General features: G+C 36.8%; 12 protein-coding genes and 1 long non-coding RNA gene across 32 annotated transcripts; 8 read left to right on the top strand and 5 right to left on the bottom strand.

Moving 5' to 3' along the window:
* Nucleotides 1–29,392: 29,392 nt before the first annotated feature.
* Nucleotides 29,393–38,530, bottom strand: LOC117417122 (cyclin-L1-like). 3 transcript variants are annotated; one of them, XM_034028954.3, is made up of 11 exons: nucleotides 37,705–38,122; nucleotides 37,329–37,403; nucleotides 36,916–37,025; nucleotides 34,385–34,505; nucleotides 34,095–34,159; nucleotides 32,209–32,308; nucleotides 31,935–32,039; nucleotides 31,686–31,827; nucleotides 31,455–31,566; nucleotides 30,056–30,145; nucleotides 29,393–29,879 (listed from the first exon to the last, which is right to left on the bottom strand). In XM_034028954.3, exons 1-11 carry the CDS (start codon nucleotides 37,942–37,944, stop codon nucleotides 29,525–29,527), a joined length of 1,515 nt encoding a protein of 504 aa, XP_033884845.1. In that variant the 5' UTR covers nucleotides 37,945–38,122; the 3' UTR covers nucleotides 29,393–29,524. The 3 variants fall into 3 exon arrangements, 2 of the variants coding, with proteins under 2 accessions (XP_033884845.1, XP_033884846.1); XR_004546681.3 differs by lacking the exons at nucleotides 29,393–29,879; nucleotides 30,056–30,145; nucleotides 31,455–31,566; nucleotides 31,686–31,827 and adding an exon at nucleotides 33,834–33,847 and having other exon boundaries at nucleotides 32,022–32,039; nucleotides 37,705–38,411; XM_034028955.3 differs by lacking the exons at nucleotides 29,393–29,879; nucleotides 30,056–30,145; nucleotides 31,455–31,566; nucleotides 31,686–31,827; nucleotides 31,935–32,039 and having other exon boundaries at nucleotides 32,305–33,847; nucleotides 37,705–38,530.
* Nucleotides 38,531–38,771: 241 nt separating this feature from the next.
* On the bottom strand, nucleotides 38,772–42,193 carry LOC117416797 (ankyrin repeat, PH and SEC7 domain containing protein secG-like). The gene is made up of 3 exons (XM_059034387.1): nucleotides 41,857–42,193; nucleotides 40,977–41,233; nucleotides 38,772–40,586 (listed from the first exon to the last, which is right to left on the bottom strand). Exons 2-3 carry the CDS (start codon nucleotides 41,222–41,224, stop codon nucleotides 40,073–40,075), a joined length of 762 nt encoding a protein of 253 aa, XP_058890370.1. The 5' UTR covers nucleotides 41,225–41,233; nucleotides 41,857–42,193; the 3' UTR covers nucleotides 38,772–40,072.
* A 4,188-nt stretch (nucleotides 42,194–46,381) lies between these two features.
* On the bottom strand, nucleotides 46,382–100,462 carry veph1 (ventricular zone expressed PH domain-containing 1). Of its 5 annotated transcripts, none has more exons than XM_034027906.3 (15): nucleotides 100,330–100,453; nucleotides 98,677–98,957; nucleotides 93,816–94,121; nucleotides 92,768–92,983; nucleotides 90,203–90,377; nucleotides 81,186–81,349; nucleotides 79,702–79,911; nucleotides 72,465–72,685; nucleotides 70,233–70,436; nucleotides 68,488–68,870; nucleotides 66,183–66,322; nucleotides 64,936–65,070; nucleotides 58,412–58,529; nucleotides 50,231–50,367; nucleotides 46,382–47,687 (listed from the first exon to the last, which is right to left on the bottom strand). In XM_034027906.3, the coding sequence occupies exons 3-15, from the start codon at nucleotides 93,951–93,953 to the stop codon at nucleotides 47,451–47,453; spliced, it is 2,478 nt and encodes an 825-aa protein (XP_033883797.3). In that variant the 5' UTR covers nucleotides 93,954–94,121; nucleotides 98,677–98,957; nucleotides 100,330–100,453; the 3' UTR covers nucleotides 46,382–47,450. The 5 variants fall into 5 exon arrangements, with proteins under 5 accessions (XP_033883797.3, XP_033883800.3, XP_033883801.3 ...); XM_034027909.3 differs by having other exon boundaries at nucleotides 92,768–92,956; XM_034027910.3 differs by having other exon boundaries at nucleotides 68,488–68,651; nucleotides 100,330–100,452.
* LOC117416633 (pentraxin-related protein PTX3-like) lies at nucleotides 82,536–87,384 on the top strand. Its single transcript, XM_034027911.3, has 3 exons — nucleotides 82,536–82,917; nucleotides 83,284–83,820; nucleotides 85,582–87,384. The coding sequence occupies exons 1-3, from the start codon at nucleotides 82,785–82,787 to the stop codon at nucleotides 86,193–86,195; spliced, it is 1,284 nt and encodes a 427-aa protein (XP_033883802.2). The 5' UTR covers nucleotides 82,536–82,784; the 3' UTR covers nucleotides 86,196–87,384.
* Nucleotides 100,463–101,194: 732 nt separating the features above from the next.
* Nucleotides 101,195–113,467, top strand: LOC117416634 (lysosomal amino acid transporter 1 homolog). Its single transcript, XM_034027912.3, has 8 exons — nucleotides 101,195–101,452; nucleotides 104,479–104,826; nucleotides 105,698–105,827; nucleotides 108,754–108,841; nucleotides 110,396–110,514; nucleotides 111,420–111,515; nucleotides 112,030–112,215; nucleotides 112,829–113,467. The coding sequence occupies exons 2-8, from the start codon at nucleotides 104,630–104,632 to the stop codon at nucleotides 112,940–112,942; spliced, it is 930 nt and encodes a 309-aa protein (XP_033883803.1). The 5' UTR covers nucleotides 101,195–101,452; nucleotides 104,479–104,629; the 3' UTR covers nucleotides 112,943–113,467.
* A 2,437-nt stretch (nucleotides 113,468–115,904) lies between these two features.
* golim4a (golgi integral membrane protein 4a) lies at nucleotides 115,905–137,477 on the top strand. Of its 4 annotated transcripts, none has more exons than XM_059034386.1 (16): nucleotides 115,905–116,634; nucleotides 124,359–124,433; nucleotides 124,756–124,805; nucleotides 125,510–125,560; nucleotides 127,984–128,134; nucleotides 128,583–128,665; nucleotides 129,160–129,243; nucleotides 130,221–130,352; nucleotides 130,558–130,956; nucleotides 132,255–132,499; nucleotides 133,190–133,266; nucleotides 133,514–133,590; nucleotides 134,106–134,261; nucleotides 134,907–134,975; nucleotides 135,365–135,445; nucleotides 136,182–137,477. In XM_059034386.1, the coding sequence occupies exons 1-16, from the start codon at nucleotides 116,448–116,450 to the stop codon at nucleotides 136,335–136,337; spliced, it is 2,073 nt and encodes a 690-aa protein (XP_058890369.1). In that variant the 5' UTR covers nucleotides 115,905–116,447; the 3' UTR covers nucleotides 136,338–137,477. The 4 variants fall into 4 exon arrangements, with proteins under 4 accessions (XP_058890369.1, XP_033883893.3, XP_033883892.3 ...); XM_034028002.3 differs by having other exon boundaries at nucleotides 125,507–125,560; nucleotides 134,109–134,261; XM_034028001.3 differs by having other exon boundaries at nucleotides 115,906–116,634; nucleotides 125,507–125,560.
* A 1,007-nt stretch (nucleotides 137,478–138,484) lies between these two features.
* Nucleotides 138,485–140,597, top strand: LOC131740041 (uncharacterized). The gene is made up of 3 exons (XR_009330665.1): nucleotides 138,485–138,597; nucleotides 139,112–139,178; nucleotides 139,514–140,597. It is a non-coding gene; the product is annotated as an uncharacterized LOC131740041 (long non-coding RNA).
* Nucleotides 140,557–145,972, bottom strand: LOC117416603 (uncharacterized). Of its 2 annotated transcripts, none has more exons than XM_034027853.3 (7): nucleotides 145,811–145,972; nucleotides 145,140–145,287; nucleotides 143,691–143,784; nucleotides 143,166–143,284; nucleotides 142,096–142,238; nucleotides 141,660–141,857; nucleotides 140,557–140,946 (listed from the first exon to the last, which is right to left on the bottom strand). In XM_034027853.3, exons 1-7 carry the CDS (start codon nucleotides 145,819–145,821, stop codon nucleotides 140,835–140,837), a joined length of 825 nt encoding a protein of 274 aa, XP_033883744.1. In that variant the 5' UTR covers nucleotides 145,822–145,972; the 3' UTR covers nucleotides 140,557–140,834. The 2 variants fall into 2 exon arrangements, with proteins under 2 accessions (XP_033883744.1, XP_058890368.1); XM_059034385.1 differs by having other exon boundaries at nucleotides 140,837–140,946; nucleotides 141,656–141,857.
* A 3,304-nt stretch (nucleotides 145,973–149,276) lies between these two features.
* Nucleotides 149,277–160,336, bottom strand: LOC117416657 (neuroserpin). Its single transcript, XM_034027967.3, has 9 exons — nucleotides 160,084–160,336; nucleotides 154,828–155,097; nucleotides 153,913–154,143; nucleotides 153,324–153,518; nucleotides 151,892–152,096; nucleotides 151,227–151,324; nucleotides 150,604–150,690; nucleotides 150,376–150,465; nucleotides 149,277–149,748 (listed from the first exon to the last, which is right to left on the bottom strand). Exons 2-9 carry the CDS (start codon nucleotides 155,075–155,077, stop codon nucleotides 149,672–149,674), a joined length of 1,233 nt encoding a protein of 410 aa, XP_033883858.2. The 5' UTR covers nucleotides 155,078–155,097; nucleotides 160,084–160,336; the 3' UTR covers nucleotides 149,277–149,671.
* A 296-nt stretch (nucleotides 160,337–160,632) lies between these two features.
* On the top strand, nucleotides 160,633–167,405 carry pdcd10a (programmed cell death 10a). Its single transcript, XM_034028082.3, has 8 exons — nucleotides 160,633–160,736; nucleotides 162,074–162,283; nucleotides 163,345–163,398; nucleotides 164,871–164,988; nucleotides 165,367–165,493; nucleotides 166,121–166,199; nucleotides 166,449–166,531; nucleotides 166,924–167,405. The coding sequence occupies exons 2-8, from the start codon at nucleotides 162,194–162,196 to the stop codon at nucleotides 167,003–167,005; spliced, it is 633 nt and encodes a 210-aa protein (XP_033883973.1). The 5' UTR covers nucleotides 160,633–160,736; nucleotides 162,074–162,193; the 3' UTR covers nucleotides 167,006–167,405.
* Nucleotides 167,406–167,517: 112 nt separating this feature from the next.
* Nucleotides 167,518–180,772, top strand: LOC117416822 (WD repeat-containing protein 49-like). Of its 4 annotated transcripts, XM_034028228.3 has the most exons (20): nucleotides 167,518–168,166; nucleotides 169,021–169,158; nucleotides 169,940–170,380; nucleotides 170,491–170,667; nucleotides 170,810–170,981; nucleotides 172,316–172,480; nucleotides 172,639–172,787; nucleotides 172,880–173,110; nucleotides 173,402–173,566; nucleotides 173,726–173,841; nucleotides 174,012–174,142; nucleotides 175,098–175,196; nucleotides 175,316–175,465; nucleotides 175,546–175,733; nucleotides 176,322–176,519; nucleotides 176,749–176,951; nucleotides 178,430–178,539; nucleotides 178,806–178,952; nucleotides 179,195–179,330; nucleotides 180,320–180,772. In XM_034028228.3, the coding sequence occupies exons 2-20, from the start codon at nucleotides 169,042–169,044 to the stop codon at nucleotides 180,357–180,359; spliced, it is 3,135 nt and encodes a 1,044-aa protein (XP_033884119.3). In that variant the 5' UTR covers nucleotides 167,518–168,166; nucleotides 169,021–169,041; the 3' UTR covers nucleotides 180,360–180,772. The 4 variants fall into 4 exon arrangements, 3 of the variants coding, with proteins under 3 accessions (XP_033884119.3, XP_034780568.2, XP_034780567.2); XM_034924677.2 differs by lacking the exon at nucleotides 180,320–180,772 and having other exon boundaries at nucleotides 179,237–179,826; XM_034924676.2 differs by lacking the exon at nucleotides 180,320–180,772 and having other exon boundaries at nucleotides 179,195–179,826.
* A 1,984-nt stretch (nucleotides 180,773–182,756) lies between these two features.
* On the top strand, nucleotides 182,757–188,588 carry LOC117416515 (serpin I2-like). The gene is made up of 8 exons (XM_034027634.3): nucleotides 182,757–183,033; nucleotides 184,239–184,475; nucleotides 184,988–185,182; nucleotides 185,768–185,960; nucleotides 186,301–186,398; nucleotides 186,699–186,785; nucleotides 187,568–187,657; nucleotides 188,215–188,588. Exons 1-8 carry the CDS (start codon nucleotides 182,766–182,768, stop codon nucleotides 188,289–188,291), a joined length of 1,245 nt encoding a protein of 414 aa, XP_033883525.2. The 5' UTR covers nucleotides 182,757–182,765; the 3' UTR covers nucleotides 188,292–188,588.
* A 3,463-nt stretch (nucleotides 188,589–192,051) lies between these two features.
* zbbx (zinc finger, B-box domain containing) lies at nucleotides 192,052–224,972 on the top strand. 7 transcript variants are annotated; one of them, XM_059034379.1, is made up of 20 exons: nucleotides 192,053–192,151; nucleotides 194,326–194,444; nucleotides 194,878–194,991; nucleotides 198,458–198,554; nucleotides 198,653–198,701; nucleotides 198,857–198,981; nucleotides 199,741–199,836; nucleotides 205,176–205,343; nucleotides 206,383–206,575; nucleotides 210,067–210,187; nucleotides 211,244–211,347; nucleotides 211,774–211,874; nucleotides 212,287–212,348; nucleotides 212,623–212,834; nucleotides 213,444–213,748; nucleotides 214,576–214,741; nucleotides 216,755–216,916; nucleotides 218,911–219,186; nucleotides 222,273–222,375; nucleotides 224,349–224,972. In XM_059034379.1, exons 1-20 carry the CDS (start codon nucleotides 192,107–192,109, stop codon nucleotides 224,425–224,427), a joined length of 2,697 nt encoding a protein of 898 aa, XP_058890362.1. In that variant the 5' UTR covers nucleotides 192,053–192,106; the 3' UTR covers nucleotides 224,428–224,972. The 7 variants fall into 7 exon arrangements, with proteins under 7 accessions (XP_058890363.1, XP_058890366.1, XP_058890362.1 ...); XM_034028311.3 differs by having other exon boundaries at nucleotides 192,054–192,151; nucleotides 198,869–198,981; XM_059034382.1 differs by lacking the exon at nucleotides 192,053–192,151 and adding an exon at nucleotides 193,137–193,231.
* Nucleotides 224,973–288,358: the final 63,386 nt, after the last annotated feature.

Below are 288,358 nucleotides of genomic sequence, written 5' to 3'. Positions count from 1 at the left end.
GGAAGAACACCGTAATATCAGTTTTAGCATTGTATGTGTTTGTTATGTTTGCTCAAGTAACTGCTTCGTGCCAAAGCTGCCTCTGAACTTCATTGTTAACTTTGTAATGTCCGGTAGCTGAGTTAATGCAACTATAGTATGTTATTCAGTTTATTAGCAGGAGGTTGACCCTGTCTTGATTATCACTTGTTTGCATGGGATGTCACATCCAGTGGGGAAGCCAAATGGAAATGTATATAATTTTTTTTTTTAACCTGAAGGGGATTTTTCAGAAATGTTTTCATCGGGAGGTATAAAGAAAGTACTTTCCCCAGTGGATGTTATTGTTTCATATTTCCACTTAGGTGTATTAACATGACATACTCTATGCTATGGAATATGCAATAAAGTTCACTAATGAGATTTGCTGGTAATGAAAACATGCGAATGAAATTATTGTAATACTGTTAAAATAAAGTTTGCCACAATAAAAAAAAAAAAAAATTGGAACTGATGGTGTTGAATATAAGCTAGCACAGAGTGCCTGTACAAACTGCACTATTTCAGACATGTTGAACAGCACAGAAAGCCTAGTTTCCTCAGATACGCGTCTGTGACAGGGTCTTATGTCAAGTGTTTGGGTAACCACTGTTCAAGCAATACAGAGAGACAACTGGGGGTGGAGTTGAAACGCCGGCACAGGCATGCAGGATTTATTAACAAAACAGAAACGAAATAAAGGTGGTCATGTGATGTTACCAGCCATGGTAACACACAGAGGACACATACAGCAAGCTGTACAAAAATACAAAATAAAACACAGTACAAAAACTACAAACAAAAGGTGCCCAGAGGGCGAGCGCTAGCCTTATAAAACGAGGTGTCCCGCTCCAGGAACCGGCTACACTTCGTAACCCTCGCTGTACATCACATGGGATCACTATCCCCTAAACGCAGACAATACAAATGTCCATTATAAATACCATATGGGAGATACTGAAATTGAAGTAGGAATGTAAGAAAAAGATCTAGGAGTTTATGTTGACTCAGAAATGTCTTCATCTAGACAATGTGGGGAAGCTATATAAATGCTCGGATATATAGTGAAAAGTGTTGAATTTAAATCAAGGGAAGTAATGTTAAAACTTTACAATGCATTCGTAAGACCTCATCTAGAAAGCTCTAGAAAGAATGCAAAGAAGAGTGACCAGAATTATCCCTGGTTTAAAAGGCATGTCATATGCAAACAGGCTAAAATTATTGAATCTATTCAGTCTTGAACAAAGAAGACTACGCAGTGATCTGATTCAAGCATTCAGAATTCTAAAAGGTATTGACATTGTTGACCCAGGGGACTTGTTCGACCTGAAAAGAGAAACAAGGAGGGGTCACAAGGGGTCACAAATGAGATTAGATAAAGGGGCATTCAGAACAGAAAATAGGAGGCACTTTTTTACACAGAGAATTGTGGGAGTCTGGAACCAACTCAACCCAGTAATGTTGTTGAAGCTACTAACAACCAAACGAGCAAGATGGGCCGAATGGCCTCCTCTTGTTTGTAACCTTTCTTATGTTCTTATGACGTGTAGTGATCAAATCATACCCTAGCTATATATAAGCAGTCAGCTGCAGTTTGAAGTTAAAATTAAGAAAACTGACGTAAACAAACACATCTGTAGTTTATTGTTTTGTATTCTGCGCCTGTCGAGCTGAGCTGAAACACTTGGCACCCATGTGTGGGAGTCCGGGAGCTCTGAGAAGAACCAGCAGACAGTATCAATTGTGATTCACTCTCCCACTTAACCTGACCTTGCCAGAGTTAAAGAGAGAGCTTGATAGGCAAAAGGCTTAAAATATTCCCCTCCTCAACAGTAAATCATTCATTCATGATGCGCCCCCAGGAATAATTATTAGGAATCCTTTAGCTGTCACGCGGGGATCCAAACTCAGCCTAGACATGCTGTATGTTTCTTGGATCTTGATTGCATGTGGCAGGAAGGTCATGTGGAAAATTATCACAATACCTTCAACACTAACTGTTCAGCTGAATGATCATTAAGAGAGGCTGTTGCTATTGGGGAGCCTGCAGCTACTTCCATACCTCTGCACTACGGAAAACAGCAGGGAAACTGGGCTTAAATCAGGTTCTTAAGACGTCTGTTTGAACAAATTATAAATATTATGTCAAGGGTTGCAGAAATGAAGAGGAAATTGTACCCCTACAAAAAGTCTCTATAGGCTATCTCTATCAGTTAAAAATTATCCAGAGCGTGGCAGCCATGGTGTGGGCATCAGTAAGACAGCTAACAGAATCCAGCTGCCTGTCGGGAGCAACTTACTGGAACTTTAAAGATTTATCATCCTTACCACAGTATTAGCCATCATTTGTACTCATTTTAAAAATGTGCAGTCTTTGTTGCAATCATAATGGCCAGTCTGGTTGTCTGTAATGACCAGTGACAGTTGCAGTTAGTGCGTTAGCTTCTAGTAGATCACCCATTCTCTAAAAATAAAACTAGATCACTCTTTTAAAAACATACAAAACCTTTTTTCTATGGAATTAAAAAAAACTTCTGATTTCCATTAAATGAGAGTAGGTGTTAAAACTTCATGCTGATATTGGACTCAGCTCTCGCCAAGATAAGAACCTACTAATACATAGCTTCTTTTACTGTAAACTAATGGTGATCAACCACATTGTGGCCTCCCTAGCGCATCAGCATGACAAGCACCTGGACTGAGCTGAGTAGGGTACTTCTCAGAGGTCTTAAAGTGGGCACCTTCCATCCTTGGTGTTTTGTCGACTAGCTCACGACACCTTAAGAGTGCTCGACAGTAATTCTGGCGTCCCAGCATCACCCCCCTCTGTCCCTCACTCAGCTAAGCCCAGCTTACTGACCGATACTCGTAGAGTCTTTTTCTTTGGGTATAAATACCCCACCTGCTCGGTGCCATGCTCTTGGTACAACCTGTTTTTCCACAGGATTCGTAGAACACCAGGGGCACTCTTGTACGCTCTATACAGAACTCCATTAGGCCCAGGAGATGATGAGGCCCTTGCCTTTTTCACAGCTTTCTGTACTTCTTTCCACTTGCACAGTGCACAGTTCTCCATTTGGTATTCTGGTGGACTGATAGAGTGAAAAGAAGTGGATGGCTGACGTCTTCGTCTCTCCCGAGTCAGCGTGGGGGTGGCAGCGGTGAGCCAGGTTGAAATAAAAAAATAATTGGTCTTACCAAATTGGGTAGAAAATTAGAAAAATAATTGGCGATTCCAAATTTAAAAAGAAAAACAAAGAAAAACAGAGATCCGTGTTTACTGTGTCCCATGTTGTTTTCTCAGAAGCTCTTTAACTCCAGGCTTGTGCCCATTGAGGTTGTTTTCTCTCTTAGGCTGGTTCATCTGACTGGGTTCACAAGGATCATTAGGTTCATCACTAGTTGTGTTTGTGCAAGTCCTCCTCATTTGACTGACTTCGTAAAAAGTACTGATCAATACAAGGCCCTTGTCCCTTCTCCCTCAAGCATTTCATTCTCTCTTGATGAATCTTCAAATCCCTTACTGATGTCACTTTGCTCCAGCCACAGACACAAACCTGGAGCTCCATGTCTTTGCTAACTGCAGATAGTCCTTTGCAAAGTATTCTCCGTTCTCATATCCGTTTCCTTTCCTAAGTCGTTAACCGTGTTGTCAAACCTTGAGTCATCTTCCACCCCTGCTCTCGCAGACAGTAGGGGTAATTTTTTCTTTAATTTCTTAGAAGCCTTAGGCGGGTCTCCAGCATCCTGTTCCATTTGAAAACACAGAGCTGGATCCTGCCAGCTAGGGTGGCTAACCCGTGCCCAGCCCAAAGAAAGCATCATCAAAACCACAATGTTGAATGAATACTGAAGGAGGAGAATCGATATACATCTTGTAATATTTATCATGTCTAGGAGTAACAGTGGTATGAAGCAGAAAAACTATCCATGTGACTCAGTCATATTAATCCACAGCTCTGGACTACTGATATAAAGTGTAGTTCTGAAGAGGAATGCTGTGGCATTTAACAAGCAGTGTGTATGATTAGATGCTTTCGATTATGCTACACCTGACCACTTTTAATTATTTTCTACTGTACCATTACATTCCATGTCCAAATCAAATGAAAACAAAGATAATCTTTTCAGACAGAGACGACATGAAAATGAACGAAAATAAGCTGAATCTAGGTACAGGTTGTATGATAATTCTTCCAGTGTTGCTGTAAAAAATGGTGTCTTTCTTAAGAAGACCATTTCAAAATGGTTTTGTTGTCTTTTATTTCATACTGGTATCAGAATTTACTGACCTGTTACACTCAAAAGTGAACCAACATAGTCTATTTATTTTACAGAACAAAAATTGTGTGTAAACTTCATAAAGCAATGACATTAATACAAAAATGCAACCTCCAGAAATGTTTGAATCTCCCAGTTTAAAGCTGCAATATTGCAATTTGTGTTCAAAAACCATAACCAAGCATAAAGAAAAAAAAAATTCCCAACTCAAGCCTCCTACTGGCTTGGCTGCTCAAAAAGAACCATAGTGATAACATAGACAAAAAGGTGATACATTTCACATGACCTTCATTCCTAGAAATAAATGTAATGAATTGCCTTCACAAGTACACTACATCCATGCTGGCCTTCCAGACCTTTTATTTATTCAGGTAATAAATCATTATATGCAGAGGCAACATCATTTTCAATATACTGCACATGCTAACAGAATCTTGTTAAGCATTCTTTTGCTCTTTCTGTTATTTTTGTAGTCAAATGTCTTTATATTTCTTTCTAGACGCTGCGAGGAGTTAAGTGCGAAGGAAGAAGAGTGGCTGGCTTGTACCAGAAAGAAGTGCAAATATTTACAGGAGCAGCTCTCTGAAAAGGAGAGGAAGGAAGAAGAAATAAGTCAAAGAAACTCTCGATCAGAAAAGAGGAAGTATCCACTTTGAAGCAGGAAAAGTTATCAGCCATTACGTTGATATTTAAAAAATCCTGATAGTAGAATTTGTCAACTTCAGTCAATAGTTTCCCAAATGCTGATATTACTTTTAATCTTTACTGTAAATAAATATGTTTTTTTTTCATCCTGAAGAATGCTGCTCTTGCTTTGGGTACTCAGTAGTAGAAACAGAATCCACAGGAAGGTATAGTCTGCACCTCCAAATGCATAGACCTCTTTATTATTATTATTTGTTTATTTAGCAGACGCCTTTATCCAAGGCGACTTACAGAGACTAGGGTGTGTGAACTATGCATCAGCTGCAGAGTCACTTACAACTATGTCACTCGAAAGACGGAGCACAAGGAGGTTAAGTGACTTGCTCAGGGTCACACAATGAGTCAGTGGCCGAGGTGGGATTTGAACCGGGGACCTCCTGGTTACAAGCCCTTTTCTTTAACCAATGGATCAAACATTATTTCTTTCCATCCCTAAATGATCCCAAAATGCCGGACCGACAGAAATTTTTCGAGGAAAGTACAATTTTCACCAGAAAGTTAGAGTGTGTTCAGTAATGCCAGCAGTGGTTTTTCAGGCATTTAGACAATTTTACTATAAGCTTAAATTGGATGAGAATAAACTGTCTTCAGATTTGATCTTAAGTCAAAAGGCTTTTTCTTTCTAGTTTGAGTGCTAGTAACAGCCACAAATACTGTAACTGGGCTAGGCTCTTCTGAGTCTGCCCACATCAGTAGTATCCTTGGTTGCTTTGCTTTAAAATCAAATGTAAGAAGTTTAAAGAATTTCTTTCATGGATTATACTTAGAATAGAGCTCATGCATTTGTATGCTTCATGCTTTGCAGCAAAACAAGTTATTAAATATAGAAATATGTTTCAGATTTTTGTCTGAGGAGGATGCTCAATAGATATTTTAACAATGCGACAATTGAGATGGTTTTCCTGTGGGGAAAATGACAACAAGTAAGCACATAAACCGCAGCAGTTATTTCTGGTTCTTTCTCATTTTGCATGTGTTTCAAAATGGAACAAGGTCACTGAATGAAAGCAACAAAACAAAACAATGAGTGTCTTTCGTGACTTAGTAGCAGTGAAAATGGCACTTTGACAATTAAAAAGCATGCAAGTGATTTGATGAGGGTTTTTCCTATTTAAGTTCCTGTGCTTAGAAAAATAGCCATATTCAATATAGGAGCACATTATGGGGATTTTGTCATGACCCGGAACCTTTATATTTTGCCTATATTAATAAAATATAGACAGATGCCTGAGTGAATTGAAAATCAAAATAAAGAATCCAACGTCAAGCAAAGAGCTATAATCTGCCTGAGGTAAATTATGTTACCAACGTCAAGGCTATCTTGTCTGGAAATAACTTCAAAGGAAAAATTGCAACCATACTTTTTTACACAGTAACTTCACAAATTAAACAGTACTTAGATAACACGTGTAAAGGAGCCTGTTTCGGTGCTAAAATTAGCTAGCAAGATGAAACAGAATATAGACTCCTCCCTCAGTGATGAAAGACTGGAGTTGAACTTATTTCTACTAGCACAAAAGAAAACCTTAACTGCAGTAATTGCATTTTCCTTCAAATCTCAGTTTTTTATTTTAAAAAAGCTATCCTGTGCATGGCTCTTTCTTTAAAAACAACAGCAATATGCTGCTTTATTGGGATCTCATTTTATAGGAGCTTACAATGAATGAAGAAAATGAAAAGATGAAGTCCTCGACAGTAAGTCTTGAAAATGTAATTTGAGACTGTAATCTTCATATGGCCACAGTTTATATCACAGACTAGACATAATGAAGAAGGTTACTAACTTTGGTGCCTCAAAACATGCTCTTATTAGGCTACAGTATGTTCAGAACTCGGCTGCTCGAGTCCTAACTAGATTTAAATCATTTGAACATATAACACCTGTGTTGGCATCCCTACATTGGCTACCGGTTAAGTTCAGGATTGATTTTAAACATATCCTCACATATAAGGCCTTGAATGGTTTGACACCAAGTTACATCCCCGATATGTTAATTGAATATACTTCTGTGCGAAACCTGCAATCTGCTGATGCTGGGCTCTTAAGAGTCCCAAAAACCAGGCTGTAAAAGTTATGGAATGCTCTTCCACAGGTAATTAAGGATTCAAAGAATGTGGGTATTTTTAAAAGATACCTAAAAAATTGGCACTTCAGCCTTGTAAGGAACTGGCTTTTTATGAGTTTGCAGTTTTTTGTGTGTTTTGTTTTAATGTATATAGCCTGCTGTCATTATTTATGATTATGTATTATTATTCTTGGACTGTAAATCACTTTGAGATCTTGCGAATGGATTGCACTATATAAAATAAAGATTATTATTATTATTATTATTATTATTATTATTATTATTATTATTATTATTATTATTATTATTACTAGTCATTGCCAGTATTGCTTTTACAGCTGGATGTGAATGCAATCTAATTCAATCTAATTATTGTTTTTTTGTTTGTATTTATTTGTAACATATTTATAATATTACCACACGACCAAAACTTTGTTAAAATAAACACAAAATGTTGGTTTCCACTCTTCACATTCAAGCAACTGTTCTCCAGGTTTTTTTTAATTGAGTCTTATATTACTCTTTGAATATTGCCAGCGTTTGACCCAGTTAATAGTAGATTAATGCGATGAAGACTTGCAACTAAAGAGAGTCACACATTATATTAACCAGGAAATAATTACTGTTACTTACATAGTAATTGATGAGGTAACTACCTATACGTTACATATTAATAGCTGTTAATAACGATTAGATTAGATTTGGGTAGGATGGAGGGTAATAATAAAGCAACAGAGCCCTGGTTAAAGGACTTTACCATCTGGTAGCTGACAGACAGGGAAGAGGAAGAGAAAGAGCCCTACAGTAGAGAAGTTCCACTACCACGGTCTGATAATCAGGGTTTCATTGCGATTCGAAAAACTGGCAAATGGTGTCTTTGTTGTTATTTTAAACATTTTACAGATTTATTTACCCTCTCAATGGTTTGCTTTTTGTTTTTTTAAGACTAGACATTCTAATTACAGTAAATGGTCCGCAGTCAGCTACCGTGTGTTAGTGCCCTGCAATGGAGCTTCTTGATTGGTGGATAAAAGTTTTGAAGTTTCTAATATTAAATAATATAAACTTCTTGGTAGTATCTTATAAACAATATGTAATTTAATGATAATTGGACTGGTTTATATACAGCAGTAACCTAGCATATAGAAAACAGTGGTATTTGTGCTTTTTAGTAGATTCAGGCAACAAAATGTTTTTTTTGTTTTGTTTTCTTTTCTTTTTTCACATTACAGGCGTTGGGTACAGGAAAATAGAATTTCAGTTATTAAAAGTAAGAAATTTCACTGGTGACCTTTTACACCTGTGTTCAGAATTACTGTTGTGATCTGGATCAGAATAATGTTTTACTTTAAATCTTTAAACCAGTCAGGTTACTGCTGTCAGGCTTTTGTCAGAGTATACTAACATTCTTTTTATTTCCTTGTTCCTTGTAGGAACAATTCAATAATTGATAATTTAGAGTATATCTGGGTTGATTAGTTCTCTTATTAGTATTTAATTGACGTGTTACAAAGATAAAGGATTTCCTATGAACACACATACATACACGTACATACATACGTACGCGCTAGATACAAGGAATGTTTAATCAATAGTAGTATTTTATTAAGTACACAAATATTAAACAGAAATCAGAAAAGTCCGAAAGTAAATCTCTTAGTCTCTAAGCACAAAACACAAGTCAAAAGCTATCACTGCATTCATACGGCTAGCAGGGCAATTGAAATATGACACCGCCTATCTGCTCACACACCAAGCAGCAACTTCAACAGCTAAGCAGGCTGTGACGTAGCTAGTAACTTGCTCTCACACATACACACACAGCCTAAACTGAAATGATACAGACAATCTTATAATATATCACATTAAGCTTATTAATGGTATATATACAACATTATGAGGTAGTTTACTTATAGTTACTTCATCAAGTTTCACAAAAAGTTATTTCACACTCAAAGTGTGCAAACTAAATAATTAACAGTTCAATTCTATGTGAATGTGTTACAATTAATTAATTTAGTTCCATGAAAGGAAAATGCAACTGGAATTGTACTCAATGGTTACTTGAAGCTTTGGTTCACTGGTTTGGAAACACAATCTGTTGAAGTGTCCAGTACAAAAGGCTCTCCTGTTAGCAACAAAGTCTTCAATCCCACATTGGATCAAACTCGGCAACAAAGCTTCCAATTCTCGATAGAATCAACAAACAGCTGCAACAAAGTCTTCAGTCCTCGGTATAGGATCCACAACAGTGCCTGTCCCCTCTGTCCTCTTCGCTGAATCTTTTAGCTACACAGGTAGCAGGGCACAGTTTATTTTGGATACTGTGGTTTTAGGCGTACAGCAGACCCAGACTGGTTTGTCTGATAACAGTCTGTAAGTTTTACAGCAGTCCTCCAGCTGGACCTCAGTCTCGTTGCTTGTGGTAGTGACTCGCTTGCAGCTTGCTTCCTCTTCTTGGGTCCGTTTTCAGGCAGAGTCCCATCTTGGGTCTGTTTTTAGGTCCCGGAGTTGCAGCTTCAGCTTAGCAGAGTGACAGCACCTTGGTTAGCATTCGATGTGGAGCTCAAAATGTTTAGTTTTGCTTGGATGCTTATAGTCTTTTCACTCTGAGTAGCTACTTTCATGAGGTCACTTGTGTACCTCGTCTTTTTAACTCGCAGAACTTTGAGATTTGTCTTTGGTCTGCTTCCTTTTGTCCAACGGCTTGTTGTTGCAGTTGCGACTTGTTGACATCTAGATTTTATGTCTTCCTTGCACCAAACAGCTTGTGTTTGCAGTTTTATGGCCTTTTCACTGTCCTGTCAGCCTCCCCCAGTCCAGATGCCCCCCTCCTACCCTGGTTATCTTCAGTTCAGTAGTCCTGCCAGGAACCAGGGGGCCCTTTTCTTAAGACACAACAGTTTGCTATTTTCCTGAAACACAGCAGTTTCATGAATTAGTCCAGTTATATCATTAATACACGTTCAGGTATTAATATCATATTCAGGGAATATGTCTCACATCTTTGTATGTTGTTAAAACACAGTTTATTGTTTAATTATTACAGACAAATACTTTTAGAGTACAATAGAGTTAATCTAGATCAGATTTTCAGAAACATTGTGGTAGTGGTAGTGCTTTTTGCTAAAGCTTTACAGCAGGCTGACATTTCAACAGTAATGTATGCTTTAACAGTTATAGAAGCATGCATGCACATGAACTATTGCTAAAGCTGCATCACTTATTTTTTTGTTTCAAGCTGATAAATCCCCTAGGGCAGGTATGAGCTCATGTTTTTGGCTGTCACTATGTACAGTACAGACGTTAAAGAATCATACAAACACCATGTTAATATATACAGTATGATGTTTGGTATGGTTTCTATATACTGTTTTGATTTGAACAAATTTGACCTTTTTGTACAACCATTCCCATTCAAAATTGACGCAGTTACTGGCATAGACAGGTGTGCATCAGCAAGCTGACTCATGCACATGATGCATAAAGAAACGTGGGCTATTTTCTGTGGTACAGAACATTCCACACCTGACAATTTAAAAATAATGCTTTTTGACATGTGAATTATTCTGTCAGTTTTGACTATAAATTGAAATTTTATTTCACCTTTTGATTCTTATCTAAAATCATTTCATCTCCCTGAGAAGTCTTTGCTTTAACCCTATATCATATTAAGACTAGGGCATAGTTGCATTTAAGGCTGTTCTAGTTCTTTTACAATTAAACAATTTTAAATGCTATTAAAATCGAATCTAAATGTCATTAAACATATCAGTAATAAATGTTCTACTGTTCAAAGAACCTGTTTTTCTTATTTTGGATTGAATAAATAGATTGTGTGCCGGCACTAAAAAGAAATACAGGACACTACAAGGCAAGCACTCCTCTGATGTCCACAGCGTTTGCCATGAGTACACATTTCTCAGCTTCTGGAAAGAACCAAACTAGTAAAGTTGGTATGTGGTTTTGCACAGAAAACAAATATGCGATACAGACGCGCTATACTGTTTGCTGAACATATCTGGATATGCAGCTTTAAAGACCAAGAGGTTTATTCAGTTGATCCAAAAAAAAAACAGTGCATGTGAGTCTCTTTAGAGAATCACAGTCTGTACAAATATGTAAAAATGCCAATTTTAACAGTTTAAATGGAGGTGCAATTTAGATCCGCCAGTGCTAGAATGACTCCTTTAATAGACCGCCATATTAATGTGACTTTATTGGTTTTGTCTTACAGGGAGTTAACAATGCTTTCTCATCAGAGTACAATTGAACAGCTGCAGGAGAGCTTCAGACAGGAGATGGTGGAAGGAGATAGCTGGGGGACAAGGTACGGTGCCTTCCAGACAGCCTGGTTTCCATTTGAATCAATTTTCCCCAAGTTTACAGACAGCAGCGCCAAACCTCTTGACTCGTGCAAATAATTTCCTAATCCATTCCTCTCTACAACTGGCTCTAACATGCCTGCTTCATGACAGTTTTGTCTTCCAGTCGGATTAGACACTGTAGGGTCTATTCATAAAAGTACATTCCGACTTATCCTAGGTAATCGAATTTCGTTTAAAACTAACGAAAGTCGTCCATATTGATATTCATAAAATGTCTGTGCAGACCGACGACTGTCACTAAGCCATTTATGAATGAGTATATATTCGCTCACGACCAAAATCCGTCCCCTTTTGATGACATCATCAGCTCTATAAACATTCACTCAGTCTTTAGCTGTTGGGAACATAAAGCAACAGCACCCATCGTGTTAGTAACAGCGTGCCTGTATGATACGCGATTTATATTAATTACCTTAATAATTATTATTTCAGCTTAACACAGATACAGCATTACTTTTTAAAAAAATAAAAAATATTAGGCAGTGTTAATCATGGGGGCATCAACTTTTATACAAACACAGTTTAATTAAAAAAAAAGCTGTAACAACTTGTGTGTTTTTTTATTATTTATTATTATTATTTATTTATTTGGGGGCGGGGGGGATTTGTTAAATACGGTCAGATAACTTTTTGGACAAAGTCATTTTGATGCTGTCGTTAGTTTAGACTCCACCACACCCAGTGTTCAATAACTGTGGCTCACTCTTATGAATAGCAGGTTGATGCTCAGGACTGATGAAAACTTTATGCTAATTAGGTAATCGTTAAGTTTTATCTCAATTCGTTTAAAACATGCCTTCATAAGTGAGAATCGTTGGGGCTTAATGACGCATCTCAATTATCTCTTATCAACTGCCGGCTATGGACGAAATCCGATCATTCCCTTCTGATTGTTACAGAGTATGGGAAAAAACAAATTGTATTTCCATACCCATCAACACTAAGTACTGTATTCAATTGGGTGAAATGCATTTGTTTTATTTTTGAATTGCTATCATACACAATAACGGTGGTTAAATGGCATTCGATTTATATTGCCTTCTACCATCGAAACATCTCCAAAGTCCGTCCCTACCTTTCTCTCCCAGATGCGGAGATACTCTGTCATGCATTTGTCTCCTCTCGACTCGACTGCAGCAACTCTCTCTATGGTGGTCTTCTGGCACATGCCATCAACCAACTGCAGCTAGTTCAGAATGCCGCAGTCAGGATCCTTACCAGATGTAAGAAACGTGAACACATCACCCCCTGTCTTGCCCAGCTACACTGGCTACCTGTAAAGTTCAGGATTAGTTTCAAAAGTCTCCTGCTCACCTACAATGCCCTTCATCACACAGGTCCCGAGTACCTCCTCAACCTGCTGACCCGCTATGTCCCTGCCCGTAAGCTGAGGTCCTCCAACTCTGGCCTGCTTGTTAACCCCAAGCAAAAGTGCACCACACTTGGAGAATGCTCTTTAGGAGAATGCTCTTTAGCGTCATGGCTCTGACTCTTTGGAACTCTCTCCCAGCTTTGGTGCATGATGCACCCACCGTCGCTCGCTTTAAATCAACTCTCAAGACCCACCTGTTCTCTCTTGCTTTCCATGCTCTTTAAGCCTGATATCTGCTATTAGCTGCTGTGTTGCTGCTACTATTTAATGTATTTTGTTACTATCATGTATTATGCACTTTCCACTGTATTTCATGTATTATGCATTGTGGGGTTTTTTTGTGTATATCATGTAGTATGCATTTCTCTGTATTTAAAGTATTATGGATTTTCTTGTTGTTACTGCATCTTGTAAAGCGCTTTGTGATGGTGGTCCACTATGAAAGGCGCTATATAAAATAAAGATTGATTGATTGATTGATTGATATTATTCAAATGCTAGCGGTTGCTAGACGGTCACTGAAGAATAAGCTTTATACTGAGGCAAATATTTCTTGCACGGGCCTAGCATGTTTAAGGTTTTTAACAACTTCTGTGGTTTTAAAGTTTATGTAGTGAAATAGCATTTTACTAATTTCTCTGGAGATCTTAACCTTTATTTACAGGTACCTAAAGCAAGAATAAGGCATTTCCTAAAGGTGTGCATGCAGAGCACTAAAATATATCAAAAGCATATTGGAGTCATTGTAACAGGGGCTTCGCTTCAAACACCCAAATACAATTTAGTTACAAAAAAAAATCTCATAAATAAAATAAAAAAAAGCATGCTGGCATTACCTGTAAGCATTTCGTTGGTCCTCCTTGTGTTCAGCAAATAATAATGCCTAAATAGTAGTTGTTAAAAAATATGACATTTTAACATTTAAAATCAAATTTTACTTTGCACCATTTTCAAATAGCTACTGCAGTTTGACCTTTTTTCCTACGTTGTTGCCTGCATTTTGCTGCATTCGTGAGATTCTTGTATAATTGATGGCATCAGTGGCATATATAGGATGCTTATGTGTTCCATATAAATCACACACCCAAAGCGTGCACACAGAGGCTACAGTCTTGCTCAAAATCCACATTTGGCATCTGCATTTTGGTGTTTTATTCCAGTAACTGAGGCTTTAATGCCGTTTTTTTTATTAACTGACATGAAAGTCTTTGGTTTCCTGAAACTGACACGAATACTTAACCATGGTAAGGAAGTGGTAACAAAACACATGTGTACACAGAGAATATGTTCCTTTCTTCTTTCACAAAGTGCTTTTCCTTCATTTACATTTAAATGGTATACCAAATAATATTATGTACCTCATTTTGGAATTGCTCCTATTCCTCTTATTAATATATGTTTATTTTAGCATTCTAAAATGTCATGTTTTCCAAGTCAATGAAGAACTACCAGAAGAACGAGCACAGCTCTCCTTAGGGTTAAAGAGGCTGAACAGAGCGAAGAAGCTAGAATGGAGTAAGATATTGAGAGACAAAAATGTCATGAGTTAATCCAGAAATACCACAAAGAACACAAAGAGCTTCAGAAAAAGGTACACATTCAGTTGGGACAATATATAGTTGTCTTGATATTATCAAGTGAGTCATCCAGTGTGTGAACCTGAAATTCACAATTCAAGATGTATTGTCTGATACACTGTAATAGCTTCTTGTTATTTATTACAGTACAACTATTAATTAATTGTGGATTTTTCACAAGTCATGCAACACTAAAACTTTTTTTTATGTTGGTTGTTGTTAATAAAATCTGTGTCATCATACTTTCTAAGCATGATGTGCTGGAGTTAAATTCTTGGTTGTATTTAACACATATTTATAAAAATATTTATTTTAAAACCAGTTGGTAATCGTGATTTTTGCAAACATAAAATATCATAATCGCATTAATTAGAAGACGTCAGGAACATTTTGAAAATCTGTTGATTTCTTTAAACAATTTATCATTAGCTGTCTTATATCAATTAAACATAAGTTATGATTTTCAATCGAATTAATAATGAAATATGCTTTATATATCTACAAATCTCTCTAGTAATTAAACGTACTCACGCCAGGCAATATAAATTGTTGCAGACGTGTCTTTTTTCCCTGCTGATAAAGTCCATACTGCAGATTTAGCTGACATTCCACTTCACGTTTCAATGGTATGGCTACCACATGTTGTCATAAACATGCAAGGCACTATTTAACATTAATCACAGTTTTACAAAAAAAATTACTTTACATAATAGGAACAGGCGTTTACAGTAAATTCACATCTGTTTTGAGGACAGTAATCCTGGTTTCTAATTAAAACACTGGCTCTGATCTGTTGTGTTATAGTGAATTGTTTTAAAAAAAATGTGTATGTCTATCTAGCTATCTATCTATCTATCTATCTATCTATCTATCTATCTATCTATCTATCTATCTATCTGTATATATATAATTTTTAATTTTTTTTTATTTTATGTGAATTCCATGTTTTTTTTTTGTTTTTTTTTAAGTGCCTTTCCTTATTCGTACTGCCACCATGGAGCTGAAAGAAGAAATGAGTAGTTTGGAGAAAAAGTTGGAGGGAGCTCAAATGAGTCTAATGGAGCAGGAGAACAAAAAAGATCAGAAATTGAGAGTCTGAAGAAACTGGTCTTTGAGTTTGAGAGCCAGCTGAGGCATGAACAGAACAGTTTGATGCTTTGACTGCAGAGTTAAGGCAGTAGTAAGCAGCCAAAGTCACAAAAGCTAATGGAAATAACTAAAGAACTGGACCAGCTAACACAGGAGTCCTATCAATTGCAAGAAGAGGTCAGTAGTGGGGTCTAGTATAATGGATGTCCTCTCAAAGGGGTGGGTTTGGAGGGAGGACTCGGATGGTGTTTTTCTTTCAAAGAGCAGTTTGCCTTTTCATGATGCCTTTGACCATTACCAAGTGTATCTTACTTGCCTATTCAGGCTGTACAAAATGGAGTTTTAATTTTACAGATGACATATTCTTTTATGTTGAATTAAAAATATTTTTTACTTCTATGAATTGATGTACTTATCTTTCCATTTAAAGATCAAATGAAGCTGTTTGTTATACACATCCACAACATAGAAAAATAAGTGGTAGAATCCAGACAGTGCAAAAGAAGCTTTGACCTTCACTTTTCTTCCCTGGGAGAATTTGTTTAGTGGCGAGTCAATTTGAGCCCTCCCCTGGAAGAGAACATTTCCACACATCAGTGGTTTGGAAGTGGCGGTCAGCCCAGCAGGTGTGAATAGGGAATAGAGGTGGAGATCTGAATAAGAAGGTGGTTTGAATCAGGTGAGAGGTTTATTGTTTGTTGAAGGCGTGGTTGTCTCTGTGAGCCTCACTAAGTAAACATTGTATTGTAGTTTATTTAACAGGCAGGATAAGCAGCGACTATGCAGGGTTAGTGATACATAGAAAGATTAGAGGTCTGACTGTAATGCACCAGCCCTAGGAAACAGTAAACCTTGGATTTAAATTGGTTTTGTAACCTTGTGCATATGTAAATTTTTGTGTTCTTTCAGCTGCCTCTGTGTTTTATTGAAAACTTGCTTTTTCGTAAGATTATTTTTGTATTGATGTCATTTAAGCTTTTTGTTATATGTTAAACATTTAAATAAGAGCTTGGAGTAAAGGTTATTCTGTCAGTGTAAATGTCATTAAAACCTGACCTTTTATAAACTGGTCATGCATGGCACAGATCGAGAACTATGTTGGTGTCCATCGGTTACAATGGGTATGCATCATCGAAAATACACCAGGTTTGTTTTTCTTCTTTATCTTATGAGAACTTGCTGTTCATGTATATGTCATGAAGGTTATAAAAAATGTAAAAACAATCAGCGATCCAAAATATGACACTTCATGCTGAGTGAAGTATTTCTGGCACAGCTTGTACTCGGTCCATTAAAAGACTGCAAGTTCTCTACTGTGTTTAGTCAGTACAGGCTGCAATCAGATTTGCCAAAAACATCTTGTTTAATTCAGATGTCTCGCTTCACTCTGTAAGGCATTAACATATTTATAAAGCACTGCTTTAGAAGATATTTATTGCTGATAATGGAAATGAAAGAGGTTTAAGTGCACACCACAGAATATCTCAACTACTCAAACTTGTTTTTTAAAATTCGTAAATAAATCTATTTCTGCTTCTTGCAGGTTAGTCAAATTAATGCAATCGTAATTGGGGAAAAAAGCTGGTACTCATAATCTGTGGAATTACATTACTTAGAAGTTTGGAATTCGTTTGTTTACGTATTGCAGTTCACTAAAGCGAGTTTACATCAGTAGCCTCTGGGCACTGCATCCTAACTCTGATGTTGCATTGCATGTAGCTTTTCTGCTTGTTACACAGATAAGATTTAGTGAAAGTATAACGCTGCAGTTGCAAAATCTGGACATGAAAATGATTTGTGGTATCTTCTCATTGACTAATAGATTTATTCATTTGTATATTGCAATTGCTTTTGAAGTGTATTCATCTAACATAAGTTATTTGTTGCCTGAGATAGATTTAAATTTTCATTGCCAGAATAATGTTCTCTGAAACAGCACACTAATTCACTATATCTCAAAGCCAGTTACATGAAAAAAAGAGCCATAAACATATAGTATGTGAAATGTTTTTTTTTAGCTAATGCACCTGTTATTGTGATATGTTTTAAAACAGCTAATGTTTTTGACTACCTTATTGTTTATTTAGCAGATGCCTTTATCCAAGGCGACTTACAGAGACTAGGGTGTGTGAACTATGCATCTGCTGCAGAGTCACTTACAATTACATCTCACTCAAAAGACGGAGCACAAGGAGATTAAGTAACTTGCTCAAAGTCACACAATGAGTCAGTGGCTGAGGTGGGATTTGAACCGGGGACCTTCTGGGTACAAGCCCTTTTCTTTAACCACTGGACCACACAGCCTACCTTAAAATAAGACATGTAGCAATAAAATAGGGCAAACTTACCAAATAGGGTTTTGTTGATTTGTGTGTGTACAGAAAACACTGCTCCAGGAGAGTGTGAGGAACTCTTTGAGCTGAATCGACTCAGCGGGGGGCTGCAGATTTCACAGCGCTCTCTCAGTCAAAGTAGTCTGGTCTCGCCCCCCCCCCCCCCCCATCTGCCAGCAGCCAAGGACAGAAAGGCATGAACACCCAGAGTTCTCGGATAGAGACAAAGTGCGGAGGCCTGACAAGATTAGCTGGGAGTGCTGAAATACCTAGCAGCACTCGGCTGCGCAGCAGCGGTAATGGACTACCTTCAATTCCCCTTCCACGCCCACCAAGGGAGAGGGCATCTTCCATGAGTGAAGCCAGGCACAGAATCGCAGCTGCATAAGAAAAAAGGAGAACAAGACGTGACTCACAAAGCCTGGGTTCAAAGTTTGTGTCTAAAATGAACTCTTCATTTAAAAAGCTTTTCTTTTGAACTTTACTCTGCAAGGTTTTTGATTTTTTGGCAGAAAATCTGCGTGGCATGGAACTCATTTCCTTTTAAAGCGGATCACGTGGAATTGGAAGGATTGTGCTGCTGTTGGAAACTGTTTTTCATTATTAACAGTATTTGCTTTAAACATCATAACCCTGAACATTAATCATTCTATAATCTGCATTAAAAATCAAAGTGTTTTTGAGGAAGCATAGGGAAAGCTTGACTGGAAATATTTTAAAGGAAAGGAGGTTAATTTTATTTTATTTTATTTTTTTTATTTTTTTATTTTTTTTTACTGTTTCCTTATATATCTCAAGTATTCACATTTATTAGAACCCACTTTATTCTGGCTTTGTAAAGAAATACAATTACTGAGGAAAATCACCTATATCCCCCAATGGTTATGTATTTCCTTATTTTTGAAATGCTCACTTAGAACCATCACGTATCCCTTTTTCATGTATCCACAGTTTTTTTCATTGAATGGTAAGTCACTAATCCTGTACTTGAAAAACAAATACAATTCCCATTTCTCAGTAGCCAATTCAACATCATACAGTAGTTTACAGTAATTAGAAATCCAACAACACTATTACATTAGTTGGTTTTGTGTCTTCGTTCAACTAAGAACAAAGTACAAAAACATAAACCTGCAAAGATAAAGGTCCCTTTTCAATTGATCTAAATGATGGTAAATCAAGTAAAAAATGCCCATTTGTTTTGGTTCAAGGCCATCTCTTAAAGAAATATGTAAAACATCACATTTTCGGCAATTATATAGACTTGCAGTTCCTAATCAGCTGTTTTCAGGCATGTTTACCAAAACTGTTTCAGCCAACCCCAGATGTTTGCATACTTTTTGGCCCCTTCCATCCTCAAGCTGTGTTTGTTTTTGCATTCAGTTTAATACTGCCAACATGAGTTTTCCAAAAGCAGCTTATAAGATATGAGATATAATGGTGTGTAAAATGAAGTGAAACAGGATTCCTTTATTAATCAGGTTTTCAGGGGTGTATCCATTCTCTGTGCCTCATCACTGTTACATGAAGGTGGCTTTATTTCAGTTCTGGCTTCCGAAATGCCACAAAAAGCAGGTGCAGCTATTGTTCCTCTCGCAAGTGACTCAATTCAGATATAAATGTATTCCAGAATGCTTCTTGTTGATGAAGTTCTGTGTGACTTTAATCTTTGCTGTTCCTGCTGGAGGGGTTTCCAACTTCTGTTTCATCATAGTTTATTTTTTTAACTCACTGTTACCTGTACTTCAAACCAAGGAATCTGTCAGTGTCAGGCCTCCTCCACACCTTGGGTCGTGTATGGACACCATGAGGCATTTCCATGCCATCCCTCCTTGTTTAAGGGTTTCCTTTGAGTACTGCATTAAAACACACAGCCAGCATCCCTATGAGAAAGTGAAATCGTATCCTTCTGGTATTCAGCAGTGTCACATTGTATTGTTTAGTTGTTTACTACATCCTCTTTATTAGACAGTACTTATTGCTCCTGAATCTATGAATTGATAAGACAGTTTAATAGATTTTAAAAAAACTCAGAAGAAAAAGACCAAACACATTGAAAGGAGATGTCTGACTTTATAACTTCATAAATGTACTCGCATAGGCATATAGAAGATGCACATTTCATCAGAAGATAAAGCTTTCATAAGCTGAGCATTTCATGCCAATTTTACATTTAGCCTCAACAAAATCGTAAAGAATAACTCTGTACTTGCTGGTTCCTCCAGAACTGTCCAAATTGTCCAGTGTTTTATCATCTTGGGCGTCTTGGCTATTTTACCAGCATTGTTTGCATTTGTAAATATTTCAAAAATGTATTTTTACACAAAAACAAAAACCGCTTCCAAAGCTGATACTTCTATGATTTGATGTATTTAGGAGCCCTTGTATTTACTTTTAAGTACAGATACTCAAAGATGGCTTATCTTTTTTTAAGGAAGCAATGTGCTCTTAAATCAAAGAGGAAACCACTTTCTTTAAACTGGCTTAGTTGCCAAAGAAACAATACTTCACAAGTTATATACATTAGGCCCCATACTCAAAGCTGTCATCTAAAAAATCAGCAGAACAGTATTTGTAATGTTGTGAACCAACACAAACTATTCCTAGTTTGTATTTACCATTACTATGAAAGCAATCTATGTTATTAGTGATTGGCACAATATGTGTTTTTAGCAACTTCCCAAAAAATGGGCTCAAGCTGCACATACTGGTCACAATCAGCCTTGATAAACAATGCTTATCTTGTTTTTTCATATGTTTGGTAGAAATGTTGTTCATTAAGCTCCAACATTAATAGAACATTTAAATAAAAGCATACATTTAAAGGAGCTTGGAGAGATCCAATACATAATTGGAGTGCATTTATTGTCATTGCGTTGATTTAGCTAGTTGCAGGTCAGGGATTCTGCAGATCCAAAAATGGTAACAATCTGGGAAGCCTTTGCAAAGGTATTAGTTTAGGTCTAAATAGGCCTTCACAGTTGATAATACTGACTTCTTGTCAAAAATTGTTATGTTTTAGAATTCATCTGTATGGTGTCACGTTTCTTCTTGTCATTGGAATTAATTGCAATATATCTATGAGTCAGTATTATCAGGACTTCTAGAAGTCTGCACTAAACCAGGAGCTTTTATTCTTGAATTAAAAGCATGGATAGAAAAACACCATGCTTCAAGCAGTGGCGTCAAAGTTGCATCTTAGTATGTGTAAGCATAGCACACAGCCTGCATTCCTTTGACACCCTGCCAGCTCCATTGAATACAGGATATCAGCAAGATGAAATATAATGGGTTTCTTAATCTACCTCAACGGGAGGCAACACATGGGCGCCTTTTATTTTTTTAGGACAGGCGTTTTGCACTTCAGAGCACAATCAGAGTACAAATAGGCAGCTAATCTTGATGTGCTTTTGCCCAAACCATTTTGCTTGTTGATAATCTTTTCATTTCTGACTTGTCTATGTTGCAGATTCAAATAAGTTGAGTGAACAGACAGAAGGATTGTGTGTGTGTTTGGATAATGCCTGACCTGAAAAGAGGCAGACGAGGTGTTTGTACATTTCAAGTACTTGGCCTGACAGATTAAAATTTGTTTCCAATAGCAGATGTGCAATTTGTGCTGTCTGCTGTGAAAGTGTTTATACATCTAGTGTTCAACAACATTTTGAACCCAGAGTTGAAAAAAAACATTTAATCATTATGTTGACACGTGAGACGCTTTCAAGAAAGCAGTCAGCAGCATCTCATAAAGATCAACGTGTGTTATTATGAGCTATTACAAACCAGATAACAGAAGGAAAATCAAGATAAATTGTGCATTGCATAACACGGAAAGTCATTTACTGATGTGGCAAAGATGGCTTTGAGTGGCGTGGGTGGTGACGTCAGTGTCCAGGAAGCAGCACACAAACAACCGGAGGTACTGGGCCGTCTGTCTGTCTGTCTGTCTGTCTGTCTTCATCCTCCTCAGCCCTGTATGAGCCCGGTGTGGGTTCTTTTGTATTCTGTGGCTGGAGCCTTAATTACCCATTAATCAAACAATTACCTTATTAAGGCTCCAGACACATTCCCAGAAGGTTTATAGGGATGGGGATTTAACCCCATCCATGCCAACTACATAATAATAAATAATAATGATGGATGGTTTTCGTCTGCCTGCATATAAACACAATACAATAATAATAACAATGATAACACAAATGAAAATAGTACATATATATATAAAAGGGGGCACCCCGTCACATTGATGAGTATATAAAAAAAAGCATTTCTGAGCTATTCTGAGATTTTCATAAATTACCTGCCAAACAAAAAAAACCAAACATTGAAACAAACCCTAGCTTTTTATTTGACTTACTTGGCATCTATACAAAACTGCAGCTGCCATACTTGTGCCTTTTGGGACAGGCGCTATAGTTTATTTTCTGTACTTGGAGCAGACTGGCATGTTTGAAATTCCATTTTATCCCTGTTGTTAGTTCATGGTGCATTTCCCAATATTTTTTGTCCCCAAATGAATACAGGCAAGGGCACAAATATTTCTTTTACCCTTTTTATTTTTAAGGAATCAGTCAAATCAAATATATAATACATTTTTGTATCTTCCAGTTCCAGAGATTCAACTGGCACGCAGATGGTTAATGGGTGAAGATAAAGCAGAGTTACGCAGAGACAGATGAAATCCTTGCTAAGTGGATCAGATAAGGTAAATAGCATATTTATTGGGAAAACCTAAATTACTGCGTGATTTTCTGTTCCTATCTAACAAATGTTTTGAAGTAATTTACCTGTGTTAATGTGAAAGATTAATTGCAGCATTGGATATCGTATTGCAGAACACATTGACAGAACTATTATTGATTAATAGTTGATAAGCTCACAGGCATCGTTGGACCTGAGAAATGTTGACATGAACATTACACAGTGCAGTCAGATAATACAGCAGAGGTTATTTGCTCATAATTATGTGTGCACGTTTTTATACGCCTTTTTGTTTGGCTGTGTGCTTCTTTGTAAGCTGTAAAGGCCTATAACTTCAGAACAACTTGTTGGATTAATCTAAAAATAACAAAATAGAACATTTGTATTCAGCTTCAGAATGGTGGCTCATCCAAAACACCCAGAACCCAGCTGCTGACCTAGATCAAGGAACATTATAATTTGCAACACACATTGGTGTTATTTGCTGGTGTTTGACAAATAACCTTTTATTTAGCTTGATGCATTTTCTCAGAATCTCTTTTCAGAAAGGGTGAGGTTTTTCTCTACCCTTGAATGTGAAGTTACTAAATGTCTAAGAAACTCAATCTGCAGTTGAATTAAGAACCCAGCGCTTGATCGCAATATTACTGCCAATTGTTCAGCCTATTGTGGAGCTCCAAAGCTGCAGCTGTCCAAAATACAGTACTGTCATCAGCTTCATTTGAGCTTACATTCTGAGCCAACCTGATTTTATTCTTTTATGAATAAAATACTGATTTCTATGAAGTGGCTCAGATTAATATTATTGCTGAAACAGCATAATGCTCAAAAACATTGCAGGCTCAGTGGGAAAACGAGGTCAATACTTCAGGACAGAATGTAACATGGGCTATAAGAAAGTCAAAGTTAGATAATAATCGCTATATTATTAGCTTTCACAGATATGCAGCACAAGTCAAGTGTTGTTTAAATTGCTGTATACTTTAACTTATTATCAGAGATTGCCAGCCTATTAATGAGATGCAACACATTTGCACCCTTTCTCTGAATTGAGATGTTATTCAAATTGTTACATTTGAAAAGGGTCAAATAAAAAAACTATTTTGTGGTAATAATATCGTGGTTTTACTCCGGTAACAGTAAACGGCACCTTTGCTTTATTTCATATGCTTGTAATGAACTTGAACCCGAAAGGAAAGAAAATATGACAGTGTTTTCAATAAAATGAAGATTAACAAAAAAATCGGTTTCCTTGGAACATCTCTAAAAGAAATTTTAAAATACACAAAGGAGGAATTATTAGCTATAGTGTCTCTGTACATGTTTAAGCCCCTTTAGATCTTGTTACTTGAAACACTGTTTCTTTAAATTGCGGTGACGCCCTTGTGCTTCATCTGCATGCCAAGATTCAGCTGTCCTGTAGACCTTCCCACACCTTCAATTTAGCATGTCACCAAGGCAACCAGAACAACCTTAGCTGTCGGTGACACATAGCGTAAAAACATACGTAGGTGTTGCTAGCTGGAATGTTGCCTTTTGGCAAGAAGATTTCCAGTAAAGGCAATCCTATAGAAGATTGCAGTCATATACGTACTTAACCATCAATATACTTGGCTGTAACTATCACTAACTATTACCTCTTACTATTACATAATCTTCCTTTCTACCCAGAAATTTATTTGAAATGTAACTTTATTGGATCAGTTGTCTCTAGACACCACCAAGAAAATGTAGGTCTTAGTAAATTCTGTATATTTCAGTTAAATAAATTGTTGAATCGTATTTTAATATTGTTGATCGTTGATCTCTAAGCAATGGTGTGACCTGGTATAATGAGTAACACAGTTTATGAATTAAAGTGACGTTTTCTCAGTCTCAAACAGCAAATATAGAAACAGACTAACCTGTTTAAAACAGGTGTGGATGAAATGCAGATCTTGATAGAAATACCTGTGTGACAGCCCTTGATGGATTGATGGATTGACATGTGGTGGATATTGTTGAATAGCTGCATTTGATCTCATCAGAATTGTGAGACCCTCTGAGACTTCATTCCAGATTCATTGTTACAGATGTTATCATCTTAATCAGCTTATGGACCGGATCAACAGAGGGTAGGGGCGCTACAAAACAAATTACTGTTATCACCAGAAAATATTTTTTTCAATGGTGTTTAAAGCAAGAGGCCACATACTGCTATTAAACTGGATTGACAGCACTATTTATAGGTGATGACAAGAATCATGCAAAATTAGTGGCTTACCAGGTGTTTTTCAGCTATGGTATGATTTCATTTGCCAGTGAGAATGTGAGTGTGACAGGGCAGAAGCCCTGCACAGTAGGGCAGCAGTGTGGAGCAGTGGTTAGGGCTCTGGACTCTTGACCGGAGGGTTGTGGGTTCAATCCCAGGTGGGGGACACTGCTGCTGTACCATTGGGCAAGGTACTTTACCTAGATTGCTACAGTCAAAAAAAAAAAAAAAAAAAAAAACTGTATATAAATGGGTAATTGTATGTAAAAATGATTATTATTATTTATTTCTTAGCAGATGCCCTTATCCAGGGCAACTTACAATTGTTACAAGATATCACATTATTTTGTTACATACAGTTAACCATTTATACAGTTGGGTTTTTACTGGCGCAATCTAGGTAAAGTACCTTGCTCAAGGGTACAGCAGCAGTGTCCTCCACCTGGGATTGAACCCACGACCCTCCGGTCAAGAGTCCAGAGCCCTAACCACTACTCCACACTGCTGCCCCTATGTGTTATCTTGTAACAATTGTAAGTCACCCTAGATAAGGGTGTCTGCTAAGAAAGAAATAATAGAATATGGGTTGCTGTGGCTGGCAGCCATCTTGACTCAAGAGTGGGGGAACTGCCTGGAGCCAAGATGGCCACCTTTTGCCCAGCCAAATGGTTTTAAAAAAGATAATTGGTTTACTGTGGTTTCTTTCTGGGGAGGTTGGTTGTCTGAGTGATCAGCCCAAGAATGCTAGGCAAGCAGTTCCTGGTTGGCTGATCAGTCAATTAGCTACCTGGAAAAGACACCACACCATTTCAAAAGAACAAAGCAGTGTTTGTTGGCAGTGGAGAGAGAAGACGGGGAGCAGTGGAATGTGCTTCCTGTTTAAGTGGCAGGATAGCTGAGCTCGGGTGCTGTTTTGGTTTGTTTGTTTAAACCTTTTGTTTGAAATGTTAAGTAATACGAGTGTGCAAAAGCGCTGAATTGCAGCCTTCCGTGTCTGGGTTTGCTATTCCTGCCGCCAGTCAGCCTTGACCGCACACCACTACACCACCGTGAGGTATAACTTTCCAAACAGGGAGGCTGCCTAGACACGACCTAAAACAAAGTCCCATATCAACTACTTCAATGCCTGCAGAAGATATTTGCAATGGGATTTAAAAGGTTGTTAAAAATGAAATCCATTTGCAAAAATGCTTTTAAACCTTTAAGTCCTGAATTATTTTTGTCGAGTTGAACAATAAACTTTCATTTTTTTTTCTTTTTTTACATATATTTATACACAATCTTAGACTGAGACCTAGGAGTCCCGTGAGGTTCCAAAGTGATTTCTGACAACATGTGTTCATATACGGCGCTAAGATCAGGGTTAAAATAAATGACGCTTAAAACTAGCACATACAATTTTCCTTCGTCGCTTTTAGCATGTATTTTTTATTCCTGGTCGTTTGTGTCAAAAGTAAAAAAACATAACAAATGTGTGTGGTCAATGCATGCAGTGCTCAGCACACTTAGCCTCAGACCCCTCCCTCGGTTCTCACCCTGCTGTCATGCTGAATTTTGCACGACTGTGAGATATGCGCGTATGTCTCTGAAATGTGTCTGTGTGATTACTTAAGCTATTAATTTATTTGTCGCCGTGGTTTGTTGTCAACTTTTGGTATTACAAATTAAATGTACATTTTGGACATTATATATAATTAGGCCTGTCAATTAATTGCAGTTAACTTCTGCGATTAACGCATTTTTTTTTTTTTTTTATACATTTTTAACGCGCGTTAATCGTCCTGTCTTGACCCTCTCAGTATACCATCATTCCCTGCGTTATACTGCATTATACTGCTAAGACTATGGTAATGATACAGTACTCGTGTATTGTCACGCATGTAGTGTATAGAAAAAGGCAAAGGATGTATATGTTTACATGATTTTAAATGCGTCTACTGTTCATTTTAGTCTCTAAATACATATTTTAAAAATTACTTGAGTCTGAGACTAGATATAGCGTATATTTCAAACACATGTATTCATAAGTAGGCCTAATAGCAGAATAAGCAATGACACCACCCTCCCCCATTGGTTCTAAAAGATTGGTAAGCGTGACCAGAAATGAGGCGTGGCTAGGGTTTTGCTTCTTTTGGGCTTGATTTGAAGAACGAGGTCGCTATTTTTCTCTCAGAAATAAAGATGGGTATTGCTGCAGAAGGCAGATTCGCACAACATAACGCTCACAGGCAGCTCAGCGCTCACACAAGGGTAGTGCTGCGTGCGCAACTCGTAATAGACGTCATCATTACCTGCTACAGCCTGATCACATGATAAGGGTGATGAATTTAGGTACTAAAACTAAGTTTATTTCATAGCAGTAACCTAACCTTAAACATAAGGTTCGTGAGGTATTGGCCGTGGATCACCAGTTAATTGTCACAGGGTAATTGTTATGTTCAGTGTTCTCCCCCTCCCACATACTGTTTATGGTCTCGTGGTAGGGGTGTTTAAGGTCAATGAAGCACGACTTAAATTACGAGTTGCGCACGCGCACTACCCTATGTGACTCACATGCGCTCCCTGCGAGAGCTACACTGTGCGAGCTTTCGTTCTGCAGCTTTATCCTCTCTTGACGAAATCTGGCAACCTTACCTGAAAACTGTGCGTTACAAGGCGTGAGCATGCTTTAGCTGATCTCCCTGTCTTGTGACCTGCTGCTTGGCAGATTTTAAAAGCCCCGAGAAGCCCTTCCATTGTTGTAAAAATCATTTATAGTCCATTACCTCTGGAATGCTGTATCGACATCAGCAAGAATCTTGCTGAAACAGATCATGCAGGCACTGTATTGCATTGTAGTTTTTCCTTAAAGTCGGTGACAAGAAACTTCACGAACTGTGACTGACAGAGTGTTGTAACAGCATGATTTATAAGGAAAGATTGAAGAATTTTAGCATGGCCATATATTACAAGCCAGTTCCTGATGACTGGAGTCAAAATGTATAATTCAGTGTCGTTTTCTTTTTTTTATTTAATACTGTCTCTGTCGTGAGTAAATTTCGCCGTTGCCTTGGTAATGCAAGCTGGTTGTAAAAACAAAGATAGTACACATTACAGTAGGGTTTATTAATCGACCCAGAAAGACTTTAATAAGGATGACATGCGAGAGAATGCCTTGATGTGTAGTCACATCCCTGAAAAGTAATTACAGCTATGGTCTGATTGTATATCACCATAACCAACAGTGAACACATCATGTCTCCACCCCCCCCCCCCCCCAAAAACACAAAATACCTTGTCAATCCATGCTTGCCTTACTCTTTATTGAATACCCGTACCTAGTTGATCTGATTTGGATAGCTAGTGCATACTTATGTACCACCAGTAAAGCTAATGTTGCATCACACAAAGGACTGGTAACCGGTATTGTACTGCACTGCAGCACCCCCTTGTGCTTGTATAACAGCTTAAATGTATTTTACTAAAGTCCACACTTCCAGCAGTTCAATGCATGTCTTGCATCACAGGTAAGACATGCATTGAACCCTACTACTGCTCAAGGTATGTAACAATGTTAAACCTAATTTTACTAACAGTAGTCATGTATGATTAACCAAATACAAAAATAACTTTCTTTATTTACAAATCTTGACGCATGAAATACTGGGCATAGTTACAATTTTGATGTGCCAAGTATACACTTGTTAAGCTTACAAAATCATCATGGTGACTACCCTATATGCTGCATTTCAATCTTTGCACATCACCATTTATCTTATTACCTAAACTCAAACTAAGATACGACTTTATTGCTAGGTCATTTGTTGATTTACTCATTCTAGCTGCAATAAGGTAATGTCTCAATTACCTTTCACAGCCAAACAGCTGGTGTGTGTTGGTTTGAGGGTTAAGCGTGTTGTGAAACGTTTTAAAGTGATGCAAGTGTTCAAGAGGGCCAAAAACACCAACAAAGTATTCCAGTTATAAGCATGTTTTGTTGACACCCTCTTGTGGTTACAAGCATATTTTGGCATGTCTACGATGACCTGTAAATAACCTTCACTTTAAACACCTTAAGAACTGAGTGGGGCAAGAAAACAATTTAAGAGGTACTCCAAACAATTCACCTGGTTCAGTGATTTTGCTCCAAGACAAACACAACTTTTCATTTATAAAATTACTTGAATGACAATGCACTTCAAGTAGTTGTACCAGACTGCTGTAGCCTCCTCACTTATGTTTTCTTACACTTGTTTTAAGGTATGTTTGCAAAATTAAGTTACGTGGTTGTAGTGCAGTTATGAACACTGCATAGTCATGGACTGACATTTCCTTACAGTTTGACATTTGTTCCCTCACCTCATGTTTCTCACTGTAATATTTACTTTGTTTATTTTTGTAAAAATCAGACAATACACGTGCAGACTAAAAAACAATGTAACAAATTAAGAGATAGAGGTCTTAAAGAAAAGTGTCTGCATCGTTTAAAAAAAAAAAAAAAAAATATTTCTTTAGAAACCCCTTTCTCACTCATCTCTACAATATACAATTTCTTACAACTGAACATGTTACTGTCCAAGGTATCATTTTAACTGTGCAAAACTTTACATTTCCTGAATTTAGAAGATATGCTTTTATAAAAATCAAAGCTTTATTTATTACAACATATTCCATCTTTTACACTGAAAAATGTAGTCACAAATCCTACATTAAACTAAGGTTTGCAATTTGTAAGTCTCAGTGTTCTCACAAAACAGCCAGTGTTCAACGCCTGTGCCTGCTGTGCCCTGAATGACTGCTGCCATGATGTTTGCTTTTGTGTGTACGATCATAAGACCTAGATCTCTCTCGCCGGTCTCTGTGGTGCCCCCTGTCATGCTTGTGTTTCTTAACAGTCTCAGAGCGGTCTCTGGACTTGCTGAGAGAATGTGAGCGGCTTCTGGACTTCTTTCTTTTGTGGCTGTGCCTGTTTGAAATTTTGAGGTCATCATTGCGGTGTTTGGATTTGACATGAGGAGATCCATGGTTCTGTAGACGACGCGGAGTAAGACTTCTGCTGTGGGACCTGCTGCGAGATCGTGAGCTGAACGTACCAGAACGGCTTCTTCTGTTATTGTAACTGAAAATGTTAAGAAAAAAAATAGGCTGAATTCTAATTAGATTTTCTATCGTTAAAATCATGTAAACACAGAAAAGTGACGTTTTAGAAAATCAGTTTTCCGAAAACTAATGTTTTCAGAAAACGCTTTGTCATGTAAACGCACTGATTGACACATCTTCTATAGTTTTACTTACTGTCTTCTTGGTGTTCGAGATCGAGACCTTGATCTAGTCCTTGATGGTGTTCTGCTCACACTTCTGCTCCTCTTGCTTTCTTTCCTAAGGCTAGAGAACAAGAGGGAGAAACAGAGCTCAGATTTTGTCTGTCACACATTGTCTCTTGTTTCTATCAATTCCTATACTGCACTCATCTAAACTGCAGTATAAATATGCCAAACTATAAGGTAATTGACATTAATACTTTTAGGGATCCCTAAAAGCAGACTATTCTGCAAGCTGTTAAATGGGACTACAGCAGAGGTTCCCAAACTTTTGATTGCCGCGTACCCCCTTCCAGACCTATCAACTGTCTGCGTACCCCTAGCATACAGATTTATATTTTCATGTTGTTTTTAATATATGCTTTCTTAATACACAGATTTATACACAATAATATACTTACAATATAAATGACTATAATAATATAATTACGGCTTCTGATTTTAGGGTTTAACCGATAAAACACCTGATACTACAAACAAAAAAAAAAAAATAATCTGTGTATAATGAACACCAGAAAAACACTGGAAATATACTCAATTCACATAACTCAAAAACCTAATACATAAAAAACAAAAACAACCTACCTTTCCCTAACTTGTATTGATTAGTTCTGAATACTTTCTCGACTGGAGGCTTGTTCGCGGGATTTAAAGCTATATTACAGTTAAGATACGTAGGATTTAAAACAGAATTGCAAATTGTGGCGAAATGTAAAAAAAAATGCCTAAACACAAAAAACCCAGAAGAATGTGTCCATGACCACAGGGATTTCGTTGTGGAAGACAACAAAGGAAAGAAGGTACAAAGTGTGGTACTGTACAGTTACTACTTTGTGACAGAAAAAAAACAAGCATTTTGTAAAGTACAGTAACAGAAAATAATTTCATACAGTATATAAATCGAAAGCTCTGAAAAAATGCTTTACATAAAAATCGAAAATAGCTCATCATAACCACCAAAAAAATGTAATTAATAAAAAAACTGTACGTCACTGTCCCTGTGTATCCTTGTTCTCATTGTTACCTCTTGGAGGTTTGCAATAAACGAGCACACCACAGCGTTGATCCCAAGTGTCCCGCTGCTGCGAGATTGTCTTGCATGGCTCTGTTTGTTTCTCCATTTCACGGCAGAAATTAAAATGAATTTCCAATGCGTTTTAAAGTTTTGTGTGAATATGACAAGTCTTATGAAAATGCAAAAAAACAAACAAAACAAAACAAAAATGTTCGCCATTACACAATTTGTCACGCGTACCCCCTAAACACGTCTCGCGTACCCCTGGGGGTACGCGTACCACAGTTTGGGAACCTCTGGACTACAGTAAAGAACCCTTCAACTTCCCATTCAAAACCAACATTTATATAGTACTGACCCATTATGAGGGCTCCTGGAGCTCTGCTGTCTATCATCTGGCTCCTTTTTGACAGCCTTTAAGTTCTGTGAATTTGGAGACTTCTCATCCGTTTTATTTTCTCTTGGTGAACCTGAAAATACAATAAAAGTAATTTAATATATACATGGCTTTTCCAAGTAAACAAGCTTATATCTAGCTGGACACATCATTGCTATGCATCAAGATTAAAGATTCTATTTAAAAACTTACATGGTTTAGAGCCAGGTGAAAACCCCCCTAACGTTGAAAGAGCTGGAGTTCCATCAGGGTTTAGTCCTTTGGCCTTCAGTTTTGCTTCCTGGAGTGAAACTTTTCTCTTCTCAACTTCTTTCTCAAGTAAATCATAGTTCGGCTGTTGAAAAATGACATTAAAATTAAAACATAAAAATCATCAAGTAGCCCATCCCATTGTTTGTGAAGGATTGGCTGGTTTAATCACAATGCCTCATTAAATCTTACCTTTTTCCTTGTGTAAAGTTTTAAAGTGGTTATTGAAATCTCCTTAATCTCATCTTCAGTGGCTCCAAACAACATAAACCAATGTGGTTTGGTGGGAAGTGGGATCTAAAAAAAAAAAATTGATTTAAATTCATTAAATAAAATAAATAATGCAGCAAGGGCCGTTCTATTCCAGGTATCAACCATACCATTAATGTAAATTACTTATTTAATGATAACCAAACATGATTTTCAGTGGTATGAGCACTCCAGGACAACAGATTGTCTCACTCACCTGAAGGGCTCTTGCTGCAAGATAGATGCAGGCACAGGCAATCGTTTCAACTTGAAATCTCACAAACACATTTGTTCGCAATGTGTCATTCATGTAGTTCCTGAAAAACAATCAAAACAATCCTGACCCATTCACTATGCTGATTAAATGAAAGCTAAAGGAAAGCATGCATTAAGAAACATGTCACAGCATTTGGAGACTCAATTTAACTTGTCCTTTTTTTCTCTCCACATCATAGAACATCTGCTTTTATTTGGCTCCAAAATATGCCTCAATTCACTGCATATTCAAGAAAGGAAAAAGATAAACCAACTCAACAAATCATCTGTGCAAAGCACTGATCGGGAATATGTTAAGTCTGACTAGATCCCTAATGGAATGTGCTTCAAGAAAATCCAAGATGTCCAGATGTTCCCAATCAAATGCATATTTAAATGTATTTCCTTGATGCAGTGATCTTCAATACCAAGTATTTCCACTGGTAACCACTTCTGTGTTATCGGTATGAATCTGATGAAAATTTGCCTACAGGACTTAACCAATCATACTTAACATGATTGAAATAAAGGGATTTAAAAATCCCAAACTAATTTACGTTATATGCTCACTAGAAATTAGGGATTTTGGAATAAGTTTAATATTGCTGTTTAAACAAATATTGATCACTTTTGTTTTATTTTGTATTAGGTTTCCTGTTTTTAGTGCAATTTGAAAGGGCTTGTGCAGCCTTTAATGCTTGTGAAACATTATACAATTCAGAAATTGGAAGATACATCCTTGACAAAGCTACAGATATTTTTTGGCTAACAAATTTCACTCAATTATTCCAAAGGAGTAAATGAGGAAAAAGGAATTTGAAAACAAGTAAAACCTGTGTTAAATACCAGTCCTTAAAATAAAAGTTCCTATCAACTGAATCATTAAAAGTGGTTACTGACCAAGTGGTCATCTAGGACTGGTTTTACTTGTACATCAACATAAATACTTCTTTGCATTTCAAAGATGATATGTCTGGCAACATGTCTGAACTTGATCTGTAGATGGCAAAAGAACTGTACAGCGCAAACTACCGTTAAATTTAGTTTCTCAATTCAAAAGAAAACCCAACCCATCCCAAGATGAAGTCTTAGTAAGCAAGATTAAGGGTTCCATTTACAGGATACGCTTACAATCTTCTCTGCTTGAAGACCCAGTTTATGAGGACTGGAGCCTGGAAAACAGATTCCTCAAGACTAAGTCACATTTTCTAATACTTATGTAAGAAGATATGTAAATATCTACTTCTAAACTTTTGTAAAAAAAAAAAAAAAAAAAAAAAAGACTGTTAATAGCATAAATTGGTTTTGCAATGTATAGTTTTAGTTATTTGTATCTAAATACAAAAACAGTGCATTTAAAATGTCTACATTGCTACTTAAATGAACAATTACATCTGGAAGCAAAAATACAAATCCTTTGACACCCAAGAAAACAAGATGATGTTGCCAGGTGAATAAGGACCACTTCAGTGAATCTCGGATGAGAGCTTGCACTGGATTGGCTGGAGAGAAGGGCAGCCAATTGGGAGATTCCTGAGGTCATGTGGTTGAAGGAGCAGAGTTCAGAGTTCTTTCTATGAGACTTACCATCATGGACTACCCTTTAATTAAAGAGTAGAAAAAAGGACAAAGTTAAACTGAGTTCTCCCTTAAAGTATATATAAAAAAAAAAATCAAGGCATGAAAATATAAAATGGCAAGTTACTGTAAGAAAGAAAGTCCTTGAGAGATTCACAACTGCAACATTATTGAAGTTAATGCAAACAGATCTTAAAGAATAGCTTGCAACTAACATTTACGAAAATGTCTGGTTAAAATCTATATAAAGAAATGGAAAAGGTAACTTACCAGGCTGTTTGGACGAGGGTTTGATTTTTCTCGCACTCAAGAACTTGAAGGTACATTACAATGATCTGAAATTTAAAAAAATTAAAACCAAAAGACGACACAATTTACACACAAGGAAATTGAGTGGGCCCTTTGACAGTTACTTCAGATACTGAATATTTAAAAACAAAATTATAGAACCGATTACAGAACAAATAACCTATTTATTTAATCTGGTTCATTTAAATAAAAACACGTCTGCCTATAAGATTTGCTTTAAATTACTGCTGAAATACAGTATTTTAACTCACCTTGTGGGGATGCTTGACATGAACGCAGAAACCCAGTTCCTTCAGCACTCTCCTCTCTGCTTTGATTACTTGGTTTTTGGTGTTAATGTAGTTCTGATCAAGTATCAATGGAGTTGGTGTCCTATTTTACAAAAAAATCACAACTGTTTTGCAAGCAAAAAAAGTTCAACTTGCCCTAGTTCTAGTTTCCCTTTCAACCAACTAAAGGCAGCAGAACCTGCTTTTAAACTCCTGTAACTGCATTAGAAGCCTTTGTTTTGTGCTGCCCATGTCCATTTTTAATATTTTCATAACTTGGTATCTCCACACATGCAACTATGAAAAGTAAAAAAAAAAAAACTTTCACAGCATAGCTTTAACAGTAACTATCTGCAGTCTATAGATTTAGCAAACAAAAATAGGTAGTGTAATACCTTTCTGGACAAAGTACAGCAAAACAAAGCATATTATTCACTGCAATTTCTCAAGGACTAAATCAGCAACAAACACTTTCCCTACACAAGCAACAAAGTTACTAGTAAATTTATAGGAATGACTTAAAATGAAGCAAGGTTTATGTGTAGAATACCCTGTACTCAACTTTTAATAAATCAGGATGCAAGTACCAGTACTTCAAATTGTTATTAAAACAAAGCAATGCATGTGTTTTGTCTCCAAAACTATCAGAAGCATTTGTGCCACAATTCCCTTGGGACAAGTTGTTACAACTCAAGAATTTAAACTTTACTGCATGGAAATGACAACACATTTCTACAGCTAATGTCAGATTTGTTTGAAGTTGGCCATCCCAGCAGACCAATTTTAGTTGATTCCTGAAGCAAAAATTACTTAATCTTACAATATAAGCTCAAAGGCAACACATCCACTTCTAATTGACTTTAGAACAGAACGAACTGTCTACCCATGAGATGTTTATAAGCATAAATAAAATGTCTGACCCCACCCCCAAGAAACAGATTCTAAAGTTAAATATACTGCGACAAATGTTGGACGTTTAACAAATTAATAACTGTCCCTCACCAGCTCCAATAATAAAAACTTCCACTGAAGAAAATTAAACTACAGGTGTTGTCATGTTTATGAAATGAACAAGTCAAGTTCACCATATCTTGGTTTTATAGCACGTAATTTGTGTGCGTCTATTTTATATCATTTCTTTTTTGCATTCTGAGTAGTATTCCGTTTGTTTTAACGTCTTTAACAATAGGTTTGAATTATCAGGCTTAAAATCAAACTAGGTAATGATTTAACAATTGTTTTTATTGAATACCAAATTAAGTAGAATACTGACAGATGCAACTGTTTTGCGACAAACCTTTTTTCTGACTTGGTTAACTTCCAAATAATATGTTGGTTATTAGTTCTAACTCTAATATAGGGCAGATATCACGGTCATTTAACCTTGCCATTTGTAGTGTATAATACTGCATTCAATTGTGAAAGAAATTAAATTATGTATGAAACCTGAATCCCTAGATGATCTGCATCAGATTCAAAATCAAAACTGAAATTACCCTGAAACCCACTTTACTGTGGACCAGTATAAACAGTTTTATGTTTCTAATACTGTAAAAGCTATGGCATAATGTGTGAAGGTACAACTTGGACAGCAAAGACAAACGCTTCAAATGAGATATAGGAGTTTTCGCAGACGCCTTCACCAGCGGCCAACCTGAAAGTCCCCGATTCCAGTGACCCGTTCTCAGACCACTGGCTTCTCCTTGGGGAATAGCGACACTTCACTCTCACTTCTGCCATGCCGACAGCTTCATCTCTACGTACCATTCCACATCACCCAGGCTTTGGTAAATGTAGCTGGTTGCTGTTAGTTGGTTGCAAGGGAAAAGAGAACTAAAGTTAATACCAAGGTCTTAGTTTACCATGAACAAATCAATCATGGTAAAGAAAAACATGCCATTGTTTTCTAAACACTGGTTTTCCCCTTAAAGACTTACACAATTTTGGAAAGGATGTTTCATCAAGCATCTTTTACAAATACAGACTCATTTTGAAACAAAAACGTCAGTGTAGAAGTGAAAAGTAACAAATATTTGAAATGTTAAGTCCTCAGCTAATTTAAAAATGTATGTAGGCAGCCGCCCCTGCCAAAAACACACATTAAGAATAAAAAAGCACTGGGTTGTACTGGATGTATTGAAGATATCAAACTGAGTAAGTAAGCAGTGACAATTAATTTTACCAAAAAGCAACCAGAAAAACAAGTCAAGAAAGCAACTGTATGCTCTCATGGAGTGCGATGACATCAGATCAAAGATGTTTTAAGTTACTAAAGATTTAGAAACAATATGTATTAAAATGACCACTTTTTCGGATGCCAAACGATGGCATTTATATATATATATATATATATATATATACACACACACACTAAACTGTCTATTGGGAGGAAAAACACAAAACTTTAGTCATTAATTAAAAATTTGAATAGTTGTTTCATATAAACCTGTAGTGGAAATGTAAGAGTACTGTACTGCACAAAACTTGTTTTATTGTACACTTTAGAAACTCACCTTTTTCCTCTAAGAAGCCTTAAATGATGAAACACGTTTATTACATCTCTTACTCGCCGTGGTGCTTCTTCAATCTTCGAGGCAAGATTCACACAAGCCATGGCAACAATCTGAAAATAAATTATTTCAATTAGGCAACATGAAGAGTATTTATATTTATGGTATAAACACCGAAAAGCAACCAAGGCCTCTGAATCATTAAAAGGTAATTTTAAAGTTGCTAGTTTCTTGCTATTTTGTTTATCCAGCTAGTGTGTCGTATATGGTAATGGTAGTAATCCGCAGATTATTATGGTACTGTTATACTACACTACGCGACAGTCATCACCATATGCACAACATGGCGCCGTCTCGATACTGCGTTGGTCATAAAATGTAAAAGCGACATATGGGAATGTTATAACGCAACTTACCTCAAAGCTGTGTTTGACAAAGGACTTCGAGTAGAAAAATCGATGAAAAAGAACCTGGCCTGTAGCCATGGCCACCTACAAAACAGAAAAAGAAGAAACAAATAAAACATCCTGGAAGTCATTTTTACACAACATGGCGTCCGCCATTTTGTTTTTGTCATTTTACATTTTATAAACAGTAAAATGAAATTTATTTGACATACAACCTTTATCGGTATCTTATATATAAAATAATTTAACAAACAGTTACAAATATAACAGTTATATAATAAGTTAATAGTATTTTTGTCAATTTTGGCCGACTTTATTTGACCAAAAAAAAAAAAAGGGTAGAATATCTGAATTCCTTTTTCTATTTTAAACGTTTTCTACAAACCTGCGGTAAACGGAGAAGAATTCCAGCGGACTGGATTAATTCACAGCCAAGGATGCGCAGGTCTGTTTCGTTGTGGAGGTCGAGGCCATCTGACATAGACGGGGTTGTAGAGAGTCTCTCCTCCGGGATAAGCGAGTTGTCAATAGCGAGGAAAACCTCGGAATAAACTTTATCTCCAATAAGAATGCCTTCATTACCCGTAGACGAGTTGGTAACACCAAAGTGACCATCAGACGCCATCTTCACTTACAAACAACTAAACGAACAGTACTACAGTAAGTATACCGGGAAGAAAGGAGAAACGCAACCAGTGACGTGAGAGGTGAACAACACCGTGAGCAGGCTCAGCAGTGTAGTCGTCCGCCAAAAAAAACCAAACAGGAAACAAAGAATACTTCGGACTTGTGACAGAAGTGGCGTTCGTGTTTTAAACTGTGCTGGTTACTTTTATTAGTGACTTTTTTTTTTTAGCTGGTGCAGATTACATTACATATTTTGTTTTATTTATTTATTAAAAGCAAAACACGCATACTGCTTCTATTCACGCTACTGGTACAGAACAGTTTGTAACAATTTCAAGTCTAAAGTCCACTCTACGTTGGAGTTGCTGCGTTTTGCCGAACGTTTCAAAGTTTTACCGTACAGTAATATAAATTAAGAGATCAGTGACACATGCATTGGGAGCATAATGAAGGCTAAACATGTTCGAGTCACATTGTTGCTTGCTTTGGTGTTTTTCTTAAAATAAACCCCTCACTGGTCTTCAGTGTACACAATATAACTAGCACATATTAGACGTTGCAATAAAATAATATCAAAATATTTTCTTCTTAAAGTTATGGCATCTAAATCCTATTAGAGAAGGCTTATGACATCCAACCGCTACATACATACATACACTATAGCCGCGGCAGATAAGTTATGATCTGCTAATTGAAGCGCATATGGTTTGATTCATCCAAAAAAACGTGGCAATACCACTTTCTAGAATGTAAATAATTAATCAGTTGATGCAACACTTTGTTCTGACAACTTAAGTTAGCAACATGGGGAATTCTCCTCTCGTGTTTTCCAGGAATGCTAATTTCCATCTGTTCAGTTCTGAACATATCATTCCGCGCGACCGACCGGTACTTTATTCAGTGACATCACCAAACTGGTGATGATCCTCTTCCGATTGCAGTTCCTGGTAACGTAGGTATAACGTTGAGATGTCATGTAATCAACGATGAGAGATGTAGATTCATAAAATGAGGCACCCTGACTTACATGGGACCCGTGCTATTGTGTTGTACTTTATTAGAATATCTGTACTACAGAAATCATGAATAAGATTTTTTTTTTATATAAGTGCATACATATTGGTGCAGTTTTCACAATGCACACATACAAATACAATTAGTCTGTATTTTTAGTTTCCTTAGGCTTTAAGTTTTTTAATATGCGTGTTGTTTTTGTACCGCAATATCAGCAGCTGTTTCCTTCCACTTGCTCTGAAGCGATGCATCAGCCCCACTCTTCAGTAACACCACCAGGACTTGAATTTGGTCTTTCTGTGAGGCAAGGTGCAAGGGAGTTTTTCCCAAGGCTCTCTTTAGCATTCTTATCCGCTCCGTAGCAAAGGAGGTTTTTTGCAGTTTCAGCAAAGCCATTTAAAGGGGAATAGTGTAGAGGAGTCATCTCTAACAGATCCGTGGAGCCCACTGAGTCCCCATACTGCATTAGCAGGTGCACAGCAATGCACAAACCACCACATCCTGCAGCTAGGTGCAGTGGGGTGACAAGATCTTTATCTGCGGCATCAACTGTGGCACCTCTTTCAAGCAGCAGCTGCATGATTTAGTAACAAAAAAAGGCACAAGAGGATTAGGGACCTTGCATTAGGGACCTTGGATAATTCACCATCTGCTACCCTTGCATCAGTTAGATGTGAAGATCTGATCTTTTTAATACAAATGATCACAGGGGTTGCAAGTCTGGTTTATGGCAGTTGATGTAAAATTCAGGAAAATAATATTTCCCTCAATTGATTGTTGGCTTTGCTCTTTGCAGAAAATAATCACTCCTTGCTTGTTTCATGGTATTTTCTGTAGAATTCTGCTTGAAAATGGATATATGACAAGAAATATTATGTCTTTCAGCTGAGATTTGGAGATGTTCCCAATGTACAACCTGATAGTGTTTTGTATTGTGGACTTTCCTGCTTCTGATAACACTTTGCCAGTGCCAGCTCACATGAACAAAGCTGCTTCTACAAATGTGTGTGGCTGTGTTATACATGGCTGATTATTTTTGGAACCCAGTATGAAATAAATATTTCAGGTAGAAACTGGAAATGTTATTTGCTGTAAATTCATTAGAAATCATTTTAAATTGGTTTTAAAGTCATCCAATCCAATACACTTAGTATTGAGATCTGCACCTTTCCTAAGCAGATGCTTTCAGCCAACACTGCCAGCTGCAGGGGGGTCATTCCATTGTTGTTCTTCTCATTTACTGTACCGCCGTTGCTCAGCAGCAGATCTATTATGTCTAGGTTGCCATTGAAGGAGGCCCAGTGCAGTGGGCTCCACCTGTTAATGTCCTTACAGTCAACCCTCACTTTGTGCTCTAATAAAGTCCGAGCAACATTACCATGCCCGTTGGCTGCAGCTAGATGTAAGGGTGTCTGCCCAGAGCATGTCCTGATAGCATGGGAAGCTCCGTGTTGAAGAAGGTACTCAGCTGTTTGAGCCTGCCCGTTCCAGGTAGCTCTGTGCAGTGGGGTGCAATTAAAGAAGTCCCTGCTGTTGATGTCCGTGCCTCTGTGAAGAAGGAACTTGACAAGTGGCTGATGTCCACAGAATGAAGCATGGTGAAGAGGTGTCCAGCCCTGGCTGTTCCTGAATTTAAATCAGACAAAAGCCATGACAACACATAGCACATAGCAAATCTTTACTTACACAACGTTTCACAGAGCTAGGAACATTCCACCTTTATGCTATATAAGCTCTGTTCATTAAATTAGAGCTTATATTGTATCACCTATTTGATGTGTATTCAATGAAAAAATATAGCATGTCCTTATGACCTACTTTTCCTTTCCCCCTGTTCTATTGTGACCTTCAATCAGATTATCCAGAGGGGTATGGAGAGTGTTCTACAATATCTGGATGTTTAACTGCAGTTTATCTTGTCAGCTTTCAAGGAAGACTATTTAGGGTGGATGCACAGGGTAAAAGGATTGCTAATAAGTAATCAGGGGGTAATGTTTGGACTAATTATCTACTTACTGGCAAGCCACAGGAATTCTGAAGTTCAGCAAAGCTTTAACTTGTTCCAAGGAGCCACTCCATGCAGCTCTGTGTAGCCTCCCCTCATTAGCAGGGGCCAGGAGGAGCTGAGGATGCAAGCAAGGACATCTGTGCAACTGCCACTGTTTCAGACTGACAGACCTCCTCACCTTCCTCTCAACCGCATACAGAGAAACAGAATCGTGCAACTCCATCCACTGCCATGCAATTGATGGTGCGATTGTCATAGTAAAAATCTGCATAAAATGAATGAATGAATGAATGAATCAGTCAATCAATCAATCCATTATATAATTAATAAATAAATAGTAGGACTAGTAACAAGTGTAAAACAGGTATATTTTTCATTTCAGAACATTTTCTTTTGAGTTGAATAAAAAAGGTCCTCTTCCCCCAAGCAAGTCATATTGTAACTATTGTTATTGACTATTGGTCTCCGCTATTGAAATTTAGGAGGTTAATCCTTTTCATTTGTTGACTAATACAACTACTGTAGCATATAGTTACTGTAGCAATAGTAAATCTGATGGCTGTGATTCTGTCAAATAAATATGATATTTTAGTGAGAATTATTATGCATGCTTGTGTATTGGTGGGTCTCTCCACCTACCCTTCACCCTTATACAGTACATGCTAATTGTTGTCAAACTTTGGAAATATGAGATACTGCAATTATATATATATATATATATATATATATATATATATATATATATATATATATATATATATATAATTGTAGATTATCCAAAGATGCATCTGCCTCAGAAGTACGAAATCCATCCATATTATTTATGCTCAAGAACTGCAAAATTCATAATATATAAAGCTAAATGCATTTACAATTTTAGAAAGTTACCTTATATGTGTCAGTGGTTGAACAGTCAAGAGTATTATTCCATTGCAGTTGCCATCTGTAGGAACGTTACACACTATGCATTAAAAGAGCGAATTAGCTTCTTTTGAAAGCGGCTTGTTAATGTTTTTGTGGTTGCCCCGGAGAGTCTTTCTGCTCAGATTACAGAATTATATTAGAAAAATGCAAGGGGAGGTAGATGAGCTTGTCAGCTTTAACATGCACATGCCTAAAACCTCCAGCTTGGCTACAGAAAATCTCCCTCAGGGCAGTTTCAGATGCAATATTAGGTATGCTTGCTTTCTAAAACTATTTGCACCTCTAAAAAATGTAATCATTCTGCAGCAATTTCATATTTCGAAAGCCAAAACAAACATGTGCAGGCTTACAATTGCAAGATGTTTTTAAAAACCATATTCTGTAAAAAAAAAAAAAAATCTTAATAGTCTCTATAAAATCTTAGCAACAGCCTATAGAATGGGAGTTGTGTAAGTGAATGTTCAAGTCATTCTGCTGGTTGCCAGTGTTCCATTATTATTTTGATGCATTGCAATTCTATCCTAGCAACCGCCCCACAGGCAGCAGTTGACATGGCAACTGCAGTACTGTATCTTTGCATCTAACTGACTGTTTGATGTTTTAGAAGATTTCTGGTTTATGTTAACTTTAGTTGATAGTTGAGGTGAATACAGATTTAAATAAATAAACAAACAAAAAACACCTGTTGTAGGAAATGATCTGGCTTTAGAGACAGTTAAGCAGAGGGTTGGTTAATGACAGAAAAGAGGCTATTGAATTACATGGGGATAATTTCGCTCTCCAGGAGAAATGACCAAGCACATGCAACATTAACTGACAGCGTGGCTTGCAAACTGAGATTTCTTTAACCAAGTGTAGTGCCATATCATGCTTAAAAAAACAAAAAATACAGATTTACTATAACATGTGTTTCTTTCAAATTGGAGGCTTTTACAATGAATGAAATAACACAATCTGTAAGGGTTATATAATTATTAAGGGTTATACAATTAAAAATATATCCACCAAAGTAACATTATGCAATAGAAGCCTTTCCCCACTAGGGGGCGGCATTGACTTATGTGAAAAGAATGCTGGTTAAGGCAATGAGTCCTAAAAGCTTGCGGTACGGCAGTGGGCTTTTATCATGTGTTGCCAACACTAAACAGACTCTTTGTGTTCTTTTGCAGTCTGTGTGAAGTAAAGTAACTAGCAACTGCATAGGATTTGGGATTGTTCATACTGTAGGGTGAGCCTGTACATTTAGATGTAAGTGTGATTTCTCACACATTGTACAGTGTGTTCTCAAAGTACAGCGCTTGTTTAAAAACATCTGAGGTTTTTAACATCACTGGGCGTTATGTTTTTTTTTTTTAATAGTTCCTCTGATTAAATCTCACATCCTCACACAGCACAGAATACTGCAAATCTTTATTCTTCATGATCCAAATCATCTTATCCAGTGTTAATATTCACTGTACCTTGCAGCTCAATAATTTGCTGGCATGTCTCTAATTCTTCAAAGTTTTACACAATATCAACACATTCTGATGCCCTGCAGTAAAGAAAACCCTGCTGTTACAAAATAAAATGCACCAAACCTTGAATTAAAAAAGAACATGTGCAATAATATATGACGGAAACATTGTGGTATTTTGTTATTCCAAGACCCCACTGACTTAGATATTAACATTTGATGTGACCTGACATTATTCATTTTACTTCAACCCTAAAAAGGCACAGCACAGTCCGATTAAAAAAAGATTTGTATCTCTACAGGGGTCGGACACAAAGAACGGGAGACACATGCAACATGCTGCACCCTCCTTTGTATAATGGCCTTGTCCCTCTCCATTCTCAGTGGATGAATTTTGACCTGGCTGCCCACCGTGGCCTGGCCCTAAACTCTATTGACAGTATTTTTGGCAGGTGTATATTCTTTTGTATATGTATGTTTGAAATCCACAATAGTACACTATCTATAACTAGACATTCCCTTATACCATATTTATAATAAAACAAATGTGCAGTGTTTAAGAGTTTGAATTGCCACCTTAATTGGCCCTACCCTTTTAAAAGTTTACCAGAGTATTTTTGTGCAGCATTCTTTGCCATTTTACCATGTTTTTCTCATGAGTATACTATGTATTTACCTTAGTTTGCCATGTTTATTAATATGCTTAACCATGCTTTCACTATGTTTTATTACACTTTACAATGCCTTTACTAAGGGAATCTTTTATAAGGGCAGTAAGCTGAAGGGGTCCTTTACTTGGAAATGTTTTTCAAGTGCTGATGATACGCAAAGGGAATAGAGAACCAGTTTATTCACCAGGTTGCATGATAACAGGAAGGGATACACATCACTAGAGAAAACTCTTCCTGTTCTTATTTTAAGCTGAGTCGCTTGTTACCAGTGAGGTAACTTCCACAGTGTCTAGTGGGTAGTTGAGTGTCCTAAATCTTGCACAGCTGCCACACTTTTATGCAAGTCACTATGAACAGCAGGAAGTGCTTCTCAGCGTACACTGAAGCCAGCCAATACGGTAATAGGAGAAGGGTTTGGGTACATCTCGTACTTGGAACTATTAGTTAATAGGATAATAGGACTGAACGGAAGTCATTAGAGGGGCAGGTTCTCAGAATCACAGAGGTAAGATGAGAGGCCTCCTCTGCTGGTAAATAGCTTGTGCTGAGTCGGGGAATCAAGGTCCAGCTTCAGAGGGAACGGCTAGGGCTCCTGGTATCTCCTGCATGCACTGTAACAAATCAGTTACCTTCTATTATCCATAAAAAAAACCCCAAAAAACAAAGAAAAAACGAAATGATTTTCACAGAGATCCAAAATGGCAAAGAACAGAAAAGTTTAAAAACAGAAAAACATCAAAAGTAAAAACTATTTAATAATTTATTTTTTGAATTATGTAAAAACAAAAACACAACAACAACAACAACACAACATATATCATGTGATTTTACAGGTCAATAATCACTAAATGCATATTTTCTTCAGCAGTACTTACCTTATAATGACCAAAGACACAATTTACAGAAAAACAAAGCACTGGGGCTCTTAGAAACAATTTCTTGCACAGGCTGGTCCTGACAGATCAGCACACTGTGGGAGCTCTGGCATGCGGACCTGCAGCCTGTAGGGACTTAATAAAAACAGGACGTTCACCAGTAATAAACCAGTACAATCTGGATATCATTACTCAAACTGTGGTTCTTTTCTTACATCTATGAAGATTTAGTCTGTTAAAACATTATTTAAATGTAGCTATATTAATGTGCATGACACCAGAGAATGCATAAACATATGAGTTATCTGTTTCTTTTCTGTTTTTACCACAAAGGAAAATGTTTCATGTTAGCACATTAGACAATTTTTAATTCTGATGTTCTCACGGATGACCTAGCTCCTCGGATATCAGAGGTTTAACATTGACCTTGTTCGAATCCCAGTCAGTGTTTTGGAGGTCTCTTTTCCTGCATTTGTTTTTACATGGTGCCCAGCAAATACTATATTGATTGAGGGGTAGATGAATCCAATAGCTAGAAAATGTTTGGTTCTTGAATCTTTTATTTTAGCATGCATTTGAAGATACAGTACTCTTGTGGTCCAGAGCAAACAGACAGCAAACAGCAAACCTCTTAAAACAGCTGAAATCTGACATGTTGGTAAATGAAATTCCCTGGAGGCTGCATTCCTGGTTTTCAGAATTAACACATGTAGTTCATCCTCTTAGCATTACAGGCCTTATACAACCCCCACTTTTTTCTATGTTAATGATTTAAAAACAAGCATTTTAATAAAGACTGCATGCTTAGTTTGTGGAAACAATATTTGGACTACAAATCAATGTTAATTGTGTATTTTGCTATAAAAAATATGCGTTTCTAAGATGTTTTTCAAGTCAAGAATGTATTTTATATAATAAAAATACTGTGGATATTGTGTTCATACTTTTTGATAAAAGGTTTTTCTTTACCTAGATTACTCCAGTAAAAGCCCAACTGTATAAATGGGTAATTATATGTAAAAATAATGTGATATCTTGTAACAATTGTAAGTCGCCCTGGATAAGGGAGTCTAAGAAATAAAAAATAATGATATTCACTGTTACCACGTGTCATTGATTTTACATGCAGGGTGCTTCTTTTTATCTTTCTTCATAATGTTCTGCCTCTAAGTGAACACCGTTCAGTTTAATTCAGGTTTTATTACCCTTGACCATAGCATGGGTTTCAGAAGACATGAAGTTCACTTGTATCAAAGTTACATTTTAATATCACTCACGGCATCTCCCTAGAAACCTACAAGGCATTAATTACCAAAATGTTTTTCCATGTTGCGCATACAGCCTTTTAGTTTAAAGACAGACCTACTATCCTAACTATACAACTAAAAGCCTAATTTGCTTGTGGTGATTAATACTGATCTGAAATATAATAGAAACACAATTTCTATACTTCTCTGTGCATCTAAATAGTAAGTCAATTAAAACCATTTTGCTTTTTATTTCTTTAATCATCAGCATACCACGTTGTACATTTTCAGAATTTTAGTACAGTTTTGTTACAGGTTACCAAGAAAATATATGAAGTACAATGAACAAGGATTGTGTCCTATGACTGTCCTCAGAATAAGATTAAGTGGAGATTTCTACAGTATAGCCGGTTGGCTGTTTGTGCATTATATTAAAAAACATTACAGTCACCAACTGTACCATTATCATTATCTCAAGAATCATAAAAGTTCTATGCATTTTGAAATCATGGATCTTTTCATTTTGAATTAACATAATCATTGCTGGAGTAATATACGTGTAAGTCAATTCCTTCATAATAACTATTCAGATTAATAAGTACCATATCTAAAGTCAATGCTATTTACAAGGTTTAGTGGAGGGCTTATACTGTAAGTACACAGTGGTTTTGTGAATTACCTGTTAAATTCAATTAAACACAATAATCAACTGCTTCTCAAAACTCACTAAACTAGGTGATAACACCATACTGTACAAAACCTTACAGATTTCAGGTGCTGTAAATCAAACTGGTTTTGACACATTAGATGTTATTAAGTCGACAAAACAGAATACTTTAACTTTTCACAGTCAATACACAAATGCTCCAGTTTCAAATCATTTTACTTCCAGTCTGTTCATCTGTAAGTGCCTCGGCCTTAGTTATTTTGATCTCTCTCTAGTTGAGTGGTTCTTTGACTTGTATAACATCCCTTATAAAAGTTCAACAGTGTCAATTAGCACAGTCATTCAGCAGTTCTCCCACAGTTATACTTTGCATTTGCCATAGTTTACCATGGTTTGCCATGTCTTTTAGATTGCTTTACCATACCTCTCTGTGCTTTATCATCTACAAGTATTAAACATCAATAGTGATGAATTTATAAATACTAAAGAAACACATTTAATGACAAACAAAGACATTGACTTCTATTCCAATAGTTTGTCATTGAATTTTAACTGTCTGTGCTTTACCACACTTTGACTAAGCTAAACTTTTATAAAGGACAGCACTGTAATGGAAACAGTCTTTAAGAGCACACGCAGGACTCAAAGGTATGTTGTGGCTTCTCTGCTCTCTCTTTCCTTTGCCTGGGCGACTGCCACATTAATACACTGCAGCCACTCCTCTGCATTCTTCTCGTCCTTAGCTTTTAGGACGTAGGTCTTGTTATCTGTGAAGATCTCAAAGGCCCGGGGAAGACTCCGGTCTCTGTGTTTCCTAGCAACAACCTTGACACTCTGCACCTTACTGAGCTCAATGGGACTGTCGTCAAGGTCATCTTTCTGAAAATAAGAACACCTGGATTGAATTCTGCGTTGAAGTTATACCTATGGTATACACAAGAGGGCACCATTGTGCATTAAAATGCCATGCTGTTTTTAAATTTCAACAAGGGGAACTTTAGATGACAAATTGCTTTTGAATAAAAACAAAATTATTACATTAACAAAGTTATTTTTCCTCCAAAGTCTGCTTTGATATACTGTATTTTATTCATTATAATAAAAAATGATCTACTGGCTACTGAGTGCTGAAACATGACTCTTGCACATTGATTAAACAGAATCGTATATGGGATTCAGGCAGCTTTTTTTTTTGCAGGATGATCAACACTGTATTGTGTTTGCAGACACAGTCTTCCCTGACCTTGCCCCCATCTGAAAGAGATGGCAACCTGTTTCCCATTTCTGTTTTTAATGGTTTTTGTGGAGCCACAAACACTGCCCTCCAACTTATTCTGTCTGTTACATGCTGTTTCATTGCTGACATGTACCATGTCTCCTGAACGCATAGTCGCTGGGGCTGACAGTCTAAAGATCAATGACCCACGGATTTATTTATGGATTTATTTAGAGCAGGTTTTCAAATGATAAAAAGCTATCAATCAATTCCAGTAGCTATGCAGCAGTGATTACACGAACACATGGAGTGCTTGAACTTCATAGACACAGACTGCTGCTTCCTAAACTTTTTTTGCCGACACTGTTGAAGCTGCCGATAAATCAGTTCCATGGGCAATTTTACAGTAAAGTTTAACAAAATTCCTGGTACTAGTCTTTTTTAACCAAACCATCTCTGTGCCAATTTTAAGAACTGTAGCCTGTCACACAGTACACGGAGAACATGTGCTTTCCCTTCTATATATTTCAAAACATGAAGGTAACCATTTGTTATTGTGTGAAATCTTGTTTAGATCCACTTTGTACCATTTCAGTCCTGGAGATTTTTTAAAACGCAGAAGTTTAAAACGCCCCCTTGTGGCTGCTAAAGGGCTCAGAGTTGTGCATTTTTTGTGATAACTTAAACAGAAAATTATACATTAGTTGAGATCATTGTGAAATTGAAGTTGTGTGCCAAATTGCTCTTTAAAGTTGAATAAGCTGATCCAGTAAGGATTAGATGGCAAACCCTGGCCGTCACATTGATCCTACTGGAATATCTGTTTAGTATGACATATGTGATTGTGTGCAGTGCACCATTAAAGACATGGGAGGTATACGAAGTTTAGAGAAAAGGGTGCTTGGGTAAGGAAATGACGTGGTCTGAATTATACAGTAAGTCAAGAGAAAACTGTTGCATCAAAACCTAGTATTTACTAGATTGTAATATAGTTTACTGATTTCTCAATAGTTTGCACGTGTTTAAGTGACAGGAATCAATGCAGGAAAAACTCTGTTGTAGGAAAACCTGTGAGGGAATGTGAGGCACAAGTAGCTGGATTGTACGGCTGACAGTAAAGAGTGGTTCTGGGGGGAGCACGAGGGACAGCACAGCTGAAATAATTGAAAGAGATAAGCATGCTTAATGTTTCTTGGAAATATACCAATTGCTCTGCAAACTCAAAACCTCGGAGGGCTCCATAAAGCCATCGCTGTATCCAGTGTCTGGAAGCTCTTTGCTGTAACACTGAAAGGTGGGCCTATTAAAGGGGAGCCCCTGCTTCGAGCAGCGGGACTCTAGTGTGGAAATGATCGCTGAGCCTCATATTAGCATAATGCACTCATGGAGATTTGGGACAGCAGAGAAGCCCAACTCTTATGTTACATGGTAACAGTGCAAAAATATGAACCTACTGACCACCAAGCGGGCTATTTTTAAGTATGCAATTCACATACCTGGTTCTTTTTAGCACACACAATTGCATTACAATCCTTAAATAACCATTATTGTGTGCCATCTTTTTTAACTGCTTTAGAAGTTTAAGAATATCTTTAACAATGACAGACATTGTTGTTGCTATAGTATGAGGATATTTTGCTGAGCTCAACTTTTAGGGAATTCTTTCTTCATTAACTTGCGTTCTTGACCCTGACGACCATAACACATTTTTATTAAATTAATCAGTTTGGGTTAGAGCCTAGTTAACTTGCAAAGCTCCACCACTAAGCACTGTACCAGATAAATGTCTCAAGTACTGCCTGGGTTATCTATCGGAATGGTGACTGTAACTGTTAGACAAACTGCAATGCTTGCATGTGGATACTTTCAAATGAACCATGTATAATAAAGATGTAACAGTGACAATTAATTAAAGTGAATAAAATACATTACCCAATAACTTTAATCCCATTTGAGTGTTCCCCAAAAGGTGAATTATTGTCTCAATGTAATACAAAATACAATGGCAATAGGTCCGCTATATTGCCGGATACCATCTGTTTACATCATACTGACCCCAGAACCTGTTTACAAGAAGCCTTATCAAGCTTTTTTTTCTTTTAAAGTACCTTAAAAGGGGAAACCGTTTGGATATGGGACAGCAAGAGATGCAAACAAAATGTATCATTAGAATAGGTATTTTTGAGAGCATTAAATGAATACCTACTGATTTTCCTTTGCGGAAGAGAAGCTGGTTGCCAGCCAATGTAAAGTACCGTGTTTTCCATCTTTTGATGAACTTCCATCTAACTTGCTTCTCCTTAAGTTTGCCTTCAATGAGCGGTTGGCCATCTAGGTTTACGACTATAAGACAAAGCACACTGGTTTACACGGGTCAAAGACATTATACACAGTGAATGCAATACTATCTGGTGATCATACTTGCTATCCTAATACAGTAAAACCTCATATCCGATTTAATTGGCTTCAGGGTTTCATCTCAGAGGGAGTTGTAAAACTACATTGTAGGGTACTGCATGTATACTATACAAAGACATTTTTGTGAAAATGATTGCAAAACAAAGCTCTGTAATACAGTATCTGACAATTTCCAAAATAGCATTTCAAAAACAGTTCTTTCCGGAATTTCTCAGTCAATGCCAAAGTAATTCATCAAGTTTGTTTTGCGCCATGCATGTTAACCCGAGATAGACAGAAAGAAAACACATGTGGACTTCACGGACTGAATGCCAACATTGTCTGGATTTGGGGTACAGTATGCTACATTAAAAATACTCAAACACGACCACCCTATACTAGATTAGGAGTTAAAGTGTTGCCAAAATCCAGTTTATTTCACCCAGCTTGCTGTGGACCATTTGCGTCATTTAACATTTCAATGACATATACATCATAGTTTTTTTGGCAATGGTGATGGGCTCTCAAGCAATATCTTGGCTATTGCATGGACACAAGACATAAGTAAATGATTAATAATTTAGCTCATTTAAAAATACTGTTTATTCAAAGCCCTAAATAAAACAAACGCTGTGGTGTTGTATTTAATTGAATTCATTTTAATGGATGCCGTCATGAAATTCATACCCATTAATAAATCTAAAATGATAGCTCAGAAGGAAAAACTTGGCCTTGTGTAAAAATAAAGGCCAGGCTGTTAATTGTCAGGGGTCTAATTTTCTGTATTTAGTGAGATGCGAATAATGTTTCATAAATATCCATTTTCTGGCCTGCAGTAACACTACAACTTCGAACATCTGGTCCACAATTGTAAGACCAGGATAACTCTAAAACCAAGAATACCCCAGATACCTACTGTTTACCTTCAGGTCTACAGTAACAGACTGGCCAGCAGCCAGTCATGTCTGTTAAATAAGTTAGGCCCGAAACATACTTTCCAGTACTCCAAAGGATTTCTCAACATTACACTAGATTTAATGAACATCATATGCATCCTTTCACCTAACTGGACTTTCTTTTTAAGGCGCCTCTGTTCTTTGAAGCAATGTTTCCCTGGTCTGGTCTGGATAGAGAAAACATGCCTCATTGTACAGTTTTCGGCTTTCTGAACCTTCTAGTTACTGTTATAAAGCCTGAAGGATGTCACAGGGTTTTGTGTTCCATGTCTAATTTTCCAAATTCAGTGCTACCATTTTGCCAGATAATCAGCAGTAGCATTACTTTATCCAAATTCTAAACAATCTGTCACTGTGCTTGCCACGTTACCACTAACTGGATGACAGCTTCCACGCTAATCAGATCTCTGATTATTTTTGGAACCCTGTGGTGTCTGCTTAAGGAAGTCAGTTTACATTGCCGCTTTAATAGGCAGATTAAGACTAAATGTGATAGAAATGTGAATTTGTCAGGAACTGGTTTTTTTTTATTTATCTGTTTAAACTGAGATGTAACGTCTTGTGTTCAAGTGATCTGGAACAAGAAGGCTGCACATTTCCAATAAACAAAGCACTCCTAAACAAAGCCAGTATACCAATACAGAATTTTAATCTAGCAGTTAATATTCTACCTTATTTTACAAATTGAAAACTTGTTTTGGAAGGTATAATTGAAATAGACTGGGGAACGGTTCAATATTTTGTATAACCTCGTCAACCAGTGACACACACCACTATTATGTAAAGACAGCCAAGGCAATTGGGTAGACAACTCACAGTGATGTGACTATTAAATCACATGTTACTACAAACCTATAACTTATTATGGAGCACAAGATGTTAATTTAATTTACTCTGTGATGTGGTCATGTGGTCAACACCCCATTACCAATCACAGGCCTTAGGAGTTGAACCTTGGCTTCTGGACTGGATGGTAAGGCAGGTAATGTACAGTATTGTCAGGAAAAATAAAGCTATCATGATCACATGACTTTATAAACATGAGGTTGGAATTAAAGCTGCATAAGGAGGCAGTTATAATATATGGTTTTATTTATTGGTCTTGTTTCTAGTCCAAGAGCATAAATCAGCAGGCAAACATGTACTGCCTGACTCAGCATTATGCTTTTCATGAGCACCCCAGCACATTTCAAATCTAAAACAGACAATGCCAAAAAAGACTAAGTAGAATGAATTCATGGTTATATTAGAGTATTCAGTGAATCATTCCCCTCATTCCTCTGGCCTTAGTGCACACAATATCAGGGTGGAAGGGCCAAGAAAGGATCTGAGTAATTGGAAATAAACAGGACTTTAAGTGGAAAATTACTTTCGGACAGGAAGTGGCTTCTTTAAAACAGTCACATTATAATATGATATTAAAAAAAAAATCCATCTTTGTACAAAAACAAAAGTAAAGAGAAAAAAAAAAAAGATCAACCTTCATCTTCATGAGTCGCAAACTCTTCCCTTGGGCAGGCTACAGAGCTACAAAGCAACATTATCAGTTATTGATAAAGTCAGCAGTGTTGCCAATAAACACACAGAATCAGATGTCCAATGTTTAAGGTTAAATGTTCTCAGAGGAATTAAAGTGGTCAGGAAAGTGGTTTATTTTGTAAAAGTCTTCTCAGTGATCCCCTCGGAGACTCAAAAGAATGTCAGATAGAATTTCTTAACATTTCTAAAAACAAAAATGTTTAATAAAAGTTCATTTGACATATTCTAGATCCCCATTCTTACCAAGTAAACCCTTAAGAATTTTATACTTTTAAATATGTACCCCACTGCCATAAAAATAAAAATAAACTCTAACGAGTTCTGCTGCATGAAGCCGAGTTAATTTGCCAAGAACTTCCCACCATTGTAAACGTAATTTAAACCCCAGGGATGACTCGGCACTTACAAACTGCAAAACTAAACTGCACACAAGCACACGCCCTTCAGTTTGTATATACATGGTTAAAAAAAAATAAAACAATCAGTCTGTGGCAAAATGAAAAGGGTCATCAACTCTCCATCCATCATTGTGTCGGTAAACATTTAGTTTGAAATGCAATAAACCCCAGGATTTAATTTGAATTATGGCGCCGCTGTCCCCATGGCGGCTTTTAAAAATGACCAAATAACAAAACCTACAACAGCGATGATAAATTATATTTTTGGGGCATTTTATGCAGACTAAACAATCAATCTTCAATCAATCTTTATTTTATATAGTGTCTTTCATAGTGGACCACCATCACAAAGTGCTTTACAAGATGCACTAACAACAAGAAAATCCATAATACTTTAAATACAGAGAAATGCATAATACATGATATACAGTAAAAACAAAATGCATAATACATTAACTACAGTGGAAAGTGCATAATACATAATAGTAACAAAATACATGAAATAATAGCAGCAACACAGCAGCCAATAGCAGATATCAGGCTTAAAGAGCATGGAAAGCAAGAGAGAACAGGTGGGTCTTGAGAGCTGATTCAAAGTGAGAGAGTTCCAAAGAGTCGGAGCCATGAAGCTAAATGAGCATTCTCCAAGTGTGGTGCACTTTTGTTTGGGGATAACAAGCAGGCCAGAGTTGGAGGACCTCAGCTTATGGGCAGGGACATAGCGGGTCAGCAGGTTGAGGAGGTACTCGGGACCTGTGTGATCAAGGGCATTGTAGGTGAGCAGGAGAGTTTTTAAAATAATCCTGAACTTTACAGGTAGCCAGTGCAGCTGGGCAAGACGGGGGGTGATGTGATCACATGTTTTACATCTGGTAAGGATCCTGGCAGCAGCATTCTGGACTAGCTGCTTTCGGTTTATGGTGTGTGCCGGGAGACCACCATATGGAGAGTTGCAGTAGTCGAGTCGAGAGGAGACAAATGTATCTCCGCATCTGGGAGGGAAAGGTAGGGATGGACTTTGGAGATGTTTCGAAGATGGTAGAAGGAAGGTTTGACCACGGAGGAGATGTGGGCATCAAAGGAGAGGTTGCTGTCAAGAAGTACACCAAGTTGAGGTGACCCAAGGGAAGCATATAGATATTGAAGAGAAGGGGCCCAAGAACAGATCCTTGGGGGACACCACAAGTGACTAGGTTTGCAACACCACTGCGTCCAGCAGAGAAAACCGACTGAATGCGTCCAGATAGTTAAGAGGACATCCAGGAGAGACAGGTTCCAGAGATTCCAGCATACTTCTGAAAGTGGTCAAGAAGAAGGCCATGATCTATTGTGTCAAAAGCAGCTGTTAGGTCAAGGAGGACAAGCACAGAGGGAGCACCAGCATCAGCATTGAGCAGGAGATCATTCACAATCCCGGGCAGAGCAGTTTCAGTACTGTGATGCGGCCGGAAGCCAGACTGTAGAGATTCAAGCAGATTGTTGTCCGTGAGATGTTTCATCAGCTGACTGGCTACAGCCCTTTCGAGAGTTTTTGAGAGAAAAGGGAGATTGGAGATGGGACGGAAATTAGATAAGTCAGCCGGGTCGAGGGAGGGTTTTTTGAGTACCGGCGTAACTCGGGCAAGCTTAAGGGCAGCAGGAACCGAGCCAGAGTCCAGGGACAGGTTGAGAGTGTGCATAATGGAGGGAGCAAGATCAGAAGCACAGAGACAGACAAGGTAATATTAATACTTTATTACTACAACTACAACTCCTTCTTCAGCTAGATGGAAAAAGCAGTGCTCTAAACAAGCTGTTGTTGTAAAGAAGTTGTCTTTGAAAAGAAAAGTTCCGGACAATGATGACATGATGACTTCATAATAGAATGTTAATTCCAAGAGGTTCCAAAGTGCCTGATTTGAAAATTAATTAGTGTTCTTTTTGCTTCCTGGCTGCATTTGTCCCATAGCCGTGATTTATCTCACAAATATATTTTAAAAGGAGAAATTTACTAACGTCAATTATTACATTAATCGTGTACCAAACACAAATCCAATGTTTTTAGAACTTGTAGAGCAACATGAGTATTTTTTAAATTGTTTTTGACTTGCCATCTGGGTTCTGCTAGAAGCACTTTACAAGCTATCAGCTAGGATGCAGAGTAGTTTTATGGCAGAACTTTGCTCAATGTGTTCTGAAAACCAGTTATCAGTGCTGCAGGCAAACAGGGGCCGGAACACTCTACCCTCATTAAGAAGAAAGAAAGCAGAGCTTCTGGATTGTATTTTATATTGCATGTCATGCATGGCTACCTAAAGCAGCAGTACCATTACAATTCTATAAAGGATGCCAACAGGGACCCCTCCGATACATCATGTGTTTATGCTTAGTGCCTTGACCAAGGACACACATCCTTTCACTTTCTTAAGCGTGCACATCTTGTCTTCTCTTTTTCAATACTGACATGCAAAAAATGGGTAAAAACGCTTCGAAATTAGATGTGGCTATCTGGGACAAGGGGTTTGAGATACAACTGTGTTTAGTTAATCAGGCCAATTAAAACAAACAAACATCTATGCATAAATAACAGCAGTGAACACACATTATAGGCTATTAAACAGGTCAGAGATGGTATTAAGTGTACTTTCAGGTCCCTTTACAGTATAGTCTTACAGCAAACTCTTGTTGTCTACCTATTATTTGCAATAGCTGCGGTAAACCTGTCCTCCTGTTTTAATAGGCCAGCTGAGTGACTAATAGGAAACCAATACATGTAATTCAATTCCCAACTAGTCTTGCTGATCCCCAGTACAGTTCTAAGCATGCTAAGACATTGAAGAATTGGTAAACTAACCAAAGATTTTGTATTACTAACTCCCATGGTGCACACCTGCACTGTTAGCTAATTAAGACTAATTAAATTAAAATGTTTACTAGGCTGTATGCAAATAATTGTTTTCCCAGGTTTGTTCTTGATGTTCAAGGGTAAGGTTTTTACAAAGTACATTTGGTAACTACTGCCTGCATGAAAATGACTCAGTGTTTGTTTGTCCAACTCTGTGGGATAACAGCCTCTCTGTTTCGTGCAAATACCTCAGATCCCTTCAGGGCACTCTGCTCTAATACCAGCGCAGGAAGAATTTACTGTTCCATTTCCGTCACTTTTTCCACACCTTAATGAGCACATAAAATGCATGATTGTCTGCAAGGGAAAATAATCAGCCATAAACAGGTTTATTTTACTAGTTTAAAGAGGAGAGAAGGACCATTCATCAAGGGTATGTCGTTTTAATGCTCTTTGATTGTTTTTATTTCCCTTTTTTATAAATGTCTGCACTCATTATGAGCAGTTCAAGATTATTTTGCTGCAATATTGAGATGAATGCACTTTTTATAATGACACTGTATTTATACTGCAGTTGCTATGTATTAAGGCATTAAATATTGCCAAATTCTATGTATCGGATTAGAAGACATTACTTCTTATATTATTTGTACTGCACATATGTAGATATGTAACTACAAGTGAACCTTACTCTGCTACCAATTTAACTTAGAGGAATTAGTTGTAGTGTAAGTAGTAATGTAGTTGATCGTACGGTATAGTATTATGTGCCATGTACATTTCCTGAAACTGTCAGGAAATAATACAGTGTGATTATTGTAGCTGCATTTCAAAGCTAATCATATTTTATATTTTGTTATTTAAAAATTACATCAACTTAGCTTTGACTTTTCATCTTCATTGGCACTGATTACTTCTCTGCTATACTACACAGAAGGTAGTGCCTGCCAATAGAGTTGAAAGGTCATAGTGTTGTCAAATGCAAACAGTTTTAAAAGGCAAGTTTCCAATGCAGCCCCTTCAGCATGCATGCTGTGTATCAAAATAACACAAACGTTCCATTTAGAGAGCAGAAGGCTTTACAAATATGGGCCAATTTCAACATGGCATTTGTACATTTTCTGTATGGAAGACAGTGAAGCCTTTACTAACTTCGGATCCAAGGAACTTATAATGAATTGACCACAATACAATACAAGTTATCTCGTATCCAGAAACTGCCCACAGAGGTCTGCTATAATGTGAAAGCTGCATTTGTTGTGAAGAAACCTTGCTTGCCAGGACTGGCTGCAAGCATAATAACTCCTGTCCCAAGAGACGATCACATTGTCCTGTAAACAAGTGACCTTACCATGAAAATAGGAACAAAATATGAACACAACCTTCCTGGTTAGTAGCTTATTAACACAAGACAACATTAGTTTGTCCAAGAAGTGTTAATCGAGGTCTGTAAAACCAGCTGAAAGGGTCCTTCATTTAACATTTAATATGTTATATATTTTTGGATTTTTATAAAACGAATTCTCTTGCTCTCGAAGCTTTGAGAATCGACCTGTAAGGGTTGAAAAGTACAAAAAAACGACCCCCCCCAACACCCCCCCCCCCCCCCCCCCCCGATGCTGAGTATGTCACTTAATTTTCACTCACAGTCTTGTAAAAGCAGGTATTTATATAAGACTAATATGTTTGCTACACATTCCAAAAATACATACCTCTAAAAACACGTTTTAAAACTATTTGGTTTGGCTCATAAACTCAAGCCGAGAATACTTAAATGCTTCTAATGTCAACCCCACCTACAGTTTCACAACAGTCCAGCTTTTTATTTTGACATGATTAAATCCAGGTCACAAATATAAAGAAGATGCTGGTGCTTTAATATCCCCCACGAGCTTCAGGGGGCGTTACCAATAAATAAACCCTATGAATGGTATTTACATTGGAAGGAGTCTGGAAGCATGTTTCGTGTTTAAAAACACTTCTACTATAAATATTACCATGAGTTTAATATCACACGTAATCTATTTGTACCAAAATACCAAAAAAAAAATGAAATAAAAATCACTAGAAAGTTTCTTAATCTGAATGAAAGCTGTCACAATCAATTTTGGTAGTTTTTGCAAAAATACAGAGAGGCCAAAGCACTGGATGGCTTTCTGTGCTTCCAGAATGGAATTGACTGTGGTAGCCAGCTTGTGTGCCATTAACTGTGAAATGTCCCTGCTGTAACTGCTCTTTAAGACACTTGCGTACATCCCCAAATCTGCTCTTACCTGTCGCCTTTTCAGGATTGTTGCACATGAAACACAGCCAACCTCCTGTTTCCTCGCTGTAGCCAAAAAAATCAAAGAAACGCACCTCTTTCAAGTGCTTCTGCACACTGTCCAGATCCTGCAACAACAAAAACACTCAATGAGCGGGACCCAGATACAAACCATCTCATTCAGCAGCATCATGCATCCTGCACCAATAAAAACACTCAATGAGCAGGACCCAGGTACAAACCATCTCATTCAGCAGCATCATGCATCCTGCACCAATAAAAACACTCAATGAGCGGGACCCAGGTACAAACCATCTCATTCAGCAGCATCATGCATCCTGCACGAATAAAAACACTCAATGAGTGGGACCCAGATACAAACCATCTCATTCAGCAGCATCATGCATCCTGCACCAATAGAAACACTCAATGAGCGGGACCCAGATACAAACCATCTCATTCAGCAGCATCATGCATCCTGCACCAATAAAAACACTCAATGAGCGGGACCCAGATACAAACCATCTCATTCAGCAGCATCATGCATCCTGCACCAATAAAAACATTCAACAAGCAGGACCCAGATACAAACCATCTCATTCAGCAGCATCATGCATCCTGCACCAATAAAAACACTCAATGAGCGGGACCCAGATACAAACCATCTCATTCAGCAGCATCATGCATCCAACTTGGAAACGGCCTTCTAATTTTATGACTGATTTTAATGTATTTTACTTAAAAGCAATCCAGCTAATGTGTACAGAATAGAAGCATCATCAATGCAATGGTGTGTACTGTATGTAGACAAACAGCTTCAGTATAAAAATAACATTATATATATATGGGCTCGGGACTGTTGTGAGGTCATGCACATACTGTACATTCTGAAATGGCTAGTCACTGTTTACATGCTTTTGGTTAGAACAGATTATGCAGAGGTGCCTTATTACCTCAAAGGACCCATTGTTCCAGGAATAAAGCACTGGAGCTGGATTCTCAAAGAGATATGCACACAAATCCATAGACCCTCAAGGGGCTTTAATACTTCTATTTGAGAATCAAACCCATTACACCAAAATCTGGGTAACTACAGGGACTCACAGACCATGTTGAAGCAAGGTGAGCTTCCTCACATGCCTTAAATCTGTCATTGAGGGGCCACTTTCTCTTAAGTGGAAAAAAGTTGTGGTGAGAATTGACTCAGAGTTAACCATCAAGTTCCCTTTTGATGTCGTTATTGATAAAACACTACTTCTCTTTCAGTTGGTAACTTGAAATTCCAATATGAAGAGAATGCTGTTGTAATTTATTGAAACTCCAACATCTGGAGATGGTTGGTCCTCTGGCTTTATTTCAAAGTGTGTGCTTGTGTTCTACAATTCTTTTAACAATATTCAGCTGTACAGATTTCAACGCAAGTCATTCACACACATTAGTATTGTCACTGAACTTAGCCTGTGTTATTAAAAGCACATTTTATAAAAAATTACATTTTGGAATATATTTTTTTGATTAAAAGGAGTATATCAAATACATTTTGGAAAAAGCAACATTTGCACAGCCCCACAAACAATCTTTCTTTTATTGACTATCTCTCACTTTCAGAAAATATACAGAGAACATGGACTGAGACGTTGAAGAATGCAGTTTAAAACTAATATCTGCTGAATGTCCTTGGCATCGAACCTATCTTAGAAACCGGAAGTCACAATCCTGAATGAAGTGCAAGTGATGTTCGATTTGAAATACATTACACATTATGAATTAATTTAAAAAAGAATACTTCTGGTTATTCAAGTTAGTAGTTTTATAAAAAATGTGAACATTAGGGGGCTCCCGAGTGGCGCATCCGGAAAAGGTGCTCCATGACGTCGCCGGTTCGAGTCTACGCTATTACACTGCTGACCGTGGACGGGAGCTCCCAGGGGGTGGTGCACAATTGGCTGAGCGCTGCTCGGGGGGGGGGGCTTAGGTCAGCCAGGGTGTCCTCGGCTCACCGCGCACCAGCGACCCCTATAGACTGGCCAGACACCAGCAGGCTTGCCTGTAAACTGCCCAGAGCTGCGTTGTCCTCCGACGCTGTAGCTCTGAGGTAGCTGCATGGTGGGTCTGCAGTGTGAAAAAAAGTGGTCGGCTGATGGCACACACTTCGGAGGACAGCGTGCGTTCGTCTTCACAAGCTCCCGAGTCAGCGCAGGGGTGGTAGCGGTGAGCTGAGTCTAAAAATAATTGGATATTCTAAATTGGGAGAAAATGATAAAAAACAATTGTGAACATTAGAATCAGGAATGCAGCAAATATACTTGGCTATATTGATAACATATGGAAGGGAAAGTACATCAGTTTAACCACAAATAAACCATTAATGGTGATTTTTATACTATTACAAACATTCTGTCAGAGACCCACAGACCTCCAGGCATTCCATATGCTCGGATATATTGTGAGAAGTGTTGAATTTAAATCAAGGGAAGTAATGTTAAAACTTTATAATGCATTAGTAAGACCTCACCTAGAATATTGTGTTCACTTCTGATCACCTCGTTACAAAAAGAATATTGCTGCTCTAGAAAGGATATTGCTTAGAGTGCAAAGAAGAGCAACCAGAATTATCCCGGGTTTAAAAGGTATGTCGTATGCAGACAGGCTAAAATAATTGAATCTATTCAGTCTTGAACAAAGAAGACTACGCGGTGATCTGATTCAAGCATTCAAAATCCTAAAAGGTATAGACAATATCAACCCAGGGGACTTTTTTGACCTGAAAAAAGAAACAAGGACCAGGGGTCACAAATGGAGATTAGATAAAGGGGCATTCAGAACAGAAAATAGGAGGCACTTTTTTTACACAGAGAATTGTGAGGGTCAGGAAACAATCCCCAGTAATGTTGTTGAAGCTGACACCCTGGGATCCTTCAAGAAGCTGCTTGATGAGATTCTGGGATCAATAACCCACTAACAACCAAACGAGCAAGAAAGGCTGAATGGCCTCCTCTCGTTTGTAAACTTTCTTATGTTCTTATGTTCTAACACACAGTCTCTTCTTAGCACATGCATCTCCAACGAAGAAGGCTGATAAAACTGATGTCAAGTAAGAGACGACTCAGCTGCATGTATGTATGACAAGGACAAGGAGGGAAAGGAGAACAATGGCTTAGATGTATCAGAAACATGCCCATATAACCCAGATGTAACTTTCCAGATCTCTTAATGGAGAACTTGGTCCACTTTCACATTGGTGCATAAGCAATTAAACCCTCGAAAACAAGCTAGTGGAATTAAGTCATACTAATACAATAAGAGCCTTTATATGGTAGATCTGATTAAAAGCAGAACCCAACACAATCTGTCAACTGAATAACTGTTCCACTGAACAACTTCAAAGATGGATGGAAATAATGATGTCAATTCTAAATCTATTGCCATTGATTATTAAGCAAGAAGCCAAAACATAGGGAAGCATGAGGGGTTGTAGACGTTTAATAAACAATGACAAACTGTAGAAAAAACTGGTCCACAATTTCTACTACTCCCAATAAATATGGATTTATTCAGTTTGATTATGCCACTACACGCCACCTGGAATTCTGAAAAAAGACAAAAATAGCCTATATTCTGGTCTATTAAGCACTGTTGGTTTTTACATATAAGACATACTTGACCCACTGTGGACAAGTGCTACGTCCTGTTGTGAACATGGAGCAGGCAGTTTGCTGTGGTGAGTGGAAAGTGTAGAAGATTGCAACTTGTTTGTGGTTCTATTATGCAAAAAAAGAATTGAGTGGGCTTAGCATAAGAAGATTGATTATAAGTGGTGGTTCAGTTAAAACCGGGCAGCTAAGCAGTCACGGACACAGATTATTGTGCCATTTAGCTTCACAGTACACAATGAGATTCCTCAATGCCAAAATGACATGTTGCTAATCTTTTCAAGATGGTGGAAGTTAAAAAGTCCACTGCATACCTCCTGCAAGTAATTTATTTTGTTTTACAGAAAAGTACAATATTTTAAGCCAAAAACCCCCCCCAAAAAAACCCTAAAACCACTAAACTTAATGACTACTCTGGCTCTCTATAGGATGGGAAAGATTTCCCACTTCTGCTTCAATTCACAGCATGATCATTCCTAACACACACAATAAATGATTAGCTGGAGCTATGATGACTTCTGTCATACATTGTGTGCAGTTCAATCACAAACTTTGTACCTGGTTATCCTTTTTACATCCATTTGAGTTGTTTTTTGTTAAATTAAACACATACAGGGGCCTGATTTATCAAAATCAAACCCATAACGGGTAGCAAACTGCTAAGGCACTCTGTGGAGTCCTTAAAATAAAAATCAGATGTGTGTGTGTGTGTGTGTGTGTGTGTGTGTGTGTGTGTGTGTTACTTCTTTTTATAGGAATAGAGTTTTATTTGACAAAAATGAACTTTGGTGTAACAACCTTCATTGTTAGGGTTATTGTGAATACCGGTGCAAACGCTTATTTACTTTGTTAATACGATTAGACCCTCTGTATATTATTACTCATGAAATGTTCATTTCAAATCTATCAATCCTGCCTTAGCTATCGCACACATACTGTATAGGGATCTATCCGAGTGATCCAAACAGACTTATACACTCCATTTCACTGTAGCAATGTTAAAAAGTGGGTCAATGAAATAGAGTTTAAGGGTGGCTATATATAAAAAATAAATCCTAAAAAGTTTTATACAACAGTGTGCATCTTTTAAATAAACAAACAAAAAAAAATTGCCCCATGGTTTCATAATTGAATCCATGTTTCTATTGGAAATGTATGCTGATATACTCAAAACCTCAAAACTCAAAAAGCCTGTGGAAATATCGTTTTATTTATAATTATCTTGGAAAAACCAAGTTCACAATGATAACATGGGACTACAAAACAGTGTCTTACTGTCTTTAAAACATATTGATTATTTCCCCAGAGGACAAGTTGTTTAGATTTTGTAAAACAATATTGTTCTGCCGTTGCTAACACACACTCTACTCAGGATCACAAAATGACATGGTCGCTGGCAGCTACTAATACCATGTTTTGTATCCAGACAAAGTGTTTCTTCTTCTCTTTGGAAGTCAATGTCTCTTAAGTTCCAAGTACTGTACAGTGTATTCTTATACCAAATCTGGATAGGACATAAATATAATACAAGTATAACTATAGAAATCCTACAATACGATTTATGTCCCCAAAGGAAATATATCTATGAACAATGTTTTTTTTTTATATAAAGAAGCTTTGGAGACCACAAAAGTTTCTTCTTAAGATGAGAAGTGGAAACTGAAGGCACACAAAGAGGCTTTTGTGATCTCAAAGCTAGTTTACATATATATTTGTATACATATTTTAGAGGATCCTATTAAAAACAGATTTAAAAAAAAACATGTTCATACACATATTCAGGCTTTTGATCAAAGCCATCTGCTGTATCATTGACTCTGCTGTATCATTTCAGAATTTGGAAATGTTGGTCAACAGACTAGAGAAGAAGCTTAGGTATCTCTATAGCATGAATCTGGATGTCTGAAGTGTATCTGAAAAGCTTGCTAGTCTTTAAAAAAGAGGGGGAGCTTTGCAGGTCATTAAAAAAAGGATTCAAGGCACACCAAATGCCACTCATTTAAAACTGACCTGACTTTAGAAGGAGTGGATTAACAAAACGTTGCAAATGATTTGGTTTCCTGCTGTTTGAATGCCACTGCTACTAAAACCGAATGGCAACCAAGTCAATTTAAAACAGCAGTACTGTTTAAAATGCTGGTGTGCAGTGGGGACAGGCCCAGAAAAAAAACAAACTTTGGGATTGAAAACAGATGCTGCTGGGGCACAGCAGCTGCTCACCTTTAATAGCAGGCAGTGAAAATACATCACAAAATCAATCACTTCAAGATATTTTTTTTTTTACAAGAACCTACATTTTGTTGAAAATGTGTATCGGGATGTCTTACAATCTTCATTCTGTCAAGAGTTACAGTAAATCCCAATTGACTTTTGGTAACTGACAAGGCAAAACTGTAGGGAAACCTTTTTGTATCTGACATATATCAGCTTGTGCGAAATAATGTCCTAACTGAGTTTCATCACAATTGAGTATGGGTTATATGTAACACAATAATGTGTGGCATACATACGCATGTATGGATGATTCCACTATATCCATAATGCATAGACATATAAAAAGTTTGCCAATTCACATTTCTGCTAATAAGGATATTCCATGATATCAATATTGAGATGTGTTGAATGGCCATCTTTTGGGGGTACCTAGCTTAACTACTTTCCACCATAGTTTTTGATATGATACCTTTATGATTAATTTTATGTACATAGCTGCTATTTATGATATCTCCAGCAGGTGGCATTTGTGTACATACATATATATTTATGGTTAGTTCTGGTTGTAACCAAAGAGGACATTTGTTTGTTCAAGTGTTATAGTACAGCTGTTAGAGCTAGCAGTTCTTGTATTTAAAGTCAAGAGACAATAAGCCATTTACTGCACCTTTTTCTGGGGAAAAGTAGATTGTATTATTGCTGTTTCAAAGCTATGTGTTCCCTTCAGCTGTGTCTTTTTCCACATTGATTTAAGAAGTTGCACTGACTTGTCCTCTGAAGATAAAGGCTCAGAAGATAGGCCCTGGAAGCAAACATAATACAACTAATCATTATTAGTACATTGACAAAGGCACTCATTTAAATGTTTCTCTACCTTTAAAATGTAACATTTTAGAAATATTACAGGAATAATCTAACCTGCTACATCTCATTATATTACATTTCAATTTTTTTTTGTTTATATCATTTTGTAATTATTGGCCTAAAGACTGCATCTGTATAACACCAAGACAAATATTGACTGAACTTGTTAAAAGATACAATTTAATCATTTTGTGCAACAAATTATTTAAAGAATTGTTGATAAAAAAGAATCATTGATGTTTATATTCAGAATACCTGTCTATCCCTCCACACTGTATGGATAATATTCATTCCTAGAATTACTGAAACTTTTGTCCAAACAAAAACATTCCCTTTTCTGTTTTATTCAACTCAAAAACCCCTATAGAAATCCCCATCCTGGATCCTTTTTACAGTATCCATTTCCTAAATTCTACCGATGTCAGGGGATCTATATTTTTTGCTGTTCTTCAGGGAGTTCCACTAAGTACATGTTTTTGTTTGAGTTCTTTATGACATTTTCTGCATGCCATTGTTATGATTTTACTAAAATATTTTTTATGTGACTATTCCTTGGGCAGTATTTATAAATAAATTGCACGCTAGTAAATTCATAGCAGTCCTACCACCATGCTATTGCCACTCAACTCCTGCTCCAAGCTCTTGTACTCTCCAGATTGGACGACTGTAACACTCTTCTTGCTGGTCTCCCTGCTTTAGCTATCCACCCCTTCAGCTCAATCAATTCTGCTGCTCGTCTCATTTTCTCCCAACCACACTTCTCTTATGCTACCCCTCTGCTTTGCACCCTCCACTGGTTACCTATCTCTGCTCGCATTCAATTCAAGACCCTTGTTCTTGCCTAACAATAAATCATAATTATGCTTCATAATGGCCTCTTCATGTTTGTATCATTTCATTAGTGGAGCATTACTCAAAACGCTGCACAATACAATATTACATTTGTGCTTTCCCATTGCACTTTGATTAGGAACTCCATGTCTCACAAAAACATCAAGTTAATTATATCCAGATTCGTTTTGTCAGGGTTTCCTTTCCTCAGAACCTCACCTGATGAAACAGGAGCATGATTTGGATCCAGACTTGCGTCTGCCTACTGTTGAGGGTGAAACTTGATTTACTGTACAGACAGTAGTGTCCTTTCATCGAGCAAGTGAAGAACAACTGTGCAACACAACTTCGAAAGGAATCTAAAACAAATAAACAGTGTGGCTTTGTCAACGTTACATTTCCCACACTTGAACATTGAGATCACAGGTTCCAAACTGTTCCAGAGATCTTTGTGACTCCACATAGTCTGTGCAGTGAAGAAGAGCCAAACTGTTAACGTAATCCATGCACATAACCCCTTTCATACAATAGATTATCAAAAAGAACAGAATAGGTGAGTTACAGTATAATAGATGCCGTGACTGCATGAGTCATTACACATGAACACAAAAATAACAGATATCATTGCAATTTTATTTTCAGGCTGACAGTCATTTTATGTGATGTGAGCCAAGGACATGAACACCAACTTGAACCCTTGGCTGGATTTGAACAAGGTGAAGACCTGCTCTCTTTGCAAGGGCATATACCTGTATACACTGCACCACCCATTCAACCGATTCTAATGCTTCATTAAATGTTTCTGCATTATTCTAAACTCTAAACCATTGACAATATATTTTAATGCAATACTTGTATGTTTTATTTGTGTTCAATGTTTTTTCTCTTTTTTTCTGGCTTTGTTAATAAAAGTAATTCCTGTAAGGATACATTTTCCTGTGTCTAACACTTTGATAATTTCGCCTGAGACCCATGTGTTCCGAATAAACCCCCTGGCAAGCAGGATGCAGAAAGTCAGTCATGAACGAAGTGGCGCAGGGTTCTCCCTAGGAGTGCAGTCATAGATCTCACCTTATGGTAACAATTACCTGTCAGACATTAAGGTAAATGACAAACTTCCTACAAATTACCCCATGCTGCTGCAGGTCATTGGTAGTTTTTGCTAGTCAAAATCTATTTAAATACTGATGTCTGGGCTGCGTTGCTATGTATTAAGAGTGGAAAGAGAAGGTATATCCCACTTACATGTAACAGTTCTATTAATTATGTGACTCAAAAGTGACCTGGCCCTACAGAATTCCATTTTTTCCCCAAAGACATAAACTCAAAGGTTTATAACTTGTACTGGTATGCATTTATTTGGATGCATCCGGTGCGGCTGTATATATAATGCATAGCAATCCTACACATTTATAAACACACTAAATTGATGCAGATTTGACTGCAGCTGTTGGTTAAGCAAACATTTCCATATTGCATTAGCATCCCAAGGCCTGCAATGTAGTCTAGAAATAAATTAACAACCTCAGACTTTTAAATCATAGTATTTTGAACTTGTTCAAAGTTTACATATCATCTGTTTTGAGTGAGTGCTATTTAATTTGCCCATGAATGACTTAAGGTTTTTAATTTACAGATAAATATAAATGCATACTTCCGTGAGATTAAATGGTTAATACTGTATGCTATATTACAGTACCAATTAAAGCCCCAGCACATGCATGCTTATATATATTTCACAACCGTTATGTAACACATGTGTTTTCAAGGAATTTCCTGGAAATTTCTGTTAAATTATCCTGGCTTCTGAAATATTGCCAAATACACGATTGCGCATAGAGGGCATTTGTATTGCTGGTAACATATGTTTATAATTGCATTATTCTACATTATAATTATAATTTCTCAATTACAAAATATTAAATTTGAAGATAAATAATAAGGAATAGGTTCCACTTAGGTAATGGGGTGTAATAAATCTGGCAGTCTATAATATTGTTTTAAAATACATGAAAGCTATGCTTGTACCTTAAGCACTGTCAAAATGCAATTGAGCTGGACCCAGTAAACCACAGCCAATGGCAACAACTGTTGAAAAAGTTGTACCTATTATCAGTGAGGCTATGGGGAGCATGTCTGCAATGAAAGCAGCAACTTAGTATTAGATACAGATTTCATTAACTGCGTGTCTTCTTTTTTCCAAATGTATTTTGTGTATTGTTTTGCCTATGTATTGTTCACTTTTAAATTACATTTTTTGAAATTTTAAAACAGTTTGTGTGAACTCTATGGAGCTCGAGACGTTGCCCTGTCATAACATACATGCATTATAAAATAGACACACAGAAACTTAACTTAACATGGTAAGTGACTGAAAGGGATATACGTTTCATGCTGTTAAAACAACATGAGCGGGTATCTGGATGAAAACATTTCCAGTTGTGTTTTAAATGTTGTTCTATATTAAAATGAAACAGTAACTGGTTCTCTCGCGCAGACACAAGTAATAACTACAGACGCTCACCTTCTATTAAACACCGTTCCGGAACTGGGATTTTTTTTACCATCTCAGCATAATATGTCTGGATTGTACAGAGGTTTTCCTTGAGGTGCAGCAACAGCGGATCCTGGAGTTCCCCGGTGCATTTCTCAGTGTCCGCTGGGCTGTCTTCATAGGTTTCTGCTGAACTGTTTGCAACAATAGAAGCAGCACAGGAGTGAGGACTCGAGGGTACGTCTGTGGTACTTACATCTCGATCTGAACCCAAAGGCAGCCTACAGCTTTCTTGGCTAAGTGACCTTTCTGACAAAACGATGCCAGGGGGCATTTCTCCACACTCCCGTTCGTGACCATTCTCCGAGTTCACAGACTTTGTGCGCACCGCATGCAGAGCAAGGCTTTTTGACCTGAAACCCAAAAGCAAAATAACATTTTCCTTTACAGAACATCATATGGTTTGTGCATTAGGTGGGTGTTATTTTGCCTATTGGTGAAAATCAAATATATAAATATAAGTAATGCAAAAGTTATCTTGAATCACAATTATTCATTAGTTTCTAAGCAAGCATTCACAATTGTATCAGTATAAGTCTTATTCCCAGCACATCTCCACTCTGGCACACACTTGCCAATTCCTCCTGAGCAACATACGAAGAATCCGACCCTTCCTCACCAACTACGTCACCCAGCTCCTGGTCCAGGCCCTGGTACTCTCCCGCCTAGACTACTGCAACTCCCTCCTGGCTGGCCTCCCTGCATCCGCCACCCGTCCTCTCCAGCTCATCAAGAACTCCGCTGCTCGCCTTGTGTTCTCTCTGCCTCGCTTCTCCCACGCAACTCCACTGCTCCGCTCACTCCACTGGCTCCCGATCACCGCTTGCATCCAGTTCAAGACTCCTGTACTAGCCTACAGATGCCTTGACCAGACTGCACCCAGCTACCTCCAGACCCTCATCTCTCTCTACACCCCCACTCGACCTTTCCGCTCCTCCTGCACTAGAAGACTGGCTCTACCTCCTTTACGCTCCCCTGCCTCCATAGCCCGCTCCTTCTCCACCCGCACCCTGCAGTGGTGGAATGACCTTCCTACAGATGTCAGGACTGCCCAGTCCCTGACCACCTTCCGGCGCCTCCTTAAGACTCACCTCTTCAGACAGCACCTGTAGAACTCCTCTTTTTTTTCCCCCTGGACACTTATCACTCTTCCTTAAATGCGCTTTACTTGCTCTTATCTGCCCCCTATTTTACTGCACAATCCTGTACTTTAGAGTACTGTAATCTGTCAAGTGTTATTTAATCTGTAGTATTTTGTATTTAATTATATCCTGATGTAACTATCACTGACACTGTTATCTGCTCCGTTATTGAATTGTATTTTGTCATACTTGTACTTGCTAGAATCAAAGTCATTGTATGTATCTTGCTCTTAATTGTATTATTACTTGTACTGTAATCCTTGAAATGTATTTTTGCTTACGACTGTAAGTCGCCCTGGATAAGGGCGTCTGCTAAGAAATAAAAATAATAATAATAATGTCGCCTAAAGACATTGCAAATACAGTAAAACCTGAAGAACACCACAAGCTTTGATAATATCTGCTGAAGTGTATCTAATTTTTATTGTCAATTAAAAATGGTCCACAGCTGGCTGTAAAAATGGTATATGAACCAAACTGCTTGTCTGGTACCTCAATGGTTTACTTGATAATTAATGAATTTACTCTACAGACAAGCACACTAAACACACGGTCACTTTTAAACCAGCTTACCTGTTGAACCTCATTTCTTTCCTTTCTTCCTTGGAGGTCTGTCCCAGACTGTATCTGCGGATCGGGCCCGGGCTGTTGTTCTCACTTGCCAATATTTCTTCGAAAGCCTGGATTTTTACTTGCAGCTTCTCATTTCCATCGCCGTCGCTGATAGCGGACACCAAGTCACAAGACTTTGGCACTTCTTCAGTTTCATCGTCTGTCCTGAAGGGATAACACATCATTTTCTGTTAATTATACTACTAGTGGATCTTGCCTCTTTACTTCTACAGTGACACAGTAATGGGTATATTCTTCATTAAAACTATGGCAAAAAGGCTTTTGAGAGTGTATTCAATCAAAGCATCACTTCAAACTTAAAAGCACATTGTTTATTTATGTACTGTAGTAATTACCCTCCAGCCTGTGCATTAGTCAAGTAGATACAAGTTTTGGCTAATGCCTTCAGTGTCATAACACTAACAAAGGCATTAGCCGAAACGTTTGTCAATGATACAAGTTATGGATGAAGAACAGTTATTCAATGTATTGCACTGCATGACGATATTCATTCAAGTGAACTTCTGCAGCGATAAGTGGTGCTGCCAAGTAATACAGGTCTGACTTCTTATCAACACAACAATCCCTTCTCTGTTAGAGTTAATCCCAAGGGAACACAACACTTCTGTGTTTTCTTGTAATTTTCCTCTGCCAACACCCTTGGTAGGAAGAAATTAAAAAGGACAGAGGCCATGGAGTGTAACAAATAAATTCCACATGTAGCACAAAATACAGTAAGACCGGAGAGACCATCAAGCTCCTCTGGAAACACTTCAGTAACACATTGTCCCAGAGGCACCAAGACATGAAGGCTACTTTTCCAAGTTACATGGTTATACAAGGGTTTCAGCCTTTTTACAGGGGGTTTACGCTCCATCATTTAAAAAAAAAAAAAAATTAAAAAAAATCTGCTATGCTTATTTAAGTAGACACAAGCAAGGCTTTTAGAGGCCTTATTAAATATGTTCCTATTAAACTAGGCTTAAACACTATTTTTAATTTTATTAGCTCTGTAATGTATCAGCTCCCTCAAGGCTCAAGCCCAGATTTTCAGGTAATTCCATATTGCTTTTTTTATAATTTCAGGAAAGATGCAAAAATACATTTAAAAAAAAAAAAGTATTTGTGATGGCTTAATTTTGGATTCTGTTTTAATAACCTTTAAGGTACAGTATCAAAACATTGGATTTTGTGATTAACAGGGAAACAGTTAAGCCAGACAGAACTCAGAACAAACAGGAGCTGCCAGACTCAACGCGTTCTGGTCAAACAGCCATAACCTCCTTCGAAAATAAACGGACTGCTAAAGCAGGGGTTCAGATTCCTCATTTCATTCACATGTTCTGCGCCATTAGAGTACCTCCAAGCATGGAACATGATCTATAACATGTCTTCTTCATCCTATGCCAATAAACACTGACACATACGTAGCTCAAGTCCATTGACAGGGAACAATCACAGTATAGATTTACCCACGTGCCATACAAACACTCGATATTAATGCTACAGTAAGCATTACTATCCATTCCACCCATCGCTATGAAACACCAAGCTACACTTTGTAGTGCTATTAAAATCCAATACAGAGGGTATTCCTGATAGATTATTGATTGCAGTGACAGTTGAAGGATATTAATGCTAATATGACAAATTCCTATCTAAATCAGCTGAGCTTAGAAAGAAAGCTTTTTGCCAGACTTAGTTTTCCAGTAGTTTCCTTACACTCATTGTGGTAGAAAAGCATGTGAGTGGTATTTTGGGAAGCGCAATTCAGTGGCTGTTAATTGAATGCTTAATCCAAAAGCCACAGGTCTTGTTGTCATCAGGACAGGTCCCCTCTGGTGTCTTGAGTAATCAAGACTATTTTAAGAATTCAGGATACTCATCCACACTTAGTTATTTTATTAATTTAAAATTTGGTAGTGTAACCACATCCATATAGTCTTTGGCCTAAAACCTGAGGAGTGTATTGACTGGATGCCAAACAAACTCACAGACACACACACATATTGTAAGAATTGTAACAGACTAAAGGGTAGTTCCAAGAGCAAAGATGTGGGAGGCATATGGTTGCAAATGACAAAAGTAGGGGGTTTACACTACTGGTTGAATGTTAAAAACAGTAACCCTGTTTAGCACCAGTCCTCTGATACCTAGTTACCTTAGATAAGTAACTTTAGCTCCTAGTATTACCTGTCAGTGGGTGTGTTGTCTGATTCCAGCTTCTTCACCAGGAGCTTGGCTATGGCAGTGAAACTGTTGCTCATACGATAGATATCCCTGCTGTAAGCTCCCAGGATGCTGCTGAAGGTATCAGTGATGCCCTTGATTTCCAGGAGGAGGGTGTGGTGGAAGGTGTGCTCCATGCTTGCCAACAGAGTCACCAGGTACACAAGACAACTCCTGGCTCTCTCCTGACAGGCAAGACAAATGAGTCGACTCTTATAACAGAACATGAGACATTTCACAGATGGAACATGCATGGAAACACTGCACTGTTGTCCATGTAAAATGGGACCTCACAGTGGAACAGCTGTCACAAATACATGCATTATAGACAAGTTTGCAATGTGAATGGGGATATTTTGAGTATGATAATGGACTGACTCCACAGTATGATGCAGGAATTTGACTATAAAAGCACATCTTGGTACATCGCAAAGCTCTTAAGCACTGAGAGCAAATCTACTGTAATTCAAAATAACTGAATGTCAGGGCCAGTGAGAAGAGCTGCTATTTTCAATCCAGCCTGCTCAATCTACCTTTCCTGGAATCTTATTGCACACTTACTCAAGGTGTATTTGTGAATTAAGGAGATACATGTGTGCATTTGCTGTGCATTTGCTGTGCATTTTCTAACGATGCAGAGTCTGTAAATGTAAAGAAAATTGAATAATTAATAATCTAAAATGTATATGGGTCCAGTTTAGTAGCTGATATTTTGCACAGTTTTTAAAAAGGGATGAGTGGGATCATTTAAAACATTTAAAATTTATTTTAAGATTCCCTTGAATCATTTTTGTCTTCCAGGTAGTGTCTAGCATGAGTTAGACCACTATTAATCTGAGGGGTTTGATTATTTCTGATGCTGCTTATTCAAATCTCACTGCTCTGAATATTCAATGCCCTCTGCTGCAATGATGCTACAGATAGTTTACTCTGTTGAGTACCATGTTGTGTAGAAGCATGGCTCACAAGCCCAATGTTGCGTATGTGTTACAGTAGTGATACTCAATTAGACTGATGGCCACCTTTAGGAATTACTTAATAAGACGCATGCCATATAACAATGGAAACATGGTTATTTTATTTTACACAGTATAATTCAATAAGGACTGGACGCGGAAACACAGTATTCCTGTTTTAGAGGGTTGGGTATAGGGTTTCACGATGGGGACATCTTTTTTTGCAGACATTTGGAAATCGTTTAAAATTCAGTTTTTTTATAATTTAATAATTGCGATTCCGCTGTAAGGCCACAAAAAAAGGTCACTGCGTGCCACATTTGGCCTCCAACGCGCTATTGAGCAGCAGGGGTTACTGAATTTGGTATATTTGGTACAAGGTATATTATCTGTGTCTCTTTGTAATGAAAGTTTAAAGATTACATATCGGTACATGTTTATTAAAGTATACACCTTTAAAACAACTAAGAATTAAAAATTCTTAGTTTTTAAAGGTTTCTTGTATTATGGTTACTGATTTCACATTGCTGCATGAACCATAAGAAGCAACCGTGACACAAGAAGATCTTCAAAAACAGGCTTATAATACGACACAGCTGCATTTACTCAGATGGGAACCCGTTGGCATATACGAATGCAACAGATCCTGCCTAACCAGTTATTGGAATTGATGATCATCTTCTAATGTGATTAGACAGCATCATCTGGTCAAAAAGAGAAAGCTAAGCCGATTTTGCAAAACAATCTTACAGAAAACGAGAGACCTTGTCCATTACACCACAACTCAAGGCTTCTCTGTATTGTTACAAAGCATAAGAAAACAAAAGGGAATAAAAGAAGGAAAATCTAGCATGTCAAGTCATTTTTCTGTTTTGTTTCAGACAGGGTCAAAAAGACACTGGCGGCTTATCCAAGCAGGACAGCTGTACTAATAGAACAATCCCTGCCAAATAGCGAACATTTAATAGGAAAACAATTAAAACTGTACAGGGGTTATCGCTACAGGGTGAAAGGTTGTAGAGATGAAAATATATTATAACTACTGCAGCGGTTCTTCTCAACCCTAGTCCTTGAGTTCACACAAATTAATACGCACTATTTATAATACTTTTGACACCTCTTTACTATTTGATTATAAGGGTAACAAATACATCAAGACATGTTTATTACAACATTTAATTTCTAAGCTTCCACAGAGGTGTTTTATTTATCTTCAGTGGTAATGCGATATTCTACCAATATTACCAATGGTAGCACGAGGACAGATGCAATGGTTTTAGCCATAACAGAACAACAACAGTAAACCTATACACACTGTGCCATACCTCAGAACTAGAATGTTGCCACATCAGGGCCATTGTGCAACAGCTGTTCCAAATCAGTTAAGTTTTTGACATGCAGTGTGGCCTGTTATTGCCTCTGCCTGGGTTTCTCCTGAGTATTGCGCAGATTTAATGGTAGTATTCCAAAAGTGTTTTTCAAACTTTCCAGTAAAGGTTGACAAACCAAATCTGCACTAAAAAAAAAAATTAACTAAAATAAAAAATTTTAAAAAATCAGTATGAGTATACGCTGTTTGAGTCCTTTGCTTCCCAGCATACTAGTTAATTAAAAAGTCACCTGACCTAAATACTTTTTGTTAGAGAGCTGTACGTTTTCATTGCATTTGTTCGACCAGAATAAATCCCTGTGAGGGTTTAAATTATGTCTGAACAACAAAACAATATAGAAATGAAATAAAACAAATATAGCTATCTATTCAAGATTATACCTCAATTTTATTATTATTATTATTATTATTGCTGTTGTTTTTGTAAGAATAAGTATCATATTTGTCTATAAAACACAAGACAACAAAAGGAAATTGCTCAAGAGTTTTATCCTAACAATGAAGTCTGAAATTAAAACTACTTATGTTGCAATCTTAATGAAAAGTGGCATTACATAATGACAGCTTTTTATAAATGTTTTCAGGAAATGTCGCAGAGAAATGCATGATTTATTGGACACCAGAGTGTTTGCTACTCATTCTTGGCTTCATGACTTTTGATCCATCTGAGCTTTACGAAGCAGCAGATCTCCTAATGAGCTTTAACTCAGTAATAACCTGATATACTGGACACCTAGAGGGGCGGCACTATGACATAACTTCCTTTATTTTAATTTGATTACTGTCTGCTCTAAATGCATACAGCTAAAGCATGTGCAGTTTGGCATGTTGAATGTATATTTATTATTAGTTTTTTTGTTGGTATTTTAGTATCCGGTTATACAGTTTATCTGATCTTTTGTCTCTCTTTGGAAGCTGATAACTTTCGATGAAACAGTATTGGTTTTATTTACACAGGTTCTCTGTTTAGATTTAGTTTGGCTTTAAAAATCAAAGGTACATTGAGATACAGCAACCAGATTCTGATGTATGGACACGTTTATTCAACAAAACAAAGTGTTTGCAGGTACACAGCAATCTAAAGTAAAAATTACTATATATGGTGTTTGTCATAAATGTACCACCTCCAATCCTAGTATATACATTGCCTTTGTACACCCCAAAAAAATCATCCTTGCCTCTAGGGATTGCAGATTGTATTTAGTTATGTCCGAAATCACATTTTACTGTAATATTTCTCTCACTTGTTTGGTAGTGTAGCTTAGTGCGATTCAATATTTATTTTATTATTTTTTTCAGGATGAATAAAAATGAAAGAATATTTGAATTTGTAAAAAATAATAATAATAATAATTCAAAACCTGCAATAGCCATGTTCGTCCCAGCACTACAATTTAATTCAATAAGTCTTAAATGCAGCCATGGTGTAACAATATGACCACACAACTGCTTCCCAAAATGGCGTTGGAAACTATGAAGATGAAAATAGAATTAGTTCTCGGTCAAGCACTCTGCTTTTAATTGGCAAATTCAAAATGATGCAATGTTGTGTTTTGTAAAAGACAGCATGCGTTACATGGAATAATAACCTGAAAACACTTAAGTGCACCTTTCTGACATTCAGTCACAAGTAATGAGCCTTAACCAAATAGTTCTTCCACACTTTCGGAGTTATGGAATGGTAGTCAAAATCAGTAGAGCTCGAAATGAAAAATATACTTCACTCATGGATTCAATCAGTCTTCAGAGGGATGAAGGAGTTTAAATGCACTTGATATTGTGAGTAAAGGTTGCAGTTTTGTCAGTTTAGTACAGTATGAAAGACAAGACATCAGTAAGCTATTCAGTTGAAAGGGATCTATAAGCATACCTAGCAGACAAAACATTTATCATGCCATGAATGAGTAAAGTGATTGCTGCGCCATTTATATCCTCAAGTCTGGAGGTAACCAAAATATTCAACATCCCACAGGTAATAATAATAATAATAATAATAATAATAATAATAATAATAACCTATGCCAAAGGAGCTATTAATGACCCCAGTGTTCATCAGGCTTCAATGGGCTTTCCACCAGCAGCAGGGGATCTAGTTTAATTCATTATAATTTAAACATGTCAAATTCTCTGTTGTGAACTCAAGTTAATTTATTTTTCTGGTTGCTGCATACTGTTTCTTATGTAACCATTAAATATACAAAGGGGTCAGGATATTAACCTTTTTCTAGCAATAGTTCCAATAATGTTACCATTGTAATAAGACTAATAAGCACAGCTTCATACACTGCACATGATCCAATCAAATAAATTGAAAAAAGACTAGGTTTCTTCCTGATTAATTATCCACCAAGCAAACTCTGTTGGCAAATGGCCTGATTCTGTTAATTATGTAAAAAAATAAAAAAAGAATCTATTAGTTAATCAACCCCTAACTGAGTAGAAGAAAAGATTGACAGTAGCTGGGTTTTGAAGAAAGAGCAGTCCGTGATGCAGTCAGAAGTGATTGCAGGCTGACTACAGCTGCTAGGAGTGGGACAGCTCAAAGACATCGCTTCATAATCAGCAGAATTCTTCAAACACTGAATGATGTTGGAGCTGTGCCAACCTGAAACATGCACATGGAGTTATGCAGGATGGATTTTCAGAGCTGTGTGGTTGTCTTTGTCAACACCAACATTTGCCAAAATCTCCAGATCTTACTGCACACTGAGCTGACAGATGATCCAAATATTGGGAATTCTGCTCGCGTGATTGCTGGAAATAGGGAGAGGGATGACATAAGAAAATTGAAATTGGCAGAAGAACGGGAAGTTTGTATGTCACTGGATTAAAGGAACTGGATGGGGTTTTTATTTCACCATGATGGAAATAACTAAGTAGGCAGCTGCATTGCAGTCTTTCTTGTAATGCATGTTTCATATAAACTGTTAATTGCACTGGCAACAGAATACAGCATTCAATCCCTCACTATACAGGACCTGGTTCTTCCATTTTCCTTTTTGTCACAGTTGTCTTTCCAGAAAAAAAAACAAAACTTTAAATTTGGATTAACAAATAGTTCTGTAGGCATGCTAATTTGCAGGAATATAAAACATTCCTGAGTTCAATTACAGAAGTGACTTCACACCAAACATATGTTTCCTCAGTGATTGTATCCGTTTCAAAGCAGTTCCCCAACCAAGATAAAAGCAGATCTTGCATGTACAGCTTCATAATTACAATTGCTGGAGGGAATCATTTTTTTTTTTTTAATTTAGTAGTCGCCAATTTATTTTTTTTTTAATCATTTTTCTCCCAATTTAGAATAGCCAATTATTTTTAGGCTCAGCTCACCACTACCACCCCCGCGCTGACTCGGGAGGGGCTAAGACGAACACACGCTGTCTTCTGAAGCGTGTGCCATCAGCCGACCGCTTCTTTTCACACTGCAGACCCACCATGCAGCCACCTCAGAGCTACAGCTTTGGAGGACAATGCAGCTCTGGGCAGCTTACAAGCAAGCCTGCCCAGCCAGACTACTGGGGTCGCTGGTGCGCGGTGAGCTGAGGACACCCTGGCCGACCTAAGCCCTCCCGCCGCACCCTGGGAGCTCCTGTCCACGGTCGGCAGTGGAATAGCCTGGACTCGAAACGGCGACGTCCAGGCTGTAGGGTGCATCCTGCACCCCATGTGGAGCGCCTTTACCGGATGCGCCACTCGGAAGCCCTCATGTAGGGAATAATTTAAGCTAATGTGTATCTTATATGTAACAAATATTTGTCAAAAAAACAAACAACTCAACGTCTTCATGCCATCGTTTGTTTTTACACACTGACAAAGGCAGCATTCGGATTCCAAGCCTGCCAGTGCAACACGAGTTAAAGTGTCAAAGCTGCTCAAATAAGGCAACGTTCTTTTTAGGAAACAGCAAACAAGTTTCTCTTCAATTTGACCCAATTCTTACTTCAGATACATTTCTGCAGTGGGCTCTAATGATACTTAAATCTTGTTTTCATGTTCCCTTTTTATATTAAAATAATGAAGACAGGAATGTCAGTAATTTGATCTGGTTAAAATAAACATGCTGAATTTCTTCAACAAGGAACAAGCTTAATCTAATGTTTTTTTGTTTTGTTTTGTTTTGTTTTGTTTTCCTGATTTTGAAATCTTTGTGTTCTCCAGTAGCTGTGAAAAGAAATGAATCCAAGACAAATAGAATAAATAAACAATATAAAACAAGATGAACAGGACACGCGAATGAACACTGCGTGGGGTTTACAGCTGATAAATGTGTGCTGTTCAAAACCATGTTACTTAAAGCTTGGCTGTGTGGGGACTTTTTATGGCTTGAGACCAAGTTGCCCCAGCAAAGTCCCTGTGCTAATCACAGCACAGATACTGTTTCAGGTCCTGATGAACCAACTGAACACAACTAGCAGAATCAGTGCCGGCAATTCTATCAACTATCTAAACAGCTAGCCAACTACCAGGGGAAACAAGCATCGGTAAAAACAACTTGTTTTTCATGATGGATAATCTTGTTATGGGATAAAACTGTACCAATACACCAGAAACGCATTTTGTGAGGGCATTTTCAAAGACGTTTTGAAATCAAGTTACACAAAAAGGTATTGACCTCTATTGAGCTGGAGCAAAAAGCTGATGCTACAGAAACATCTAACATGAACAACAAACTAATAATCACAGAGACTTACAGATACATGAAGCTGTTATAATTGTCAAGCTCTGATGAATTAAATCAAGGAATTCTGCATTAGCGAACATACATGAATCAGTTAATTAGTCAAGATCCATTAAAAAGACGTTGAGCATGCACTTTCTGCGCAAACATTGAATTAAAAAGGTTGACACCCACCTCATCGAAGTGTCCCACAGCACCATAGATCTTTGCTATCTGCCCAAGCAGGTTGGGTAAATCCTCTCCAACTGCCTTCAGATTCGGAAGAAAAGAGGCGACAGCTGCCGGTTGGGAGAGAGACACTTCCACCAGGATGTTAAGGACAGAGTCATTCTGGTTGGGATCGTGAAGGTAACTTATTAACGAAGAAACAGACTTGTTCAACACCTAAAAGTAAAAAAAATACATATATTTATTTATACACAAGCAAACAAATTTATTTTTATTGAATTAAAATACATTTCGTATTAAAAACCTGTTGCCTAATCATAAACTTGTACTGTACCCCCTAGCGTATCTTGAACTCTCTCCTTTCATTGGAGCTCAAGAGTTAATGGCACAGAGCATCTAACATTGGCTTTTCATTGGCTGCAGTGAAGCCGCCCACCTCTCCTGTGCTTCTGGAATTACTGCAGTAGTAATTTTAAAAGTCTTCAGTTATGTGAGTTGCAGAAGGCTCTGATGATATATAAATGGTGTTTTGCAGAGTCGCTATGTACCTGTATATTAAAATAGTTTAAATGAAGGCAGACATGTAACTGGATCTGGTCAAATTAAACTTCAACAGACTGTACATTGTATTCAGATTGTACATTAGACTATAGATATTTATATTACAGCATTACAACAAGCTGTTTGCCATCCAGATGTAATATGTTTTTCATGAGCTATGTGAATATAAGATGTACTGTATATAGGTTCAGTGGTCAATTTAATAATTTATTGAGCTTGCTTGGATTATATGTTTTCTTTGGCCATCGGCTGTGATGCCTACAGAAAAAAAGAAACATGCAAAATGTTGGCCATTCACTGAAATTCCATACTATACCACAGAGACAATTATTCTTTAAAATAACAATATTGGAGCAACTGAACTGAATGATGGTACACATTATACAAAAATATTTGAATTACATTTTTTAGTATGTAGCTTAAAATGAATGAAGAACTACAGTACTACTAAAACAAACTGATCAGTTTTGTTATAAAATGCAAATACACTTAATTTAAAAAAAACCCAAAAAACTTCTAATTCAGGAATGTGCAGCAAGAAGAAAAATACATGACACTTATTCAGGACTTTGCAGACAAAAAAGTTATTCAGTTACTCAGTTACTCAGTTAGTTAGATATTGGTATTATCTAATTTCACTTTGAGTTGAGCAAAGGACCCTGAGAACTCAACATCTGATATGGGCACTATGTCCCAGGCCTAACCCTAACCCTAACCCTAACCCTAACCCTAACCCGAACCCGAACCCGAACCCGAACCCGAACCCGAACCCTTTTTCTGATACAATTATGTACTTACATATATCATGCAAAACGATTTACACATCAAGTACATTGTAACTATGCATAATAACAACGTAATGATGTGTAGTACACACATTTTTACGAAGTAACTACTATGTAAAAACCAGGTTTTCCAGGGGTAGTTACCTGAGGGTGTTGCTTGGCAACCATTTGTAACAGTCTGAGAAGGTGTTGTTGTTCAGGCTGATCCAGCTGGGACATCAGTTCCACCAGCTCGGGAACGCAAGCGTTTATGGACTGTGGCTGTTTCTCATACACTGAGGGCAGAACCCGCAGGAGCATATAGTTACCTGTGTGAACCAAGCAAGGAATGATTCAGTCAACAGACAGAAAAAAAAAATTAAAAACCTAAAACGCTGCGATTATAGCCAATACACAGAACCAATTTTCACCATTTAGTTTCGATTAAGATTAATTCCTAGGAGAGCATTGTCCATGGATTTCATTCCAACAGCAAAACCACATGTTTACTGTGTTAATTTCAAATTTATTATCTGCCAATTTGTTGTGGTGCTTGTAGTAGTAATTGATTAACTGCTTCTTAAGAGTGCCTCACAGTTTTTTTGTTTTTATTTTAATACTGAAAAATCAGTCCACATCCAATGTAAGAAACATGGCATATGTTGACCAACACATGGTTCAGTAAAAGACATTTTGTCCCCTGGTGCTTCCACATGGAACAGAATTTTTTTGACAATAATTTGGCATCTGGAAGCAATTCTTCCGTCTTTCAATTGAAGGTTTCTTTTGTATAAAGACTAAATAAACTGAACACTATTAGTAGCTGTGGAAAATGTTCAGCATAACACCAACAAAAACAGCAAGAAATAAAATAAAACACCTGCAAATGAGATGTCTATATTGTATGCGGTGGACTAGATAGTACTTATGAGTAAATATCTTTTGACTACTTATTTTTACAAAAAATAAGGCTCCATTTTTTTCTACACCGGTTCAAAGCTTGCCTCCATTTTTTTGGCAACGTACATTTTATGAAACTAAACCTAATAAATGTACCTGCCTAATCCCAAGTTACTTCTTGCTAGTTCATAAACATTAAGATCAGGTCCAATGAAGGTCAAAAACATTGAGTCCTTTGAATGATTTATTAGATGCCACCAGGCATATATACCTGTACAATATTTGAAATGAAAAATAGATGATTATAGCATCCTGTTTGAATGATCGTTTTGTTCACTTTTCCCCAAAGTGGTACTGTGGTCTGGGCAAGTCTCTAGCTAGCTTTACAGTTGTTAAAAATATACATATATATACTGTATATGTATTGAACACTGAACTTATTGTATTCGTTCCTTATTCATTTTACATTGCTAACAATTCATGTTACAATAAAAAAAAGTAATCTCATGAGGAAGTGATTATGGTTGCATTGCAGTTCAAATTACCCCCTTTGAAGCCCCCTCTGTCCCTCTATATACACCCACACATCCCAAAAACCTCCAAGGATCAGATTGGTAAACTCAGCCCCCTTTCACAACAGCAGAGGCACTTTTACGGTATTTGACTGCAACACGGTACTACCTCCAACGAAGCATTACTCACTCATTCACTCATATGGTGTTTATATAGAGCGTGCAGACTGATGCTCTCACAGTCTCTGTTTAGCTGGTGGTTAAAATACACCAAGGAAGCAAGCCAAGAGGTTGCTCAGCATTAACTGCAGATCCCTACATACTGAGCTACGTGTCGCTGAACAACCCAGACATGACAATGCTGAAGGTATTGTTCGGAGTTTTTCTGTGTTTGTCCTCCGTGGTGTTGGGACAATATGATGACGGACATCTTCAGGTTCATTTTGAAAATCTGTCTTCCAATGAAATCTCCGACCCCGAAGAAGGTAAGAAAGGTTAAAACCATTTCTTTGAACATCTATTAACAAATTGTTTTACACAAGCTAGCAAAACTTAATTGCTGTACGTTCTCTTATTACATATCTTAAGTACAAACTTAAATTGTATTTAGTTTACCTGGCAAGGGTACTAAAAAGGATTTTAAAAAAAGTCAGATTCCACTTTTTTTTAGATTCCACTTATGCATGTATGCCCCTTCAAAACTTGGAAAGAAATGTCTAAATCATTACACAGCATCAAGGGGCAGGTAAGTTTGCCAATTACCCAGTCCCACCACTGCAGGACTGATGTTGCTTAATACTGTGAATTATTGTTGAAATCTTATTCATTTTTTTTTTCATTCAATCCATCAGCTACCCCGACTCCCTGCAAGTCCACAGAACTCACAAAATGGGACAAACTTTTTTCTATGCTGGAGAACTCACAAATGAGAGAAAACATTCTCCTCCAATATGTGGACGAGATCATTAAGGTGGAGCTCCAGAGCATTCGTGATGAAATGCATCAGTTTGTGGCTAATTTTGCTGGAACTTGCACTAATGCCATTGACAGTGCCAGCACACGTATAACCTCGCAACTGGAAGGCAAGTTAATGCAAATCGCAGAGAGGATTGGGGATACCAACACCGTGCATCAATCCCAGCATTACAAGGTCCTGGAACAGCTGCTTGTGGCCAGCCAGGACACAGCGTACAGACTCAGCAAAATTGAGAGCGCCTGGCAGAATGGAGCGGAAGCAAAGAGTCTGCATTCAGAGCTCAAGCAGCAGGATGTCTCTGTCTATACAGGGTTAGAAAAGGTTATGGATTCCATGGCTTACGATCTTCAGAAAACCAGAGCTGAACTACAGCTCTCCCAGAAATGGGTTGCTCAGCACTTCCTGCCTTCAGGTAAGTTTACACCCTGTCTGCTCACATATACAGCACATGATGGGGGAATGGTGTAAGCACTCTCAATTGTATTTTATATTAAAATAATGTAATTGCATGTAAAACTAATGTGATATCTTGTAACAATTGTAAGTCACTCTGGATTAGGGTGTCTGCTAAGAAATAAATAATAATAATAATTAACCGCTGCTCTACAAATTAGTGGATTTTTAAAAATGTTGTTAAGTTTTTCAAAAGCTTTTTTTTGCATTACAATTATTCTCATTAGAGCAAACTTTTTTTTTTTTACGTACAAATATAAAAAAATAACAGGTTGTCATTGTATAGCTAAACAACTCATTTGTGCACTTCAAATGTATTGTTGATAAGTCCAAGAGATAAGGGCCGAAATTGTTTTAACATTACATTAGTTTCTGAAAATCTCACTGAATACAGGTACATCTTACAGTACCAGTCATGAGAGATATAAAGCATAAATGACTTTTCAACTATACAAATAATCAGCTAGGAAGCCAGAAACTTTAAACTCTAGCCCAGTAAATTATGCTTACCACTCTGAATCATATCTGGAGAAATTAATGTTTTGAGTGACTGAACCTGCAATCTAATTCTTTAGTGTTGAAGCTCTATAATTAATAATCCACACTGTTAATCACAAAACAAAGACACTAATCCAGCATGGTATCTCCACCCCTATAATACAGTAACAAGAACCAGGCCTAGCTAAGTGCTACACATAACGTTTTCTTTAAGGCCAATGTGCAATTTTCCTTGTGTTTTTGGAATGAATCCAATGATACTCCACATTGAGCCAGTACTTAACTGGTGGTGAGCTATATGATACAATTTCTGATGCTTGTTAAAGGTCCAACTGATTCAATATCTCGGTCTAACTCTCATTGTTGCCGCGGGCAAACAGATCTATAAAACAACCGTGACGTATGCCACACCACGGCTGGAACGGAGCCAAACATAGTCCTATGATTCCCATTGGACAAGGCAAGCAGGTCTCTTTGTTAACAAGCAGTATCAAATGAAATAAAACAGGTCACTTTCCAGGACCAGCTCATTTATTTTATTGGATTTTGGATTCCCTTTTTAATGGGAAATGAACAACCACTTTGCCTCAAATGGGCATTCAAAGCAGTTTACTATTTTGGTACTTATTATATGATTCAAGCTGTTAAAAACCTGACAGAAGACACACCCTGAGTCAAGGATATTAATAACATGTGAAAATCAATACCACATCTGGTTTCTATAGTAACGGACAGTAGTCATATGGAGTAATGCCTACAGGCCTACAGGCTTTATTTACATTTTGTATACTGACCCATTTTCTTATATTCTGCAGTAACACAGTTTTTTTTTTTTTTTTAAATAATCTGGAAATCATACCAGACAGATAGAAATATATTAACCTTTTTTCATCGCCTTTCACTGGCTGGCCAGATGGGGGTGACATCATCACACATTTTCCAAGCCCACCAAAAAAGAAGTTGAACACAGCTAGACACAAAAGCACTATATATTATTATCTATAATTATTGATCATTTTAGAAAAGATGGGTTCTATTAAAATAAACATTAAGCCTTTCTAAATACATTTTTAACAGTGTTTCAAATGTTAGAGAGCGTTTAGAAAACTAGAATATGTACTTCCAATCCTCTTAAGAAAGAGGAGGAAAAAATGGCACCAAACCTTTTATTAATAAATTAATACAAAATTGATCTCATTAACTTTCATTTTTACTTTTGCAGGGTGCGAAGTGGCTCTGTTATTTCCAATGCGCTCCAGGAAGATTTTTGCCAGTGTCAACCCTGCTGCATCCATGACACTTGATTCGTTCACAGCATGCATCTGGTCCAAGGTCACAGATGCTCTGAACAAAACGGTTCTTTTCTCTTACGGGACCAAGAGAAACCCTTATGAAATTCAACTCAGTCTCAGTCAGCAATCAGCAGTCCTCTCTGTGGGAGGTGACACGTACTCAACTGTTGCAGCAAACGCAGCCACCGTCGGAGAGTGGGTCCACTTCTGCGGCACTTGGAGCTCAAACGAAGGCAATGCTTCTCTTTGGGTAAACGGAGAGCTTGCAGCTACCTCCACAGGAGTGGCAGAAGGCCACCCAATCCCAGACGGAGGGATCTTACAGCTAGGCCAAGAGAAAAACGGCTGCTGTGTGGGAGGTTTTGATGAAAAGCTGGCATTCTCCGGGAAGCTGACTGGATTCAATATCTGGGACAAAGTTCTGGATGGAGAGCAGATAGCTCACTTAGCTAAAGGGGAGGGTTCGTGTAGTACTAGGGGAAATGTGGTTGGTTGGGGTGTTACAGAAATTCTACCACATGGCGGTGCTCAGTATATTCACTAATATGTATCTATAGACAGCATAGAGCACCCTATGCGCTGTATTCATAATACATGTGTGTGTCAGTGCTAAACACTTTCTGAATATGTTGTCATTTATTGACTGAAAAATAACCAAATGATAGGACTTGGAATGGATCTGAAATATCAGCATTACATATTCTTCTTGTGCAATTCTTTAAGTATAATTTCATGTTTCAGATGTCCATTCCTGGTGACTCTTTAAAACTCAAAAGTTGAAAGCACCCTTCCAGCCTCAATAGCTGTCAGAATCATGTCAAAGCTGTAAGTACAGCTGGCATACCAGAGTGTAACCATTAACCTGTCCCCCTGCAACACTTTCTCTAGTGGATATACTAAGATACACATCTCTAAGAAATACCACATAAAAAGATTGTGGTATTTCATGCAAACTACTTAGTTATTGAGACTATAGGACTGGATTAAACTGCTGATATCTAAAAAGTTACAAGGATGGGGTCACTGAAATAGAAAATGGTATAAAATGAATCTAAAAAACAAGAAGAATACACTAGTTAAGATAACTGACACTTAATACACACACCAAGTTATTTTTTAAAGGAAGTTTATATAATATCCATTTAAAAAGTGCAGTTCCACTTAGTTTCCGAACACAGAAAATGCCAGCTGTTCAGGTGCCAAATTATGTCATCTAACACCTAAACTCAGTAACAGGTCTACGGCATGTCGCTGTTTGCCTAATTTTATTAAAAAGCGAAGCTTTTTCTGTCTACAAAAAAGTTATTCATTGGTATTGTATAATTATTAATTCCTAAATCATATCTAACAGAAATGTTCAAGTTTTGTTTACATTTCAAGAGGGAGCTGGGTATTAAAACCCCTCATTGCTGAACTGCAAATGTGTCTCTCTGATTCTGCTCTGCCAATCTGACTGGAGAGAGCTTTATCGTGCAAGTTGCTAAATGCTCAAGATTATTGTTTTAAATTCTATTTTTTGTTTTGTTTTTTTTAAGCTGGAACGTGTTATTTTAGATTGTTTTCAGATGTATTATAAAAATACAAATAAAATGTTTAAAAGTTAAAAACATCTTTCAGTTAATATGTAGAGTACATGTGTTATATTGTAAATTCTGTTTAGCCAACATTATGATATGAAAGTGAATGTATTTTATATTTGTGTCCCATAAATAAAAATAAAGTAATTCAAAACACCTGGGCTTTTTAACTTTATTACCCGAAGTCACCAAAAAGTGATTCGTACCTCAAGGCAAGTTAGAAATTAACTGAAGCCACAATCGCACTGCTTTTAAAAAGGGTGTGCTAAGCTGTTATCTACTAATTTCCTCCAAACGCTTATTTACAGTATGTTGGTGTGGCAACTTTCTTAATCTATACAGAAACTACACATATAGAAATATACAGATGATTATGAATTCATATGGTCACTTTAGGCTGCTCTTATAAAGTATAATATTTAATGCAGAGGAAAGCAAGGTAGCATGTGGAGCCACAAAATAATAGGTAAAATCAAAGACGATCACACTCCAAAATGGTCCAGGGCTACCACCATATCACCAAGTCTTTCATCATCAAATCGGTTACAGCAAAGACCCCCTGAGAGCACCCATGACTTCTAACACTCAATCAAAACAGCAGTCAAAACTAATTAGTAAGTATCTGCAGTTAGGTGCATGCATGGCTGTGATGTCAGATCTCTCACTGAAATGAATAGGATGACAATCTTTGTGATGTTCTAAGACAGCACAGCACTCAGGCTGAGACAAGCTCACTCGCACCCCCCACAACCCCCCCCCCCCCCCCCCCCCCCCAGGCTGTTTCTTTGAAAAGCAGCTGCACAAACATCAGGAATAATAAGCACACCACTAAGGAGTGTGTGTAAAAGCTGTGTGTTTTGATATGCTTGCAGTAATAGTTTTGCAACTAGGATGTATTAGTTCCTGTCAGCACAGCAAGAAAGGAAAACTTCTGACATTTCTAATTGGTTCGCTAACATCGCCTGTGACCTCATCAGTGCTCTCCACGCTGCTTGTTTTTCAGTATATTTCCTGCTAGGGGCAACGGGTCATTGTTTATTGGTTCTGATAAATTAGACTGATTTGTATTAGAATGTCCCACCTTGACTCATCATTGCCACATGTATGTAAAATTAGACCGGCTTTCACTTACAGACCGAAGGCTTTATCATTGGTACTGTTTTGTGTTTAAGTTTCTTAAAGGATTGGTGCCTGGTTATTTAACTGCTTTGGTTAATAGGTATGATACCAACTATAATCTGCGTTCCTGTGAATCTGCCAACCTGGTCGTTACAAGGGTTGGCACATGTTTGGGTAAAATGTCCTTTACCTATCGGCTCCCAAAAACTCTTTTAACCATGATATAAGGAGTAAATTTGATAGTCTCTCATTTAAATGTTTTAAAAATGATCTCTGTGAATTGTTTAGGACTTCATGTAAATGTTTTGATCCTGATTATGGATCCGTACATGTTCCTTTGCTTATGACTCCTAAAATCATTAAGTCAGTACCACACATGAAACACAACACCAGAAGCCTACTGCCTTCTCTCTCTGGTAGAATAATAGCGAGAGATTTTGTTTTATGAATGACAAACTTTCTAATATCAGAATTCAACACCACAAGAGGGCAGCAGAGTGGAGAACTGGTTAGGGCTCTGGACTCTTGACCGGAGGGTCGTAGGTTCAATCCCCGGTGGTGGACACTGCTGCTGTACCCTTGAGCAAGGTACTTTACCTAGATTGCTCTAGTAAAAACCCAACTGTATAAATGGGTAATTGTATGTAAAAATAATGTGTATAAAAAAAATGTAATTGTATGTAAAAAAACAAAAAATAATGTGATATCTTGTAACAATTGTAAATTGCCCTGGATAAGGGTGTCTGCTAAGAAATAAATAATAATAAAAACAAGAGCTATTATTACCTGACTCTATACAGTGAACCTCATTTCACTGTATTTTTAGTGTATGTAGTTGAAAGTGGGTCCATAATCACGCATGGTGGAAAACCAACCTGGATTAATATTGTGCTAAAGTATTTAGCGGCAGTATTTAGATTATTAAAATAGGTTATTAAAATATACCCCTTGGTCTCTTGTCCTCAAACATTTGATAAATTAAGTAAAGGATAATAAAACTTCAGCTCAAGTTAAGCTTTCCAACTGTCGTACATTACACGTGAGTCCTTGAATAAAAAAAAGAGGTCTTTCATGAAGTTTAATGCCAAAATAGACATCTTACAAAAATGTGTGACATTTGCCAAACAAAACTTTATCGACCACAGGGGGGGTAAAAAGCAGACGTGAAGGTCACATATCAGCACAGGGAATTAAATGGAGGTTTCTATGGTGATGTAAAACAAGGCCTTAACAAAGCCTGAATAAAGTAGAGCTACTGAAACTCAAACACTGTTTAAATCAGCCTGTTATGGTCCCCGGTTCAAATCCCACCTCAGCCACTGACTCATTGTGTGACCCTGAGCAAGTCACTTCACCTCCTTGTGCTCCGTGTTTCGGGTGAGATGTAGTTGTAAGTGACTCGCAGCTGATGCATAGTTCACACACCCTAGTCTCTGTAAGTCGCCTTGGATAAAGGCATCTGCTAAATAAACAAACAATAATAATAATAATAATGCTTATAAAAGGTGAATTACTCATGGAAGGCGACAATGTTATTGCAGTGATGTTCTTTTCCCTCTGTTTCCTTATTTGCTGTATCCATTATTTATAATCTTGTGAGTGGTTTGTGGTAAGGTAAGAGCAAGCATTTCGACCACATCTTCAATACAATAACATAAGCAAGTATCGTGATTGTTGTGCAACAATGCCTTGCTTCAGTCAGACGCTCCCCTTTTCTGTATCCGAGTGTAACAACTTCACATACAGGATTCCTGCGTTTGCTTTTCTCATCTCAAGTGTGTCTCTTTCATTATCCCTTCACCCCCTAGCATCCTAATTTGTCAAACACAATAACCTTGTTCAGTTACACTCATACCTTGGAGAATGCTCTTGGTGATGGCTTCTGTGTGGTCTGCCAGTAAGTCTGCCTTCGCAATGGCAGCCAGAGAGAGATAGCTGGACATGTTCCTGCACAGCTCCATGTTTCCATGCCACAGAAATTTCACCGCCACCGGCACCGCTAGAGCCATGACTGGAGGCTTGTTGTAATTCTGTTAAAACAGAAGAGAGAGAGAAAACAAGCCACTGAAACTTCAACTTTACCGTAAAGCCACATGGCTTTAGCCCTTATAAATTAGACACAGATAGGTGTCTAAATACACCCCCCCCCAAGAGTGACAAGAGCAAACTGTGAAATATAGAAAACATTAGAAACCCGTCACCCTGCAAACAAACACTGTAATACTCCAGAGGTCAAAACGTGCTCTTTCTTTGATTATCTTTTACTACAGCCCAGAGCAAAAATACCATATGTCCTGTTCAATCTGTCTTTCAGGAAACCAGAGGGGAAGAATCTGTCACAGTTTTTGCTAAGGGATATCTTCAAAAACAACACAGATATGCACTTAATAGCCTTAACAGTGACTGCATTGTATTGACTGCACTTGGTTAAACAATAATTCAAATTATACTTTTAATTTCTTCCACCACTTTACAGAACAAGTGCAGTACTGTGTGCATCTGTATTCTTGGCAAGCTAATGAGCAGTTATTGACAGTTGTTTCACCCGATATCAATCCTTGTTAACCCAAAATAAACTCTGGCCTTGAAACCAGAATTTAACTTGAGGGTCAATAAACCTCAATACAGACATCAGGCTACGCGTACAATACTGTAAACATTATATGTCATTCTTCTGTGTTTTAAAAACATACTACAATAGCATCAGATATTTTGACATCAGGGAAAGGTTAGCTGGGAATGTTTGCAAATGTTTGTTTAGATGAATACAACCCAGGTGTAGGTTATACAGCTATAATTGCAGCTTTAAAATGTGTTATGTGACTCTTACAGTACTTTCTGTATAAGGGAGGCACTTTAACAAGTCTGCTACTGTAAGGAAAGTGTCATACTTTGACAGTTGTAATTTTTAGTAGCAATAGGGAATAAGATTAAAATGCTAGATAAGGAAAAGTGCAACCAATATCTTCTATAATTCAAAATATTCCTACTTTAATTTGTGGTCATTTACTCATGTAATATATAGTTAAATATAATTATTATATATATATATATATATATATATATATATATATATATATATATATATATATATATATATGTGCAATGCCAAGATTCTGTCCTCGTCTTGAAATTTACATTTCTGCATAATACAATAGGGAAATTGTTTTGTATGCTCATGGAACTCATTACGTTTATGAAAGCAGCACAACTGCCAAAGCGGTGGGTGATTTTGTAACTTGGCTTGTGTTTTTCAGGCACAATAAAAGCACATCAAATGCATGAAAAACACAAGCCAAGTTAGTAGAAACAATTGGGGTGCCTATTTGCTTTGTGCTAGGCAAGGTTGCCCCAATGGTTTTGTGAAACTTGGCTTGTGTTTTTGATATCTCTACTTTAAATGGCGAGGCACTTTTGATAACTTAATGTTTTTTTCACATTTCCAATGTGTTTTTGTTTCAGATTATAAAAAAATAAAAGGAACTAAGAAGAGAATTTGTCATAATTTCCTAAAACATGTTCTTTTTCTAAATGCATGATGCCCTGAAACTAATGTGATTACAAAACAACAACACACCATGTACTGTAGATCAGTGAAACACTCCCATCATTAACTACATATGTGACATGACACACTCTATAGGAATGGGGTAAACCTACTGGGAAATAGAAAAGAGTGTAGCGCCCTCAAAGGGTCATTGACAAAAACATTTAGAAGTTGTTTTTCTTGCTTTGGCATTTCTCCCAGTGGCATGAAAAAAATAAGTTAATGTTGACAGATAGAAAAACTCACAGCTATTCCTGTTTCTTCCTGCAGGAGGTGCTACAAGCTATGCTCCTCACAGGAATACCTGGAAGGCACACTATTCAGAGGTCAACAAAATCTAAAATCTAATAAAAAATAAAGAAAATTCCATTTCACTAACAATCCTCATCTCAGATCAAAGGAATCTTAAATAGCTTAGAAATGAGCCATCCAACTAAGCTCTCAAGATAATATTCTGCTGTCTGCCTGTCTACCCTCTGTATCAGAGCTTTGGGAGTTCAAATCCCAGCACTTCCTAACACAGACATGATGCTGGATGATTGGTAGAGGAAAATAACAGCTAAAACCAACACAAACGGGCTCTTAGCTGTGGCAGCCAACTTTCACAACTTCTCATTTACCAAAGCCCTGCAGTTCATTAGCGGTTACTGTACCATTTTACTCTATAATAAAACGTAATATAGAACAGTAAAGCATTTAGCCTCATTTGGTTGACATGTGTGGTCTTTTGTCTCTAACGTGAGCTTTACCCAAACAACAAGTCTGCAGTCTGTCCTGGAGGGATCATGTATTCATGGTATTGAAATAGCTTGATCCAATCCAGAAACGCTGCACCAGACTTTACCTTGGAGCAGACCCAGGTATCTTGCTTACCTGTAGGATGCAGCTCATGAGGTCAGATGCGATTTTTGCGTGTGGTGTGTCTTCATCCTTGCCTTCTGGTTTCAGATTGTACTCCAGACACGATTCCCACAGTGAGACCAGAGCCAGCCCATGTTTCTCTATGGAGCGAGTCTCCCGGATAGCTGTAGTGATGCGGGTGATACAGATCTCCACCACCGCCTGATCATTATCATTGGTTAGGTAATCCTTGGAGATTCAAATAATACAATATGTTTACGCTTATCATGATAAATCTGAATGGTCATTTTTGGTTTTCCATGATTTCCCTGCGATGTATTTACCATTCATATTCTTTACCATACTTGTTTTCACTATGTTTCACTATACTTAGGTTAGTTCTTTACAAAGAGGGACTGTTTCCAGTCACTCCACTCTTTACTTCACTGAGAATATTTATTATAACAATATTATTCCTAATGACTTAGCACTGCTCTGTTCCTTCGTACAGTAAGTGGGCATTATTCAGATGAAGATGCCCACCAAACAACTGCAGCCTTGGTTTTTTTAGCCTTGGTTTTATCAACAGGACACCATTTTGTGGACAAATACAAGGCAGAACATGTGGTGGCTCAGAATGGAAGTAATAATAGCTTGGATACTTCGAGAAACAATGAACAATGAACTGTTAATATTATGTGTGAAGTATGAGGAACTTGGACCCTGAAAAATGCATGCTAATGCTGACTGATTCACAACCAATGAAATTATTCATATTTTATTACAGGTACGGAAATACAACTCCAATTGAAAAGCATTTTGATGCTTCTGGTTTTACGATGAGTTTATTAAAACACACCTGAGCTTGTTACCTGTACGCTGTGGCTAATCAAGCATGTATTAAAACCTGCAATAGGTAAAACTGCTATGCAGTAGGTGCCTTATTATATATGTATATACTAATTATATACTGCATGCACTTAAGTGATCAAAATTCTAATAATTTGGTTTAATAAATAATTACCTGGGGGAAAAAATACATCTTTTTAATGAAATGCAGTAAAAATAATCCAGTACTTACTGCTGAGGAAGATATTGTTTTAATTTCTTCCAACGCTTCTGATAAGCTGTCTTCTATCTCAGCATCTTTCAGAGAGAAAAGGTCCCCAGCACGCGATAGATCTCTTTGTCCAAGAACCAGACTGAACAGGTGATGCATGACTGATGTTCATTTGACTCAGTGCATGATCCACATGTGCAGATAGCCCGTGGAACACTGTTCATTAAAGTGCTGGCTGCAGATAGCCATTGCTGCAGAGCATTTTGCTTTTTGGTACTCTACTTTGCTTCTTACCAAATCTAAAAGAGCCAGACCTTCATGCTTCATCTGAAAAAGAAATGGAAATGGTTTTAACTTTGACAAAATGTTTCCTTTCTATTTCTATTGTTTTATCTATATCCTGTATATACTGCATCTGAGATGCACTATTTAAAAGCATCTGCACGTGCAATAACCAATACCACTATGTCAGAAATACTTGCACAGGTTATTTGAAAAGTCCATTGAATGGACAGATTCAGGCCAACGTGGGTGTTACCGACATGAAAACAAAAGCAACAAAAGAACATAAAATGATAAGATATGTGTCTAAAGACCTGGTGGATAACCATGAACAGAGAGCAGGTAAGGGAGAGAAAGTACATTTCATTTTCTTTTCTGTTTTTAACTGTAGGGATTTCACTTGATGTTTTTTTTTATATACTGCGCAATAAATCTATACTTCGTCCATTTACCAAAAGCCTTTCCCATTCAGCTGAAAAACAAAATTACATCAATAACAAGCTAGAAAGTGGATTAAGTTTTTCAACAACTTTAAATTCCAGTTCACTGCACAACTATTTAAATAAAAATAAAAAAATCAAGGTTAATGCGGTGTCGCAAAATAGACTATATTTTATATTCTATTTTTAAAAGTCTGTTTTGGTCATTTAAATACTGTTATGGTATTTATGAAACTGTTGTTGGCTTTTTTTGTTTTGCTTTGTTTTAACCAACACAGTTCTTGAGAATATTGCTTACAGTCTTCCAGCAAGGTCGTAGTCAAAAGTCCCATAGCCTGTTAATCAGTGATTTATTAATGGGTTTTTTTTGGTTTTATGTAAAACATTTAAAAGTGCCTGTAGCAAGTCAGGCAGGCTGGGGCGAGGTAAAAAAGATTTAAGTTTATATTGTTCAGCGTTATGCTTAGTGGACTTTAATTTATTTTCAAGTGTACTTCTTTTTTAGTATAAAAAACAAAAATAAAATTTCACAAACAAGCCGGCAAGCATGCCCTACAAAACGCAACATGTAACCCCAAACGAAGAGACTTTGTCATCTCTGATCTGGGCTCTGCATACCCAAAACACACACTGAGCTGCCAAGCAGAGGTCCGCATTTAACAGCAGAAGGCCAGTGCAGTTAATTGATCAAAAAAATAACTAAGCTGCCCAATTAGATTGCCTGAACTGGCTAAATTCTTAGCAGGGTCCTGCATTTCCGGCAGGGAATTAACCTGTTCCCTGCCACAAAACAAAAGAAAAAACAACAACAGTACATTTTCTATTTTGCCCATACTGTACGTCAAACATGTGCATTGTCCTGATACTGGGCTCCCCTGCCCACAGGAAGCTATCTGCAGCATAGGGTCTATCCACCCTGCCACTGTGCCACTCAACAATGATACAAGCATGCAGTCTATGGCATTACTGTCACCTCTGTAATGATGAGCTTTTGATTTAAAGACACTTCAATTAATAAAGAGAATAGCTAGTATACACTATTCGATTACCTGTACCTACCCAAGTCTACTCCACTCTTGCGTGTATTGCTGTAAATGTAAAACCAAATAAACAGCTGCCATCTAATAACACCCATCTGCAAATGACCAGACAATCAATACAATCAATTTCAATAGCTGGAATTACATTGGAAAAACAAATGACTTGTATAACAGTGTCAGTAGGGGACATATTTCTGTAGAGGTCTATTTCATCCTGCAACAGTACACTACTCTTTTGTGCAGGAACTGGACTGTATCATTGTTTCTCACCAAGTTACACTGGCCAAAGATATTTCATAAACTGTTTATTTTCGAGTGTATAAAACACCTAATTAAAGCTAATAAGTAACCACACATTAGATTAATGTTCTACTGCTAATGGGAAACAAAGACGTTGCTTTAATCTCTAATTTCGTTAGCCAAAAACAAACGCTAAACAAAACAGACAAAATTAACTAAACCAGACTAGACTACCAAGGGCACTCAAACACACCGGCATTTCAACCAAGAGTTTTGGACCGCCTAACCCCACTGGTATTTAAAATTCAGCCATATTTGTCAGGCCCGCTGGGGTAAGCATGTGCTGAGGAAATGCCATTTACCATGTGAGTTTCTGAATGCCTAAAGCCTTTTGTAACTCAAAGCAGAGGAACACGATTGAGACTGAACCTCACTGTGTGTGCAAATATTGTTTTGAAATAAGTAATGCTTCCCGTCCAATCTGCAAACGCCTTTTTAATCTCTCCATTGTTTTCATCTAAAATGTGACAGACAAAATCACTTTGAATGTCTTAAAGCTAAGTAATATATTGATTGAATACACTGGAGGGCTTCGCAGGGCTAGAGCTGTTGGCAAATTACCCTTTAAAAAAGGCACACTACTGTACAACAGCTATAGTTTGTTAGGATTATTAGTAAAACCATAGGTCTAAAGCTGAACCACAACAACAACAACAACAACAATAATAATAATAAATACACAGAGAGCCAGTGATAATTTAAACACAAATAATGATGGTACAGAAGAAAGTGTACATATCATGGATTCTGTCCCTGTTCTATCTGCCACTGTTGTATTTCCTATTCACCTGTCTGTTACTGTGAAATCTTTATGCAAGTGTAAATTCTATTTTACCATTCTAGACCCCAATAGCTTGCTATGCAGTACTTTATTTTCAGGAATTGTTGTTTTACCTGTCGGTTGCACCAGGAGAGGTTCTCATTACATTTAAACTTCATCCAGCCTTATACTTGATATTCCCACAATTCTTGTGTCTTTGCACTGTTACACACAGTAACCATGGGTGCAATGTGTGAAAAGCTATGGAATTCAGTGCTGAAACAATGAACTAGTTACAATCAATCACTGTGCCACGAGTAAAGAATTTGAGGCATGCAGACTGTAAAACAAAACAAAACAAAAAAACACTAAGAAGTAAGTTTGAAGCAGACTGGTAGTCAGGTGACCAGACTGGAGCAGAATGTGGTGGCCTGAAACCTGAATAAAACACTGTGGAGTCTGTAACAAAACATTTCAAAGACTTAGTCATGTGTAGAGCTTGGTGAGTATGGAGACCCCCACATACTTCAAGCCACCCCCTCATGAATGAAGACAGAGAGGAAGCACACAGTGGGTTTTTGTCTGGCTCCCAGATAAGCTATCCCCGCTGGTAAGTCCAAGCACAATATATATGGATCTTAAAAAAATATGATCAACAGTTTCTAGGAAACTTCTTCACACACAGGATTGTGAGTTAGATAAACTATTTTAGTATTATTTAATAGCGAAGAATGTCATTCTAGTCAAATTATAAGCAAGTGTCTGTAAAAATTAATATGTAATATGTGAATAAACACATTTCTTATTCGCCACGAATAAGAAAGTGTGCTTTAAAGTAATTTAGAGTATAAATGCATCTGCTTTCTGTTCACTGTGCACAGTAAAATAACTATTTCAACACTTCATTTAAACATTACAGAATTGTACAGCATGGTAAATAACAAATACATATAGCAAATAATAAACACATTCTTAACCACGGCAAAGAGGGTTATAAGTAGAACAGACTCCGTAGTAACTGTGGTTTTATATGGGTTTCACTATGAATGTAATTAAGAATTTAAATTATCTTAAATTGAGGAGTTCTTAAAGTTCCTATTCATACAGCAAGTACATAAGCTGCTATTCATCTAAATTAGGTCAAACATTTCTTTGGTAATCAAAAAGGATTCCATGCACAGTATTATGAAAATAACAGCAGAAACATTAATGATAGCATGCTATATTATTTTATAATAGAACAATTCTTAAAACTGGAAGATTATTGGCAAGGCCTCCCTTTGCTAACTGTTTTTTTTTTTATTTGTTATTTTAGAATTGTTCATGGCTGACACCACCTCATAAATATATAATGAATAACATTCACAGCAGTATTGACTTCACATTTTGCTCATTTTGTGTGGGAAATTTTAATATTTAAAATGCTGTTTTGTATTAAAAAGATCATTGGAAAAAAAAAAATCCTCTTGGCTAAATAAAAAACCCTTTACACAGCTTGAACGGTTGTTCCCACTGGATCAGCAGCATACATTTACACTGTTCCCACAAACCAGCTATTGTTCCCTCTCTGCTTCCCAGTTCTGTTATGCCAGGATAAGTTTTGGATTTTTTTTTTAAATAAAATCATTTTGACAATGAGTAGTTTTCGAAGGATAACTACTCCCACACATAATAGCTGGAAAACGACAGCATTACGGCATTTAAAACCAACAAGAAAACCAATGGCGCAGCATTTTTGATACACACTTCTTCTCAGGATTGTGTGCCTGACATTTTAATGATTCAGAATAATCACAAAAGCTATAGCCAGGAGAAAACATTGAACTTAAAGTTATTTGTTAGACACACCACTTCCTGAAAAGTGACATTAAAATGTAAATTTTTTGGGAAAGCTAAATAGCCAAGTTTAAAAAATAAACATTCTTCAGACAAACTTCACAGTTACTTATGCATTTGTATAAACACATGACTACACTCTAGAAAGTCACACATCCTGGGAATAGTGCAGTCCATATAAAATATATCTGTGTATAAACTTTCCTGACTATTCAAGGACTTACATCATAAATCTTCAAGATGCAGGATTATAAATATTTCCTAAAAGCTGACATGATGTTGAAATTCCAGTGGCATGGAGTACCTCTCTCCCGCACAGTCCCATCCAGACAGCAATTATACATCAATCACTATAGTGATCCGTGGGTTTCCATGTGCCTGACTGTCAATGGGACTTCTTCTCAATAAATCTTTTGATAGGCCCAGCTCCTGAACCAGCCTGCGTTTTTATTCAGGGACGCATTGAAACAAAAGCAGTAACACTGCATCATTGTGCTCAGGAAGGCTGTGAAAGAAACCAATACAACAATGTAGAGCCCTGAGGGGCAAACTTTCAGTCAGCGCTGTAGTCCCATACAGCAACACTACACAGTGGCACTGAAATAGCAATAAACATGTAAACACATATGTGTTATATATTCCCTTCATATAATTAAATGGGTTACAAAAATTATACTTTCTTATGACCTATGGTGATAATTGCACTATTATGAAAGGCTATGCCATCTGCATATACAATTTAACTTTGTAATCACTATTTAAAAAAAAAAAAAACTAACAAAAAAAATATGTTTTAGCTAATTTTATTGGCTACCTTGCCAAGTGTACAGTAACAAGCAAAGTACAGCATGCAGCTAACACACTGTCTATTACGAGAATATGAATTACATGTTAGAGATGTTACATGAATATGTAGTGCCTCACAGCCTGTAGCCAGAGCATGTGGAATAGAATCTCATGCACATGTTCTCAAAATAAGGGTGTGCAGTTAATTACATAACAAGTCGGTCACCGGGTAGGCTAGCCAACCCTCCAAAATGATTGGGACACTGTGTTATGTATGTATGTACAGTACATGGGCCTCCATTACATTCTAAAGGTTAACAGATAAAGTAAAGCTGGATGCAGCTTTGCAAACTAAACGTTACCAACTTCATGCTAACAAGTTTTAGGTAATTTGTCAATGAGGCTGACCCCGGTTTGTACACTGCCTCAGTCATAACCTGTCATACACACAGTAGCTTCTGTCTACGTACAATACTCCAGGTGTAAAGGAAATGCCTGAGGACTCGTATCTGTATTTAATAACGTACAGACTTTTACACTTCATTTCTATGCGTTCCTCAAAGCCCTTCAACAATGTCACGGAAATGTATATAAAGAAATGCTAACTCTTTAGTGTCAAATACATATCTATGTATAAAAAGTTTTTTTTTTTTTTTTTTTTTTTTGTTTTTTTTTAGCTCAACATCTTGGTAATGGATACTTACCACAGAAGAAATGACAGGTCAGTTATCGTTTTAATAAACGTCTATTCAATAAAGTACAGTTATACTTACTGTTAAAATGGCGACAAAGAAATAAACAATCAAAAAACACAGAAACCATGCAAGGAAACTGCCATTGTTTCGGCAGCTTTAAAATAAACAAGTACCGACCCAAGCGTTTTGTAGAATAATAAGACAAATCACCGTGCATTACAAAAATGAGAATTACAGAATAATGCATCGACAAACTGTGGCTTATTTACTTTTATTGAAACAATAGCTTTCTTCTTGCTTACTTTCCCCGTTATAGCTGGTTCGCTGTGCAGGTAGACTGCACCGGCTATCTCGTGGCATTTGTGTCTATTTTTAAACAATAACATTGCAACTTACTTTCTTTCTTCTCTGCAGGCGCCTCCAAACTACATCACTGGTCGAAGTTGTATATTTCTTCAAACAGGCAATATTGTCTGTTCTGTTCAGAAACTATAAATAACATCCCAATTACCAACGGGACAAAAGGGAAAGAGCGCACCCTCGTGCATAGCTTGCTATATTTCAGTACTATAGAGAGACAGGTGTAAAGCACAGTTGACTGTACACTGTCTCAATCGTGTTCCTCTGACTGATATGGTGTTTATCTACAGTGTTCTATCTATCTATCTATCTATCTATCTATCTATCTATCTATCTATCTATCTATCTATATATATATATATATATATATATATATATATATATATATATATATATAATGCATTTTACAGGTTGAAATATGCAATAAAACAACAACAACAATAATAATAATAATAATAATAATAATAATAATAATAATAATAATAATAATAATGTATTGCTCTAGAAAAAAAAGGAAAGCAAAAGATTACTGCACAACTCTCCCAAAGATATATGATTCATACATTTTACTTTTCTGTTCATCAGCAGGATTTGCTGGATAATACTGCCATCTATTGGTCCAATATTTGAATACAAACTGTTCTTGGAAAGTTAACTAGGTGTTGATCTTGTGCATTTGCTATCTGGTTCAGATTTAGAAATCTGTATAATTAATATAAAAAAAGGCGTGTCAACTGCGTAATAAGGTGGAAGCCCTGTTCTAGAACATATTTGTAAAATTATCGAATTGGAATGCAATCCATTTAGAATGAACATTACAGATACTTTTGGAACACCTCAATGACAAGGATAAAATACATACGCATTCTAAATGGGAACTATTTTTAGAAGTCATCACATCTGACAGTTCGGTAATAACAAAGAGTATTCGGTCCTTCCAGCGGTAGATGGTGCTGTTTCTATTGAACAGCACTTTGAAGCATCAACTGTATGGAGAAGCGGATGAGGTGGAGGCAAAACGTTTTATATTGTTCGCGTAGTAAATATACAAAGTGCTACTTTTTTATTAGTGACAAATTACAAAAACATCAGTATCAACAGGAATGGGATGTTGCTGTGGAGAAATACGAACAAACCCGGGTCAAGACTTCTGTGGAAGGTTTGTGAAAAATGAATGAGATTCAATCAATTTGCTACTGCTAGTCTCAGCACGTCCTCTGTCTGGATGACGTTTCACTGATCGAACCACCTTTGCTTTTTGGTTTTATCTTTTAATCTATTTAGCGTAAAAAAAATAAATACACGAATTACATTTATTTAATAATCTTTTTTTTTTAAAGGGAATATAATAACGTCATATGTAGATATATTTATTAATTCCAATTTTCTTAAATTTTCAATTAACCTTTCCAATATTCTTGATATGGAATTGTGAAACCTACCGTACTGTAAAATTTTACTTTTGTATACAATATCAGCTGAATTTTCAAAGAATAATAGTACTAATTAATGATCACTAGACTTCCACAGTGCATAACCCCGGGCAACGGACAATAAATAACACGTGTATTGTTTTACATAGAGATTTGCATTAGGAATTTCCTCTTGGAAAAATCTTGAACTAACCTCTAGGTGATATTAATTCCCATATTAGTGCCGGTGGCAGAGTTCATATGGTACTAGTGACGCGTGGGATTCAAACTAATGGAGCGAGATCGTATCTGCTTGTAAAACTTAAATCAAATCAGTGATTAACGAGCCGCCTTTAGCTTTGAAAATATCTGGTTGTTCACTGCAGAACTTATAGAGCACACTGCAGAAAACAGAATGGGGTCTATTTTGATGTATTGATTTAAATACTACTTCAAGTAAACGTTATGTTAATGCAGCTTGCATTTTACCCACAGGAGAGATTTATGGACCCTTTTTTATTAACATTACTACATAACAATAAAACCGTGAAAAGGAGGCCCATGAAAAGTATATATTTTATTGTGCCACTGTTTACATCATTTGTCGTTTACAAATTTAAATACAATGGAAAGTGCTTGTAAGTGTGCTCTGATCCTTTTCCCCTTATTAAATAAATATGTAGATTTAAATTTCTGAAGAAAAAAAATCAGTGTATTATCTAATGCAGGGATGGAAATAACTCCCATTGCATAGCAGTTTGATCCACACCTGGTTTCACCGTGATTTTAAAGGGGAACGGTAATGCAAATTAATATATAACCATTTCAATAGAAAACATGTTAACTAAAGCTTTTGATGCATTTTCAGCCTCTCCTTGAGCAGCATATCGTATAAAAACCATTAAAAACAAATAATAACATGGAATGTGTTGGAGCTCTCTTCCGTGGCGCGTTGTGTGACGTCCTGTCGTTGACTCGCACTATATAGTCACTCATAGTATTCTATTGGGCGTATGTCTCGTTCCTGTATTATGTAGCCATTGTTTTGTTATGGCCGCCCTTTGTTGGTTTAAAGGCTTTGGCACACAGAAATACTTTTTGTTACTGTTATTCCTTTTGTTATTTTTGCACCCGAACGCTTTGCATTCTGACAAATTCACCCTGCCGTCGTTCATTTGTGACGGTGGCTGGAAACGATATATGACGTAGGCGCCAGAAAGGTTCCAATATGGCGGCGACCTGTATTTCCACCTGACCCAGAAAGCTGACAAAAAAATTTAAATATTGGCCAAACGCTTGACTATAACAAAATTGGCGCAGCAAGACGCATTTGTTATGTATACACAGCATTTAGAGAGCCTTGTTATTTTGAGTACAGTTCCCCTTTAAGATGACACACCTGAGAGTGTTACCTGCACACTGTGTCTAACCAAGCTTGTATTAAAACCCAGAATGGGTGAAACTGCGATGTAGGGGTATCACAGTACTTATGAAAAACTCATCTTTGCTTGACGGACTTGAAAATATTTCAGAACTATACACAGATTCAGTTGAAAACCAATGAGATGTATTTACCACTAAGTAGTATAGCACTTGTTTGAGTTTAAAAACAAAGCAGTATGTCAGCTAGAGTTTCTGGGATATAATTATTATTATTATTATTATTTTTTAGCAGCCGTCTTTATCCAAGGCAACTTGCAGAGTCTAGGGTGTGTGAACTATGCATCAGCTGCAGAGTCACTTACAATTACATCTCACCCGAAAGACGGAGCACAAGGAGGTTAAGTGACTTGCTCAGGGTCACACAATGTCTGTGGTTGAGGTGGGATTTGAACCGGGGACCTTCTGGTTACAAGCCCGTTTCTTTAACCTCAACCACACAGCCTCCTTACCACATTTCTGAGAGACGGGGAAAAATGCTAAGCAATGTGTTTGATAACTATTAAAGTACAAACTTTGTTGATGTGTTTCTTTAGAAAAATCTAAATATCAAGTCTTTCAGCATTAAGTTGTAATATTAATTTAAAAAAATGTATATCAGCATTTGATTGCATCATACTTTAACTCAATAGATTATTATTATTATTATTATTATTATTATTATTATTATTATTATTATTATACCATACATTTTCTACCATAATATATAGCATTTGAATACAAAAACTAGCAACTTTAGTAAAATTACAGTCATAGAATCTACAGACACTGCTCGCTTCCTGGTTCCTCTCTGTCCACAATAAACAAGGCAGGCTGTCTCCGCCTCCTCTACACTCCCATTGGCCAGAATCACAGCTGTCTCAACACCCATTGGTCAGGCAGAGTTTCAGCAGCCTGTTCTGAAGCCTTTAGTACAGTGTCAGTATTCCCTGCTTGCTAGCAATGGAATACAGAAAAAAACATTCTTTCCTCTACTCCCTCTTAACTTCCGGAAGCGTCTGGCCGGCACATTGCACAATGGAATATGTCTAGGATCAAGCGGAGTTTACGTTCAAACAACCAAGACCTTTTCTTTCATGATTTACAGTTTAATAAATGTGGCATATTAGCTACTCATTTCAAGCTTGTATCGCGATACACAAAGGTGTATCGTATCGTGTTGTAAAGTATCACGATGCATCGATACACAATGAATCGTCTCACCCCTACTGCGATGCAATAAGAGCCTTATTTCCATCCCTGTGATGACTTCCAAATCTTGGGAATACTTCAGATTGAATATACTGCAGCATATATCTTGGCTCTAACTACATGTTTATTATGTACTTGACAGGCCAGTGAAATGACAGAAGAGTGTTTGCCTCTGCTTGCATGCTGAGGTTTGATAAGAACAAGAAGTACTGTCATCAAGGGGGGTTTAGAGCAAACAGGACATTGCCTGGTAAAGAAAGCATATCTATATACTGTGTCCACAAAGTGGAAAAATGGCTGATCTGCACTTCAGTTCCAAGCTCCCGTCACATGTCTACAACGTCACTCCAATGGTGGGGGAGCATCTGTGTTTGAATGGCACTCTGTGGATTATGTACCTGTTGGAGGAGTGTGTGGACAATGTGTGGGAGTATTGCAGTGTTGTCATTGGACTCATCTCCATGGTCTCTTTTCTCTTTGCTTCCTTGCCGTAAGTACAGTTTTACTTCCATACATTTGTTCCAGTTCATGTTTTAAAGCTGCTTACAGGCAGACGTCCTGGTCTTTTGATTTCTTCATTCCCAAACGCCATTAAAGTATCAGCACTTTCCCTTGTTGTCTAAGATAGTTTAGAGCAGGTGGAGCCAGCAGGCATGCACAGTGATAATATTTTGTAAAGCGAAAAGGTAAGCACAGCCTGGACTGTCAAACAGCAATTGGCAATGACATGTAAAACACAGAACCAAATATGATTGTAAAAATCATCTATGTATTTTATTTATCTGTCTATCTATCTGTCTATTCAGGTAACATAGTCTTTGTGTCAAATGTAGCATTGTTTGTTCCCCTCTGGATATTGGTGAAACAATACTAGAGTGATTAATACTCAGCATTTTCTGATGATCTTTACCTTTTGGTTGTGGAGGCACAGTAGCCTAGTCCTTACTGCCGTGGACTAGGATATCCTGGGTTCAAATCTGAGTTCTCCAACTAACAATGCCACTTGGCCACTGGCCTGACCCAGCTGTAAAACCAGGTACAGTAAAAGCATTGCAGTTGATTAGCATGCTGTTAAGTTAAAACCCCTCCCCTCCTGCTGCGATTGTGCTTCCGGTAGGTTTAGAAAATGGCTTTGTACAGCATGAAAATGCAGGTAAACCATGTTACTGTAGGGTTTTTAATAGGCAGTTGCTTAGAATAAAAGCCAGAGTGCACATTTGTGTTCCTCAGGAATGGTCTTGTGCATGTGATGTATGTGAAAATGCCTTTGTAACTGAGAATTCGAATTTTGATCTTTAGCTTTGTACAAAAAGCTTAAATGTACCCCAACGGGGTCTTTTTTTTTTCTCTTCTCTTTTTAGACAGCTCTATGTAGCCTACAGAAATGGGAGAGTGGACCAGGCTCTTTCTCTGGCGTTCCTGTTGTTTTTACTTGGCGGCGACCTCAATAACTTTGTTGGGTGCTATCTAACCAATCAGCTGCCAGTTCAGGTATGTTGTGATGACTAATGAGCTGACACTATATATTCTCTCCTGCAGCCCTCTTCTATTCTATAGGATAGGTGTAGACTCTAGACTAGGGGTGATGTTTGCTTTAGGTAAAATTGTAACAAAAAAAAAAAAAACACTTTTAATGAAATGAAACAAGCTTTTCAGAATACCAACTGATGTTTGTATTGTAGTATTCCCCTCTGCTTAACACCAGATGTCACAATTAGTATTGAAGCACTAGCAATGGAAATCGTAAGTGAGTCCTCGTTGGATTAGGCCAGTGTTTTCAAACTTTTTAGGCCCCATACCCCTTTCCAAAAAATCTAGTCTACCGCACACCCCCATCCGAGATAGGGTCATAATGTACCTATGAAAATAGAAAAAAAATGTATTTTCCAATCACTAGGCTTAAGTACTTTAATGTTAACTGAAAATAATAAAAAAAATGCTTACCTACCAATGTGATAGACGTGCCTGCTTTGTATCACAGATTTCAGTAACACTACACCCTGATTAGTAAACAATGCAGCCCATACACAGAGGGTATGTTATTTTGTATTTTAAAATGAACCAATAGGACTTCAAGTTACAAAAAGCTTTCAGCGAGTCATTTAAAAAAAAAAAAAAAGGTCCTTGCATCGCTAGTTAGAGTTCAGCCAATTACTGTTAATGGAAAACAGCTGTTAAACAAATAAAATTAAATAAAATTAAAAGTAAAAATGCTATGTAAAATTATTTCAAAATCCAGACCAATAACTATGGCAAAACGAGTCCAAAAACAGGGTATGCTTTTGAAAAACAAAACTAGGGTTCTAATTTAAAATTAAATCAGAAAGCAATTCTCAACAAAAGAAATGTAGAGAGGAAACAGATGGGGCAGTTTGCATAAAACAATTTAAAATTAACTAATACAGCCATTTTTTTTTTTTTAAATCAGATAGGATGCAGAACTGTGAATATTGAATAACACATTGAATATGTGTGTTTTTATTTATTTATTTATTTAACTCTAATGTTATCGTTGAACACTTGAGCTGGACATTTTAAAATGCGGTGTGTGTCCAGCGCAGAACAAGAGAGTGATTTCACTGTCTAAGTAGGGCAGCCCAGCTGCCTGCTCAACTCAATAATACTGTTATTTAAAAACATAAACTTAGATAAAACACTGATTAAACTACTAACACTGAGCATTTAAACTCCAGAAAGTAAACATACCTAGTAAATACTACACATTTTTAGAAGAAGCAACATCATACAATGACAATATTGTTTTTTTAATTGTATTTATTTTTAGCCTACAGAATGCAGAACCACCGCCCTGCTATTTAAATATGTAACTTAGCCATGTTAACCTCGCGCAACAGAAAGGAAGTGTACACTGGTACACATATGGTTTTATTTGAAAGACAATTCAACATTGTTAATTCGATTGCGCAAAGTACTACAATGTGGTAAAAAAATAAATCTGTTGTCTGCCACTACAGGATTTTTCTCGCGTACACCCTGAGGAGAGCTTGAGTACCCCAGTTTGAAAACCTCTGGATTAGACAGTGCTTGTTTTATTTATAACAGAATATTTGTTTAAATGGTAATCCAAACTGATTTTCTGTTTTCACTGCAGTATTACAGAAACATGTCACTTTGCTGTATCCCATGTTGTCCATATTGCAGTATTTTATATTATTCTATTATTTATTATTATTTTTTTTTAAATATTCCCGATAGTTTTGATATTTTTTTGTTCACACATCATTGGTAAATAAAATAGGGAAATACTTTTCCTTTTTGACTGTTACTGGGAACTTCACCAGGAGAGAGATTCTTTCTACCTAAAGCCTAAGACACACATGAGCGTCTCGGCACCGCTAGCAGGGAGCGGCAAAATGCAGCAGATATCTCTCACCTTTTATTTCAATTCGAGTGAACACACATTGACGAAAAAATGACGTTGCGGAAAAGTGTTGCTGCGGCAGAATTTTGGAACAGCAAAATATTGCTCGGTGAGCGATATTTTGCTGCTCAAACATTTTCCCGCAGCGGCAAATCTGAGTCTAGCCAATCAGGTCCACGGTGTGGGATACGTCATGTGTTGATGAACTCGAATATCCATCAACATGGAGGAGCTGCTGAAGTTTCTCAGCATCCCGAGCTATTTGATTATAAAAATAAGAATTTCAAGGACGTTAATATGAAAAATAACATCTGGTGCACAGTTGCACAGGCTGTAGGGATGCCAGGTAGGTATTATTCACGTCTTATTTTATATATAGCCTAGTATATAAGCAGCACATGTACAATTAAAGCATATACCTGCAAACAATAGAAACTTCCGGACTGTCATGGTATATGAGCTTACCATGAAAGGGGTTATGCTAAGAATTTAGGAGAAATGTTGTACAGTGCTGGGAGTTCTTTCATTTTTTTTTTTATCGCCACTTTTATCGGTATTGCCGCGCACCGCCCCGCTTCGCTCCCCACTAGCGGTGCCGTGCCGTTCCGTGCCGCTCATGTGTGCCCCACGAGTAACACTGCGGTGTATCCAGTTCATCAAGTAAAGCTCGGAAGTCTGTTCTCTACTCATACACTCAATGCACGCTGTAGTTATTGCTTAGGAAACAGAGCTTATTCAATACAGCATCCATGCTTGTGAAGACAAATTAGGAACATCAGACAAGTGTTATCTACCGCTGTGTGTATAAAATACTAAATGCTTCATAAATCAAACAGCTAATGAGTTATAGGGTAAGCTTTTAAATCCATATTATTTGCAAGAATAATAACTCATGCAATTAAGAACATCTAAAAGGTTAACTAAATGAATCAATGAAACAGTTTATTGTACATTGTTTTGTTAAAAGTAAATTCCAGACATTCTGTCATCATAAAGTTCAACAAGTGATTTCCATATCATTTTTTCCCTCACCAGCTTGTTACTGCAATCTTTTACGTCTGCATGGATATAATTATGATCTCCCAGTTTCTTTATTATAAACTACAGAATCGGAGGACTCGAAGTAAGCATTGTTATTATTTTTCTATCTCTGCATGCCTCCATACCTTCAAACACTCAATCATAAATTCTGAAGTAAAACTTGAAACCAAGTCATATAGATAGTTTTGGTCATCAGTGTTGTGAGTCATGAGACGACACTGATGAGGCATTAGCCAACACGCTGGTCTGTTTGGATGTTTTAGTTCTACTGTGTCACCACATGGGTTTTCACCAACAAGAGTTACTTCCCTTTGTGGAGTTAAAGTGGTGTCTGTTTATTTTATTGTGACAACGCATTCCAGTTGCGGTTTTATTGTGCTGAATTCTGTGGTTTCTTTTCTTAGTTGTGGGGCAGCAGTGTGGAGTAGTGGTTAGGGCTCTGGACTCTTGACCGGAGGGTCGTGGGTTCAGTCCCAGGTGGGGGACACTGGTGCTGTACCCTTGAGCAAGGTACTTTACCTAGATTGCTCCAGTAAAAAACCCAACTGTGTAAATGGGTAATTGTATATAAAAATAATGTAATTGTATGAGAAAATAATGTGAAATAATGTATAATGTGATATCTTGTAACAATTGTAAGTCGCCCTGGATAAGGGCGTCTGCTAAAATAAATAATAATAATAATATGGGAGATGAATAGACCAAACTTGGTTTCCTACAAAAATCAGTCTGATCCCAGAACTACATCAGCTTGAGCACATGTCAGCTCTTGGATGTGTTGGCCCAGACTTATGGGTATCATTATTTTAATGTACGAACATAAGAAGAACTTAAGAAAGTTTACAAACGAGAGGAGGCCATTCGGCCCATCTTGCTCATTTGGGTATTAGTAGCTTATTGATCCCAGAATCTCATCAAGCAGCTTCTTGAAGGATCCCAGGGTGTCGGCTTCAACAACATTATAGGGGAGTTGGTTCCAGTCTCCCACAATTCTCTGTGTAAAAAAGTGCCTCCTATTTTCTGTTCTGAATGCCCCTTTATCTAATCTCCATTTGTGACCCCTGGTCATTGTTTCTTTTTTCAGGTCGAAAAAGTCCCCTGGGTTGACATTGTAAATACCTTTTAGAATTGAGAATGCTTGAATCAGATCGCAGCGTAGTCGTCTTTGTTCAAGACTGAATAGATTTAATTATTTTAGCCTGTCTGCATACATGACATGCCTTTTAAACCAGGAATAATTCTCGTTGTTCTTCTTTGCACTCTTTCTAGAGCAGCAATATCCTTTTTGTAGCGAGGTGACCAGAACATCCTATTCCAATAAACTAGTCCAACAAAGTTGCCAGTGCTGTGTGTCGCTGTACCGGGTAAATTTAATGTACCTGATTATAGAATAACTCAATGAAACATCTCGAACATGCCTCTGAGCTCCCTGCCAAGTTTGTTTATCAGGTTGTTAATAGTACAGTAGTGCATATAAACATTTCCAGTCGGTCAATGCAATGTATTTGTTCTCCTAGAACCCGTTTTTCCCGTTCTGTTGCATTCATGTGAGGATCTGAGTCTATGTACTGTGTGTTTTGTTTACAGCATATACATAGCATTCTGTATAGAATCTTTTCCAATGTTTTCCTTTCAGAAATCCCTCTATTGAAGTGGATCTGTTTAAGCTGGGTTGCAGCCTGTGTATTGGTGGCCATCGTGCTACCTGAAAGACTGCTCAGAGTACAGGAAACAAAGGTTTTAAATGCACAGATGGTAAGCAGTACAGTGCTGTGAATCCCCATATTCGGTTTGGGGCTAAGGCAATAGCTTGATCCAGCATAACTTTTTTATTAAGAGATTGCATATAGTGTACAGTTTTCAACTGGTTTTGAATCACACAGACCTCTGTTCATAAAGGACTTTTTTTGCCCTTTTTAAATTTTTTCTGCTCCTACATTCTTGCTAATTTTAGAATGTTGACTTTGCTGGAGCAAGACTTTGCCTCGATCCACAACGAATCATTATCAATATAGAGCTGGGGTGGGCAACTGCTTTGTTTGAGGGCCATTCCACTGCATGTTTATAAAATAAATAACTACTTATGTACCTGCATGCATTTGTTTCTAATTTGTCTTCTACAACATGTTTTTGAAGAAGACTTGTACTAAAATGACCATCTTTGATCAAGTGCATTTACTACATGTAGCACTTTTTTGAGGAGTTTCTCAGAACACTACTTCAAAAGCCAGTGACGCAGTTGGTGCCAGGACATCTTTGTTAGTTCCTCCCACAACCCTTAGCAGTATTTCAGAGGAATGTCATCCCTTGCTGTGCACAGTTAGGAACCACCAGAAACTCACATTTTAAAGTTCAGATTTGAGGTTAATAATTAAGAGTTGGAACTCTTTGATGCAGAAGGTCAACCATTTTTCACACTAGTGTGCTATGTCCTGACCTATGCTTAAAATAGACCCACTGACTAGATAGGAGTTAATACCACTGACTTGATATATTGAGAAAACTACATTACTGTCCAAATGGACTTTGGCTCAAAAAAGATGTACTCAACCAAAAATGCTTTGCTACTGAACATTTACATATTACTAATGTCTGTCTACAGTGTACCATCATTTTGTTTAACAGGAAGCAAGATGTTTAATGCTATACTTGTTTTACAGAATCCCTTTGATCTAATGGAAATCTCAGGCTATATCTGTGGCTACCTGTCATGTATATTCTACCTTGGATCTCGGTTTCCACAGCTATATAAGAATGTAAGTATTGTACCCTTTTTTAATTATATATACAAACTGAGACATGTTATAGATGGCTGTGGTATTTACTATTTTGTTCTTCTAAAGCCATTCTAAAAAGCACTTATAGTATTGCATTAAGCAGAACATTAAGTATGAATTGAACTAAAATTATTTATTCCTTTATGAAAATGTGCTGGTGCACTTGCAAAGTGTGATGATATAAATATGCATAATTCAAGTGTCTGTTGTATAAAATCTAAAGTATTAGATTTACTTGATTTATTTCCTTTTTAATAGAAAAACAGCAATACATGTTTAGCAAATCGTATTTATAACATGCAATGTTAAGTAAATGTGAAAAGCTACTATATTAAAATGCACATTCCATCAATAATAACTGTTCGGTGTATTGCAATATGTATTGTTATTATTAAAAATGTTGTGTGTGTTTAGTGGGAAGGTACCAGCTATGGTGCGTGTTGTATTCTATGTTGTGACTGGGCTTGGTTTTTAAAAACGTGTTGTTTTGCAGTTTAAAAGAAAGTCAACAGAAGGCACCTCTTACTTGTTGTTTGCCCTGGCTATGATGGGGAACAGCACGTATGGGCTGAGCCTACTTGTGAAACTACCTGGTCTGAAGGGTCCGAAGAACATCTTCATTCTCGATCATTTGGCCTGGTTGATTGGCAGCTTCGGGGTACTTTTCCTGGACTTTTTTGTATCCTTTTTTTAAGGGAAAAATGCATCTTGCTATATCATTTGGAGCAGAAATGACCCCAAGATACTTTGTGAATTAGTTTTTGATGTAACGATTCACAAGTTAAATGATATAAGCCCACTGGACCATGGTAGGTTCTTGTTAATGCTGAAGTAATGAGGCATCACAATGTGATTTCATTCATTCCAGCAATGAATACGGCTTCTTCTACAATAAAAGGGAGGGTGATCACATCTTCACGTGGTTTCAGATTAAGTGTTTAAACTTTGGCTGGAGAGTGTGAACATGTTATTCTATTAACTACCTGGAGTAGTGGGCTCATTTGCTGCCAAGATATTGATACAAGAAACCAGGTAGAATAAAAAAATACCTAATTAGCAGTAATTACAAAACCTTTTAATGCATGTTTAATTAATTGTATGACCTAAAACAACTGTATAATACTGCACTGGTTGTGAGGGGGTAAGGAAGTGGTTCCTTATGAACTTGTAGTTGGGTTATAACAGCATGAGGCAGTCTCTTAATTCCCAGAAACGGTGTTAAAACAAGGGAGCACTTGTTTTATCTTTGGATAATAATATAAACTATATTCCTTTATAAGACAACACTGCAGATCACTGCACAGTTCATCCTGTATCGGAAGCACAAATACACTGGACCAAGCTTTGTGGCCTTGAAGAAAATCCCAGAGGTGGAACCACTCCTCTGTGATGAAGAGGAGGCCTGAAAAATGTTGCACAAAGTGTTTGAACTTCAGTCTTGCATTTCAAAGTGTTTTGAACTGCAAAAAAACATGCAATATTTTGACATACACACTAATACTGTATTTAGTAATAAGCTGTACATATAGTGGGTTGATATGGAATTAAGGTTTTCGCGAATAGCCTGTTTTTTCTGAAAGACCAGTGAATGTTTACAGTACCTTCTTATTAAACCAAGCCAATTATTATTTTTTTTGCTTACTTGAAATATCATATAGTTAGCTTAATTTTATTGCATATACATCTATGTAGCATGTAGCAAACAGTTATAGTAAGTGGGGTTGTAGTAGGTTTCCATCTCTCTTACAGAGCATGGTTTTCCATCTCTAGTTGTTCAGGAAAGCTGAGCTAGTAGTTCCAAGTTCAATTAAGTTATTGAGAACCGGGTGCATCTCTTGAGGGAAATAAGCAGGGTGCCAAGTAGATTTTTCCATCTTTATTTATTGCCATAATAATTAATTGGTTAAGCAAAACTAAACTACCTTTATTTTGTATAATATGTAGTTAATGTTGTGGCTATGTGGAAATTATTTACACATTTTCAAGTACTGGTTCAAAGTAAAAAGTCAAATAAGAAAATCCGCAGCTTGACATAACATTTTAGTAAAAGAATTTCAGGCATAAAAAAGTACTTTTAATGTGAATACATAGTATTAGTATTATGTTGAAGTGTTTGCTTATTTATGTTGCCTTGCTTTATTTATTTTTTTACACACAGAACTGTGTTTGCAAAATGTTCTACCTCGTTTGCAGTTCTTATAGTGAAGTAAGCCTCATTTGAGTAGAAAATGGGCACGCTAATTCCAGAGAACCGATTTGTACATTCCTTAAAACAGCTTTTTCAATCTAGGTGAAGTTAACCTACTTAGTCATAAGATCTGATTTAAATCTGCTCCAGTTGAACATATCTTTGTAGAGCAGCTATATTTGTAAGTTTTCAAGTAACTAAGAAGTTCAAAAGCTAACTTATTGTCTACAATTAAATAAGCAGCTGCATAGCTCGCTTGGGATGAAATATTCATTTGTATTACATAGATCACTTGCTAAAAATTTAAGATGTTTGCCAACATGTAGCAATTTCAAAGTGCTTTGAGAACATTGTGTGTTATTACATGGGGCCTGCTGACTTTTCGGTTCTGCTATGGTTTTTTGAAGTCCCTTGGTTTATATTAATACATTATTAAGCAATTTTAAATGTATAAAATAGGAACATTATTGAGTTTGTGTACTCACATTTATGGTTTATTTAAATTCGATTGGCATAAAAGGTTGGAACAATAGTCATAACATGTTTACACAGCAGGTAGCTTAATGTATGCTTAAATCTGTTTTTCTAAAGGCTCAAATTAGTAAAAAGCAATTTAGGGAATTTAACTAACATAATGTAAACATTCAGTCTACACAAAGAGATCTGGTGAAACATTTAACTTTTGTGGCTCTGAATGTATAAATATTACAACACAGGATCAGCAGCCGCTTGCTTGTATAGGCCTACTTTGATATTAGAATAAAACGAACACAAAAAAAGTCTTCATTTTACTAAAATATGGTCACTTATATATATATATATATATATATGTCCTTGTGTAAAAAAAAAAAAAAAAAAAAAAAGCTGTTATAGTTTTACTAGTATATCTTGGTGAAGTAAAGCCTCTGTGAGTTTTTATTTTTCATTTTGTATTCTTTATTTGAATATTGTAATTAGTTTTGAAAAACATTACCTAGCAAAGTGCATGCTGAACAGCTGCATTACCACGTGTAACAACATCCTTGATTATTTCAACTCATTGATTCAAATAAAGTTCATTATTCATAATAAAATGGCATTGTTTTTGTTTGCAGTGACACAGCCATTGGCTTTTTATTTTTATTCTACCACAATGCTACAGTATGTGTTTATTATTATTATTATTATTATTATTATTTCTTAGCAGACGGCCTTACCCAGGGCGACTTAGTTATACATATAAAAAAAATACATATCAAGAATTACAGTACAATTAAGAGCAAAATACAAAATACAATGACTTCAGTCCTAATAAGAGCAAACACAAAACACAGGAGAGGAAGATCTGAGCATCATCAGCATAGAAATGGTAAAATAAACTATAGGATGCGATGAGGGGGCCCAGGGAGCGTGTGTAGAGAGAGAACAGGAGAGAACCCAAGACTGATCCTTGGTGGACACCTGTTGAGAAAGGGCGAGGTGTGGAGGTTGAGCCACGCCAGGTTACCTGGAAGTGCGGTTGGAGAGGTAGGAGGAGGACCAGAGCAGTGCCGGAGATTCCCAGGTCAGCGAGAGAGAATAGGAGCGAGATCGAGGAAACACGGGCAGAGTTTAGCGAGTTAGTGACAGACAGGAGAGCAGTTTCAGTGGAGTGAGCAGAGCGGAAACCAGAGGGTCAGGCAGTGAGTGGTTAGACAGGAAAGCAGAGAGCTGGCGGTGTACTGCCTGCTCGAGGGTTTTAGAGAGGAAGGGTAAAAGGGAGACAGGACGGTAGTGTTAGCTCCTGTTAACAGTACACTTGCCAATTCTGGTAACACAATTCTGATCCTGTTAACATACAAACTTTGTGTATGAAATTAAGACTTTTTAAATAATTATATATATATATATATATATATATATATATATATATAACAGTTACAAAGAAAAATAGTAACAGATTTAAACACGTTACAGTAATTTAATAAAATAAGTAATGTTAGAAATTGCAGAAACAAAAGACAAAATAGTTGCAGCCTTTGAGAGGGTGGTTGCTACCAACTAAACCATTGGAAATTGTCACATTTCGATTGGTTTCCCTGCAGCCTTTAACAAACAAACAAACAAACAAACTTAACAACATCATTCCAGTACAGTTCAGTATTCGGAGTGAACCACCCTACTGGCATAAGGAACATCCAGTAAGGAAATACAATTTCCAATAAGGCAGGGATAGGATAATCCACGATCCCAGTCTGGGTGGGTGGGACTTCCTTCACAATTCCTGTTGGATGTTAGCTCCTCTAGGTGACACGTAACTAAAGAGCAAGGTACCAGGCAGACAGGCCTGTTACAAAGAGCAGAAAAGATCACTAAATTGAACGGCTTAGTGTCACAGAAGTGATTTTCCCCCACCCATTCTCTGAAAAAAAAAAAGAAAAAAAGAAAAAATTGAGATGGTTGCCTCGGTGAATTCAGAAAGTAAAACCAATGAAGACGTGGAGTAATAAACTTGGCAATCAAGTTTATAGTTACCTGTGTTTGTAGTACTAACAGTTTTGAGAGAAATTTGTGTGTGTATGTGGGTTGCGAGAAAAGTTGCTGAGCAAAACCAATACATTTACAGAGCGACCAGAGCGGTATTTTCTGTACTTTTCCACTACATGTTGCGATGCATACATTTCGGTGCAATACTTGAAAAAGAAAGAGCTTGAAAAGTTTGGGATTTGTAGCCTGCGGGTCCGGGTTGTGGGGAAGGAGTGAAGATGGGGAACGGAATGTGTTCCAGAAGGCATAAGCGTATTTTTCAGTCTCTCGTGCTGCTGTCTGTTGTTTTTGGACTTCTGTATGGGGCAATGATATCCTACGAAATGCACAAACAGCTCAAAAGAACAGAGGCTATAGCTGTAAAATATCAGCAGCACCAGGAATCATTATCTGCTCAACTACAAGGTATAGTATTGACTTCTTACCGTTTAGTTTGGCTGTTTCATTATGATTTTAATTTTGTGTGTGTTTTTTCCATAACATCTTTACACTAGAAAGGTTTCCTAATTTTACTTTTCCTAATACAAGGGCACAATTTTCTGCCTCTGTTAACTGAGGACGGATCCCGTTAGATTAACAAACAATTTATGTGAACATTGAGTTTGTAACTGATTTACTTTGGGTATCTACACCTACATTCTATAGTATGATCGTGACAGTGCGGGCCCCTAAAAAAATAAACAGAAACTTGAGAAAGTGAAGTAGGTATGCAAACAACATGGAAATGTGTCTGTGTAAGAAATGCATTTGTTCCACATTAGTCAACAACGTTTCCAAGTACAGCTATTTATTTCTATAATAAAAACATTTCCCATTGGAACTTACAGAAAAGACCACTACTGGTTTTCATCTCACAAACCATCTGGCAATAAATCATTAAAACGGTGTTCCCATCCCCAATTCTCCCTGTTCACTTGATCGGCAGTGGGGTTATGCATTAATAGTTCCCCTGGGAATTAATGCACATTTACTCAGGAATTTGGGTTATTATAACAAATATCATGTCTGGCATACGTTTAACTTATCTTGAATAAATTATAAAGCATACAGAAAAGGTGTATATATTTGGTAGCCTTCATAATAATATGAAGCACATGTTTAAGCATTCAGTAGTTTCCATATTGTAAACTGTAAATGCACTTGTCATCTAAATATTGCTGTGTATTGAGCTAGCCCAATGCAGCTGTGTCAGGCGTAAGTATTGCACTGCTGTTCCTTTAAGCAGGCTGTGCTAATTATTTAGATGATGTTGTGTCAAACAGTATTATGTTAGTTGTTCATTTAACATGGATGAGGTAGCCAGTTATTTCCAGGTCACATTTGGATTTTGTTCAAGGCCCCCCCCCCCCCCCCCCCTTTTTTTTTCTTCTTCTTCTTCTATTGCACAATTTGTATTCACGTTGTCCACAAAGTATTCAGCTCATACACTTCTCTGTGCAGATAGCATGGTGCCTGTGGCAGTGAATACAAAATCCAGCTGTGTTTAAATCCCCTTTGGCTATGCATCTGATCAGTGACCAATACATTCTGATCCCATTAATGCACTCTGTCAGCCTTCCAGCTACTGCAAGGGTGCAATCTAAATAGATCTTAAATAAAGAGTAAGTATAATATTCTTTTTTGAGCCCACTAGAGTACACACTATCCTTTTCTAACATCATATTTTTACGTGTGTTCTGCTTTTGTAGTAAAAAATAAAGTACTTGTGGATTCACAAGATGTTTCCAGTGTATGTAATGTACTGAATGATGGTGATTTATTCTGTGCAGTCAGGATGTCATTTTTTTAAGGCCCCAGAGGGTTATATTTCAAGCGATCTTTAAGTCTGTCGTGAGTGCAGGATTGCTGGAGGGGGTTAGTTAATGCATTTCATGCATTCTTAGTCACCTCTGAACTGTGCCAAGAAGTTGTTTGGCGTGTCTGTAGGTTTTGTAGAAGTGCACTATCTAGAGGTAGAAATGATGGGTTGACCACTTTAATTATAATTGTAGTTCTCATTTTTACAGAAAATGGGAGTGAAACCAAATATTACACTGAATACTGGAGGATAAAAATAACAGTAAAACTGTGTTAAAAGGGTTATAGCTAAGGAAAAATCACCATAAATCTTTGTTACACACCTCCGTCTGATATATAGATGATCTCATGTGTGGTTTTGCACTTTATGTATTCATTTAAAAAAAAAAAAAAATATATATATATATATATATATATATATATATATACATATACTGTAGGTTAAAGAAAGCTCTCACTTTTCATGCCTTACGGCTGCATTTCTTTGGTCGCTTCTTCTCTTCATTAGGTGAAGCTGCTGGTTGGCTAATGACAGGAATGAAGGTGTTTAAGGCATAGAGAACATCTCACGCTACAGCTGAACCTACTGTATGACATGATTATTAAAATGACAATGCGTGCTTGCTGTGCAGGTGAGCGTGCTTTAGTAGTACATTGGCTATAACCCCTTTTGTAAACAACCTGTTTTGTAGATCTCTCAAGACCTTTTTGTACATCAACATGGATAGGTGTCAGAGTTCTTTTTACCTGTACTCTGCCTCTAAAGCAGTTGTAGATCATTTTAGTTGTATGATTCACAAAGCCTCAACACATGACCTCTATGAAATTATTCTAGACTGTAGTTGGGTTTCTTTGAAAACAGAAGTGGTATATGGTAACTATGGGGTGTGTGGTAACTATGGGGTGTATGGTAACTGTGGGTTAGTAAATAGGCTGCATTTGTTCATGGGCTTCTGCAATACTCTTTTCGCCACTTTCAGATTATTTAAAATAGACTCAGAAGTATTCAAACAAACTGAACCCCCTGAAGAGCAATGCATCCACTTGGGTAGAGAGAGTGCAGTATTGAGACCACTGACTGTTATCTGGATATTGAGCAACAGCAATGTAAACTTAGCTGTTCAATGTTTTGAACAGGGAGTCTTATTGCATGTACTGTACCTGCAGCAGAATGTAATCACTGCATGATGTAGTGGTATATCCACCCCTTACTGGAGTTACGTTTGTTATCTGAGTTATCGGCATTAACAGTTGTCCTCAGTGGAGCGTTCAGCTTTCAGATTATTTTACTCTGTTTACACAGAAACACAATGTCCCATTTACACTTCACTTGGTTTGGAACTGTCCTGACAATGGCATGAGCACACATTGTACAAGATAATTACTGTGCAAATTGTAAAGTAAAACTTTGAATACGATTGCCGTAATATCAGAGTACTTGTTTTTTGCTTTTTTTTTTCTTGCAACTGCCCAAAGTAAATAATTAATGCCTGAATCAAGATATGGTGTGGGTTATTTCACTTAGGCACGTTATGTTTACTGGGTGTGTCCCTATTTGTGTAAAGCAATAGTTTACTGTTATCTTCACGGCACCCTTGAAAGCTTATGGCATGTATCCTATCTTATACTGTTTTCTATGAGATAGCTTAATTATTCTTTTCAACTTAGTTGCGTTCCTGCTGAGTGGAAAGTAGCCAGCATGCTGTTTTGTTGATCTGAAAAGGTATAGTATTCAGTAGGAGCATCATGTTCTTTCCCAGAATAAAAGTGCATTTATTTTTTATTTATTTATTTGAAATCCTTCGGGTGGTTAATCTTCGGCTCCTGACCAAATCCTTCGGCGCACATTCTGCAGCCCTGCTTGCACATCTGCCACTGAAGGAATAACAGAACTATTTCGATATTGGTGGGAACGTATGGCACTAGGTTCTGTTTAGAAGACACTAGGTTCAGTTTATGGCCAGTGGTGTTGAACATTCAAGCTATTCATTGTCAAATCACGCGGTGTATGATTCTAAATGTTCACGCTATAGTGCCCTTCAAAAACATGACTGCACAAGGGTTATTGCTGTATTTATTTTATTGAACCGTGGTCTAAAGTCAAATCTCTTAAACAAGCAAGGGGCAGCTGGCATTGCCTGCCAGTTAAATGACTGCAGGAAGTGCTAAACCTCCAAAACCAAAGGCAAGTATGAAAAGATGAGCCCTGTTAACAAGCTGCCATTGTCTGCTGTGAAGTACGGGTACGAAAATGTGTGGGGGGGCTTAAACATTTCGCTGAGCCTTTGACATACAGGGATTTCTACAGTTATTATCCCTATTGCATGAAAATCAAAAGGTAGCTGAATGGAAGCCTCAGTTCTCAGTTTCCTTGTAATTCTGTGCAGTACCTGGTTCTCTCTCCCTGTGCCAGCTGCTGCTTTTTTAATTAATCACTGATGATTGTCCTGTCAAGGAGTGTGCTTTTTCATTAGAATCAAGCCACCTACCAAAACAACTGACACATTAATCTCAATTAGCAAAGGTATAAAGTGATTAAAGCTTTCTCCTAACCTCTAACTGGCTTGTCTCTCTTGAATGTCTGCTGCATTTGGAGACCAGAACAGGGAACATTATACCCCAGCAGCATCTAACTTAAGCCTGATATTTTTCATTAGTTGTAATGCTTTCTTGTTTGTATTGCTTCCAGCATAACGATAACTACTAGATAGTGCTGAAGCTTACTACCGTGGAGACAATTGGGCTGATCTAGCTCATGTCAGTGAGCAGCAGTGTGGGGTAGTGGTTAGGGCTCTGGACTCTTGACCAGAGGGTTGTGGGTTCAGTCCCAGGTGGGGGACACTGCTGCTGTACCCTTGAGCAAGGTACTTTACCTAGATTGCTCCAGTAAAAACCCAACTGTATGTGGGTAATTGTATATAAAAATAATGTGATATCTTGTAACAATTGTAAGTCACCCTGGAAAAGGGTGTCTGCTAAGAAATAAATAATAATAATAATAATAATAATGTCTACTGTATGGCTGGTAAATAGTACTACAGTAGGTGCAGCTTCTGAACTCAGTGCTGTTAATTATTTGCATTCATCAGCTAAGGTAAATCAAAAAGGTTTAAAGTTCAGGCATTAAGCAAGCTCATTAATAAGATTAATTTAAATTTTCCAACATATCCAGCTGCAATCGTAAAAGCTGGCAGAGATGTATTTTTTTTTTTTGTCTTCATAAAACCTGCATAGTTGCTTGAACTGTGACCAGTCCTGCTTGTTTAATTTCATTTGGTTCCCTTCACCTGAACTGAGCTGGTTTCAGGGCCACATACAGTATTGCCTCTTTCAGAAGAACTGCTTTGTACATCCCTAATGTTAACACAATCTGAAAACAGAAGCAGATTTGGGGTAAGATAAATGCATTCCCACTGAGACTTGCCCATTTAATACATACAGGAACTGTTTCATGCCATTGGAGCATACAGACAAATACTTATGGTATAGTTTATTGCAATCAAATGTAATTATGAAGATAATTCAGCGAAGTAATCATGCAGCTACCTTGGCTAAGAAGATTCACAAACAGGGCAGAGCAAACAATGCAACTCGGTCCAGTGTTAGAATTAAAGCCAAGGGATACAGTGTTTGTTTGTGTGCCCTTTGAGTCGAGGAAGACAGAATGCCAACCTGACATTTTGCTAGGATAGCAGTAAAGGTTTTCTGGTACTTTTTTGTTTTGAACTCAAAATGCTCAATACTCTCGTCGCTTTTAAAGGGCACCGGATGGTAATTCTGCTGTGTGAAAAGCAGTGCATTTGTTACAATCCTGAACGAAACAAACAAAAAAAAAAAACGTGCAGTTATTATATATAATTTGTATCTGTTTTTTCATTAACAGGAAGCTGTTTAAGAGCGATCATAACTGGCAAGCTGTCAAGCTTTATTCAGTTTCATGGATAACAGACTAGATACGAGATCAGAAAGTTCAATTAATAGTTCCTGTGCTTTTCAAGCTTTAAAGACTATTATTATTATTATTATTATTAATAATAATAATAATAATAATAATAATAATAATAATAATAATAATAATAATAATGATGATGATGATGATGATGATAATAATGACTTTTATCATGGATACCTTTTCAATTTGTTGTGGATTAAAAACTCGGTGGAATCACTTGCCAAAAAAGAAAGACTGGTAACTGACTAGTGCTTTATTGTACACCTTGCACAACTTTCCAAAACTAGCAAAAACAAATGATTGAGACACTACTTCAACGTAGCCGCATATCTCCCCAAGAAGAATTTCATATCAAGAAGGTTGGTCGAATCCAGGCCACAAGATTGCCAACTAAAACAAAGTGAGTCGTCTTGTTTGCGTTCATGAGAAGTTTCAGTTTTAGGGCAGTGTGGGGCTATTGGTGTCGATTTAACAGTGTCACTGAATTGCCATTTGTCTGTGGCTTGTCACTGAAGACCACCAGCCAGGATAGCGCCTGTTGTTTTAAACTCAAAACCTGACAGGCACTTTCACTGGCTGCTGCATACAGGTTGCTTTGCTTTGTTTGCCTATCTTCAACAATATAACATGTTCATTGTAACATGCTGTTCCTGGGATTTCATTTCATTATGTGTAAATATTAAACCGTAAAGATGTCTGTTAACAAAACCTTTAGTCAAAGAAGTTTCTTTTAGTGTTGCTGCATCTTGCAGTTCAGTGCTTTATAGTTTAAAGATGAATTTAAGTAGATTGATGGGCTGCGGAGACCTACACTTCTTATAGAATCTTTAAATCTCAAACTAATTACAACATGTCATACTGAGGTAATCCTTTCATTGAATCTCACTGAGTGCTAATTTAATGATTGCTAACTTATCTTCCTTGTAATACCAGCGTTGCGATGGGTTAAGGGATGGAAAGTCCTCTTGTAATGAGGCTGCCACGAAAAATTGTGCAAGAAAGACTCAGGCAGGTAGAATTGATTTAAAGCTTAACCAGGTTCACTGTGCATTTTCTGTGCCTGTCCTTAATCTAATTTATTGAAGTGACATAGATGAGTAATTACTGCAGCTGCTGGGTATTGTGAGGAGTTGTTTGATACATAGCTAGCTGTTGGTGGCCTGGGAAATAGTCATTACATCCTTGTTATTTTGTTGCTCAGGCCCCTGATACATTAGTTAATGACTGATGTCCTTGGTTCAAATGGATAAATAACAAACCAGAGACGGTTGACAAGGACGGATTAGCAATCCTGTCTCTACGTGCAGCTGGGAGCCCTTTCAGATAAATCATGAACCACAGAGATGACCGCGCAAAGGATGTGTTTTAGAGACATTAAGAATCCGGATTTAATGCCAGGATGTTGAAGGGTTGTTTTTTTTTTTTGTTTGTTTTTTTGGACAGGTCAAGGTGAGAAACTTTGGTGGCCAGTTTTTTTGCTTGTCTTGCGAAATACTATATTGCTTACCCTACTGGAGTGAAAAATACATAATTGAAACTTTGGTTCAATCCTATTTTTGTGTAATTACACTAAAGCATTTCCAAATTGGATCAGAATCTGTTCATTTATAGCACTCTAGTGCAGTATGCTGACCCTCTGTGTCAGATGCACAGTGCATTTTCTGGGCCTGTTCTTTGTTGACTGCTAAAGTTAATCCAGCGATACATTGGCTTTCTGCTGTCTCCTCATGTTTGTTTGTGGGATTGAGGGAGGATTACAGATGGCCGTCAGATGTTGCTGTGGGGAACCTGCTGACTCTGTGTCCCTCCCTTCCCAGCAGGAATGACTGAACAGCTTGGCAGGAATCCCCTAGTAAACTAGACAGAGGGTGAAATACATGTACAAATATGTCTAACTTAATGACATGATGGTCAAATTGAATGATATAACTGTCCCTCCAAATATACCAGTGACCAAACAAAATTGCATGTGGGAGTATAGTACAGATTTAGTTTGGATCCATCCTTATTCACCTCTATGCATTGTGTGGCGGGGCATGTCTATTGTAAATGACAGTAGCTGTGTCACACAGGAAGTTGAACTACTCCTCCCAGCATGGCGACAGGAGTTTTAACTATCGTCTGCCCTTTAGAAATATCCTCTGATGTGCTTTCAAATGAAGGAAGTCCCTTACAGATCCTTTATTTATCATGAAGGATTTCAAAGTCAAATCTGACCTTATGTTTGAGTCGGCAAGCTTTTGAAAAATGTCTTAAGAAATGCGCATATTTTCAGCTTGAATTCAAGAAAAGTTTCGCCAAGAATTGTCTGTTTTAAAAAATAACAATGTGTATGTATAAGAAATACAGACAGACATTATTTCGTATTTTCTTTCAACAGTTGTATATGAACACAGATCAAGATTAGAAAAGTCATTGCAAAAAGAAAGGCTTGAACACAAAAAGGCTAAAGAAGGTAATGTGACTCTTTCCACTGCAACTGTTCTGTCTGAATCATAAATGGTTACATATATGAACTAATATTATTAATACTAAATTACCACCATACAGTCCATGTATCTGGCAAGAAATGCTAGAATGGGAATGGCATTGCTCAAAGAGCAAATACGAAAGATCTTTGTAAGCATGGATACACTTTGCATGGCTGTGAAAAATGCCTTGGATTTCATAAACCCAGTTTCCACTTGCTGATTTCATTAATACCTTTCTTCTATTTTCTAGAATGAAACTTGTTTTTTATCCTTGATGTGTTAACACTCGTTTTTCTTGAATTAAAGATTTCCTTGTGTACAAGTTGGAAGCACAACAATCGCTAAATAAAGATAAGGTGAGTCTTTTTTTTGTATACCGGGATGTACATTTTTACAGACCATCTTGATAACGAGGAAAGAGTTGAAGTCAGTGGAAGCCAGTCAACATGAAACCATAATCAAACAATTGTCACCCATGCAAGCCGCTGGCGACAGACTCAGCTAGGCGTCCAAAATGATAAACCACTTTGGCTCTTGTATGACTTCTTTCTTGATATACATGAATGTGTTTTTTTATTATTTAATTTCTTTTTTTTTATAACAAAAGTGGTGTACCGCTACACATCTCCCTGGGTGCCAGATATCAGATGGATTTCACTGCTTTGATTAAGCGTGGGAAAAATGTTTTTGCATCTGTCAAACAAAAGCCTTTTGCCAAACAGCAGTGATCAAGTACTGCCCTGGCTTAGGGTATGGCTGCTTAAAAATGTGCTTCCATTAGCAAAAAAAATAATAAACTTGACAGTATTTTTTACATTACTTAAACAGGTTGTAGTTTTCAGCTTTCACTAAATTACATGGAATATCGATATTCAATCAATAGCTGTCTGCTTTCCACAGACCGTGTGAGAACCAGCTTAAAATATGTTGTCAGTTTTCAGGGTCTGAGGTTTATTTCTGCATCTCTTAACATGCATGAAAAAGTCAATTTCATGATGGATTTGACGGCTTGCTTGTAAAATATGAACTTCTGTTTGTTTCTTTCCTTTCTTTACAGCAGGATTCCACGAGCCGGTTTAATTCCCTGAATGTGCAACACGAAATGTTAAAGGTTAGCAAATTTTGGGCACAAGAAAAAATGTGAAAAGTCAGTCAGCTAAATGGTATTAGTTCAAATATTTATTAATGATTTAGACTGTTTTAAGAGGTAGTGTGAAAGTGGCTGTGTTGCTGTCATTAATGTCCCTTCTGTCAGCTGTGATTTTAAATAATATTATAAATAAATTAACTAATGAGGGCATAAACCTTCCAGAGAGAGAGAGTCGGAACAATTTATGGTCCTGCTCATGCTTGCCTCTCTGTGAGGATAAACCAGTATAAATCAGTACCCAGCACTGGTGTGGATATGGGCACTTGTGCACTTGCCGTTAAGCTGAGACAACACATTCTATTGAAATGACTTTGATGTATTAGAAGCCTGGTCAGGATTAAACATGTAACCTAGCGGTGAAGGCTTTTGCATTATGTTGTCAATCCACCAGAGCTACCCTGCTTAGCCCTCCCTCTTCGGAACTTTAAGGAATTGATTTTACCGTGCGCACACACTTCTGCAGAAGCCTCAGCACTTTAAAATACATTGGTCACCATTGCTGTTCTATAGAGACCATTTGATTAAGCTTGTGTGTTCGATGGTCACCTGATCATAATACACCCAATTGGTTGATTTATCCCTTCTGATTGTGTCTGATGTAATAACAGTACTAGACACATCAATCACTATGACAAATAGGTTGTTTTTTTCATGCTAGTCACTAATTGGTACTGGTAATGGAAAACCTAGGCCCTTTGTCTATGTGCCAATATTCAGAAATCAGTAAATCTAATTACTGCCTCCTAGAATCTGAACCTAATCTAGGTTATACAGTGTGTTTCCTTGCAGTTTTGTATAGCTCTTGTGCTGTAAATTAGACGGCATCAGTTTTAGTAATGAAGGACAGACGGTGAAACTGTGGTGTTATTGAGTAGGTTAGAGTTACAGCCATTTAAGTTGTTGAGTAGATGACAATTAGCAGCCACTGGAGATTCAACTGACTTTACAGAGTTATCTCAATATAATGCCACGTTAGTAAAGAAGGGTTAAAGTGTATTCCAATATTTGAAGGGAATGGCAGTGCTCCCTCACATGGGAAGAAGGAGGTCTTTATTCAAAAATGGATCGTTTTCAGTTAAGTTGAAGGTCAATGCGTATTACAATTGGCGCATTATGTTCAGAAGAGTAAAAAAAAACAAACATCTTTGCTGTGCTCTTTAGTTAGACGAAGCCATGGGACTGCAGGCAGGTAGACAAACAGGCAGGCAGGCTCCCTCGGCTCAGCTTGGTTCTGTCGGGGACTCGGGTTTCAGCGCTTTGTTGACACGTTAGAATGCAAGGTGGTAACTGAAGCTGACAGTTTGATAACCATCAGGAAAGGACTGTGGTTACATTTATGCCAGTGTTTGAGCGCTTTTCAGAAACTCTGAGAATACAAAGGTTTTCAAATTGCTGGGAGATTACATTCAGTTCTCAGTGGAGGTTTTAATGTTTTTTTTTTTTTTTCCTCCTGTGTTACTGTGAAACTTTTGAGTAGAAATGCACCAGAATAGCATGATAAATGCAACAGAAGAAATCAAGGCAGGTCAGGACGATTGCACACTGCTGATATCTCAGTGCAATATTGTAGGAATTTTGTAGTCAAAGGGTGGCAGCTTTAGATTTTTGCCCTGTGTTTCTTTCAAAATTACATATAGCCAATAAATGTGGATACAGTATCTCCAGTTTTAATATGGGTAGAGCTTCTAGATTTGTTTTTCCTCTGATAAGAGGGTGGACGGTTTCTGTCTGGCAATGCTGGGAGACTTTACTGTAGTTGTAATGGTTTTCAGCTTAGTTAAACTTACCCGGTATACAATACATGCTTTGCCTATATTGAGCAGATGTTTCTAGATATTTCCTTGGATTTTCCTGCCCCCTCTGTTATAATGCCACACAAAGTTGAGACCCGGTCAGTACTGGAAAATCAAGCAATTGAACTCTTCAGAAGATTATCTAGAATGCATGCATGTAACCATGCCATGACGAGATCTCAGAATATCTTCTATTCATTGCAATGGGCTTCTTGAATGTTGTCACCGTGGCGATATCTCAGAACATGAGCCACGATTCTCTTTAAACCTATTTTTGTTTAGTTGTTTTTCATTTCAAATCATCTCACTGCCATTGTATAACAATATGGCCCAAGGGTGTGTGTGTGTGTGTGTGTGTGTGTGTGTGCGTGTTGTGTTATATTGCCACTTCTCCGGTGTGCTGTGGGGTGAAACTGAGAGATATCTCACGATGACACGCACCCTGTCGTGCTACAGTATATTGCGTCCTGCACAGAGATCATTGGAGAAATAATACTTCACATCTAGCAGAGGGCACCTTTTAATTGTGTTGGAAAGCATTAGCCTGGCAATTGCAATGTCTTTTACAACTGAGGAATATTTGACTTGCAGAATCAACATGACGAACTAAAGAAACGGTACTATGACTTGCATGAAGAGCACCAGCTGCTGGGAGAGGACCACAACAGAGCATTAACTGAACACAAAGATAAATATGATAACCTGCAGCAAGAGAAGGAGATCGAGATCTCTAAACTGAAAGGTACCTGTCAGGTTCCTATATAAGGGCACGAGCGGCGAAGGGTATTCTCATTGAAATCACAAGCTGTGTGAGCCTAGAATGCCAACAGTAATACGTACTACATTACCTTCCACTGGAAAAAAAATGCCTGGTAATTGATAGTGAAGGGTCTAAATGCTGCCCACTGTTTAAATTGTCAATATGATTCCCTCACTGCTGTTTTGCAGGTTTTTACCCCAATATTATTATTTTTATATTAAGTAGTCATTTAGCAGACACTCTTATCTGAAGCGACTTAGAGACTAGGTTGTGAACTATGCATCAACAGCTGCTGCTACAGAGTCACTTACAGTAGGGCCTTGGTTTTACGTCTCATCCGAAGGACGGACTTAGCCTAGTAAAATGAACACCTTTTGCATTTGTGAATGCAGTTTTCACATGGTGAAAATAATGGACTTTTTTCTGTCAGAAAACATCTATAACCTGCATGAAGAGAATAAGCATATAAGAAAAGCTCATCAAGATGTACATACTCAGCTCCAGGATGTCAAGGTAAATGTGTGTGTGTGTGTGTACAGTAATACAGTGTGTTGGTCTAGAGTGTGTGAAGCATAGGATCCTTTTACCTGTAACACACTCTGTTAACCAAATTTTGAGTTAAGGTATAGTTTTTCATAATCCATAATCCGTCCTTCATTTCAGGATACAAGTATGGTAACAATACTACAGAAATTATACAAACATCAAAAAGGCATAAACCACCTCATTTCTACGACATGCCAGTTTTTTCAGTCTTGATTTGAATAAATCTATATAAATAACCCTTCACGTTTGTATAACAAGAACCACCAGTGAAGGCTAGTTTAGTGTAGTGGGCAGTGATCAAGTTAAAACAAGGTAATGGTATTCTGTTCACTGATCATGTAATAAGTCCCCAGATTCTACTAGTGCCTCTAAATATCATACATAAAGGTCATATGAGAAACGTCTTGCTTCAGAACAGGACTGTGATGCTTGATTTGTAAAACAATTTTTCTTTACTATAGCAACAACACCAGGATTTAAAATCTGAACACGAACAACTTGCAATGACTTTAGATGACCACAAGAGTGCACTGGCTGCTGCACAGGTCTGGAAGAAATCTTATTTCAAATCCTGGTTCAGGATAAAGCACAGCTTAGGCAATGAGTGGCTTTGCCTAGTGACTGGTAAAATGCATGAAGCTTGCATGCTGCATCTAAGTGTTTGCAAGAAACCCAATCTTAACTATTTAACCAGTGGTTGAATTTAGAGCTGCTGCTGATTGAATCCGGTAAACCAACACTTCAGCAGTGGCATCCCATTAAATCAAGGGCAGTGGCAACCCTGTTCTAACGATATCCTTGGTTATTAAGCTTGCACTACCTCCCGTACACTGCAGGGGTCAGTCTTGTAGCAATCGTGCTGCGTTTGTTTCCCTGGACACCCTTCCATAGCATGTTATTATTTACTAATGATCTTCCAGGAATGGAGCGTCCTACCCCTGCTTACATTATTCAATTGATCTTTTAATCTGAGCCCTAAGGAATGTTGAATAGAGCTCAGTACAGTTTCTGAAGATATGACTGCCTTGGCTACCTCCAGGTCTAATGAAATCAATTGTATTCTTCTGTTTGTTGGCAGTTCCATTTCCAGTGAGGCTGCATGTATTTGTTGACTGAGGATCAGGATGTTGCCTTTTTTATCAAAAAGTAAAATAAACCTAATACTATATGTGATCTATTCCAGTGATCTAAATAAGGATGGAACCAAATATAAATTATAAATTGGCAACACACCTGGCATTATTTATGTAGTTGTTTTTCGAAGACAAACTAACTCATTCACATGCAGTACATTTATTTACATGTTAGTCTCTTCAAAGTCCACATCTTTAATTGTTTTAAACGACCGTGTTATTTTTATTTGCTGCCATTTTAGATCAATTGAGTAGACCCCAATATTTATAAACAGTATTATGCTGTTTTTGCAAATTAAACGGGAGGGTATAACTTACCCTTATAACTGAAGTCATGTCAAATGAAGTCTAAAATGCCTATGTGTAACTTGTTGTTATCATTGTTCTAGGCCCAGGTAGAGGAATTCAAGCAGTTTAAAGAAACCCTTAAAAAAATGCCCAGCTTCAGAGAGCCTGGATTCCACACACCAGTACCGGAGGAACTGAGGCGACAAGGGGAGGAGGATCAGACTCAATACAAGGTTCTCTTTCACAATTAAATGTAAAAAAAAAAAAACAACATTTTGTTCCTTACCATTGCACAGATGGAAAGCGGCAGAGGTGAAATGTATTTTTGAATGCGGTGCAATTACTGTTAACAATTTCAATTGCAGTATTTTATATATATATATATATATATATATATATTATTAACCTTGAGCACTATGTGCTTGTGTGCCTCTTTAGGTTCACAAGGGAGGACACCAACCAGTAGGAAACATTGATAGCCTCCATCAGCAACAGGAATTTCCAAACGTCAGGGACGAGCGCGAAGAACGTGAGGAGGCAGATCTTGACATCACGCATCCGAGCGAGCACGTTGTTCACCGAGAGGAGAACCGGGACAGGAAGCGGGAGGGCCTGCAGGTGCAGCAGGTGGAGGAGGATCACAGGAAGGAGCTGGCGGAGGAGGAGATGGAGCAGGCTGGGCAGCCAGAGCACCTGGACGAGGAGTCTGACCAGCCGCGGGAAGAGGAAGAGAAGGAAGGCCACCAGAAAGAGGAGCAGCACCACCAGCCCCCAGCACCCGCTGAGCAAGATGAAGCAGGGACGATTCATGAAGATGACAAAAACGTGATTGCTAAGGTAGCGACTTCTAAGAGACCGCAAAGCCTGAGTGGCTCATACAGTCAGGGGGAAGCAAGTGCATGTCCTGCTGTGTGAAGTCGCCGGTCTTTGCTGGAGATTCCCGAGGGAGCGTCGTTTTGGCTCTGTCGCTTGTGCAGGTTAGGGAGGCAAACCAACAGGGACTGTTTCTCCTTATAACGCTACAGCCGACCCTACTGGCCAGGCACCCAGTGAGCTCAGACAGACACCTGCAGGGCTGGCCTTTGTCCTCCAGAGGCCGGTAGCTCGCTGACATCTGCTCTCGAGTTCCTGGGTGTTAAAGAGGAAGCTGGATTGGTCGTGGGATCGGAGGACGCCGACTGAACCTTCAGTTCTCCAATCAAACGTCACCTCCTGTTATCATTCAGAGGTTCCTGCTGGAGAGGATGTATTTTTAGCTCTGCTGCTATTGATTCAGAATGGTGACAGCATTTTTATTTTAGTATTGTGAGTCACTGTGGTAAAACAAATCCAAAACAAAAAAATTGCTTAGTTAGAACAACAGTATTGAACTGGTCCCTGATATGAGCCTAAAGTTAGCTTTCTCTTTTTGACAAAGAACACAAAAACATTTATTACTGTTTTCATTGCGTCTTAGATATACATAAAGACACTTGATGTATTCTTAAATGCATAGTCTAAAGTGTAATTTTGTAAAACAGGAATAATAATTATTAATGCTGAGATACTTAATGAGTTAGGTTGTATTTGTAATAATACTCTGGTAAAGAAAATATTCACCTATGTGTTTGACACAATAGAAGCGATGAGGGAAGAGAGCTTGTATGCTCATCCAGCGGTGTAATTAACTGCTAATTCATTTCAAATTGGATAGCAAAGTCTCATTTATTAAATATTTCTAAAACTTTAATACATACAGGAGTAATGATGCACCCTTGGGGAACTTGTTTTCTACAAACTTGTGTAATATTTTGGTTACAAAAACACTAGTTTTTAAATATATATACTAACCCATCTGTATTTTGAAATCAAAGCCCCCATTTCTTTGTGAAAGGAAAAATTAAGTAGAATAAAACCTGACGAGAAATTACTTGGTGACAGGTAGAGGCAGTTCAATTGTTATTTTGTTAAAATTGTGGTAAAGAATTTATTTTAATAAATAAATAAAAAAACGGAGATAAACTCTTTTAGTTAAGCTCATTCCTCTGGCAAAATGGACTCATATTTAAAAAAATGGGGGTAAACTCTTAAAGAAGCAATTCTCAGGCAGCAGTTAATCAGATACATGTTGTCGTTGTTCCCCCGTATACACACAGGAGCACGGCGGTTCACAGCAGCGTTTGAAATCGGCCTACGAGGAGCAGCTGGACCAGCAGCGTTTGGTGTCTCAGCGGGAGGAAGAAGCCCGGAAGCTCAAGGAGCGCCAGGAGAGCCTCCATCGGCAGAGACTGAGGGAGCAGATGGCCCGGCAGCAGCAGCTGAGAGACAGGGAGCTGCAGCTGCAGCGGGAAGCTGACCACAAGGAGCAGATCCTGAGGCGGCAGCAGCAGCAGCAGCTCAGGTGATTTCAAACTCCGTTGAAAATTATTAAACCTTCTTTAAACTAAAGAAAATATACCAAGGTTCTTGGCCCAGTTAAAGAAGAATACAAAATTATTTAACTCCCTAAAGGTCGCAAAAATAAAACAAAAAATTAAGGATTAATGAGCTTTAAAATCTGGGTATGTCAGAAACTCAGACTATAAGAGACCATTAAAGTTAAGTATGATCGGTATTGGCAGTCATTTCAGGCTGCATGACTGCTGCTAGATTATGTTAATTGTGGTACCGGACATTCGGTTTGGCATGCGATGAAGTGGTTGAAATAAGCCATACTGAGCACACTTGGAGCCGGTCAAATTTAAATGAGCCATCTAATTCAAATGCAGTTTGCAGGATCTTGCATATGTTGCAACCTTGTTGATTATCTCACTGTTTATTAAAGAAAACCTGCACTCCTCTCCACTCGATTTCCAGGTTACACATTAACACCAACGTTGGCAGTTCTGATTCCTTACTTGTTGTAGCTTGGGTTAATAATGTAAGGTATTATCTGTATTATAATATTAGAAATGGTAGTGTTTTGCCTACATTTCTTGAATGTATGCTTTGCAGGTTAACTTTACACATAATGATCTGTGTGCATGAGTGTGATTGTGGATTGGACTTAGTTACTGTGCTATTTTAACAATTTTCCATGATATGATTGTAGGCAACAGCCCGAGTATGAAAATATTGATGATGATATTGTTCAAGGTGATGAAGAGCAGGATATCCAAAAACAGGACGGTAAGCCTTGCATCTGATTTGCTCCTCAATCCTCACTAGGCATTTTATAGAGATTTCACTTTTTTTTAAAAAATTTTATTTGATTTTCTAATGGGAATATACAAAAGATACAATATGTAGTCAAGCCATTTCATCTGCAAAAACTGGTGCAGAGGGTCATGCTTACAATATCAGAAAGCCAGGCTGTATTATGTGTGCTTGTGATGATGGTTAAGGAATTGGTCATGCTTTCCCTTGCTGGGTTTAGACGGGCATGAACATCCCCGTGTTGAAGAAGTGGGGCACGAGCAGCAGGATGAAGACCCTGAGGAGGAACACGCAAAGGTCTGCAAGCATGAATCCTCCACACTTTATATGCAACCCTGTTTTCTTACCCTCAACTGTCTACAATACTGTAGGCAACGCTTTAAGATAATGGATGCAAATTCAGATATTTTCTACCTGTACAGCTATGGTCAAAGGTTTTGCCTCGCTTAGAATTTTAGCATGGAGACAAAATATAAATAAACTACATTAACATAATGTAGATATTTTATTTAACACCATGTAATCAAAGGAACTACAAAATGATATTGCAAAAGTCTACCAGAAGCCATAGTAGTAGTACAGTATTTAATGTTAGATTTGTCAGTTTTGCATTAAGTATATGGAAAACTACAAAACGGTATGGAATTCGATTTTTTAAGGTAACATTATCAGCAGGTTTCATTTGACTATGAAGCAAAATTAGTTAATTCTCTCGGGTGCTGCAAAACATTTGGCCATAGCTGTACAGATCACTTTAAAATTAGGCCTACACATACATTCTAGAGGAGTGTCAAAGCTGACTACTCTTACAGAAGGACGCAAACCCACAAGAAGATCCAAACAATCAGGGAGAGGACGAGTTTGAAGAGGCCGAGAAGGAGAAACACAACAATCTTCCAGATGAAAATGCAGAACACAAGAAGCATCTTGAGAACGTGGCCAAACCAGAAGTGGAAGAGCAACTTGTGGTACGAAGAGATCTGAATATCAAGTAGCATTTTCCGAGTTATGCCCAAACTCATTCTGTAGACTACAGTATTCATTTGATTGCTGGTATTTGACTTCACGTCTGGTTTCAGTGAATATCAAATTTAAAATCCTGATCCATAAACTGCAGCTATATCATTTGGCCACTTTTTGCACTGTTGGCTGGTTTCACAGTGCTAACCAGGGTCTGTGAAACCAGTATTATATGTTGTTCGAAAGTGAATGTTGGGATGAATGGAGAATGTCAACCATAGTGCCGGTACTCCTGTTTGTTTTTCAAATCCCAAATGACTCGGTTCACCCAGCAACATCACAGTAGACCAATTTAAAATAGGCAGTTCCACATGTGCTTCAGTAGTTGATATTCTGGACTTGTTGAAATTCCCTTTGGTTTGAAGTTCAGAAGCAGTGGGCAGCAGCTGTCATTACTTCCAAAGGTTACATGAATTGTCCATGCAAAAGAAATCTACCCAGATTCACTTGAATTCAAGGAACGTACACTAGCTTGATAATCCTTTAAATAGCCTTTAAGTTTAGCACTGATAGTGGACCCTAGAAATTTGAAACCAGAGTATGCCATTGTGGAACCTGTTGAAAGTAAGGGGTGAGTTTTCTTGTGTGTGCAGATGGCTGGAAACCCAGACCAGCAAGAGGACACCCTGGATGAGCAGTACCAGGAGGAGGGAGAGGAAGAGGTCAGTCTGATAAGAACCAATGGAAAACCACTTGGTGAATTTGTTCTTTTGGAGCTAGAACAATGTAAAAAATAAAATAAAAAATAGATCGAAAGAAATTGTGTTTTTCCGCGCAGCACACATTCAACTAACATATTTGACATTTGTTAGACTTATCAAAGCTATACATTTGTGAAACATCCATTTAAAGGTTAAATGGGGGGGAAAAATAAATAAAAATAGGTTACCATCAATTGTAGCACCGCCCAGCTCTGCATAAGTCACTGACAGCTGTTGAAGAAGTACAATTCAGTGCAATATACATTCTGAAGTGGCTCTGAAGACCAGCCTCTCAAAGTGATTTTTCCTTGGAATCTAGGCATGAGTTGTCATGTTGGTTTACTCTTCAGGTGCACGATGACTTGGCCGAGGGGCCTAAAGTACAACAAGAAGAGAACGAAGAAGCATATAATGAAGAGAATGAGGAAGGCGTAAGTCCTGCTTTCATACTGGAGTGGTTCTGAATATTAAGTACCTGTTAGGCATTGTGGTGCAATGCTCTAGGTGCCTTTAGAGACTAGTTGTACCTGCTTCATAAGGGCTTGCTGAAATGTGTCCCAAAATGAGGACAACATTTGCAGTTATTATTCTAATTAGTGTATCATTGTTTTGTCTGACATTTTTCCTACAATCACTTTTTCTGTGTGGGATGCATCTCTTAAATGAACTCTAAAGTTACCTAACACAAGGGCAGGATTAGCCTGTGATCAGAATATCAATTACAATACATTCCACAAGATCAGTATACATTATTTTGGTGATGCTGGAATTTAGTGGCATACAGCAGTTAGCTGTTAGTTAGAACCAAGAAATAGTAGACCATTGTGCCATTTATCTTTTACGGAATGTTAATCGTCACAGCCATTCTTTTAGTCTTGCTTAGCCAGATTCTGAAGTTTAAGAACATGGTCCATTGTGCCTCCAGATTCTATAAGTATCCCACACTGGGATGCATATCCCTGCAAGGAAATATAGAGGAGGCGGGCATATACAGCTGTACAAATAAGTCACGAGAGTTTTGTATTTATCTAGAGAAGCGTGTGTCCAATTGTGATCAAACTGGTTAAGGTTATTGAGTGCATATGAAGGCTGTCTCATCTCTCTGCATGTCACGCTTGCATTGCTTCCATTTTTCTAGTTAAGGAGGAACATAATTTTTTCCCCCAGGGAAACATTAAAGATCCCGAGGGTCCTGAGAAGGAGGAGGATTCCCCCCCAGGGGACCACCTGAAACCAGAATCTGAAGTAATTGAAGAGAATTATGAAGAGGAGGTGGAAGAGGAGGAAGCCCCTGGCAATCCCAATCGACGGGCAGAAATGTGAGGAATGCCTCCTAGTAAACGCAGCTTTGACTGCCGGGGATACAGAACTAAAAGTGCTATTTTTTTTTTTTTTTAAGAGAAGGATTCATAATTTCTTTCTATCAATATTGTAAAAATTGAATATTTTTAAAGACTTTACCCACCCAACCCCCACACACACATTTTTACTTGTACTTTTTTTTTTTTTTCACATGAATGCATTTTTGTTTTGCTTTTTTACTCTCTTAGCACAGAACTATTCACTAAACTGGTTACTACTTGAAAAAACTGTGAACCAGTGTTAATCCCTCCTGCCTATTTTATATATGTTTTTGGATTTCATACATGGTTTATGAAGCCCGTATTTCACCATTTCCAGTTTCCACAGCATTAGAGGGTTATGCAGACACACTTTCTAATAATGTCCATATCAATTCAAAACAGCTGATTGCTGTTATCTTGTGTCTCCGGTTCAATGTTACTGGAAATTGTAATGTATTTGAGAATTATTGGTACCAAACAATTTCAAAATAAATAAAAGACTGGGGGGTGGGACATTTCAGTTAATTTCTAAAAATATATATTTTCAGATGGGAAAATAAATATTGATTTATGTGTTGTTGAAAAAAAAAAACCGCAATTGGTCTCTTTTTATAGTATAAATGTAATTATTTTTTTCACCAGCAAAAAAGTTGATTGATTTAGGCCCCTATTAATTTCAGATTTTAGCCTACTCTACACCATTGCAAAGTATTATGCTATTGTTTCTGAACGTTTGTACCTACATAGAAATGTGTTTTTGTACAAGGTACTTTTCTACACTGTATACTATTTAATTTATACACCGTACTCTCCAAGCTGATTTCTGAGATCAATTATTTATTTTTTAGAATATTTGAATTCTATTAAAAGCTGCACCCTTTCCCGTAATAGTATATTTTTGAATTTCCCATAAAAAAAAAGAAATACTTTTCAGGTCATGGATGGAATACAGTGTTTTAATTGCTCAAGTATTTCTGTAATATATAAATCTATATGTATTTACATTGTGTATATAGTGATTCATGGAAAATGTTACGCTTTGTTTTCAATCACTGCTTTTTGAGATGAAGATGGGTATCTTTTTAAATAATAAAACTGGGTTGAGGGTCATCTGAGTTTACTTTTTATTTTTTATTGTATATATGTTTTTATTAAATTAAATTGTGTGTTTTATATATAATTAACTGCCATAAACAAAAGTACAATGAGACCAGTGTTTTTTTTTTTGGGGGGGGGGGGGAGGGGGTGTTTTTGTAGGCTTTAAAAAAAAAAAAAAAAGATATGGCCATCAAGCTTAAAAACATATTTTGGTTTGTTTATAATGTCTGGCCGTATTGTTAAGAGAACACAGACCTCCCTAGATGCAGTATTTGGTTGCTGTCTGATCTTGAGAGTACTGCCTCCCCCACTTCTCTGTGAAGGCTCCCTTGAATGCAGCCAAAGATTGATACATGGAGCAATGCTCACCAAGCCCTGTTTGAAAGACATTGTAAGTGGATTCTGCAGCTCGCAGGAGTACTAATTGGTAAAGCCCACCTGCGCTCCACTTGACAGTCTGTGCCCTTTACATTTTTCTATGACACTTGGAGCCTGCCGCATTCATTTGAACGCTGCTGCATGCCATTTATTGCTTGTTTTTCAGCTTGTAGTTCCTGGTGGCAGCTTAAGAATACAACCGTTCAGATATGATTAAATAATTGAATACAATGATTAACATCATTTTTATCTAGTGTTATTTTAATTTATTAAATCTCAAAACACATTTACCTTCATTGCAAAAAAAAAAAGTCTAAGCTATATGTGTTTGTAAAAGACCATTTGCGTCCTTCCATATCCCTTTCAGTCACTATGTGCACAATTGTACCATGTGATGTTTCCTATCTTTGTATCTATTTTATAATGCACATATCTTTTTTTCAAAGTGATGGCAGGGCAACTTTTTGAACTCCGGAGAGTTCACACAAAATGTTTTAAAATTTCAAAAAATATAATTAAAACGTGTGACCGAAGGGGATATACTGTAACTTCCAAATGTTGCAAAGTGTACAGGGTCATAGCAACAGGGAGACAGGCAGGACCTTCCTCAATGACCCAAAGTGTTTTGTTTCTTTTTTCTTCTAGGGCTGGGTACTCATTTTCAATATTTATAGCTGTGATCCTAAGGTTGCTAGGAAACGATGGCGAGGCGATACCTCCATCTGTGATTTTAATCATTGGCTGATTCTATCATAATCTAAAAGGTACATTTGTTTACACTGCACATTGAATTTGAGTACAGTCCATCTTATCCAAAATGGAGGCTTGTCCCCCAACATTGCAAAAGCAAGAACTGAAAGTAGTAATTAGGTTGTAAGATATGGATTTGAATCTCTTGGTTGGCATTCCTAAAAGGCTGCTGCGTGATTTGCTTGTGTATAGGAATACAGTTCCTCTAATCACTTTAACCGGTAATAGAAGTCCCCTCAGCAGTTTACTGTATGAAAAAAAATACATGATGTAAAGAAAATGCTACTTGCAAAGCAGGCTAAAACCACGCTATGAAATATTTACAATCCTTCAGGTTTTTGTGGATGAAAACTTCTTGGTCAAAATTTGGTCAATGAGTTCAATTTCTCTCCTTGTCTAGTCTTGGATTGAGTTACAGTTTCTAATCCTCTTTGGGTCTCAAGTTACACCAGCATTGTAATCAACACCAACAATAAAACAAATAAGCACGTTAAACCTTGCTGTTTTTCTGCTGTATTTGTCTTACAGATTATTTATGAGGACCTCTTGCAATGGTGCTGTCTGCTTTTAATCAGCATAATTGGATTCACATCTGGTAAAGAATCAAATCAGTTGTATAATACGCAGTGTTAGTAGGCCAATCCAAAATTTGGCTGTAACTGTATAAAATGCTGTATATTTAAAACAGTTCAATAACAATACCCTTTGATCTTCCAGATAAATTATTTATATGATTACCCTACATTTGTAATAATAAAAAATGTACTCCAAAAGAAAGAAATATTCCAGCATGGTAACTTCAACTTTTACATTGAAACAAAAGTAAGACCCAGACTATTACAAGGCAAAGACTTACAGTGATGATGCTCACCTGATAGTCATTCTTGCCTTTTCTTTCCCTCTCGGACAACACTTTTTGTTCTGTTTCAGACCCTGGACCTGTCAGATTCTCAAGGAAGACAGCATGCCGTTGTACAGTACAGTGGAGCTCATGGTGGGTCTCATGAAACTCCCGATAACTTACGACAGGGTTACTCCCAGTTTCACTTGCATTGTGTATGTGTTGTACATGATTTTTGACTGATGTTAAACTTGCTGATTGCTCTGATGTAGGATACATGCTTGTGAATAGCACAAGAGAGTGAGGAGCTGTGGAAAGTGCAGGTGCAATACCTTTTATTACGCTTCATAGTCTTACGACCCGGCACTCAACTGCTTATTCTATATGTCGTCTGATAACAACAAACCTGTTTCAAGAGCACCCGTATAAAACAATCGCTTGTCTATAGTGACAACAAAAAAATAGAAGGTAATTAAACAATCAACACTTAAATATGGCCCAGTCCCTAAAGAAAATGTTTACATTGTAAGCAGGTTTGGCTGTTAATTACGTTACCCAAAGAAAAGCAGTCATGAGGATATTTTACCTGGAGTGCAGTTAGAGAGAAAAGCAGGTTTGTGCATCTTTTAACAGACTGGCCAATATATCAGGAATCTAAATATAAGCAAGACACAAGTCACTATCTGCATTAGAAACAAGGGTCATATTAACACACTCAAACATAGGTGTACATTCTTTGTAAAATGTGTCTGTCTCTTGTGTGTATAACGCACAGCTGTGTAGAACTCATGGTTTTTGTAACAAAGAAACAAAGATATGTACATGACTCCTGTTGCCCGTTCTGGATTTTTAACTGACCATCAAAGCAAAGCAATTTTCTACTTTAAAACAACATACTTGAGTAAAAATATTTCAAGTACATCAATATTTTATCTTAAAATACCATTGGTGAATGTATGTCTGAACAAATAAAGTCCGAATTTACATTACATACATACCACTATATGAGTATGAAAGAATGCCATACATACATAAAAAAAATAGCATCTGCTGATGCACCCATTTTGTTAACATTTTATACCTTCATTTATTAATTTAAGGATGTACAGAAGTTTATTTTGTAAATTTAAACAAAATAAAATAGTAAAATCATTAAAAAAAACAAACAAAAAAACAGTATATACAGTGAATTAAAATGTGAGTGGCGTGTTCTTATTTTACCACAAAATAAGTACTACACTCTTTTAAGATGTTATTGGTTACCCCTGATGTTAACTTTCAAGCAAAATGTCAGTTTAAAAAAACATTTCCCAATAATTATGCATTCTTAATATGTTTTTCCCCACAAAGGCAGCAAAAGATATAAAGTATGCATGTATTTTTTTTTTTGTACATTCCTAGTGCTGTGTGCTATAAAATCGTACACATTCTTGAAGTGTCAGTAGATTGCAATGGTGCACAGTCTGCTGGCAACTTTGGGATTCCATCAAGAAGTTTCAGGTTTGGCAAACTAGAGAACACTCTGAAAACAAGAAATAGGGTCAAAGTCAAGCACTGCAACACCGATACCAAGCATGGCAAACTACAGTAAATGCACAGCATAACCATAGGAAAAGCAAAAAACATGTATTATTAAAATATATTATAAAAAACATTTCTACTGAGTGGAGCTTTCTATCCCAGTCAGTTATAATAACTTCATACCACTTGCTCGGAATTTAATTTTGCGACACAGCAGCTCATTCATTAGAGGAACAATTGGATGCTGTTACTTGAAGTGGGACACTGGCAAAAAAAATGTGTTTCAACAACTTAATTGCCGACCTCTTGAAAACGTGAAATGCAAATTACCATTATTCAGCATCGAAATGTGGATGGGAGTAAGCATACTGTCAGTGAATACAGTATTCTTATTTATGCCGATATAAAGGAAACACCAGTAATCAATGGATTATTTGAAGTAAATGCACATGATTTTGTAATTTAACATATAGAACGAAGAGCTTTATACATGTGTGATATGTACTAATAGAGCCATGTTAATGAAAGACACAACAGGGCATACACTTCATTCTAACATGGCTCTAGAGACATGGTAATGCACACTATATCCATCCTTCATTAGTTTGGAATAATGCATCCGTTTAAATTACCTAAAGACATACTGATTGAGACACACATCTTTGTGTGTTGTTCTAATCTGTAATGTATTGCACCTCTTTAGATTTTACCTACTTCGATCTGTAATCCTCTTGAAATTCACATGGATTTCTTTTCAATGTAAGAGATTCCAGAGGCGTTGTCCCCAGTTCTGATAAATCGCACAAAGTCCTGATGTTATTTTCAGCCAATGACAAGTGCTGTATTTGAGGGATCTTTGGCAGATGTCTGATGGATGTTAAATGGTTTTTGTTCAGATTTAGTCTTTTGCATCTGTAAAAACATTGCAAAAATTAAAATATATTATAAATACAAATTCACTTTCAAACAAACATTTTTTCTTAAATGTCCTTCTTTCTTAATACAAAATGATCAACTTTATTTTTGTAATGCTACAGGATCAGGTAAACAGTGCTCTTCAGGGCCCAAGGCAGCTGTGCCTGATTTGATATAAACTGGCACACAGCACTGTCCTAACTGCCCGCTATAAAACGACATTACATTCACCTACCTTGGCAGTCTTACAGAACTCAAGTCCTTCAAGGAGTTGTCCACTAACTGAAGTCTCTCCACTCGAATTAATCGCCGCAGAATTCTCTTAAAATTCTCCAGCTGGTAAGAATCTCCAAGATCTTGATATGAAAGGTTCAATTCCTGGCAATACAGACAGATTTATATGGTATATTAGCTTTGCTGTGTAGTACTCTTGGTATCAATGGCATATTGCAGTTGCTTTGTTGTACATGTAACTCCATAACAAAACCGAAATTCTGCACCATCAAGCTACTAACATCTACAAGCCAACAATACTGAATGTAAAAATATATTTCTTTTTGAGTAGTGAATTCCAGTTTAGTCTTTTTTTCTTTTAGTTGGTAGTTTAGTTTCTTTTACTGTAACAATTTGCTTACCAGTTGGTTTTTGTATTATATTTTGTGTCACATATTTAATTTAGTTGTCACCCACCTCAATGCAGCTTAATAATCTGATTCTGTTAAGGCCATGATGATCCTCAACAGCTTGGATATTTGGAAAAAAATGGTATACAACTCTGTGCTGTTAATGTTTTACTGGCTGCTGCTCCTCCCCAAGCCCACTAAGTACTGAATTTGTAAGGGTTTTAAAAATGTCCACATTATTAGTGTCTGGCACAAAGGAGGACTTTTGAAATTATATATATATATATATATATATATATATATATATATATGTATCTATATGCATGACTAAGCTATATATATATATATATATATATATATATATATATATATATATATATAGAGCTTAGTCATGCATATAGATACATCTATTTTCTGATGCATCTCCAATATCAGACCCAGTTTGGGATTACTGCTATGTGCACTTCTTAGGTTAAATATCCGATTTGTAAATAGAACTGATACAATATCAGTGATATGTTATTTGTAATCAGGAATGAGGGCACTTAGAAAATATAATGAATTTATATGTAATGTATTTATTCATAGTTTTTAGGAGTCTAGTTTTCAGTGAGAGCACAGAATTACAAGTTAGCACAAACATATGTAAGAAACATATGTGTGAAACATATGTAAGTCTTACTACACAGTTTTCCCAGTTCTCTTGTAGCCTGCTCTCCCATTTGCCTTTCTCTTCTGTTTTCCTTTTTCCAATTAAATAGTTTTCTTCTCCTCTCAGAAATAGTTCTGATTCAGGTGGACCTGTAAAAAATTAAAAAATAAATAAATAAATACAGTAGATAAATAATCTCACTTGTTATGCTATTTCCAGTGGCACGCAGGCAAACCATGAATGATAAATGCAATTCAAACTCAGGACTAGCTGGCTAAATCCTTCATTAAAATTAGCATTGTGACATTCAGCATTAAAATATTCTGGGGTCTATTCAACTTATCACAAAACCATGACTGATTAGATCAATTGGGCTCTTTGTGTATCAAGATTATGAATATCAGACATTTCATAGTATTGGGGAGTCTTTTCTGTATATCTGTCTGTAAACATCTTGCCTGCTGACCACCTCCTCAATCACACAAATCCATTCCATTTGTCTTTACATTTTGAAAGGCAAACATTAAATCTTACAAAATGCTCCAATCCTCTTACCTTCCCTGACTCTGGGGCTGGTCAGTTGAGCACCGCGAATCTCATGGCCCTCTAAATTGTGCCAAGCTGTAAACCTGAATCTGTTAGATGGCAACTGGAACATAAATTGAAATTTAAAAAATAAGGTTAACTTTACTAAACATACAATAAGGTTAATTTAATATTAACTTAAAAACAAATTATAAATCTTATTCAAACCGACATATATAAAATGTGATCTATAATTGATCGCCAACTAACAGAAAAAAATAAGCTTCCTTTTATCCTTTCCTTTCTAGTTGCCTGATATGCTTCTTCTGCTTCACAAAGACAATTAACTAAGAACACAGCAGCAGAGCAAAGCGCCCTCAGCTAACAGGAACCTACAACACTGCTTTGTATCAATCTCATAAGAAAGTATTTATGATTAATCACAGCATCTAATCAATGCAGGAGATGACACTTCACAATTATAAAGACATCCGAGTTAAACAATATAATGCCTAAACATACAGTTTATTCTGTGCCATACTTATGTATCAGTAAATGACCAGGTTTGCCTGTTCTGCAGCTTTTCAAAATGATTAGGTTGTACAAGCTGGGAGTCCACCATTATTCACAACTATAAAACATTGTATTACTCTATTTGCCTGTTGCATTGTCCAGTAAACCTGTTATCATCTAACCTCTAAATATATTTCTGTCAACCTTTCACACCCAAAAAGTTTTTTTTTTGTTTTGTTATGTTGTTTTTGATCTTAGGAAGTCTGAATGCTCCCTTAACTGCTCTGCTTAAAACACACTTGATAAATGTTGCCAAAATACTTTCACTTCTGCTGCTTCAATGGAAAATGGTAACCTGCACATACCACATCGGTCTTTGATTATACAGTATTTACAAGTTTACTCTTAGTTCAATATCCTCATGAAAACGGTTGAAAGAACTGCAGTGAATTAATCAATTGCAATATACAGTACTGTACAAACTCGGTACAACTCGTATAGTTCGATTGAAATAAGAATTAATAAAATAACTACAGCGTTATTTTTACGAAAACAATCCAACCGCAAACTGTGCACAAACTCTTGACTGCGCTTTTAGTTATTGGTTTGTACTACTGTCCAATGTGATGGCTTAAATAGCAAAATTTAACAAATGTACATTATTCAGAATTAACTCGACGAACAAAAACAATAATAAACAGGCTTGTTATCCCGAATAACCTGAGCCTTAAAGCCATTTGAACGAGAACTAACTTTTCGCTTCTTACTCATTGTCAACTGATACTGTAACCAGCTGCACTTGGTAGATGCGAATGAATGAATGAATGAATGAACGATCCGTTTCCAGTCAGAGGTCAGTCACGTGAAACGATAGTTTCGAGTTATCCACTGGTCTTTTAACTGTATTATCTCACCAGGGCTTCCATCTGTTTCTGAGATAGGACTTTTCTGAGTCGAGGTACTTACAGGTGACGCTATGCCTGAATCAGGGCTCTGTTCTGCTCCTCGGCTTCTTGATACCACCGGCAGTGGAGTATTTGAACCACTTAGATCAGAGTTGGCTGAATAATTCGACTTGGGCAAACTTTCACTGCTTGTAACAACGCCTGAAGAGCTAAAGAAAAACACAACACTGCACACAACAAGCAACTGCAACCAAGCAAAATGATAAAACAGCTAGCACGGCTATTGATACATCATTTATTCTTCTGTGATGTTTGTTACATTCCACTGCTTGAAATATTATCTCCGATATTGTAGTATAATGGGTTTCTTGCGATGTGCTCAAATCAGGTTCAGGTTACCGTGACCTCTCCACCCTGCACCGGATTAATTCGGTAGCCATAACAGCGAGATATCTGAGCAGGTGTAATTAAATGATTAAACGATCTATCGCTGCTGTCAACTTAAAATTACTTACTAAGTCTCTAGGCTAGTGCACACTTTATTTTATTGAAAGGCATGTGAAGTACATACACTTGCTGTATAATTCTTACACAAAGGAGATACAAATTATGATGCAAAGCATCACAATGCATTTACTTAAACTTAGCTTTTTAACAATACAATCGCGTACCATCGACTCAGGTTGTCAAGTTTATTCTCCTCCCAAAAATATGAATGAAAATCCTCCCTACCTTTCTGACATGTCCTGTAGCTATTGCAAAGCTCTGTTTTCTTTAACGCATATAGTCATTTGTGTTAAAAGTATCGTCGTGGAGGTTCCCTTAAGAAATACCCATCTCTGAAAGCCGACCTGCTATGAGAGAGAGAGAGGAGGAGGGACGGACGGAGGGAGGGATTCTGTTTAATATACAGGGACGGAGGGGGGGTACTGTTTAATATAGAGGGAGGAGGGATACTTTTTAGTGTGTGCATATATATATGTGTGTGTGTGTGTGTTTTCTTTATATATTTTTAAAAACACAATTGCTTTTATTGTCATGCCAATGAAGCCAATTTGTAGTTTTGAGAGAGAGAGAGAGAGAGAGAGAGAGAGAGAGAGAGAGAGAGAGAGAGAGAGAGAGAGAGAGAGAGAGAGAGAGAGAGAGAGAGAGAGATGCCTCGTTTCGCGCTGTTTCTTCCAGTTCGACAGAAGCAGGTCAGGGTAGCGGCTAGTTGCCTAGCAATGCCTTCTCACGGAGAATTTGCAGACAAACACAATAAATGGACGATTATCACTAAATAATGCATAAACTCGTACATTAAGGGGGGAAAAGTGAGAAAGGTGTCTTTCCCCTGGGCAGTCCAGTAGCTAGCTACACTAATTTTGACATGCAGTCCTGCCATGCAGCTTTCAGCAAAATAATAATGAAATAGTATTATTATTATTATTATTATTGTATTACTTTTCTGCATAATTCAGAAGAAGTGATTTTAATTACAAAAAAAGCCTAAGAAATGTCAATGTCACCGAGTTAAATTTTATCCAAAGAATAAATTGAAATTCATCCTTATAAATACTTATTTTCGATTATAGATTAACCACTTTTCAAATTGTTAGAGATATGTTGAAACAAAACACAACAAGGTTCAATGTTTACTGACAATTATCATGTGTTAACCAGAACACAATGCAGCATCCTATTTTAATTTATCCAAGTGTCCATAGGAAACATAAACCTTACCATAATGTTAACCAAATAAAAAAAGCAATCAAGATATTAGGTGTACATTTATTGTGGAAAACCAGACACCTTCCTTTTGGATAATACACTAATACTGGTTCTTGTGGATAATAGAAACTATTATAAACCACATTGTCTGTGTCGTGATTATTTGAATAGATAATACATATTTTAATGAAGTGTCTCTTCAATAGGTGTCATAATTTTCTTTTATTTTTTAATTAGAAAAGAAAACAGTTTGCTCAGAGCTGCAAAAGAAAATAACATTAAGGAACTGATTAATTTATTTCAAGATAAAAACACAGACCCTTATGAAAGACACGAGTAAAACAAAATGAGCTCTATTCAGAAAATATAATTTTCACTCCATTTAAAGTGTGTTTTGATGCATTAAATAGAATTTACATTTAATTTATTAAGCTTTTATAGGCTGTTTCTATAAATATTTTGGACTTTTTTCACATGGTTAAAATAGAACCTTAGAGAACAGTTTCAATAAAGTTTTCCAAAAGTTCTTGCCTGTGTCGGTAGTAAACTAGACCAAATGCTAAGTGATTATATCTCAATGGGGCTGGTGATAAAGGGTCTCCTTTTCCTCTGACATCATTCTCTAACCTCAGCACCAATGCAGGCCATCCCTTGCATGATCAATCAAAATGCCTAGTTTGAATTCAGAATGCTATTGAACTTCCCAGATACAATAGATTTTTACATTAACCAGTGGAGGCATGCATAAAAGTCATCCTGTGTACTTTATCGGTTAATCTTTGTTTATGTATTTATTTTATTATTTATTTAATGTAATGTACATACAATAATATTACTAAAAAAAGCATGGTTCATTTTAATTTGACTTTGTATGGTCCCTTTTCTGGGGCTGTAGGAGAGAATGCCTTACATGAGGAGGCTGTGTGGTCCAGTGGTTAAAGAAAAGGGCTTGTAACCAGGAGGTCCCCGGTTCAAATCCCACCTCAGCCACTGACTCATTGTGTGACCCTGAGCAAGTCACTTAACCTCCTTGTGCTCCGTCTTTCGGGTGAGACGTAGTTGTAAGTGACTCTGCAGCTGATGCATAGTTCACACACCCTAGTCTCTGTAAGTCGCCTTGGATAAAGGCATCTGCTAAATAAACAAATAATAATAATACATGTTGCAGCATTGTATACCTAATAAAGATGCCCTGAAAACACTGCTGGATTTATATCCATTCTTAAGCAATGAACTTATTCAATGTGAGATGTACAAGGGCAAATACTACAAACCATGACAGTAACATTCATTGCATTGTGTACTTTTGTTTCAGGGGCTGGTTAATTGAACAGATTGTGAAAATCACACTATACAATATACAGAAAATACTCTACTCTTTTATTGTCAGATCTTCAGAGGTTGAGGTTAATAATGTAATACTTATTTATTTTTAAGATGTACACCCTGGGGTTTATTCAGTTGATCTATATAGGCGATATAATGCTGCACTTGAAGTAATAAAAATAGTACAATAAATAATAAATAAACTTGGCAAAAAATAAAATAAATACAAAATTTGGTTTTCACCAAGTCCCCTTCATTAAATTATTTAAAAACAGCAGTAATCAGATCTGCAGAATATTACATTTATTGAAGTATATAATGATAATAAACTTCTTTAACATACAGAGTTGCAGAGAGAAACGACAGCTTTTGCAGTAAAGGAATAAAGAGGTAACACTTAGCGTAAATCTGTGCAAAGCCAGATGGTTATGGATGAAATTTAATGCATGCAAGTCTCAAGCAGAATGGGATAGCTGGGAATACGACTATGTGCACAGCAGACACTTTTTCACAAGCAGCTTTGTCCAAGCTCTGATGCTAACAGAGATTAGAAGATATGTTGCACATAATTCATAACACCTAATGCTTTTAATGACACAAAAAGATGATTTACTATATTGGACACTAATATGGTCCTGTAAAACCAGCTTTACAGTAAATGCAGATATTGCAGGGAGCCTCGTTCAGTTGTTGAGTGATATATTACTTATATGAAATGTATCATCATTGTATTCATTTAGTTTATGCTGGGATCCATCTACATTGATATATTCTTCAAACATTCAGCAGCTGTTTTACATACCGTAGAATAAATGAAATGCTACTATCTATCTTGTTTTGGTGTGCACATACCTGCCAAGATTATGTTCTGTATGTGTTTGTTCAGAAAAAAGTTTATTTTTTAGATTTTTTTAAGCCTCTGTAATAACAAATTAAGTAAATATAAATAAGAGATTTCATGAACCTCAAGACATTTTTATTTTTTTTAAATATCTGTACACATTTGCATTCTGTTCTGTACATCGGAACCAGAGTCTAACCATTTCCATGTTAAAAATCTGCAGCCCAGATGTTTATGACATTTCAGCCTCTGTGTACACATGCACATTAACAAAAGCATCACTGAAACATTAGTATATTACTTAAAACAGGTTAACACATATTTCTATTAAATTTCTTTATTTCTCATGTAATTACAATACTGCACACAGCGCTTGGCAATAAATATCTACTGTTCTTTTTTAATACAGAATACAAACAGCTAATTGTAAACACGTTATGATTTTATATTTAACAAACCCACACCTGTTATACCAAAGCAAAGCATAAGAAGGCCAATGGATTATGGAAGAAGCCTTTATAAGTATCTTTCCCATGGAAAAAATAAAAACATTCTATTTCTTGTTCTATATATTCAGCAGCAATGCAGTACGATAACTGCTCTTAATGGCTAAAGCTGAAGCATTAAAATACTGGACCTATTAAATGTTATAGACACACAGTAACAACCGAGCAATGACTTACAAACCGATTGCCACACTGACACAATCAGATCAATTACAGAGCGTCAAAGTCGTGAACATTTGCATCAATCACCTCAGGGTTCATAACCCTTCCCATGAAAAGGATGGCACCTGGAAAAAAAAAATATATATATATATTTTTTTATATTAGTTTAGGTACAAGCAGCACACAAGGGGGTAGATATAAGTATAATTGCAGTGCAAATAACTGCAGATGCAAAATTAAAATTGCATTGCGGCCAGGCAATTATTTTGCACTATGTAAGGTCAGACAAAAGGCAGCAAAGTCCTCTTGGCACACGGAAAAGAAAAGTTTTCTGAGAAGAAGCTGAGAGTGCTTATGGCTCAGGTCACTCAGCATGAAACAGAGTTGTTTGGAAAAGCCATCAGTCATGCTAGTAGTCTTAGGAAATGATATGTATTCGCCTGACCTTTTAAGCATGACATCCAGAAATGTGCCTAGCACTCTGGAAAAGGTGGATTGGGCTATCTCTCCAGACATTCCAACTGTGGTCTGAAAGGAACCAGAGGCTAAGTACTGCAGAGAACACAGCACTTTCACATGTGCAGGGATAGCGGTCCCTAGATTGACTCTGGGGTCTATCTCATCCTTCCATCTACCCCAGTGTGTACTATTCTCACTAGACCCTGTTCAAAACAAAGTGTTGTTTGATTCATGCATCTTGCAGTTCACATTGAAGCACACGTGTTGAAAGCAGAAGTTCCAATGCCTCTCACCTGTCTTTCTGTTTCTTACGACGAAGAAGAATGGGTGGTCTGCCATTACTTGTGGATACAGTATTAATGTCCTTGTAAGTGCAATCATCCCTACAAGACAAAAAGCAGAAACACAATGAAAATTGTTGTTGGAAAGGTAGATGATCTCTTCTATATGAAATGTATGTGAACCTAAATGCAAACAATTATGGTTTGTACAACGCTGTCGTCCGATTCAGAGAATTGTACCTGAAGCAGCGGCAGCTTCTGCCCCTTCTTCAGTTACTTCGAGATAAGCCTTTTGAACTGCTTTTCCAATGAAGAGATCCTTTCCGTCTGGAACACAGGGTCAAACATGTGATACAGTACATGCACAGGGACAGATGTGGTACAGTACATTAAATGCCACTAGGCACAGTAGGAGATACATGGTGCGGTTACAGTGGCTGTTTTAATTAAGCAGTGCCAATAATGAAGAATGGAGTATTGATTAGGTAGAGTAGTTAAAAGTCCAAAGGCATTGCTATTTATTTCTGTATTATTTACACAGTTTTCTCCTCTCTACCCCCCTCCAACAGCCAAATGAGAATGTGTGATTAATTAACAGGTATTGTAATTCCATAACTAGATACTGTAGTTAAAAAAAAAGTTAATACATTGTTAATTTAAATTCAACAGCACAGATTTGTTTTCCAAATAAGACGGGGCAAAATAAACAATTAAATGATTTTTTTTTTTTTTTTTTTTCACTACTGTATTATTTTCATTTAACAGACTAGGTTTGGGATGTACGTATAGGTTTGATGAACCTGAACTACTACAACTGAAAATAGGAAAAGTAAAAAAAAAAAGGATAAAAAAAACAAACTTACCAGTCATAGCGGAGAGATCTGCATCTTTCGTAAACATTTTCTTTACACCAAGATCCTGCAAACTTTCTTTTAAATCAATCTTCTGTTCTATTTTGAACCTGCCAACATAAATCAGCTACTGTGAATCACTAGGTGGAATAAGTGCCCTTTATCCAGCACCCTATAGACCTCATTATGCACCTTTAATGTGACCTGCACTAATCACTCCTGCACTCCTACACACACACACACTTTCTTTTGCCCTTCAGGGGCGCTGATTCTTATCTTTTACATTCCAGTGACAGCTATGACAAGTTATCAATTCTGGAAGCACCTAAAATTAATGAAACTACAGTTACAGCCCAGAAGGACCAGCCTGCTAACTAGAAAACTAGACTACAGGCATCAAAAGTAAAGAAATCTGTTTGTTACATTAATTTTTTTTTTTTGGAATAAACATGCAACTTGTTTGAATACAGTGTCTGATTTCAAAAGATTGTGAAAAAACAGAACTTATTTGACAGGTAATGAGATAGACTTAAAACACCTCAGCAAATACATATTTTTTGCTAAGCTCGCTAGAGGGAGTAATTATGCCATCTAGTGAGAGCTGAAGGAACTACATCTGATGCAGTGGAAACAAAAAAATAAATAAAAAAAATACATTTCACTGTACTGTATCTCACCTTGGCAAGTACACCTCCACCTTTTGCTTTTTCACAGCACCTGCCCATTCCTCAATGAGTTGGGCTTTAATTATGGGCTCCAGTGTGGCTAAAGGCACTTCTTGCCTGGGTAGAACTATCATCATACTCATCTCCTCTCCTTCATATGGCATCTCCAACACTTGATAAACCCCTCCGGCTTCTGAAGTACCATCGCTGAACTCACCTACAGATGGAAGAATATAGACAAGGTCACTGGTTATATCTGCATTTTACAGTCAACACTGGGAAATTCATTAAAAGAGCTTATCCGCTCCAGCCAGGCTTACAGTAACCATGTTCAGCTCGACCTCTCTGTAGGAACTGGATTACTATGTAAGGTAGCTCTCTGTAGGAACTTTATTACTATGCAAGGTTCATCAGAACCATACTTGTCTTCCCGTCAGCTGTCCTTGCTGTTAATGCTACGGCAGAGATGCTATCAGAAGCCCTGCTGTGTTTCTGAAATAGATCCAAATTAAAACAGCACAGAATTCTCAGCATAGGCAACAAGTGCGACAGTACTGATCTTGTATTTAAAAATATATAAAATAAAAAGTGAATCTTAAGTAGTTAAAGATATATACAACTTTAAATTAAGATTCATTTTATGTACTGGTAAGAGTACTGTGTGTCAGTTTGTTCCTTGCTTGTTTTTTACAATAGCTTTATAGTAATTAGTCTAAAAAGTTGAGGAGTAAAATCGTTTTTGCATGTGACTATCTTGGCAAAGGTTCAGATCTGACCTATCCTAATCACTGGCCTGGTTAAATGGCTGATTATGTATTCTGTGACACTGACACATTCAGTAAACATCCAGCTCAGTCACAGGCAATGTGTTACATATTCAAACACTATTTATTTATTTTTAGGCTCAGCTCAACGCTACCACCCCGGCGCTGACTCGGGAGGGCGAAGACGAACACACGCTGTCCTTCGAAGCGGGTGCCATCAGCCGACCGCTTTTTTTCACACTGCGGACTCACCATGCAGCCACCCAAGAGCGACAGCGTCGGAAGACAACGCAGCTCACGGGCAGCTTACAGGCAAGCCTGCAGGCGCCCGACCAGACTACACCTACATTTTTTATAGTTGTGGATGCAAAATAAAAATAATACAATAAAGCCACAAACAAATGGAGTGTAAATAAAGAAAGCCCACACAACTCAGGGCCTGTGCACATCATACATGTCGAATTATTGTCATTCTTGAAGACTGCTTAACATAAAGTTGCTAGCACAGTAGTTTGACAAGGCTTGTTTCTTCACCATTTATTATATGGCAGTGTGGACAGATCAAAATATCTGATATATGGAAAATGGCAGAACTATTAGTACCACGGTCATCTACCGTGTGGCAGTGCCCTCTGATAGAGCGTCCTGATTGGTGGATGAAAGTTCCAAGGTTTGCCCACCATAGTAAAAATCTCCCTGTTGGTACATCATGAGAATCTGCACTTCGTTCCCATCATCTTTAGTGAAGGAGAAAGTGCGCGTGTGCTCTGGGCGGAACTGGTTCTTCCAGTTTCCTCGAAAATAGATGGCATTGATAAGGGCCAGCCGAGAGACGCTGCTGAAGTCATCGGCCGATACAAGATCATGGATTTTGTCTGTGGATAAAAAGACAAAGATGGAGTCTTACTGAAACGTGCCTTTGCCACCATTTATATTATATAAAAATACAGATGCAAAAGCCATGCATAATTTCATTTTTTGGGGGGGATTTCAATAAAAAAATATTAGGGTCTAAACAGCTGTTGATAAATGCAGCTACAGTTTGGATCATTAAAATAGGGCCTGTGAGTCTCTCTGGTGTATTTACTGTGCGTCTGTAAGAATATGTTAAACCCCACAGATGGTCCTATTTTAATGATTTAAACAATGCTGTTATTTTTAGACCTACCTCTTTTTAGATCAAGTGAATAGACCCCAATTTCTGTTGAGATTTGTAGTTAAATTGAACATTTCCTGCAATTTTTAAAGATACAGAATAATAAAACTTACTCTCCGTTTGATTTTCCACCCACTTGTTTATACGATCAGCCACAGCAGCAGACTGACTGAAATCCACAGTTTCAATTTCTGCACGGAAGTATTTCTTCATCATGTGCACGAAGTTTTCATTAAAGTGGACACCGTTTTGTAGAAAGAGCGAGTTGGCCAGTTTAACCACATACTGACTTTCGTCTACCATCAAGGACTGAGTGAGATTCTTCAGCAAAAGGAACTCATCCCCTGTATTGTGAATAAGCAACAAGCATTAGATCCATTAAATCATTTACTATTCAACATATGGTTATAAAGATACAAAATAATAGTACTCCCCCCCCCCCCCATGAACTTCCATATGATACATACATCTCACATGTGCAACTTAAAAAGAAAACACACTTTATAAGTTATATCTGTTACCATAATAGGATAAAGAAGCTCAGTTTGCATGGCCTATATTCAGATAGTCTTGCACTTCCTACTAGGCAATTTCACCTGGGTAATACAATTGTCCCCACCCCTTCAATGCCTTCTTACCCTGTCATTAATCCACCAGCAGCTTCCACTAATAATGGACAAGCTCACCCCAAAGTGTAATAGGACTACCTAAAAGTAAGGCATGCAATTTGCCAGCTTTCTTTAAACTTGTAATATTACCACTGGTAATTATTTAAAAAAAAAATAATACATGTGTGCTATAGCATAGACCTACATGGATGTGCACAGCAAGTAGGATATATGGAGATACTTCAAGGTATCAATATTTAAAAGTGAGAAATGCTACTGCTGCCAGTTTATTTTCAAACATACAAGCCTAATTGAAATAGTACTGTACTGTACGTTTTAGCCTTGGTTTGTGAGCTGAGGGAGAATGACAACACACTGCCAGGCATACTGGGTCTTATTTATCATTTATACAGTACTCACCGCCCTTCAAGTGGCCATAGCCCATTACTTGTCTTATTTCTTTTAAAGTTGAACCTCGGGCCCCAAGCTCAACCATTCCCAGAGCCACCGCAATGCTTAGCGGGGAATAGATAATATTTTCTTCATTTCCTGCAGACTGCAGTTGGTGGTACAGGTTCACAGAAAACTCTGCAATGGTTTCATCTTGAAAATCAGTTTTCACAGGCAGTTCTTGCAATGAAAGTAGCGTCAAGATTCCAAGTAAAAGCATGACTCAGGAGACTGAATTCTCTAAATACAACACAAAAACAAAATGAGAAAGGACAGGAAGCGTTCTGCAGTAATTCATGAACACATTAATCCTATGTGGAGTACGGTACTTGAACCATGATAAATGGATCTCTCTCATAGCTGAAGTTAACACAGCTTTATCATCTACATCTTTGGAGAAGACAGGATTAATGTTATGTGCAAAGTAACGTTCTAAATTAAAATTGGAAATGCTCTTTCCTTAATTTCTTTGAAAAATCTGTTATCCAACTAACAGTATAATTTACATTTTTATAGCTTACAGTATCCTGATTAAGGAAATATTGATACAAGAAAGCATTTTACCACTAGTAATGTTCCACTGCTACACTGTTGTACAGTCACTTATACCAAGCCTGTAACCGATTCCAAGGAAATATACTCAGGATCCTCAGTGGTGTAGAAAAATGCCAGGCAGCATTATCAAGTTTCACCTACCAATCCCCTGGTGTGATATTCAACACAACAGGGCTTAGTTCATTAGGAGGCAGACGTTCATTACAAATGCATGAATTGCTTTGTAGTTGATGTGCAGCTTTCCTCTTTACTCTGAGTAACGCTTGTCAAGCAAAACATTTGTTCTTTGTTTTTGTTTAAAGCTCAAACCACAGCACTCTGAACATCACCTAAACTCTCTCTCTTTCTCTCTCACACACACATTAGTTCAACAGGGAATCCACCGAGGTTTGGAATGTGTTCTCTCTTATAACTAGATCAGTTGTGAAAGTTCTTTAGGAAAGGGTTGATTAGAAGACATTCCAGCACAACGATACACTCTGAGTTTTTTTGCATTTCAAGCAATACATTTTAGTTAGTGAAACAATGAGGGTTTGACATGCTTTTCCACATTTTACCATATTTTTTTCTAATGGTTTTTACTGTGCTTTCCCAATACTTTGCTGTATACACAGTTATGCAAAAGCATTCTTGAGCATTTTGTAAATAACAACATGATTTTGACTTTGGGAATAGTTACCCTGCCCACTGGTAACCTTTACAACATGTTCCGCTTTCTTTTGAAAAGGTTGCAAACTGGAAATTAAAACCCAACTGCTGAATCCCTTTGGCTGAACAAATATGCATTCTTAATCCACAACAAGTGAAAAATGATAAGCAGCCTGGCATTTATGTACAAATGTCAAAAACATCGTATTTCTTCTTGAACTACAAAGGCTAATCTGAGAATGGAACATGCATATTGTGTGCTAAGAGTAGTTATCTATGTTTCTTAATATTTAAAACAAGGTTATTTACATCAAATACATTAAATTACATTCCTGTGTTAATCTCCTTGACTACTAAATTGTCATTTATTCCATACAGTGTGTTGGCTAAGAACACAGGAATCAGGTATCTGTGACAGTACAACATATTTAAATGTGTATGGGCAAGGGCAGGCACTGTGAAGCATGATTTCCTGTATGTCTGTGAGAAAAAAGTACCAGGTAGAATCGATCATGCTAATAACACAGGGAGCTAACAGCAGCCACTAAACAAAAGCTCCCTTGAAGTCCCTTCATCGGCTTGCGATTTCCCCACGTCTCCTCCACACGAACTACGGTTCTTTGCAGTTACAGCAGTTCTTTCACTGATGCTGGCACATCTCTGTGTGAGATGCATAACCCAAACACTCTGTAACCCTGCTTCTGAAGTGTAGCAGCTCTGAAAATCCATAGTCTGATTAGAAACACAGTTTGGATGTGGCTCCATATACCAACCCCACAGTGGTAAACATGGGTAAATCAGGGTTGACCTTTTTGAAGATCACAGTAGAACCATACAAAAAAATGGTTTAAACATTAAACAGATATTACACCACAGGTCTTTTCGCCATCCCTTGTTTTTATTAAATCTAAAACTCTGCGTCCTGCTTTTTGTCAGGAACAATCTTAATAGATGTAACCAATATTAAAAGAAGGCCTGTCTGTGGGCTAGTTTGCTGTACGCTGATTTCATGCCCAACTGACAACAACAGCTGAACACTACCATATAGAGCTGTCAACTGCAATCAATACAATATCTGCAGCAAGGGCACAGGATTAACAAGCGTGCAGTTTGTTGAAGGGATTATGCGATAGTCATGGTTTTACTGATGCAACATGGGATGACCTGCCATCCATGGAGTGCAGAGACAAATGTGTCTCTGGTATCAAGGTGTTAATTCAAATCACAGGCAGCAATATACAATCGAATAAAAGCCACAGATAAAACAATGTATTTTAGATGGTTGTGAGGCTGTGGAAGAAGGTGTGGTACAAAGGCAATACATTCACTTAAAACTGAAATTGAATTCAGTAATATTTTTATTATTTCAGTTTTTGGGAAAGAACCATTCTGCATCACTCTGCATTAAAAAAAAAAAAAAAAAAAAAAATGGTATCATTGTTTTTCTAAATGCATTTTATTTTTACCTCCAAGTTTACTGCTGAAAGGCCAGTGTATTTGTACAATGTTTAACAATCCTCCTAACATCCTGCTTGGGAAATAGACAATAGGTTTTAATTGGGCATGCTCCTGCACATGATTGTCCTAGGCAGACCAGAAATGGTTACGTTACGTTACGATTTCATTTCAGATGTTAATTCTGGCTTGTCTATCAGAATTACAGCATTCTACACTCTTCTTACTTTCAATTTAAACCACTGCACACTGTTGCTTAGACACGGGCTGAATAATAAAGATCACATTGCATCGGTTTAGAAATCCCTTTCCATTAGCATTGTATGGCATTTTCATTGCGTCTGTATTTACATATACAGCAGTAACAAGTATGATGTAACTTTGGGGACATACCGCGCATTGGCTTTCAGAATAGAATCTGCATGATTTAGCATAAATTACAAGAGTACTGTTGGAATGACTGATCTCCCAGTTTAAGACATTGAGGTTTAGGGATTTTGGCCTGCCTCACTGTGGAGTGTTTACCATTCTGTCTTTACTATATGACAGGCTAGAAGAACCACCATGCTGTAGCGTTCTGAAGAGGGGTTTTAATTACCTCTTGGCCTACCTCTATGACCCTGTCATCAGCTCAGTTATAATAACCCATGCCACTCCCAAACACTAGCCCTTTATACAGAACAAAACATGCCCAAACTACGCTTGCCCATCTTAGATAATTGTTATGCAAATAGAATGCTTGACAATTATTCTAAATATTAAATGCTGCAGACAACTTTCAGGTCAGTGATCAAGACAACATATCTGACAGACTTTCACGGAAGGCTGATAGTAGGTGCTCAGTTGGCAGGTGCTTCCATAACAAAGAAGTTAAACAAGGAATGGTCCCAGCTGTCCGCCAATCTCCAACTTCTCTTAAAGCAGGGGTTCATTGAGGTCACATCTCTCTCCAGAGCAATTTACACCTTGTCACGTCGAATCAGTGCAATGCCAGCTGTTCATCACAATCTAGTTCTATTTTTTTGTCCGACACCTGCATCAGTGGCTGACACATTAACATTCCCTGTGACATGTCGGACTTTCATACCTGAGCTTACTCTAGCTGTTCATTGTCATTATAATGACTATTTATGCTTGTCCCGTTCAAATCCTCCCACACAGATTATCTACTCCATTGCTATAGATAATCACTGGACTTGTCCCAGTACCTGCAACTTCTGAAACCCAGAATGCAAAACAGCCTAGAGAATGCCTTATTCATGAACTATGACAATCAAGATTGCACAAGAAAACTGCAAAGCATCTCCTTTTATTAATTCACTAAAGAAACAAGCAGCATACCAACCATTCTTGTCCTTTTAAAAGTGCTCAAGGACAAATAAAAAACACTGTGCACAACGCATAAACTACAATAGATACAGTTCTTTAGAAAGTAAAATATGCACCACGTGGGGTTAAAATAGCTTTTAGAATAGTCTGTCAAATGTTTTTTGCTCAGTAAAAAGTGAATTTCTATATTTTGCTTTAGTCAATTGTTAAAATTATGTTGTATTATTTGTAACTGGCAACAGGCCCAGCTAAAAACTATATTACATATCTCAAGAAAATACATTTTAAAATCACTGTTGAGTATTGTGGCTTAATGTAGATTTGGTTGTATTCAGACTACAAGCATTGTTTTAACTAATCATTTTACCTGTATCTTACTTTAATCATGTCATTGAAGATAGTACAAACTCATGGGTGTATCTGTTTGTGAGCTGTTCAGTTTCTGGGCATATGCACACTACAAGAAGAAGCTTTTTTGTTCTTGAGACAATTTTGATGTTAAACACCTTTTTTTGCCAAAAGGTGCAAAGCAAGTACAATCAAAATGCAGTAGAACTGATGTTCTGATTAAACATCAAATGTTTCATGATTACAAATATAATGTGTTTTTCATTCTGGATAAACCTAATTTTTTAAAAATGTTACACATTACATTAGATCTAGTATTACTGTAGTACCTGGGAAAACAAATTACCTGTATTAACATTTTCTTTTAGTGCAAACATTCTCATTTTGAAAAGGCTTAATCTACAAAAAAGTGTTCAATTACTCCAAATCGAACAGTATTTCAATTGAGACAATTATGCGTGACGCATTAATACTACTAGTACGACTAATACTAATGCATATGGCATATTAGCTAAATAACATGCATACAGATTGCATATAAAATCAGTGCTACGGAAATAAACACACGAACTTTTCCCACGGGACACACGAGAAAAGAACGAAGAACGCTAGATGGCTCACCGTCAGTTTCTTGGCAACTGCCAAAATACATTTAGACTCATACACTGCTGTACAATAAAATAATAATAATAATAATAATAATAATAATAATAATAATAATAATAATAATAATAATAATAATAATAACTTAACATTCCTAATATATTGCAATCCAGACTGTCGTAGGAAAGTTATCCTTACACATTATGCATGTACATTACCATTTAGGCAAAGACAGGATGAATACATATGTTATCTTATAACATAATGTATTAAAATCTCATTCCTTACCAGGTGCTAGTTCTGCAAGGGATGCTATAATACTCCGCCTCTCTGCTGAATTCTCCTCTCTGGTCCGACGCCGCGGCAGGTTTAGACTTACATATTTGTACAGTAGACTCTGCCCACCTCCCTTCCGATTGGCTCTTTTCAGTGTTATCACTTCCAAGCACATTACAATCCTAAAATAAAAAAGTCTTTCTTCTTCGTGTCAACATTTTAAGATATAACAATTTGTCTCGGACATTCAATAGGTACTGTGTGATCCATTTTTGGGTAAAGAAATTAACGTATTTTACCAAAAAAACGCAATTTTTATTTCATGAATACGCATTTCGGATTGAATTATTGGCTGAAAGTGGTGCCAATTACTGGCATTACATTGTCCAAGAACCTCGAACCATTTGTAGTTCTTTGACCGCAACAAGTCTACCCGTTTGAGTTTTGACAGGAAATTCAAAAGACTACAATTCCTACTTACAAGGATGTGGACTTGGAATAGTGAATGCTGATTGGTTGATATATGCACAACCTCGCCTAAACTCTCTGCGCAGCTGTTTAATACAGAAAACTTCCGTTCAAAAAAAAAAAAAAAAAAAAAAAAAAAAACCAACCGTGAGGAAGACTTTTCGGATTTCGGTTAGTGGAAACGGAAAGGGAAACAGGTATGTATGATAAACACGGTTGTATTACATTATACCTTTTAAAATGTAAGTATATGGCAGTTGTGTCTAGCACAAAAAGGATCACGCGGATGTGATTACACGACTCCTCTTATAAACAGTAATCTTGCTATTAGCTCATACTGTCTGTTCAATGTTTCCTGATAGTACATTTTCCAAACTCGTTACAGCAGAGGTTTTGCGCAGCCTCATCGTGAAGCTATAGGTGCAAGTGTATAAATATACGGTGAGAATTGCAGAATAGGCCTCATTCCGGCCTGTTGGTGGTGGTTACGGAACTCGGTTACAAAGGTGTCCGACGACCAATCCCTGTCAGCCGGGGGCTAATCCGCACCTGCTGCTATGTTGCAGCAGAAATATTATATACCGCACAGGCCTCGGTGTACAAGGAAATAAGTGTTTTTACAATTTCTTTGAAAGTATTAACAGCGTTTCTGGGTATATAAAGATACAATATCTGGTCGTTTGTCAATGTATATGTCATTTTAAAGTTTTGAATCTCTGAACAGGATACACTGCGGTACAATCTTGTAATGATTTACACATTGTTCTTTTTCAGATTTTGTCCAACACTGTACGTAGGCAATTCTGAAGCAATACCTCATCAATAATACAAGTAGACGTTAGGCTACATATCGGATTATGTAGTTGTTTAAACTACTGTAGTTTTGGAATTACTATATCCTATATTAATTTGTCCTAATACGCATTTTTTATAGCATATATACCGTTCAAAACAATAGGTACCTTCAGTTTGAGTCAACTAGAAATACAGTACAATTTACACAGAAGTTGCATAATTTTCAAATATCAGAATACTATATATATATATATATATATATATATATATATATATATATATATATATATATAAGGTAGATCCTTCACTACAATAAAGAATGCCTGAAGTAGTCGCCAGGCATAGGTGGAGATGAGTCTCTAAGTTGTATGTAGTATACGCAGCCATTGGGGAAATTCAGCTCTAAAATCACTTATGATTATCTTTGGGCTTTGTTTATGCCTATACCCTCTCCCTTAGTTTTGTCCTTTCAACACTTCAAAGCAGGGTGGATCACGCTCAGTTTTCTATTAACTGCAGTTATTAATGTTTAAAACACGCCAGTGTGTATCCTAAAAGTATCCACTCTATTATATGAAAGAACAGATCTGGCTGTTTCTGTTCAGTTACACCTCACTGTCCAGTGTGAAACTCAACTTTGTAAAAGCAACCCATGATCTTTTACATATTTCCAGTTGCTAGGACGGTTGTGAATCACACGTAGTTATCTGAACCTAACCTAGTTTTCTTACTGTTTCAGGAAAGCTGCATTGTTTGCACGTGTATGTTTTCTTGGACTCTATCCTAGTAACAGTGCAGTGAATGAAGTGTTGCCTGCTTCTGTAGCACTTTTTCACCAAAAGTGGGCCTTTAGACGAGGATGACAATGGAAGAGTTGAAGAATGAAGCAGAGACAACCTCAATGGTTTCCATGCCACTCTATGCAGTCATGTACCCAGTCTTCAATGAGGTACCTGATTTTTAAATTGTCCTTAAATTGAGAACACTTTGCCACTTATGTCAGGAAATCTTTTTGTAATTGTATATGAATCAAAATATGTTCTAGAATGTGACCTAATTAATTCACAGTACATTCTAAAGTGGGTCAACACTAGAGCTGTTTTGGAAGTGTAAACAACTTGCTCGGGTGATTCAAGTTGTCTGCAATATGAACTTCCCACTACAGGAAGTCAAGTGGTGGGTGTGGGGATAGCGTAGATGGTGCTGGTAGTAGCAACTTGGTTATACAATTTTAATGCAGCTAGGTGCTCAACAGTTGTGTTTAGCCTCGTAGGAATATCATATTTATTTCTATTTTGAAAATATATTAAAATGAGTTATGTTCTACTTTAGTTAAAGTTTTACATAGGTCTGAGATAAATGGCTCTACACACACTAAATAACTGCTCTAAATGCAAGCCTGACTTTGGCATAGTTAACAGATCTGATTCGGTTGACTTTGTAATGCAAATTAATTGGCTGTCTGCTTTGATCATCAGTGTCCTATATTTGAGCAGCATAGCAATGCACTAATCCAGGTATTTATATTCCCATTGAATACCACAGCACACACAAGATAAATGTAGTATCTTTCCCATCTGTATGCAGTAGAAGCCACAAACAGTTATGGGATTTTGATTGTGTCCCAGCACTGTTGTTTATAATGGTGCACACAATATTTTTTTCACTTCGATCACACTGGATGTTAATGAATCACTGATTAACCTGTGTACTTTTTTATTTAAAAAAAAAAAAAAAAGGTTGATGCAGGTAGAAGCAGTTAAATGAATTTCCTTGCTGGAAAAATTATGGGCACCCCAAAATAAGTTGTATGTTCTGTATTGTATTATTTGTCTTATGAGTTGACTTACAATGGTTACAAAATAAAGTACAGTCTTGTACGGTAGGTTTTATAGTAAAGTTATATTGCTGGAAATTGCAAGCATATTTTGTAAGCGTTTTGAAGTGTTTTTCATTAGTTTTTAATCCAACCCCCAATTCTCTGCTTACTGTGTCTGATATTTATTGCAGCTGGAGAGAGTAAATTTATCCGCAGCACAGACTCTGAGGGCAGCCTTCATTAAGGTAAGTGGCTAACTTACTGTAATGTATTTTAAACAAGTTCGACCAAAAACAAAATTGAATGTCCTTTTGAAGATTGTATAACATTTCTAGCTTCTAATGATGATTGTTTTTGTTAGTAGCCTTTTGAGCTGCATTGTGTAATGTGCTCCCTAAAGAATTCAGGGGGTTATTGGTTATTGTGGCTTTTAAAACAATTTATAAAATGTCTTCTAAAGTAGCATGTGCAAAAAGTTTCAGCTATAGCAAGCTGTGATATAATATATATACACACACACACACACATAGTATAATAAACCTCATATCGTTTAACGTTATTGAAAAATGAGATCTTAGATCCGTGGTAAAATGTATGTGGAAAGTAGGGGTGCACTAAAAGATTTTTTTGGCTGATCTACCCATATTGGCTAATACCGATTAATAGATAGTACAGGTAAGCCATTGTAAACTACTAGAACAAGATATAGAGCCTATATATAAATTGTTTTATAATTCTACATTTTAAAAATTGAACAGATATCAGTTACTTGTTGTATTTGACAAATGAACATGTATTGTTTACTTCATTTACTTCAGAAAATGAATACAAAGAATAATGTCGTATTATACTGTGTGCTTGGCAGCAATTTATACATTTGTTTTACAACAGTCACACAAAAATAACATTTTATATTTGTACTAGTAAAAACACTTCTGTAGAAGAAAATATATGATGTGACTAACTTTTATAGCCACTTGCTGTCAAATATTGCATATATAACTTATACCTATACTGTAAAGTAGAAAAGAGAAATGTAGCCTACGCAATGTAAACTACACCAGTGTTTGTTATTCTTATTTTAAGCATACACTGCTTAAAAATGCAGCACAACTTAAATTGTTCACTTAATCAAAAAAAGATGTCATAATACATTTCCGGTTATAAAATTCAGTCAAACTTGAATTTGTTACTTAACAAAAGACAGCACAATAATCAGTTTGCTTCAAAATGTCGCTGAATACACCCACAGTCAATGCAGATTAAGCAAGATATACAAATGACAAAAGGTAATTTTGAAGTACATTGTATAATAATATTATTATTATTATTATTATTATTATTATTATTATTATTATTAATAATTAAAACCATTAATGTTATTTAGGATTCAACCTAAATTAAAAGAAAAAAAAGCGCATCAGAATAATAAACATAATAAACATTTCTTTCTGTGCTGGAAGAAATTCAGACATGAATATCAATGAATATTATAGGTTAAAATAACAAAAACTGCCGATAGCTGATTATGTTTTTTTTTTTTTTCCCCTTATCGTTGCCATGCCGATAGGCTACCAATTATCAGTGCACCCCTAGTGGAAATTTTAAAATAAATAAATCGCCTGCATACCACATTTTATGACAGTATTTGTACTTATGTCTTGCTTCTTCAATATGGGATGAAAGTGACATGTTCTTTTGTTATGTGACTTATCAGGCTGAAAAGGAGAACCCAGGTCTTACACAGGATATTATTGTGAAAATTCTAGAGAAGAAAAACGTGGAGGTGAACTTCACTGAATCTCTACTGCGCATGGCTGCTGATGATGTTGAAGGTTTGTGCTCTGCTTCTTATATGGAGTTTGTTAAACACATGCATGCAAGGCTGTAACTTGCAATAATGTCCTAGATGTAGACTTTGTGTAGAACTGCACAGATGGCGCTATTTCTCTGTAAAAAGGTGTTAGCAGCATTTGCCAGTTCAGTGTTGCAGTTACTAAAACAGCCACTTAAAGTGTACATCAAGTGTGTATGACCAACTGTAAGTAGTATGGCTGGCTTTACATGAATTGGATTACCAGTTCACAGCAAATGGATTTCTTGCATTTAAGTTTTTGTACCTTATATTTGTTGGAGAAGCTTTTGAGGTTGGCCCAAATGTTGGAGTAACTACAGTATGCTTAATTTAACATTACCTGGGTGTTCCATTTTAGAATACATGATTGACAGGTCAGAACAAGAGTTCCAGGACCTGAATGAAAAGGCACGAGCACTGAAACAGATTCTCAGCAAAATACCCGATGAGATTAATGACAGAGTCAGATTTCTCCAGACAATCAAGTAAGTATTGATTTTAAGCCTCGTCCTTGCATAAGACTATATCTGTCATTATTTTATTTTGTTTGAAAGATATTGATCATTCATAGCCTGTACTTGTGAGATTTTTGCTTGGCTTTTAAAAATAAATAAATAAATAAGTTATACAAGAATCATATTTACTGCAGTAGTTTTGTTTTTAAAGATTTATTTTATTTGTCAGTTTTACATAGCTGTTGATGTGAAACAGATTTAAAAACAAAACAAACAAAAAAGAATGTTGCATGTAATGTTTCTTCCCACAGCTATAGTCTGGTATTAATTTTGACAGCTGAGTACACATTAGGTTATACAGTTGCACTACATTAATACAGTAACAACATTTAGTGCCTTGGAGCTTAAAATTACCCAACTTTTTTAATAATTAAGTTTTGCAGTGGCTTCTGTATTATAACATGAGGTTGCTTGCTCTCTTAATGCAGATGAGTTTGGGGCAAGCCATAAGAGAGTCATTCCAGCTCAAGAGGACCACATTCTGGGAAGCTGTTTTGTTTTAAAGTGTTTCAAGGGCTTAACAAAATACTAATTGATCTTGAGCTTGAATGACACACTGAGTCACTGTATATTTAAACATGTTTCTTTTCTCCGCAGAGACATTGCAAGTGCAATAAAAGAGCTTCTTGACACTGTGAACAATGTCTTTAAGAAATATCAGTATCAAAATCGCAGGGTAAGTATAGCTTTTTTTTTTTTTTTTTTGAAAGAATGTAATTTTGTTTGTGCAGATATATACATTGTGTAAATCAATAGATCTTTCTGCAGGCTTGTGGGCTTTTCAGAATTTTGCTTTCCTTCTGTCATGCAAGGAAATATAAACATGTCATGTAAAGCATAAACATTCCTTTTAACAGACTAATTCTTGAGTATTGAATGTGAGGTATTTTTCATCGGTAAATGTCCCTGTTTTTTTGTTTTTTAGGCACTTGAACACCAAAAGAAGGAGTTTGTAAAGTACTCCAAAAGCTTCAGTGATACACTGAAGACCTATTTCAAAGATGGAAAGTAAGTTATGGTATTTCTTGCTTTTGAAATGTAGGCGTTCCATATGTCTTTGCGGTGGTCTCACATCCGTGTGATCACAGCCTCCTTGCTGAGGTACTGGTCCTCTAATATTTGTTTCTTTGAATTATTGAAGAGTATATAAACAATTAAATATATAACAATATTACAGTTCTGTTCTGATTGAATTAACCACATTTCTGAATGCTTGAATTACAAAATAAGGGAGCATAGTATATTATTTATTAATTATTTAAAGAAAACTAAGAGTGAAAAGAACTTTCATGACCTTACTTGGACAAGAGCCTATAAGCAGTTTAATCGTTTTACTTTACAGTGTGACCACTGATGGGCCTAATACTGACACAATTGCTTTTTTTTGTTTTGTTTTATAGGGCAATAAATGTGTTTGTGAGTGCCAACAGACTAATCCATCAAACCAACTTGATACTGCAGACCTTCAAAACTGTTGCCTAGAATCTTCAATTGTTAGAGGTGTAATTTTTAATGTTGGATAGGACAACCTTTATATGTAAATGTAAAAGTTTTTGACTATAATTTATAAGTCTTGCTTCAAGACTTGAAGCAGGATGTCGAACGGAATTATTGCCAGCTTCCACCATATTTTTGTAAGACTTTATTCTAGCTTAATCATGATCTCACAATGAAGATTCAGCATCACTTTTGCTATTACTATCATTCTATCTAAAAGAAAGCCAAAAGATTTTGCGCCTTAATGTGTCATGTAACATTCCTTATATGAAGTGTAAATATTGGTATTCTGTTTCTGTTTCATTCTAACTTGAGGAAGAAATGCAAGTTATGTATTTAACAATATTTGGTTGCAGATGTTCAATAAATAGTTTACATATGTTAAAATGTTTCATTGGTTTTTGACAATACTGGGGGTTCTCTTATGTGACTGGTTAAGAAATATAATTAAGCTGTTCGTTCTGCCATATTTGGGTGGTTTCCAGACACCCATTTAACATTAATCATAGACAACCGATGCATTAGGTAAAGTACTGTAGTCCATGATTAATGCTGGGGTGCTGTAAACTGATCTTATTATTGCACACTTATGCCCTCAAGCTTTTGCAGTCTGAATCTGATGAATGTTGTAATGACAGCAATACTATTTGTATGCTTTAGTTATGCAGCCAAACGGATATCCCTGAACAATAGACTGGACACTGTTGTGATGCAATAAACATTGGGAACCTAGGCAATAATAATTACACCTCTGATAACAGGTTTTCCCATGTGGGCTTGTGTAAATTCAGTTACACTTCAATGTTACTGCCCCCAGCCAGTTCTTTCTCGAACAGTGGGGTGTTCTCTGCTGAGATTAGTACTTCTCCGGCGTCCTGTTCCTGAATGGAGAAAAATCCAGACACACAAACTGAACCGCTTCAACTCCTGGTTGCCAGGAAACGTCTACAAGGCATTGAGAGAAAAGAAAAGCAAGAGTTTCTTCATGCTGCTGTTAAAAAAAAAAGCCTCTCTACACCACATGCTGGATGATTAAGATGGCCTACAGAATATTCTGAAAATCATTAATTACTGTTCTGTTAATGTGCAGTGCAATCTACTAGTTTTCTTTGGATGAAGAAAGAAGCTATGTTCTGCAGCACCTAGGTATGGTATGAAGTACATTTCACTTACTGTAAAGGGTGCATTTCATTAGATTCAGATTTGGAAGTCTAGTTTAGAAGTGTGTTGTGTTTTTTTTTTGTACATGTGGACATTTTTTCTTACACCAAACTGATCATTTGCTTTCATTGCATTCTAGCAGGTGTTCATGCTTAAAATCATAATTTGTATCTGAGAAATTACTCATTATGTGGCATCTATTGCATTATGTTGTCGTATGAGCCTGTTTTTTTCGATAAGGCGCTGCGTCTCTGTTTCTGGTATATCCTAACTACAGTACGCATTTTTTCAAATAAATAAAATTACAGCTTGTGATAATGCAGTACCATGTACAGTATGTTACAGACTGATGAAGATGTGCAGGCCTAAGACTAGCTTTTAAGCAGCAGCTATGATTACTTACACACTGAATAGATAAGTGTGTGCTGATTGGAGTACATTCATGAGAAATAATCAAATTTTGTGCACTCTGCCATGTAGTATTACACAATACAGTTTAAACAAACAAACAAACAAACCTTCATAATTATCCGTAAAGAATGTATTGTGAGCTGCAATGTTCTACAGCCATGTTGCACAATCCAGAGAACTGATCTGAGTTGTTTACATGTCTTTATTTACAACAGTTACCGTATGGCAAGTTTACAGCTTTCCTTTAAGTAAAGCCTTGTTGACCCAGTTTTATGAGGCAACGACAGATGCCAAACAAGTAACTATGTTTGAGATTTGTTTGCCTTTCAGAGCCTTTCCTTGTTTACTGAATAATTTTTCCAAAAACATGTTCATCACAATAGTTAATGACTTTTTATACTTCAATCCCAATCTCATTTTTTGTTTAGTTGACAGAGAAGGAGAACAACATGGGGAGCATGAGCCCTGAAACTATGGACACCAGAGAAACATCAAAGAAAGAGATGGATCATCTGGAAAACAGGCTAAGCATGAAAGATTTTATGAAGATGCAAACACTTTTCATGGTAAACTTGAACACGTGATAATAAATACATGATTATTACCATATATTTTTATGTAGAGCATTTCAAATGCAAGACTATACACCAGAGGACCAGATTTGCAAAGATTTTGATCCAGTAGGCTTTTTTCAAGGGGAGATAAACCTATCAAAAATATAACAGCTGCTGTGCATAGTGAAATTAAAATAGTCAGGATTAATTGGTATTATGAGATACTTCAATGTAGTATTCATTTTAGAAATAAGAGGTTCAAACCTTTCCAATTTTACATATATGTCTGTTGGATATGCAAGTCTATTTTACCCAGAACATACATTAAATTCACAGCTAGGGCATGGTACAGTTATGAAGTCGCAGTGGGATTCCTTACTAAAACTGCCTATATATGAAGTCTCCTTTTATTTTCTGAGATTAAATACAAATGCTAGCAGTATTATAATCCCTAGATGGTGGAAATAAAATACTGATCTGCTAGAGTGTATCATTTAGAAGAGGTTTATATTTCCACCCACTTGTCTTTCCATATGAAGTATTAGTTTTACAGCACTGCTGCAGTCTGTCTCATGTCAAATCTTGGCATTTGCTGCTATAGAGATGAGCAAAAAAGACCAGAATCTTCTAACACGTGACATCTCCTTTATTAATGCACAGAGATTCCGTGCTCTGATGTTGTTAATACTGCTAAATGTCGACATTTGTTTTGCTGATGCGGTCAAATAATTAAACTGATCTATTTATTTTTGGTTCGGTGTTATTATTATTATTTTTTATTTCATAATTTTAGCTACCAGACCTGAAAGAACCTGTATGCATGACCAGGGAAGAGTTTGTTGACAAAATTTTCTCCCTTGTTGGCCGAGGCACAAGGGAGGAATACGGAGAGCTGTTTGATAAGATCGATGTGACTCGAGATGGCGTTCTAGACTGGGACAAGCTAACATCTTTCCTGCTGTTGGAGTTGTCCGAGAAAGACGAGCGAGCCAAATCTTCGGTGGTTCCTCAGTGGAAGGACCTCAAACTTCTCCCGTCTTCACTCAAGGAACATATCCAAAAAATTGTGTACCTGAAGAGTACCAGCCGATATCTGATCATTAGCAAGGAGGGATTGCTGGAAATCTGGGGTGAAAACCTTGTGCCACAGAAAACTCTACGGGTTGCTACCGATTCTGTCAAACCCAAAGACCTTTGGGTTACAAGTATGGTTTCACTACCAAATGTGAACAAGGTACATCAGAGTTGTTTTAAAATGAAATCACATATACAGACACACATTTATTTATACATTTGTTGGTTTCTATTTCTTAAAGCTATTTTATATACTTTTTTTTTTATTAGATAGCAGTTGGTTTTACCAGTAAGGAAATTTGCTTCTACGACCTGCTTTCTAAACAAGAGTTCTCATGCCAGTATAAACTGCAAGATCTTGAAAATACACCAATAAGTATGGATTACTGGTATGACCCTAGCAATGGAAATGAAGCAGTGCTGAGCTTTGGTGATGTAGGTGGACAGGTGACTAATTTTATTTATTTAAAAAAATAATAATAATTCATGCATAACTACCTCATTACATAAATACAGCCACTGATGGTTTCAAACAGTGTTGTCAAACGACGGATAACACTTTGTGTAAAACAACATTTTTATTTTGCAGGTAAATGCGATTTGTTTTACTTCAGCCCTCATTTCATTGTTTGAGAGGCCATGCAACTCAACTGAGCAGGAGTCAGTTATAACCTTTAAATGGCAGGAGCTTGTCAGTGTTCATCAGACGTGCTGCTATGTTTTGAGACACAAGGCTCATAGCAAGAACTGGGTCCGGCAAGGTAAAGTACAATGTATACAAAAAAAAAACAACTATCACAACCGTTTACTTATTTCTGTCAAATACCATCCCCACCTGACTTCCTCAAAGTCAGCCTTGATGATATAAAGCAGGGCTGCCTAAGGGATGGCTCACTGAGTTCCACAATGTAGCTCTTTTGAGTTTTTCCATACAAGGTGTTTAATGGGTGTGAAAAGACTGCAAGAACAGTCTGTATTCTTAGGAAGAAACCGGTTCAGTCAAAAAGTCTTTGTTGCTTTAAAAAACATACTAACAGCTCTTTGTAGCTATAGCAACAAACTTGACTAAGTGCACACATGTATATAACCATAGCAGCTTAAACTGTGACAACAGAGGGTGTTTGCAAGCATTATGACAGCACAGAACACAGAGACAATACAGCATGTTTGTTTTACCTGTTTGATTTGCAACAATACAAATAGCACGTAACATTTCATGTTTTTTTTTTTGTTTTGTTTTAATACAGGATGTTGTGCGCACTCTTGCAGTATTTATATAGGCTGTGTGATCACATTGCTGAGAAAAAATAAAATAAACAACATCCTTGAAATAATTATACACGACACACCTATAATTATGGTATGAAAGTACTGTCTTTAGAAAACATTACAGCTATTCATTTAAATCATAATTGTACATGAGCTCTTAGGCAAGTATGGTGTAACATGCGTAGTTGATAGACATTCGTTCAATTCAGTTTTAGACTGTTTTGTGCATATATCAGAAATCAGGTCTCTAAATTTATAATGACTTTTGGTGTTGGATTAGATTGACACCCACACTATTCACGTCCCACATTACTCCACGTGTCCCGTTAGCAGACCTTAATCCTTCCCTGGAGGGACCAACCTCCCCTGGGGCCAGGGAGCATTGTCTTTGATCTTTATAAGACTTCCTGCCAGTGGCACAGTGCTAATTATTTGTAGATGTTTGTCCCGATCTGTGGTACAGAATTTTTCTTTCTGAAAGCTGACCTGTGAAACACAGAACATACACACCTCATGTGGCTCCCAAATGTCACATACCATGTGAAACCACCCACTGCGTGGATAGATGTCTGGATGTTTGTATCTAGGAAAGCTTGTGAACACGGGAGCCTTCTAAATAGTATTATGCCCAGCTGCAGAATGTAACAGTATCCTTCTGACCTCATGGTGCGTTTACATTAGAAAACTACCAAAGTCACAAAAGCCTAAGAACAGTTTATCTCAAAGTGGGTTTAGGCCTAAGAGTAAGACTGTTTTTATACAATTATGACATTGATTTACCTGTAGAACAAGTTAAAATGGAACACTTTTTTATTTTTCCAAACAGTCAGATACTTGGGCAATTTGGAAGCTTTAATCTCCTGTGCTACGAGCAGCACAAACAGCATGGTGTTAGGATGGAAGGAAAATAAAAAGACACCACGTACCACAGCTTTCCACATCAGCAAAGGAGTCACTGCATTTGACTACCATGATGGGCTGAAATTGATTGGTAAATATGGCTTTCTTTTAAAAAACAAACAAAGCTATCAAAGGGAGGGCAGGCACTTCAAAGATGTCCTGTACTCATAGTACCTGGTTATGTATGTAACTAAGGAATTAGACTCCAGCAACCCAAAATACAACTCTGTTACTTTTGCTCACCTGCAGCCACTGCTGGTATTGATAACAAAGTGTGTCTTTGGAATCCGTATGTGATCTCTAAGCCAATCGGTGCTCTCCGGGGTCATCTGGCCAGTGTCACAGCAGTACAGTTCATTGTCAGAAGAAAGCTACTGCTGAGCTTTTCAAAGGATAAGGTGCGTCTTTCTTGATTTGATACAAAATATCTAGCACTACTATTTGTGTTGGCGTATGCAGAATTTGATCTCTTCTCCATCTCTTTTTTCAGATTTTAAGAGTTTGGGATATTCAACACCAGTTGTGCATCCAGCGTATAGCTGGTATATTCCCTAAACATCTAGATTTCCATTCCTTACTGTACTTTGATGAGGAGCATGGGAGACTTTTTATTACGTTTAACAATCAACTGACACTTTGTGAACTAAAGCAAGAGACTGGCAGAGTTACAAGCCATGAAAAGCCCATTAGCTGTGTTCTTTATAACAACGTCTTCAAGCAGGTAAACCTCAACAACCCCAATAACCTCAAATTGAAGAGTTTATTAACACTTGTTAGATGCTTAGCAGATTACTGTATATAAAACGTCTTATTTTTTTTAGAAACTGGAAAGATAATGAACCATATACAGCAACTGAGGTGGATGTACAGTATAAACTCTAAATTAACCTCTTGAGTTATTTATAAACGTATGTGAATACGGCCTGATTTTCTTCATAGAGTCGCATTTAACCTAATTTACTGACTGTCAAAAATCCAATAATCCAAGCAAAATCCTATATATTTTTATCAGGTAATCAGTTCAGATATTGGTTCTACTGTTACCTTCTGGATGATTGATACCGGGCAGAAGATTAAACAGTTCACCAAATGCCATGGCACTGCTGAGATCACCACAATGGCACTGGATGCTACAGAGACCAAACTCTTTACAGGAGGCACAGACGGAACCGTTAAGGTCAGAATTGAAAACACGGTCATACGGCATGCTTCTCAGTAATAATAGCAATTGGAAATAATCAATATGTATTTGTTATTATAGGCATTTACTGTATGTTACATTGTTCGCATTCCATTTTCCTTCACCCCTAATGACATTTTCTGCGTTCTTTTGTAGATCTGGGATTTCAACGGCCATTGTCATCATAAACTCAATGCAGGGCGGGATCAAGCTGAAGAAATCTCCCAGATCTTTGTGCTGAAAAGGACTGTTTTAGTTTTGGGATGGGAGAGGTATGACTTTAGTAGAACAAAACCTATGCAGTGTTCAAACTTTGATTCCCGAGTCAAACAGCAGCAATATTTGTCTTACTGTAGATATTTATTTCGCCATACTGGACCTCTTATATTGTAGGAGCTCACAGCTCATGCATTTTAAAACTGTGTGTTCTTCTTCTTCTCAGGATAATTACAGTGTTCCGGATGAACACTTTCACTCAGTTCTTTGTGCAGCCTTCAGAATGGAAAGGAGGAGTTCAACACCAGGACGACATCCTCTGTGCAGCGTTCCTTCCTTCACAAACCCTGGTCACTGGTACACACCGAATACATGTACTCTATGCTGTCAGTGCTCCTGTCCAAAACAATGAGGACTTTGTTCATTATTTATATTAGCTAATATCTTATACAGTAACTTACAGGGAGCCTAAAGCTATAGTCACTAGGTATCGTGCTTTGCTGTGTAAAAATGCACAATAGTATCACTAACACTGTAAAGCAACACATGCAATTTGGTAGCTCAGGTTTCTGTCTAATTTAGAGAATTGGTTTTCAATCTCAGCTGGAGAACTGCCAGTATCTTTTCCCTGACTACTGACTGCATTGTACTATAAAAAGCTAAGAATATTTGCACTTTTCTTCTGCTCCTTAGATATCTATCAATCACAATACTTCCAACTACTGTCTTGGCCCCTCTATCAAACGTTTTTATGCAAGTAAAATAAATAAATAAATACTGGTTTTGTGTACATACTGTGCTGTGCATGAACTTTACAGCAATGCTAGCCGCCCACTCCTTTGTTTTTTCTTATTGATCACAGAGAATAGGAGGTGGAGTAGAAGTGGTGAGAGGGTAACTAGAAAGAAACCATATAAGCAGGCAAAACATAAATGTGCTTATTGCATTATGCAAGAGTGTAAGTTAAATGAAGGATGGGGAATCAGATTCAGAATTAGCATGCAAAGGAACATTTCACTGCCACAATGTCTGCAATTTGTCATCATCTTTACAAATCTATACAGATCATTATAAATGCATTGCCTTTTGTTGGATTGAAAAAATGGTGCATTTACAAGCAATAAAGTCAGATAGTCACACACTCCTTTTAGACAAATGGTGGCCATATTGATATTGATGTATATTGTTCATATTGAGCAGGTAATAATACAATTTGTTGATATCATTGCTTAAGGTTTTATTATTTTTATAAAATGGATATGGATAAAGTAATTTTATTCTTTTACAATTTTAACACTTTTTTCCCCCCCAGGAAGTTATGATGGTGAAATAGTAATATGGAACAACAACACTGAAAATGCCTTTCGCAAACTCCATCCAGACAGTAAAAGAGCATTGAAATCAAAGTCAGGTTTGTTGAAGGTCTTCCATAATTATATATTTTATTATAGTTTGTATAAATAGCACTGAATATTCATTTTTAATTCTAAACCAATTCAGATGAAAATGTTGCTCTTTTTTCTTCTGTAGATAGTCAGTTTCTTAAGCGGACAAAGCCAACTGCAACTCATCGGCAGACTTCAGCGTTTTCCAGTGACATTAGTGAAAACGACCAAGAGTGTAACTATGCTGTAACACGGCTTTTCTTCCTGGAAGCTAGAAAGAATATGTCTGCTTCAGGTAAAATGCAGTCAACCGTTTGTTAACGTTTGGAGATAAATGAGGAAGCAAGGCAAGACGGTCTGTGCTTTATGTTTTAGGAGGAGCTAACCTTGTGTCTTGTGGAGGCTCAGGTTTTGTCAGGTTTTGGAGCACATCAAGAAGCTGCTTGCTTGCGGAATTTATTGCTCACAAAGACACAGGATCCATTATCATGACTGTCGATAGAACATGCAAATACCTTATCACAGGGGACATTGACGGATGTGTCAAAGTTTGGAACATACAAGTAAGGATGGTTTATTCTTTAGCTTGCTTAACATATCTGAACCATGAGGAGCACATAATTTTGGGTCAGTGCATTGAATCAAAATTAAATTAAATATTACGCACTATCTGTGTATCCGAAAAGCAAGCTAACCATGTAATGACTTGTTTAAAATTTGAATATGTCAGATAAAAACTGTGATGTTCTACCCCTGACTGTTCTGAAACAGCCCAGTCTTACTGCACATCATCAAATGTGGTTCAAGTTATGTTTAACAGCCTATAAGTTGCTTCAAGTTTCTTACTGTATGTCAACACACCCACCCACACAAACTGTTATTGTAAAGCATTTCACTTTATATTTTAAAACCTAAATCACTTATTTATATTTCATTTTTCATTCCAGCTCTGAGACTAATACAAGTAACGTTCGAAAGAGCCCATAGGATTATCTGGTTATGTCAAACTTCTGGCTGCTATTTTGACGTACTATTTTGAAGTAATGTCACTAACAAATCCTTCAGGCTGTTTTGAGCAGCCTTCTTGCATATTGATTATACACTCTGTAGTAAATGCCATTGTTTTAATCTCATTGTCTCTGGGCTTCCAGGAGTACTGCCTGCATTACAGTGATAGTATTGTCAATCAGCCTCCTCCGCTTCTGACAGCCTTCCAGCCGCACGTGGACTGTGTTACTCACCTGGAAACGTGTGAGCACAGCAGGAGATTGCTCATCATTTCAGCATCAGCTGACTGCAGCGTTGCTGTTGGCAATATCTCTGGATCCCCTGTAGGGATATTTGGCCAGGTAAATACTAAGTGTTATTTAACCGATAATTTGCAGAAATCATCAGGTACAGATATCTAAAACTGTAGACAAAACAGATAAAAAGAAAAGTTTGTTATTTAGCCCGGGATAATGTACTATGGACAGTACTTTAGAAATGTAGAAATATTGACTATTTATAGGGTTAGGAATGCTTTATGTGTATTAATGGGAACTAGCAGCAGGAACTGAAAAAAGTTTTTAATCTCAGGAAGAACACTGGCGTATTGATGAAAGTGCTGAACCTCTTTTTCCAAACACACACCAATTAGAAGAAGAAGGGGAGGAGAATGATAATGAAAGGAAGGTGGCACATGAGGACAGATCAAGAGTAAAACATTCCCCTGCTCATGAAGGAGACCCTCTGGAACAAACTGTACCTTTTGCATTGGAAGCTACAGAAGACCCTGCTCCGTAATTTCTTTCATTCTTAAAACTTCTTTGGAGACAATTTAAATCAATGTTTTTTTAGATGATGACTGTATGTCAAGTGACCGTGTATATTGTTCCTTTCTCTTGCACCACCATTACACTAAACTCTGTTTAAAAAAGTCTTTGTGGCGTCTCTAAACAAAGCAAGTATAACATTATATTTTCAACAAAATGTATCTTAAAAGGACTAGTATGCAGTAGTTCTATCTACAGTACATAAGTGCTCCAGATGAGATAATATTTCACCATTGATCGTTGACTGATACATTAAGAATATTCAGTGTGCACACTGGTTATTCCACAAGGGTTGGGGCTGTAGTTTGTGTAGACCCTATTGTTAAAAATAATTGCATTAAAAGATGCATTGAGTACCACTCAAAATCTGTTTTCATACTTTCGCACTCTCTTTTGTATTGGTAACTATGAGTAGTCTCATTAACCAGTACTTCTACAGCAGAAATGATGTGTCTGAAAGATGACAATTTTGTCACAAATAGTTAAATAATAAAAAATTCAATAGTAGGGTTTTCAGTTACCGGTTTCTTTTACACTGTTTATATAACAAGCAAATTGATTAATGCATTGCAGTAATGACTCAAGATACAGTGCAATGTTTACTGGGAACAGCTGGTAATTTCAATTTAACAGAAAGGATGCGTTTGCAAAAGCAAAATCAGAACCTATCAGAAGCTCTCAATTATCGTCTGTCTGAGGGAGTAAATAGATGCAATAAATTACTTGATTGTCGAGCTGTCTACTGTCAAGAAAGCATCACAGATCAGCAAACTAACAGTGCTAGTCAGCTGGCAGGACTAGTTTTACATCTCCGGTAGCTTGAACCTCATCCTTGTGGTGTGGCGGGTTTCCTCGAGTTCAGTTGTACACAGCAGGAGCTTATACTTTAATAAAGGCAGTGGTTTGGTCCTGGCTGGAGCTGAATATTAAGCAGCCCACTAGTCAAACTGACTGATTATGAGTGTTAGGATAAAACCATTAGCACACCACAGAAATGAAAAGGACTGCAGTGCATGTTGTGTGTACACGCAGCTCCATGCTTGCAAGCTAAAAATAAACTTCAATGACAAACATTTTGACTAGAAGTCAACTAGCAGAAACATTTTCTTTCAGTATTACTACATGTACTGTATCAACATTGAGTGTGTTACAATTATGGTTGAAGTTAAAAAATGTATATTTTTTAAAAAAAGAAAATAAAACCGCACACTCAAAAAGCAATCCCTTTAAAATAAAATCATTTTGTTTTATTAACCAATGTTTCGGTACAAAGTACCTTCATCAACAATAAAAGATTACAGACTGTCTAATCCGTTTTCACTTTGAGTAATTGTAGCATAGCTGTCTCCTAAGTCAGAGTAAATTGGAAAAAAAATGTACATCTGTTCAGAAGCTGTTTTGTATCATGTTTAATTACTGATGTAAATCTTGTTTACTTATTACAGGAGTAACCCATGGGAAAACACAATTTTAGGGAAAAGATATGAAGAAGCCAGAAAGTCAAAAGAGAATGATCACAAGCCATTTATCTGGGAGCAAACACAAAGTTCTGTTGGTAAGTCTTTTGTAAACCATAAGTTACCTAGCAGACATTTGTTAAAAATCTCCTGTGATAACAATAGCACAATGCAATTGGCTTAACTCTGTACCTGTAGTCTTTTTGATTTATAAATGTAGCCATATATATAATATAAAATCACATTAATACTCATGGTTAATGGTCTTAATCTGTTTCCCTTATGATGGAGTATCTTTGAACTTCATAAAAAATGTATATTGGTAGATATAATGTGCTCAATTTCAATGAATTTGTTTTGACAGGTACTTTTAGTTCACTGCATATTGAAGACCTCAAGGATGTGGGTGAAGTTGACAAACCAGATTTCATAATCAATCCTCACAAGTACTTTGGGGAGAAGACTGAAGAGAAGACCCCTCCACCCCCCCAACTTCCAGGGCTCTCTCAAAGTAATACATTACATAGTAATCATTTCAACTAGCTTTCCTTTCAACTGAGAACAATTAGATACATGCTATTATATACATATTTAACAATATTATATAAGTATAATGCCTTATTTTAGTACACATTTACCAACCACTTGTTTTTTATTATTTGATTTGGAAAATGCAGATACACAAAATTAGACCAAAGATTGTTTTTTGTATATATTTTATTTTGGTATTGCTAAATTATTCACTCATTACAGCACTGAAAGCTGCCTTTGATGAGAAGAGTTTTTTTCCAAAAGAAATTCTCGAACAGGAACAGAAAGCCAGACAGTTTTACAAGCAGCTTTCCAATGAGGTCAAAGTCAGGAAGAAACAAAGCCAAGCACGAGACAGGTATGTCACTGAGCAACAGAAGCCGGCACAGCTACAGGTGCTGAACAAGCTGCAATGATATACAAGCTGTAAGATTTTTCAGATTCTTGTGGGCTGCTTCTTTTGCTGTTCTTTAAGCAATGTTAAGTGGCTCACTAGTGTGAGTCTTATTTTGTGGATTCACTCAATAGAACAATTATTGAGTTTAATACTAATGCTTTATTAAGCCTCAATAACAGCAAGCAATGCGAAAAAGGTATTAATCCACATAATTACCAATTTCAGAGACTGACAGTCTTCTATTCTTTCTCTGGTCTAACAAAAGAGCTCTAAATAAGCCTTTTTATACCTGTGGTTATATCATTCTTCAATGATTGTTTCTTTATTACAGCTTGGTACAACTGTTCTCTATTACAGCTTGGTATCTTCTTGTACCTTATCTCTTGGTCACTTTTAAGTTTCTAATATAAGATAAACACACTGATGAATTTGACACACACACCCTGCTTATATATATATATATATATATATATATATATATATATATATATATATATATATATATATATATATACAGTATAAGCAGGGTGTGTGTGTGTCCATATATATCTACAAAAGATTACAAGACACTGCCAACCTCAAGATATCATGCCCAAATAAGGAATGTCTTTCCTTATCAGTGACTTTCTACAAGGCTTGCCTTTGCATTGCATTAAGAAAATACACAGGTAAACCATAGCAACATAACAAATAGAAAAACAACACCAATAAAGTAACTGATACAACTCTTGCAACAACTGTCTAGTATTTTGCTGTTAATGGATTCAGCAAGAATGAATAACTCAGTAGCCTGTTTCTTGTTTTTCAATATACAGTATTTTGTCAGTTATTGTAAAAAAATAAATGATTGCATGTTTAAATGTAGTAAATATGCCATAGTTACTTTGCCACTTGGAATTATATGTTGTCTAAAATATTTTATTTATTTATTTATTTATTTATTTTAACAGAAAACCGCATGGAAATTCTCCATCAGTTTTCAAACCTTGAAGAAATCTGGCTGTCCCCTCACAGACACAGTTTGATGGTTCATCAAAGCGAAAAAGTGTAGTTTGAGCCTTGAAAGTATAGACCATAAACATCTTTAAGTTGAAGCTGTTTGAAAAACTCCTTATAAACTGTTCAGCACACTTTTCTGTCTCTAATAATGGAAGGTTTTAATGAATACAAAACTGTGCAATTTCTTCTCACTCAATACCTTTGATACTAATGTATACAGCAGTATTTCCTTCAGATAAAAGTATTTCATACAGTTACGGTAAGCATATTACTAAAGTATTAGCAATAATCTATAAACAGTTATATTACAGTATCATGTCAAGTATTGCATTTGTATGTTTGTAGTGCAATCCTTTTGGTATGAATGCCATTGAAAAGCAAAATAAAATGTTTTTATATCTGCATTTTGTGTTATCATATTACTAAAAGTCACAGGGGAATGGATTTGTCCACTTGACTTTATTAAATTAAGTTTTCCCTATGGTGATATTATTTAAAATATATACACCATTAAAGGGATTCAAGTTTAATTGGTAACTGCGGTATTTAGATAAACGGAATCAATACCTTTAAATGTTTGCATCTAACTGTATTAGAGCTACAGTTCTTGGACGGAGTGCATTGCCTCATTCCCTGGCAAACACATGTACCAGGTTGTCCTTGTGACTTGTGTTTATCTCATTTGAGTTTTAATTTGTACTGGTGGTAGCTTTCCCAGGCTTCACATTCAGGACCTGCGTTTGAAGTAAGTCGTAAACCATTTCTGTGTCTCCTTTCATTAAGTTTAAGATCCTACAATTGTAAGCAGAAAAAAACAACAAAAGCATGCGTCTGCACAGCAATTGTTTTGCTCGCTGATTTTAGCTGTAGGGTCTGTCTATGTTTTGAACAACTATTTATTTAGTAACCATATGTCTTTCAAAACAATGTATTTGCAGATGTTGCAAGTAATGTTAATATGTAATGTAATTCTTTCAGAAGTAGGTCATTTTAAAGAAACACTACTCTAGGATAATTAACCTAGGATAATAAATACAACATGGTCAGATTGTAATATTAGATTAGTTTACAGTTTTGAGTGGAGTAATGCTATCTGTATTACTAGAGGATTCTCGGCACAGTAATCTTGAAGTCTGCAATATTAAAAGAATTGATAGGAATTTAAATTTCAGAAGTTTTTTTTCTGAAGTATTTTTTTTTTTATCAACGGCCTTTTGTGTTTTATAATTTGTATTTATTTGGTAAGTTTGTTACTGACAGAGCTGTATAAAATATCTTAATTATGGTCTATTACTGTTTTGCTGCCCGATTGCAGTATGAGATGCCACATTTCCATGGGTGATTTCACAGATGTAACATTGAATGCATGGTTAGAGTCGACAGAATGGAATCCAGGGAGTTTTGTTTAGAGATGGAAATTGAGAGCTAGGAAAACCTGTTGTGTAATCCCCCAATCAGCCAGGGCTTTTGTGACTTGGGAACACTACTTCATTTTCTTGTGCCCTGGTTCATTGAGCTGGGAAAGTTTGTAGAAACAGATCCCAAAAAGAAAATCTCCATCTCCATTTACTTAACTAAAATTGACCTTACAACCTTTCAAGACTGCGTAGGTCCCTCTTCAGTTGAAAGTGGAATAAAATAATTCTATAATACTGAGCATGAAAGTGGAATCAAAGAATTCTATTATACTGAGCATGAAAGTGGAATCAAAGAATTCTATAATATTGAGCATGACAGTGGAATCAAAGAATTCTATAATATTGAGCATGACAGTGGAATCAAAGAATTCTATAATACTGAGCATGACAGTGGAATCAAAGAATTCTGTAATATTGAGCATGACAGTGGAATCAAAGAATTATATAATACTGAGCATGACAGTGGAATCAAAGAATTCTATAATACTGAGCATGACAGTGGAATCAAAGAATTCTATAATACTGAGCATGAAAGTGGAATCAAATAATTCTATAATACTGAGCATGACAGTGGAATCAAAGAATTCTATAATACTGAGCATGACAGTGGAATCAAAGAATTCTATAATACTGAGCATGACAGTGGAATCAAATAATTCTATAATACTGAGCATGACAGGTAAGCACCATTCTAAAGGCACATCTTAAACTAATCCCCAAGACAGCGATGGCTTGAAAGCTGAAATTAATATTAACTTTGGTCTGGTAGTTCTCAGTCTTAAAGTACATACTAGTGCAGTGTAATTCCTTACATGGAAAGTATGACAAAAAATACAATAATACAAATCCCTAATAATAAAGTATACTCTTAAACTTCTTGCATTTGTGTTGCATATCTGTACTGTATATAAGAATAAGAAACATACAATGTCTACTGTTTTACTATTCCAATACCTAAATATCATTTTAGGCATACAAAATGAGAGTGGCAATCATCCAGAGCGTTTTGCTGACGTTCCTCGGAGGAATACCTGTAACACAATGCAGCCCTCAGTCCAGCCCAAGTGATATCAGTATGGGGTTTGCACTGGATCTTTACCGTGTCATCGGAGAATCACAAAAAGATGAGAACATTGTCTTTTCACCACTCAGTGTCACTCTGGCCCTAGGAATGGTGGGGCTGGGTGCAAAGGAGACAACTCTACATCAGATCAGAAAAGCCATAAAAGACAATGAGAATCAAGAAGGTAGGTTGCATGTGGAAGTGGAGGTGGTGGGATAACTAGAACCAAACTAAGTTCACTGGGAAAAGAACACAGGAGTTCAATACTCATTCAATACTAAAAGGGTTAGATTCTCAAAGCAATGTAATATATGAAATCTATCAAAACCCACCCCATTGGCAGACCTTGACATCTATGCCACAGGGCAGGCTAGTTACTGTTTTTTTTTTTTGTTTTTTTTTTAACCTGTTTATGGTTTTAATTCACCTGATAAATTATTCAAATCATCAATAATGATCTTCCTATGCATTGTTCTGAACTTACTCAGAACTAAATCGCTACAAGAACTATTACAGTATACTAGTCTTTACCTGGATTCTAAAATAAGATGCCTATACAGTATATAATACAAATATGTATATCAGGATGCGCTCTATAGCTTGGAGATCGCCAGTTCGAATCCAGGCTATGCGACTGCCCACAGTGTGAAAAAAAGTGGATGACTGAAGGCACACGTTTCGGGGGACGCGAGTGCTCGTCTCTCCCGAGTTAGTGCGTGGGTTGCAGCGCTGAGCCGGGTTGAATATATATATATATATATATATATATATATATATATATATATATATATATATATATATATATATATATATATATATATATATATAGTAACGATCTTGGTTAACGCAGAGAGGCGCATCACACAGAGCGAGGCAATCCACACACAGGCGGAGACCTATCGCACTAAAGCATAGCACCGATACCGCTGTACAAAAGAGCCGGCTCCTTTGCAAGGAGCATATATCGGGTTTATGTATCTGTGTGTGATTATGTCACCGACCAGCCCTGCTGCTGCCTTCCCCCTTGCATGCTACACTCTCCCCTGCCAGCCTCAAGTCCGCCCCGGACTTGCTCATCAGGCTACAGTCCGACGAGTGCGTGCCGGGGTACCTGCGTCCACTTCTGACACCAATGTAGCGATCTCGGTTAACGCATCACACAGGGCGAGGCAATCCACACACAGGCGGAGGAGAGGTTCCAGGTTCGTGCCCGCCCTCCGCCTGTGTGTGGATTGCCTCGCCCTGTGTAATGCACCTGCCTGTGTTAACCGAGATCGCTACTATATATGTGTGTGTGTGTGTGTGTGTGTGTGTGTATAATAAAGATGAGTGTACTGGATTAATAGTAACTAACACAATATGCCGGGAACATGGTTTTATTTCTTATAGGACCTGAATTTAAAATACTCAGAAGCATTTCCAAAGCAATGACAACTACGACTGCAAGTGAAGACTACTCACTCAAGCTTGCCAATGCTCTGTATGTCCAGGAGGGATCAATGTTAAGGGATCAATATCTCCACAGTAGCAGGGATTATTTTAATGCCACAATCAAAATGGTAAACTTCCACGACCGTGCGGTGACTGCAAAACGTTTAAATTCCTGGGTGGAAAATCAAACCAATGGTAAATGACAACGTATTATTTCCCACATTCTGCTGTCCTCGGCATCAAGTGCTAAAAAAAAAAAAGAACAAATAAGCCTTTATTTTATAAACTAAAATGCATTGGTAATATCAGCACAGCACAACAGTGTATATCCCTCCGAAAATTCTGAACAAAGGTATTACTTAGTTTTGATTAAACAGTTACTTAAGTGATATAGAACATCAAAAAAGGTTTCCCCATCTGTCGAAATTATAGTCAGAAAATGTTTTGTATTAAGTCTGTGAATAATAATAGGAGAATTAGAAATGTCATTGTAATATCACACATCAAGTCTGCACACACTGTGCATGATTAGCAGTTGATTATTTTGAGCTATGATTGGTTTCAGTGTTATCCATTCCATTAATCTGGAGTTAATGTTATTTAGCATGAAGCAGTCAGTAATTACCAGCTTTAACATTTCAAGTACAAATTATGTGTTAATAAGAAACTGAAACCCTATATTTTATTTATTTGTTTATTTTTGCTAGGCAAAATAAGGCATTTGTTTTCAAGCCAAGAATTTAACCCACATACAAGAATGGTTCTAGTGAATGCTATCTACTTCAAAGGAGCATGGAAACAGAAGTTTAGCCCAGAGAACACACTATTGATGGATTTTACTAAGCAGGACGGTTCTGTAACACAAATCCCAATGATGCACCTGAAGTTAACCACAAATATAGGTACAGTACAAGCTTCAGTATTGCACCGTGTGCTGCAAAAGGTTAGCCCTGAGTTTGGAAAGTTTTTATTTGGACAGATTAAGAGGCAGCAAGCCACAAAGTCAGAGTCTCCAGAGCTAGTCAATCAAACCATTGACAAAAAAAGGACAGTGACCTTTATAAATGTAACTTGCAGTTATGAGAGCTACAGGATTGCTTCAGTCCTTATATTGTATTTGATTAGTTTAAAGCCAATTCTCTGAACCATAATACATTCAGCGTGAACGTTGTTGCCACTAATGTAGGGACGTGAAAAAATAACATGAAAGCTTAGAAGACAGTTGTATGTTACTTATGTCTATTAACAAAGATAAGGATGATGGCCCAAGTATTACATGTGCCTGTGTGCCTTAGGTTTTCTGTCTGGGAGGACTGTATCCTTGTAGCTTTGTATTAGGTTACACACACAGGAGCCCTGGTCTATATTCTCTGTTAAGATATTCTAGCATTGCTAGTCAACCAGCAAACCAGCAAAGGGACTTCTTTTTCAGTATTCTGTACTGTAGGTATCAATGATGGGTTCTCTTCTGTCTTGTCTGGTTAAAGGATATTTTACAAACAACATGACGGAGCTCCGGGTGTTGGAATTGCTTTACAGTGGAGACGAGGCCAGTTTAATAGTGATACTTCCTGCCAAGTGCAATGACATTGAATATATTGAAAAACTCATAACAGCTGAGCAAATACACACGTGGCTCAGCGAGATGACAGAAGAAGAGGTGGAAATAAACCTGCCAAGGTCAGGAACAGATACAGTAGCATTTTCTTTTTTTTCTCAGTAAAAAATAACGCATTGGTAAATGAAAACTTTATACTCTCTGAATTTGCATAATTTATAATCTATTATAACTATTCATTATTTTGTATTGCTGCACATAATGGTTATTTGACATGTTTACAAAGTCTCCAGTACATTTTAGCTTTGGGGCTGAGCATTTCAACATAGTAGATTCCTGTGAGGCAGTAATTGAGTGAAATAATTACCGGTGTACAACCCTAGTGGCCTCAGTGGTAAAATATTGCAACTGCTGCTGTTTCAATCATTAAAATGGACCTTGCTGTGTTCTATAATTACACAGGTTTAAAATTGAACAGAAGATCAATCTGAAAAAATCTCTCCGACACCTCAATGTGACTGAGATATTTGAAAGTGGGTCTAACCTTTCCAGGATGTCAGGTAAGAATTAATTAGATACAGAGTTACAATCTCAGATGACCCTTAAAAAGTGTTACCAGAGAACACTGACGTCAGTGTCAAAGCTGTGTGTTTTTAAATCTGATAATTTTTAACAGAGCTTGAGGTCTGCTTTTGATATTCCACTGCCATACTAATGTACAGTGATATGACCACTGATGTCTTCCATCACATGCCTCCACTTCTCAGCTTCCACTGCTCTGCAATACATGTTAGGTTAGTGACTTGTCAACAAAGGGCCTGAATAACATGTTATTGTTTGATAATTCAATGCAATAACAGATTCCATGGAACTACACATTTCTAAAGCAGCTCATCAGGCGTTCATTGAGGTCAATGAAGAAGGAAGTGAAGCCGCAGCCTCAACAGGTAGCTGTGTAAATATAAAATAATTAAATATAAAACACAGTCTTCACATATAAGGGTTGTGAAGACTTTCACATGCCCCTCACCCCTAACAGGTCAGATTGCATGAGGATGTGAAAACCTGTCGTCCAGAGATTTTAAATGCTACACTGATGGCTCAAGAAGACAGAGATGGAAAGAGAGTTTATTCCAGTGAATTTCAATGCATGTACATCCTGCAGAGCACACCTACTACTGCTGCTGTTTAAATTGCATAGACACCAAAAGAGTATAACCATTTTCTACTACTGCTGTTTAAATTGCATAGACACCAAAAGAGTATAACCATTTTCTACTACTGCTGTTTAAATTGCATAGACACCAAAAGAGTATAACCATTTTCTACTACTGCTGTTTAAATTGCATAGACACCAAAAGAGTATAACCATTTTCTACTACTGCTGTTTAAATTGCATAGACACCAAAAGAGTATAACCATTTTCTACTACTGCTGTTTAAATTGCATAGACACCAAAAGAGTATAACCATTTTCTACTACTGCTGTTTAAATTGCATAGACACCAAAAGAGTATAACCATTTTCTACTACTGCTGTTTAAATTGCATAGACACCAAAAGAATATAACCATTTTCTACTACTGCTGTTTAAATTGCATAGACACCAAATAGTATAACCATTTTATTCTGCTGAGTGCGTTCATCAAATAACAACAAAAAAAAAAAAATTTCTAATAACACATTTGTGAGAGCTTTAAGGTTTTAATTAAAGATGCTTTTTCTCTGCAGGTATGCAAGCAGCAGCTATAATGAGTTTGCAACATCACAAATTTGTGGCCGATCATCCATTCCTGTTTATCATAAAACATAACACCACAGGTATACGTTCTTGTTCTCTACAATCATTTATTTTATTTTATTAGGATTATTCAGATTAAATAGTTTCTATATATACAGCATATTTATGTAAATAGTTTCCTCTACATTTTAACAGAAGTCTTATTTTAAACATAGAACAGCATGACCTGTATACAGGGATTGGACAAAAATAATGATAAATATCTGCATAATGTTGCACACCTTTTGTGTACATGTGCTGTCTGACTGATTCAATTGTTATGCAACTGGTATCCTGACTCACATGTATTCTGTAATATACAACTGCGTCATCTTCCTGTTGCCAGTCAGTATCAATAACAATGGCCAAGACAGTTGTTATAACACACTCCTGGTTTTCTATCACCACACACTGCAATACCTATACCTGTTAATGTACAGTTTCCATGTTATAATAGTTATAATAGTTATAATAATAAATTATCTGTAACTGCCTATAAAGGACTGAGACAGAAAAGGATAACAAAATGCCTTTATACAACCCATTTTACTGTATTTGCAACTGACAGAAATCCAATGTTTATCTTTTTTCCTTTTAGGATCTATTTTGTTTATGGGGCGAGTGATGAATCCTGAGATAATGAACTCAAATGGAAGAGATACTGAAGCTTTGTAAAATATTGGGGAAAAAAAGCTTAACATCTTAAAGTTAGCTGAAAAAGTCTTATCCCTGTGGATTAAAACACATTTCTCATTTTACTTTTAATAATCGTGTCGTCTTTTGTGTATTCTTCCATGAAATTAAATTTGTTTAAGTTTGTATTTACTTAACTACTGAAAATTGCTGTGTTGACAAAACATTTGTCATGCATTAACCCGGAAACCATTAGTTTTCTGTATGCAATATTAAAATAATGAAACCTGCAGGTACCCTTCCATGTGTTAAATAAACCAGTTTTATATAGGGATTTCATCCTAAATGTGTGTGTGTGTGTGTGTGTGTGTATTTTTTTTTAAAGCTCTTTAAATAATAAAATATTAATTATATATTACCATAGATATTATAATACGGTTCACAGGGGGGCACAGCCAGCTAATTATTACTGTAGTCTTTCATGTGATTTAGTGCAGTCTCTGCTTGAAAGACGTCCAGGATTGAATGACAGTGGGTGTACAGCTGTGAAAGGAGATGCAGTACAACCCTATAATACTGTATGCAGATAACATACACCCCTAGATGGCAGTACATGCAAGACAAATACTTAAAGTAAGGTTATGAAAATAAAAATATATATATAAGAAAAGAGTTTAGGGTTTTTACCATAAGCCAATAAGTAATAGACTGGTATCAATGTAATTTAAGACTTTACAAAAGTAGCCATCACATCTACTCAAACCATCTAATTACATCCAGATTTGTTCCTTATAATCTGCTAAAGCTCTGGGGTCAACCTCCAGGCTTTCTGTGTGGTTAGCAGTATTCTCCATGTCAGGCATGCCTATGGGTATTTCAAACATATAATTTGCCATAGCAAGTATTTCACACTCAGCACCCACATTATCTGTGGATATTTAATAGGAACCAGCAGATGCACTCATGATATCTGACAGCTCAGAGGTCCTGTGAATAAGCCATTTAACTACCTGTCAGCAAAATTGCATAATATAAGAATGTATTCATCAAGCCTTGTGATCATTTCAACCATTTCTTTCATTATTTGGTAAGCCTGGCGTTGACACTTTTGAATTTCATGCACAGCCAGTTTGTACTGCTCTTTTTAAACCACTTGTCCAATGACGGCATCTCTGAGTCCTCTGGAAAATGAGAAGCTTAATTAAGTTAACAGATTGCATAAACTTTCCAGCCATTCCCAGTATTTTATAAATTGCTTGCTGCAAAGTGCCACTATAAAGAACGGCTTCAAGTGCTTCATCTGCTTGTCAAATGCCAGCTATCTCTCGAAATTAGTTTCATGCTCGTTTAACGCCTCCCTTTTTCCCTGTTTGAAAAGTCAGCTGTCATAAAAGCAGGCTTGCTTTTCTAAGGTCATCAGGTTCCATTCATACATCACAGACCTGCAAGGATATGAGGCACTGTCAGTCTATTTCCTTCTGTTATAGCTGGTTGGAAATGCCAGACTGTTTAACCTTCCAACAATGAGTTAAGAGTTTCAAAGTGAGTAAAAGGTATTTTATTTCAACAAGCATGCACACCAACTTGCCAAAAGAATTGGCCTTGAAAGAGTAGCTTTTGAATCCAAATATCGTACAACAGTCCTGAAGTCCCCTGTGAAATCAGTTTGATCTCGATCTGTATATTGCTTACAAGTCTGCCCCAGTGGCAGATGAAAAGGTGGCATTACATTCTCCAATCTGATAATTGAAAGACATTCATAATTTGGAAGTGTATAGAGACCCTGGACAAGACCACGTCATTAGTACACAGATGAAGGCGCCAGCCAAAACGTTCGTCTGCTTGACTTAGTTTCACATTGCATTTTCTATTAAGTGTTTTGACATCTTCATATCTAACAAAAGTCCAGAGGGCTTACGAATCATCGGGGATTCATATTTGCATCACTGATTTATCAGCATCATTGCACTGTTTGCACAACATGAACAGTAAAATACATATTATAAGGTTATTATCTAGTTTTTAATGTGTAAATGTACTAATGTTTTAGGAACATGATGAAACAGTCATTAATACTCATTAACAGAACAAACAACTGCGTAACTACTAGTTAATTCTGTATTTACAGCCATCTCAGACTTGAACTAAGTGGCCACCTGCTCTTACCAGCTAGGAAATTCAACAACAGATTTTTTTTAGTGAATGAAAGATGCCTTGAATGCGCAGCCACAACTGTGCAGTCCCTTTGCCGACTGGTAATTCAGGTTGCATTGTATCAGTGTACGTGGTTGTTGCAGCAACTTGAGAATAGCAACTTGTATATGATAAAGCATTACAATTTCCCATACTGCTTTGCTTGGAGCTAATTATATAAATAAAATAACTGCTCACTGAATTCTATTTCTTATCCTCCCTAAATATTAATTTAATCTTTATCCCATGACTTTTCTATTGCACAAAATACAAAAGAAAATGCAGTAATAGATTATTTTGCTGCATTAACAGTTAACAGCATTCAGGCTGCTTGCAGGAGTTTTCATACATACTGATGGTGTATTAATCTGTATGCAGCAGCATGGTTGGGATAGCATCTCTGCAGCTGAAAAGTCTACTGGACGGGAATGCAATTAAATAGTAGGCAAATGAACAAGTTCTTAACCTTGTGTATCTAAATCTTGTTGGTTTGGATCCCAGCTCAGTCTGTCAAGATGAGATCTGAACTCCTGAGTGGTGAGATGCTGGGCCATTGCAGTGGTTACCTTGCTGGGTAATTAGAATAGTCTTTCTGTGAAGACAGGAGGTGGATGAGGACTTTGGAATAGTGCCTTAGGTTTGCAGTCCTGAAACATTCTGTGAATATACATTAGGAATCTCTCTTTTATAAACCTGCAAGATCCAACTGGAGCCAAGGTCTGAATACATTCTCAGTCCAGCCAGTAATTTACATTTTTAAATACATAATTTCAGTGCTCATAACAGGTGCAGGATTGGAAGCACTGGAAGCTTCAGTCCACTAATAATTATACACAGAGCAGGGATAGTACTGGCATTGGCAAAGTGAACTTCCCCACATTGCTCCACAATCTCTGCAAAAACATTTACTATGTCCTGCTAGTAAACAGTAATATAACGGGAAACCAATAAGTCACATCATCCAGCGACATTCTAGTGTAGACTCACACAATTTCTTTAACTATGAGACTCCAATCTGTCTTCAGAGATGCCGGACTACAAGTACCAGAATGCTATTATTATTATTTATTTCTGAGCTGACGCCCTTATCCAGGGCGACTTACAATTGTTACAAGATATCACATTATTTTTACATACAATTACCCATTTATACAGTTGGGTTTTTACTGGAGCAATCTAGGTAAAGTACCTTGCTCAAGGGTACAGCAGCAGTGTCCCCACCGGGATTTGAACCCACGACCCTCCGGTCAAGAGTCCAGAGCCCTAACCACTACTCCACACTGCTATGCGCTGGTAGTTAAAATCTAAACATGGAGGCATACGGCATTGGTGATAAGAATAAATATAATGCAGTATACAAACTTACAAACCTGTCAAGTGTCTCATTTAGGCGACTGAACTTTTTTTTTTGGTCTAAATTTTAAGTCTCACTTATACCGATTGGGATTCACAGATCATTTTAACGGGTGCTCTGATTTCTATTTGCTCTCTTATATATACATTTAAATTTAAATTAGAAGCTTGATATAATATAGTCTGAAATGTACTAAGAGAAACATATTTATAAATTACCACCCAGCCAATCACCGTTTCCCCTTGTCTTTCTAGATCCTGCCCATGATCTCTTGCGAGTTTTGCAGTTGCTATGGTAATACAAGCGGTCTATGCGCCTCCTCCTTGACAACAAAGTTAAACAGGGAGAAACACAAGTAAGTGAACAACAGTAATCAATGAGACTTTCTACAGAGTAGTATATATGTTATTTTAAAAATAAAATGATTTAAAATTGGACGGTGCAAACGCCAGTTAGTGTGAGTTACTGTAGAATACATGTCTATGTATTGCGAGGTGGGTGGCACTTTGTTTGTTGTCAAACGTGTATCAATAAAAATAGACTTTACAAACACCTCGGATGTTTGCACCTATATTTAATTTAACATGCGCGTGGTTTTGTTGTTTTGCGGCTTTCGTTTGTTTAGTTTATAAATATCAAAAACAGCTACTGTATGTCTAGTTATTTTGCTTGGTTAACTCAACTACGGCGGTGTACTACTGTACTGTGTAGCCGGAAGTTGGACATGATTACATGTCATAGACTATGATTAAACGCTCCATTTCTGAAATAAGAAAACTACATGCACACTGCAGTGTTGTTTGCACCCTTGCTCCCTACTGAACAGGTGTGTGTCATGGTTGGCAAGGTAAACTATTAAATAGCAGAGAGCTCGGTGTTAGCTTCTCAACGAGGGCAAGTTAATTATAGACTAGTACGTTTCCAACAGTTACATTATGTAGCAGTACAGGGATGAGGTTTTCTTATTTCACAAGGAAAATCAAAATATTTTGCTTTATGTTGTGTCATAAGCAGCAACGTTTAATCGCATTCAAATATCTGCATATATCTACTATCACTATTGCTAGTTCTGCTCTGAAAGATGAACATTTACCAAATGTGCTCATTTTAATAGCACATATCCAACAATGATTATATAGTAATAAACGAAGTATACTAGTAGACAAGAGAAGGGATATAGCCTTAAGGGCGTTTCAACTGGGGGTACTTCAAGGGTCAGGGGGTACGCAGCACGACTCAGAAATGCACAAATAAAAATGAAATGTTTTTTTTTTTTTTTTAACAGTAGTATATAGTATCTCTAAACCACTTTGCATAAATATTACATTTTTTATTTACAGCTAAAAGCGAACTGCAGATACAACACCCCACCCCCAGAATATAGCATGTCCGTATTTACGCATGCGTGATTTCGATCGAGTGGACAAGAATTAGGGTGGGTGAAGCAAGCGTCTGGCGATTGTGCCTATGGAGAGCGCCCTGTGCTGCTCATGAACGTAGCTGTTTTCAACTTGTTGTATAATTGAATACTAATTATTATTAATATTATTTAGTCATTTAGCAGACGCTTTTATACAAAGCGACTTACAGAGACTTGGGGGTGAACCTCCTGGTAACAACCCCCTTTCTTTAACCACTGGATCAACTGCTAAACAGGGAAGCGCAATCTTATTGTATTTTTTAGAAGTAAAGTATACATGCTCCGGTAAATATAATTATTAATCATAATACTTTGACGTTTTTTGTTTTATTTATTAGGCGCGACTGCATTTTAGTAACAGCAATAGCGTCTGGTTGACTTTGTTTTCGGTGTTTGATAAAGTGGATACATTGCTTATAAAACAAAGGAAGAAAAAACAGGAGTCTAGAGAGTGCAAAACGACAGAAAGTTATACTGAATCCCTTTGGATAATATTCATGTTGGCTTTAATGAAAACGTTTCTCATTGTTAGTAGTTATTATAGTTTTATCTTGAGGTAAATATTTTAAATGGCACACATAATTAGTTAGTATAAATATTGTATTATGTATACAAACTTTGCCAAATAGAAAGCGAATACGACTATTTCCAAAGAGATTACTAAATACATGTCTTAATTCTGTGCATCCCAATTCTGTGCATCCCAATTCTTAAATTAAGCCTACTGTTTGTTATTCTGTCCTAAACCAACAGTTTGTCACCCAAACTGTTGTGACATAATTATTAAATAAACGGGGAGGAAAAGAAAGGTGTTCATCAGATTATTGTCCATTTTATTGCAACTGTTGTACTGTTCAGTAGAGCAAAAACTGTAAAGCGGTATTTGAGCTGAAACCTCCAGAAAAGGGGTACAGTTTCAAAAAAAGGTTGAAAACCCCTGGCCTAAACCCATCTCGTGGCCCTAATGAATAGGGTAGGACAAACAATATATGTCTTCTGAATAGAATACAGTATACAGTGAACTGTGGCATACCGCAGCATTGCTGCTCTCTGTCAGGCACCCTGTAAGCTGTGTGATTTTAACTCACCTCAGTGTATTATGTTTACAGAAGGAACCTCTCTCAAGGTGCTTTGTATTCACGGAACAAATCAGTCCATTAAAAGCCATGAATTTGAATGATTTTATCGTTGTCACAAACCAGCCTAATTCAGTTAAATTAAAAAACAGGTAAGTGCCTTTGCTATGAAGCAATGACAATCATTATATATACCTTTTCAAATATTTAATATTGAATATGATGCTCATAAATCCATTATATATATATATATATATATATATATATATGTATATATATATATATATATATATATATATATATATATATATATATATATATATATATATATATATATATACTGTATATATAAATAAATAAATAATCACGTGTTTTTACTAAATGAATTAGTTTGTTTAATTCCTAACCAGATCAAAATCTATGATATTTTTTAGTCATTTTACAGTTGAAGCTGTCATTTTGGCCTCATACATTTATTTTGTACTGAAAAATGGAAAGCTAATATTACTACTATCATTAAATGGATTACTGTACTATAGAGCATCATGTATTTTTCTTGACTAATTCTAGTTTGAACATTTACAGAAACGTGAGAGAGATGCGATTAGAAACAGTCCAGCTAGAGCTGGAAAGTAAAGACATGGAGAGTCGGCTTCAGCAGCTGAGACTGAGCATGAGCAGAGAAAAAGATGAGCGAGAGTAAGTGAAAGAGTCTTATTGTTTTGCATTTAATTTATTCAGCAGTATATATTACAGAAATATACAGGCATAACCACAGACACAGTGTGCTGGTCCTTTTGAATATAGATACCTATCTTTCCTATATCTTTTCTATTTTTCCACTATTGGATTTATCGAACGTTAATTTTATTACAATTTACAGGGTATAATTCCATGTGGAACTACTGTAGTGTAGGTGATTAAGTAAGAGCACATTTCTAAGGCAAATTATTTTGGTTCCCCATCGTATTGCCACTTAAACAATTTAGTGGAGAACATTTTTATTAGGTTATCACCATAATTTCTATCAAGTCTCCTACTGTATAGGCCTACATTTTAAAGAAGCCATTAGAGGCATGAGGATGTCAAATATGTGACTGCATAATTTATATAATGAAACTTATAGCCTGTATAGGTACAGTGCATATATCATGTTATGAAACTCACATACTCAGTCATAATACATTGCACTAGAATTCCATTCCATAGGGAAATACACTACCAAGCTACCAAGCTCAAAATAAAATGTTCTCATCCTATGAAGTTTTTAATAGATATTTAGACAATGTTATTTTTAGAAGCTCATACATTGTGCAGTAATAACATACTGAATGCACTATAGGTTAAGTAGGAAATAACCCACGACAGGGTGTGCGGTAAGACAATTCTTACTGCACGCCCTGGGTGCCTTGTGAGGCATGAGGCTCTTAATTTATCCAAGCCATTTTTTTGTATCCAATAAAGTGCTTGTTTAAATAATGAATTTGCTTTATCCACTGCTCCCGTATTTATAAGCTCCTCTTCAAGTGGGAATATATCAAGACACTGTATTGGATACAAGTTAAAATTAAACTATTGTTTGGTAATGTGAATATTTAGAATAAACAAACCTCAAAAAACTATTGACCACTATTATTAGCACAAGGAATTCAGCTGATCTATGATTGACATCTGCTCTGTGGACCAACAAAAACATGTAGTAGACTATTAACAACCAAATTATCATGGCTCTATATTGTAGTGAATTAGGTATACAATTTATTTAAATATAAATTAGTCTAGTCGCCCACACAGGGACGTCAAAATGTAAGAAATGATACATACCATATTTATGTTCTGGATCACGTAGAACTCGCATTCCCTTGACAATAGCCGACATTCACACAACGTGTCAGAATTGTTTAAGAATAAAAAGGGTTGCACAACTAATCTAATATTACAGAAAGGAAAGGTGATTGGTTAGAGATATGCATGAATAGTATACAGTTCATTGATTTCATAGTCAAACGATTACAACAACCATAACATCATTAGCGTACATGGTTAATATACTAGTATTAATTGTGGCTGATCACACAAAGTATTGAAAATACTTTGCATTAGTATTTTCAATACCCGTTTCTCATTGTAATACAATATGCACAAGAATTAATTCAACTTTCCATTCAGAACGGAATCCAACATTCCAGTACCTAATTTAGCAAATTAATTTTACCGTGTTAATTTAGTTTAGACATGATGTACCAAACTAATAATATGTTATCAACCTCAATTGATTATATATTCAAATTAACTCAGAAATGGGGCAATGATCAAATTCTCTGCATTTATGATGTAACTCTTTTGAGTTGCACATTTCAACAAACAAAATACATTTCTTACACACTCTAAAACAGGACGTTATATTCTATGCCTAGAACAGTTTATCCACTAACTAGCATTTGTTACAGTTAATTGCTCGAGTCATAAAGTATTTAATTTGCTGAATACTTATTGATTTTCCACAAAGAAGATGTCAATCTTCTTGGGTGATGAACACCACAGCTTCTTCCCTCTCTGGATCTGAAGTTCCAATGAAAGAAAACGGTACTTTGCTTGAAGTACGCATTGTGTTGTGTCAGATTGCAGTAAACAAATAGTTTTCCAACTGGAAACAGTTCTGTTGATCAGACGATAATGCGTTGCAATTGAAAAGTTATGTAGTTCGTAGAAGTGTTTTTGTTGCAATTCTTCTGTACAGCTAGTACATGACCTTAGGCCCAGCTGCTGGTTATGCTTCAGTTCGTTTTCACGGAAACTAAGACACGCTTTTAGATCAAGGCAGTGTCCCATTTACTGTTCCAGTCTCTCGTAGGGCAAACAGCTAGGGCCCTCTTCAAAAGATGATTTTAGCCATTCTTCAGAACATTGGTTCTTCTTTGCCTTCCATGAATTCGAGCACTTATGCTCCCATGACTTCAGAAACTTTCTTCAGAGCAGTTTAGCTTTCATTTCATTTCAGACCTCACCACTTCCCCTCAGAAGCACTTCTCCTGATTGCCAAAGTTCAGAGACTTGTTTCTCTGTGTGGAGCCTTAGGTCTCATGCCAGGAGCATTCTTTCTCTTGCCTGGAGCCCTGTTTCTAGTGTGGGATACACACCGTATGTGAAGCACTTCTTTTGAAAGTCGCGCGGCTGCTTTTGTGATTCTCACTTCCACCCTGTGATAGGTCAGTTTGTTTATTTTGGGCTGTGCCCGAGTCCATGTGGGGTGTTTCTTATTGGTTGTTCTCGTTCCTAGATGGCCCTCTCTATTGCTCAATTGGTCCGCTGTTTCGCCCCCTGTCGGCTGGATTTATGAGATGGACTGTTTTCTGTCCGAGGTGTCAAAGCAACCAAAACTGTCTGGCTTGCCTTGTGCAAGATACTACTGGTGCCAAATTCATTCAGCAATGGGGGAAGATCAAACACTTGTCGAGCAGTTAGTTTATGACTCTTTAAAAGCATTCTTTGTCAGTGCGGAAGTTTTTTTATGATGTGATAATGTGGTCCGTTTATCCTCATGGGTGATTATGCATATTATGAAGTACACATGCTTTTTCATAAACTTGGGTCACCACGATATAATCAAAACACTGTCTGTTGAAACAGCTGTTCCGTATTTTGATGATAATCCATTCTGTTCTGAGACAGAGAGCTCATTTAGTCAAATGGCCCAAAAGGTTCATCATAAATGAAAAGTGGGAAGATAACATGTTCCATGCTGCTTACCGCTTGTGAATTGCTGTAGATTAAGTGGAATTTTTGGCAACAGTGAGCTGAATTTTCTGAATTACTGTTTATCCTCATGGAAATTTCTAGGCAATTAACTTCTTAATGGGTAGAGTTGTTATTGACAGGTGCAGGGCTATAATTTCCAGGAATAAGTGCAGTTTAAAATGCACTAGCACAAATACATATACCTATACATATACATATACATATATATATATATATATATATATAATCTTTACATGCTTCTAGCTAAAATGTTTTATAGTTTGAAACATAAATATAAACACAGTGGCACAGTACTGTATATATATCCTAGATAATGTATGACATGTAAAGAATAATCTTTAGTGTGGAGAAAGTATATGAAATTACAGAATGTCTAAGTACACCCACTTTGTTTTGTTTTTTTAAGAAAATCGGGAGGATTTCATTGGAGATCAGGGCAAGCTGGTGCCCTAGCTACCCATCCACACGGAGCACCTCAAAATAAAGAGAACAACCTTCAAAAGGCGAGAATGTCCTTTATATAGTTCTATAGAAAAACATAAACTAAAATAACCACTAGAGGGGGTAATATCTTATAGATGTTATTGCTTATTTTATACAGTTATCTGCTGGAAAAGTGAAGATAAAAATACTCAAAGACCAATCTGAAGGTATGTATGTTGTACCTTTTTAAATTCAACACCTTTTTAAATTGCATTTTCTAGAAAATTATTATTTGTTTTACTGAAGTTGGAACATTATTACTTACAAAATGGCCTTTACATATTTGGTTTCAATTTAAAAATTCTATACATTTTAAAATGAGGTTTTGCTTCAGAATTGCGGAAGCCACCAGAGAGCTATCGTTCACCAGTAGGAATGGTCAGAAGTGGAAAACCCAAACTGCAAGGAAAAATATGTGGGCAATGTGAATCAAAAAAGGCTGGCTTGGTAAGTGACATCTTTTATGAAAACATCAAAATAAAAATGATATGATAATTGTATTGCTACATTGTTACATTGACCTGACATTGTGCATTTGTGAAAGCCCCACTTTGACAAAACATTTTACTTGGAAGTAAAATTGTATTTCTTGTAACTGATTTATTCAGTTTTTTTTTTTTTTTAACTAATCTGATCAGAATTAGAAAGACTATAATCTGATGTTTTAGCCTAGTGGCAGTACAGTGCAATGATGAGAAATGCATGTGGCATTAAACAGGATATACCACACAGCACTAGCAGTGCAGTTTTTATCTGCATTATAAACAAACAAACAAACAAAAAAATGAATTCTGTTACAGTACTTGGGTAGATTAGTTCATTTTTTTAATTCATTTTTTATTTCATGCAATAATGCTTTTTGCATGGCGTTGAGAGGCAATTATGGCCACAGCTGTGAAATAAAGATGCATTTCGTCCTTACAGAAACGAGAGACAGGCTGCCATGTTTAGCCTGCCAAGTATGAAGCCCGTCAGGAAGGGCACAGGACTGCAAGTACACAGGGGATGTACTTCGCATTGGCAGGGGCCTGTGGAGCTTATAACATGGACTGAATGTTTGGTTACTTTTAAAATTGATTCTTTAAAAAGAAAAAAAAAAGCAATATAACCCTCACTCACATGTTAGCAAATAATCCAAGCATTGTGATAAAAATGTAACATTTAATTTAATGTTTTTGGAAAATCTTAAATTAACATATTTTTTAGGTGTGTATGGAATGTGGAGAAGATTATTGTGTCAGCTGCTTTGCCAAATTCCACCAGAAGGGGGCACTGAAACTCCACAGAATGATACCTCTACAGGTAAAGAATATACTGGAAATTCATCATTTGTAATAATTGTGACATACACATGGGGGAAAAAGCAGTGCCAAAACAAGGCCCACACATTTATTGTGATATGGATTTAGAGTTCAGATAGAGAACTGAATATGTAGACCAGGGGTAGGCAACCCTGGTCCTGGAGTGCCACAGACACTACTGTTTTTTGTTCTACCCAAACCCTAATTGATTCAGTGATTGGCTTAATTGGTCAGAATTATCATGTGTTCCAGGTATTTAGCAATTGATGATTAAGAGATACCTACAAAGCCTGCAGGATTGTGGCACTCTGGGACCAGGGTTGCCTACCTCTGATCTAGACAACATGAAATGAATCTGCAAAATAAGATTTTCTAAATATATATTGCTTGGGTGTTGCAACATCAGCTGTAGTAGGCTGACATACTGAGACAATCATATACTGTAATATATATAACTTTCCATTAGAGTAATGCATTGACATAAAAATGGTGCTTAGTGTATAGTGAAACATCATGACTGCTGCTTCACAATCTGCTTGCATCAGATGCCCTGTTAATATTATTAAATAATAAATATTCTAAAATAAAAAGATACCGAAAATAAATCAAATGTTCTCTGTAATCCAACCTTTAAGAGATTGTCCTTTAAAGAATCACGTGTCTCCACATGTGCCTAACCTTTCCCCTCCCTGAGTCACTGACAGCGCTTCAGAAAAATTAATTTAGCCTGAAGAATCGTAGCACGGGCAGTCCTTAGTTTGTTATGTCAGCTCTGAACCTTTAATCTGCTGAGGGTATTTAAGGTAAAATACAATTCCAGGACAATCGAGCAAAGACTGCAAGAACAATTCATTTTTTAACAGTACATAGGAGGCTGTGTGGTCCAGTGGTTAAAGAAAAGGGCTTGTAACCAGGAGGTCCCCGGTTCAAATCCCACCTCAGCCACTGACTCATTGTGTGACCCTGAGCAAGTCACTTAACCTCCTTGTGCTCCGTCTTTTGGGTGAGACGTAATTGTAAGTGACTCTGCAGCTGATGCATAGTTCACACACCCTAGTCTCTGTAAGTCGCCTTGGATAAAGGCGTCTGCTAAATAAACAAATAATAATAAAATAGTGTTTGCTCAGTTTGTGCTGCATTACTTCTGTAAAAGAAATATCATTGCAATTTACTAGATGAAATCCTTCTGCTTCATAGCTCACATGCCGATATCATCACAACTCCCCATGTGAATAAGAGTTTTAAATCCATGACAAGAAGAGCATGCCAAAATGATTGCTTTGCTCCCAAAACCTTAGACAGCTGGCACAAAGTAAACCAGGCATATTGCTTTGTGAGATTTCCTCCATATTCTAACCCTGCCATTAGGGTTAAGCAGCATGAACACTGATTTGTCTAACCACATAACACCCACTTACAGTATATGCCACTTTCAATCTTCAGTAATTATTTGCTAGACATGTGACACGGCATGTGGTTCAGCTTCTTTGCATAACTACATTCATTATTTTACCATTTTTGGTTAAATATATGAAAATAAATATATTAAAATGATATATATGCATGTGTGTGTGTGTGTGTGTGTATATATAATATAAATATAAATGGCAATGGCAATGACCCAATGCCATTATTACTCACTTCTGATTACGCAGGCTGAGATCTCCCTAACTAGGATATACTACTCATTGCAGGCTATTATGCCTCTGGTTAACACTTCTGCTTGTATGTGTTGACAGAATCTCCTAGGAAATCAACAGGAATTGCAAACAGTGTATCTGGGTCTAGTTTGTCAGGTTGATCTACTGCTCTGCTCCTGCCTCTAGCCCCTACTCTGTTTCTCAGTTGGAATTCTGTTCTATTCTATTCTATTCTATTCTATTCTCAGGTAAAATGGAACAGCTTTGTTTGTGAATAGCTGCACAAACTAAAGAACAGTTATATTTTAAGTCATAGAATTGTATTTATTTATTTATTTTGAACACAAATCATCCAGTATATGATGAAGCTAAAATTAATTCACAGAACCACTTGTGTGGAACTGACAAGAAGGATATGCCTATTAAGCGTGTCATTTCAGGGACAGAGAAAACTTATGCTAAATATCAAAGCGATTAAGTTTCACAGCCTATTTATTCACTGGTCGATAAACAGGCGAGTATTGTAATTGATCTTTTCACCCATATTCAGGAAATGCTTCTATACTACATCATTCTTATGCTGTCTTCAGTGCAGGCTCTGGGTCACAGTTTTATGGGAAAAGAACAGCTCTCAGAATCATCTATTGACATGTGTCGGGTATGATATCAAATTGATATTAAATATGAACCTTAAAGAGTAAGCTGTAATTGAAGCCTGACAAAATTGTGAAAATCCCAGACATGATACACTCTGTAGAAATTTGTGTTGCTGTCCATGTGATAGAATACTGACGTCTGACTAGTCAATGCGATAGAGCTTACAACATGCACATGACAAAATGCTGGCCTGTGATTAGCAATAACACCCACAACTGCCTGCTGTGTCAATTATAAACATAGTTATCTGTCCAGTTACGATTATGCCGGGGATTGCCTGATACCTGATTATGGAATAAAAATGAGTGGCTATAATGACTGTACCGGCTCATGTGAGGGTAGGCTTCAGGACTAGACCTTTTGGTATCAGTATTCCGTCTTAAAAATATTTGTATTTTAAAAAGAACACAATGTTTTTTAGTATCCTCCTCAGCTATTTGTCAAGCAAAAAACTATAAAGCACACTTTTTGTTCACTCCCTTAGTATCTTAGGATATATTGAGATTAAAAAAAGAAGCAGAAAAGAGAAACGTTATCAAGATAAATAGTCATGTATACCTGTAAATGTTGCTAATACCCTTTCAAGAGGGATATACAACTTTTTCAACATTTTCCTTGCAGCTTTTTTTTTTTTTTATTTTTTTTTTTTAATAGATTTGGTATGATGAAGAGCACAAAACGTTATACACCGTTAAGTGAAAGCTGCAAATCATATCTCTGGCAGGTTGTATTGATTTGCTTTTCAACATCGTTTTACTTGCCAATACACTCTCTAACACAATAACCAGGTACAATGTCGGCTTTTTCTTTATTCCAACACTGAAATAAAAGGATTCTTCAGGTGCCATAGAAATCCAGACTATTAGCACAGCATTTGCCTTTGGACCATGAAAGAATTTGTATTTCACTCACACGCTGGTATGTTAAAGGTTTCATCTTCTCTAATCGTGTACAGTAGGCAAAAGACTTTCTCTAAACACTTACTGGAGAATTAAAAGTGGGTACTGTTTCTTGCTGGCAGTCACAGTTGACAAGTTTTTGATCTGAAAAGATGTGTAGTTATACCCCATGTGCTCTCCACAGAATTTGAAACTCAACCCAACGCTCGCAGAATTAAGTTCTTAGTCATAGCTCTTTACAGTGCATTTGTCAGTCAAACTAAATGTAAAAAGTAATATAAATACAGTGTAATTTAATATAATATGTTTGTCCTTACATTTAAAACTATAGTGTCGCACAATCATGTTGCATTGGACATGTTTATATAATTCTTTGGGGTCTGATTACAATGTATTGGTACTTGGGCTTATACGGAGAAAAAAAGCTTAAATATTTAAACACAACTCACTCTCTCTCTCTCTCTCTCTCTCTCTCTCTCTCTCTCTCTGATGCATATTAACTAGTCAATTAATTATCAGCATGAACATTATGCTGATTGGTGTTGAAACATATTTTGCTGAAGTATATTTTAATATAGATATGTTTTAAAAACAAACAAAACAAACAAACAAAAAAAAACTGTCAACAGCACTTTAAAAATGTTAAAAGGGCTTCAGGTTAAGTTTATGGTCCCCACTGTTGGAGGGGAATACATTTTAAATAAAAAACATTCCTTTAAATGATATACTGTAATTGGTAACACGTACTAGCCTGTACCTCTAACAGACTTCAATGAAAAAATAACACTGAATATTTTGAAATTGTAGCAGGGTTACATGTCCATTGTTATCAATACTGTGTTGACATGTTTGGGTCCAACAACTCCCCGTGGTATCCCCTCATGTTGGCCATAGCCTGAAATGTCAGTAATCACATCAATAATCTTGCAACACCATTTCTGGCACAGAGAAACATTATCGCTAGGACGATTATTGACTTCCCTTTTGGAAAGTCTTCAGCAATGGTCTTTCCTGGGGAGAGCTGATATGTGCTTGTATCCACATCCACAGTGAATTATTCTTTATCTCCATCAAGCCTTGATGGTAAATTCATACAGCTACAGCTGTAGTGAATATGTTCATTGGCACATTTAGAAGTGTTGCAACAAGTAACAAAGGCTTTATTGACACTAGTTTATATTTTATACAACATGAAACTTAAAAAAAAATATTTTGTCTGATTCAGTTTATAATCTTAGATTCCATGCTTAAGGGGAAAGCTACTGTATATATTAATGGAAAATGCTAAATATATTAACCATCTAGGTCATCTGTTGTTAATTTAAGGAATAATGTATTTTGCCCGCAGTACGAAAAACAAAGTCAATCAGAATATGTTTTCAGGCATTTGTACAGTTTATTAATATTGTACATTAGGTGATTGAAGCAGGAAGGTTAATTATTGTATACTTACATTTATACTAGAGGGACTTGTATTGGTATACTTTGTAGTCTATTTTAAGATATACATATATTCTGAGGTCTGTTTTTATATCTATATACCAGTATATATTATATGTGTATATTTAAAATCTAGTAAAGTATGTAAGTAATGTTAATAAAGCACCACATTTGTTATTTGCAGTCCCTGAAAATAGGGTTTTATGCTTAGAAAATACAAAGTCATCATCAAGATCCATTGGGTCTCTATCTGTCTGGAAGCCACTTTATCTTCAAATTATATTACAAGACATGGGAACATTTGTCCTTTTTAAAAAGGACTTCAGTTGCAGTATACCTCAACATTTTTATCAGTAAAGTTATTGCAAAATTAATGAAATTGCTAAAAGAAGTTTAGTTTTAATATGACACATTTTACTAAAGAAAAAATACAACAATAGACATGCATGCTGTATGCTCAACAACAAGCAGTTATACAGTATGGTGGCTTCCTTCTTTTTCTATAAATAACACTGAAATAAACTTACAATGTCTTTATTGAACAGAGATTAATTGTGTCCTACTGCCTTTGTATTATCTATAGATTAATGACAGTTATTGTAAAAAAAATAAATAAAGATGAATTTGATTTTTAATTAAATGTACCGGTACTTGAAGAACTTGAAGTTCATCTTTAATTTATATCTGTATCGCTTGCCTAACAGATGGAGATCCAGACTTCCATCAGCACATTAGATGTTGTTAGTCAATTTAAAAAACAAATTGATCCTGAAGAATCTTCTGTGAAAAGCAAACAGAAGGATGTTGTTGAGGAGAAGCAGTCACCTGTGAGAAATCTTCTCCCTCCACCGAAAAAGAACACAGATGCAGAGGTAGTTCATTGTATTAATAATAAAGTACAGCTCTTGGATAAACAGTAATAGCTGTAACTTTAACAATATGTATGCATTTTACTCCATTTTAAAGACACATCTCATTGGTCTGTACTATAAAATATACTTTCAAAATAGTTTTTATATTTTTTGATGTTATGTTATTTTCCAATCTCTAAAAATAGCTTTTCTTATGAATAAACCTGGAGCTGAATTGTTGCCTTTGTGAGGTTCAAGAGGTGGAGCAATGGCTGCCCTCTCATCACTAATCAGATACGCTATAGTCTGTGCCCCCTTTTGTCTGCTTTTTTTTTGCTTTTCGCCTCCTTTGTATACTGCCATTAGTGTGGTAAGATCAACCTGTCCATTCACTGTGTAAATGAAGAGATATGATCAACTTCAGTGGAATTAAGCAACATAAAACTTCCCATTACAAACTCAAATGGGAATGCACAAAAAACAGCATGCACCAATGGAAATTGAATGGAATATAACCATATGCAAAAGAGGCTAAGTTGGCACAGAAATCTTGAGTTTGATATGAACTTAACTTGACGAATTTTCCATAAAGAATCAATGCATTAAGGAGAAAGTATGCCTAATTTGCATGTTTCAGATACCGTAATGTTAATTTGAAAATAGATGTACTACAAAGGAAAATTTCATTACAATGACCAGGATAACCCAAATTAGATTTAATGGATCTAATTACAATATGGTCTGACTTGCATGAATAAACCAAATTAGTTGCTTTAAGATTGTGTTTCAAACACTACTCATTTTAATTGCAAACATCATGAAAAAAAAAAAGAAAAGCCAAGAACCAAGAAAAAAACCAAAAACATATTTATTCATCTAACAATTACGGCATTTTGAAGGCTATAGTAATAATATTTGCAACAAATTGCTGATAGAGTCATTACTGGTTGAGTAGAACAAGGCGCTTAATATATTGACTATGAAAGCTGCAAACTCATTTGCATCAAACTTAAAATACAAGCCTACCTTTTTAATGGTTATTTTTATCCTTTTGTTTTAGGTTTCAATCTTGGATCATGGAAATTATTTTGAGGTCCAAAGCATCAGGAAAAGTAACCAGGACAAAGGTTTATTGTTAAGTGGTAGTTTTGATGAGGAAGAATCCGCAAAGTCTTTTCAACAAGTGTTGATGGAATGGAGAACCGGAAAAGAAAACAATGACCAAGCATGGAGGCCCTATGAAGCTGTACCAGGTATATGCAGAATATTCCTGACATAGCAGTTTGTTTTTCTACATGGAGTATTTTATATATGTTACTGTCCTGGAATTCCTTTTTGTAGCTAGCAATACAAAACAACCACCTTAATAGAGTATTATAATCCTTGTCTCTTAGTACTTCCTTTTTTATTCCATGGCTAATTAATACAACTCAACATCTAGCCAGGTTGTTCTTTATTACATCATAATAGTAGCTGCCTCAAGTAAAAAAAAAAAAAGTACATTACAGCACTAACCATCACATTCCTAAAAGTAATTCCAACACAAATTGCTTAACAGCAGATTTGACCATCTCTCTAACAAAGCTTATTCACATCTCCCCTAAATATTGAAAAATATGTCTACAATGTACTTTTGATGTTCCAGAACAAAAGTAATTTAGAATTGATGTGAGTACAATTATCATAAACATGTATTGGACTTTAAAATAGCTTAAAATACAAGTGAAGGTTATGAGAAAATGTAGAATGCATCTTTGGAAAGATCAATTTTCAAAATTAATTCACATACTTTCCAAAGATATTTAAAATCCTTTCTCACAGTAATGTGTTGGTGAAAAGAAACCTCCATTTTTACATTAAAGTTGTTCTTGTCAGACTGGGTGTGAGCCTAGTTGTAAAGATTTATAAAAATGTCATCCTTGTCAAGGATCCCTAAGGGTTTCTAACAACATCATTATTTCAGCGGTTTCCTTATAATAGAAAGCATAAAGTTATCATTTATTCAAAAAAAAAAATGTCTGAATAATAAAATATAAAAAAGCATGTCAGGTTGGAGAGAGGTTTTTTTCCTTGAAAGTTTTGCAGTTGTCATCACTGGAGAAATCTCTCCAGTTTCATTACCCACACCCACATTCTGTTATTGAAAGGCAAGGGTCCAGCCAACATCATTCTTAGTAGGTGTCGCTCTGATCTAAAGTGAAAGTGTCTAGGCTTAGTACAGGATACCAATGGGACACATTATTATCTACAGTGTATTCATTCGTTGTTCTTTTAAGAACATTACATATGAATGTACAGGTTACGGTTCATGATTGATTTAGAGTTAAGGCATGCAAATGGAATGTGAATGTGACAGGGATGACGAGTGGTGACGTCAGACCAGAAGAAGGCACAACAAAAACAAAAGGTACGGTGCAGTGGCGCGGGCGCCGTTTTATTTAAATAAACCAAAAATAAATATTTAAACAAAAATAAACACTTGCTCGCAGAGCAGAAATAAAACAAGTAAACAAAAATAAATCTCGAACACAAAATAAATAACAAAACCCAGGTCAGGCTGAGCAGATGCCTTCACTGGTCCTGGAGTTTTAAGTTTCGTTTTGTTTCTCTCCTCTCGTTCTCTCCTCTCGCTCCAAACACCCACCTCGAGCTGGAGAGCTGCAGGCTTTTTATATTCAGGTGACCATCTCCCGATTAGCAACAAAATTAATCACTTAATTAATTCGGGAGATGGCCACCTTCTGCACGAGTTTTTAAATACTGTGTGGATGGGGCTTCCCATCCACGCTACTAAATAATAAACAAACATTCGGCTACGCCGTCCTAAATACATAAATAATAAATCCTGCGGCACTCGCCGTCATATAAAATACAATACAAAATTATAATAAACAAATACAAAATAACACAGGGGCGGAGGGGTACCCCGTTCTAAAAATAAATAAACAAAACAATGTACAGGGCTGCTCGCCCTGTTACAGTTAACTACTCGGGAATGATGACATGTGCTTCGTGTCCTGCAGATACATGTCAACATGAGGGCTTTTGCAAAGAGGAATGCAACAGTGAGGAGCAGTGCTAAAATATATGTCAGCATAGATGTGATTGCCTGTGTCTATGGCTTTGCCATCTCTTTGCATAATATAGGCTGTGAGTAGAGCTCTCCACTTAACTGTCTTCATGTTGACATTAAAGCTCCTTAAGTACTCCAGACTGGTAAAGTTGTCATTTAGCCCATATGGACTAAGGAGGGGGGGGTGGGGGTTGCATGACCTCTTGCTGCAATTAATTTGTTTTTAGCACAGAAAGCACTTGAAACAAGTTTTAAAATTATACCTTATTTGTCAAGGTAATTCGCTGCGTGGAGAAAAAATATGCAAAAGGTCATTTTTGAAAACTCATTATATAGGGCATAGGTTACTGTGTGTAGCGCTTCTTGGAAATGTAACAACCCTTTTGAACCCCTTTTTCCCGTCATGTGTTTTTTGTATCATCAACCACAAATGGAAGAACCGCTCCCCCCCCCCCCCCCCCCCCCAAAAAAAATAAATCTGGTTTACTTGTGCTAGAATCAAGACGATTCACTGATTAAGTATTATGGCTGATCTCAGCAATCCATTCAAAATGACTTTAATGTATGATTTTACGTGTTGTGCGAGATTTTATATTTAGTGCATATCTAGTTTGTAATATGCTAATAGTTGTAGCTGGAGGCTACAATTTAGTGGATGGAAGCTACATGACCATAATTAACAATGGATTAGGCAGACATTAATGTGGTATTCCCTTTGATGGGATTCTTTATTACTATGTATAAATGAAAAGCAATTGTCATTAAGAATGTAACCACCATCTCAGAATAAAATGTATGCATTCCCTTTTATTGCTTCTTCAAACTCCCCGGATAATGTTTTTCTGTGATTAGGAAGACTGGCTGAAAGCCTGGCACTGGCCAATATTGGCATGTTCTTTACTGAAGTACAAGATAAGACCGATTTAAAAGCTTCTCGCCTTTTTAATATGTCTTTGTCTCTTTTTGATTTGCAAAACAAGTTTATCACCGATGCTGATGTTCCAGTTTTTCATTCTCCAAGGGTCGGACTCTATTGTTTGTCATAATGTGTTAGTTTTAGCTGATCTGCAAACAGATTATACTATTTGCATTATAAAAAGAAAATGTTTAAAGATCACTTAGGCATGGATGAAAAAAAAGGTTTAAGGACCACTTTTAAGCACGTGTTTATATATATATATATACAGTGCCTTGCAAAAGTATTCAGACCCCTGACCAATTCTCTCATATTACTGAATTACAAATGGTACATTGAAATTTCGTTCTGTTTGATATTTTATTTTAAAATACTGAAACTCAAAATCAATTATTGTAAGGTGACATTGGTTTTATGTTGGGAAATATTTTTAAGAAAAATAAAAAACTGAAATATCTTGCTTGCATAAGTATTCAAACCCTTTGCTGTGGAAGCTCCCAGTTTACACCGATGAAAGAAATTGCCCTAATGAGGACACAATTACCTTACCATTGGCCTCCACCTGTGAACCTGTGAAGTTTTTTTTATTTTTGTTTCAGAACCAATCTGTAACATTTTATTTTAATGCTGCCTTTATCTTTTTGGCAACAGTCTCTGGCACCTAGGTTCCAGTATAGTGTTGCTAGATTGCAATAAACAACTCAGCTTGCCAACCAGACCAAGAATCTAAATTATAAATGCTTAATTCTTTTCAGTGTTCACAGGGGTATCTGCAGTTCAAGCAGACCTGTCAGATGCAAGAAAACCAGTCGACATTGAGTTCAGTGAACACAGTCTGAGTTATATGGAGAGACTGCTATTAAAAAAGCATAGAAGGTATGGAAAATGAATTTCTGCATATTTTCTTTCACTTTTTTTTGTTATGCAACCCTATAGATTGTGTGTGTGTGTGTGTGTGTGTGTACAAAATTATATATATATATATATATATATATATATATATATATATATATATATATAATGTGGAAAACTGCTGTGTATCATAAATACAAAAAATAAGAGAGTATATTACATGTTTTTGGTCTTCCTGTGTATTTTTGCAAGATTGACCAGCCATCAGACATTTTTGTTTTTGTGAGATAATGACTCTTTCAAAGGGAACATTACGTTTTATTATGCATAGTTTATCTTGCATTACTTTACCATCAATGTTGTTTATGTGCAGTCATGGGGACAACTAGCACTATTAAAGAAGGGAAGGCAAAAAACCTCATGTCTAATTGTCAGTAGTGATACATGTTCCCCATAGTTACGGCCCACATTGGGTTTTTTTTCTTTTGATGTACGGATACAGTTTGTACCAGCTACAAATGGCTGATTACTTTTACTGAAGTTAACCTACTGTTTAATTACTGTTCAATAGAGTAGTTGGTTTTCAAGTTTTGATTAGCATCATTGTTCCAGGAAAGGTTTATTATCTGTGGTTGGTGTTTTGACTCTGGAGAGCAGGAATGTTGCGTTTACATTTCCTTTCAGACAATGGCATTGTGATGTCGTTTTTGAGCAGTAGTGAACAATCCAATTATTAGGATTGAATTGGGACTCTTAGCAGTACAACCTTGGAATACAGACTGAGAGAAATTGTCCCCCTTCAGATTCACTGGTGGAGGAAGTGACATAGCAGGTGTCTACATGATACAATCGCTTTGTCATACATTAAAAACACACAGTTTTTTTGCTGTGTTGATTTGTGTACTAAAAGTAACAAGACCAGTAAGGTTATTCAAAGCAATTGATAGAAGATATTAACCAATTTAAATTATTAATTTTTTTACATAGAGTTAAAAAAAAAAAAAAAAATCATCATCGCCTTTGTTCTTTGTTTCACTATTAAACCAGTATTGTTTTTGAGCTGTTGCATTTTCTTTCCAGAACTCCTGTACAGCAATGTGGATCGATGTCTTTGGCCTCTTCACTTCAAATACCCTTAATGGAGTCAAACATGCTGATGGATGAAGAAGGGCTGAGTCTGACTGGTTAGATCATTTTTTTTTTTTAAATATACAATGATACAGTAAGTGGACCCTGCTCATTCTTCAGGTAGTAGTCAACATCCTGAGGGATTCAACATGGTGAAAGTTCATCACGTTCTTGATTGCAATGAAGTTTGCTTTGGGGTGGCGGGGGGGGGGGGGGGGGGGGGAGAGTATTAATATCCTTTTGTGGTGAGAAGAGGCATGAGAACCAGTGTGAAGTGTGAATAAAAGTTGTGGCTGTAGGTCATTTTACAGCTGCTGTAAGCTATCTTTTTTTCAGCAGGTACTGTATTTCTATCGGGCCAAAGTGTTTTGAAGTTAGTTCTATTTCAACTGTATTAAACAGCTGCTGCTAATAACAGCAGTAATAAATAATAACACTAATAATAATTGTATGCATTCTGTCTCTTTCCTTAAACGCTGTAGCTGAAGAGATGGAGGAACACAGATATTACACTGCTCTTTTTACAGTAGAAGAGTTTCATCAGCAGACTGGATCATCCTTAAGTATTTTAGAATTGGACGAGGCAAGGTTTTTCTTGTTTTAAAAGGTTTCAAATGTTGTAAAGTGTCAATGCATTTAAACACCCTACTGAAATAGCGTTACTGCATAATACATTGACAGATCCATTTTTCAGTCTTAATTAAACTACATCTATTGAATGGCATTTAGGCCACTCTCCTCAGATTTCATAAAAACATTTGTAAATTATAATGCCAGTAAAAATGTTCCAGGCTTTCTTTTGAGTATTACCTAGGGGGAAGGGACTGCATGGAGACTAACAGCTACTGTATGTGGTGGAAGAGCTTGCTCAAAAATAAGCCTTGTTATACTAGTACTGATGGCTCTATTTCTGTATTTACATTTGTTTACTGTATGGATGATATATATGTACTGTATGCATGTATGTAAACAAATAACAATATTTTTCTCTTTAGGCTCTTAAAGAGCACTTGGAGGAGACTAACAGCTATGTGGTGGAGGAAGCAGAAAATGTCGAGTACGTTAAATATATTTTAAAATAATAATAAAAACTCCATTGTACAGAACACTCTCGTTACGCTAACTCATTACACGACCTAAGCAAAGCTCTTCCTACAGCAGTTGAGGGACCATTAATTTGCACAGATATTTGCTGATGGAGCGAGCACACAATGCATGCAATTCAAAACATCAGCATGTATAATTTTGTATTTGTTTACATAGTTATTTTTTGAGGATTATTGTTTAACATGTCAATACCATTGCATACCTTTCATTTTCCTTTTTTCAAGAACCAGAGAGAAAAAGCTGACTCAGTTGAGAGAAAATCTCTACTGTACACAGCTGAATTTATCTTTTGACAAAAGGTCAGAAATGTCAGCAGTCCAAGAATCAAAAAACCTTGGAATGTCTTCCCTGATGTCCACATTATCTGAAGATGAAAAAACCCTTTCATCAAGCAGGAAGACAAGCACCTCGGCAAACAAGCAGAGACTACTCTCAGGTACAAGAGAATGTATATCTGCAGTTACAGGTTCAAAAAGGTTTTAACATGAGGCACTTAAAAGCTCAATTAATTCTTAAAATACAGTACTTGTATGAGACAATGTGATACCAGTCAGAATAAGTATGATTTTGTAAATATTTGTAATTACATTTTAATTACTTTAGTCTAACATTAACTGTAATGCTGATGTGTGTCTGAATGTATACATTTCCACTTACTATCTTACTTACTTACTGTCTTATGGCATTCATTGGTGTTAGTAGAGCCCCAGTGAGACACAGAAACTTGTTTTTGAGCCCTGTTGCTGTCTGACTACTGTCAAATATTTTATGAATATCTCCTCTTGAAACTGTTTTCCAGTGACATACAATATGGATTGTAATATTAGGCTGCCATGGATATCCATCACTAATGCATTAGCTGCAAAAGGGAGTCAGAATCCATTCCCGACTGTAGTTAGTACAATGTTATGTCAACTGGATTTACTTTCCAGTGCGAGTTTGAAATCCTCTGTAGATGTGTTTTAATACCTTCAGAAAGCAGAAAAATGAATTACTCATCCAATAAATCTAATTCTGCTTTTTTGTCTTTTTGTTTATACTACAGCTGGAAAAACATCAAGCACAAATGTGCGTCTTTCACGTTCTCTGTCTGTTTCTGCTAAAACAGAAAGAATGGCCCAAAACAGTCCACGGAGACCAAAACAAAAACAAAGGCAAAAGAATGAAAAGCAGACCACTAGTGAACCGCTGAAATCTCATAATACACCTCAAAGGACATCACTGTTATTAAATGTTTCTCTGGAAGATGCAGCTTCCACTGCAGATGAAGGTCCAGGCAGAAACTATTTGCTGGCGAATGACAGTACTACAGAAAGCACAGACGTGGGCCTCTCTGTAAAGCCGTCTATGGTAAAATATACATCTCATTAAAACAGAAGAAAGTGTAACCAGTAATTTACTAACTGCAGAACAGATAAAAAGTATATTTGACTTTGGCACACTCTATCTGATCTCTGTACAGCTCGAGGACAGATTCAGTTTTTATTAAAAAAATAACAAACATCTTTGGCTTTTATGTGCTTGCTCGCTTATTGACACACAAGGGGATTATAAAGGCACATTATTAAAGCTTTCCTGCAGAAAGTATAATTGGCTAAATGTGAGAATTCAGCAAAGTGAATGGGTCACAATTCAGATATTTCTAAGTGTTACTTGGCACGCCAATGTCAGCTTGTTAGATGAGTGAGACATCATTATATCATTTTCCAGGTTTTCAGTGATGCACAAAATTATTAATTTGATATCATTCAGATTTAAATAAATTTAATTTCTTATTTCCTTTTTTACTGCAGTGCAGTCTACTTTGACGGCATTTCAAACAAAAAATGTAGTTTGAAAGTAACGCTTGTCATGACTTGCTTTAATGATGCAGCTTTGCAAGGCAAGAGAAAACAATGACACAAAATGGCTTATTGAGTGTCTTAAATTACATATTGGAACACATAAAATCATTTGTACATATTTTTTCTGTCAGCCAGTAAAAAACGTATTAAGCAATACTCTGTAATGTCATTGTATGTTAGGCATTTGTTGCTTTCGGTTTATAATTCAGTCCTGAATGTAAAGTATGTATTTAGTTTTTTTCACTTTATTTTTTTACATGCACTGCACACAGTTTTGGTGCTAGTGTATAAATCACTGAATCATAGATGATGTTTGTTTTCTTTTCTGGGTAGGCACTGCGTGAGCTTGCTCAAAGACAACCTGTGGAAGAGGACCACTATACTGGCTTAAATGGCTTTTTTACACTAGGCCTGGACCCTGCACAAATCAGTCCAGATCCTTTCCCTCAACGTGCCGCCTATCAAAGTGTAGAAAATAAACAGGACTTTCAGACTGAAGGTAGGAAATATTTTATTGTTATGACAGATGTTGTGTTCCAGTATGACCATTACCTTGGTTCTCTTTGTCTATTGTCTCACTTGTAGCTAAAGACATATGCAAGATACATTTTCATCATGAACATAGGACCTTATTTTCCACTAAATATAGGCCGAGCAGTAAGTTTTGAGACCCTGCAGATTCATAACATGGCTTCTCTGTGTAGATAGATCTGCCCAGAAAAACAGTATGTGCATTCCCAGAAAGTCCACCGATAGATGGCCCCACACAAGTGGTGCTGAAAAGATGGTTTATTCCACAGGAACAGTACCATTAGAACTTAACTTTCTTGTTTTTTAGTAATCTGTTTCTAGCACACAGATCCAATTTTTATAATTGTTTTTTTAGTACTATTTTTAAATGTATTTTATTCCAAATCTTGAATAATGGCAAGACTCTTTCCTATCATCATGTTAAATGGCACTGTGATAGGGGGAGTGTGGGTGAGTCACTGATGCACCCACAGGCGCACGGTTTTATTTATTTTTGCCAACAATGGTAGTTTGTGTCTTAGTGGTTGGGTTCTTTTATCACAGTTCTTTTCAGCACCTGCAAGTGCCACTTTAATAAAGAAAACAGTGAAAAACCAAACGATGAAAGAAAAAAAGGAAACCAAAACACTGTAAACAAAACTACAAAACAAATGCTGCTTTACGCAGGGTTTCGCTCCCTCCGCTACTTTGCGAGGTGCGATTGTGAATGACGCTCCCCCATTCCTCACTACGGACTATGGGGTTGCCCAGCTCCCTTCTGAGCTAAATTATACAGCGTCCCAGCACGAGTACGTAACTAAAGTAAGTTCAGCGTCTGTCTTCTGCAGCTGCCTCCGCTGGAATTACATGCCATACAATCGTTATTATGTCATATTAAGCTGTTAAACAATGGGCAACGTACAGTTTAATTATGGTGGAATTCAGTTTTTATTTTTTTATATACATAGTAATAATGATCATTCATAAAGTAAAACACCATGTACAGTACATGGCAGACCAATTTGCCAATTTGTTCAATAGGAATTTGAGATATGGGAATGGAATTGCTATTCTTTTTCAAACTCATCTTGCTTTTATTTTGAAAGCTCTTTGTCGTACCGATCTCTTTACACCTTGGTCTTTACATTTCTACTTCAGAGCACACCGTCAACATGAACAGATGCAAGTGCAAAGATGGTTATGTGACCAGAAGTTTAAATGCAATAACAAGAGTGTTTGAAGGACATCGCAAAGCTGTTGTATTGGATAACTAATTAAGAGATGGACTGTACTATTGCTCGTCCAAAAGCAGAGCTGCTTGCATTTTAACCCATTAAATAGATTACAGTAACTTTTATAAGATGGAATCAGAATGCAAGAATTGGGGAAATGGCAATAACTTTGCACGTGATTGAGATTCATCCATGTAGAAAAATACTAACCCATCACCTGCAGAGGTACTGTAGCTTTAAGGTTGACCAAGCAAAGGGCAACTGTTGCCGTCCCCCAAAAATAGCTAGTGCACTTTATAAAGGCGTTAACAGTTCTGTGAACATTTTAGCAATAACAACCACATGATCTGATTCAATACGTGAAAAGCAAAAACAAGTCTAACAATAGAAATACAAAATGAAAATGCATGTGCGAGATAACACGTGTTTCTTTCAAAAATGCCCATTTGAGGCCTGTGTAACCAATGGAAGGGCAAATACTTTAAAAATGAGAAATTATTCAACATAAATTAGTTTGACCTTCTCTCTTCAAACTACTGTGCGTCATTTATAATAAACTTGTAACAAACCACAGAGAACTTTGGCGACTAGGTGTTCCTAGTGTGTTTGTTACTATTTTTTTTTTCCCAGTGCAAATTACCCCTTGGTAAATCAGATCCTGGTAGAATCACTGTGCACAACTTGAAAATCATCATGTAGGTAATCTAATACCCATTCAGAATTCTGTATTCTTTTCTTTCGCATGCCATTTGTTTATTCATGTATAATAGAAAGAGGGGGATGGAGGCCCAGCAGCAATTTAAGTGAGTATGCTGAGGAGATGGTTGTCAGCAGTGTAATTGGCAGTGCTCGAAGCAGACCTCCAAGCAGCCTTGGGCAACAAATCACCTCGGGTAGAATCACCTCATCTATGCAGTGTCATGCATCATCTGGTAAGCTATTCATTTATTTTTTTTTTCATAGCAAAAGTTAAAAATGTAAACTGTAACAATATTTGCTTTTTGTTTCAGAGCGCATTAAGTTTACAAAGTTACTTGCTGTGCTATGGTGGTTTAATTCAATCTGGCTACATTGAAGGGTCTCAAATCATGCAAATCATTCTAAACTTCCCTGAGGTAGCACTGCCAGTGCAGCTTTATATCAATTCCACGTACAAGTCTGAAAATATACTGTAAATATATGCCTAAGCCTGGGGAGTAGAGCAAGTAAGAAAAACTTGCCAAAACTGACCAAACTTTAAACTACAGTTGTAATTGTAATTATACAATAATAATCTTTCTTCAATAGTAGTTCTACTTAAAATGTGGATGTGCTGGATATTCTGCACTTTTTCTTTGAGATTTGAGAACAAACTTTTTTTTATTGAAAGCTGTAGTGGCTAAACTGAACACTGATATATGAGGAGGCGGTTAAATGTCAGCAAAACTTGCAAAGAAAATGTACAAAATGAAATTTACTGGTTGCATAAGTATACAGCCCCTAAAGTCAGTACTTGGTAGAAGCATCTTTTGCAGCAATTACTGCTATGAGTCTTTTTGGATAGGTCTCTACTAGCTTTGCACAATAGGATGGTGACATTTTTGCCCATTGTTTACAGGAAAATTGCTCCAGTTCTGATAAGTTTTCGCCTGTACTTTGCACCATCCATTCTCCCGTCTATCCTGACAAGCTTCCCAGTCCCTGCTGAAGAGAAGCATCCCCATGACATGATGCTGCCACCACCATGCTTGACAGTTGAGATGGTGTTGACTGGGTGATGTGCAGTGTTGGGCTTGCGCCAGACATAATGCTTGGAATTTAGACCGAAAAGTTCAATTTTTTTCTCGTCTGACCACAAAACCTTTTTCCACATGTCTGCAGTGTCATCTACATGCTTTTTCGCAAACTCCATATGTGCTTTAAGATGAGGCTTTTTGAGTAATGGCTTCATTCTTGCCCCCCGTACATACAGGCCAGCTTTGTGTAGGGACTGGCTTATTGTTGATGTGTGAACACTGACTCCCATCTCAGATATAGAACTTTGCAGATCTCTCAAGGTCATTTGTTGGCTTCAGAGTGACATCCCAAACCAAGTTTCCTGCTTGCCCGGCTGCTCAATTTGGGAGGACGACCTGATCTGGGTAGTGTCTGGGTGGTATGATGCATCTTCCACTTTTTAATGATGGACTTCAGTGTGCTGAGAGGGATAATCACTGCCTTTGAAATGTTCTCGTACCCTTCTCCTGCTCTGTGCCTCTCTACCGCTTTATCCCTGACTTGTTTCGAAAGCTCCTTGGTCTTCATGGTTACTTTTTTGTGAGTTGCAGCTTGAAAGTCTTTATATACCTGAGGGAAATTATCTACAAGTTAAACCACTTTGAGTACACACAGGCTGAAACCATTTCACAAATTTTGTGACCTTTCAAACAAATCATTTGCACCTGAGCTGATTTAGGGCTGCAGTAGCAAAGGGGTTGAATACTTATGCAATTGACAATCTGTTTTTCTCTGTAAATCTTACTTATTTATATTCTATATGCATTTTTTAACTTCAATGTGGAGTAGTTTGTGTAGATTCTACATGTAAAGTCTAATTTGAAAGCACCGTGGAGTACGCTCAGGTGCCAACAAAATGCGAAAAGTTTGTAGGGGAGTGAAAACTTCTGCAAAACCACTGTATATATACGTGTGTGGCATCCTAAATGCGGGCCCATTTGTTTTGCTTGAAAAATATTCCTATTGTAATTTCTGAGGGATATTACATAGGATTAGAGACAGCAGGCTTGTAAAATTAAATTTAATCAATTATGTTCTCCACAATATGCTTGAAAGAATCACAGATTGGATTGTGAGAACTTTAAATAGCTTCTACTCTGTCCAAGTACAACATACACTCATATGATTTGAATTGGAATAGTTTTCATCCATTTATTTTTCTTTGTTTCAGGGAGTCTAATTTACTCACCAAGACCTATTTCCGCACACACATCATTTCACTCTGCAGCTGAGAATAAAACATTCTCTTCTTCATGGCAAAAAAGTGCTGTATCTTCTAGGCCAGTCAGTGCTCATGCACGGCCGCTGTCCAGAGCTACAGTTGAAATTATGGAAATCGAATCCGTTGACCCAACTGAGAATGATGATCCAGGCCTGGAAAATGAGGCTGATAATTGTGCCTTAGCGTGCTTAGAAGAGGAATTTAAAATGCTTAGAAACCATGAAGGTAATTTGTTTTAAATCATAATTTTGTAAAGATGTGTAATTTTGAAGGATTTTAAAAAGTCAATGTGTTTTTAAAGTATGTAAAGTCTTTTTTTTTTTATCCTGATAGAATTCCTATTTTACGGGAGTTTAATGTCTATGAAACTGTTCTAGATGGTCACAGTTTCTTCTTTATCAACAATATAGAAATATACATATAGTTACATGCTTATGAAGCTTTGAATGCTTATGGGGGCCCACGGTGTCAAAAACATCTAGTTGATATCCATCACTTTAAATGCCATTAGAGCATGGACCATTACAAATAACTCAAATGATTTAGAAATAAATTAATTTACAGTAACAATGCATCTATCCATATAAAATAACGATAATACCCAATTTAATATTGTTTTCCTTATACAACGGACTGCTGTCAGTGGCAGTTGACTAGCATAGGTGTCACAAAGCTAAGGCCAATAACTACATTCCCATCATCTGGTGGTCCAACTTGGCACAACACACCAGTGGATGTGTATACTTTATCAGGTGTACTTAGTAAAGTACTATGTGTTTATTAAATTATTCCTCATGCAACTGAGAAAACCAACCATTATTCTAGGTCTATGGATTAACTGTGGAATATCATTAAAATGTGCATCCATGCATCACAAAAAGAGGTACTTAATAACAGCACAATAAGCCTCTGTAATAACAGTTCTGTAATCATAGATTTTAGGAAGTCACCAAAATAAGATCACATCAAGAATCATCCCAGCCTATAAATAGACAGTACTCCAAACTTTTTAGTGTGCTACTTGCAAAAAGGTAATGAAGGGAAGTAAAGTGTACTCAAAGTGCTTTAACTTGTAGATACTCTCCCTCAGGTATATAAAGACTTTCAAGCTGCAACTCACATAGTGATCCAACAAAGCAACCATGAAGACCAAGGAGCTTTCGAAACAAGTCAGGGATAAAGTGGTAGAGAGGCACAGAGCAGGAGAAGGGTACAAGAAAATTTCAAAGGCACTGATTATCCATCTCAGCACAGTGAAGTCCATCATTAAGAAGTAGAAGATGCATCATACCACCCAGACACTACCCAGATCAGGTAGCCCTCCCAAACTGAGCAGCCGAGCAAGCAGGAAACTGGTTCGGGATGTCATTCTGAAGCCAACAATGACCTTGAGTTCTGTGTCTGAGATGGGAGTCAGTGTTCACACATCAACAATAAGACAGTCCCTACAAAAAGCTGGCCTGTATGGATGAGTGGCAAGAAAGAAGCCATTACTCAAAAAACCTCATCTTAAAGCACGTATGGAGTTTGCGAAAAAGCATGTAGATGATACTGCAGACATGTGGAAAAAGGTTTTGTGGTCAGTCGAGACAAAAATTGAACTTTTCGGTCTAAATTCCAAGCGTTAAGTATGGGGCAAGCCCAACACTGCACATCACCCAGTCAACACCATCCCAACTGTCAAGCATGGTGGTGGCAGCATCATGTTTTGGGGATGCTTCTCTTCAGCAGGGACTGGGAAGCTTGTCAGGATAGAGGAGAGAACGGTTGGTGCAAAGTACAGGCGAATCCTTGAGGAAAACCTGTTTGAGTCAGCCAAGACTCTGAAACTGAGGAGGAAATTCCATTTCAGCAGGACAATGCCCCGAAGCACAAAGCCAAAGCCACACTGGAGTGGTTGAATAAGAAGACAATTAATGTTCTTGAGTGGCCCAGTCAAACTGATGACTTGAATCCATTCGAAAATTTATGGCGAGACTTGAAGATTGCAGTCCATCGATGATCCCCAACAAACTTATCAGAACTGGAGCAATTTCCCTTTGAAGAATGGGCAAAAATGTCACCATCCTACTGTGCAAAGCTAGTAGAGACCTATCCAAAAAGACTCAGTATAACAGTAATTGCTGCAAAAGGTGCTTCTACGAAGTACTGACTTAAGGGGCTGAATACATTATACAACCAGTAAATTTCATTTTGTACATTTTCTTTGCAAGTTTTGCTGACATTTAACCTCCTCCTCATATAACAGTGTTCAGTTTAACCACTACAACTTTGAATAAAAAAAGTTTTGTTTGAAAAACTGGGCATACATTATTTGTAATTCAACAAAATGTGAAAACTTTGCAGGTGGGTGAATACTTCTGCAAACGACTGTGTGTGTGTGTGTGTGTGTATATATATCGATTGTAAGTCGCCCTGGATAAGGGCGTCTGCTAAGAAATAAAATAATAATATATATATATATATATATATATATATATATATATATATATATATATACACACACACACACAGAGGTAGTGGACAAAAAATGGAAACACCTGGGTAAATGAGGGACACCAAGTATATTGAAAGCAAGGGCTCATGTGTTAATTAAGCAAATATTATCCCAGCATGTTTAGGGTCATGTATAAAAATGCTGGACAGGCCTGGTTGCCTATAATTATGGCTAGCATGGCTGCAAGAGGAGACCTCAGTGACTTTGAAAGAGGGGTGATTGTTGAGGTGCGTTTGGCAGGAGCTTCAGTGACCAAGACAGCCCAACTTGCTGATGTTTCACGAGCAACGCTGTCTAAGGTGATGTCAGCATGGAACTCTGAGGGAAAGATGTCATCAGCAAAGGACAACAGTGGGTGGAAGCGCATACTCGAGGATCGTGACATCTGTGCATTAATTTGAAGTGCAAGGCAAAACAGGCGAGCAACTGCAGATCTGCAGATCACTTGACTACAAATTTCAACCTGGGGTGTGAGCAGCCAGTTTCATCAAAAACGGTCTGATGTTTCCATTTTTACATTGGTGTTTCCATTTTTACATTGGTGTTTCCATTTTTTTGTCCACTACCTATATAATTTCTAAACAGATTCATAAAGAATGAGAACATTCATTGAGGTTTGAAAGAAATGTCCGATATTGTACTCGACCTCTTGTTTTACCATATGTTTATGCATTTCCAGTACAATGGTCAAAGTCTTAGATGTTGTAGAAGTTAGCCTAAGTTGCTGTTTAGTATTAACGGCATACATGTTCATAAAATAAATATGTAAAAAAAAAAAAGAAAAATATGTTGTAATGAATGGTGTCTGTTTCAGATGAGGAGAAGTCGGCTCAAAACTCATCATCCCAACAAGAGCAATTTGTTTTTCGGTCTCAGGAAAGATCAAGAACAAAACAGACGAGGAATATTTCTCCAAAGTGGGTATAGCTGCATAAACTGTGAATCATTTAAGATTTTTTTGTTGTTGCTTTTTTAAGTTCATTAACATATTATATGCTTGCTAAGAAAGCTTCAGAATATATAGTGCATTGAATGGTAATCTGAGACACTCAAAGACCTTTTTGTGTTTATAAATGTGGTAGTCTAGGTTGGTTTTGATTCTTAGGTACATTCCAGCTTTTCTGGGCTTATTTTGATAAATTAGTTTTTGGAAGAGTTGAATATTTTATGAAATGTCATAGAATGGCTTTGAGCTGGTAAAATACTGCTGTAATTATGCAGTACTCATTTTGTGCTCATTTTGAACATGCTGAACATACTCTCTTGAAACAAGTTGTACTAACAATATAGACATCATGATTCGGTTTACTTGTCTATGGTGGTGTTTACATGCACAAGTCATGACAGTTTTCTTCACGACCTGTTTGCCGTACATTTCAGGAAATGTGTTGCTATACACTTCTGATTTAGGGAAAAAAAAAAAACGGACGTACCAATGGAGATTACTCAATTCATAGTCATTTAGGGGAGGGGATATTTAAATGAATATCATGAGGAGAGCTTTATGTGTTGCCATGAAGATAAAAACATTTAACAAGAGAAATGAATTCACGTGTTGTCACGCACATTCTGAATTACGCCACGCATTAGCTACTTGTTTGTCTGGTTACCTTTCTAACCCACACACCACACAAAATTATATAAAATATCATTTCTACAAGTTTGACTACTCAGAATTTACATTTGTGTGTGTGTGTTTGTGGGACATCTAAAAGTTACATTTCATTAACACTAGAACCGCCTTTTACAATACATGTTTTTATTTTGAATATAACCTACAATATTCAATTTTTTATATACAAGCCTGTTATCTCTACTGGACCTGGCAGCCATCAATTCCTTCATTTTGTACAAGGTAGGAGAGATATCATCTTGAAGCTAGCCACAGCGCTTCAGCAGAAACATTTCGATCAGAAAACTGCAAAGCTGCAGGCTGCAGCAGCTCAACCTGGATTCTGTGCTGCGAGTGACACACACGCAAGATAAATCATATGTTACTTTCGTTTTAGATTAAAAACTACTTTTGTTTTTACAGTTTTGTATGTGCATATACCTGTTTACACACTAGTTTCTTTTGAAATGTTTATTTTATTATAATTTCAGTGAAGTAGTGCTTTATATGTGGTAAGTTAGAAAAGAAACCCTATTTTGTTTAATTGTTCATTTAAATACGGTGTTTCAGCTGTGCAGATGTTTGATATGATGCGCTTGAATAAAACTTTTGAGTTGTAGCCGATAGTTTGTCTTTCATTTTAATATTGATGGTATATAAAATGTACCGGCATTTGTAGGTATGAGTATAACCGCAGCAGTTCTAGTGTTGTCCATACATGTACAGTGTGTGTGTGCGTGCGTGTGTGTGTGTGTTGGGGGGTGTCTATGTTTTGTACGGCCTTTCTGCTGGAGATTACATGATATTAAGTCAGAAGAACAGGATCTTGACTGCTGAAACCTTGTGAGCCACAAGCACGATTCCTGCTCTGGTTTACATGGGTTTTTACAGCTATTTTTATCGTGAGAAAGCGATTGACCCTGCCCTTAAAGTCACTCTGCCAAAAGGATGTCATTTTGCTGTTTCACGATGTATTCGCGTGACAACGTCACACAGTCACGACTGTAGAGTCGATTTTCAAGTGCATGTAAACCCAGCCAATGTTACATTTACAGTTTGATCAAGTATAACTAATGTCTTGGCTTCATTATGAGCCTCACTTCTTATTTTCTAAATCCTTTAGTGTAGAGAAAGTGGGTTATAGCATAATATGTGAATATTTATAAAAGCTTAGCTGTATTCATGTTTTATTCAAGAGTGTTGGTTGTAAGTCGTTGCTTCCTTTTTAAGTTCTTCCTGGCATGTTGTTAAATCTCGGTCTGTGCTTTCATATTTTAGAAGCTGGGATGCTGAAGGTCACACAGATGATGAGGAGGACATTCTGAGAGACAAGCAGAATGTTATGTCACTACCCTGACAAGAAATGGGAACTAGGTACCAATTGTACAAAACTGACCTTACATTAAATATCAACCTTCAGAGCAGATCACTATTAAAATGTAATGCTGTTAGCTTGTAAATGTTTTATTTCATTTACTGTACAGACAAAAGTGGCCTTTTCTGTTGCATTCGAACATGCTAATATTGCCCAGTGGTAAATGCTTGTTTTTCTAATCATTTGTTGTGCCTGTTATTTTGCTATTTATTTGAACGTATATTGAGTAGTATTAATGATGTTACTGGTTTAAATATGTTGTGCTTTATTTCATACCTAATACTAATGTTTATTATTTTGACACATGAAACCATATTGTTAACTGAGAAATCTATTTACTCTGTAATTTATATAATTGTATGTGCTGGTGAAGATGAGGTGTCACATTTTTTTTACTAAATATGCAGTTTGAAAAGTTTTACAATATAATACATTTAAATAAAACATGTTCAGTTGTTCAAAGGTGCATTTGATGAATAAAAAAAAAACCTGTTAACATGAATATTTAATAATAAACACAGTTTTATACCCAAGTTTCCTTACCGTTTTCACTCTGTGATGTTTTTATAATGCTGATAGGCGTTAACTTAGTTAAACTTCATAAGAATCTCATAAAAGAGAAATGCAAACATTCACAAAATGGCTATACGCCTATTTTTGCCTAAAAGGCACAGTCTATTAAAGTTTTAGTGAACTCTTTCTCACTCCTCCAGAATAGAGAGGATTTAACCCATAGGGTAGGTTAAGATGTATTTAGCGTTCAGGTTGTTGTTGCATGTAAAATGAGCTTTGCACCACAAATAATATTAACAGAAGGGAATTGTACTCTACAACAATAAAACCATGAAACTGGAATTTCATGTAACTATGAATGCAGGTCACTTATACCTTCACAATATTATAAGCAATGCTATACCATTACCATGTACAAAAGCTATACCCACGGGTTAATGTCCTTGGCTCACCGCACACCAGCGACCCCTGTAGTCTGGCCGGGCGTCTGCGGGCTTGCCTGTAAGCTGCCCAGAGCTGCGTTGTCCTCCGACGCTGTAGCTCTGAGGCGGCTGCACGGTGAGTCTGCAGAGTGTAAAGAAGCGGACGGCTGACAGCACACGCTTCGGAGGACAGCGTGTGTTCATCTTCGCCCCTCCCGAGTCAGCGCAGGGGTGGTAGCGGTGAGCTGAGCCTAAAAATAATTGGGCATTTCAAATTGGGGAGAAAATAATAAAAACTAATTGGCAACGACTAAATTAAAAAAAAAAAAAAAAGATAGGGCTGATAATGCATTGTATTGCAGTACATGATTAGCTTCTGATTGACAACAATGTAATGCACCAGAAGAATGGCCCCTTCAGAAGCTGCATTGCAACAGCTATTGAACAGCTTTGCTCTCTTAGCCTGTAATGTCGTCAGAACCTACTTTGATGGCACTGGATTTGTGCAATTTGCCAGTGTTATTTATTCTAGTTGTGCTGAATATTTGGCTTTTCTTTTGACTGCTGTGCTGCCTCTTCTCTGTGACTGCATTGACTTCAGCTTTCTGTTATCCACTCTGCAGTGCTTTGCTGCTGTTGCAGTTCTTTGGACATAGCTGGCTGTCTGCGCTAGTATTGCCAAGTTGCATTCCTTCCAGCTTCCTGGTAGCCCCCCTGCATGTAGGTCTTTTTTTCCCCCTTCTGTTGAATGTTTTGCTCATTGCAGTCCTGGGACTTCCAGCTTTGCTATTTTAAATTGCCATTCAACAAACTTAAAAAAAATAATAATAATAATAATTAACAATGCTTACAATACTATTTGGGAAATAAAAAAACGGAAACTCTGAGGTGTAGGTATGTTCCACGCCAGATATGGCTGCATTTCAGCTGCTGCTCATCAGAACTTTGGGGTTTTTGCTTTTTAGTTTTACCAGCAGCATTTTACTTCTACATCCCTTTGGAACGTTATATTCTGGTAATGGTCCTATATTGTTGCATTGTGTATTGTATAAACACCCCTGAACTATGACAGTAAAGGTTGAGGGTTTATTGGCAAATTGAGAAAGCAAAACAGAATAATCAGTTAGCATGCTGAATCATTTCCAATGCAACAAAGTGAAGATTACAGTTTAAAATAAAAAGACTCGGTCAATACTGTAGCTCATACGGTAGATTTAGAGCCAATTGAAAGCGCAAATACATAGACTTTTTAATTTTTTTTAAAAATTAATATCAATATTCAGGTTTGCCCTTTTTCTAGTTAAGAAATTCAAATGATATAGTTTGTGCGCTACCAAACGGTAAATGTAGAAACATGTAATGTTATTGGAGTGTTTTAATCTGAAACACCCTGATAACAACCAACACAGTTTGATACACTATCTCCAGAAAAGGTCGTCAACCACCCACACTGTCAAACAAACATCATATGTGTCAAACACGATTTAGGAAAGGAGTGTGCTTGTTCTACACTGTATGCATGGTTATTGTAATTAAATACTGTTGCCCTTTATGGGTATTTATTTTTTGATAAAATCTGCAAATATTCAAAAATGCTTTTCTGCCCTAAAAGTACAATTCTGGGTTAAATATTCACAAGATGCTAGAAAAATCAAGAACATGATCACCATTAGGTCAATATATAGAGGGTTGAGGATGTTGAATTCTTGCAACTGGCTGGGTAATTGATTTGATTTCAGAATACTGACAGTACCATGGATCAGGAGACTGAAAGCTGTTAGGATTAGCCATAGTCCAAAAACATGAAATCGTCAACGATATAAAGAACCTCACCAGCAAATCATATAAAAAAGCAGTAAACTGTACTGTAGGTTAAAATATATTTGTACCAGGACTCGATTAGCACTAATCTTGAACTACCTGGTCATCTTGAATGTTCTATTAAGAGAAGTCTTCCATCATTTTCAGATTTTTAGTATCACTAACACAGTACATTGGTATCCGTGCATGTGATCATGGGAGATAAGATCCCTTAAAGTAATACGTTTGACAAGCTTGATGTTTTCTGCCAGTAGTCCAGTCACACCAGCAGTTATGTGCTCTGAACTTGCAATACAATAATTGGGCTGTTTCACAGCTTCAACTAGATGTAGAAAGCAGAGAGTAAGCAAAACTGTAGCTGTCTATTCCATCACGACCACGACTTTCAAAATCAAGCAATGAAGTTGGTCCATCAACAGCTGTGACCAAGGCTGTTTTAAAGGTGCATGCACAGTTCATAGAATCTGACTTGTAGAATGCATGCTCCATGCCAGAGGGGAATAACATCAGATACTATCAAGAAGTCTAAATTGGACCTAGTTAAACCACATACTGTACCATAACAAAGTATTGATTCCGAGGACTGACCACTCTCACCTGAGTCGAATGATCAATACAAAAATTACTTCTCAGACTGATAGTGGCCTCAGGGAACAGAAGAGGAATTGTGGAAGTAGAAGATTGCAGCCAATTACAGTCTTAAAGTACTCTTTCATATTAAAATCAATGTCCTATGTGCTTCTTAATCTTTAATAACATGTACTGTAACTTCATGGGATGAGAGCCAGGGCTGGAGTGAACGGTTGTTACTTGGAGAGGTAGTTTGAGGAGTGGCCTCAGGGGATAGGATAAGAAAGGAAAGAGGTTCCCGACTGGCGGGAGCCTTCTTGGCCAGAGGAGAGAGAGTGGCTTCGAAGGCAGGCTGTTCAGCAGCCTCAGGAACCAGAAAACATAAGATGGCTCGGCGGAGTGGCAGTCGTGTAGGAAGAATAGGCTCTTGCGCTGAAGAACCTGGAAAAGGAATGATAGGGAGCTGGAAATAGAGCCCAGTCTCAATTTGAGGAAGATAAAGAGCAGGAGCTGTTAAAGGATAGAGTGTGGCGGAGGCGTGGATGGTGGCGGCCATAGAGGTCGGAGAAGTGAGCCTCACTTACCCTCAAAAGTTGGACCCCCGGCTCCCTGCATAACCCCACACCCGTGGGACAAACAATAGTAGACGTGCCAATGCATAACATTTATGAAAGGAGGAAAAAAAGACATACTAGACAAACAAGATGGATTAGTTATTTTTTTGTTTGTTTTTTGGACAAACGAATGGGTAGAGTGAAATTATGTGTTTACCTGCCGCACAGTGGAGAGGTTGTTGCACAATTGTCTGCCAACCAGAATTTTGATAGGACGTTGATGTTGGTCTTTAAGTGTTGAGGCGATTTAGATGGAGCCAAAGATGAGGCTACTTTCGGGAGAGATGTAGAATGCATTGCTGTGAGGCCGCTGCAAAACCTATTGATTTGACCAGGAGCAGTCTATGAGTGTACTGTCCATGGCAAGGAAGGAGGCTGGTTTGACTGGCAGCTCACATCGAATGAAATATTAACCTGATTTGAAAATACATGACTTTCGCAGTGAAAGGACCAGTAAAATATATGCCAACACCTGAAATCTGGCGATCTTCTATAATATTGCGGTGAATCTGTGTAGAAAGAGAATGATGGTGGATTGTATTTGGGCAGAGGAAAATAGAATGGGCTGTGGATGCGCAGAGTCTGCAGGCATTGGCTCACAAACCACTGAAAACACGGTTAAAAGAGGTATAAAATCAGGGTAAGACCGATTGACAAAATGGTTAGCTGCTGATAAGATGGTGGTGGCTGTAGCAGAGTATGCTTTATGGTACTCGTAGAACATAGTACCCCCGTATCTAACTGAGAGCTCCACGATGTAGAATAAAGTATTGCTCCAGCTCTTGATGGTGGTGTGGAAGTTAATGACGCGTGACTTGAGTGTAACAAAGATATCTTTACCTTCAATTATTTATTTTCCCAGTAGTCGCTCGATAAGGGCGTTGCTGTAGTAACCATGGCCTGTGAGGCACCAGTGTCGTTGGACTTTCCCCTTTTTTTTTCTCCCAGAAATGGTTTGTTTTGAAAGTGATGTTATGCGAGTAGACTTCATGTAATACGTTACAAAGCACGAAACTAGAACGAAAACAAAGCTGGGGTTCCCGCGTTGAACTGGGAATTGAAACCAAATTAATGTCCTTACCCATTATGATTTTGGCTGCTGAACGTAAGTAGCAGTGAATTGCTAAACCAGGAACCCATATGGAGAACAGACGCAAGCGAGATGATTGACAGATCTACTGCGGAGGCGGGCGTTGAGGGAGCAGAGGCTGCAATGGTGTCCGCAAGGAGACGAGAGAGTAACAGAATCATATTGCTCTACCAATCTTTAAAGCAAAGTCGGGGAGTGGCGCCTGCTTGTAGTTGTTTGTAGGCAGAGGAAAAGACAAACAAAGCTTCGCAATAGATGTTAAGGGCAAGGCGATTGCTGCAGAGAGGAATGTTGATGCCTTTGTTGAACAGAGCTTTAAAAAGTTTGGTGGAGGGCCGATCTTTATAATGGAGACGCAGAGGAGGTTGAATAATGGAGCGGCGAAATACGCCTATAGTCTATCACTTAAATTATACATTATGATTCCGATTTAAAAAAAAAAAGATATATATATATATATATATATATATATATATATATATACACACAGACACACACACACACGCAGTATATCCCTGTTGTCTTTAGTTTTAAATAAGGTGTGAAAAAAGCAATTGATCTCTGACGTAACTGCAGGTTAATATATCTGCTTTATCTGGATTGCTACTCCACAGGTGCTGCTGTTTCTTAAGATGTGCTTTAGATAAAGTGAAATGGGAAAAACAGATCTATAGCCAAGAAGTGACATTCTGTATGCCTGTTCTTAGTCAATTGTAATATGCTACTATCTTAGATCAGCAGGTCACACAAATGACCAGCATTTTATCAGTGCAGGGAAATAAGGTGGAGATGTGTTCAGCCAAGGACCCCCTGCTCATGCCAACACCATACACCCCCATATACACAGTGATCGGATAGAAAAGCCGAACACACGTTGTTGCTCAATGCAGAGAACTGTATTAGTCTCCAAACCAACACAAACCCATTCCTACCCCTTGCAACTCACTGGACATGATCCTGCAGTTTCAGGTAAGAGATTTAATTACAATAAGCTAGCAATTAACCAATGATGATTTTTGACCATGATGAAGGTTCCTTTCCCCCCCCCCATGTAAACTAGTTGTTACAAATATCCTTATACTGCTGTAGCTGGATTATTGACATAGCTGTCACCACCCTGCTAAATCCAGTCTGGTGCCTATTTAAATGTTTAAGCAAGACTTAAATCCTTTGTTTGTAACTGCAACTCAAATGGATACAATACAATGTCCTGCCCTGTAATTACGAAAACACGAAAAATAAAAACATCCAAAACTTAAGAAACGAACATGAACAGCAAACTGTGTGATAGTAATATCCTATAGAAGTAAATGTAAACCCTTATTGTTCCTGACAAATACCAATGAATACAGATCTTAAGTCTTAAAAGAACCAATAATATTGATGAACAGGTCTGTTCAACCTAGGTCTGCACACCTGTTGTCGACTCCACAATAAGATTTAAACATTTGGGCATTTAACATGCATAGGGACACATCATGTGCACAGATTAATAGGTCTTTAAGCATATTTAAAACATAAAACCAAGTAATTAAACAGTTTATTGTACCAGTAGTGCATTTTGAGGAATATTCAAACCAGATGTTGTGTTGCTTTATCTTTGCATAGCCTATGATGTGTATGAATTGTATCTGCAAAAAAAAAAGACATGAAATGTTAACTAATGAGAAATCCAAAGATGCTTACATTTATGATTTGTATTTTACCATACGTTTGCAAATGTAATCACTCTATTTAAAATGAAGTTTGTTTTTCCTGTCATGCGCTACCATTTCTGAAAAAGCCGTCATGTCTGCCAATTTGCCTGCAGGAGATAACAAACAGTTACATTTTTCTTTGTTGTCATCGCAATTTGTTTCTAAATTAGATTTGGGCAGCCCATAGATTACATGGTGAGAGATTTTTTTTTTTTTTTTTGCAGGTGATAAATTATGTTTCTGTGCAAAATACAATGCTATAGCTCTCTTGGTGTTTGCTGGTTTTCGGGGGCTGTTTTGCTTTGCACTTACTACACAAATACAATTTATCATGCAGCAGACACGTTAGCAGCCTCCCCTGCAGGTGGGTAGGATGGCTTTTTAAATGGAGAGTATTTGTAATTTCTCAACAGTTTACAAGTAACTTACAACCAGACATAAAACTACATGTGTCAGAAAGTCCATCATGTTGGTTGTCTGAAGCCACTTATCACTCAAATAATTCTTGTTGTATCTAACTTTTAATTACACAAATTCCGCTAGTGCCTTTTGAGTCATATTGTACTCATTTTAAGACATTTTTTAGAATGTGCTGTCCCTGCTTAATACTAAGATTAAATAATCAATACCTTAATACTGCAAATGTATATAAATACTGTAACATTGATATGTAATGTAAAATATGTGTTTGCATCTAATTCAATTTTCTTGAGTTCAATAAACATTGACTGGAATCAATAGGGAAATGAAGGCAGTAACATATAAACAACACCACAAATAAAAAATGTTAAACCAATTCTAACTCTCTTAGGGCCCATCTTTCAACAGCTGTAATGCAATTAACAGCTATGTTCAGAAAACATATGCAGTGTTAGCGTTCTGTGATTCATCTTCTTCTGGAGCAATGCAAATTAAATATGTTCCTGTAAGGCGTACGTTTTCTTCAAGGTTTGTTTGACTGAATGCAGGACTAATCGGTGTTGAAACCGTGATCAGCCAACCTTCGCCAGCTGGCTGCAGCTGCACAGGAAGAGTGTTGGAACATCCTAAACAGTATCCAGTGGCTGATCAGGTCTATGCGTCAACGCTGCCAGGATTGTGTTAATGCTCAGGAAGGTCATACCCGATACTAACTTTGTAATGTTTTCATTTTGACAGTGTGTCATGTTTCATACTGAAAACGTATCATGATTCTTTGATCTGTATTTTTGTTCACATTATCTGTGATTTTGTTTGATATGTTTAAAATATTTGATTCAATCTATTAGATGCGTGTGTTGCGTTTCTTTTGTGCCTCAGTTTATATATAACCTATTCCCCAACAGACAAAATAGTCATGTATGTTTAGAATCTTTGGCATAAAAAGAAAATCTGTTTTTATTCCAAGTAAATTTGAATGGTGAAAGCAAACAATATATTTACCAAAATTACCATGATTAATATATTATGAAGAACAAAAAAGCAATATGTTTTTCTTTAATACAACACTTTGGTCATTGATCTTTTCACTTTTTTTTATTAAAGCTGTCAATACACTTTCCAACTGTTGCTACTCACAAATGAGAGTACTTGGAGGTACAGGGGTGCATTATTTGCTCTCTAGCTTGTTAATATTTAATTTTCTTCTGCTTTAAAATTACATTTGTTGAGTCAGATTTGAAAAAGGGAAAGATATATATGAATCATTTGGAAACTTATACATTTCAGTATACAGACAGTTAGTCTACAGACAGCTAGTCTGCAGGAATTAGTTCCATTATCAATATGCCATGCTGAATCTTACAGTATCCTGTCTGCCTTTAACTATACTTTATGTATTGATGACTTGTTACTGAGTGATGAAATATATATGACTGTTAAATTTAAACCATATGTTTATTTTGCATTAAAATAATGACGAATCAACCGTAAGAAATCAACCACATCAAAGTAGTCAAAAGTAATAAAAAAACAGCAACAGCGCTTTTTATGTTTTACAGCAGTTCCTGAGTATGAGCTTATTATAATTTCACACAGTTTGAGCAGCCAGATCCTCTCTCCTGCCCAAACTGCATGACATGACGTTCTTATACAAAACTGGTGCCCTACACACGACATAAAGGATTAACTTATAACATAAAAGCACTGAGATCAGTTTAGGATTCATTGACAATTAGATATTATTTGCAGGGCAAATAATCAAATTGCAAGTATCCCAAAACAGGCCTGGAGCCAAACACATACAGCACCTACTGTTCAAATTGCATTTGAGTATTAACTTGTTTACATTGCATAGCTGCAGTGAATAATAAGAAACACACATTGCAGAGCAATAAAATTGGGCAGGTAGAAAATAACAGGCAACCAGACAGTCTCCATTGGGGTTGCTCTTGTCTGTGCCTATTATTAGCACCAGTCACAATGGTTTAGAAAACCATTGACAGATATGCCCTCTATCATCAATCTTATGTCCGATCATCTTTATTGAAATAGCGATAAAGCAGTTTGCCAGCGATGAGAGTCTGAAATCTGCTACAGACTAAGCTGAGACAGGATTGTAGCTGCCTGCAGATATAACTGAAGCTGATGGGAAACAAATGTCATGATGTCACCTGCAGATGTATAATTAATATAAATTTAAGCATCACGATGCTTGAGGCTAGGAGAGACTGCTTCCCATTTTGCTGTTTCTTATGAATCCGTTCTGAGGCGAGTCACTATCCTCAGCTCACCAGACTGAATCATACAGTAGATCCAGGCTACATTATACACTGTTCTGAATACAGCGTTCACAAATGAAAACTAAAGCTTACTCTATGTATACACCATTCAGGTGACAACTCCTAGGGGTGTTTTATTGTATTTGTTTTCTGAGATTTAAAATGGCTTCTATGATGTAATTTGGCCAGAATTAAAACACTGACATGTTTTGTAAAATAATTTTCAGTAACAGCGATATGCACTGTACAGTATGAGGGGAAATTTAACACGAAATAGAGTTTGGACAATGGTGACATTAAATTCTGCATGTACTATACACAGCTCTGAAAGAAAAAAAATGAGCATTGTAGATGTAAAGCTTGTCTTTACTTTGAGAACTTAAAACATATGAATAGAAGAAAATACAGACAAATCACAGCAACATATAAAATAGAAAAAAAAAACATTATAAAACAATACTTAATCTTTTAACAGTGTCACAGCTGCTTTGTGACATCAACTCCAAGAACACTTAGCTGCACAGACCAGCTCTTCACAAGCGCACTCTTAAATACATTAATTAAAGGGGCGGGGTGGTTATTTTTGTTTATAAAGTTGCATGGTAATCTATTTTAATTTAAAGTACGAATTAAGTATGTAAATAAGATTAATTATGAGGCAATTACTATATGACACATATTAACAATTAATTATATTCCAAATTAAATTCAATGACAACAATGGTTGTGTTAATTGGAAAACTAGTTACCAATGCAATTGAGTTACTTTTAAATTCAGATTCAATCAATTAAATCTGAGTAAGAACCAGTGATAGAAGAACATATTGAAAGTATTCTTATTTACATTCATAAATGAGAATTTAATAACCATATAGATTGATGGAGTCTCAGCTTACTCCATTTAACACAAAATGACCTATTCTGGTCTGCACCACACAAGACAGATTACTTGGGATAATTAGTTAGAGAATTATGCTAACTATAGGGAAATTCCATATGCTAATGAGCTTAATTTCCCTTTGTTAACTGGAGAGAGGAATGTCACAATGTACTGGTTAATTAAAAAATAAATCTCACAAATATTTGCAAATAGAAATACTTGATATGCTGTCCTGAATAGTGTAAGAATGCATTTCCAACTTGTAACAATTTAAACACAATATTTAATGTCAAAAGGACTAGATTGTAATACTATTGCTACTGTAGTGCTACTGCTTATATATATATATATATATATATATATATATATATATATATATATACACACACTGTATATATATATTTTACAGCTCCCAGGAGTGCCTCATCAACCACCTATCCATAATTATCCCAGTATTACCCCTGAACATCAAAACAAACAATAAACAATAAATGATGCTATGTAATACAGCGGCCTGTATTACTTTATTTATAATCCCCGGGTTTGTCCCGTAATAATAGTCCTGTTCTTTATACACCCACAGGAAACACAAAACATACACAAGTCCGTTAGTGAGTGAATTAGTGCTCATGGTGCAATACAGTTCTCCGTGATACAAGTGCAGTGATGTTGTCCGGTTTGGTGCTGGCCTTTGGCGACAGCTCCGGATCGTGTTAGCCGTCTAATAGCAACAGACAAACGTCTAAACAAGTTTTTAGACGTGACAGTACAAACAAACAAAACACTCACGTTTTCACCAGTCTTCTTTTAGATTTGTTCTAACCGTTTACAAAGGAACAGATCACATTACTACGTCCCCTTTTTATACTGTCACCCATGACCCCTTGGTCAACGAGCGCATCCACTCCTGCAATCCGCGGATGCCATGTCGTTTCCCATCCAGGTCATTGGTTTCGTGTACCGTATCTCCGCCCCCTTTCTAGATGGCCGACTTCCATCTAACCCTGGGAAATAACTGTCGTGCCATCCAGTCCAGGGTACTCTGTTGCCTTTACACAGCACCCTCGCAGATAGGGAGGGATCTCTAACACCAAAAATCATTTGATCTCTGTCACACTCTCCTATACAATTTTACAACCATCATTTGTGTAGGACAGCTTGACAAACCAAACGATCAGCCTAGGAACTCTAAACCTTTCTAGAAATATCAACTTCATTTATTTTTCTTGTTCCCAGGTTGTAAATTAATCAAGTACAAATGACAGTCTTATAGCTGTATAGCTCAGAAAACAAGATTACTAATGTAATTGCACTGCATAATATGCAGGATAAACTGCATATACATGCCTGCATATTTGTCACAATGACAAAGCCTGGAACAAACAACATTAACAAACTAGTCATGAGGGAGAAAGGTGTTGTTAAAGATCAATATTTTCACTTCTAATATTCTAATGTATTTCTCCTAACACTATCTTGTGGTGATGTCATAATACAGGACAGCAGTATAATATAGATATATTGTATATTTTTTAGTGGACAATGCTGAATGATTTAGATTAAAGGCTAATTAAAACCTGACTAAATGTTGATGACCAACTACTGTCTTGTAGAGTAAATCTCAAATATACTGTACTTTGGAACTGAGTTCCACAGATAGAGGTCATTCGGTGCCATGGGGCCCTTTAAGTGATATTCCCTTTCAATAGTGATTTATTTATAGCATTCACCAGTGTTAAGAGCATTGAAACAGACACCTGTTTTTCCTTGAAGATAAACCATAGAATATATACATTGTGAAGTTCCTGTTATGTATAATTTGTACCTGTTTACATTGATGTGACCTTAGTTATACAATGCCAGAAAACATCCAACAAACCTTGGCAAACTGCCTTAACCAGCCTTGCATGATGATGTAATGGCCTACCTGAGTCAGACTGCCATTCTATTTATAAAGGGGGTAAAGCCAATTCCCTTTCCCTGGGAATGTCACACCACCACTTGTGAAAGTATGTGGATAATTATCAGCTTATTAACAAAGCAGCCCTTGCCATGGGAAACCTGCAATAGTTATAATAATTAATGGGCTAAAAGCTAATTAATTAATTAACAATAAGTAAATCGTATCTTTAAATATAACATGCTTCATGCAAATCTGAGGGTCACAGCTCATTAGAATCCTGTATTTCATTTTTGAAAGTTAATATTCATTGGAATATGTGAGATGTGGGTGGAATGACTGGAGAGTCAGGCTACTCACTTAAAACAAATGCCACAGGAAATTTGTTTTAAGTGAGTGCTAATACAAAAGTAAACAACTTCTAAAATGTCATTCTTCTTTTGATACACATGCAAATTCCTATTTAATATTATGATAAAAAAAATAAAATACTACGAATACTACTGCTACTACTACTACTACTACTACTACTACTACTACTACTACTAATAATAATAATACTCTTATGGTGTATGCAGTAACAATAGATTTATACCTATTTAACTTCTAGTTACTACCTCAATCTAGTCAGTGGTCATAGACTTTGGTAGACTTTGGTAGTATCTGTAGTAATTAATTTCACGTAACTGCTATACAATATAACAGTAGTGTAGTCATCTGGATTTTTTAAAATGAATTAACAGCCTTGCTGAGGGAATCAGGTCCATTGTGGGCTGATTGTATTTGTTGATCCATGCTGTATATTTATTTGAGGGCTTCAGTCTGGATTTTAATACTCATTTCACTTGTGACCTATCAGAAATGGCCTCAGAAGCACTGAACTGGAAGCTGATGCTCACCACCCCATTTAACTTTTACATTTAAATTGAAATCCTTATTCTCAGGAGGCAATTTTCTGAAGGACCCCATTCTGTGAAACTAGGCCTTTCTGTCTCTGCTAATTAGTTTCTTGCCATGTTCCTGAGGTTTATAGCCCAGCCCACTGTGTTCTATAAGGGCCTGCTGCATCAACATTAATGTTAACTGTCCAGTAGCTCTTTGAAATTTGCTAATGGGGGAACCTCGGTTATCCCACACAATATTCACTGTAGTTACCATTTTGTAATAGTCATCACCACATTTATTTAGCACACAATTTATTGCATTGGTAAATTCTTGTTAAATTCAACAGATTCCAAACCACTTAAGATTGTAAAGGACATGTACAATAACAAGGAAGCAAAAAAGCATGGGAAGTATCATATTGCTTTAATCTGCCTTTGTTAAAACCTTTTATGTCCTGATTTCCTGCTGAATCGATACTGTTTATTTAATCATGTCTTTAGGATCAATGTCATTCATTTCTTCTTGTCTTACTGCTTTTAATGAGATGTCAGTGTCTTCCTTGTTTCTCCACACTAAGGGACATATTCCATTTTTCCAAAGGCATTCCAATAGCCAAGGTGAAGTGACAAGTATCCAAGTCAGATATTAATAAGCTAATAAAGACATGCAAGTGGACTGTACTGCTCAGCTGCAATACATCCTCTTTACAGAATACTTAAAGGTGTAGGACCCCTTACAATATAACATAAATACAGACCACAGTATACTTTATAAACCTGTATTAAAAATATGAGTATACTATTACTTAATGGAGCTAATGCAATAATTCCATAACTCTTAACTGTGGTACACTTCCAATTCGCCACGTAGATCTCACATTTAATAAGCAGCATGTAAGTAGGTTAAGGAAAACTCTTACTATCAGTAATCTTGTCCTTCCTAGGTTGTTTACTTTCACCCAGAGCGTGAAATGAAACACCTACAGTACTTTCATTCATTGCTCAACCAGAGGCTTCCACTAATTACTGACATGCTGCGACTTGCTTTGACCCTGCTAGCATTTAAACTGATGCCAAACAGTAATCAAATGGGTCTGCTTTTCTTGAATATATAGTTTATATACTGTATACAGTATATATGATATTTTTAGAACCCCAAAATATTTCCGTGTTCAGGGTGGGGTTGTAAATGACCCCATTGCGATGCAGAAAATTCACTTAACCCGAACCTGATCTAAAGATCATCTGAAAACACAGCCTAACTCAAGCAGTAAGCAACAACGTCGCAGTGTGCGTCAATCGTCCAATTTAAGCCTAGGACACACATGACTGGTGCGGCACCGCTTGTGGGGTTTCTTGAACTTTTACTGCTTGAACCCAGAGTGAACAACCATGTCCATCTCCATTTTATTTTGTGATACAATGTGAAAGCCTTTTTCTACAAAGAAACAGCTATTACATATCCAGCACCGCACTTAACAAGAATGGGCTGTGGTTCTGTATCTGTAGTTATACATTGTATAGGGGCTGCTATTATTAAGGAAAAAAGGGATCACATTCTTCGCAATTGTATACACAATAATCAGTCGGCTGGCAACTGGTTAATTACTTGACGTGCATATCTGACAAATGATACAAGATGTCAAGTAACTGGATTAATGTGAGGTGTAAGCGGTTAGTATTTATTTTGGATCATTCAATAGACCCATTACCAATGTCCTTGAAATTCTTATTTTTATAATCAAATAGCTCGGGATGCTGAGAAACTTCAGTAATCAGTAGCTTCTCCATGTTGATGGATATTCGAGTTCATCAACACATGACGTATCCCACACCATGGACCTGATTGGCTAGACTCAGATTTGCCGCTGCGGGAAAATGTTTGAGTAGCAAAATATCGCTCGCCTAGCGATATTTTGCCATTCTAATATTCTGCCACTGCAACACTTTTCCACAACGTCATTTTTTTTGTCAAAGTGTGTTGACTCTAATTGAAATAAAAGGCGAGCGATATGTGCAGCATTTTTGTAGATTAATTTTTTTACCGCACGTTAATCACACTCCTGTCTACATTTAAATGTTGTGCATGCCAGGATTAAATGCTTGTAGTCATCGTTTGAAAATAAAATTAGTCACAGAACCGCATTATTTAGCAAAGCAATCAAACTGAAGGACTTTTTTAACAGTTAATTGGATAGAAAGAGGGTTACTTGATACTGGAACTCAAAGTGAGTTCCAGTATCACAGAAGTGCATCTAGTCTGCTGTACCACCTGTGTGCTGCTGAACATGCTTTCACTTCTCAAAAGACATCAACAATACAACAACAAATGAAACCCGTCAGTTTCGACAGAGTACTCTTTTAGAAATTCAGGAACCCTGCAAACCCATGAATCAAGCTAAGTATGATACTATAAGTACAACCAGTATAACTACCGACTGCAGGCCGTAATTATTATTATTATTATTATTATTATTATTATTATTATTATTATTATTATTATTATTATTATTTAAACAGCAATGGAAAACATCAGTTTATGAATAAAGGAAACTGATAATTGTAAATGCAGTAAGGTGAGTAATAAACTGACTCCATTGTGATTTAGTAGTTGGTTCAAACAATTTAACAACAATGCAGGATTGTAAATAAATATAAAACTATAAAGCAAATCCAAAAATAGAAAACAGGGTTTATATGCTGGGTTGTTTTTTGGATAATAATAATAATAATAATAATAATAATAATAATAATAATAATAATAATAATAATAATAATAATAATGAGATTGATGCTGTAATTGTATCAATTAAATATTAGATTATTTTTTTAAATCTCGAGATTAATCACGATTAATTTTTTTAATTGTTTGATGGCTGTAATATATATATATGATTGTGGCATTATGGACACTGCAGCTTTTGAAATATTTTTAACCAGTCAATCAATCGGAAATCTCATTTTCAAATGCTGTAATAAAGCATGTGTTTGTTTTGGGCACAACAACCTAAAGCAGGTATTTCTCTGTGTAGCGCTGGGGAATGAATCTGAGATTACAGGTGGTCAATAAACATTTCCAAGGATCTTTAATAGATGTCTGCAACCAGGCAAGCCGCAGAGGTGCACTGATTTTGTTCAAGGTCACAACACTAATGATGTCTTGTGGATTGATGGATGAACAGACAGATGCTTTCTTTCTCTTTAATCACTTCCAGCAGCATTTCCAAGGATGAGTGTGGGAAGTTTGACATTAGCTGTAATATTCAACCCTATACTAATGGCACACATACTGCACAAAGACCTTCAAGAAATTTTTTTCAACAAATAACCAAAGACACTTTGATGTGAACTCCCATTGCACCTTTCACAAGCAATGACTTTCTATTCAAGTGCTCATGTAGAACAGTTTAGAGTGTTCCTCTGCTTGAATGACATATATCTCCCATTGTTATGTTGCAGTAATAATCAAGGGGCTTTGTATTATGTTGTGTTTGTTTGGGCACAGTAAATCAACTGCTCTCTACATGCGTTGTAACAACACTGTAGTAATACAGTAATTACACATATGGTGGTCTAGTTACAACTAGAAGAAATATGGGAATGTTTTCTTATTACAGATACGCTCCCATTCCATTAGAATTAATTGGCCAAATAATTGGCCTGTTATTCATAAATTTGGATGTGTAATGCTTTCAACAGCCTCATACACAGATACTGTATATCAGCTCAAAGGATTTGCAATTGATTAAGTACCACACTTCTTAATAGGGTCAGAGCTATTTTGCCTGTTTTTTTAAAAACATTTTTTACTGTTGTTAGATATTTGGCTATAACTCTTTAACTATAAAGGTTACAGGTACATGTCATACATGAAATGAATGTGCACACACTAGGCTGAAACTCACCCTGTTCAATACAGATAAGAAAAAACACAGAAAAAGAGAGACGCTTTTTGGAAAAAATTTATTGTTTGTAAAAAATATTTTAGCATGGCCAGCTGAAATCTGACAGTGCACAATGAACAAATTGGATAAAAAATAAAGGAATTATGGCCATATATACAAAACTGATTAAATGAATAGCCAGCAAGGTGACGACCAGGGCAACACAACCCTAAACAGCTCATGCATCTGATCCATAAACATGAAGGAAATACATTTTTATATATATATCAGAAAATAGATCCTTGTGCCTTCGATGTCGCCATTTGTCTTCTTTTGTAAAGATTTTGTGTGAAAATGTTTGTTTATTGCACCAAGGTAGGTCTGTCTTCAGTGCAGCAGCAGCATTCCAAAACACTCACATCTCCTAATATGGTCATCTACCGGAAATACACAAGTAGGACTCTGTTTTAAAGATCTTAAATTCCTCTTTCCAATGCAAGCAGGGCTGTCTTTCACAGTGCCTGAGTAAAAAGAGTTAAAGGGCCAGGTCACCAGCGGGATATTTAACATTGAGCAGACCCTAAAAGGTGAGTAAATATGTTAACCAACAGAGCAAAATAACTATAACGGACTATACAGCTATATTTGACCAAACACATATAAACAGTCCTTCTAGACTACAGAAATATGATTACAAACCTTTAATAATGTAATACAATAACATTAAATAGATTATTATGTGCAATAAAGATACACCTAAATAATGATGTTATATACTTCCAAATCTTTTGAATCTATCCAGTGTAGCAAGTGTTGATGACCACATCCTGTGTATTAATACTGCCTCCAAACAGCTTCCCTTTACCATGGCAAACTTCCAATGGGGCTCTGGCCTATGTAACTCTTTATATACGGTACCAGACGTCCTGTGAAAGTCAGACAGAGTGAGAGAAGCTGATTTTTTATTTTATTAAGCTCATTTATTCAATTTCTGGAAAAAATAAATACATAAATGAATAAACAAAATATAAAAAATAGAGAGAGACATACAAATGAATTCAGTCAATACATATCGAATTTCCCAATTTCTTACAAGTTCACACCACCTACCAATTGTTCATTTCCTGTATGATACCAGTTCTCTAGCCAAGTCCAAGAGCAATGCATACACTGTGTTCTAATGAATGCCAGCTGAGCTTATGTCGCCTATTGATTTCCAGAATTACTTCTGCCTCTGCAGTAAAGGTGAAAATGAAAGGCTGTGAGCAGTGAAGTGATGATTTAATGGCAGCTTGCAATTACTACAAAACTTATCTGAAAATAGTACACAGTAATGTTGAATGAGAAAATCCTAATTAAAACTCAATTTGGGTTCGTAGGGCAATCGAAAGAGGTTCAATACTGACAAAGAAAGGAACTTTAATCCAATTCAGTTAATTAAATTTACAAGCAGCATAGCACTTTACATTGGACAATAATAGATTACTGTTCGAGCAGCTTGCTGTGCAAGCACTTCAGTGGTTTATTTTTAGTATTATTATTATTATTATTATTTCAGTCAGGACAATCTTGTGTTAAATAACCACCTTTATTATAATACAAAATCTTTTAGATTTACAAAAACATTGAACCCAAGCAATGGTTGAAGAAAAAAAAAAGTAGAATAAAATAGTTGCACAGCGTCATCCTTTGGAGCATTATGGAGCTGCCTGCTAAAAAAAAACTTCATCTGAGGTTGAAGGGATCATGCTAACGAAATAAATCTGATCTTTACAGTTGGGCCATGGCATATTAGATTGATACAGCACTTCTATTGAGCTGCTTTATGCATTGTTATATTTTCTTATTTTCTTATTTTTATATTTTTCATTGTCTTTTCAGTTTAAATTGGAACTATGCTGTATCCTTCCGCAATCTGCAGTATTCTGTTGTCAAGTCAGGGTCTTAATATTGGTTTTAGGAACTTTCATTTCATTGGTTCTTTGTTTCCTTGCAAGGGGGGTTGGGTAATGGCTCTTAACATGTACATCCCCGTTTTCATAAAGTTAATGAAACCTTTAATCGTTACCATACTTTGTATTGAATTGGAAAATAGAAAGAATGAGTTCATTTTTAAAGAGGAATTGCTCAAGCAAACTGGGACCATATGTTCTGCTTCACCTAGCAGCAGCCTCACTGACAGACAACATCAAGTTTGTATGAGACAGTCCGGTTTTAGCAGGACACCATTGGCAGTTACCTCCAGGAGACAACTTGGTGACTTCAGTAGTTAGATTTGTAATTTAATTTGCTTGTTGGTTGTAGATTATGTTCACTGTAATCTACTCTATTGATAGTATTTTCCTGGGACTTGAGCTGAACCACTGCAAAATATCTGCCACAGGACCTGATGGCTCATGTAACAAAATCATCACTTAGATTTTTGACAGCGGTCAGCTGTATTTTAAAACTAGTACCATACGTTTTAGAATAGAATGCACCTCCTGTGTATCGTGTGCATGACAGAGCCGACTGTTCTATATTACAGTATATCACAGGGTGACTGAATTTGCCACTCTCATGCAGCCTTTTTAAGCACTTTCCTTTTGAGCACATTACCGATTGTGTGTGTGTGTGTATTTTTATTCACTTTTTGATTTACATTATTTGGAACATGTTTTATAAATATATGTTTCTGCCTTATCATTTGTGCTTTTGATTTTTCATATTTGTTTCACAAAGAGTATTGTTTGTTTTTGTAGAGGTGCGGGGCTATATGAGGTGGTTTAGGTGTGATGGCAGAGAGGCTGCTGGGTGATGTAGCTTTTACTGAGATGGCTAAAAGCAAACTGCTGATTGGATCAGGTGCAATATGAATCATAGGGGCTGGCTGATGATTGGTCAGCAGGGCAATAGGGGAGGAATGTCCCTGTATTTAGACAGGAAAAGGAGTGCAGCAGGGGAGCGGGGCAGCAGAACGAGACGAGACAAGGTGAGGCGAGACTAAATGAGACGAGACGGAACACACTGTGATTCTGGCGAGCTGAAAAAAAGAACAGGGACGGCAGAGAACCGCTGGAGAGAGGAAGGACGAAAATGAAACTGCAAGTAACTGCCTCCATAGAGTACTATTAGAGAGAGCCATGCAGGACCAGTCCAGGCTGTTGCAGTACACTGACGCAAATCCCCCCTCTCAGTCCTGGAAAGACTAAGAACTATCTGGTCCTGCAGCAAGTGGGCGTGGTCTCTTTCTTAGACCTCCCTTTTTTAAAAATCTTTTTGTGTTATTTTTTCTTTTTCTACTTTGCACTCTAGCAAAGGAGTGGGTGTATTTTATTTGTTACTTTTCCACCCTCACTATAATGTGGGTGGTGATTATCTGGTTTTAAATATTTATTTTATATATTACAAAAATAAAACTTGGTTTGACTTTACTTCTAAGTGCTTGTGTTGTCTGTCACTGGGTAGGCTGGTCTCTGGTCTGCAACCCACTGTCACAATAATAAACAAACCTGTGCAGAGTAACATTTTGATTAATACAGTACAGTACTATTGGGTCCTGGTGCCCATAACCACCAAGTGCTGTAGTCGGCTACAATGGTTGTCCCGTGACACCCCCACCTCTTATAGAGAATGAAAGTGCTAGTGGGATAGAATTAGGGGGAAAAATGGGAGCCGCCTTACAACTTTTTCTGCGTTAAAAAAGAGCCTCTTTTCTAAAGGGGGAGCACTTTAAATAGCTCTGTTAGGCATCCTTGCCAATGTTGGTGTACTGTAAGTTTGCTTTTATGTATTTAACAATAATATGCTCACTCTTAGTATTAGAGCTTCTTAAATCATGAATACTGTATATATGAATCATTAAGGCATTTTTTCATTTGAGTAATTTTTTTTACAATATATTTTTGTTGTTCCCTGTTATTTCACACTACAAAACATATTTTTATATCTTGGCTTGTACCATACCCAACAGTCCTTTTTTATTGAAATCTTGTAAAGAAGCACACCTGTACATAATAAAGACTTTAAGATCAGGCAACACAGAGGGTCAACCAATTACTACCAGCCCTACCAAGGTTTCTAAAATGTAATGTTTGAGGTCATATGAATCTGCTGAGTGTGGTTTTCAATTTAGAGGAAGTGGTGGTTGATATGCAATGAAGCAGAATACCAGGTTCAAGGCAGTACTGTTGGAAACCACTTCATTACAATGTCAAAACCTAGGCAAGATACAATCTTGAAGCAAAGCCCTTAGCCATTTCCACATATAAGTTCTATGCGCATTGCGTCATGTAATGTGTTTTAAAATTGAATTCAAATATGGTTTGCCATTGCTGTAAAGAGTAGTACTCTATATGACCAGCAGGTTATTTTAATAAAATATCACTTAAACACCACTGGATCGGATATCTGCTACTACAGGTTTTTATATCCATTTTTTTGGGCTGGTTAAGAGGAAATGGATAATGGGAACAGTAACTGTTAATAATGAGTCAGCAATGTGTCAGAGCCTTCACAACTGTGGAGAGGGGTTTGGGGTTTTTAAAATAAGCTTATCAGTTATTTTACATATCTTCATTGATTTAACTTGAATTGCTGACATAAGTACAGTAGTATTGAAAAACTGTACAATGATTTATCTCCCATTGTACATTAGCATGTGTCAGTGCTAATCACATCATTTATCATTGCTTTTATATCTCTGTAGCAATTCAAAGTGAGTGACACTTGTTGTAGGATATTCAAGCTCCCTGCTTTTGCTGCTAAATATACAGAATAGACAAGTCACTGATACTATATAACCAATATAGGTTAAATATCATATGAAGCTATAAAATGGGAAAGCAGTAAGGATTTCAAAAGGCATTTGAAAAAGTTCAATGATACCTGATTTTTTTTTCTACCAAATTGCACATTCTGTAAATTCTTAAAACTAAATGCTTTATTTATGTTGCCATGAGTTAAAACCGAAAGACAATTTAGAAAAATACAATTGTGCATTCATACAGTAGTTAAACCCTTTAAGGTACAAGGGATGTACGTGTCCCACAAATAAAATGATGCAGACTTTCTTATTTTTGTAATGAGGTGCACGAAACAGGGTTTAAAATGTACTGGCAAGTTGGATCTGGCCATATATATTACCATCATATCCTTTCTGTGAATGCTTTGGTACACAGAAATTAAATTTTACATCAGGGACTGTGGCAAAGTGGCTTGCAGTGTACAGGTGCAGGAGTCATGCGGTGATTAAATGACAGGCAGACAACAGTAATCCAAGTGCAAGTGGTTTTATTTATAATCCAGGTCTGGTGACCGTAAATAATATTTCCCAGCAATGGGTATTCCACTGTTCTGAATAATGGAATTGCAGTTCCAAATAATAAATACAGTCAATAGTACATGCACAATACACAGACATGGTCACCAGTCCTGGGTGAATGCTGTAGTGCTCGTGGTGCTAAATACAATTTGTCGAGGTAACAAGTGAAGTGCTGTCCTGGTTGGTGCTGGCCGTGTTTAGCCGACTACTAAATAACAAGCAACAATTAGATACAAAAGTAAATACTCACGATACATTCTCACAAAACACAGGTCCTTCCGGGTTGCTCTTTAACCTAAGCGAAGGAACAGATTACGTCGCTTCATCCCCTTTTTGTACCGTCACATGTGACCCCTTGGTAAACAATTGCAGCTGCTCCTTCAATCCTCGGCTGCCACATCATTTCCATTCCAGGTGGATGAGTTAGTGCACTGAAGCTCCGCCCCCTTTCTGATGACCGACTTCCTTTTAACCCCGGGAATGAATTGTCAGGCCAAACAGTCCAGGGTACTCTGTTCCCGTTACTTAGCGCCCTTACAGGTCGGGAGGGAGATTTATCACCAAAGATCATTGTATTTTTGTCACAGGGACACATTATAATTGATGGACATGAGATCAGTTCCACTTCATTGGTTACCAATCTTGGTGTGAGATTTGACCCTATGTTATCATTTGAGGATCATATTAAGAATGTCTGCAAAGTGTCTTTTTTCCAACTTAGGAACATTGCTACACTTAAATCCTCATTAGCTATGACTGATGCAGAAAAGCTTACACATGCCTTTATTTCATCAAGATTGGATTACTGTAATGCTCTTTTTGCAGGTATCTCCTTTAAGGTTATCATCAGGTTACAATATGTTCAAAATAGCGCTGCCTGCATTCTCACTAAGACCAAGAAACATGAGCATATATCTCCTGTCCTTGCTTCTCTCCACTGGCTTCCAGCCAAATATAGAATTGATTTTAAAGTTTTATTACTAACTTACAAATCCTTACATTCTCAAGGCCCTGCCTTTCTTAGGGATCTCCTTCAGTACCACATACCTAAAGAAAAATTGAGATCTGGTAACAATGTTCTTGTGTCTGTGCCTAGGACTCGTCTGCGCACTGTGGCTGATCAGGCTTTCTGCTCTTTAGCACCACACCAATGGAATGCCATGCCGGGCTATTTGAAAAGTTGTGACTCAGTTGATGTTTTTAAATCTAATCTTAAAACTTACTTCTTTAGATTGGCTTTCTGTAAATTATTTGTTGTTCTTACTGTTTGTCTATTGAAATGTCTGTTTTTCTGCTGCTTTGTGAAGTGCTTTGTGATTTTTTTAATGAAAAGCGCTACATAAATAAAATGTATTATTATTATTATTATTATTATTATTATTATTATTATTATTATTATTATTATTATTATTATTATTAAAGAAGTAAACTGATAATGTCTGGTGACAGATGGCAAGTAATTCCATTTTTCCTACTCACAGCCTTCCTGTAAAATGGTTAGCATTGATTATGGGAACTTAGGCCCTATGCAAAAGTCTTCAGCATCTTATTTGCACTCCATTGCTTGCTGACAAGTTAAAGCAAGTGTGATAACACAAAGAAGTGTGTGGCTGCCATGGAGAAAGCAATGTTTTCTCCTTCAGGGTTCACGAAGTACAAGACATAACATATTTGCTCAATAATGCAGTTAAATTCACATATCACTTTGACTTGTCACATCATCGTTTCAGCAGCTTGTTACAAGTAACCGAAAAGCCAGTTCCAACAAACCTTATTAGAGAATGTTAGGCACTCTTAATTCATATACACTGTGTGCCCTTTGTAAATGACTTGCCCTTCACTGACTTTACATACATGCTTGTATGAAGAAAGACATTCTATTCAATTGCATTCTTTAAGAGCACTCTTCTCAGTTTTTTTGCCATCCTTGGACCTTGACCTGCATCCCAAATAGATATAAAAAAGCATGTTATTAAAGACTGTAAGGAGCACATTTGGAAAATAGTTACTAGAAAAAATCTACTAGAAACTGAATTTAATGTAATAATGTTATTCTACTTTGATAGGCAAAGCCAAAGCTTTTATTGCATTTAACTTATGTATATTTTCATTATGCACTGTCCTTTAGAAACTGTGTTTGAAATGAAGTGACATGTTCCACTCAGACTCACATCAACATAAAAGAGATATTAATGTTAAATAAACCATTTTTTAATACATTGTTTTGAACAAAATAATAGTTTTCTATACATTTATCAAACATTATCATTTATTAATAAACATATTGTTGGTACTGTAGTGAGTTACAGTTAAAAAGTTACCATTAGTTTAAGATGTTTTTGGTACTCACAAGGCAATTTGCTTTTCAAAGACATACTCTATTATCATGGGAAATGCATTAAGTGGTTTAGATATCGTACTGGGGGCAATATTTCACTCTTTATCACCATCTGCACCCATCCACATAAAGCAATTGCACTCTAAAACAGAAGGCAATATACTTTCCTGATATGGGGAAGCTGTGTGTGATCACAAGCTTTTTGGATTTAAACATCTGCCCTCCTAAATCACCCTGAATCGTGCCTTCTTTCCTATTTTAGGACTTTTTAACTGCCTCTCACTACATCACTGCTAGTTAGATTTTCATTATACATAATGATGCTTAATTCTACTTAACATTGCCATTTTTATTCTGTGATTATAACAATCTGATCACACTGTGACCCTTTTTTGCTCAGGTCAAAGTGGCTATTGATCAGAAAACTTGCTTATCACTCTTATAACATAACCACAACCAGAAGAGTAAGAAATACTACCTGTGCTCTTGGCAAGACATGCTCAGTTATTAAATGAATGTTTATGATCAAGTCTTGAGTCTCCCCAGGTGTGCTCATCTAGAGCCATAAAATGGTGATATCAGATAATACAGTGATATATTTGCTGCTAGGTGATTTTTACATGCAACACCAGACTCCTGTGGTATCTTACAGCATCAGTATGATGAAAGTAAATACATTTATGCTGTGAATGCAGCTGCTGCTGTTGTTTCTCTCACCCTCATTAGGAACCTTAGCTTCCTGTTCTTACAGCCTAGTTTTTCATCTAGAAGCCATAAAATCTGCTACTGACAGCAGGATTCAAATGAATGGCATGGTCATCTGCAAAGAACAAACATTTGTCTCCTTAACTTTGTTATACTGTAGTTTTACCAAATATCTAAGGGAGCTTCAGTGTTGCTATCAAACTCATAAAGCATTACACATGTTAGTGGTACACTCTTGAGTGTATCAGACAATCTGATTGATATCAGCTTGTTGAAGGGAACAATATCAAGAATCATCACCTCATTTGTATTGACCATCAGGTACCCACTGCAGTAGGTTGTTATTAATGACTTGCATGGATAAGTCTGGCAATGCGTCAATAGGAATCACTGGGGCAGTTTACAAGCAAAAACTGAAACGCGTGACAACAGATCTCTCGCGCTTTTTTCGTCATGACAGTTCTGCTTCCATGTTTACATGAGAGTTTATTTTAGAGGGAGAATTTAGTTGTCCAAATGCAAACGACCTCATTAATAATAAAATAATGGGAGGGTTTATTTAAATATCACCAAACGCGCTGAAAAGAGATGCTGCGCGATAAAGGATATCGTTCAAATAATGCATAGGGGTGTACATGAGGCTTTACGCGCTAGGCAGAGATGAAGAGAAGGTTACCCCCCATGCAAAGGGCTTGCAGTTAAAACGGTTCATGCTGCCAAGAAGAAGAAAATAATAATAGTTATTACTATTATTGTTTAGAATTAGTTGTTCTAGAAATGGTAGAAGTAGCATGTGTACAAAAACCGACAGCACTCACCAATTCCCATTACTACGTTTCTTATGCTTCTAGGCTACTGATGTCCTTTCACACACCCATATATATTAGTCTTAGCCAACTGCGTAACTGTTAATGTGCTAAACAAAAGGATTATGCGTTCAATAATCACACATATGCGTTAATGTGAAACAAATATATTAAAAACAACTCATGATGTGTTTGTTGGTTTCAAACACAGGTACTTTGTTGAAATATTAAAATTAATTATGCAGAAAATGTGGAGACTTACACAAACGCTGTTAATATAATAAATACATAATTTGTGTGTATTTGTTAATTAGTTATAAGGGTATATAAAATCATAGGCCTACTTACAACGTAGTTGCGACAAAAATGGATGGATGGAGAAGACGCAGACAAATACTGGCTAGATTAAGTCTTGTATGGGAAGAACTCCTTCAGTCCCATGCAATGTTTGCAGGAAAGGAATCGTATTGTGCGCAGAAATTCGGCATGCAACGCAACCACCTCTTGGTGCTGTTGATCAGACGATGCTCCTGGATCAGCAGCTACAGCAGCTACAGCGTTCAAACCAACTTTAATTTAAAGAAGGACAGTTGTGAATTGCTTCACAGCTTTTGTTTTACATGTGAATCCTAAGAATAATATGTGAAAAACAAAACATATCGCATATGCGCACACACTTAGCCTGACATGTGTAAAATGGCTTGATATCCCCAACCATTTGTTTTTTTCACAAATTAGTATTAGGATTCACATGTAAAACAGAAGCTGTGAAACAATTCACAACTGGTCTTCTCTAAATTAAAGTTGTTTTGAAAATGCAAGCTGCTGTGGTTGGGGATATCAAGCACTTTTAATTGACGCTGGGACGGTGGTGTGTATATGCAATATGCTATTGTATTCACAAATTATTCTTAGGCTTCACAGGTAAAACACAGACTGTGAAATAATTCACATTTGGCATCCTTTAAATTAAAGTTGGTTTGGACACTCTAGCCACTGTCGTTGGGGAGATAAAGCCCTTTTACGCGTGGCTGAGGCTAAGTGTGCGTATATGCAGTATGTTATTATTTTCCAGAAATTTTTCTTAGGATTCACATGTAAAACAGAGACTGTGAAACAATTCACAATTGGTCAACCTGGTGTTGCGTGCTGTCAGAAGGGGTGGAAGCTTGAAACATCCTGCGGGAAAAAAGCTACATTATTCGTAGTATTATTATTATGATAATAATGCTGGTCATAACGATCTAGTAGTTCTCATGCATCGTTCATAATACACTGAAATGAATAAATAATGGTATAAATCAACATCTCTATATGCAATTTATATATAATTTAGCCGCGACCCTCATCAGGAGAAGCGGATTGATATGGATGGATGGATATTTAACTGATTTGTATTAGTAAGACTGGGATAAGGAAACTCTTACGCTACAGAGGAGGACAGAAAGACCGTATCCCTGAGAAGAGCGTTCTTTTACATAGGGGAAGTGGAGGAGGTATCGTGTTATTTCATGAAAGTCTATCGTTAAGTATTTTGCACGACTGTGGAGTTTGTTGCTATGGGACTAATTAGGCCAATTAGCGCGCACTTTACCGTGCTTTACCCATGTGTAATGACATTTAAGTCACACACTTTTTTTTGCCGTGCACTTTTGGAACGAGCACAATCATGCGTCATTTGCGCGTGACACGTCATGAATGCACTATAGTAGTGCGATTACAACTTGCATGTAAACACCGCCACTGATGACTATCTGTTGGTAGATGAGTAAGTAGAAACTGGCCCATACCAATGGAGTGATAATCCATTTAATGGGCTGAAAATACCCATACCAGATTAATCTATGCAAAAAAACAAACAAAAACTAAATCATATTTTTTTGATGTTGGTCTGGAAATCTGGGCATTTTTTTGTATGTTTGGTGATTATGTTGTTTTTTTAGCTTACACTTACAATGCTATAATATAGTACTCATACTATCAGGTCAGTGACAATAATCAAATCATATCATATCTATCTATCATAACTAGGGGTTTGTACCTTAACATATCTGATATTATGAAAAGTGTATTAAATTCAAGTTCAGCATGGTGTTTTAAACGGAATTTTGTTGTGTGTGCTTATATACAGTAGTAGTACTCTGACTACAATTTATAAAAAAAAACAACACTATAAATAATGAACAAATATACTGTGTATACTATAACAAAGTTAATAAAGCCTTAACTCTGTTTACTGACATTAATACTTAAATCGCTGGGCAGCTAATAACTGTTGATGTACTTCAACATGAAGAGAGTCTTCCTGAAGACCTTTACAATGCATCTCTTCATTTAATTGTGTAACTTTGGTATGGTATCATTTTTCATTCTCATCGTTTATGTCTTTTATATAAGGAATGGCACTCCAGATAATGATGATTGTTATATTATCAACAAAAATCCATTTGACTGTTATTTCAGATTTCTCCAGCGTAGTCCTTTATACGATTGTCCATCAGTGTTTTAATGGGGGATCCCAGAGGCACGGGGAGTTTGATTTTGTATGATTGGCATTGAAGGGATTGTAATGAGCTTAAATAATATTACATTCCCCCTTTGGAAAAGCTGACAACTGGATTGACATTGATTTTATTTTAAGATGTTTCATTCTATCTAAAAGCAATTTTTAAAAAGCAAAGTATTGGGATATATTGGGATATATTGGGATTTCATAGTGTTTACTCTAGTGTTTTTAACTCCTGTCTGACTATTTCACCCATTTTATTGTGACTATATGATAAAAGCTCATTAAAAAAATGTATAAGGCTTGACCTGTAGTCCATGAGTAAATCAACAACCAGATCAACTGTATCTATCTGCACACCTACAATGTTAATCTGCAGAACAATTTTTGAAAACATTCATACTAATAGCTTCAAGCATGCTCTTCCATATCCTCCTTGTTTCCCATTAGTAGCAGTATTCAAAGGGTCACTGCCTTGTCCTAGTTAATTTTGTACAGAATTACTATAGCTTGTACTTGGAAACACCAAGGTAAAGTCACTTAATAGGGCGTTGGGCCACTATGGTATCCCGCTCTGTGGAGTTCCCGGCGGACCGTTTTTGATGAAACTGGCTGCTTGTGCCCCAGGTTGAAATTTGCAGTCAATTGATCTGTAGTTGCTCACCTGTTTTGCCTTGCACTTCAAATTAATGCACGGATATCACGATCCTGGAGTATGCGCTTCCACCCACTGTTGCCCTTTGCTGATGATGTCTTTTCCTCGGAGTTAGATGCCGACATCACCTTAGACACCGTTGCTCGTGAAACATCAGCAAGTTGAGCTGTCGTGGTCACTGAAGCTCCTGTCAAACGTGCCCCAATAATCACCCATCTTTCAAAGTCACTGAGGTCTCCTCTTGCAGCCATGCTAGTCATAATTATAGGCAACCGGGGATGTCCAGAATTTTTATACATGACCCTCAGCATGCTGGGATGTTATTTGCTTAATTAACGCATGAGCCACACCTGTGTGGAAGCACTTGCTTTCAATATACTTGGTGACCCTCATTTACCCAGGTGTTTCCATTTTTTCTAGATTAAATAGTTCAACTTGGGATGAAAGCTCCAGCTAGCAATGGACTCTGCGGTTTTTTTTTTGTAGTAATATTGTCTTACATTATGTGGATTTCCTTTGCGTAGATTAAAAACTTTTGATATCCTTTTGATATATAGAGACCATTTGCTTGTGCTGCCGGTTACGCTAACCTGACTTCTTATATTCTAAGGCTATTTGTTTTCCTCTTCCCTGTGGCATCCTGTACTTGACATCACTTTCCTGGGGTTCCTACCTTCTTCCTCAGTACTTTCACCTCTACCAGTTTCACTGAGTCCCTCCAGTGCCTTGCCAACAGTAGCCGGTGATATCTACAACAGCAGCTAGAAAATGTACTTTCAGTAGTACAAAAATAAACCTTCTATAAACAGTCGTGATTATCCATAGCAATGATTGTTTGAAGAATATAGGCGTTTTGATTTAAAAATAAATAAAACACTGTTGTTTTGGGCGTATTAATAATGATGTGTGTTACTGTAACATATGTCAGGTTTAAAATCTGTTCTACAGCGTGAGTACAGAGACAGCTGCACATATAATACAGAAATATAATGATACTCTAACACAACCCTGTACATAAATGAATGCACACATGCACAGAAGTATGCTAATCCTGCAAGAACAGTACACTAGCAGGATTGAATTAAAAAACTAAAATTCAATTTTGATCAATGACCTGCCCAAAGACCTGACCTACATCAAAGGACTATAAATGAAAGACTGCAAATACTGCATTGCCGATGAGCTGTGTGAATTAATTGCCAAGTGTGGAATGAATGACTCCCATTTGATTTCATATAAAAGGAAAAAATATAATTATTCAATGTCAACAAGAACTTTGAAGAAATTCACAAAAAGAAAAAAAAAAACCCTTAAGATATGTGACTTATTTCACCATTCAGTATATGTTGTATCAAAAAGCTCAAAGGAATACAAACTATTCAAGCTGCAGAGAGAACAGCTAGTAACTAATGGACATACACTTGTTAAAAATATACGTTTTTAAATAAATACAATCAGTTGTAAAATTACATTTGTATACACCACTAATGCTTAAAAGTACACAGATATATTTAAAGATTCTCATTATTGGCGGGGGGGAAAAAAACACAAACCAATGTACGTTTTTTAAAGGTCTGTCCGAGTGAGACAGTTTTTGCTTTGAAGCACTAATCTACTATGAGATGATAAGATTGCAGGAGAAGATCAGCATATGGTCCATACCAACACGAAGGGCAATTACCTTTAAATGTCCACAGAAATGATTTCATTGCCATGATTTTAATAAAATTAGACACAAATGCAATTGTGTTCCTGTGTTCTTTGGACTAGCTATAAACAGACACACATGACAGAGAGGCAGTTATAAAGAACATTTATTAAAAGAAGAATGTAATAACAACTGGAATATGTTTTAACTAAAAATATGGGCATTAGCATACTCATAATGCTGCTCTTTATGATTGCTTGCAGATCATTGATGATCTCACCAAATGCAAGCTAAAATAAATTCACCAACATTACAGTACTGGCATATTTAAGACCATTTTTGTCTATTGTCCAATGAAGAAAAAGCTGAAATGAAACGAGTCGATACTAAGCTCCAGGATTTTGAACCAAAGCATTTTTGTTTCTGCAGACAGCTAGGCTTTGAGTCAGCGAGATCACGGCAGAAGTCTAGGTATAGAGGTGAGAAATAAAGTCTGGGTTGTTGGCTTAATTCTGCATTGACAAAGCAGCCAGGGCAAATTATCAATCTGCTCAATGCACATTATAGATTTAACTAAGATTTGTTACAGGATTATGCTATCAGTTCTCCTGGGTTTTAGAATCAATGAGGTCACCTTTAACAAAGAAATATTGATAACATGCTTTACCATAGTTACAGCTTCCATGCGATATCAAGTAGACTTTAGCAAATAAGTATGATGTGATTTATATAAAGAAACACAGTACTGTATACATGTGTTCCTATGTTTTCTTTATTGTGGCATGCCTTGGTTGATAGTGTTGCAGAGGATTCTTTTCATCTCTGCTTCTTCCTATTTGTTCAAAGGCACAGTCTTTCATCATTTGATACTCTGTGTCTCCAGTAGAGCAGCATCCTCTGGGTGATGTGCCGTCAGCTGTCATCATAAAATCAATTCAGATTCATGGCGACCCTCTTGTAGATAATACTAATGATTCTCCTTGTAAGCTACTGTGGCAAAGTGGTTAACAGTGTGCAGGTGCAAGCGATCAATGAACAGACAGACAATTATAATCCAGGTGCAAAGTAGTTTAATGGGTTTGTATGTCCAGTGCCTGACGGCAAAACAAACAGTAAACAATTATGATGGTAAGTAATACAACGGCGTGTATTACTTCATTTGTAATCCCCGGATTTGTCCCGAAATAACAGTCCCGTTTATTGTACACCCACACGAAACACAAAACAAATATAAAAGTCTGTTAGTGCGTGAATTAGTGCTCGTGGTGCAAATTCAGTTATTTGGGCAGTGCTGTTGCGGGTTTGTGCTGGCCTCTGGCGATAGCTCCGGAACACGTTAGCTGTCTAATAATAACAAGTAATAATTATACAAAACAAACAAACACTCACGATACGGATACACAAAACACAAGTCCTTCCTGGTTCTTTTTCATCAACCAAGACGAAGGAACATATTACGTCGCTTTGACCCCTACTTATACCGTCACTCATGACCCCTTGGTAAACGATTGCAGCTGCTCCTCCAATCCACGGCTGTCACATCATTTCCCTTCCGGGTCGATGAGTTAATGTACCGAAGCTCTGCCCATTTTCTAAATCAGATTTCGGATTTCCTTTTAACCCTAGGAATGAAGTGTCAGGCCGAGCAGTCCAGGGTACTCTGTTCCCATTACTTAGCACCCTCACAGGTTGGGAGGGAGATTTACGACCAAGAATCATTTTCTTTCTGTCACAGCTACGTACTATGTTTATACTCCTGTATCAGATAATGGGGTATTTTTAATGATCTAAACAGCGGCAGATCTGAATAGTGAGATCCTTTACTGTATTAATGAGTGTTAATAAGGGGGGGGGGGGGGGGGGGGCAGGGGTTTGAGCAACAGGATTAATTTGGTTAATACAGTACAAGGTTGATGGTATTCAGTTCTGCCGCTGCTTATATGATTATAATAGACCCCAAAGTGTTTTCAGCAAAGCTTTGGCACTTGATCCTAATAATTACAAGTCCTAGAATTCATGCTTGCACAAATAGTATGATTGTACAGAGATTACTGAAAGAAAAGGACAGACGTACAAGGTTTTGTTTCTCTGTCTCTGTCATTTGATGCCCGTCTGGGCATTGGTGAGATTCTCTGACACACTTCAGTCTAGGTTTTGAAAAATGTCCTTAAAACAATGTCCTCCTAGACATGAGGATGCCCAAGCATCTTCAGTCTCTTGAGGAAAGGCCAAGATTACATTAGGAATTTGATATTTTGAGTTCTGTACTGCCTCTGTTTTGAATGTAGTAGTATGTTAACTATTCTGTCAGAGACCTGTATTTGTGACTTATTATGTATTACATACATTTACCAAAGAAAGGAAAAGGAAAATTCCAGTATTTGAAGCAAAAAAAAAGTCAGATAAATGTATTCATTAATACAATACAATACAGAATGTAATATGCTTTCAGACACATAAGTTATGCAGCTTCTGTAACTCACTCTGCAATCCATTTTAGCATTTTTTAAAATTAAAAACCTCAAGCCCTATCAACCAGAAGTGCCGGGGAGTTTAATCAAGGGAAGATGTTTCTCTGTATTGATTGGCCTTTTGAGTGCCACAGCCAGTATACAGTCGTTGCATTTGTTGGTTGCTGTTCAACCATTTGTTCCTTTTATAAAATAAATACTTTATACCTTTTGAATTTGTGTCAGAAGTTCTACGCGTCTCAAACAGTGAGTTTTTTTTAATTAAAAATCTTTAACAAACTCCCTGTGATCATTTATATATTGGCCTCATTACAGTAATTAAACCTTACAGACATTCACAAAAGTAAAATATACTTTATTAAACAAGTGGAGGTACAGAAACACATGGTGATTAACAACATATATCATGGAATAATAAACAGATACAAAATAAAAAGTATGTACATATACAGGGTATACAGTATACCTTTATTTGGGTGGTTAGCATTACAATATATTTGTATTACTTATTAAACATTGTTAGAAGTGGCTGCATCTATTTTGGTGGCCATTCCATTTTCATGAATAATAGGTGTCTTCATGTTTTCCCAGTGTTGGGGAGTAATGCTTTACATGTTACACGTTAATGTAATCTGATTACATTTTTCAGTAACTTGTAACTGTAATGGTTCCTTTTTCAGACAGATAACGAAATGTGGTAACGGATTACATTTTATGTAAAAAAATAACATGCATAACATGGAAATCAGAGAGCGCTTCAATGGTGCAAGTCAAGCCTCACATGTCACAGAAAGAAGTTTTTTATTAGCAACTTGCTGGTAAATGGCATCAGAGGCGGAAACAAGGAGTGGATTTGATAGCTGGATCTTCAAAGGATATTTTGAGCTGCAGTCTGACCAAACTGAATAATAATAATAATAATAATAATAATAATAATAATAATAATAATAATAATAATAATAATAATAATAATAATAATAATAATAAAACTCTCTGTGTTCTCCACATTCAAAAGAATACAATACTATATAAAGATGCCTTCCTTATGTATGACCTTGGTACTACAGTACAAATGTAAACTCAGAACATTGTAGTGTTTTCAGTTGCCTACATTTTAGTTACATTTATTTGCCAAGGTTTTAGTCACTTTGCATCATATTGAACCTTTCCTTCATCCAATTCTGCTCTCAAGAGAAACTGGCATTGATTCTGCAACTGGCATATTAGGGATTTCATAGCAGCCATGTGAGCAATGTGCCTTGACATTTTTAATGCAGGATTTCTATAATTAAGCCCACTTGTAAACTGCCAGCATTTGCACTACATGTTTTAAAAATAAGGTCATTTTAAGTGAGTAACATAATGAAAACTCTAGGGCAGCTACATCATTCTTTAGTAGAAATATAATGTATATAAGGTTTTAGAAAAAGGAGGTGAATGTATTATTTATCAAGTGTATGATATCAATAGCTAAGAAATACAAGCAATGCTTCTTAAAGCATAGGTATCTTGTTACAGAACAGGTACTGTACTGTGATGATACACCTGCAGACGGATCTCTTTGTAACATGCCACACCTCTACCCCAGAGGTGAGAGCCTTCTAGTGGGGTAGCAGGTGTTTCTTTCATAATGTGCAACCAGTCCATGCTCTCATGAGCTACGAGGGAAAAGAGTGAAAGTCAAAACATATGTCGGTCTCTGAAGGTTAACCCATCTGGCTTTAAACATGAAACACACCTGGTTGCATCCAATTATCATTAAGTAATATTGTAGAAAATGTAGGCTAAAACAAATTGCACGTTTCTCTTTAAAATGGGTCTGTATGTGCAAATGGCTGTTCTGGGATCAAAGGTGCTTACAAGTAAGAAATTAATAAATGTAATTAGTTCCTGCAGTGCTAAGCTTTTTCAGGAATGCAGTAGCTTGTCAGCTTTTTTAATGACCACAGCAGTCCCAATGTTGCAATTTCATTCATGCTTGATGTTTGCTGCTATTCTTTTCCTTGGCTGTTGCCTTTATGACATTCATTCAGTTATTTGCCTCCTTTTGTAATTGGGTTTTGTTGTCCCTGACTGGATTTGAAGCTTCAGCCTGAAGTGTGTCAGTTTGGATTTATTTACTTCAATACTAATTATAATACAGCTGCGTTTAGATTAAAATACATAAATAATGAAGAAGAAGAAGAAGAAGAAGAAGAAAAAACACATTCCCTCTGGTCTATGCAAATTCCTTTAAAGACATTGATTTCTGTTTCTGAAGGAACAGAAGTCTTGCTTGTCTTGCATTGACGAGCCTGTCACTAAAAAGCAAAAAAGACAGTGCAAGTACCAACCGCAGTGGGAAAAACAAATGGATTCAATCATATGCCCATGGTCAAGTCATCCAATTAGGATTAGGATTATTATTACGATTTCACAGACATTTCACTGACCTGAAACCTGACATGGATTGATCAAACAGCTTGTTACTGACGCTTCCATCCAAGCTTCTTTGGATTGAACTGTCGGCCCAAATGTTGATTAGAGCAAATGTTTCTACATCCCTGCTGCAATCTGGCTCATGCTGTGTCCCAATCAACAAAAATATGGCTAAACAGAATAAACAGAAATGTTCCTTGCAGAAGTGAAACCTTCACACAGGCGTGGTTGTTTGTTATTGCATCTGCTCACTAACAGCCATCACGCATTTTGTCTCGCTCAGCCCGGGGCTAAAGCGTGTCGACTCACATCCTGAGATTGGTCGCTGGGACCCGGGTCAACCCGGGTACGGCCTAGGTATGTGGTTTCACACTACGCGGGATTGTGACCCGGGTAGCCAGCCAATGATTAAACAACAACTTAACTAAAAGACACACACATACATATAATGTAAAACTTATAATTAATAACATAATTAATACCTCATGCAGAAAGCCATTACTACAATTGAATACCAGACTCTCTTGTATTTACAATGGAACACTGCAGCATTTCTTACATCAGAGATTCACAGTCTCAGAGATAATCTGAGACTGAATTAACTGATCTTTATTGCAATGCAAGTTAGACTGCACACACTAAATCTAAAACTATGGACTGTAAATGGCTAATAGGTCACTATTTATTTGGCCAACAAGACTATTTAGCAATGACAAGTTTCATAGGTGAAATTATATATGGCCTTCATTGTTAAAGTGTGGTTGTAGAATGTGTGTGTGTGTGGTTTTTTTTTCAAAATCAGCCAATAAATGTAAATTGGGGGAAAAAAACCAAACAAACAAAAAGTAATCTTATTGCAAATTACGTTCATCGTGAATACATTCTTACCTTACAAAATCAATTATGAAAACAGAAAACAAAACAGTAACTCTGATACCCACATCACCCAGCTCATTACGTGCATCCCCAGAAGAGCACATGCTGTATACTTGGGAGGTCATTAACATCATTTAACACAGCTACACCAGCAACATTACTGACTGGGCAATCACAGATCACAACAGTTTAATTTAAAACACTGAAGACATAGGGATAGATAAGCTCTATAGCTATCAAACAAGACATAAACAGCTTAGGTTGTAGTTGGTGTTTTTTCTTTGGAGAAAAAAATAAATGTACTAAAGACAAACTGAAGTAAATAGCTTTGAGAATCTAGCCCCGTAGCCCCAGTCTGTAAAACTGAAGTATCCTATATTGCTTCAAGAGACCTACTCATGCAATACACATCATTTGCTACTTTTTAACTATTCATATTTGTTGGTTTCTGTTCTTCTCTTAACACACTCTTTTCAAACTCACGTTCACGTTTTAAAAATGCTACATGATCAAACCTTTCTTCTTTTTGGAAGGGTTGCTGTTTTCTTTAATGTGTGAGGGATGGGTGTTGTCCCTTTTGCCTCTGTGCATGCAAGCCATCAGTTATTTTATCTATGAGTTATACTCTGTGAATGCAATTTTTAATTTTATTTTTTTATTTTTAATCTTCTGCATCCAACACCGTCACTAGAGCAACAGAGGATAAAGAGCTGGAGTTTATTGGCACGGTTTAAAATGACTCTGCACCCAGGCTTCCTGAGGAAATTGATTATACCTCGCTACAGAGTCAAAGAGCAGGCTCCAGATTACATTTTACGGAGTCTGAGTAAGATAGATGTCAGGGAACCAAGTTGTTAGATACCTGTACCCAATCTGCCCTCAAACATATTAAAAGGAGCAGTGAAAATGAATATTGCTTCAATTATTACATATAAAGTGGAATGTTTTGTTTACCTGTCATTTGCTTTATTTACTGTACTATTGTATATGAGGGTTTTTAGGACATTGTGCCAAGTTGGAGAATTTCCAATTCCTAGTTTTGCACAGTCAATAACATTGCTGCACAGGTTGGCATTTAAGCTATACATTACATTCTGCTGTGTGCGAAATCTAGTTGGGGTGGTAGAGGTGCTGTCTTCTGCTAAGACTGGTCCCTTTCCAGTCGATTAGCTGGTCCATTAGCACAGCACCACAATGTAAATGTCATTTAATAACTTATTTTTTTCAGGGCACCAATTTCATCTGTGAGAGTCAATACTGCAAGGTTTAAATTAGGGGGATTTTGGTTATATTTTTTAAATTTAAAAAAATTTTTTATCAGAGGAGCCTGTCTGCTAACAACTCCCCCCCGAAAACATGCAATCATATCCTACACTGACTGGGGAGATAATTATTTTGTGAGAAAAGATCTGTTTGTCTTTGTTATTGAGCTGTGGATAAATGTATGGCACATGAAAACAAACAATGATGTACAGACGTGCTCAAATTTGTTGGTACCCCTCCACAAAAAACGAAGAATGCACAATTTTCTCTGAAATAACTTGAAACTGACAAAAGTAATTGGCATCCACCATTGTTTATTCCATATTTAATAGAAATCAGACTTTGCTTTTGATTTTTTATTCAACATAATATTGTAAATAATAAAACAAATGAAAATGGCATGGACAAAAATGATGGGACCGCTAACCTAATATTTTGTTGCACAACCTTTAGAGGCAATCACTGCAATCAAACGTTTTCTGTAGCTCTCATTGAGACTTCTGCACCTGTTAACAGGTAGTCTGGCCCACTCTTCCTGAGCAAAATGCTCCAGCTGTCTCAGGTTTGATGGGTGCCTTCTCCAGACTGCAAGTTTCAGCTCTTTCCATAGATGTTCAATAGGATTCAGATCAGGACTCATAGAAGGCCACTTCAGAATAGTCCAATGTTTTGTTCTTATCCATTCTTGGGTGCTTTTAGCTGTGTGTTTTGGGTCATTATCCTGTTGGAGGACCCATGACCTGCGACTGAGACAGAGCTTTCTGACACTGGGCAGTACGTTTCGCTCCAGAATGCCTCGATAGTCTTGAGATTTCATTGTGCCCTGCACAGATTCAAGGAACCCTGTGCCAGGCGCAGCAAAGCAGCCCCAAAACATAACCGAGCCTCCTCCATGTTTCACTGTAGGTATAGTGTCCTTTTCTTTGAAAGCTTCATTTTTTCGTCTGTGAACATAGAGTTGATGTGACTTGTCAAAAAGCTCCAGTTTTGACTCATCTGTCCAAAGGACATTCTCCCAGAAGGATTGTGGCTTGTCAATATGCATTTTAGCAAATTCCAGTCTGGCTTTTTTATGTTTTTCTTTCAAAAGTGGTCCTCCTGGGTCTTCTTCCATGGAGCCCACTTTCGCTCAAAAAGCGACGGATGGTGCGATCAGAAACTGACGTACCTTCACCTTGGAGTTCAGCTTGTATCTCTTTGGCAGTTATCCTTGGTTCTTTTTCTACCATTCGCACTATCCTTCTGTTCAATCTGGGGTCGATTTTCCTCTTGCGGCCGCGCCCATGGAGGTTGGCTACAGTTCCATGGACCTTAAACTTCTTAATAATATTTGCAACTGTTGTCACCATGCAACTGTTGTTTACCATGCTTGTTTATTATTTTCTTTCTGATTTCAGACAACTCTCTCCTTTGCTTTCTCTGGTCCATGTTCAGTGTGGTGCACACAATGATACCAAACAGCACAGTGACTACTTTTCTCCATTTAAATAGGCTGAATGACTGATTACAAGATTGGAGACATGTGTGATACTAATTAAAGAAACTAATTAGTTTGAAATATCACTATAATCCAATTATTTATTACCTTTTCTAAGGGGTACCAACAAATGTGTCCAGGCCATTTTAGAATATCTTTGTAGAATAAGCAATAATTCATCTCTTTTCACAGCTTCTTTGCTGTATTCTATGACATACCAAAGGCATGCAAGTATACATGATAAAATAGCTTTTAATTTCATCACTTTTCAGGAGGAATGAAGCATTATTTCAATGAGCTGTAAGGGTACCAACAAATGTGAGCATGTCTGTATATAGTAAAACAAAATACCTACTCCCAGCGCAAATACTGAAACATTAGGAAGGCACTGATCCACATACTGCACAGCTTTAATTATGTGCAGCCTTATTCATCCCTGGATGTGCAGTGACTGCCAGAATTTTAATTTCACACATGGTGGGCCTTAAGGTCAGGGAAAGACAAAAGCCAATGCCTGCCAGTGATAACTACTGAGCATTGACAACCTAACAAATTCCTTCCGAGACCACAGACGGTCAAACATGTTAATGTTGGTCATCTCCTTTATTTTCCTCAGCATCCCCTGAAAAATTATTTTCTGTTACTTGTCTCTGGTAAGATGTTTTTTTGTGCAATTAAACCCAAACTACTAACATATTTCAGGCTATGTTATAGCCACAGAAGGATTGTGGTTGTACTGGAATAACTGATGTTTTAAATTTGAATTCCTATTGGTGTATTTTGAATTTACATAGCTTTTTTTTCTATGCATTGTTGTTGACATATATATAGTATTGTTGGATTAAATATGTTTTTATTTTGTATGTATAAAACATTTGGGATTAAAGTCAATGACCCTGCTCAAATGACTTCTGCTTATCAACCACTATACTGCTACAATATGTAACCACACTGTATGAGTGAACTGACACATTCGTAGTTATAACACTGTTTTGTTTTGCTCAGTGAAGTTATAATGTTTATGTAAATATGCAATTTACTCAGCATACGTTGCCAGGCTTTGAAAATCAATAAAGTGTTATATCTGGGTTTGTCCCTTTTAATATTTGCGGGAACCCCCCCCCCCCCCAAAAAAAAAAAAACTAAACTAAACAAAAAAAAACACATAGGTATTACTTTTTACTTTTTAATTGCCCGTGTTCTCCTTTAGATGGCACTGCAACATTGAGGAGCCCTGTAAAACAGTCTCCTTAACTTACAAAGATTATATGGAAGTGACACCGGTATGAGACAGTGCTTGGTTCTTCAAACACTTGGCAGAAGAGAATACTTCCATTGTTTTATTGCTTTCCATGAAGCTGAATTATTGATGGTATTTTTATAGAGCTGTTTTACAGTGCTCATATAGTTCTCTAAGGCTGCTGTACCGTTTGTGGTAGAGACCACTTATAGTTGGGGGAGGCATCAACCGAAGCAGGGAAAGAAACATTCTGACTGAGCTTTGCATTAAACTTGAAAGGTAAGCATTTGTATGTATTGTTTTTTAAGGCAGAGGCACAGAATGTAGCTTTAAAACCACATCACTACAGAATCATGCATATGATGTTGGATTGGGGCAAATTGCTGCTTGTTTTTTGAGCTGCATTTTCTACTTTGTTAAAATAAGAGGCCTATGCATTACTTAAAAACAACCACACATCATCCTAATTACTCGTAATTGCTGACGTGGGCCAGACATGGCCGCTCATTCAAATTGACCTCTCAAACTGTGTTGTTCACAAATACCTAAAAAATATTTTAGTCTTCAATTGGTCATTCTAGCTTCTTTTTAAAATATGAAAAAGAAGCAAAGTCAGTCCCATACTACATTTGCGAAGTACCAGCTTGTACTATATTAAGTTTTTAATGCTCGTTGGGTATCAAAGATGTGTTAAAGTACATTGAGTCATCAAAATAATTCTACTGAATCTTACGTAATATGCATTGCTTCATAGATCTCACAGTTTCACACACAGAATGCATGGGCACTGAAAACACGTGAGCCATTGGAAAATCAGCAATTTGATAAATGAGGAGTTACTTCTTGGAGTTTTAATATAGCTCAAACTCCCAGAAGCCTCTTGCCTTGCTTTCTCAGTACCATAATCAATCGCCTGCTTTAGCTGTGACTCACAGTGACCTATTGAAATCCTATTGCAATCTATTAAAGTATCAAATACATAATGTGTGCTTATTTCTATAAAAAATGTGAGACCTGTGAAGTAATGGCAATACATACAGTATTACAAAATAAGATTTTCTGCAATGATTCTTTTATCTCCATGTCCTTAACCCTTTCAGTCACAGATGAAATGAGAAAAACCACAAGGAAAGTGATTTCTATCATTTCTAATTGTTCTATTGAAAGATATAAATTAAAGTAGAGCTTTATAATAAAACAACAAATATAACATGCATAAAATTAAAAATAACATGAAAAAACGAATTTAATACTTTGACAAAAGTATTTCGGCAATCAACATACTTTGTATGAAACACAAATGATTAAAACTAAAAAGTAGAGCAACAATCTCAAAATGACAGTGATGCAACTAAACAAAAAAGGTCAAACTACCAGAAAAATAGCAGAAAGACTATTTACCAAAAAAGCACTGTGTGGGCTGTTATTGACAAACACAGGAGAACAGGAACTACTGCAACTAGCTCCAGGTTGGACAGATTTATGAACTGGTCATCTCTATCCCTAGACTTGAATCCCATTGAGACGTTGATATAGTAATTTGTTGTTTATTATAAAGTTGAATGTTTACTTTAATTTATATCTTTCAATAGAACAATTAGAAATTATATTTTAACTGCCCAAATACTTTTGTCTGCAACTGTATGTCATGTAATGTTATACAAAGGAATTTGTTAAATAATTTGAACAGTGCTGTTGTAAACAAAGCAAAACAAGCAATGGTGTTTTTTTAGAATTGTTATAATTCAATTCATTATTGAGTAATTGTGATAGAGATCGAATGGTGCTTGGTGTTAGATCTCCCTCTCGACTGTGTAACAGGAACAGAGTACCCTTAACTAAATGGCACGACCATTTATTCTGTAGGGTAGGTGGAAGTTGGTCATTTAGGAAAGGGGCGCAGCTACGGTATCCAGACTCAATGACCCAGACGGTAAACGGTGTGGCATCTGAGGATTGGAGGAGCGGATGCGCTTGTTAACCTAGGGGTCATGAGCGAGGATATAAATAGTAGTCACAGCTGTCGTGATCTCTTCCTTGGTAAATGGTTAGTGTTGAAAACCTACAAGGAGTCTGTGCTGTTTCGTGAACCGTGAGTTTTGTCTTGTGTTTGTTAGTGTTTTGTTAACTGTTTTTAATAGACTACCGGTTGCACGATCCGGAGCTGTAGCGAAAGCCAGCATAAACCCGGACATCACTTTCACCCCTGCATTTCACGGAGAACTGTATTACACCACTTGCACGTATTCACTATCACTAAGAACTGTGTTTGTGTTTTGTGTTTAGTGTTGGTGTGTAAAACTAGACTTTTTGGTTACGGGTCAAACCCGGGGAATTACAAATACAGAGCGATACACTCCAACATTATTTTTTACAGGTGTTTGCCATAAGGCTCTGGACATTGTTAATTAAATCAATAATCACCCTTGCACCTGGAAATCATTGTCTGTCTGTTTTATATTCGCTCTGCACTGCACTCACCTGTATTCACTCACCACTTTGCCACAGTAATGCATTGATTTATTGAATGGATTTCTTCCATGTTTAATTATACCTTCTAATTGTTTTTTCTATTAGAGCAAGTCAATACCAGAAAGTAAGAAAGTTCTGAAGGAAGAGTGAGTTCTAATTATACCAAACACACACACACACACCTTTTGAGTGGAGTTCGTTAGTTCCTATCGAGTGAACAAAAGATATTAAGCACACATGTAGATTAAGAATGTTCCCTATTTCCATACCCCACTCTCTCCACTTTGCATTTAAACTTTGTCACATATGTAAGCCTCTCAAAACAGCTGAATTATTTTGGATGCAGGGAATCCCAGGTGAAGTTACTGAATGGAAGGAAGAATGAACAAACCACACCGTTGTACTAATAGCTGTTGCTGTTGATACTCTAAGTTCATTTTATAGTAATTTACTTATGAGTAATCACTTAGGAAGAATAATATATGTTTGACAATTGGAAGTACTATGCTGTGCTTTGCAACTGAACTGTCTTACAGCCACAACTATTACAATATTGACATTTAATCTGTAACGCTTTAGATTAAAGGACATAAATAGACATGCAACTACATAACTGGGTAATTACAAGTGGTCCATGTTATTACTATATAATGACATGGAAATAGTCTTCTGAATAACATTGTGTTGCCTGGTGTACTGCAATTACAAAGTAACACTTGAGAGAGGCCATAGTAAATAGACCTCTTTTTTGTATAATCACATTTGAAAAATATTTACCTGTGTATTTCTCAATGAAAACCAGTTGTGTTCAAATGAACAGGAGGATTGCTATAACTGTAGGGGTGAGGAAACATGCAAGATGTATACACAGTACCAAACTGCTCTTCTTTCTCCTCCTCCTCTCCACCATCTCTCTTGCTGCTGTATTTCCAATCCAGGGAGGGGTCAGTGATTCTGGGCTTTCACCGGGCCTTCATGGACTCTAACTGATGTCTGAAGTCAAATCCTAGTTAATTACTATTCCAAATGTTTTGTAAACCTAAAATATACAAAACATAGCTCAATAGAAATAGTTTGAGAATCAAGCCCCAAGTACTTAACATAGAAAATAAATAGCTACCCTACTTTATATAAAAATGATTTACTCCAGTAAATAAATAATAGCTATAGGACATCTTATAATTAGGGGGGACAGGCATGTCACTGTACTGCAGCATATACAGACACTGAATACTGTACATTTGTCAGATACAAAGATTTTTTTATAATCAATTATAACATAAACAGCTGTCTTTTCTTGTGAAGCAGATACACAATTAAAGGAAACAGAATTGTGTGCATGCCTCTTCAACTTCTCACCAGGAATGAAGTGACACTTGCTTCATTGATGACTAGAAGATACAACTCCATTCACTCCAGCTTCCAGGAATCCTCCAAGGAATTGCTCTGTGTTTTACCCCACTCAAATAAATTTGAAGTTCTGAGCAGCCTCCAAATTTACACAATTCACAATGTTACTCCACACAATTTACTGCTTTATTCTTCTTCATATCATGAAAACATGTATTGTTCAGGCTGGGATAGCAGCCAAATGGAGACATAAATGTGCCCCTTGAGTGTCCTGTTGTCTGAATTTCTCAATACCCTTTTAGAAGCTTTTCAACAGTTACAGCCAAGTCAGCTCTCTGTTTCAGAAATGATCTATCCCTAATGATCCACATATCACAGCACAGCGCAGCAACAATCCACCGCTATTTTACCTTTCTCTATTGTACTTTGAGTTACCTACCTCTCATTTCTTTTTTCAAAAACCAGTTTCAGCACAATCAAAGCAATGGAGTGATGACTCAGCATGCAAGAGACCTTAAAAATGTGCTAGTAGGCTCATAAAACATACGTTCCCCCGTTTGTTGTCATATTCCATCTTTGTGATTCTGCCCACTATGCAGGGAAGGCAGCTGGTGGAATTAATGATGACCAGAAATCATTTCTGATTCAAGAGGAACCCAAGAGGAATTATGTCCCACCAATTTATTTCACAGATATTTTAATAATAGTTCAGCTACCGCAGCTGTTTAATTCAACATACCCTAGGGCTAAATTTAAATTATATGTTGGTACTATCCTTTTAGTGGCTTTAAAAAAAAAAATAACACATTCCAAAACAAGCAACAACTTTGATAAAGATAACTAACTTTTTAATGATATGATTTCTGTTGGAACTGTCCTACAAAGATTATTATTATTATTATTATTATTATTATTATTATTATTATTATTATTATTATTATTATTATTATATTTATTTATTTATTTTTATTTTTTAAGTTACTGGTACATTATATTAACCCAACTCTTACCACATTCAAAGTTCCAAATATTAAAAGTTATGGTATGGCCAGGTATACAGATTATTACAACAGCTTTCACTGTAATTTTTCCCTATTGTCAGAATGGCCATACATCTACCATATGCACAGAACAATTATAGAAAATGTGTATATATCTGAATAAAGATATTATAGCAAGCCAGCTTCAGTTTTCCCCATACAGAGTGCAGAGGGTTTACAGTATATGTATATGAGTGTGTATATATACTGAGCCCATGAGATGATGCCAACGTCAGAAGAAATGGTATATTTTACTGTGGGTCCTTTCTTAAAAGATCCATGTTTTGTAGAAATTTTACTATGACACGATCTGACAGCTCTTGCGTAATGGGGCTTATGGCTGGTTCCTGGCATGTACCGTATGCCCTAGCTACAGTAAATAGGGTTTTAGAAATTGGTTATTTACCGTTGGTTTGCTAAATACATTTGTTTAAAGCTGCTGCTAACTCTCTCAAATGACCATTAGTGTTATTGCTGAATCCACATATTGTACACATTTTTTTTATTCTGTATTTAGATGCTTTTTTTTTGTCAAGCCATCATTCTTAGCCGCAAACGTCAGCCTCAGACTAGACACATATTGTGGTTGGTATTTTATCCAGTGGAATTAGAAAACCTAATTTGTAGCACTATCTGTGGCCCAGCTATTTGAAAAGGATTTTTAAAATTGGGAGGTTTCTTTATAGCCCAAACCGGCCTTTCTTATCAGGTCTTTGCCAGCTGCTTGGAATGCCATTGAACCATCACTGATGACTGCACAAGTGCTAACTGGTTTCTGCTTAATAGTGCCTTAAACCTGCACCTTTTTCTACTACATATTGCGCTGCTCATTCAGAGGGTTTTACCTTTATCTTACTTAATCTTGAAGTATATTCAATATGCCTTTAGGTAATGTTTTGTGTAACTGGATGCTTTTGTGGTGTATGCTTGTGCTTGCTATACACAACACTAAGGTCAGCCTCACTGTTCATTTGTTTTTCAATGAGGGTGAAGAGTACTGGTGTCTAAGATTTAGGCATATTTCAATGCGGTTGCAATGTTTCAGCCTTGTACCAACATCAGCTTTGTCTACTGATGAAACATCACGTATGCCGTAGTAAATGAAATGAAATTACTTTTAAGGTTGGTTCCCAAAACCCGAGTATAGTCTAATAAAGAATCAAAGTTGACTATAAATTCATTTTTAAGATAAAATGCATTTGTCGGTGTCCTATTTTGCCTGTCAATCCACATTTATTTGTCATGTTACTCTGACTGGTAGGAGGAGGTGGAAGCTCTGCTGGTAATTTTATTCCGTTGAGGTAAGTTGCTCTTTTAATGTTATGGAAGTTTATTTTGGCCAAGATACTCCCTGTTGTGACCTATAACCAGGACTGACCTTAAGCCTATGCAGCCTTTTTTTCATAATGGACATTACGTTTTTAAATGAGTGCTTCGTTTACTTAGCCATTATGTTCATAATTTGGAATGTGTGTGTTTTTTTTTACCTGCTCCTCTATCAGTTTATCAAAATATATATTCACCAGATAAACACAAGTGCAAACTGAATCCGTGGAGCATTAAACATTAAATTTTACCATATTTAATCTGTTTTTAAATTTCAACATTAATATACATATAAAATGACAAATTATTTTATATTTTATAATATTAAATAAAATCAATCACATTTGTATTTAATTTTATTTAAATTGACAGGGAATCACCACAATAATTGAGTGCAGCCGGTAGTAGCAGGGACAAGGGGCATAAATACCCCTCTGGAGCTCAGAAGAGAAAAATGAAAGCAGACCGTCATGAAATGCAGAAAAGCCAAGAAAATGCAATGTTAAAGTTTGTGAAGTTGGACCAAGGAGGTAGAAATGAACCTCCAACTACGTCTTCTGAAAGTATTGAGCTTAATATAAGGTGCCCGAATGATGATACAGAAACTCCAAATCTACTTTGGGCATTCGTTTGGCAAATGAAGAGGCAGTTAAAGATGCTGATGATGGTGAAATGGACAGGTCTATGGATGTTGAATCTGAGTATTCCTGCATGACTGATGATCCTGGAATGTGACCAAATGTAATTACTCAGTGATTCAAAGACTTGTTAGTGGAAAAGGGTCCAGTGCAGCTGAAAAACTTCTGTTTCCCTAAAGATGACTCAAATAGGAGTTTTTCTGTTCAAAACTACAGATGCAAGCTTCCAAATGGAGAGACTGTAGACAGGAGATGGCTAGTATATTCAAAGAGTAAAGATGCTTTGTACTGTTTTTACTGTAAATTGTGTGGAAGAGCATCAATTCAGCTAACCACATCTGGTTACAGAAGCTGGCAGAATATGTCAGTACGGCTAAAAGAGCATGATACTTCCCATAGCCATTGTAATAGCATGCGTACATGGTTGGAAGCAGAGTAACGGATTAGAACATGTGCAACCATTGATCAGCAACATCAGCAGAGGCTTCAGCGTGACAAACAGCACTGGAGTAATGTTACAGAGCGACTGTTAGCAATCACACAGTATATAGGAGAGCAAAACTTAGCATTTGGTGGTAGTGTTGACAGACTTGGTGTTCAAAATAATGGCAACTTTTTGGGACTGATTGAACTGCTTGGAAGGTTTGACCCTGTGATGCAGGAACATATGAGGAGAATTAATACACAGGATACCCATGATCATTGTCTTGGCAAGACAGTTCAAAATTAACTAATTCATTTAATGGATGAGAAGATCTGGGAGAACATTGTTGATCAGGTCAAAAAAAGCCAAGTACTACTCAGTGATTCTTGATTGCACACCAGATTTGAGCCATCAGGAACAAATGACTGTGGTCATTCGAATAGTGGATTTTTCACTGAACTGAAATTCAGGAGCACTTTCTGGACTTCTTAGTCGTTACAGATTGTTCTGGTGAAGGTTTGACAAACTCCTTCCTAGAGCTATTGTAAAAACATGGATTGTCATTGCAAAACTTCAGAAGTCAGGCAAGGGGGTTCAGGCTAGAATCTTGCAGCAGAATTCATGTGCATTTTTTGTTCCATTTGGGTGTCACAGTTTGAATTTAGTCCTTAGTGATGCAGCCAGTTCATCGGTAGAGGCAGTCACATTCTTTGGAGTACTACAGAGAATTTATACAATATTTTCCTCTTCTGTACAGCGATGGGAAATTCTTCAGACTTTTGTTCATCATTTAACAGTAGACACGTCGGACACACGCTGGGAATGCCGCATTGATTATGTAAAGGCTGTACGCTTTCAAGTAGTTGAAATTTGTGTCAACGGATGCTAAAATCAAGAGTGAGGCAAGATCTCTAGCTGAGCATGAGCTCAGTTCTTACAAGTTTCTCCTTTCACTTGTTATATGGTTTAACATTCTAGCACAAGTAAACAAGGTCAGCAAATTATTGCAGTCTACACAGATGCAGCTTGATGGCGTTCTGAAACTTACCAGAGAGACAGAAATTTACCTTCAAAAGTACAGAGACACTGGATTTGAGGAAGGGATGGTGTCAGCCAAGGCACTAAAAGAAAAACTAAATGATTCCTGTGAAGGCATAGTCAAAGACCTGGGATTAGTGAGTCATGAAGATCCAACAAAAGTAGAGATGGCCTTTCCAGAGGAGCGTAGCCATAGAAACAAAGACCCGCAAGAACAGTTTAAAACACAGTATTTCCATGTACTGCTTGATACAGCAATTACTTCTTGTAACAAGCGATTCAGCCTTCTTGAGAAACAAAGTGAGCATTGTGGGTTCCTGTATGACATATCTGCCTTGAATAACATGGAACATGCAACACTTCTGGATCACTGCAACAATCTAAAGCAGGTTCTGACAAATGGTCCATTAATAGATATTGATGATAGTGACCTGTTTGAGGAGCTCAAACTTTTGCCAGGAATGCTTCCATCCAGTCTCACAGCCACAGAAACAATAAAGTTTCTCCATAAAAATGGCCTAAAGGAAGTGTTGCCACAATCATTCATTGCACTGAGAATTCTACTTACCATGCCCATCACAGTAGCTTCTGCAGAAAGAAGTTTCAGTTGTCTAAAGCTGATAAAAAAATTACCTAGGATCCTCCATGAGTCAAGATCGTCTGACAGTTTTAGCAATGATTTCTATTGAAAATGACATTGCCAGAAGACTGGACTATACAGATTTAGTAAATACTTTTGCAGCACAAAAAGAAGAAAGGTTCATTTGTAATGATGAGACTTTTTTTGGCTATTCATCACATGGCTTGTGGGAGGGGCATTTTCTTATCTCATAGGGCCCACAAATAGATAAGGCTGACCCTGCCTATAACATCAATACATCTTTACATTAGTACACAATTGTATCTGAAAAGGATTAGGTTTAGGATTAGGGTTAGGATTAAGGTTAGGGTTCTATCGTGCAAAAAGATTTACACATTAAATACATTGTAACTATGCATAATAACATGTATTAACTAAGTAACTATTATATAAATACATAGTTATTAGAGACAATGTAAAATGTTAAGTGATCCAAGTCTAATGAAATGTTTGTTCTCGAAGTGAACAGGTTAAAAAAATAATGGACATTTTAGTTCACCCATGACAGGAAATCACAAAATGCAAACATGACAAATGTAGTATTTTGTTACACTTTGGTGTATTCAAAATGGGTCAGTCCAAACATAAACAGTCACTGTACAGCCTACATTATGCTCGACACTTCACTCTGAAACTGAGCTTTCACATTATTCCATTATGAACCAAATCATATGTATCATGTGTATTAGAGAAAGAACAGCTATTTATAAAAAGTTACCGAAGTGGGAATTAATTGAGTTTAGTGCTCTAAACTCAATTAATTCCCACTTCGGTAACTCCACTGGGGCATTTAATATCAGCAACCATACTTTGAATTTCAATTAGATCTTTTTAGTAGTCCATAAGATAAATATCTGATAAAGATAAATAATGAATCAAACTTCTATAATTCTGTTATACATTGCTGTTAAAAACACCAGGAGCTGTTTTAAATAACATGCTATTGTAATACAATGTTTCTTTGAAACTAGAGATTCATTTGGTCTCCAAACCCTACTCTTCAGTATGTAGGTCATTTGTGTCATTCTGTGACCTACAGAATTCGTAGTAGAATTTATGGAGGGCTTACTGAGTTTGTGGTAAATGTGCAGATCAGATACCTGCAATTATCATTAATCTTCAGGGCCAAATCATTTAACTCTGTTGTGGCAGGAAAAGAGATTTTAAATTGACAGAGACTGACCTCTTTTACCCAAAGCTCTTTGTTTCCTCGCAGTCAAAAGTTTACATACCCCAATGGAAATTTATAATTTTTTGAAATTTCTCAAAAACAAATAATTATAGGAAAAATCCTTTGTAGCAAAAGTTTTGCTTTTCTGGATGAGGAAAAAAAAGTAACAAGAAATAGATGTCTACAATTATTTATTTTAGCAATTTTGTTTTTCAAAACTCCAAAAATGCTAATTCAAAAGTATTCATACCCTGACAAGGAAAATTAAATTAATATCTAGTTGAAATTTCTAGCACCTTGTAGACAATACTATCATAGCATCAAAGAGTATGAATACTTTTGAATTAGCATTTTTGGAGTTTTGCCCCAAAATTGCTGAAATAAATAAGTGCAATTTCCTAAATGATTATAATTATTATTTGCTTTTCCCTATACATGCACACACTTCTCTTTCACTCTTGTCTTCCTCAATCCTCCCGGTCTTTTCCCTGCACCCCCTTATATGCCCTCACTTCCCCTGCCCCCCGTCTTTCACACCAAACCTGCCCCCCAATTCCCCTCCACACACATCCACACACAACATGCAACCCCTGCACGCACACACACAACATGCAACCCCTGCATGCATACACCCACCATGCAACACCTGGCACACACACACACACACCCTCTACATTATCCTGATTATCTCCCCTCCCCCCCAGGATCGCTACAATATGTTAACAATATGCTGATTCCAAGTTACCTCTATCCAGTGGGGTTGCTTGGGTGTTTGAACATGTGTTAGAAAAAAACAAATGATTGTGTGTTTGCACCTCACAATCCAACACACTAAAAACTTGATAGTCTGTGATTCTCTCTTGGCCAACTTCGATTGTGGGTATTCTACAAGGAAAAATAACTCTTTTATGTCAGTAATTTTACAAAGCTGATGCCATTTCTATTCAATGTTTTTTTTTTAATGTCCTCCACCATGGACATTTTCCAGGGTCATTTATTCATAGCTCCAATGCATTTAACTTTACTCTGTGTGATTTTATATTTGCTTATTTTACAGCTTTGAATAAAGGAGTCTGTCTGTATAAAGTATTTTACTACATCTGCTCGTGAAGGCAATGTGTACTATTGTATTCGATCATCCACTGTAACATACAGTGCAGTGGCATTCTTGGTTTGTTGCACATCTTAATAGAGATTTAACTGATACAATTAACTAAGAGATAATTACATAAATGTGTGGACAATGCAACCCATTACATAATAATGAGCCCCCTATGTCTTGCATCTAACTGGTGAAAGTGAACATTACATGTTAGCTACTAGTGTTATGTACAGTAGATTTAACAGGATCCACGATTGATTTTTTAAGTGGACATTTTAAATGGTCAACACAGCACTGCTTCCTTGTTCAATCAATCATCCAGCAACATAAAGAAACATCTCAAGCAAACCACTGCATATAAAGTTAAATTAAATCTGATTTATTTAACAGACAATCTTGCATACTAGCATGTAGATTTACTCACAGGTCATATTTTATTGGGACTGAATCATAGTGCCTCTCTACTTAATTTGTCAGTTAGACATGAGACCATGCATTGATATAAGCAAAATTTCAACAGTACAGTGCAAGGCTAGTGCTGTTTGTAAACAAGTTGTTGCAAAAAGTGTTGGCATATTCATGCAAAACATGTATGCATTTGCACATTCCTTTGGTTCCTTAAGGGAATGCAGAATAATGTTTTTTTTTCCAAGCCAGTGTCTTCCAGTGACTAATTGTACAAGCCGGGGTGTACACGTGAACAGGTCTATTAATTTATCAGGATCAGAACAACTGCTGAGCAGCCGCTTTTCATAAAGCTCTCACAGAACTAATTCAGCGAATACGAAATTACCCCTGAAAAAAGGTCAGAGGGATCAGGCTTTCATTTCTTATCATCATATTGGATTTACATGTTGGAGTGAGATGTCAACATTGATGCTGTTGATTTAGTACTATTAAAAAATAAAATACCAAGATTTTGTACAGGTGCTGAAGTAATATAATTCATTTGGCTGACCTTAGTGTTGAAGTAATATCATTCATTTCTGATGAGGAAACCATCAGAATCCCATATATATGATATTGTAAATGCAAACTAACTAATAATGTAATCAAAATATCACATAATTCCTTTATTCACTTTATCTGTTGCCTCATACTTTGCTGAGGACTCTAGTTTCAATTTAATTATTTAATGAAAAACATGAACCACGACTGTAGCTGTCCCAAATGATCAATGATTTAGATAGTATTAATAAAGTTAAGACCCAATTTAAATGCTAAGATCATTAGTGAGATAATTAAATTGTAGTCTTGAGAAAGTTCACAGATTCATAGTTGCGTCTCATTTGACCATAAAATCCATGAAGGAAGTAATGAACCTGCTATTATTATACATTTATTGACATGACAGGAAGCTATTGGTCTTAGGTGAGAACATTATGAAAATTGAGTAATTACAGGAGACCTCAATTTTCAATGCAGTGTTAAAAACTACAGCAAGTAGAAGGCAGTTTCTAGTTTACAATAACTTGTAAGGGCCTGCAAATTGTGTAAAGTTCTATTTTGTTTTATTTAGTCGTCGCCAATGGTTTTTACTCTGGTTTTCTCCCCAATTTGGAATGACCAATAGTTATTTGCATCCTGGTTCACCGCTGCAACCCCCTGGCGATTCGGGAAACGGAGGCTGGAACACACGTCCTCCGAAACGTGCTCCTGCCAATCCGTCATTTTTCGCACTGCGGAGCCACAGTCAGGCCACCAGACCTATAGTGCTGGAGGAGAACACAGATCTGAATGGTTCCACTGCAGAACCGCAGGCGCCCTATCGGCCACAGGGGCCGCTGGTGCGCGATGAACCGTGGATTCCCTTGCCGATCTAAGCCCTCTCTACCGGGGTGGTGCTCGGCCAATTGTGCGCCACCCCCTAGGAACCCCCAGTCACGGTCGGCATTGGCATGGCCTGGATTCGAACCTGCTATCTCCAGGCTATAGGGCGCATCCTGCACACCACGTGGAGCACCTTTACTGGATGCGCAACTCAGGAGGCCCTAGGAAAGATCTCATTTGTAAAGCACATTTTATATTAGTTGTACAGTTGTGGTGAGAGGCAGGCATTGTAATACAGAGAATATAAAATAAACGTTTACTTTCAGTATACAAACAATGTTTCTTTTACCTTGTAATTGGCCTCTTCTGCAGTTTTCAGTTGGAAGTCCCAAAAAAACATTGAGAACCTCTACTTAAAGTAAAAGTGCCATGCTAGGTGTTTGCAGCAACAGTACCACTCATTTTTATTATTTATTTATTTTATTTTATTGACAGCTAGGGCAGGATTTTCAAAATGTCGTAAATGCTCCTCCAGCACATCAGTTTGTAGCATTGATTTTTACATTTTCAAGCTGTCGTTATGCCTATTTCGTTATTAAATAATCGTGCTAATGTGATTTCCGAAATTATGTTGATTTACGAAATAATGTTAGCATCTTAACAGGCAGTGCTTCTTGCGACTATTTATTTTGTTTGTATGGGAATTTAAAAGAAAATCTGTGCTAATTGTCATAATTTATCAAGGTTTAATTTGCGTTTGGAAAAGGAGGGTTTTAATTAAAGAAAAAGTATATAACTCACCTTGAAACAGTATTTAAGTTCTTTGGTGTTAAAATAAATAAATAACTGCAGTATGGATTTGCTGATAGTGCCACCAGTTGCAGCAAATTTAATTTTAGAGCTTGAGATTGACAGACCCCGGCTGTGGTGCCGACGATACAGAGAGAGGGTGTACAGGACGGGGGTTCATTTCTTAGATTTACCAGCTGACGATCTAAAAACTCGAGTGCCTCTGTATAGGGCATTTTGTTGACCTCTGTCAGACTCTGCGGAAGGACCTTGAATTGCCTATGAAAAGAGGCCGTGCCGTACCCCTGCATATGAAGGTGTTGGCATAGCAGCATTGTCCTTTGATGTCTCTGGGTCATTTCAATGGGTCATGGGTGACTTGAGGGTTAATGATTATATCAGTATCCCACTTATTCAGGATCAGCTACAAAATTTTAAAAGGGAGTTTTATGACACTGCTGGATTTCCAAGAGTAATGGGAACCATCGATTGCACACACCTTGCACTCAAATCCCTGCAGCACCATGCGTATACATATGTGAACAGGAAGGGGTTCCATTCACTAAACATGCAGGTGATTTGTGATGCATCCTATAACATCTGGAATGTATTTGCAAATTTCCCTGGTTCCTGTCATGACTTCCATTTTGACACAATGCGCTGTGTTTAATCATTTTCAGATACCCAATACACCAGAAGGCTTATTAGTAGGTAAGTATTGTAAGACTACCTACATAATTCAATATTTACAGAAATAATTTTTGTCTTTTTTATATTTATATATGGTTATGAATGGGATTTATTTGCTTGTTTTAACCATTTGTAACCTTATGGAATGTTTGTTATATTGCTAAAATGATATACCATTATTTGCACCCAGTGTAATGTTACTACCAAGAAATTATCACTGCAACTGTAGCCTATTTGAACTCTGGATATGTACATTATATGACAGCTGACCTCTACTGTAGATTTTATTTGAATTATAGAAATAAAAACCTAAGAGTAAATAATATAATCTTGGTATAGAAAATGGTATTATATTACAATAAGGTTTCCTTACAGTTGATTGCGGATTTGCAATCCTTGTTAGGGAGTTCTATCGTCATTTCAAAAGCTTAATAAATATGGCGTATCAGGGTCAAGAATGCCCTGTTCAAATTTATTTTACACTTCTATGTTATTATTTTTATAAAATGATTTCATTGATTTGATTAGTGCACGCTTTGTGTTGTCTTCGCCCTGTTGAGCACTTAGTAATTGAATTATTGATCAATTTACCCACCTGAATATAAATAGCACATGTTTTTACAAACGGGATGGCCATCCTGGGGTTTGTATGTCTGGGAGTGGGAACGCAGTGTTTGGAGCGTGGAACGATGAGTGAGAGAGACGGAAACGGAGCAGTAAATGGAGCATCTCGACAAGTATTGGGCTGATTGTGTGCCGGTGTTGAATAATGAGCGCGAACGGCCCGAGTGTTTTTATCCTGTTTGGTAGTCGATTAGAGTTCAAGAAATGCACAGAATAGGCTATATTGCGGTGCTGGTTTCTCTCTCTCTCTCTCTCTCTCTCTCTCTCTCTCTCTCTCTCTCTCTCTCTCGCTCTCTCTCTCTCTCTCTGTGGTAGCAGCGTTGTTGCATTTGCACTTTAATACATGACCTCATTAATGTGAACCTTGTTTAACTCTTGCTACCTGTTAATAGGTGAATGGAATTATCGTCTTATTATATAAGTATAATTTTAAACCATGTGTTGCTATTGGAAGTTTACAATAAACAAACATCTGCTAAAATGTATCTGCGTGATTTTCTTGGCGACCTTGTTCCTACATTTTTAGATCTGTTATCTGAATAAAAAGGATCTAAAGGATCTTCTGTAAATTGTTCTGTGCCTTATCGCACTGAACTGGCGTAGTCGCTCTACATCTTGTGATATTTTGGAACTAAAGGCAGGTGTGTGCTGCTTGTGGTGAGTCTGTAGGCTCCCGTGACCGGGGAGGTGTTACAATATAATGAAGTGTTACATACATGATATACATGTATATTAACTAACACGTACAAACACAAATGGCGCTTGTAAATCAGCATTTTATATGTTATGTGTTCTAAAAAAATGCACATTCTGCATGACAAAATGCACAATTTTAAATGAAGTTTACAAATTATACACAAATTATTTTTTATTTCCATTTGGCTGCTGCTCGCAGGTGGGAGAGCTGTACGTTAGTAGTTTCCATTCTGCTTCCATTAATTTCTCTTGATCTTGTTAACATGCATTTTGATTAATGAGTTCTTCTTATCTAGTCGACGTGATGTACGTGACCTGCGACAATTAAGCTTTTTAATGACAAATGCGTTCATTAACGACCTTATCGACTCAATTTCAAAGCATTAACGGATTCATTTTATTATCAAATTTCATTTGAAAATCACTTGCTACTAGAGCTGTCATTACTGTACCACGAGTTCGATACAATAACACTGTTGCAATTTTTTAAAAATATATGCACTGGTTAATCCATTGTTTAAAAGATTTGACAGTTTATTGCAACATAGTTGAAAATACAATTGTAACATACAATTTTGGCTTACACACATGGCAGTAGAAACTACAGTGTTATTCTTGGTGCTGCTGATTAAACAATACCTATTGTACACTTTGCTTCTAATTAATTTTGGCTTCCATTCTTACATTGTTTAAACTTGCAAAATAAATGGTATACACTTAAAAAGACAACACATAACATGCTTGAATATCTACAGGTAACTGTAGCTTGTTTCCATTAATCTCTTTTAAAATTGAACTGTTGGCTCAAATTACCATAATTATATGAAAATATGACAGTTCCCTAACTGAAGCCAAAGCAGTACCTGCAATAAGAAATGGCATATGACAACTACAAATCTGACACAGTCCAATAGGTCGACTAGTTGCCACTTTGAAAAATATTCATAAATAACGTATAACGTGACATGCGATTACCTGACTACCAGTTTTTGAGGTTGACTGTAACTTTACTATTCATCTAGTCGACTATTCAGTGCTATGCCTAAAAAAAAACAATCACCATGTGTGCCTGTTTAAACTGCTGGCTGCTTCTGTCACTATTGGTACAAACAAAAAAACAAACAAAAAAAAATAGTTCTGGTGTTTGCAGGTAAAAGGACTGACTGAGAGGTTTTACTGTACATGTGTTCATCTTCAAAGTAGTCCCCTTGGGCTATGACACACACACACACACACACACACACACACACACACACACACACACTAGTTTTTTAAACATCCTGGAAGCTGTGATTTTTGGCAGGGACAGAATTAACCCCATCCCTGCCAACCTTGCATTCCCACACACAAGCCAGGCTTTTGCCCTGCCACAACACCTAACTGTATATAACAGGTAGTTCCATCAGGGGGTCTGGCATTGTTGGTTATATTGGTGGCATTATATTTGATGTGTTTGGAGTCTTATTAATTGCATTCTGATGTCAGTACTGAATGGTAATAATACTGTCAAACTGCACAGCTTATAAGAAAATTAAAAAGAAAAAAAGTTCTATTCTCCGCGGCATGTCCTACAGTTTCACCTACATCAGCAATTAAACGCCTTCAGAGGTTAGCCAGTTCCCAACTACTATCTTCATGCAGATAATAACTTCAGATAATCGCATGTGCCCACTCATCTACTTATTTAAATTAAATGCAGGCCTCATCGGTTCCAAAATTTCAACCTCTGCTAAGCCATGACATCTTCTTAGCCGATAGCCTCTGTGGAAAGAGATTATTTGTTCAGCTCTCATTAAACATAAAAATGTCAATTTTTACTAGAACACCAGAGGCTCCTATTTTTTTCTCAGATTATGCAATGAGTTTCCTGTAGTGATATTTGGGCAATTCCTGTTCAGCTGATTTGCAATGCTGTAAAATGTGCATGCGGTGAAATTTATTACAGTGTTCAAGATTGAAAAACAGCTGCTTCTCATCTTTGCCCACCATTAGTTTTTCAATCATCATGTGAATAGTTTTAGAATCTAGAGCCAACCATATAACCAAAGGTGCAAGACCTTTTAAAGAAGCCAGGAACCACAGAAAAGAGGAGGGAATATCTAACTTTATGTACAAAACAGTTTGGGGTTCTGGAACACAATGAGATTTTAATCATAATACCCTTTTTATTTTCAAATATATGTTTGGTTTTGTGAAACCAACAACAACAACAACAAGAAAGAAAAAAAACAAAAAAACAGCTGTAGGGCATTTGTGCTTCTGCTCCCGAGTATATTTTTGTGTCTATCCTTATCTACATTCTGTGATTCAGCATCATAACACAGTTATATCTGCTCTGCTGGTTTCCAGGGTTTGTATCAAAATTACCCCCGCAAGCCATCTCCTAGCAACCAAACTAGTACTTTATGAAATCCATTTGCTTTAGATTGCCTTCATTCACCTCCATAAGTATATATTTTGTAACCTTATCTGGGATTTGTTTCTTTAAACCGGACAGTTCATTTTTCCAGCTGCGTTATGTACATTGGATTAAGACTCAATACTTTGCCTCATGATAGCAAGCAGTGTTCACCAGTTAAAATTCCTTGAGGATCTCTTACTCATGGCTAATTTATTACATACAATATATGTGATTACTGGATGACCATTCTTTACTCCAAAGAGCCACTCAGTTAATTCAGGATTCCCAACCAGCACACACTGCATACAGCAAAATGCACAATCTGTTCCAAAGCTTACTAGTGAGAGACTGACAACTTTCAGTGCAGTTACAGCATGGTCCTGTAGAAGTCCAAATCTTAGATAAGCCATAATTATTCTCTTGCCTGGATGACGCCTTATAAATACAGGAGGTCTGTTTCAAAATGTAATTCAGTTCTAGACTATCTGAGGTCACTGATTACAGCCAACTAATCTGTGTGGCACTTGTGATCTCTACATTACAGTGGGGAAGGTTATTCTCTGCATACATGTACAATCATAAGAATTCGCCCTTTGCTTCAACAATGTTGTTATAATGATGCCTACAAAGATTCAGTTTTAGTTTTTCGTTGGTTGAGCAGGTTGATTGGCTGATTATTGTTCTGGCTGTCAGGTTATAACGTGGCACTGGCCTCAACCTGGCATTGTATAATACTGTTCCAGCAAAAGCCCACATAACACAACACATGAAGAACAAGTCTCATCTTGAACCCAACCCTGATGCCATGGACTATGTCTTACTATGGACCTGATTTACAATGTCTGGTAACTTAATTAATAAAGCTCCGAAACTAAAAAAAATATATACCTCAGCTGAGCAAAATAAAGCATTAGCATCATAGATTTGCAACACAGAGCCGATTTGTACATTTGAAATTGATAACAGTAAAAGTCAAATACTTAAATTCCATAAAATGATTATTCATTCCAGGTGCCTCAGAATTTCTTCTTAATTGAATATGTTATGGGAGTTTGTGTTTCATTTGTGGGAATTATTTTTAATTGGTTCATTGTTTGTATTGAAGCAGTGTTGCAATTCAAGGACCCCCTCCACCCTAGCCATGTATATGATACAGTGCTTAGTACAGTGATGTGGTTGACTGTGCCAATGCAGCAGTGTGTCTCACTAATATGGAATTCTGCAGTCAACCTCTCAACATTTTTAATTTATGTATTTGTTTTAGTTTTATCTGAACAACATTAACTGAGGATTTTAAATGGTATTATTCATCACTAAACCATTGCAATAACAAAAGAAAACAAAATACTGGTATTCAAAAGCGTTTTGACCATGACAAAGGAAGACTGATTGAAAGGGAGTAATGGGATATACAGTAACTTCTGTGCATGCTTTCCCTTTTTTATAATCAGTACTGGTATTAGTAAAAACACATACATTGTAATGTTATGTTTGTTTGTGTATTTAGGTAGATACTTGATGTAATAAATCAAAAAACTAAATGATTCAATGCTAATTTGCTCTAATAAAAAACAAACCAAAAAAACTTCTGAAATGTAACCTCTGTGCTATGGAATATATAATTTAATGGTAAACACATTCCACTTAATGGACTCATACACACATTTCACACATCTGCTATCGTATTCTTTAAACTTTGCTAAATGTTTATGTTGTTTCCAAAGGACTTGATAAATGCGTTTTACCCTTGATTGCTTTCCAGAAACAAGAGCAGACAAGATAATATGAATGATAAATACCTTGTGTGTGTTAAAAGAATGGCCCACTTACATAAAAAACAGGGTCAAGCAAATCTTATTAAAATATATTAAATACAAAAAAAAAAAAACCTTTAAGATAACGACAAGATGCATGTGTCTCGGCAGCTCTGACAGTAAAGCTTCATTTTTTTCTTTATTTTTTTTATAACATTTACTGGCTTGTTCACATGGTACATGCTGTATCCATCAGATCCTCAAACGGAGCACTGAAATTCTTTTCAGCTGACAGATACTTTGAACTAATCCATATCACTGAGGCATTTCAACAGCCTTCAAGTGACAGATATTATTTTATCTTAAAATGCCCAGGAGCAGGGATTATGCAAATGAAACAGGAAGACGGTTTGAACAGTGTGTGGCATTTGGAAGCTGTCACTTGGCAAAAATGACGATACATTAGCTAGCAAAGTTTTGCCTTTTCATTAGATTATTGTGGTACAGCAAACAAACAACTTTGTTGTCATTACATAACCAAATTATAACAGCCATATAATACCAGGCAGTGTTATGATACAAATGGCTAAATTCAGAACATGTACGGTACAACGGATCAGTGTAGACTGATAACATATACTAAATAAGCCCTCCACTATATACTATAGTACCACAATAACTCATTAGCAGTAGCCTGTTCTTCTTTGAAAATGAAAATTGAAAAAGGAACTAAATGAAACTGAAAATGGAAAACTAACAAAACCAACATGTATATTCTGATAGTACAGCTCTACCATGAGAGTCCTAAAAATATGTGTCTTCTAGCTCTTGTGAGACACTGCAGTAGTAATACTAAAGATTGTGTGGAGTAAATTGGATACTTTATATCATTCAGCAATTAGATTTGTTACCCATCAATGTGATTTGAACGGATTGTTGAATTGGCTTTGTTTGAGTAGGCCTACCAGGAGTCTTAAACAATGGCATATCTTGTGTATGGAACAATAATTGGTATTATAGTTCCAGCCTATCTTTTTCTACTTCAAACTATCAGCTTAGATCTGGTGCCTTTATAAAATCGGCAGTTCCAAAGGTTTTATCTACTTTCTGTAGACACCCATTTGAATTTTCAGCAGCAGATAGTTGGACTGTTTTATAGAGGGATTTGAAATTGACCAATCTGGTTCCTGGTAATCTTTTTAGTCATGAACTGGATCTGTTACTGACTGCTACTTGTACTCGTTGAATCTGCATTGAAGGGTCTCTATTGTAGAGTTTTATTGAACTTATTGTGGTGTTGTGTTACATCAGTCTGTGTTGTCTTTGCTGCAGTCTGAGCCTTTTTTTTACCTGGTTAAATAAAGGAATTTAATTACATTGAATTGAAAGAAAACTATAACATTATTTAACAAATGTTTCAATTAAAAGTCTTTCTTAATGTAAAACAAACTCAGGAATGTATATGACATATATATTTCTATCCTAATACCCTGGACATATATCTAAACTAAAACAGGATATAATGACACAACGTTAAAAAACAAACAAACAAACAAACAAACAAACAAAAAATAACTTAAATTGTTAGATGCCACATGATCTATGTTACCATATATGACAATGCATTTTTTTATATACATACATTATAATGATTTGTTTTCTTTTACTAAAATCAACTCCATAGAAGTAGAAGTCTGCAAAAAAAGGGGAAATAAACCTGCGGAATAGCCAAGCCATGCTGTATTTGGATTTCAGCACATTAGAACACTGCCAGGGTTCCATAACCGTTCCAGGTCAATTCATATGGAAAACACTTCTTGGGGTGGTTACAGGACCAAAGGTTCCCAGGTCTCTCCACGCGAGATTTAATATTGCCACACTGTATCAAATGAGCATGTTCCTAAATGGTTATCAAGCAAGTAATGTTTTTCCAAATGGATTTAGAAGGTACCCCACACTCTTGGACTCTTACCAATGCCTTGTGACTGAAGGATTACCTAACAGGGCCATGCATTCTCTGGTACCATAATGTCCATAAATAAATAAATAAATAAATAGTTATTTATTCCACTCAGTGATGTTTCATCTGCTTTTTGCATTAAACTGCTTACATTATCTTTCCTGTTTCACATTTGTCAAAACTGTCACATGGCAAATTTGAGATTATTTTTGCAAATTGCTAGGTGTCAGTTAAAGATCAAACATTTTACCCTTTTAACAATATAAGAAAATTATCATATCAACAGCAACCTGACTAAATGCATTGTGGCATGTTGACAGATGCAGGCTGCAGCCCACACTACAATAGCTCATGGAAAATTGACTAGCACCCTTGTATAGGCACAAAGAGAGACACATGAATCATCAGCAAGGCATATTTAGAAAACAATAGAATTCCACAGTGGATGAAATGACTTAAATCAAGTAATCTGCATTCTAATTGGTCATTTGTACAATCTGTATTAAATTAATTGCAGTTTTTCTATCATCGCGATTTGATAGCTATTAATACCAACACTGAACCTATGAATTATTATTGTACATGGAATTTAGAGTTTTTTTTTCTCTCGAAAGTGAACAGAAAAGCAGAGAAAGCTGTGGAAGGGATTCTATCAGTTATCAGAATCTGACATATTTGGCTTCCTTATGACTGCTCATTTTGTAACTGTTCAAAATGCGTAATTAACTCTTGTAGCTATAATTTAAATGAATATATGTACGCCCACTTGGATACATTATAGATTTTTCAAATAGGCAGCAGTACTGGGCGTCTAATCAATTTACACAGCTGAAGATCCACACCAAACATCGCTGTTATTTAACAAAAAAAAAAAAAAGATGAAAACAAGCATTAATAACATTTCACGTTTTCTTTTCTTTTAATCTTTAAAAAATGTTATAGATTAGTTGAATAAACCAACGTGGATTTTCCTTTTACTCATGAATAATCGAGGATTACAGACTTGTGTGTTATGATGCAAATCAATAAGAATAATACTGGGCTAACCCAAAGCTGTGTCGCTGGTAAAACATGGAACTGTTGCAACAGAACTGGTCACAAACACTGTAATCTCTGGTTACATACACTTTTTGGGTTGCTTTTTATAACAATATGGGGCACAGTAACTTCCTCACTCTGACTGCCACAGCTCAGACTCCCCTTGGACTCGTGGTTCTAAGACTGGCTGGCGCTTAGAACAGCTAGCATTCTAAGACACTGAATGCCAATTTATGCTATCCTGTCGGCCTGGAGCTGTATACTTAACACTAAGTTTGCATCAACCTCACAATTCAAAACACCCCAACCAC

This window comes from Acipenser ruthenus, chromosome 12 (genome assembly GCF_902713425.1).
Source record: "Acipenser ruthenus chromosome 12, fAciRut3.2 maternal haplotype, whole genome shotgun sequence".
NCBI lineage: Eukaryota > Metazoa > Chordata > Actinopteri > Acipenseriformes > Acipenseridae > Acipenser > Acipenser ruthenus.
The sequence above is the reverse complement of the archived record's forward strand: the minus strand, read 5'-3'. Positions and strand labels throughout refer to the sequence as shown.

Excerpts from the sequence above, each read along its gene's own strand:
- LOC117417122 (XM_034028954.3), bottom strand. The coding sequence starts at position 37,944 with ATGGCGTCTGATGGTCACTTTGGTGTTACCAACTCGTCTACGGGTAAT. Across the intron at positions 32,309-34,094 it reads ACCCTCGTCCAAACAGCCTG|GAACTACATGAATGACACAT; the intron begins GTAAGTTACCTT and ends ATTGTTTTTCAG. Across the intron at positions 32,040-32,208 it reads TTGCAGCAAGAGCCCTTCAG|ATCCCACTTCCCACCAAACC; the intron begins GTGAGTGAGACA and ends TTTTTTTTTTAG.
- LOC117416797 (XM_059034387.1), bottom strand. The coding sequence starts at position 41,224 with ATGACAATCGCACCATCAATTGCATGGCAGTGGATGGAGTTGCACGAT. Across the intron at positions 40,587-40,976 it reads AGAATTCCTGTGGCTTGCCA|GAACAGCCAGGGCTGGACAC; the intron begins GTAAGTAGATAA and ends ATTTAAATTCAG.
- LOC117416633 (XM_034027911.3), top strand. The coding sequence starts at position 82,785 with ATGACAATGCTGAAGGTATTGTTCGGAGTTTTTCTGTGTTTGTCCTCC. Across the intron at positions 82,918-83,283 it reads AATCTCCGACCCCGAAGAAG|CTACCCCGACTCCCTGCAAG; the intron begins GTAAGAAAGGTT and ends TCAATCCATCAG. Across the intron at positions 83,821-85,581 it reads TCAGCACTTCCTGCCTTCAG|GGTGCGAAGTGGCTCTGTTA; the intron begins GTAAGTTTACAC and ends TTACTTTTGCAG.
- veph1 (XM_034027907.3), bottom strand. The coding sequence starts at position 93,953 with ATGCATCACCTGTTCAGTCTGGTTCTTGGACAAAGAGATCTATCGCGT. Across the intron at positions 90,378-92,767 it reads TCATGAGCTGCATCCTACAG|AATTACAACAAGCCTCCAGT; the intron begins GTAAGCAAGATA and ends CTGTTTTAACAG. Across the intron at positions 68,871-70,232 it reads AAAGAAATGAGGTTCAACAG|GTCAAAAAGCCTTGCTCTGC; the intron begins GTAAGCTGGTTT and ends TTTGGGTTTCAG.
- LOC117416634 (XM_034027912.3), top strand. The coding sequence starts at position 104,630 with ATGGCTGATCTGCACTTCAGTTCCAAGCTCCCGTCACATGTCTACAAC. Across the intron at positions 105,828-108,753 it reads CCAATCAGCTGCCAGTTCAG|CTTGTTACTGCAATCTTTTA; the intron begins GTATGTTGTGAT and ends TTCCCTCACCAG. Across the intron at positions 112,216-112,828 it reads TACTTTTCCTGGACTTTTTT|ATCACTGCACAGTTCATCCT; the intron begins GTATCCTTTTTT and ends ACAACACTGCAG.
- golim4a (XM_034028001.3), top strand. The coding sequence starts at position 116,448 with ATGGGGAACGGAATGTGTTCCAGAAGGCATAAGCGTATTTTTCAGTCT. Across the intron at positions 124,434-124,755 it reads ACACAAAAAGGCTAAAGAAG|ATTTCCTTGTGTACAAGTTG; the intron begins GTAATGTGACTC and ends CTTGAATTAAAG. Across the intron at positions 128,135-128,582 it reads CGAGATCTCTAAACTGAAAG|AAAACATCTATAACCTGCAT; the intron begins GTACCTGTCAGG and ends TTTTTCTGTCAG.
- LOC117416603 (XM_034027853.3), bottom strand. Across the intron at positions 143,785-145,139 it reads ATTCAGGCATAGCGTCACCT|TTGCCATCTAACAGATTCAG; the intron begins GTAAGTACCTCG and ends TTTATGTTCCAG. Across the intron at positions 140,947-141,659 it reads CAAGAGGATTACAGATCGAA|AGTGTTCTCTAGTTTGCCAA; the intron begins GTAGGTAAAATC and ends TCTTGTTTTCAG.
- LOC117416657 (XM_034027967.3), bottom strand. The coding sequence starts at position 155,077 with ATGCTTTTACTTGGAATCTTGACGCTACTTTCATTGCAAGAACTGCCT. Across the intron at positions 154,144-154,827 it reads CTATGGCCACTTGAAGGGCG|GGGATGAGTTCCTTTTGCTG; the intron begins GTGAGTACTGTA and ends TTCACAATACAG. Across the intron at positions 152,097-153,323 it reads ACAGGGAGATTTTTACTATG|GTGAGTTCAGCGATGGTACT; the intron begins GTGGGCAAACCT and ends TTCCATCTGTAG.
- pdcd10a (XM_034028082.3), top strand. The coding sequence starts at position 162,194 with ATGACAATGGAAGAGTTGAAGAATGAAGCAGAGACAACCTCAATGGTT. Across the intron at positions 162,284-163,344 it reads TGTACCCAGTCTTCAATGAG|CTGGAGAGAGTAAATTTATC; the intron begins GTACCTGATTTT and ends TATTTATTGCAG. Across the intron at positions 164,989-165,366 it reads GGCTGCTGATGATGTTGAAG|AATACATGATTGACAGGTCA; the intron begins GTTTGTGCTCTG and ends GTTCCATTTTAG.
- LOC117416822 (XM_034924676.2), top strand. The coding sequence starts at position 169,042 with ATGGGGAGCATGAGCCCTGAAACTATGGACACCAGAGAAACATCAAAG. Across the intron at positions 169,159-169,939 it reads AGATGCAAACACTTTTCATG|CTACCAGACCTGAAAGAACC; the intron begins GTAAACTTGAAC and ends TCATAATTTTAG. Across the intron at positions 170,668-170,809 it reads TTGGTGATGTAGGTGGACAG|GTAAATGCGATTTGTTTTAC; the intron begins GTGACTAATTTT and ends TTTATTTTGCAG.
- LOC117416515 (XM_034027634.3), top strand. The coding sequence starts at position 182,766 with ATGAGAGTGGCAATCATCCAGAGCGTTTTGCTGACGTTCCTCGGAGGA. Across the intron at positions 185,183-185,767 it reads GAAGTTAACCACAAATATAG|GATATTTTACAAACAACATG; the intron begins GTACAGTACAAG and ends GTCTGGTTAAAG. Across the intron at positions 186,786-187,567 it reads TGAAGCCGCAGCCTCAACAG|GTATGCAAGCAGCAGCTATA; the intron begins GTAGCTGTGTAA and ends TTTTCTCTGCAG.
- zbbx (XM_059034379.1), top strand. The coding sequence starts at position 192,107 with ATGCGCCTCCTCCTTGACAACAAAGTTAAACAGGGAGAAACACAA. Across the intron at positions 212,835-213,443 it reads CAAGCAGAGACTACTCTCAG|CTGGAAAAACATCAAGCACA; the intron begins GTACAAGAGAAT and ends TTTATACTACAG. Across the intron at positions 214,742-216,754 it reads ACAGGACTTTCAGACTGAAG|AAAGAGGGGGATGGAGGCCC; the intron begins GTAGGAAATATT and ends CATGTATAATAG.